Here is a 239,339-nt window from a genome sequence, read left to right as displayed (position 1 = left end):
TCAGCACCCACTTGAGTGTATTTTTATTGTAACTATGCATGCAGCGCACCTCAGGGAATAAGTATTAAATGTCACTCATCAAAGTCCATGATGCAGTTAGTTGAATTTTTACTTCTCGGAATAAATTTACCAGTTTTTCTTGTTTTCAAGGGGTTTTTTTGGCAAAAATCTAATTTGTTGAGCAGCTCAAAATGTATTATGTTTACTTTTCTCACTCTATTCTGGTCTTTAGTTAATTGTAAATGTGGTTTTACTTGTGTTTCTTAAAAGTTTTATTCTATGGACTCTTCTGTAAATGAAGACGGGTTATTAACAATATTTGTACCAATATTTGCAGGAATACAGATATAAATTTAAAATACATCTATATGTTAGAAAGTTAACTAGGAAGCTGTAGGGGATGTTGCTGAAACAGCATTTTGCATGCTTGTAACTCAGATCCTTATGGTGAAAAAGATTATTGCAGATCAATTGCTTGAGGAGGGAGGAACTCACATTATGAGCTCCTGAAAAATAATTATTTTTCTTTCTTTTATTTTGTCCAAGTCACCTTTTGCACAGCAGTTGTCACTTAGAAAATAAGCCAGTCCCACCATGTTCCACTTAACTGTTCACTGCTTTATATGTGTCTCTCTACAGGTTATTTAGCATTTACATATTCTGAGCTCTCAGCCATTCAAATTAAAGTAACAGCTTGTTTGTTGTGGTACAAATGATTTTATGTGCAGTGAAAGCATGGATGCTTAAAATAACAGCTGTAGAGCTGCACTTCTGAGCTGGCAAATTGGCTTGCTTTGTCATTCTGTACTCAATATTTCAGCAATATTCCCAGTGGATTTTTTTTCATACCTTTCAAAGCACCAATATGGACATGACATTAGTGAATCACTAGTTCTTAGGGAGTGGGGATTCAGGGTGGTTGTGCTACAGCACAAAAGATTAAGGTGGATGTGTGACTAAGCAAAAGGCCTTTGGGACAGCCAGGAATTCAAATCCATGGGTCAAAATTTGTTTCTGCAGACAAGACAAGAGCTATGTGAAAGGCCATGTCATAACATGACCTTCTTTAATTGCACGGGTAGTAAGACTGAGGCAAGTATTATGAGATGTGTGCTTAATCACGAGAAGAATATGCAGTTATGATTGTGAGGGGAACTGCAGCTCTGCTCTAGGTCCAGTGCAGGAGTTCATGCAGTGAAGAGCTGCCATCCTGAGACAGGGGTGGTGAGATTCCAACTCTGCCCTTTCCTCCATCAAACTTGCAGTGTGCCATGCAAAGCACTAAGGATTTGTCCAGATCATAAAAGGGCTACAGGTTTTTCCTTATTACTTAATTTTAAGGAATGAGCTCTTGTCTGTATAGTTACAGATGAATTTATTGGAACTTGGCTAAAAAGAGCTATGCTGAACACTGTTGCTGCTTTCCTGTTTGGTAGTTGTGCTGAGAGGTTTTATGAACTCTCTGCACCAATCCTGCAGCAAAGAAGAAGCAAAACAATGATTTCCCATCTCAGTTCACCAATTTAAGCTCTAAAGAAAGGTTTGATTATTAAGCTTGAAATGTTTTCCTCACAAGATTAATCCTTACTTTAGGGAGTTAATTCCATTTATATCAGTAAGATTACTCACGTGAGTAACCAGCCCAGAATTTGCCTGTAGTACTGTGATTGCCTAGGGGGAAGTACAAGCAAGTCTGCAATTAAAGTTACAAAAGGAAAAGGTTTGACCTTTTCTTTTCTTTTTTCTTTTCTTCTTTGTTTTTTTTTTTTTTTTAAGTATATATCTCTGCTGTTTCATTGACTAGTGACAATGGCTTTTGCATTCTGAGGTGTTACTAATAGCAGCACCAAATGGCTTTTCTTTAATAAGAAAAAAATAAGAAATGCTAAAACTTCACTGTAAAAGGTAGAAAGAGGAGGATCTCTGAGCTTTAACTCAAGAAGCCCTAGGCTTTCTTCATGTGCATCACATTAGTGGAAAATTCCTTCATTTATTTAAGAAGACAAACAGTTGTAACTTTCACATTTGGTTGATGTGACATCAATGACTGACTGGGACTGCCAGCATTCCAAAAAGGATATCGTCCTCATCTGCAGCCACTCAGGGCTGCGGGGTGGAGCCTGCAGCACAGGCTGAAACATTTACAGGTGCATAAGTACCTGGGGAAGGGCACAGGTGATGCACCTGTCCCGGGAAAGGAGCACTAGCACAGGTGTGTCACAGCTCACCAGCTGCCTGGGTTAGAGCATGAGCTTCTTTGACCCACAGTCGCACTCCCCTCCACGCTGCAGCCCACAGTTCCCAAATATCGGCCAAGAGCCTCCGGAGATGAATATCTACTACGAGAACTTCTTCCACCCGCAGAACGTCCCGAGTCCCCAGCGACCAAGCACCTTTGAGACGACAGATTACAGCAGCACTCCCAATCCTTACCTCTGGCTAAATGGACCTTCCATCACCCCCCCGCCCTACCTGCCAGGCTCCAACGCCAGCCCCTTCATCCCGCAGTCGTACGGGATGCAGAGGCAGCTCCTGCCCAACGTGCACGGCTTGGGAGGAACCGACCTGGGCTGGCTTCCCCTCCCGTCCCAAGAGGAGCTCATGAAGTTGGTGAGACCACCTTACTCCTACTCTGCCCTCATTGCCATGGCCATCCATGGGGCACCTGACAAGAGGCTGACTCTGAGCCAGATCTACCAGTACGTGGCTGACAACTTCCCATTCTACAACAAAAGCAAAGCTGGCTGGCAGAATTCCATACGGCACAACTTGTCTCTCAATGACTGCTTCAAGAAGGTGCCTCGAGATGAAGATGATCCAGGTATAGCCCTCTCCCCCTCTGCCCCCACCTCTAACTAAACTTGATTCATTTTAAGATACCTAGTGCACTGTAAAGAGACATAGTAGCCCAGATATAGGACATAGACACAGTAGCACTTTGTTTTCAAAAGGCTGAACTAGAAAGCAGCTGTGCACAGCTGAGGTGTGAATCAGTGCTGCTGTGAGATCTCTGCAGGGAAGGGAATTCTGTCCTGCCCTGGGTTTTCCTAAGAATGGATCAATGAGCTGAGCATGAGACCCAGCATGCTCAGGAACATTTAACTGGGCAAGGCACAATCAATACCCTTCTGGTGTAATGCATGACTTGTGTCAAACTTAACTGGGAATTAAAGGGAAGGGGATTGGTCAAAGAAATCCAATGGTTTTGGGGAGCCAGCATTCATTCTCAAGAGGAGAGCAGGCTGCTTTTATTTTGTTTGTTGCAATTAGTGTTTTCCTTGGAATAATTTCCTCTGTCATTACCTATCCCTTGGCTGGTAGGCTGTCAGATATTCCTTTATTCTTGGTTTCCTATCAATAGCCGTTAAGAACTATCAAAACTATTAAAAACTCATTGAAATTATTCTGCAGTAGAGGGCCAAATGTCTAGTTCTGAATCTGGAGTGGGATCCCAGTGTGGGATTTGAATACTCTCTTCCATAAATTCAGAAGACCAGCTGTATACTGAGAACCTGCTTTCTGCACCAAGAAAACAAACCAAAAAGCCCTTTTAGTGACTCTACTTGTATTTTTGCCTGTGTGAAAAGTCAGGACTAAAGGGAAGAAACCAAACTTTAAACCTTTTTTCTGAATTCAATAGACTTGTACTTTTGAGTGACTAAAAATATGTGTTTGTTGCTTATGCAATTGTTCTGTTTCTATCAAATGAGAGAAGCACTGTAAAGCCCTAAATGAATGCCTTTTTTTGTTTGTTTGTTTGTGTGAATATTTTTAAACTAAAAGTGTGGGTTTGTTTCCTTGGACAGGAAAAGGGAATTACTGGACTCTGGACCCAAACTGTGAGAAGATGTTTGACAATGGAAACTTTCGCAGGAAGCGGAAGAGAAAGTCTGACATCGAGGCCAGTGCTGCTGCTCTTGCATCTGAAAAATCTGAGGACAGTACCCTGACTGGCAGCCCCAAAGCTGCAGAGCATCAGGATATCTTGGAAAACTCATCACCTGGGACTGACAATTCACCTGAGAAAGGATCTCCTCCTCCCTCCTCTGGCAGCCCGTGCCTCAGTAACTTCCTCTCCAGCATGACCACCTACGTCCACGGCTCCAGCTCGGGGAGCCGCTCCGGGCCCGTGGGACTCAGCTCTGAACCCATTGACAAAATGGGGCAGAACATGGTAGGCTTCAACTCCTTCTCCCCACTCTCCAGTATTCCCAGCCATGGTGTGGGAGACTGGTCCAACTCCATGCCTTCCAGTCACCTTGGCCACAGCAACTCGGTGCTCAACCAGTTTAACACCCATTTTTACAGCAGCCTCAGCACAAACAACACCCTGTACTCCAGGGAAGGGACAGAGGTTTAAATGAAGGATTTTAGGACACCAAAGGATAGTTATTTATGAGAGGAAATGATCCAAGGGCAGGTGATTAGTGTTAGCCTCTTGTCTCTAGGGCCACACTGCATCCTCCTCCTGACAGCCACAAACTTCTTACCCATTATACTGAAATCACAAACACTCCACATTCAGCAGCCACACGTGGAAAATCAGGGATCCTAAGAGGAAGAATAGTGAAAAGTTCTCCTTAGACACTGCTTGTACAGCTGCCAGGCAGGATCCTCTACAGAAGTCCTTGAGAAGTTACAGTTTGCCTTAGGCAGGAGGCTCTTTCTGGCGTGGCATTTACATTGCTGTGTTTTTAAAATGATAACAGAAATGTGGTAGTACCTCTGAATATCCTGTCTTCAGCTACAGGCTGCTTGTACTAAATGCTCAGCAAATTCTTATTTGGCCAAAGCTCTCCTGAACACTGCAGGATCCATAATAAAAACCAATGTATAGTGACTAACTACCAACACTTGAATGGTGAGTGCTGCCTTTGGCTTTCTCTCATGCCAGTGCAGACCTTGTCCAAAGCTTGACCCCCTTCCAGTCCCAGGGGGAATGTGGCTGTGCAGCAAACTGACATCACCATGGACACAACAGGGATTTTGAAGCTGCAAGAAGCATAATAAAATACACTGGAATTGTCTTCTGCTGTTGGATCTTTGTGTTTTCAATTCTAATTACAGGGTCAATTTTATTCCTTATACATGTAAATCTAGTCACATAAGGGAAACAGGATCTGTCCTAAATATATAAATATATATGTTTAAGACATGTTTTTTTCTAAGAAGAAAACACATTTGTTATATCTTAACTTTCTATGTGAATTATTTCTACTGAATAAAGGGTTTGAATACTGGGGTGGGAGGTGAGGGAAGAAGAAAACAGAGGTAAGAAGTTTAACTGTCTCTGGATTTCAGTTTCAAAGGCTGGATCTTTCAGAGTATCAACTGCAGATATTGTAAAAAGTCTCTGTACTGTATTTTTTTCATTTTGTAAAAGTCCATGCTGTTTGTCCTTGTGTAAATATTAGAAATAATTCTTATTTTTCTTACCCTCTACTGTAGTAACAAACATTTCAAAATATAGATGAAGTTTTTTTAAACAAAGACTTGACTCGAGTTCCACATTCATGTAGAGTAATATCTCAAAATGGATAACCCCAGAAGAATTTTTAATAAAGCATTTGTATAGAAGAGTGTGTACTTGTGTTTGTTTGTACTGCACTACTTAAGCCTTTAAAAGTCTCCTTACCTGTGTGACTTGAGCAATTTGCGTGAGGAAGAGCAGGGTAGGGGTAGCAGAAGGTCAGATGCTGAGATGACATGTCCAGGCCATCAGCATTTGCATACCTGGAAAATATAACTGGCTATTATGCAAAACACTATCACTGAATAAAAATCAGCCTTGGAGTTTCCCTGCTGGAGTAAAGTGCTGCCAATCATTTAAATTTCAGAAAGCAGACTGTTTCCACCTGTCAATTAGCCAACATGGATGCAATTTTCCTGCATTCTTATTTATTACTAAATTTCTTTTCTGTTTCGAGTTTTCCACTATCAAGGTTGTTCTGGCTTTTCCTAGTTTTAAATCCACTATAATAAATTAACACTTGGGAGTTAACGCCTACCTACACTACTAAAACCTTTGTTCAATAAAAAAAGAAAATGCCCTTCTGGTGGTGTCCTTGTGCCATCACTGTAAGTTTGTCTCAAGTCAGGCAGGTGCTGAGGCCTGAGCTGTAACTCCTGCCCTTAGAATCTTCCAACCCTTGCAGAATCTCAGCCTGCTGGGTGGGCTGCAAGATTCCCTGCAAATCTGCAGTGGCAGCATTTGTCATAGAAATCTGCTCATGTTAGAACTGAGAAATGTCTTCAGTCACTTTGCTTATGCCTTGGATTCAGCAGACATGCCACAAAGTGCCCAGAAATACAGTTCCTGTAGAATATATGATTCACAAAATCAGAGGAGCTGTTTTCTTTAGGGCTGAAGTGGAAAATATTCCTTTATGAATTTAGAAACCAAAAGTGTGTGTGTGGGGGGGGGGGGGGAGGTGTGGAAGATCAAGTAAGAAGAATGACATTGCTAAGTGACAGCTAAGAGTAAAAAGCAACTCCTTTGTTACTCAGCACTTTGTTTGACTCTCGTAGTGCCCAATCCCAGATAATAACAGGAACTCCATAGAGCTGTGCATAAAAACAAGCTCATGCCTCATTGCTTCCCAGATGCTGTCAACCCAATACCATGTTTGGCTTCTGTATGCCGAGCAAGTCCTGCCAGAATTCCAGCTGACAAAGGTTTGTTCTCCAGTGGCTTCCCTGAGCACCAAGGAATTGGTTCCCTTGCAGCCACTGAGCTGCCTTGGCACATCAGCTCAGCTGGAGGAGCTGCTCTTCAAGGAGGGTGCAAAGATAATTGCATGCACTGTAATCCTATTTCTCCTCCAAACAGAACTACTTTGTAATGAAAAAAAATTTCGTTTTTGTTTTGCAGAGAGAACTGGTTTTGGTAAGCAGCCATGTCAATGCATTCCTGGAGCTCCTGCACATCAGTGAAGAGCTGCAGGGAAACTTAGCAACTATTCTTGTATGAGCAGCAGCACTGCTCTGTCAAAGGTAATGCTCCTCTTCCTGTACTTGACCAATATGATCAGTGTAAGAGTTTTGGATGGAAGAGCATCTGGGTTTTAAGGATTTTTTGCCTATTATTTTGTTTGTTTGTTTCTTTTTAAGTATGCTATTAAAGAAACCACTAATGTCAGACCCTTAATTAAAATATATTTAAAATATCACTGATATTTATAGACCTATAGTGTGATTAATAAGAATATTTACTAAACTCCTCAAAAAAGAGAATCTGGGCTCCAGGAACTCTGAATAGTTTTCCCTGTTAAGATTCTTGATTGATTATTTCATTCTTAGAGTGTGTTTTGTGTTGAGATACAGCTGTCTTCACATACCACTGTGTTTCATGACTGCAATTACTTGTTCCTGGTTTAAATGTTAGCCCTTACAGGCTGCTCCTATCTCCCCACAAACACAACCAGACCTAAAGTGCCAGAGTAGGTTACTACTTGCTTTCCTTCTGTATCACAGCAGAACTGCAAATATTAGAAGCTCTCACTGCCAGGCAGTGTGTCTTGACTAATTAATGAGTAACAAGTTCCTACGTAAGTCTGAGGTATACTGCTGCTGAATCCCTGGGGCAGTTTCACTGTCATTGATCCCATCAGAAACACTTTCCCTGGGCTCTTACTCCACAGTTTCCCCAATCTGTGTCCTGGCTCTGCAGCCCTGGAGCCTGTGACTCTTCAGCCCTGGCTCTGGTGCCAGGGAGAGAAGAGATTTGGGGTTCACAGCAGAGGTCTGGGTACAGAGATCCCTTGTACCACTGCCACGGTTGTTCCACCTCATTATGGGATCAGCTGCATGCCTGCAGTCCTGCAGTAATGGGTTCTGTTTAGCTGAGGTCCTTTGTGCCCCAAAGCAGTCCTGTTGGAGACCCATCTACAATTCAAGACATTTAAGCCACGAGGTTTAAAGATTTAACTGCAAGGTTCCGAATGCCTGAGCTTCCAAATGATAAACTGATGAGAGCTTAAATGTTACAGCTGGTTCAAAGACGACACCAAGAGGTGTGGCACAGGTGTCCCCTGTACATGAAAATCACATCTCAGGCCTCACAGTATTTACTTCTCCCATAAACAGCAGTGGGGATTTTGCCAGGTTCACTCTGAATTACAATGCATTAACTTTCTCTCATGAGGGGATACTTTATGAAACTCTTCACTGTTTAGTAGTGTCAATAGTTGCTTTGTTGCTTCAGGTGAAACCATCCCCAGGGGAGGAAAACAATGAACTTCTTCCCAGTAGATTTGCCAATTCCTAACACTTCCAGTTTGTAGCACTTTGCAGAAAGAGCTGCCCTGGACCTGTGTGATTTTTTGCCTCAGTACCACACCTTTGGATCTGTGAGCTATGAACCAAAAGCCTGCTCTACACTGGGAACCTGTAGCTTTCCCTGCTTTAAGTGCTGACAGCTGCAAGACTGTGTTGCTGTGGTCCTGGGGGCATTGCTGTTAAATACATCTCAGCTGGTGCTTGCCATGGGCTAGAAACCTGCAAAGCTGTCATGCCCTGGACAGAAAGACACTTCAGTTTTTCTTATTTATGCTGCAAGTCTAGGTCTAAGGGGGGTGAAGACTGTGATCTATCAAAACAACCCTTCCTAGGTGTATTTGCCCAATATCCTGCCTGCTGATATTCTATGCAAATTCATTTTCAGCATACCTATATAAAATGAATTTTTATGTCTTGTGTTAGCTAAATTGTAATACAAATTGTATTGCTTTACCTCAGCATGGTATTAATTCTTTTTAAATCCTAAAAGTGTTCCTCTGCTAATGCCATTGCACAGTGGCTTTACCCTTGTGCAGCATATGATATCCTCTGCTCTTTAAGAAGGAAGGTGCCAAGTTGAGGAAACTCTAAAAGCAGCCATTCCAGTCTTCTAAAAAGTGCTTTCACTATGTGACAGTCAGCAGTATTCTTCATGTTAGGCATGTTTTGATTCTCTAACTGCCCTGAACTGCTCTAACGCCTCTCATTCAATCCTTTGCAGATCTCCTGCCTCCTCATTACCAGTGATGAGTTCCACTAATTAGTTCCCCTTGCTTCTGTTCCTCTGGCAGATTCCAGAAGGTAAGGTAGGCAGGCAGTAACGGGTCTTAGCATCGAACTCTGCATGAGGAGCTGTCAAAGCTCTGCTGTAAGTCCATGGCACATCAGGAGAGCTTTTGCCAGGTTTGAAATTGTGTGTAGGTGACCTATGACCGCTGGATCAGTAACACACTTCATCCCTGCAGAGTCCCCAGCTGCAGGAGCAACCTGCCCATAGTGTAACGGTGATACTTTCATGGCAACACAACACACAGAAACTAGTTGTGCATTGCCCAGCACCTCAATGATGGAAGCTTCCAGGCACCACATGGAAAAATTTATTTGTGTCATCAGGGAAACTTTTTTATACATTCTGCACACAGGTTCATCAGAGCCTCAGGACTTCCCTGGAGTCAGGATGTCCCACAAAGCAGTGGAGGTTATTTGGACTGCAGCACAATGACAGGCACAAAGCTGCTCAATTTATCCCCTCTGTTGCCTTTGCAGAGCTATAGATTTGTGTGAAGTGTCAGTAGCATAGCACAGCAGGGTAATAATACAGCTCAGTAGCTATTTGATGCTGTTGTTTGTACAATGTGTTCTGACATGAACAGCTTATTGTTTGCTAGTTCATGACAAGAGCTTTGTGTATGCAAACTTGCATGCAAATCAGGCATCATTTATTATGCTTCTCTCCAATGAAAGTAGAAGGGGAAAAACCACTGTTTAACTTCAGCAATGCATTTTCCTATGAATAGGGCAGCTATTAAATGATTTATGGAAGGAATGTTAAGAATTCAAGAAGTTCAAAGAAGGTGGAGGAACATCTTTTTCCCTTGTCAGCTGGGAGCCTGGCTATTTAATGCTGATAAAGCCATCATCTAACTTGACTTCAACTGTTGTGCCCATAGGATGTACCTGTACTTCACTGCATCACAAGCAGGGAGATCTCTAATTAGTCTTAGTGTTCTTTAAAACACCCAAAGCAGTTTAAGATGATTCTTACACAGAAGAAGAAATTATGAGAGGGTTGATATTTATTCACTCTTGTTGCCTGTTGCTTTATAGGGGTCCTTCCCTACCCTGGGCCTGCCACAGCTGTGAGAAGCCCTGTTCAACTCAGATGTGAGGAATTCTCCTGGACCTGCCCCTTAATTTTGCCAGACTGGAGATACTCACTTGGCATGCTCATGCTTCTTTAGTCTCATGAACTTGCATTATGATTTCCCCTTCTGCAGTGAAATATGTAACATTTTCACAGAGGTGAGAATTTTAGGGAGTTTTTTATGATATTGCACATTTTAATAGGAAATATCTTAATGAAAAATTCTACCCAGGTGACTTAACATTAATATTAATAAGCTGGCCTTATCACATATCTTTAATTTAAATTGAGTAGACATACTTTAATGAGTGGTACAGGTACTATAAAATGGATATTATTTTTCATTTAATTTTATTGGATTCATTCTATGCAATCCATCAGGCAGACAGTGCAAACATGCATGTTAAAAGAGACATAAATAACCTCATGTGGACTAAGTACCACTTAGAACGATGGTGAACAAACATGTATCCTGCATGCAAAGGCAAGTATTGAAAACTATTGGTTCTGGGGGTGCTACGTGATCCTTACTAATTCCTATTGAGTATTTAATCTCTCTCCCTCTCCATAACAGGAAATTCTAGAGCAACATTTATGTGACACTTTTCTTGTCACCTACAGAAAAGCTGCTGGGGTGTTACAGAGTCAGTCTTGCGTGCTGTAACATCACAGGTTCTCAGAAATTGCACGCTTAGGTCATTGTTCTTCCCTTGGCACTGAAAGCCTCCCCCATTCATGCACCACAGCAGACAGCACACAGAAGAGCTGTGCTTTGCTTTGCACTGAGATTGTTTCATCATTTGTGTCACTGACATGTGGCCTCCTTAGCAATCAGGCAATGGTCACTTATTTGGTGTAAGCATAAAATTTCATTGATCCCAGATTTGTGCTGAGGAAAATGGAAAGCTTACAGATGCTGAACATTTTTCTAAGAGCACAGTCATTTCCTGTTCTGTTTGGAAGTGGTAAATTTGAACTAACTCTGCCTAGTTATGGAGCAAGGTTGTTTTTATAAATGGATTTATCTCACCTTCTCTCCATGCACCTTCAGTAGATATGTGCCAAAAAAATGTGATATGCTCCTAAAGATATATGCATGCAGAACAGTCACTGGTTTCCTGTTATGTGTATCCTTCAAGATCTTTAAAGCATTTTGATAGAAAACAAATGCAGCCAAAAAAACAATTGCCTGCCCTCAAGCAAACATAAGACAATGTAAGTCACCTACAGTTTTGCTGCAATATGCTTTTTCTAGTTTTCATAGAGTGTGTTGTTTAAAGCAAATATTGTAAATTCAATTGACTTTTTGATGTTAGAATTAAATCAAATATTGTAACTTTATGCAATTTTTGAAGACAGTATTTATGCAAATAAATATGCAAAGAACCCAGGTCTTTTATCCCCTGGCAAGTTAGTAAGGTAGCCCTTAAAGGCTGAAAATCCTCACACCACAGCCAATCAGGATATTTTTCCCCTCTATCAAAGTATTTAACATTCCTGGCCCTGCACAGAAGGGAAAAAATAAGGTCATAGCTGTGGAAAAATCTGTTGATCATAACTGATAATATGAAAATGAAGCAGTCAAGCAGGCTGTGGATGGCACAGGTCAGGTCTACTTACACAAAAGCAAAGTTAGAAATGCAGTGATAGAAACATGAAAATTCCGGAACATGAATGAAACAGAAGCCACCAGTTGTGGTCAGATTAATCCTTTAATACTGCTGGTATTTCCTTGTTGCCATGTGGGACAGGTGATGGCTGGAGTGCCCTGTTATCCCAAACACGGGGGGAGTAACACCAACAAATGACAGAAAAAGAGCTGACCTAAACCCTGCAGTGTGGACAGCAAACAAAACCTCTGCAACTTGAGAATTTTCCAGTTTTAGGAGGTTTTGACACAAGTGAAAGCAGAAGTATTAATTACCTCCTGCAAGTTTTGAACTTCAATGTCACAGTGGTGTCTGCACAACTTTGAGATTTCCTGGGGTGCTTGGGGTATCATTGTTCTTATCTATGTGATCCAACAGTGAAGCTGTCTGATTAATCACACATTTTTACTATATATTCATTGAGATTATTCATCTCCTAACTAGTTTGAGTCTGCAGATTATATTTGTAAAGGAAATTTTCATCTGAAATTTATTTTAAAAGCTTTATGTTGAATTTCAGTGGACAGTTGTACAGACAAAACACACAGGTCTGTGTACTATGTGCAAGTTATTCTGGAGATATGTACAGGCTGGATTTAAATAATATCAGGTGAAACAAGTGCTAACCTTTAAATACTCCTGAAATTCTGTGAAAATTAAATTTTAAGCCCCGCTCTATTGCCTCAAAATTGTGCTTGTTGAGCTCAATGTTTTTCCAGTAAGGAAGAAACAACAACTCAAAACAAAAAGCAAGGGTGGCCTGTATTTTGTCCTGAATGCATGGACTGCTTCACATACTGCTATAATAAGCTGGAGGATTTAATGGCAGGAGCAGTACTTTGTGGAACAAGCATGAAACTGAACAGACAGGGACTGGGAAATAACTCTGGAACTACTTAAACTAAAATTGCCACCAAGGTTTCTGTCACAAAGCTTCATCCATGGTCTCACATAATTTCAGACTAATTCTGTATTTGGGTAACTGCTCTATGAGACACTTTCATCACATCTTCCAAGGGGAAAAAATATGGAAATTTCAAACAGTTTCAAATCATCAAAAATTTTAAAAAGAAGTGTGTATTAGGAGAAGGGAGATGGGCTTTGTAATATGAATTTCAATGGTCCTTCTTGCTCACTGTTTTTTCCACAGTCCAACTGACACAGAATCAGGGTTCACACCTGCAATGACAGTAGTGAAGACTCAAAATTCACTCTGTCCCCTGAGTCTCTGCAAGCTTTAACCACACACTGCAGATGCACTGGGGCTGGAAAGGAGACACAGGCACTTTGGACCTGACAGTTATTTTACAAGAATGGGATAATTACATTGATAGAGAAAATGTGCCGTGCACAAATTAAATCAAAATTAAATGCACATGTAATTAAACACAATCAAGGGAACAGCCCAGTTTTAAAGGTTGCTTATAAAACCGCATCAGAGTTTGTGTAAAGGGCCAGAATTTACTGCTTTTGCCAATTGCTGGTTATTAACTCTCAGTGTAGCTCAAGCTGCATTACAAATTTAAACTGAAGTGAATGTATCTGCTTGTATTTCACACAGTGAAATAATGACATCCACATCTGTTGGTTCTGTGGAGTCTAGAGCCTGGGGAGCTGCAGTGTTTCACTGACTGTATTTGTTGTAGGTTAAACTCAGGTGGAGAATGTCTGCTCCTGCTGCAATCATTCAAATGGCACTCAGCTGTGTCTCCAGATGGATGAAGCCCATTGTTATAACTACAGCACCCAACTGAAAGCACTCTGTGATCAGTAACATGATTCCTTTACTTCCACTCTTGAAAATAAAATAAGATCCTCCTTCTTTAAATTACTCTTTAAAAGGAAAATGCACCTGAAAATCAGTTTTTTATCACAGGGTTCTGGAACTACTTTTTGTTCACACTTATAGCATAGGAGAAATTTGTCTGATACTGCAAAATTACCTCCTGAAAAATCTGCTAGAAGTTCCAGGTTTTTAGATGCTTTTTCCAGTTATTTAATTTTGAAATACTGAAAAAGCCACTATTCAGTTTTGAAATCTATCACCAGTCTGTACTTTCCTGCCAGGAGAGTGTGGGAAAAGATGTAATGGGACCATAACAGCCATTGCTTGTGCTCTCACAGTGCCCTGACCACAAGAGAAGAGAGGATTTATGCATCCTAAGTGTCTTGCCCAAGTTTAAAAGCTTATGGATTCTGTCTGAAACGATGAGCAAACAAATGCCAGTAACTCAGGGGAAGATTGAATCAATTTTCCACATACAGTGAAACAAAATAAAGGCCAAAAAACAAAGGCCATTTAATAAAGTGAAAGGCAAAAACAAAAGCCATTTAATAAAGCCCAACAGTTGGGTCTTTCATCCATGCACACAAGCTTTTCTTCAGCATCTTACTGAAAGTATTTGTTTGCTTGTTTTCCAGGGGAACCTGCCTGGCTGGAACTGAAGGGGACTGAAGCAGGAGGTGTTCTGAACTTAGCAGCACAGCTCATTTAAGGTAAAGAAGTCCACAGAAGTCCATTTGCCTGGTAAAGCTGCAGTGGGGACAATTAATGTCTCACAGAAATTACAATTACAGGAATTGGCTCTACAAACTTGATGCTCTGCTTTATTTGAACACTGCTAATATGTGACAGATAATAATTCTGTATGTATTAAATGCAGACTGATGTTTTTCTTTGTGTCCAGCGTATGTTTTACTTCCAAAGGAAGGAAAATTCATTATAAAACTGTCTTCATTATGCTTTCCTGTGAAGTGCCACCTTCCTGAAAATCATCCATGTATTTGCACTTTGTTCATTTGGAAACTGAGGTTTGCAATGAAAGGACATACCTGAGGTGAGGCAGTAAGTTGTTGTTGCAAACAAGAGAGTTTGAGATCACTTCAAAAAAATCTGGCAAGAGTATGAGCAAAAGTCAGATTTGTCCCTTTTAACAGACTTTAAAATCCCTTCCCCTTTATCCTGCATAGCAGTGTTACCATGACAGCTGACAGTCACAGAGAAGACAAGGACACAGCATACCTGGGTTCTTGTGAGCTTTGTTAAAAATTATAACTCATTGCACCTCCCTATCCTGCAATCAGAGGTACTGGTGGAAACACCATGATCCCTCTTTGCCCTGCACCCCATACCCTGTTCATGTGATTATATCTTACAGCTTGTAATTATCTCCTTGGTGCAGCCCCTCAAGAAACAATAAGCCCTCCTTACCTTTCTGCAGAAAGGAGTTAACACACATTCCCTCTGATCAGACCTAATTGAGCTGAATTGTGAGGCTCTTTAAAGAATTACAATAGCAGAATTTGATGACAAAAATATGTGTGTATTATATATATTTTATCCTCATTATCCAGATTTTTGACTCAGCAGGAGCTGTCCTCTCTTTAACTTCATGCATCTGTCATTATTTAGGCAGAAAACTTTCTCAGAATGGACCAAAATTTTAATAGCTCTGATAATTCTGTATAATTTCTGCATAATTCTGATAAATCAGATAATTTCTTCTGATTAGTGCTGGTAAACAGGTGCACCCTACACCTGCCATGTAGAAAAGGTGATCTTTACAAGAAATATAGTTCTTAATTCAGCATGCATCACCTAATAGCTGTAAGTAAACCCAGGGGAGGTATATGGAATGGCTAAACCCTGTTAGGACACTATTCACATACTCATGATGCACATTTATAAAGAGGTTTTCCAGTGCTGAGTTGGTGATACAAATGTAAATGCATTTCTCATTGTCTGAAGTATTTAGTTTGTGACTCCACTAACTCTGTTACCCGGCTGTTTGTAACACTTCTGTAGCAGATGATCATGTAAGTACCAGCAAGTGATGATACTGTAAATACAAATAAAATAACTTTATATATTACTTCAGCCATAGACAGCACATGAAACATAAGAATCCAAGCATAAAAGATAGGATCATGCATATTAATGATCTTAGAATGTTGAAAATTACAGTGAAGCATGGACTACATAGTATGCATTATTTTCATTTTGAAAACCTCTTTCTAAATCTGTAAGTTGAGTTCTGTTTGTCTGTTTAGGTTCTTTACATCAGTTTAATATTGACTGAACCACCAAAAACCATTCTGAAGTTAGTATTTGTTATGTGCAGTTTTACTTTGTTTCCTTTTTTCTTCAGAAGGTATATTTGAATTGAAATGATTTTGGGGATTAAAAGTTCTGACCTACGCAGAATAGTGTGCAAAGAAGCACCTGATATCCCAATCCCATGTATCCTGGTAATGGAAAGGGAACAAGTATGGAAAGGGGTTTCCAAAAATATGAATAGACGAGCAAACTCTTGCACACCTACCACATATTTTAGATATTCTGTTTCATGGGTGATGTGACAGCACTGAAATTACCTCATAAAATCCTGAGCAGTTTGAGACAATGTGGAGCAGGAACAGTAGAATTAAGTAGTAGCTGTTCTCTGTGGTGTTAAATTCTGTGTCTAGAAGGAAAAACAAGGGGAAGAAATATGTGTTAATAGTAATTTAGATAAAGAGATTTTCTGGAAAAAGACATGACCCAGTAATGTAAAGAGTAGAAAAAATGAGAAATAGTTGTTTTCATAAAACCATCAGAAAAATGTCATGTTCAATATACTATAAGGATATATACAATAAGGAATTAAGTAGAAAATCATAGGAAAAAATGTATTATTTTAAGCATTTTCATTTGCATCTTGATGAAAAATAGCCTGGTTTTTAATTGTTTATATTATGTTAAACAGTACCCACAAGAAATGTCAGTGCTGTTGAAAAGCAACCCATAAAGTTTTACTCTAATGTCACGCATGGGTAAATGATTGGTAAATCAGTAAAAAAAATGGCAAAATTGAGATCAGAATCCAACTGAAACCACAATTCTTGTGGGGAAAAAAATCATAGATCTATGTTTATAATATTTAACAATAAAATTTACAGCCCTGTTATCTACCAGTTATGCAAAAACAAACACTTATGCAGGAGGAGTGTGCCATGTGTTTATACATAAACAAATGGTCTAATCCTGCCCTAGGGCACTGCAGTGCTGGAGCACACACAGACAGCATGGGCTGAGAAAACCAGCCAGGCCAGGAGAGAGGTGATTTGTCCCAAGCACCTAAAGGGAATGCAAGGTGAAGTTCCAGGCACAGGTCGAGTTCACATCTAGGAGCAGGCTGCTGGCTGGGCACAGAGCAGAGCCCAGGAGCCAGGAAAGCAGAGCTCTGAGCTTACCCAAACCAGGAAAGCAGAGCTCTGAGCTTGCCCAAGCCAGGAAAGCAGAGCTCTGAGCTTGCCCAGGCCAGGAAAGCAGAGCTCTGAGCTTGCCCAAGCCAGGAAAGCAGAGCTCTGAGCTTACCCAAACCAGGAAAGCAGAGCTCTGAGCTTGCCCAGGCCAGGAAAGCAAAGCTCTGAGCTTGCCCAGGCCAGGAAAGCAGAGCTCTGAGCTTGCCCAAGCCAGGAAAACAAAGCTCTGAGCTTGCCCAAGCCAGGAAAGCAGAGCTCTGAGCTTGCCCAGGCCAGGAAAGCAAAGCTCTGAGCTTGCCCAGGCCAGGAAAGCAGCACTCTGAACTTGCCCAAACCAGGAAAGCAGAGCTCTGAGCTTGCCCAGGCCAGGAAAGCAGAGCTCTGAGCTTGCCCAAACCAGGAAAGCAGAGCTCTGAGCTTACCCAAACCAGGAAAGCAGAGCTCTGAGCTTGCCCAGGCCGTGGCAGCTCTGTCTCAGGAAAGCTCCATTACGCCAGCACAGTCTGCAGCCAGTGCAGCAGTGCAGGACATTGGCTCTGTGCACTTTCCCCTGCTGTCACTGCTGTGGCAGGGACCTTTTCCTGTCACATTCCAGCACTGAGGGGAGCTCACTCATCAGGCATGCTACTCTGATCCAGGGAATCTGTCTCTGGCATCTCCCATAGCACAGAAAGAGGCATAGGTCATATGAGGTTCTGTGTTACTGATACTCCTCTGGAAAGTTGTTTCATGTCATTCATTAAATGTGGAATATAATTTACATTCTGCATGCTATCCTCAAACTGCATTTTTCAACATAATAGATAATTCTTCCAGTTTCCCTTTCTGGTCGTATCTAGTGAGTCCAATAATGAAATATAAATTAAATATTTGCTTGCTGTCATGCTGCTTTTCTTTTCTCATCAGGTATGGAGGAAGCTGAGTCCAATGAATGTTACTGTTCTGTGAAAGCTTGACAGAGTCTCAGCAGTCTGAGTTTGCCTTCACTAGAGAGGAGGCTATCTCTGAGATGAATTTTGAGATTTGGGGTTGGTCAGGTGACAGTTTTGCTATACAAGAAGCTGTAAGGGGACAGGGCAACAGCAGGGAACTAGGAAGTTGCATCCTTCCTGCAGAGCAAATCCACACATTTGCTTCCTGTGCTGATCAAAGAGGCTGATGGCCTTACCCTGCACACAGGAGGAGGCAGCCAGTAATCCTCATAAAGATTATATCAGAAGCTTTTTCTGCAGGGTGTAGAAAACTTTGATTAAAAGCCCATCTTTATTGTGAAAATTAGCCCTTGGTAGAAGTTATCAGACAAGCCAAGGTAATCTAGGCCTTAATCAAAACAGTAGTCCGTTGCATTAAGGCACGTCAAAGATTATTTTCACTGCTGTAAAAAGTGACTCATTTGGGTCACTATGTATCTAAGATACGTTGTGCAACAAGGTACACTAGCTTGCTATAAAAAAAGGACACAATTTTATTATGCGGCAGAACTTGATGCATTTTTTTGGTTGTGTTTGGAAGGGCTTTTTAGAGGTGGTGGTCTTTTCCCCTTGTGTCATTGTCATCCTTGATGTGGCAGTATAACGGATGCACCATCTTTAGCTCTAAAAGCCTTTTTTCCAGCTAGTACCAGAAAAGACTTTTACCTAAAACCAGGACTAAAGAGGAGAAATGGGTCACTAATTGTACTTGCAAAAAACTTTGTGAAGCTCAGTGTCTAAGGCACTGGCTCTACTTTAAATGAGGTCACAATGGCAGCTCCATATTGTGGAATTTAGTGAAAAGACAAAGTGTTTTTCTTTATTGTGATTCTGTTTGGAGGACTGATTTTTCTGCTCTTGGTCAGCATGCATGGTTTTTAGTGGATTGACGTCTTCAAGGCAAGTCAAAACTGGTCCAATGTATGTCCAATTTCCCAAAGTATTGAGGACTCCTCTCCAATTAGTTTTAACCCAATCAGTCCTTGAAACCCCATCTCCTCCACCACCAGTTACAGGAGGGCACATAGGGACAGACCTAAAGCTCCAGTCTTTACTGTAGCTGTACAGTCTTTACAGACCTAAGGCTACAGGTAAATAAAATAAGAATTTTATTTAGAAAAATTCTAAGTAGAATAGAATTCTAAGATAGAACACTGAAATGGTGGACATTGACAATTGTTAAACAGTTGGGGTTTTTCTAATACATTGTCCAGGTTAGGTAGGGCAGAAACACCTGTTTCTCTCTGCAGATGCTTGACTTTTGTGGAGGAATGCTGACAGAAGACATTCATTTAAAATATAAATATATCAGTATTTCAGAAAAGTACAGAGTGACTTCAAAATGTTTAGACCTAAGCAACAGATGGTGGGGCTCCTGCAGATCAGGCATCACAAGAGAAATCACTAGCTGATGACTTCCTCCTGGTCCTTTTCACTGATTTGCCTTAAGCCAAAGTGCCTTGCTGTTTTTATTTTAACTTTCACTTCTTTCAATCTTCCAGCCTTCAAACTTCAGTCTTTAACCCATAGTTTTATTTCTGTTACTGATATTATCAGTCAATAAGCAAAACATAATTGTCTCTCGAACAAAGGAGATTCCCCACTTGCCATTCTGAAGATTTAAAACTAAATTGCTTCCCACTGAAGATAAGCAGATACTTGGAAGACAATTCTGCATCAAAAAACTGGAACTGAAAGCTAGAATTAAGCTTACCACAGTCTCTTCTTTGTGTCTTTTCTGAATATCACTTTGGAAATACATCCTGAGAGTTATTACAGGCAGATGCCACCCCTAATCTTCTTTTAGGCAGATTACTAAAATATAAGCTCTTCTTCTTTCTGCCATGCATTGGAACAATTTATGGGAGCTCAAACACTGACTTTGCCTCAGTAATGAGTTTGGATAATTTACAGAGAAGCAGAGTAAGGACAATAATGTACTAAAATACTATTTCAACAAAAGGCTCTTAGGTTGGCATCAAGTTTTCAGTTGTGCTCCATAGTTTTAAAACAAGACAAAATATAAAATTAAATAAGCTAGGGAAAATAGGGGAACTAGATAACTACTGAAAAGCAAGTGGTAGTGTGGTAGACTGGGATAGCAAGCAAAGGATGCAGGATGAAGTGTATAATTTCAAGTGCTGCCTACTTAAGAACTGAAAAAGGTAGTTAAACCTGTAAAACTGATCTAAGGATTTGTACTGAGCGTCATGTAATGAAAAGCAATACTTCCATTAATATTTCTTCATTATTAATATTTTTAATCTGTCATTCATACATACTGTATACCTAGTCATTGTCTGCTAGTTATTGTAAACAGCAAAACGTTAGCTGGCCTTAAATTAAAATTGCTTCCTAATTACTGTTTATTGCACAGGAACAAAATGCTAAATTTTATGTTATTCTCAACAGGACCTCTAAAGCTCAGTTGGAGATAAGCAGTAAACACAGAACCATTCTTATAAATCACGTTTTTGCATATAATTACAATATGCCTGTAAAAGTGAAATTTCAGCTATTCCTCTGTTACCAGCTAGCTGTGGTCCAGGAATTGATTCAGCTTCCACTGCAGAGTCTCCACACAACATTTGTTCCAGCAGCTCAGATTTCCTTCATTTCCATACCATGAACAATTCACACAATTTCACATATTAAGTCTGCCCAGCTTTTCCTGCAAATTGCAAACATGTGATGAAGAAAGTCCAGTCCCTCCCTTCTAGCCTAGATCACACTTGCTGCCCACCATAGTATCCTTGCTGGGAAAACTCACTTTTCCAGTAGGATCCCTGGATTCATTTTTGTTCTGTTTGTTCTCCACTCAGTAATTCTACTCCAGCAAGCTGGATTGCAGCTCTGATTTAGTGAATTTTGTATGCATGAAGCCAAAATGATGAGCCTGTGCTAAAGGACGCTGGTATAACAAAACTTGTGGATGTTTGTTTATGAAATTGGCATTTTGTGTATTTATGAAATTGACATGTGTCTATTTACAAAAGTGACAAGTGTGTGAAAAACTTGATCTCCTTGAGGAAAATTCTCTTTTTCAAAGCCTACCAGTCTGGTCTGTGTTTTTGTGATCGAAAACTTAGTAATTTTTTATTAGGTCAAATATGAGAAACTAAAAAGAGCAACCTCGGTTGTACTAAGATGAATCATTAATTTCATAAAACCTGACACAGCTCACTCTAGGTTATGACAGAAAATGGATGAAGCAGTGCATAGGCTGGAATGTACATACTTTTTTCCTTTCTTTTTTAAGAGAGAGAAATAAGAAATCTGTAAAAGTCAGCCAGCTAAAACTGAATTCCAAGAAAAACCTTTCAACCATGCTAGCAAGAAACTTTAGGGCGAAAGTCACAGTTAACCTGAATTTGTCAGGAAAAAAAAGAAAAAAAAAAAAAAGAAAAAAAAGGCAAAAAAAAAAAAAAAAAGCCGTGCCAAATCAGTGTAGCAGCCGTCCCTTGGCAGGGCAGCATCACAAAGCACAGGACAGGAGTGACAGACCAGAACAGCGCGGTGGGACCGCAGGGACACGAGTCTGGAGGTGGGCACGGAGGTGGCAGGGAGGCCACTGCAACACTGCCGAGAGGCTGAACCCTCCGAACAAACAACCTCTCATGTATATACACGTGTGCGTTTGTGTGTGTGTGTAAAATAACAGCAGCAAACGCCTCGAAGAGATTTGCAGGAAGGTTCTGGTACCTCTGTCACTGTAGCTTTAAAGCAAAGTCGGACTAAGAGCAGGCTGTGACACTGAGCTGTGGCCTTTTCCTGATGTGTGTCCGCCTCCCTGGTGTGTGTGTGTCCTCTCTCCGGTGTGTGTCCCCTCCCTGGTGTGTGTCCCCTGCCCGGTGTGTGTCCCCTGCCGCCGCCGGAGCTGTGAGACCCCCGAGGGGCCGGGGCCGGCCGGAGCCCCCAGAGCCGCCATGGGCCCGGCCCTGCCCTCAGCGCTGCCTGAGCGCCCTCAGCGCTCCCGCCTTCCCGCCCGCTCCGGCCCCGAGCCGCGGCCGTGCCCTCAGTGTCCCCTCAGTGTCCCCTCAGTGTCCCCTCAGTGTCCCCTCAGTGTCCCCGCTGTCCCCGTGGCCTGTCTGGGAGCAGGACGGAGCAGCCCCCGCGTGTCCGAGGCACAGGACCGGCCCTGCCTCTCAGCAGCTCCCGAGCGCTCCCCATGCCCACGGTTCGCCCGCGGGACGTGGCGGTTCTGGCTGAGGGGTAAAAGCGCGGGCTGCAGACGGGGACGGGAAGGATGGATGTCTGTGCCGCGATGGGCAGCACAGCGCTGGGCAGGGACGGGGACGGGAAGGATGGATGTCTGTGCCGCGATGGGCAGCACAGCGCTGGGCAGGTTGCTCTGGGGATGCCCCAGCTGCTTTGCCTGCCCCGCTGCTCCTTCAGCGCCGGTGTTTCCCCGCAGGTGGGGTATTGGAAATGCAGGCGAACCCAATGGGAAGAAATGGCGATGTCTGACTCAATTCAGAAGGCTGAATTATTTCTTTATTATAACCATGCTAAAATACATTAATATACTATGTAAAAGGAGGATATTAAACTACATACTACTTTCTCTGACTCTAACACAACTTGTGACCCTCTCTGAGAGCCCAGCCCCAGGTGGGTTGGATTGGCCATCAGGCTCAAACAATCCTCACCTGAATCCAACCAAGAACTCGCTCCAGGTAAACAATTCTCCAAACACATTCCATATAGGAAAAACAAGGAGCAGAAATAGAAATTGTTTTCTCTTTCATTTCTCTCTGTGCACCTCTATTAAAAATCCTGAGAGGGAGAGAAATGTGCTTGCCACAGTGGGGAGCGCTGTCCTCGCTCCCCTCATAAACACAAGGGGTGAATTCCAACCCCAGCCTAGCCCTCAGTTCTTCCCCTGCACCGGGCCCTTCAGGCTATAGATTTGTACTCTTTTAACATTATCCTGTTCCTACAAAATTAATGAATCTTTTGAATTATTCACTGTTCAGTTCTAGAGAACAAGAGTGAGCAAAACTGGGGCTTTACCCTGAGGGAGTTTACATGGAGTTGAGTTGTGCTTTTCAGGTGCAGAATTTAATGTTCTTTTTAAACAACAGTGTAGCTAATCTTGGCTTTTTTGACTGCATCTCTCTGCTTTTTAGAGCTCCAGTTTGAATTTAGATCACAAATCTTGTGATTGTACAAAACAGCTTCATAGGCTGCAGTGACAGCTCTCAAAATTGAGAAACCAGAAATAATTGAAACAGAAATTCATTATCTGAACCTTTATTTTATAGGAATCTCAGTGCTCTCAGTCTGCATGAGCCCAATAGCTTGAAAACATGGTGACCCAAACCAACCAAGCAAAAATCCAAATCAAAACAAACAAACCCAAACCAACCAATCAACCAGCCAAAAACTAAGCAAGAAAACTCTTCACAAACAAGCAAACAAGCAACAAAAATTCCTCATATTTACAGCCTTGTTATACACAACACTGTGGTAAGGGTAAGATAGCAGAGAGAGTTCTACATTTTATATCATAGGAAAATAATTCTTTAGGCATATTTCCCTCTCTTGCATCTTGTGCTGTTTCAACATTAATTACTAGCAAGCAAAGAAATCATTATTTCAGCTGTATTGTTAGACCTTAATATACCTACTAAAAAGGCTTAACAATGCACTATAACTTGCATCATTTTGTTGCAAGAAGGCAAATGGGCATCTTTTGAAATGCCACACTCCCATAACGTAAAGCAATTTGTTACATTGGAAGGATCCTGTCAGTGTCTGTGAAAGGGCAGTGCTGCAGACCATTTTCTACTGAGGTGATGAGTAGAAAGTTCCAGGGTGTTGCTCTGTCTTAGACTGCTCTGAGATGTGGTATCTCACATAAATTAAGTGCTTCAGCCTCCTTTTTCTTTGCCAGGGCAAAGAAAAGGATGAGTCTCTGGATTAAAAAAAAAAAAAAAAGAAAAACCAGCTTAAATTCCATTAAGCTTTTGTAAAACTTTGGATTGCAAATGAGGAGATGATGTTGCAGCCCTGGAAGTCTGCTGTATTTCATTTCAGAAACTGTTAAATGAGCGCATTTCAAACATTTTTGAAATGAGATGATGCAGTTTCTGAGCTCCAGGCTTAGTTATTTCACAAACTCTTTCATTTCTGTGAAGTCTTAAAGCCAAACAAGCTTGGAGAAGCCTTGAGAATTGAAACTTCTGTGGCAATCCACAGAACTGAAGAATTCAGATATGGCTGTATTTATCAATTTATTTGCCTCTACAGCCACTCTTTGTATTCAGAGAGGCATAAAATTCATGTATTGTGCCCATAAGCAGTGAAAGGTGTTTCAATACAATTCTGAGGGTGCAAATTTAGTATTTCATATAGTGATAAATGACTGTAAGTGTGATTTAATCTCAGTTTTGATGGGCTATTCAGGGAAATGGGGTTTTATGAGGTATTTAATAAGTTTTTCCCTCTAATAATGAGGCTTAGATTTTTGAATTGAGGAAGCAGGTTTCCTGAAATATTTATGTGTAGATGTTGTGCCCAAATTTGTTTCTCAGTATGAATGCAGCAGCATTTTCACTGCTGGTAGCCAAAATGATTTCTTGACTTCCTGCCTGTCCTGGGGTGCTAAACAGAATTCCAAATCAGAGTTCTTGTGTATGACAACTCCCAGAGAAACAAATCTGAGCTTCACTTTTCATCTATCTGTCCAGAAAAATAGAAAATCATAGAAAATATGTACATTTCAAGTAGGTAAAGTGTGTGGGAGCTATTCTTGATGGTTTTTCTCCATTTTTTCAGCCACTGACACATCTTCCTTGCCCTAAAGGAATATAATTTCCAGAAATTCATTTCATCCACCTCTCCCTTTAAAATTGTTTACCTTCCTCCCTTCTCCTTTTCTCTCCCTTGTGATAAACACAGGTATAGCCACACTCTAAAAGCAACCCAGTAAGCAGAGAACAAACTCTTGAGACCAAAACTTGGAAACTGGGATTTGTACATTATGAAAGAATAATAATACAGTTTCATGATTTGTGATGGAGTAATTATTGGGAAAGAGTGATAAAATGAAATAAAAGGGCTGAGACATCACCTAGAAAACAAAAAGCAGTAATATTTTGGCTTGAAAAGGAGTTTCTGTGTGTAAGTATTAAGATTTGCTGCAGAATTCTTTCAGAACAAGTATTTAGTTTTAATTACCAGGGTGGTATCTTGGTTAATGTCATTCTTTGAATTCTTCAGTGGCTGTGAAATGCTGAGGCCTTATGAAGGAAGAACATAGAGAAAAAGGAGCCACAGGAGATGAGCACGCTTTCCCAATTTCCCAAATTAAATGGTCCAGGCATACACATTGCTGGTTTTCAGCTCTGAGATGTGTTGTTCATTGAAGGAGCACAATGGGTGTTTATGGAGATGCAGTGGGGCATTCAGGGGTGTAGCCAATCCCCTGGGGCTGTGGCTGTGCTGCATCCAGCAGCCCCCTGAGCTCTGCTCCGGGAGTGCTTCTCATGGCATTGCCTTGGCTACAACTACTTTATGCTTTTGTGAGTTTAGGGAAAAAAAAAAAAAAAAAAAAAAAAAAAAAAAAAAAAAAAGAAGCAGAAGATATTTCTAAGCCTACATAAAAAGTGCTGTGCTTGGAGAGGGAGCAGTGATTCACTTCATATTTTCAGCTAATTTAGCTATTTAACAATTCTTGGCTAACTCCAGTCTTAGTTTGGAGAATGGAGAATATTCAGTGTGAAGCAGAGTCCTGCTAATACAGAGTGTAAACACCTTTTGTTTGCTCTTTCTACATAAAATACCTCTGTAATGTATAATGAGCTCCATGGAGTCAGTCTGAGGTTACATCCAGCTCAGGATCCTTTCTCCAGCAGTGGCCAGAAGTGGCCAAGGGAAGAGCAGAAAGTCAGCAGTCTCCTTAGAGATCCCAAAGGAGTCTGCATTCAATATGCAAAACGAAACCCCCTCCAACAGCCCTCCATAAAACTGAACCAGCTGCATGCTTAGCTGACTCCAGTTACTGGTAATGCAAATATTGATAGCATTTAAAACTACAGTCTTCTGGTACTAGCAGATTCATCTGATTAAATGAATAATAAATCATCTCATGTTACTCCTAACAGTAACACATTTAGTATTTGCATATGGTGTGAATGAAAGTTGTCAAAGACATGCAAACTAGAGGTTGAGAAATTAGGTTTCCAAATAAATAGAGATCTTGAAATAGAAAAGGTGATATAGACTTGGGTCTTTGCTGAACCCAAACTGCATTTACACATTTCCCTGTTTAGCTCCCCCCACAAAAAACCTTTGGGGAAAACCTTTTCAGACAGTTAATGGAGAACTTCAAATATCACATTTCCTCAGTCCTCAGAACAAAGCTGTATCACTCATGAGATCTATTCCTCATGCTGTATATGTTGTAAACTGAATAAATAACCCTATAATCTGTAAGAGGTCACAAATGCCACTGTGGTCTTAAAAGGGGTCATGTCTAATCTTTTTTTATTTTCCTAGATAAATACTGTATTCTATGGTTTATCATTTGGAGATGGTTCAAAATAATTTAGTCATAGTGAATTCCAGTGAGAGATAACAGCCTAAATGCTCAAAAGTGCCACTCTACACAACTATATCCTCCAGTTCTATTTGTAATTTGGAAGACTCTGTAATGTGTTCATATCAGAATCTAGCTCTAGGAATAGAATCTTTAAATTAATTTTGATACTTGAAAAATGCCTTGAGCTGTTCTCAGGGAGGAAAACAGAAAAAAATGGAAAGATTTGGAAATTTATGACAATAGTAAGGTTATAAAGAGAAGATAAAAAGAGGGAAATAAGTAAGGATGGACTCCCCAAAGACACTGAGTGTGTAGTTAGAGCAGTCCTGAGAAAGGAGCTGTGGTCTCGTGCTGCCAGGTGAATGCATCTCTGATTTTCCTTGTCTAAGTAGCAGGCTGCACTAGATCTTTATCAAGGAGACTGAACAGAGTTCTGCAAGGAAGCAGATTCTGTGGATTCTTGAGCTGTGTAACAGGATTCTGATATATTGCCAATCAACATCTCATCTAAAACCTGTGTCTAGAGGGAGCCGTGCATGTTTGCAGTCTCAGCTTGGAGTGGGGTTGGCTGCTGATTCTATCACTCCTGGCACATTCCAGCAGGTTTACTGTGCTCTGAAGCAGGAGCACAGGAATAGGCACGAGCCAGTTCAGGTGATGGTCTTTTTTCCTGTGTAATTCACAATGTTTTTGCTAAGGTCGCTGTGGGAAATGGAGAGATGCAGGGAGAGAAATGCATCTTTACTCAGAGCTCAGTAATTAAGACAAAATTTGCAGATTTGCTAAGTTTTAAGGATGTAGCAGTAAAAATCTGTAGGAGATCAGGACACGTGGAACACAGAAGGGTCCAGTGGCTTTGACATTGCAAAGAAGTCTAGAAATTTCAATTTTGCTCCCTGACTTAGTTGGTAATTTCTTTCAGTAAGCTACTTAGTACCTCTGTTTTCTCACATTAATGTGTTAGTGCTGGGCATTCTTTTTGAATACATACAAAATCAATTAAAAGATGCAGAATCAGACCCAGCCTTTGGGCACCAAAGTGTAAAATCAGATTGTTTGAACTTCTGGGTGCACATTCTTAGGAATTATGTTTCAGGATGAATGAAGCTATTCATCTTTCACAGCCTTTAAGACTCTACTTACCTATGGAACTTTCCAGTATCCTCTGAGACTAGCAGGCTGCTGTTGATTAAGATGAGGTAATTTTTTTTGTGAATAGAGCATATGTTTTTTTAGTGCATGCTAAATATTGCTATGGTTAAGTTGAAATGAGGAACAGGCATGCTGCACCATATTGTTATTTGCTGTGAAGTGATTTAACAAATGTTTGAACAGCTGTGCTGAGTAGGCCCTGTTGATATAAGTAGTGGAATGATGAGAGCTGCTGTTTTGGTTGTTTACAGTGGAAAAGAATCAATCAAATAATTGTCTGCTGGGGTAAAGGACTCTAGATGAATGTAATAGAAAATTAAGGTAATTCATTATAAAGTCTGTCAAGTCCAGCTTTGCATGTGGTAGGTTTTAGCAAAGATGCAGATTTCTGATCTTCCAGAAAAGGTGACAGTTTTGGCTACTTCAGCAATCAAGAAAAATTGCCTTGGAAAAGAGTCAGGACAGTTGTCGGTCTTTCTATTACTTAACAAAACTCTTTCAGTTCCAGACATGAACAGTCTCTGAACCACATTTCTAGGTGGACCAACAAAGTGACTGCCACACAGGGTGATGATTTGTAGCAGCAAACTAAAGTTTCTGTGGCCAGCACCCCATGCCTCTGCACTACCCTTAGCTGGCCAGTTTTTCAATAATTAGGTAGTGAAAGAAATATCGTCTCTATACAGTCATGAGAGGTATTAAATGAACAGCTGGCATTCCTGGCATACCACAAACTCACCAAACAGGAAAAGAAAATCAGGGTAGAATATTTTAATGGGTTTTACTCCTAAAAATGGAAACCAGCTATCCAGATCACAAAGACCCCACTTGAACTTTCTGCCTGTGGTCTGACTTGTGATAAGAACTAATTTGTAAGGACAGATTTGACAGTGGGCAGCCACTGTGACTGTGGGCAGCCTCTCACATGGGAGCTTGGATTTTCACCTTCAAGAAAAATGCACCAAATGAAGAACGTGAATTTTAGCATGGTAGTAAAACTTTTTGGAAGTCTGAATACTAATTTTGGTGCCAGAATTGATCCTTTCTGAGTATCTGATTGCCAGGGCTCAGGTTTGATGGAAAAGGTTTAGTGGTGGCAAGCACAGTGAACTGTTCAGAGGCCACACTTGTGGTCTGGAAACCTGGAAGTCTGGAGGGTGTGTAGGGACAGTGGCAATGCAGTGACTCCAACCTTGTCCCTCTAGTATGTTCCACACTCCTGCTTTCCTTCTTTCAGTGCAGTGTACTGCACTGCCTAGGCCTCTGAGCACTTCCTTGGGCATTTTATAAAGAAAAACATGTACAGGAACATAAAATTAACTTTCTTATACTAAGGGGAATGGCAAACTGAGATATGCTTACTGCCAACCTGACCTTACATGAGATCAATCCTTTTCAGGAGTATTCAGAGTGACTGAGGTGCCTTTATTGCAAGGAATGCTGTGTGACAATAAAACATTCAGTAAAGTTTATATTGCTGCTGCCATAACTGAGACATTATATTTAAATAAAACAGCACTCCTTTTATGAGTGCACACTGTAATATGAGTTCTCAACCAAAAGGAAGAGTTAAACTGAAATGTATGTTTTCTGAAGGATAAAAGCTGTCAGATTGTGTGCTGATAGCTGCACGTAACTTTGTACTGGAGAGTAACCTCAGTCACTGGCTATAGCTGCAGAGGTGTGCTGCAGCTCCATTAAATGCAATGTTTCTTCACAGTTATTCTGCTTTGCAGGGAAGCCCTGCAGAATTTAGTCTTTGAATTAATTGTGTTTATCATGGCAGCTCTGAGAGACATAATCAAAGCATCCCCCAAGTCTACTGCCATCAAGGCAAGGCCTTGGTGCGTCTCAGGGTGGGCTTGAATTCAGCCAGTGAGGAAGCTTGTGCTGCATATCACCTACCAGTATCCCACTTGGCTAGTTAAAAATGTCTGTGAGGTCTTTTGGTACTCTTTTTTGTATTCTAAATAAATTCCAAGCTGGAAGCATAGTGAGATTTGACTTCATGGCTTTGACCCTGGTTTAACACACTTTCAATCTGTGTTAAAGATTTCTGTACTTTTAGTTTTGCTAGTACAGCCTTTTCTGTTTCAATTTTTTTTTCTTTTCAATTAATACTTGGCCTTCCTAATGAGCCACAAAATTTTTTCACCTAGGCAATCAGGGTAGAAATCAGTAATATCAAGGTAAGTGGTGATGTGCATCTCTTGATGAACATTAATGGTACCAATTTCAATAATGCTTTCACTGTTAGATAAAAGCTGGCCTGAAGATAATTAATCTGCCTTCAGGAAAAGCTAAGCCATAATAGACTGGGGAAAACATTTGTCCTAATTATGGTAATTATGTTAATTTAGGCTTTAAATAATAAGAGGGTGGCACTTTATATATTTAATATTTCAGTTAACTGTGAATGTTAAGGAAAATGAGATATCTTAGAGATCCAGATTCACGCCAGCATTTCATATAAGCAATGCTAAGGAGCTTCCTGGGAAAAGCAGCAATGTGAAGAAATAAGATGTTGCTGGGCTGTTCCATGTCCCTCTCTCACAAACAGTGTTCAGCCAGGCCTCAGATCTGCAGGTAGAGCACTGCAGCCTGTTTGGAGTAGTTGAGGACCTGACCCACAAATCCACTGGAGACTTTTACTTCCACTGCTTTGGTTGTCTTAGCTGCTTTCCAATCCAGTGGTGTGATCTGAGACTTATTGTACTGAATCTCCCTGGCAGGATTAGAGCAACCTCAAGGCTATTTCCTTCAAAATCAGTCTATGAAGAGAGCTTTCTTTGCAGTGAAATGTCATCTTTATGAATTCAGAATGAAGAAAGATATAATCCCCTGTGACTTTATATACCCACATGTGCCTCAGTATCCTGGAAATTACTGGCTTTCCTGCTCCATACATAGTAGTGATATTAGCTTAGCCACTGCTGCATGTTTTCTAAAACTTTGGTATCAAACCAAGCCAAAGAATCTTCACATCCACATTGTTTTCCCATGCAGGACATGTCCTCTCCTGGTGCCATTGGTGCCCATGTTTCCAGTAAGGCTGGGTTCGCTCTTCAGAAGACAGGCAGCAACTTGCATTGTTTTTTCTTGTGGGCAAATGTATCTCATGTTGCCCTTCTCTGGAGACAAATCAGATTGGGTCGGGCTCTTTTCTTAATGGATACATGAGGAAATACACATTGCAGTTTGTGCAGGCTCTCAGCTGCCTTTGGGCTGGGTATTTCAACACTCTCAGAGAGCAGCTGCACAGCAAACAGCCAGGACCTGCCTTCAGATCCACCACCAATGTGCCTGTGGTGACCTGGACTCTCCTAGGCGAGCTGTAGTTCCTGTAACGTGCATGCCCTCACAAAAAAAATATCCAGAAAGGGACTGAAGCTCCAGCAAACAAGGCTCAGATGCAGGATCAGCTGTGGGAAAGCAGGAAGGAAGGTTTGTGCAGGACTGAGTAGCTGCACAGCTTTGATGGTGGCAGAGAATGCCATTGCTTTAATTCTGTACCTGTCCTGCAACCTTGACATCTCTGTGCACCAGCTGCTGCCTGATTCCCTGGCATGTTCTTCCCCAAGTGAGCCCTGCAGTTCCCCTCAGAGGGCTTCTCCATCCCAGCTGCTGCTCTCTGTCTATCTGTCTATCTTAGTCTCTAATCTGGGCTATAAAGCAGGCCCATTTTCCAGGCAGTGTTTACTGAAAACACAGGAGCGTGCCTGGCTCCCTCGGCCATCCCTCCTCCTGCCCTCCCACTCCTGGCAGGCTGTGGAGGTCAGGCTGCTGCAGGACTCTCCTGCTGCCTGTGGGAGAGCATGCAGTGAAATCAGCAGCCCGTGAGCCCATTAACCCTGACAGGTTTGCTGTGGCATCCTCTGGGGTTAAGGGAGTTCATTATGCTCACAGCCTGTCAAGGTGGTTGACAGCAAAGCAAACAGTGATTGAAATCTTCATTAGAGAGAAAACTGGAGTGCTAAAGTAAAGATTTGGGATAGGAGAACACAGTGAAACATCAAGGCTTTCAGTGAAATCAGTAATTTTAAAATGAATTTTCTAAAGAAGCAGAGAAGAGATAATGAAAAGGGTCAAAAACAATAAGGGATAATTATGAGGTTGGTGTCATTCACAAATGGCACTGGAGAGCTGGCAAGAAGGAACTGGAACTTGCTGTTAGTGCTTAAATTAGGAAATATTTATCTTTAATGAAAAAATACATTTGAAATTGTAACTTCCTTGAATTTAGTGCTGTAGATTAATTCTGACTATGTATTCAGTAGTTATGCTCATATTTCTGTAGCTATACACTAACTTTTGGGAAGAAGAAACCACCTGGAGCTGCATCTTTGTCCCTGTTTCCTGGCAGCTGGGATTGTGACAAGATAATTAGGGCCTTTGCTTGAATAAAGCATTTCTAGATTTCTTTGCAGCTTCTTCTGAACTAATCTTCCCATTCTTATCCACCTTGAAAAGATTACTTGCCTTATTCTAGGAATGAGAGGAGCTGAATTCTTTGTCTTGCATAATTTAAAAAATATTTTTATTTTTTACTTTGGACTTAAAGGCAGTAGAAGGAAGTGAGCTGGGCGATTTTTTCCCTTGATAACAGCTCATTTTCTTGCCTGGTGTTGTCACTAAAACTCTACAGGCTGTTGAAACAGTGTTGTAATGGGGCAATACTGAGCCTGTAGGATGCACACTGAGCACTGATGTTTTAAAAGAGAGACTTTTAGGAGCCTTCCCCACTCTTGTTAAAGCCAGGACACATGCCTGCATGTCAATGGAAGCAAGATAAGATTTCAAGTCCCATCTTGTGTCCTACACATTTTCCGGTGTGTCCGGAAATTTCAGTTATCTCCACTCATGGCTAGAGATCAGGAGAGCAGTTTGAATTTTTAGTCAAATAAGCCAAATAAACCTCTATCTTCTCTAGTTATATATTTATTCAGTAATTAACCCAACTTTCAAGCTCACAAACTAGTTCTTTGTCTCTTTAAATATTTGTCCTAGGGGTTAGGAGCAATCATTTTCAGGGAAGATGAAGAGACACAAGAGGGATTGGTCTCTGAGCCAGAATGGCCAGGAGCTCCTCCATGGTCCCACATGAATGTCAAGGCTCTTTTGCACTACAGCCCAATCTGATGTCAGCAGTTTTAACATCCTTGGACACTAGCAGGATATTTTTGCACATGGTTGTGTGTTTGTATTTCCTATCCATTTTTATTTCTAGGTAAACAACAAGGAAAGAACATCTTTTCCTATTCCTTTCCTTTCCTTTCCTTTCCTTTCCTTTCCTTTCCTTTCCTTTCCTTTCCTTTCCTTTCCTTTCCTTTCCTTTCCTTTCCTTTCCTTTCCTTTCCTTTCCTTTCCTTTCCTTTCCTTTCCTTTCCTTTCCTTTCCTTTCCTTTCCCCTTCCTTTCCTTTTCCCTTCCTTTCCTTTTCCCTTCCTTTCCTTTTCCCTTCCTTTTCACAGTTTAGGACAAGGAAGAATTTTTGTTCAAAAAATACTCTTAAAAGGAAAATTCTGATTATCTGTTTTGTTGTAGATGTTAGCAAAAGACTCAGAGAAATCCCAGCTACAGTGAAAGTTGGTATGAAGTTCCAGAATGTGGGCCCTTTTAGTAGAGAGTAACTACGATAATTAAATATTGATGAAAAATTGTATCAGAAGAACTGAGAAGCCTGCTTTTATGTAATTATCTATTAAAAAAAAAGAGATATTTCAAAGTAATATTGAGAAAAAGTACCATTTTAAAATGTAATTACCTACAAAACAAGATCAGTGATCTGGAAAGAAACCAGTTTTACTTAACTAGAAAGTAGTTGCCAAGAGGTTTATTCCATGAATTAAATTTTATGGATTCTATATTAAAAAACTTCTGCAATGTAGCTGAACAATTTGTTCCTGTCTTCACAGGAGCTATGATAATAAATGCCAAGGGGTTGGATGTGTAGGTTTTTCATCCTCACTAGGGGTCTTCATTAATTAGAATCTTTTGGCAGCCATTCTTTCCTTTCTGTTTGAATTGTTTTTAGTAAAATGAAAGGGTAGCATTTCACCTGAAGAACTAAAGAAATTTATTTCACTCTTATTACTGAAATGATCTTAAGCAGAATGTTGGGAGAAAATTCATTTAACATTCCTGTCAACCTTGATGATGTTTGCTTCTCCTGATGGTCTTTTCTATTTCGTCTTTCTCTGATTTACAGCATAATGAATTAATAGAGTCAGAACTGCATCTTACTTCAGGCAGAAGAAATAATTGGGGAAGCAAAGCTACAAACAGCCTGACACCTCTGAAAATCAATTAACTCATTAAATTTGGTCCAGAGTTTGGTATTTTGATTTCTTATAATTGAACATTTGCATGTAACATCTGTGGAAGCCTTGGGAATGAAAACATATATATAATAAATTATATTATTTGTACTCAAGCTAATATTTATGAAATATGGAAAAAGATGTTTTGTAGTTTGGCTTTTTGTTGCATTCAAGTTCAGGGGATTTGCTGTGGACTTTAAAGCAGTTACCTTCCACTTCTCACTGTTTCTCATTCAAGTGGAGCAGGAATCACAGGATTTGCCTGGCTGGAGGATGATGAAGACACTGCTAGCTGCTGAAAGAAATTGAATACAAATTGGGAAATTAAATGCTATGAGGCATTGCAAACATTAAATATTTTGTTGTTTTCTCTTTAGAGATCACTGCATGATGTGACACATGAAGGCCTTTGGAAGCTGAGGTGCCTGAGGGCTGCTGGCTCAGAGCAGGGCTGGCCAAGGGACCTTCTCTGAAATCCCTTCTCCACACAGGAAGAGAAACATTTGCTCATCTGACGGTGCACCTGGAACAAATTTGCATGGTCTGTTGATATTTATTAGTGCAGGTAAGTGAGGAAGAGTTTAAAGATTTTTCATTTCAACTTCTTTGAATTATGCATTAGGGTGAGTATGCTCAGAGCCTTTTGTATATGCATTTTATTGTCCAGTTGGTATTTTCTCCTGAGATGTTCATTAGTTCAATTTCAGCTTTCAGATAAGCACCAAGGTGGGAGTGGGTTTATTTTAGAGGAATGAAAAAGACAGAAGAATTTGCTTTATATCTTTGCTGCCCAAAATCACACTTAAAAGATCCAGCTGTGAAAAATGCAGGTAATAGACTCTCTGCTCTGTTAGGCAGAGGTAAAAGATGAAAGATAAGCCTGCTGGCAACCAGAACACTATTTCAGGTGCTTCTCAAGTGTGTTACAGGCAAGTATACAAAGACATTTCATCATATCACTGATAAAGATTGTGCTGTATTGAACTGATCTGCAAACATGCAAACAGACTAAACTTGTGTGTGCATTGTGCCTATGTGTGCATCTGGGTTTATGGGCAAGTGGAAGGACAGCTTTTCAAGAGCTTTGTAGTAAAGTAAGAGAAGCTCATTGCTCATTAACTGCTTTCCAGTTGTTCTTTTATTTTATCTCTGTTTAGCATTTTTAGTGCATGGGAGTTCTAACTCAGCAGTACAGCTGTGTCATGACAGAGTAGCAAAGAGCATTTCCAGCTTTAAGGGCTAAGGCTTTATAAAGGTAAGGGGATAAAAGGAATTTACAGCAACTGTGCTTGACTTCCTTTTCACTGTCACTGCTTCTGGAAGCTGTTTTGTTCTGGCTGCTGATTAACTTCTTCAGTGGTTATTTGAAAGTCAGCAAACAAAGATTGTTTCTAAGCTGAAAACAGTTATCAATAATATAGGACTGGAACATTTGAACAGCAGCTCCCGTCTCCAAGAGCACACATTTAATCCTCCTCAATGTTTTTAACATTAGAAACATGGTGACTTTCCACAGTTTTGTTCATATTACCTTGGATGTAAATATCCTTCCTAAAATGTGTGGATGTTTTTTGACAATGTTTCTTTTTGGTAGGACAGACTAGAGTTTCACAAGAGAGAAAAGTAAGATCATAAGGAAACAGGTTATAGCAGGGCAATAAATGAGTGGTTTGCCAAGAAAATATGCATAAAGTTTTAAAGCCTGAAAGTAGCACATTCTACTTTTTCCCTCCCTGAAACCCTTGTGAAGGATCCTATTCAAGATGCCACTTAGTCTGTGACTGTTGATGAAGTCTGTGTCATCATCACCAAGAATAACCAAGATGTTGAGCTAGTTTTAATTAATTATATGTGGCAGGTAATGAAGTATGGGATATTTTGGATGCTGTTTATCAGGCATAATTGGATAAATCTGACAATACCAACTGAGCTTTGTATAGGAATGTAAATCCTGTTGTCTGGATGGGATTTGTGGAAAGAGGAACCCTGGTACAGAATGAACATCTGAGTGGTGCCTTTCTCATGAGCTCCGAAGGGATTGGTTTTTGCACCCTCTTGCAAGGGTCCCATCTCTGTCTTCAGTCCTGGCACCAAATTCAACTACTAGGTTTTTATTCAAAAGTATTAGTGGAACAAATAATAACTAAGTTCTCTTCTTGAAGTCAGATCTGAGATGCTAAATATGTCTGTCAGAACCTTCCTGGAAGAATGGAAATTTACAGTAAATGCATCACAGAAAGCAGAAATATTATTCTCTATTATAGTTCTGCACAGCTCAGCAGATAAAGCAGATACTTTGTGCAAGCCTGGCAGCAGAGATAGACTCTCTCAGAGGCATTTTATTAATTTTTCAAGAGTATAAATCAAGACAATTTCATGTTGAATAAAGAATTAAATACTTTTTGCTCTCATTTCCGGACTCTCAGTAATCATTAAGGAGACAGTAAAAGGACTGCAAGGGAATTAGCTTTTTGACCCAGTATTCACCAACAGTAGATTCTGCTAACAGTGGGAATAGTCTTAATGAGAAGTTTGCAAGTGAAAGATTTATATACTTTCATTATAGGCAGATTTTGTGAGATTTTTAACTCTGTGGCCTGAATGAAAGCTTTGAGTCAATTACTAAGAAAATAGTAAGAGTGGCTCTGGTGCATGAGATATCCTGCCTTAGGAAAAAGGACATGTGATTAACTTCCAGGTCCTGGTGCTGAGATTCTGCTGAATGGCACATGGTCTTGCACCTCCATGCCTTTCACAGGATCCCTTCTCTTCCTCTGAGGTCAGTGGAGAGGAGATAAGCAGCAGCCTTTCAGAGCTGAGACAGGAGGCAGATGGCAATGTAGGTTATCATATATATTCATCATATTCTAACTCCTCTTCATAGTTCCTTAATTCCAGACTACTGGGTCTTCAGAGCACACATGTGCTGTACAATAGTTGGATTTGTCACCCTGCTGTAAGTGCCAGCAGGAAATAATCTGTTTAGCTTGATCCCTGATCTGTCTTTGTGTGGGAAAAGTAGGCAAGGGAAGGTAAAAAGGGGATAATATTCTGCTGCTGTTCTGCAGCGTGTCTCTGGCAGAGACCTAATCCCAAGGGTCAAAAGCTGAGAACATCAAGCAACTTTAAGCTAATAAAATAAATGCTTGGCAGTCCTCCTCCATAAGGAGCCAGATGCCTCAAGATTTAACACATGGATGTGCCTTCTCTGCACAATCTTATCCCATCCACTAGTGAGTTAAAATGTCCAATTTGGAAAAAATTCTCTGTTCTGCTTCAGCAGGGGCTTCTCCTTGTCCTGGCTAGTGGGAGGAATAACAGAATTTATTTGCTTGAGCAGGTGCCCATGGAGCCATCCCATGCCCCAGATGCTCAGGGTTACCTCAGGGTTATTCATGGTTCCTATGGGACTATTTCTGTGAAAATTATGGTAAGGCCAGACATGTGCCAGTTAAATTGATCTTCAATAAGTGATTTTTTTTTAATGTACTAAAATAATACTGGTCTGCAAAGGTAAGATATATTCTGTTGAAGAATCTTCAGTCCACTTCACTGAAATTCCAATTTTGTCCATTTTACAAGGCCTGCCTTATATCAGTGGTTTATTTTATCAGGATATTCTGTTAACATTGCCAACATGGGTTCAATAAGGTAATAGGAAATATATTTCATTCAAATGAAAAAAGCTAGGAAATCCAAAGGTAAGCTTTATAAAGGCCATATTGCCACTGAGTCCTGGGAAGATGGCTGCATCTCTGAGAATGAGAAATGGGAAATGTAGGAGTTTCTCCTGAGACTTAGCACAGTGCATTGGCCTTCCTGAATTTGAAGGATACTCTTAAGATAAACTGCAGGAAATGACAGGAACCGAATCAAGGATTTGACCAAATCACTTTGACCAACATTCCTCTTTCATGTTAGAGCAAAACAATGTTGCAGACTGACTTATAATAAATTGCTGCTTAATAAAGCCAGAAGTAAGTCATCTCTTTTCAGCTAATTCCTGTTCAGCTTCCCCAGCTATAAACCCTTATTAAAGAAGCTTTAGCAGCTGTACTGTTCTCTGAGGCATGAAAAATCTTGATTAAAGCCACTATACTGGAGTCAATGAAGCTTAAACCTTGATATACTGGGACAAACGGAGGGCTCAAGCCAGCTTTATGTTCCCCAGTGTCCTGCTGGCCAATCCACAGACGACTGCTTGTTTTTGAGTCTGCAAAGCAGCTTGCCAGACCTCCTGCCTGTCAGATAAGCATCGTGTTATCTGTGCCTATCTGCAAGGTTAAGAGCAGCCAGGAGAAAGCAGTGGTCACCAAAGAAAAGATATTTAAGCAACTTGGGGGATGAGCTTCTGGCATTCCTGCTTTTGACAAAGAGGAGTTTTTGGGGGGAAAGATCATGGATTTTACACTTCAGGTGTTGGGTTTGAGGAGTACAATTAAGCTGGTAGTGCAGTTTTTTTAATAGCTCTAAGGAAAGCTGTGCCTCACAGTGTTATTTAAATCACCATGCAACTGTAACTTTATTAACAGTGCTAATGCAAGGTGATTAGTGATTGATACAAGTCAGCTGTGCTGATAAATTAGGTTCTGCTCTGAATAATATCATGTGACTGCAAGGAATGAAACCTAGCACAGAATTGGAATGCTGGCCACAGATACAATGGTACTGCAGTCACTGGATTAACACTGAATCAATGAGTTTTGATTACTTTATTTTTAATATTAATATTTTTTCAGTTTATTCTGGCTATGATGTAAATGATTTTGAATTAGACCTGAAAAGAATGGAAACAGCTTTATGTAGAAATTGATCTTTGGTTTTGTTTGGTTTTGGTTTTCAGTCCTTGCAACAAATGAAATATATTTAATTAGTTTTACATTTGTTTTAATTTTTTATTTTCCCCAGAGAGTATTATAAAATATACTCCCCCAGATAATGAACTGCTGAAATATTCTGATGAAAAGTACATAAAAAACATTTTGATTCCTTAATTGGTAAATTTAAAAAATTATTGTAAAAATTAAAAAGCTCCAGAAACATTGAGATTATACTGCGAGAGATTTAGTCTGTAAACTAAGCCTGGAACCTCCAACTCATCAGTTGCTATTGCAAAATATCTGAGCAAGAAAAGAAGGGATAGTAGCTGGACCAAGGCCACCTGAACAAAACACTGATTGGGAGATTGCAGTTATAGAATCAAGAATCATGTAAAAACATTTTTTATGATTAATGAAGATTGGTTAACGAGTAACTGGCAAAGAACAGATCGCACCTCTCTAGCTGGTTATTTAGGTGTCATTTGGTTTAGTGATATCACAGAGCTATTGTGTTTTATTTGGATAACCTTGTCTGATACACTAAAAATCACTGTTTTTACAAGATTGTTTCTTTTTCAGTTAAAGCAGAAAGGCTGAGTCATTGCTCTTAACCCATCTGTACACGGGCAGCCTCTGAAGTCCATGCCAGCATGTTTGGGGAAAGGCTCAGGAAAAGTGAGAATGTATGGTTTTGTGGGTGCAAATGGCAGAAATTCAGGCCTGTGCACAAACAAAAATTCTGTTCTAACTGCAAATTGAGAGAACTTTCAATTTTGTTTCTTGGGGTTATGGTATAGAATGCTCAAGGCACTATTGCTTTTAAATGTCTCTCAGAAGTTGGGTGTTACTGCTGAGGCAACATCGAAGAGTGATATTACAGAAGTAAAGATAAATTCTGAGGATAAATTCTGTTGCCTAGAATGGATTTATTTGTTCCCTGTGTTTAAAATGTATCTTCTTTGCTCACAGGCTCACAAACATGTGTCATGGTATGTCATTAAATACATCACAGATCATCTCATTTTCCTTTTTCCATTTCATCTTCTTTCTTTGTAGTCTGCTGTTTCTTCTCTGCTAACAGTTTGTATCTGTTTAGGTGAGAAAAACCTAAGGTTATTGCACAAAAAATGTTATTCTTAATCCTTTTCTGCTAGTATAGTTGAGCTTTTTAGCTAACAATTTAGGCAAATAGTAACAGATTTTTGGTGATCTGATTTGAAGGAATTTTTTTAGTACAGTAAACCATGTACAGCTTGCTTTCTGTGGGAAATGAGGCAAAATAAGTTTAAATTTTGTTAAGGAATTGGTTCTAGCTATTCTAACTATTTTCTTGTGCTAGAGACCACAGGAACTAAAAGGAAAGAGAACCAGTATTGTGTCAATATCAATCTGGGATATTTTCTTTGCAGTCACACAAATCATAAAATACTCACGTCAAAAGGAGAAATAAAATCATTCTTATTCTAAGGGCTTCAACTGTTACTATCTTTCATATTATAAATACAGTTCACAATAAACTTACACCTTTAGGGTGAACCTGCAGGACAGAGGAAATCGAAAAGACAACTTGAAGATAATTAACTTGGAGATTGCACACAAATTCAGGGAAACACCAAGTCAGATTAGTTTAGACCTTGCTAGGAAGCACCAGTTTCATGCTGAAAAAAGCAGTGTTTGCTGGAGAGATATAGACCAAGCACATCATTAATAAGCACTGCATTTTCCATCTGTCAGGAACTCTACTGCCAAGGTGTCTAAATTGAGGAACTGAAATCTATACCTGGTGCAGGTACTGTAGGAACTGCAATGCTCCCACTAGCACTGCTCTGTCCTGTGCCCAAACTCTTTTATTTCTTTCCTGACTACTGCACAAAAAGGATTATAAAACATTTCACTTTGGGGAAGTCTTTAAGAGTTAGAACAAGACAATTGCCTTATGTAGTTATCTATGCACAAGTCTGTTACGCCACTTTTGTGGAGTGATTTGTGTATGTAATCTTTGGGAAGCCATGAAGACAAGTTTAAGTGCTCTGAAGGATTCTTTGCTGGGTTACTAGGTTGCTTGTAATTCGTAGAAGACAAATAAAAAGGTCTATAATCAGCAGTCACTTCTAATCCAAATATCCAAAACCTAAAACACAGTGCTGGCTGCCAACTCCCACTGTCTTGGCAATATGTTTAGAAAACAGTTAATATAGAAATATAGAAACAGTTAATATAGAAAACAGTTAATATATAACAGTTGATATAGACCAAGCACATCATTAACAAGCACTGCATTTTCCATCTGTCAGGAACTCTACTGCCAAGGTGTCTAAATTGAGGAACTGAAATCTATACCTGGTGCAGGTACTGTAGGAACTGCAATGCTCCCACTAGCACTGCTCTGTCCTGTGCTGTTCTAGGACAGCCCACTGCCCTTTTGCATCCCAGGGTATTTTCTGCTAGTGTACTCAAGTGGGCAAAGACAAATTGTGAATAAGTGTGAATAAAAATGCTCCCACGTAGGCCAGAGTAAAACTAATTTACCTGTTATAATTATAATTTGCATTGAATTAATCCCAGACACTAATGAAGATTAAATGATTTCTGCTAGGACTGATTTAAGGGGGCAATTTGAAAACAAGGTGTAGGGGGGCAAAAAAGAAGCTATATCTAATTTGAGACTCTAAAATATTCTGTATTATAGAGACTTTGGAGGTACTTTGTTGTATGTGCAAAGCCCCCACCAAGGACTGCCTTTCCCCTCTTTTGTTATGCTCAACTGTTAACAATAATTGTCCATAATTCTGCAGCACAATTGATTTGGTCACTAGGCAGGTACATCCTTCTGTGTAAGCTGGAGTGTAAATAATAGAAATAAGAGGATGATTACAGTCATCATCCATGTCTCCACTGCATTTAATCGACCTCAGGGATTTTTTCCATTGCAGGAGATAAAGTAACTATATGTGAATAGTGGGTTATTTGATCAGTGAAGTGTTTTTTAAATAGCCTGTACTTGATTATTCCCTCAGCCTTGGATTGGTGCCTCCACAGGTGCATGAACTGCATTTCTCTGATTTACTCTTCATACTTGGAAACCTGGTCAAAGCCTTGAATGTGGAGATATGACAGAACAAGTGTTGTGATTATCATCTGCAATAATGCAGCTTTGCTGTAGAGATGATTTATTAACGCAGGATTAAAACCCATTACCTCACTGAAACAGTGCTATGTCTCCCTTCCAGAGACATCCCCACAAGCAGAGTGCCATGTGCTGCATGGCACAAATTAGTAGTGCAATGAAACTAAATTTCTGGACATTTCAGGTCCAATATTGAGCTGTAAGCAGTTCTCTCAGGGCATTGTGTGCAGGATAGTTTGTACTCAAGAGAGAAAGTTGCCTCAAGGGAACCATTAGTAACAAAACCCATAAACTAGGGGTGAGGAGAAGGCCTGTTTGAGGGCTAATTCTGTCTCTGGTAGGCTCTGCTTTGATCCCACTCTCATGTTACCCTACAACAAGATGAAAAGTCACTGTGCTAGAGCCTATGAAGGGCATCTGTGGCACGAGGAACTCCCTGGTGCCTTACAGGCACTCAGCACACACTGTGAGTGCTGCAGGCAGCTGTAAATGACAGGAATCAGTCGTGTTAAGCTGATGTTGCTCTTTCTCTGCTCTTTCTCATTTTCTGGGAAAATGAGCAGCTGCACCAGGATTGCATTCTTATTTCTCAAAAGCATCCAAGCACTGGGCATGCAGTGTTAGTGCTTCTTGCCACAACTGGAATTCTGAATCAGGAGCCACATGGATGTTTTCACATCTTAATTGACTCCACAGCAGGCATCCAGGCTTAGAGCAGAAATCCACTATTGCAAAGAAACCAAATGCTTTAGGGGATCCTACATTCTGTACAGGGTTAACAGGGAAGCAGGAGGCCTTATTTATGTGGAGTACAGGACTTGCCAAAGCTGAAGAAATACTGTTTTCTTTCAATGATTAATATGCTCAGAAGAAGTGTAGCATTTGCTGCCAGCTTTCATTAACAAATCAATGGAAAACAAACCCGTGTGGTAGGGAGTGTGTCTGGGAACAGCTTAAACAGGACTGAGCTGCTTTAGATTTCAGCTGTTTTCTTTAGCACAACAGTGTAGAGCACTTTCTTGTTTATAGGATAAACACAGGGGATTGAAGTGATCTGTGTAGCACACAGGAGAGGTTGCCAACCCATAACATTCTGCAGAATGCAAAAATTCCATAGCTGCTCCCTTGGGAGTCATAGGCTACAATCTTCTTGCATGTTGGTTTCAGTGTAAATAGCAGTTAAATCATCTGGACAGACAAACTGCCAGGAAAACTTTGAATAAAGTATTAGTTCATTTTCCTTCTTTCATAACACAGGTTCAGCAGACTGAGAGCTCAGCCAGCTATTGGTTCAGTGGCAATTCACACCAAATTAATATAAGTAATTAGTAAAATTAAGGCTGTAAATGTGTGCATTTTTAGCTCATTCCCAACAAAGACAACTGAAATACAATAGATAACTTTATTTTTAACCTTATTTTCACTTGAGAGTGATCACACAAAGAGATCTCAGTCTGTACATGAATTTGATCTGTGACAAGAACTTCACTGAATCAGCCTCAGGATGTGCAATGATTGAAGTATTGCTTTCAGCATTTCCAGTTGCTCAAGGCTTTTTTTTTTTTTATGTAGATATTAGATTTTTTTTTTTTAATGAGCAGAGACTATTCTAGGCACTAATGTGGCTGTTCTTCAGACACATTGAAGCCTCAGAGCCACCTGTTTGAATATTTGCAAAGTTATTAATTCATGGTGAAAATACCTCAAAATATTTCAGGAGTAAAAACAATAAATACAAACCCATCAAAATATTCAGGAGTAAAACCAATAGATACAAAACCTGAGGGAGGTAAGGCAGCCATCCTTGCAGGTTACAGATTTAGGACAAGGATAGCTTTAGGAATCTAAGATATTTATTCCAAAGCCAAGCACTCTAATCTGAATGACAGTACTGAGAAATATGCTGTACCTTCAACTGTATCTGTGAGCTGTGCTGAAACCAGGGAAACCTTCCCTGTAAATGTTAGATAGGAGACCAGTCCATGTGCCCTGCTGTTCCCATAAAATCAGCCTCTCCCAATTGTCTTCTCTGCAAAGTACAAAATCCCTCCAAACAGAAGAGAATAAGTTAGATTCCAACACCTTAGAATAAAATAAACCTAGAATTCACAAAGGCTAAGCTAACATGCATAAAAAAATGTTTCTATATATCAAATAGATGAAATTAGATTTACAGTTTTCCTGCACAGGATTTTGGTGTTTAATACAGACTTGGTGTTCATGTAGCTGATGTGGTCATGCCCTGAAGAGAACTTTGTATTTCAGAGAACAGAACCTCATCTTCAGTTACATACTGTTAACTATCTTCACCATGCAAATGTGGTTATTTGCTAATGATCACACATCCCTCTGTATGTAATTGCATCACACTTTTCAGCCTTGTGTTTCCTCTGTAGTGATTATGTTCTCTCTGTCTCGTGTGAGTCATCAGACTCCTCAGGCATATCCAGAGTGTGCTGTGCAGATTGATGCACTCAGCAGGTGTGGCAAAGGACAGGGCAGTTCAAGTAAAAGGAAATTGAAATGTATTTTCAAAGAGAATGTACAAATAGCTTAGTGTTTGATTTCCAGGGTGGTGATTAATTGCAAACTGTGAGATAAGAACATACAGGACAAATAACAGTGATAGCCGTTTGATGTATCATGAAGTAGATTCACCTCTGGTTTGAGCTTGCTTTTGGTGGTATGAACTAGAAAGCAGAGCCTGGCAGGCAAAAGGCAGATTTCCCTCTCTGTGGTGAGTTCTGGGGGCTGGAAAGCTGCACTCAGAGGACACTGATTTCACGGGCTGGGATTTTCTGGAAGTCTGTGAGAACTCCTGTCAGATAACATGGTGAAAATTAAAATATAGCCTGCCCACACAATCTCACACCTCTTGCCCATGATGCCTTAAGTTTTAGCTTTCATATTTTCCAGATCCTCTACTGCATTAATATATAATTCTGAACTTCATATGAAGTGTTAGCAAGTTCTCCTCACAGTTCAGTCACACAAAACATTCCTTTTCCAGCCTGAGAACCAAGGACACCATTGCAGCTTCAGGCCCAAAAAGTGGAAGCAACAGCGAATTGAGGAGAGCAATCAGGGAGGATGGGTCTTCATAACCTGGAGCTGTCATTGGACAATTAAATCCAATATTTAAATGGCCTAAAACTTACAAAAGTGTGAAAACTCATGACCTCTCATCCATCTTGAGTCCATCTTGATTGTAACCTCGGCCAGGCTCTTGCACTGCCCAAGGTGTATCCTTTGAAGGCCTTTTTAATAAATACCTACTTCATTCCTTTAACACTGTCCAGCTTCTGTTCTAGGTAGCCTCTCAAGGCATCACCCATGCTCAAGTTAATCCAACTCATTTATTTGTACTTGCCCATGCTAGAAAGCTCATCTTGGCCTCCATATGAATTCTGAGTTCAGAGAAGATGGAGTGACTGTATTGAAGCCCTGAATTCAGATACCAGCAGTGCAATCTGCAGAGTCTGGAGGTGCAGTGTGTCATCAGAATGTGTCCAGCTTATACTTGAGCTAGGTGAAGGACCAAAAGAAATTTGGAGCTTTTACCTCTTTCCCTTGTATTTATAAAGTCATTGTACAATTTGCAGTTCCAGATAAAAGCTGTAAAAGTTGCTGTGTTCCAGATCATAAATTGAGGTGAGATGGCAGTGCTGTGTGATGAGGCTTGCACAATACCCATGCAGCTTATATCTGACTTAAGGCTTTGCTATTAATTCCTCCCTTTCATGAACACAAAATTAACTTCCTGTTCTTTTTACTCCTCTGAAGAGCACATGCTGTTGGATGACACAAGCAGGAATCATTTTCTAGACAGAATAAAATTCCTCGAGGTTTAACTCGGTGTAGTATGATCATCTCTGACATGGTTGTGCATTTCCCCATTACCCAGTGCCTCACACCACTGGAAAATGAAGTTAGTCCTGGCCTGAATGTTCCTGCTGTTATCTAACTCCCACTGTACTTCATGTCAATTATTAACATCAGTGATGATAGAAATCTTAACACATGTTAAGAAACAGGACTCCTACAGAATTTTTGCTAATCTGTATTATTTTGCCCTATGATCTTTCTTTCAGAGCCTACTGAAAGAAAGAGCCTGCTTTTCAGAGCCTACTTTTCTCCATCTCCTTTTCCAATGTGCACTCCCAATTTGAGTGTTTTGGAGTGTTTTTTGACATGTTCCTTTCAGTATTTGAAGGACAGGGTGCAAAAACCATTTATTATCTCTTTCACACTCCAGCCTGAGATCTTTTTCATCATATAGAAGCCTTCTGTTTGATTTAATTTTATCTAATAATAATACCAAGAAGACTTTAACAGAAGTCAGTAGGCACCACTAAACTACTTAGCTGAGCCCTCTGATCAGAATATCTATATATAGATATATAGATATATAAACAAATAAAGGAAGTCATGTCTGCCTTAAATGTAGAAAACTTTTTTTGCTGTTGCTGCTGGCTTACTTACTTAATGTTTTTCAGTGAAGAACCTTTGATTTTTTTTTTTTTTCTCAAGGTAATAAATAATGCAGTGTAAAACCTGCTAACTGCCAGGAAAGGGAAGAGTCTAGTCATGTAGAACTTGGGGTTGGGAGCAGGAGGGGGCAGATGGATGTAGAGTCCAGGCACTTGGATTGAAGCATGAAAACAAGGGGCTGGTTTGGCTTTGCTCCACTTCCAGTACAGGTTTGGGGCAGCACATACTGGGGAGAAGGAGCTTTGTGTCCTGCAGCTGGGAAGACTGAGCGGTTCTCCAGTCAGGAAACAGTAACCTCACCACACCACGTGTGTTGGGGATGGAGGGAAAGATGACTGAGCTGTATCTTTCTGCCAGTTCTTTCCAGAGGATACAGTTTTAAGATTTGTCACCTGGCAAAACAAAAAGGGGCAAAACAAAAACATGGTTACACGCTGAATCTGACTCAGGAGGAGTTTGGGGAGTGAGAGAAGTGTAAGACCAAGCTTGCAGTGTGCAGCTCCTCAACAGGATAAATGATGACAGTGCCTGATACTGAGTAATGCCACCCTCATGGTTTTTCACTACCACAGTCTAACTGCACATAGGCAAATGGCATAATATTTACATCCCTTGTGTATCTGAATAATGCTGTGTGCATGGGGCAATGAAACACAAAGATCAGCTAAAAAAAGAACCTTTTCCAGCTGGAATTTCCCCACCTGCATGGAGTCATATCAGAAGAGCTGTTCTGGTGTTGCAGGTCTGAGTTAGGGATCTATTCTGAAGAGTCACCATCTGTCACTTTTTCTCTTTTCATTTCTCAACTAGATAAAAAAGCTGTGAGAACTAATCCATAGATGGATTAGTGTGCTCATGGGAGTGTGCTCATCCTTCCTTGCAAGAAAACTGATCTCTGAATCAGAATCTTAGAGGAGTCAGCTAAATGTCAACAAGGTTGTAGGTTGCATCTGCACAGTCCATACATTACAAGAAGCAGGAGTATTAAACAATACCAGAATGAATCAGTGATCCAGGCATGTAGAAGATCTACCTATAAATTCCTGGAACTTACATAATTGCAGAGCCCACTTGTGTAGGTCAGTCATGAAAATATTGTTCCTTTTTTAAGTCAGGTGTCTTTTATCTTTTTTCAGCTCTAAGGTGATTCATTCTGAAAGTTTTTCAGTACTCACTTTATTTCTCATCAAATCACTCATTACATGTGTAGAAACCTTATAAAATTAAGAGTATCTAATTGAATTACTATTTGAAATGCAGAAGTCTTACAACAGGTTCCCCCAATGAAATTTAGGAGAGCAGGACAAATTCCTACTTAGAGAAGAAGCAGTGCTAGATTCTCAGAAATGAAATGAGCCTGCAAACAGTCTGGTGAACAAGGAATAGGAGAAAGGAACTTGTTATTGCATTTTCCTTTGTGTTAACTGTGTTAGCTGCTGAACTGCACCACATGCATGAGATAGAACATCTTTAACCTTGAGTCCTTGCTCAAATTCTGTGTTTTCTCAAGCTGTGTGTCAGGATAGCTGGAATTGGTATCCAGCCTCACCGAGCTCCTAGGCCAAGGACTGGATGAAATGTTCTGTGTTTAGGATGCTGTGCAATGCCAGATACTGCAGATGTTGTGTTGTTTCACAGGGTGTTATTTCATGTTCTCAGGGAGAGAGGAAATTGATTGCTAGATGTGAGCACAAGACCAAAGAGTGTGGAGTCAGCTCCTCTTCCCCTGTAGCACTGCTTATCTCCCCCAGATCACAAACAGGTTGTGTGTAGCAGGATTCAGGCTGGCAGGGCAGCAAATGCAGCTTACCCCGGGATGCACAGAGGAGCAGGGCACTGCTCTCTGGGAGGGTTTAGCACTTGCCCAGCTCCTACTGACCCAGCACTGCAGGGGTTTGATGCCATTTCAATGTCCCCTGTCAAGGGTGGCTTGGTCAGTCCATAGATAATTCCCTGCAGGGTCAAAACACACCATGCTGAGCACAAATAACCTGGGAAGATTTGATACATTTGGGATGGATATCATGTAGAAGATCCTGACCATATGGAAAATGTTTCAGATTATTCCATTGTGCAATCACTGGGCACTTGACTGATAACAGGAGTAATCCATTGTGTTTCAGGTCAAATGCTTTCTCAGAAACAAACCCAAAAATAACAACAAAAAATCACTGCAGAAAATCAGGAAAAAAAGAATTTTTATTTTGCAATGTACTACATTTGGGTGGTAGAAGCATGTTAAGTAGCAGTAGTTGTAGAAGCGCTGTTAGAAATTTTCTCCTTAGTACACAGGATTTATGATTAAATTAATCGCACCAATTTAAGGAATAAATCAACTAAGCATTTTTCTGGAATGAGAGAAGTTTTGTTTTGGAAAATTCAATTGGGTAAAGAACTTCTTGTAATAAATGATGTGCTATGGGTTATGCAGTGATATACCAGTATCAAAGCACTCAGCTGACCTTGGACATTACTGAGGGAATTACAGCAGAGGCACTACTTCAGTGAGCCAAAAAGTATCCAGTTAAGATATATGGTATTATGTTTCCATATAGTTTTATAGCTGTGGTACCGTATGGTGGATATTATCACCACTCTAAAATGAGGTATGGGAGATACAATCTTGTTTGTCTTGGCCTGCTGCACAGTGATGGCAGAAGCTGAGCCTGTACCTGCAGCTGACTCCCAAGCTTGTTCCTTCTCCAAGTCTTCCAAGTACATGCTACCATTGCCATCCCTAAGTCATCAGTGCTCGAAAAAGCACGTGGTGACATGATGAATTTCCAGTAGCAGTACTTGAAGAATACTTGAAGAAATATTAAGGACAGTGACAGGGATTGTTCACCTGGAATGCAGTTATTATCCCTGCTCAGACAAGATTTACATGGGAACAGGCAGAGAGAATTTTTACTAAAATGGTCAAGGAATTGGAAGATTTTTTCATAGTATGAAAGACAGAAACACATTTAATTAAACAAAACAGAAGCAGTGTAAGGGCTAATTGATAATGTTGATACAAGAATCAGAACATATAAATTTGTGAAGACTAGATCTGCACTGGAATTTTTATATAAAGAGAGAGGGAAAAAAAGTTTTCTGTGATGAAACAATACTTTTATTGAAGGACAAAATGATGCAGTGCCATGAAAGCCAACCATACTACAAGGGATCACCTTGTAGTCAGTGTTCCTTTAATCCTTAATTTCTCTGTACCTTGGAAAGCATGAACAGAGTTACTACCACTTGCAGGCACAGCTATCACTATCACAGATCTTGGCTGCTCCTTGCTCTACACACAATGCCACCACAGTTTTGAATAGACTGCTCACAGTTGGGATTGGTTAAACAAGAGCTGGCATGGAAACTGCTGTGCTGCATCAGCTGCTTCTGTAATCCCTGTGATGCTACATGAACAGCTGCAATGGACAGGTGATATGTAGACAGGCCCTGCCATAGACTTACCTCCTTTTTCACCTATTTTTTAAATAATTAATGTTTACAGCAACATTAATTCCATGCTATCATTAGAGCCTGTTCTTATGCCAAGGCATTATTCCCTTTGTAAGGTGAATTTTCAAATACCATGCTGCCCTCTTGAGGGTACGTAACATGCTTGGGGGGCTTTATGCAGTTACTGGAAAGAAAATAACTTTTTAATAAAAATTTGTTTCTTATGGAAATAAACAGCTTAGACATGAGCATTTCAAAGCCATCTTTGTGTTTCAGATGTTCCAAAATGAATTGACCATGCAAGTCCTTGCAAATGACTTAATTACTCAATTCTAACTCCATGAAAGATTTAGAGGATTATGTGCAGAAGAGCCAATGGCTATGAGTAGAAATAGGGTTGCTTTCTTACAAACATCAGTCTGTTTAGTTTTGAACAGAGAATTAATTTGCAGAATGGGAAGAATCCTGTTTCCAGTGCCCATCTCAGTGCTCTGGTATTGACCAGCTGTCTTGCACAACACAGTCATGGTCCTTCTGCTCCAGAGTGGTGAGTACACAGTGACTGACCCAACCTGTAGTGCAGAGCCCTGGCTGCCTCACGATTTCTCCCATCTGCAGTGTCTCATTTGAAATGTTTGCTTTAAGAGAACTAAATGTGTCTGTTGTTGGCAAGATAGGAATACAGGTGGTTAGAACAAGTGCTGTGAAGGACATGCAAAGTATAAGCATAGAGGAGGGAGACACTGACAGAAATTGCTTCTGATAACTGGGGAGGAAGGTAACATCAAAAAGGAAAGTTACTGGAGTGGCTGTGTGCAAGAGTCTCTCTTAATTGGATTGTTTAGCATGAGACCAGATGGACAGTGGTGGGAATACAGTCAGGTGAAGTAGGTTGACTAATTGCTCATTTTTTATTCATTGTTCTGGGAATCAATTTAAAGTACAGTGTGTTCATCAGAGACAAACAGACTGGAACAAAAGAAGGAGCTGCTTAGGCCTCATATGTTGTTGTGCCACTGTAAGGCTCAGATTGACAGGATATAAGACATTTTAGCCATCTGTCCTCTCTCCTTCTGCTCCCCATGTCTATTCCAAGGGGATCCTAGAGAAGCAGAAGTGTGCTGAGAGTGATTTCTGGTGCTAGAAATTTTAACAGAGCTTCTGCTCCCTGGACCAGAGGCAAAGGTTTCCATTTTTCCATGTAGTTTTAGAATATTTGCTGCCTGTCCTCAAGGGTGTGTTTCAAGCCCCAGCTGTGCAGTCAGGAGTGGCCCCAGAGCCAGTGGCTGGTGAAGCTTCTGTGCCACTGGTGCCAAGGCTGGCAGAGAGCTCCTGGCTGGCAGCGAGGTGGGAGTGACTGGCACCTGGCACAGCCATGCCACAGTCAGGGCTCCCTTTGCAGGAGAACTTTCCATTCCAGCTGCTCTGACAGGAACCGTGGGCTCCTGAAGGGATCTCCAGTCTGTCTGCCTTGACTGGAAACTGGGAATTGTACTTCACTGAGCAAATGTCCATGGAATGGCTAATGCCAATGAACCTCAAAACCACCCCATTGCAGGGAGTAGTGTTACTAAATATAGGAGAAAAATGTATTCTTAATATTATATACCAAATAAACCAATGTCCTTTTCTGGTACTTTCTAAAATTCCTAAAAAATAGGCAGTGGCCCATGCATTTATTTTTTTTAAGAGTAGGTAGAATTACTCCTTGGCTTGTCTTTCTGTATGCAAAATTTCCAGGCCCCCCATACTGTACTTCCTTATGCAGATTTTCAAGTATTCTTGTGTTCCTTCTATAAAAACAGGCACATGGAATGAGTAAACACCACTAAATATAAGCAAAAATCCAAGCAAAAAATGAACTAGAAGTGTTTATAACTGACTGTGAAAAAGAATTCCCCTTTTTCATTGATTGTCTGATAGAAAGCTGAACATTTACTTTACTTTTAAATGATTAAATGCTTGTTCCCTATAGATCAGCCTATGCCTGATTAGGCCTTCAGCTAGAGAAAAGCACCCCCCCCCCCCCGAAAAAAAACAAACAAACCCAAAAGACCTCAAGAGCTTGATTGACTTTGATTTCAAATATGGAATAATGTATTTTAAAATAGTTTTTATTCCTGGTCTGCTGGAATAAAAAGCATAAGCTTCTTCTTGAAAATTAATCCTGTTTACTGACACTGTTATTTTGCACAAACATATTTTTTCTTTCTTTGTGGCAAGAGCTTAACTGAGTTCAACCTCTTTTCCTTTCCCTAGTGCAGAATAGCTTTGCCTTGTTCCTCAAGGCCATGTGACTTCAGCAGCTTTCCTGCCTTTCAACTTTTGCTCACTAAGTTGGAAGGATCTTTTCACTTGTGTTGCTCCAAACTTCTTAGAGACCTGCAAGTTGAAAATATTAACATATGTCCTTGTGCCTTAGGATACTGGTGCATAATTATAGTAAAATAAATACTGAATAGAGAGTTGTGTTCAGCAGCTGCCCATCACTCCTGTGATGTTGGTCTCATATATTTCCTCTTTAAGGTCTGTTTACTAGAGAGGGGAGTAATAGATAAAAAGAATCATAGGATACTTTATTTTGGAAAAGACCTCCAAGATCACTGAGTCCAGCCATTAACCCAGCACTGCCAAGGCCACCACTAAATCATGTTCCCAAGTGGCACAGCCACATGTCTGTTACATGCCTTCATTAAAGGCACTCCAGCACTGCCCTGAGCAGCCTGTGCCAGGCCTCAATCCATGAAGAAATAAGGAAAATTTCCATGGGGACTCTCAAACTAGGGACATAATGACAACTGGTAACAAACAGGCATTTTTTAAAGTCTCTGTTCTATGTTTTATATTTCAGGGGGAGCTGAGTTTTCCAGAGATTTCTTTGAGTCAATGTGTACACAGACACGTTGATGTCTTTGTAAGCCAAGTGTACTCTTGTTGGAATTTTTCTATCATCTGTAGAGCAGTGTAGAGCAATGCTGTTCAGATTTTCTGTGGACACCAAGGGAAAACTTGCTCAGACACCTCACATGAAAATGTTGTTGAGATTCAGACACTTTTCATATGAGCTTTATCGGTTTTCAGAAGTTCATACAAAGTTCCTGGTTTTCCTGCCTTGACAAATTAACGTTCAGTGGGAATGTTGCTCATGCACACTGAATTTCAATATCTGCTGATATCCTGGTGAAACACATCCAGTGTGAGCCTAAGCACCTCCTGATATTTAGGAGGATCTGTAGAGTATCTGTTTATTTGTGTTACATTTCAGCTCTTCTATTCTAACCTCCCCTGTGTCTTATTTCCCTGAACCAGTGTGTTGCACTCTTAAGACAGGAAAGCTCAAATTTTTGTGTGCATTAGGACTATGCATCAGTAAAGAAAAGCAGAAGCTGTGAACTCAGCATCTGCAAACCGAGCTGTTTTACTTATTATGTTTCTTTTTAACCTGCAATTACACAAAACAACTTAATGAGTGTCCATTCATCTTGCTTGAAGCCATATGCCCCTGAGCTTCAGCACTGTCTGATTTCAGGCTAAACAAGGTTGGTCTGGGTTGGTACCAAACTGTGAAGAAGCAGGAAATGACCTTCAGTAACAACACTCACTGCTGGTTCAGAATGGGCACATGGACATCGTCAGGACACTCCTTTTCCTGAGCTGAGACTGAACAAGATGGAAGGCAAAATTTTATTATTAAAGAAAGTTCTCACTAAAGTACAATTTAATCAAAAACTTGTATATTCACACTTGTATGACAGAGTGAGGATCTAAAATCTCTTTCCATGCTTGCATTTTTATATCTATACTAGAAAAACCTATCAGAATAGGAATCAAATAATATGCAGTATTGTTGCATTATTAATTAGTAACAAGTTGTTTCTGTCACAGAATTTGATAGGAGTAAACAAAAGGATATTTGATTTCAACAGAGCCAAATAGGTTTTTGCAGAAATGTTATATAGTGATTCTGTCAAACAAAATTTTAATTTTCAGTGCTAGTTCTGCAAAGATGTAAAATGTAATGTGACTTTATCAGATTATCTGGGCTCATCAAATACTTGTGTGATCTAATTGGTAGAAATGTCTGTAGAGATTGTAGGCTTGAAAGTAGCTAGTATTGCATTATGCAATAACTTATGCAACTGTTTCTATTGCTTTAAGATAAGATATATTTTGCTGGTACAATAATAATTAGATAAGTATAATTAGTAATAGTAAGTTATACAATTTGTCATCTCACTTTCTGTTTCTTGGCAATGGAACATTTTGTTTACATGGTCTCATTCTCTTACTGCATATTCAGTGCTTCTGAAGTAGCACAACTCTGACCTTTTTAGATATCAGACACAGAGCTAAGTTCTGTTGGTTTAGACATAGACTTGGGATCCCAACATGTGAAGCAGCTGAGGCAAAAAATGATAAAAGATGGTGTACATGGCAATACTTCACTTCCTAGTGAAGTATTGAAGGAGGTTCCTGAGGACCTTAATCACAGGCAAAAGGTAGGGAAAAAAACCAAAGACATTTGCACAATCCAAGAAAGTCTGTCTTGGAAAGAAGTTTCCATCTATGGAGGTAATTAGAGAAGTTGATGAGATCTTGAAGACAGAACTTGCCCTATGACTTCTTACTCATTCCTGCTGTACTGGAGCATGAGAGCAGTGGTGAGCTTCCATGTAATAAATATTCTATATATGTATAATGCTGAGAAATTTGAAAGTGTTGGTTTATTCTGAACAGTACTAAAAATTGTACTTCCCTATCCATCAGATCTTCCTGATATGCACATTAAGTTGTAATTTCTTACTTGAGGTGAAGAAGGATTAAAGGAACATTGGTACAAACAATACCCCCTGACATGGCTCAGCTGAGGGCTGAGGAGCTGGGTTGATTTTCCATTGCAGCATTTCTAGTCAGGTCCCAGATGGTGACACATGAGCAGAGATCCCCTTGTCAGTACAGAAGTGATGGAATCACTGCAGCCTGGAGTGTCAGGATCACACTGAGTTCAGTTAAACTGATAGGCTACAAGCCTAGAAATTAAAGTGTGTGTGACAGGATCACAGTCACAATTTAAACACTCTAAAAGCAGTTTGAAATGAAAAATGTATTGAGTGTAAAAAGAGTATTAACAAACCTTGACAAAATAGGTTAATCAGGCTGCAGAGTTTTTTCTCTTTTCTTCTAATCTATAAATAGAGTTTTTCCTCTGTGATTATGTCAGTCTTAGCACAAGGACGTGTATTGATCCTTATGTTAACAAATGTAGTTGCTCATCTAACTATAATGTTAAGTAAATATTTGTAGTCATATAGATAACCCATCATATGACTTGATATATTCATTATTTAGACAAAATGGATTTTACTTACAGATCAGGTGATGAGTTAAAAGCTTTCTGGAGTATCAAGTTGTTCAAGCTTTATCATAAGTAAGAACTAAAGTTTTAAATTCAGGGAGGTGTTTTGACATCGTGGGGAATTTCTCTTTAAAAATGTGTTTCAAATATCAATCATGATGAAACATCATCTGTATGTGACCTTCAGAAGGTTATGATGAAGAAAAGACTTTTAGGCTGTTTTGGTAACAAGAGTATTACCAGCAATGGCAAAACAGGACAGACTGAACTTATAAACATTACATCAGCCCTGTGCTAGAGATAACATGTTTAGTAAACTTCTCAAAATGAGCTGAGACCACGAGTCATCTCATTGTGATCAGCACTAGGACTATTTCCTGCTAAGACTGGCTAACAGACTGGTAAATTACTGCTTGCCCAAAATATTAAACTTACAAAGTGAAGCTATCTTTATTTTGTGTAAATAAGTACAAGTGTTCTCTCCTGGAAGGACAAAAAGGTTGCCAGCAAATACAAGTACTGGAAAATACCAGCATGCTAATGATAAGGACATTTGAAGTTCATCTGTTTTTAAGGAAATCTTATTATGATATTGATAAATTAAAAAAAATATACCTTTCAGTCTTTCCAAACAACTATGTTTATGTTTTTAATTCAGTAAAACTGGTCTTTGATATTCAAATAGGTTCTCCTATGCCACAGGATGCTTAACTTTTGGAAGTTCAAAATGCACTTGACTTAGTACTCTATGAAATGGGATAGAAATGTGCTCAGGTTTTGCTGTGCTTTTCATTGTCTTCTCAGAGATTAGTTCATTTTTTTGGCATTTTCCAAGTCCACTGAATTGGGAGGGCTGGGGTAAAATAATAATGGAGAAATAAATGCGTAAAACTAGGTCAGAGCACTTGCCTGCATTTCCAGAAGGGAAAAACTGGAATTGTTTAATGGCATTTTTGGAAAAAAATTCTAAGTATTAAAATATTCCATATATATTTAGGCTCATTTTCAGAGGACACCTCTGTGGTAACACAAGTGACATTTTTAATATGCCTTTCCCTTGCTAAGCCTTCTTAGCAAAATCAAATGTCATTTGTTGTCTAAAAAGCTAAAGCCATATTTCACATGTCAGCTGTACAAAGATGCTACTGAACAAAATTACAGGCAAGACATTTAAATTCTGCTGCTGCTGGAATTTCTGTCATCTCTCTTTCTGGTGCAGTGCACAGTAGCTCTCTGTGGTGACAGCAGAACAGGTTCCATTATGCTGCAAAGTAAATTAATACTTTGTGTGAAGGCTCAGGTCAAAATAAAAATAGTTGATGGCTTGTTGTGTGCAGAAGTGACACTGTTACATGATTAGGAAGTACTGCAGCATATAAGTGGAAACATGAACACATTTATTTTCAAATTTCAATTGTGTCATTTTTGAAACTATTTTTTTTAGGATCAGCATTATTAGCATTTCTTGGGTTACGAGAGAATCCCATCTAGCCAAAGAGCAGATGACCTTTTCTAGTGGTGTATGCTGAATATGTTAAATATTATAATTGATTTCAAATAAAGAAATGGGTCATATTAATTATCTGCAACATTAAAATTTTAATGACCTTCAAAGAAAATAATGTCTAGTTTTGCATGACAATCTTTGACAGTTATCAATATTTTGTCTAAATTTGTCCAAAGTTTCAGATAAATATCTTTGAAAGACAGATGAGCTAAATGCAAGATAGTTACTTTTATATCCCACAGCAGAACTCTTCAGCATTTTTGGAAATGTCACTGATATTTAGGAAGTTTTCCAATTAATTTTAAAGTGTTGTAAGTAAAATCCTTCCTTCCCTAGGACTCCATGAGTCAGTTTTGATTTCAGTTTCTATTTCTACTTGAGAAGAAGCATTAAAGAAAATACATTTGCCTTTCTTCTAAGTAATACATTACTTAGAAGAAAGGCAAGCTAAATTCAATGGTTTCAATTTGCACTTAAATTCAAGTATGAGGATGGTCCTCCTTTAAATTAAAGTTTAAATTAGAGGAGAGCAGTATTTAGTCATGACCTGTTGTTATGGATTCTGGAAATGTTGAGCAATTAAATTTTTGTCTCAAATTCTTATATGGCTGTGGCAAATGGAGGCAGGTGCTGTTTGCGTGCAATCACAGCAATTCAAATCTGCCTGCACTCACTTTCCTTGGTCAGCAGTGAAAAAAAGGGATTCATACAGAAGAAACACTTCCCTCCTCTTTCCTTTCTCCCTAGTTGCTACAAATACTTCACTTAAGAGTAAATAATTTGAACTGTATAGCCTTATAAAATGCCTTTTAAAGCATTCTATTGCCAAAATCTTGTTTGGCAGATGTTGTCAATTTGTCAAGAAAGTTGTTTGGCATAATGAAAATGGGACACTTGTTTCCTCAGGGGTACATTTTCTGTATCTGTGGGATTTATTTGCTTGCAGTGAAAAAAAAATCACAATTGTCTTCCATGTTTCTAAACATCAATTAATTATTTGAATTCAATTGTGTATGTACAAAGTAGTATTTCTCACAAAGAGCTAGACAGAAAACCCAAACAAACAACAAAACCAAACAAAATAAAAGCCCTTTTCCCATTAAAAGAATAGGAAAATAGCAGCATCATTTTTTCCCCCTGCAACTAAGAATTATTAACAAGCAGAAATATAGGAATATTGCCCTGGGTTTGTAGCCCAGCTCCTTTGTGTGTTACTCTGATCCACGTTAGCACAAAGGACTATACAGCCATAAAGCTTTAAAGTTGTTCCATATTGATATTGCAATTAAGATTGTACTTATCTGGCTGCTGATATGATTTGAAATCTGTTCTTCTTCTGTTTTGAATTTCAAAGAAATAATGCAATAGTCCTGTGGTAAATCTGTTCAGGAAAAAGACTTCACTATTTCAGTCACAAAGTTAAATATTTGTGGCATCAAAACCTGCATTGCTGACTCTGAAAAAAAGACATGTCTCTTCTGCAGAGGTTGACCATTTGTCCAAAATTAAGCAAAAATATATATTGTATGTTGCTTCCAAATGCACCAGCATGTGATATCCACACTGTTCTCACAGTGCATGCGTTTAATTAGTCACAGCTACAATGCTAGCTTGAATGGCAGTCCTTACAATATTCATTTATTTAATTAAACTTTATATTTAATGCAATATATTTATATTGCAAATCCTATCATACCACTAAATCCATTTTTCTGCTGATAGATTTGCATTTAGTTCAGGATTTGAATCATGCTCAACCTCATTGTTCCAAGTAACGGAATTTATTAGAATGGATCTGCACGTGATGAAAACAGGAGGATCAGAAAGCTGAAGTGCAAAGTCAAAAATGGTGGAAAATAAGAGTGGCAGTTTTGCATTACTCTGTTTTGGAAGGCCAATGTGTTTCCAAGGCTTTCTTTTCAAAAAGTACCACTGACCTTTCCCACAGTGCTGAGCAGGTCTGTTGCAAATTCTTATTAATCAGAATAAGTCAAAAAAACATGCGCTGTACATTTACAGAGCTGATATCAAACTCCTTCAGTAATTTAAAAGAAAATTAATATCTTCTGTTCTCAGAACTGTTGTAGCTTCCTTTTCCTATTTCCTACACTAAGATGAGGCAAACTGTCCCAGAATTTACATTCAGTTACACTCAGTGCGTTCAAAAACCCCTCTCACATAATTACAACTCTAATAATCCTTCACCTGCCACCTCAGTTTCTTCATGCGAGAGGTTTTTGCCATTTGATGTTACAAATGGCTTCATAAAGTAGTAAGAAGATGAAAAAAATCTTTAGAAATCATCTAGAAATCAATTCTTCCACTTAGTGAGAAAAGAGACTAAAAATGAATTGAATGATCTTTTAAGATGTTCTTAAACCAAGAGGATGTAATTTAGGAACAAATTAAATAGCGAGCAGATATTTTCCTGTAACTAAAAATTACCTTCTTATTTCCAGGTACATGATTTAAGGTTGAAGAGAATTTTCCAGCTACTTGTCTTGTGCATTACTGAAACATAAATGTAAGTAAAAACAACTTAATCATATATATTTGTTCATCCATTAGAAAATATGTATTAGATAGAACACAACATGTGCATAACTTAAAAAATGTTTACTAGTAATTTCTTACTCTACCCCAAAATGCTATAGTGGCCTTGTTATATCCCAGAATTACAAGTACTGATAAAATTATTTTCTTGCTCCGCCTTCCCAACTTTCCCACAATTATCTAATAATTTAATGCGCTAATTGGACTAAAATATATTAAGATTATTTTGCATTGTGAATATTTACCCTTGAATATCATTCATATGAAATCATTTTAAAAGCTACTTAAAATTAACCTTCCTGACATGTACTCCGAACTCCAATCCAGGATTCTGGTTGAAATGAGGTCCCCACAGACCCAGCCAGTAACCCCCACTGAAATCCCACCTGATCACCTGGGTCACTGCATGATGCTATCCCAAGAAACGAGGCTTTCTTAGTGAGCTTAGTGGGTCTTTGCTCTGGGATTTATAAAATGCAATAAAAAATGACAAAAAACACAAATGCAAATATATTTTAAAATATAATATTAGCATTGTCAACATGAAAGACTTTATTTACTGCACAGAGAAGAAAATATTCAGAATAGTGTAGTTTGTTTCTGGGAATGCATGAAAAAGTTTCAACAACTAACACACAGTGTTTCTTTGCAAAATAGCCCCATGCATGATGCTGAAGTGAAATGGGTTTTGCTCATTCTTGTAAAAGAAGGTCATTACCTGCTATTGTGACTGCTCCTTTTGGATTACCTGTCTCTGTCTCTGTACAAGTCAAACAATAAATAAAGGTAGTCTGTTAATATAGATTAGAGGTTAAACTGTTATTTATTGTCACCTTTTATGGAAAGATTCTATAAAGGTATAAAGGTTGTTATTGACCTTCCCTGCCTACAAGCTAAGAGTCAGGTATTTATCCCAGGCAATCCATTTGCAATGAAAAAAAATTACAGTCTTCCTGAGGAGGCACAGGTAGCAACTGAGCTGCAGTGATAAATCCTGATGAGTGAGAGCTCACAAATTCACATCAGGTTATGTCTCTGAGCATATGAGATGAAGAAATAGTTGAGAAACCACAGATATCACCCTGCAATTTTTGAAGTGTTCTTTTAAACATCCTCTGGGATTTGATAGAGTTGAGCATGAGAAAAGTATACAGCACATTTTCATTCCTTTGAGTTTATGTAGTACAGAAAGCTATAAAATAAACAACGGCGACAACAAAATTAGCATTCTCTTTCATGTGTTCCTTGAAATTGAAGAAAAAATCATTGTAACAGCCACCCACTTACTGTGCCTTAATCACATTACCAGCGTCCCCTTAAACTGGTTTGTGATGGTACTTCTGCAGTGCACCCTGCATCAGAACACACCTCAGAATCAGCCTGCAAAGGCTGCTGTAACCTTGGAGCCATGGAAGAACCTCCTGAGTGCAGAGTATGGAAGGCTCCTGCTACAGTGAATAGAAATTCCTTATGTGAACATCCCAAACTGTGAGGGTGTCAGAAATCAGAGTAAGCCTCCCCTAATTCTAAGAATAGAGAAGGGAGAAAGAAAAAGAAGATCTCATAAATATTTTCTTTTCTCATTTATGAAGCAGCCACAGTCTTTTGCTTTCTCACCCACTCTGTCTTAACGGGTTGAGCCCTATGAAATTGTGTCTGTTTGAAAAGATTTAAAAGCCACTTCCTATGCAGTCCTCCAATTTTTCCCTGTTGTCACTTCACCTGTGACCACACCACAAGGTTACAGCAGAAGCTGTATATCTGTCCAAGACATGGCCTTTTTTCCTTTTCCAGCTTGTCAAAGTCTTGGCCGAGTAAGCAGCAAAGAAATCTTATGGGATCCAGCTGGCTAAGTCCTGGTGGTATTTCATCATCACAGCAAAGTCAGAGTGGGGAGGGGAGAGCTCTGCAGCCAGGTGTGTTAGAGCTGTGCTAGAAGCTGTGGCAAAGAAATTGTCTGACACTGCTTCTGCATTGTCATTGCAAAGGGTCACACGACTGCCTGGTCCTAAACAATCTGCTCACACTGACAGAGGCAAGACGACAGTTGAATTATTGCATCTTCCTCATTTCAAAAGCAAAATGCTTAGAAAAATTCCAGTATTTTAAATGCTTGAAGAAGTAAGGTCATGATTCATTTTCCAGCTGATGTCTCTGAATTCTGCTGTGTGTAACTACTGAAGTTCTTCTCTGGTTAGTTTAAAATATTCATTTATTCTTCAGAGCAAACCCCAAATTCTCAAATATATTAAATAAGACAGAGAAGTAAGTCCTTATCAAGTGCTTCCTTACAAATATTAATACAAAAACCACAGAAAAACCATCCAGGAAACATCATAAAGAAAGGAAGAAATTGTAGCAGAAAAATAAAATAACTACATTTCCCAGAAACTTCTGAAATTTGCAAAATAAATTTTTCTCTGTGAGGATGGTGAGGACCTGGCACAAGTTGCCCAGAGAAGCTGTGGCTGCCCCTGGATCCCTGGAAGTGCCCAAGGCCAGGTTGGACAGGGTTTGGAGCAGCCTGGGATGGTGGAAGGTGTCCCTAAGGCAGGGGAGTGGAACAAGATGATCTTTAAGGTCCCTTCCAACCCAGCCCACTCTGATTCACTCTAAGTTCTCAGGAGAGTGTTAATCTGGAAAAAAATGCAGTCAGTAGCCTAGGTCTGACTGTACTAGCCACAGTCCTGGAGATAATATAAGGTGGGGGAAATGTGAGATAAGGCTTCAGCTCCTCAACAGCATTTTACTGGTATGTTCCTGCTAACAACCCTGCTCCACCTCAAAGTTTCTTAAGGTTGATGGTGTTGCTCTCCTTGCAGCACATACTCCAGTTTGCAAAAATGTCCACACATTGGTTTCAGTAGTCACCAATTTTTGAGACAAAGTGTTTTGTTTGCATATGTTGTTATGAAATGTGCCTTGCTTTTCATTCTTTTAACTGCCTGCTTGGGAAATCTGTAATTTTAATGGCCAAAGCTTTCCTTTTTCCCTTCCTAGTCTTGGAAAAGACCAAAACCTCACTGCTTGCACAGCTATCCTCATGAAAGTGGAGTGAATACAGTCCAGTGAACACTTAAACAATCTGTTCCAAAGTGTTTCCATTTACTGGTGACACCATCAAGGCTCAGACAAACCAGTAACTGGAACTGCTAATTGTTAATAATTATATGTTACTCAGGTTTGATTCCTTCTGAAAGCAATTGAATGGCTTGTTTCTAGGCCTATTAACCAAGTTGTCCTTCACATCATGAACTGTTTGCACTGTCCAAAAATTTTAACTATCTGACAGGTGTACAGAGCTCTATTTAAAGTGACTTTATGTCACTTCCCAGCTGCTGTATCCTGTAGCCCCAGGGTTACCTGTGACAGACTCATTAATCGGGCAGCACTACAGAGATGAGGAGGGAATGCTCCAGTGACTCACAATTCAGCTTCACCTTAGACTGAAGTACTTTAGTAGGTGGAAATTTAAATTCTTTTCTGCACCAGCTGTAATATTTTACTTGCTCATTTTCATGTTGCCTATTTGCAGCCAAGTAAAATCAAATTTAGGGAGCTTTTAACCCAAAATTTGAACTTATGTATTCAAAAACCTCTAGAGGTGTGCTACATAGAATATTAAAGATGCTTTGTTGCTGCCAATTCTGCTTCCCAGCAGCAAGGAAAGAGGGATTTAATCAAACAAGAGTGCCTAGGCTAAGTGGTAAATCATGCAACACTTTTCAAAAGTGAGCAATGCCAGCATGGTTAGGCACAGCAGACTCTACACCCAAAGCATTTAAAATGTATTTTATTACACCAGCAGTTGCCAATAAATCCTTGCTAATGTGATCAGTGTTAATGAACTTTGACATGAAATTTGCTTCTGGCAGCTTTTTCAAAAAGTGACCAGGCCAGGCTGCCCAGTAGTGTTCAACAGCTTATAGACCTTTGTGTCAGAGAAACTGGCAAGAAAAAAGTAATAAAACAACTTTACGTCAGTCATTTTGGTGAAGTATTTTTACCTTCTTATTTTGGAATGACTGAATACATATATTTGTGAATTTTTATGTGGTACTTTTATTTTTCAGTGGTACAGTAATCAAAACCTAATTTGTAACAGTTAAAGGATGGCCTTCCTGAGAGTAGACCCAACAAGTAGCTTATAAAACATTAAATATCAGAGAACTGATGAATTTTTGCATCACCAAATGTTAATTTGCAAGAGAGGCTAGGATTTGTTATATGTACACAATGCACATTCCCCTCATGAGATATGATGATTTAAGTAAGTCAGAGCATGATTTTACACTTCCAGATTCCTCTCTTTGTGATTCTTTTTAAACATTTCTTACATATTTACACCACAAGTTCTTGCTAGAGGAGAAAGCTATAAAAAGCAGGCACAGAAGCAATATAACCTAGGTGTCATAAAAGGCTTGGGCAGTAAAATGTCATCATTTCTTCAGAAAATAAATGCTCTCATGACTCTCAGTGGAGCCCCATTGATTCCTTTAAATGCTAAGGTGGGGTCAGGATGAGAACAGAGCAGCACGACCAAAATTATGCTAAAGTTCAGTGATCAGCTGTTGGTATCAACCAAGTCAAGGCCAAACTTTTGGCTGCATTCAAATTTTCACTAAGAAAAATTTTGTACTTCTGATTGAATAACATTTTTGTGTTCTCATGGGTTTAGTTCAGAGACAGCTCCTTAGGATCCCTCTAGGTCTCTTTCTGAGGCACAGTAACCTCTGCAGTTCTGGTACATAAACCTACAGTTTCATTACAACCATGAACAAGGATCCTGACCAGCAGTGAACAGTTTCTTTTGTACCTGCTCATTTTTCTTATCATCTACATTGCAAGAGTGTAAATTCAAAGTAAATATCTTAAAGGAATGTTAATTCAAAAGAAAATTGTGAATAAAATATTGAGACAAGTGCACTCAGAAAAGGTGAATATTTACACAGGTAAAGGATTTTTCAATTTCATAGATTTAGATTTCATATTCCTTATTTAGAGCTATTTATTACAATTGTCAGCAACAAAATCCTTTACTATTATGTATAAATTGGCAACTGATGTCAGAACATTTTTGTATCTCATTTAACTTTGGAAGGCAATTTATAGTGATTTACATGTCCCAGATATATTAAGCATGTCAAAAGATATATTAAGCAGTATTAAGCCTTAAGAAATAATCCTGCTTTATTTTGCTTCTTTTGAGGACTGTGCAGAGGAATAGTGGGAATGGATTAGGAAATTGGTGTAATACCTGTCAAGTAATGTTATCTGTGAATGTGCATGGATTCTCCAAAGTTAAACCAACTATTCTATATCAAATTCCTCAGGTTCCTGAAGAAGGTAGGAAAAAAAATAACCTATTAAATTAGTTTGTAAAGCTCTATTTTCAACAGGCCATTTTATTTTGTTGGTGTGTACAGAGCCTAATCTGGTTCTTTGTAGACGTGTTGTCTCTGGCTGAACCCACAGCTCTTTGCTGCAGGGATATTTCTGGGAGCCAAGCAGAAAAAGAGGTAACTTTGGCCAGGTAATTTCAGTCCTTGCAGCCACATCAGAGCCTGCATCTGCAAATGTTTGGGGTGCACTGTTCCACATCCACTGCTTTGGGATGTGCCCTCAGTAAAGGTGACAGGGATCATGCCTGCTGCTGTCCCTGTCAGGGAGTTCATGCCTGCTGCTGCTCAGGGCTGGAACCGAGTAAACTAATTTTGGGAAGCAAGGCTGCAAAATATAGCAGACAGAGCATCCTTTTATTTAAATATTTTGCCACACTTCCAGAAAGTACACCTGAGGTGTCAGGGGAGAAAGCCTCACAATGTAAATTTATAAAAGTCCAGGAAGTTATCTTGTCTGCTGCTGAGGGGCAAATAAAGCATCTGCTGGGCTGGAATAGGATACTTTGATTGCAAGTATTTATATAATATGCAATTCTGCACAGGATCCAGACAGCCTGGATTTTAGGCTATGGGGGTAGAAGGTACAGTGTGTAAATATTAATTAGCTCTAGATCTGAAACTGAAGGAAAAGTTTTTATTTAACCTCTTATAGATGTCAGCTGTGTAGTGGCTCCAGCAGAAAACACCTTTTGTGAGTTCACTGGTGTCAGCACAGAGCTGTGATAGGCACAGAAAGCAGAGAGGCAGCTGGCATGGCAAACATGCCTTACCTTGTACCTGGTGATGTCTGGGATATGTTTCTCACCCTGCTGGAGGGATCACAGGTCCATCATGTGCAGGGAAACAATCAGGGCACTGAAAAGGTACCTGGATTGGAAAGGCAAATACACTGTCAGCTGGTATTAACTCTTGACAGCCACATTGCACTATATGAAATTCATACATGGTGCTATCTCTTGTCCAGGCAGTTTGAAAATGTTAGGACTGACTTCCTTGATTTACTATTAAATCCAGCTCCTGTGTTATATGTGGGAAGGGGAAGCACCTCCCAGTTCTTTGTGCTGTGGTGCTGTTCCAGTGTGTCTGCAGCACCAGTCTGATAACCAAATCACACATATCCTTTCCATGATTTATCCTGCTTCCAAACTAGTTGAAAAATGAGCACAATAAAAAAGAGTTCTGAAATATTTCCCTGGGTAAATGTCACTGTTAATATATCAGAATGCACAGAAATGGGGATTATATATAACTATAAATATTTTGCTGCATTTAAATGTGCCTAATTTGTCATAAAATTATTCCTCTGTGGTTCCAAAGAAACCTAGTAATGTCATAAGAGTTTTCACCCATTTAGAGTTTACAAGAGAAATTATCAACTGTCAGACCTATTCCTGGAACTGTCTTCCAAATTCTCATTTTTGTCTTTTTGAGGAGTTTTGGGTTGCTTTTTCTCATACAGTCTCATTGCACTTTTAAAATGTAAAATTGTATATATGTAAAGTTTATCTGAACAGGACAGACTCCGAAAAGAAGAATAATTTTGGCATTATTTTTTATTGATTTTCTTAGCTAATCATCAAGTTTAGTGAAGCAACAGGGAAAAGGGCCTGATTCCCAATTTTGAAAACATAGAATCATAGAATTGTTAAAGAAGGAAAAATGTCTAAGACCATCAAGTCCAACCATTTCCCTTGGCACTGCCAAGGCCTCCACTAAACTGTGTCCCCAAGTGTCACATCTATGTCTGTTAAATCCCCCCAGGGACAGTGACAGTTCTTAGTCTTTGAGGCTAAGTAGCTGCCACAAAATGATCACAGCTAGAAACTGATTAACTTCTGTCATAGCTATTTCAGAGCAGTCTTGCTCCGAGTTGGAAAATTGTTAAATTGCAGTTGAAATAACTGATTTCACACCTTCTCCCTTCTGCTAAAAGAATCTGCACATACTCCAGTATTTCAGTTTGCTTATTTGATCCAGAACATAATGCAACTTTTCAATGTCTGCACATGCAGCATGGCAGCTCATCCAGGTGCCCACCTGGTGGGTTTGTGCAGACACAGCCACGACGTGCAAACGTGAGGCTTCCCACAAGGTAAATGCACAGGCGTGGTGAAGGCCAGTGAACTTCAGTAAGAGGAGGTCCAGCCCTCTCAGCTGTCACTGTCATCAGCAGAAAGGAAAAGGCTTTTTTTGGAGTTGTTTGAATGTGCCTGAATCCCCTCCTGAGGGTGGCACTGGGGGGGACAATCACTGCCACTACAGAACGGGAGCAGCCTCTGAGCGTGCTTGTACTGCTTCCCCCTGCTAGAGCCTTCCCCCGGATCACAGGATCCCTGGGTGGGAAGCTGTCACAATGTGCTTTCAAGGCAATGGCATCAATTATCTGACATCTTTTAGATATCTTCTTTCTCACATTTGGGCTGAATCACCAGCCTTTTAGGGCAAGCATGCTCTGCTTCCTTTGCCCAACACGCTTTGATTATGGGAACGAGGGCATCTAGTGGCTTCTCTCTTGTTGCTCTCCAGTTCCATCTTGCAGAGAGTGTGTTAGGTGGAATTTGTGACACAGTTGTACTTATAGAGTATGAACAGTGTTGCAAGAGTGAATTCTTTATTTATGAAGTAAATAATTTACAAAAAAAGCCTTAGTTACAGGGAAATGCCCATTCAAACAGCTGAGAGAGGAATTGCTTCAGGATGTTTTGTTGTGCCTCATCCTGGCCAGGTCATGAGTAAATCAAAAAGAAGTCTCCTGATAAAGCAACAAAAGTAATCAAACCTGTAATTTCAAAATGATAGTACCATTTCCCTGAGCAGAATTAAATTCTTTTGTTCAGTTCTCATTTCTGTACGTCTAATGTCTATAAGGCATTTCATGTAGTAATGTATGCATGCTGACAAATGAAAAATAGTGTGGATAATTACAATAGAAGCAGCTAATAGAAGCTGTAATATCTACATCGTGTCTCTAACCATTACAGCTGATGGTATTAAATTCATTTAAATGAAGAAGGGCTAACTTGTAGTGTAGCAAATTATAAACCTGATTTACTGCCATTAGCACACTCCCTTATTTCTCTCCACAGTATTTCAGGCACTGTGTTACTGCTATAAAAATCTATGAAGATAAAAGAGCAATGGTAAAATATCTGTAAAAACAGAGCTGTTAAGCAATGACATCCCAGTCAGAAGGGCTCAGCGCTTTCCAAAAGACAAACTGGATTCACTGGTTTCTTAGGATCTGGAGACAAGGTCACAATTCCTTGCTTTATAAACTTACTTTCCCTGGGTGGATGAATAAAATCTTTTTAAATGGAATCTAGTAAGCAAAGCCATAAAGAAGCAGATGTGAGTGTCCCTGAGAACTAGAAGCAAACACACTTCTTTGGCTCTAGACAGCTGCTTGTGAACAAGTAAAGGTTCACAATTGCTGTCAAGCCCTGTGTCATTTCAGTGGTTTATGATGGGCTGGGAAAATATTTGATAGCATCAGAAATCACTTCTCTCATGAAATCCAGAAAGCATGAGGAATTTCTAGATGCTTCTTGAAAATCTTCCACTCAACTCATGAATGTATTTGAAGTTCAGTTTAAAAAACACTGCAGATCAGTCATGCCTCCAAATTCCAGTGGCTCAGAGCTTGCATGCCAGGCTTTAACCAGGAGCTCTCCCTTTCCTTCATATTTGGACTATGAAGAAAGCAAAACTATTTGTGAATTTCCCCAAGTTCCACTAAAAATAGCATTCATGATTATTCATGATAATTCCAATTATCCCATCAAAACCTAACTGATATTTACTGTTCATCTTTTAAGAAACTCTGCACCTATTTACCTGACTTTACTAAAAAAATAAGCAGCACAAGTCTTATATATGAATAAACTGCAGGACATATACCTTTATTTTTGTGTAAAAGATATTTATACCAACTAAGCAGCTTCAGCACAAAATTCCATCTGTATTAGCATTAGTTGTGCACTTGTCTTCAGTTATTGAATATTCCAATCTTTAACAGGCCATATAATTACCGTAAATATTTAATTACCGTAAATATTACCTTTCAGAACCACTTTAAAGTTCAGACCCTATTAAACATATTTTATATACAAATTACTACACATAAAAAAACTTCCCAGATTACCAAATGAACACTTCCTAGACTATCTACAAAGCATAAGCTTGCGCTCTTTATTGTTTAAAAATAATGCATTTCTTCTGTGAAAGGCTGCAGTGGTTTTCATTCTGTAGGTGCAAGTTTTTGGTTTTAATATTGTCTTAATGGGGTGTCATGAAAACAGTCTCAGAAATTTGTATTATGTGTTATATCATGTAACATTGTGTGCTACATAATTTATTGAAGTTTTCTGGCTGAAAACACAAGCAAACAGGTTTCACCTCTTATAGTATAACATTAGACTTCATATATATTATAACATTATACTTCACCTATTAACTATAACAGGTTTCATCTATTATACTAAGGCATATATATACTATGCTACTATATTTGTGGCATATAATATATGCCACAAATATATATTTTAACTCAGGGTTTACTCTTCCTCTTTTATGAGCATGTTTTAAGACAAGGCCATTTGCTTAGCACTCTTTTCTACCTACCACTCTTCACCTCAAATACTTGGACTGTAACTTTTAAAGACAAAGTCTGGTTTTTGCTTTACTGTCTTGGTACCATGATCTGGTCAGGCTTTTCTTGGCCTTCAGCATTTAGCAGTTTTCATCACTTAAAATTTGACATGTGCTGCAGAGCTTATGAAATACAGTATTTTGTCAGAAATACAGTACTTTGTCAGTGGTCAAGGTTGCATTGTATTTTGTGTGTGTTGGTTTGGTTGATTTGACTTTCTTTGCAATCTGGATTAAAAATTTTTATACTTAGGTGATGGTAAAAAATCAGTTTCTCTTTTGTCAAAGTTTTTCATGTGAAAGTTTAATAACATGCATTGAAACTTTAAACACTTGTCTTAGACCCACTAGGGAATCTTTTATGAAAGCTAAAGCCTTCACAGTAATAGCAAATGGTGATATTTTCAGTAAAACTTTATAAGGCTCTTGGGGATATGGTTTAAGGTTGATTATGGTGGTAGATTGCAGGATTAGATGAACCTAAAGGTTTCTTTCAACCTTGGTAACACTGTGATTTCCTTATGTCTCATCTGTTACTGCAGTGGCATGAATATGACTTCCTTAAAAGACAGTCTCTCTAAATGCTTATTAAGCTCCTCACTAAAATATTATTTTGAAGTCAATACATTTTTTTCTACTTCCCACTAGAACAATTTCTTTAAAACATCTTTCTAACCATAAGATACAATACAAGATCATGGTTTCTCTCTTTCTACTTCATCTCTTACCACACAAGAAAATAATTTTGTATATCCTTTGTTTTCAAACTCTCCTGTCCAGTGGTTATGTATTTAACTGCTTTATTTTGTCTGAAGTCCTGCTTAGGGTAATTTTACTGCAGAGGTGAGGAAGGCAGTGCTGGAGGATGATCTGCCCGTAATAGCTGCATCATTCTCATAATAACCATAATTCTCTATCCTGAAATATATTTCTAGTCTTCCTGATCTTTTCCCCTCCTTAGAGAACTGGTTTGGTAGTAATTCTGTCTTTATCAGGGATTCATAAAAGTGTCTGAACAGCTTCACAAGTGAATGTGTTCTCCAAAAGCCTCTGGGGACAGAGGGGTTTTGTGTGTAAAGTACCACCCATGGCCAGAGGAGCCTGTGATTGAAGAGCTTTAGCTCTGGGTATCTTTGCACATAAACCTGTGGGTTTACTTCAGGCAAAGAGCAAACTGCAGCTCATAAACTGAAATGCTGATGTGAAATTGCCAGCAACACCTACGAGAATGCTCCTCACAGAGGTATAACTTAATAATTTAAACCTGTAATTTCAGTGTTTCAGTTTGAAATATTGCCTTATAAAGGAAAATCCAGAAAGTGTTTCTGTTCCAAGTAAATTCAAGTGTAGAAATTAAATATCTCTTACTCTCTTTTTTTTTTTTTAATGCTGCATACAGGCAATTTCTTGCACTGTTGGTCACCTTGTTGGTTAATACCTCACATTGTTGAAGATTATTTTTAGAAAGGCCCTGCCTTTAAGAACCACTCTATCTGGTTTGTCCAATTAGTTCTGGCAACTCAGTTTATTGTACATATTTTGAATCTAATTATTCTGGTTATTATTTTTCCTTGCACTGTTAGTTTACAGAAAAATGGGAAGTGCAATGGGAATGATTATTTATACGATGTTGAAAAAACATCCAAATGTAGAAAGTAAACTGACAGAAAGAGGGTTTATCAGTTGAAGCATTCTGCTTTACAGGTTAGTGAAGGAAATAACTGCTCCTTCTACTGACACAAATATTTTTCAGGACCTTGCTAGGATACCATTTTGCTTCTTTGTATCTATATTTATATAAACTTTTGTAGGTTCTTTTATATTTAGAGGACATATAAAATCATCTTGTATGTTCTTTTGTACACAGCTCTATATTGTATTCTACCAGTAAAATCAGCAGCTTCAGCTGGACTTTTTCCTTAGAGGCCACAGAAAGGGCACAGTTAACTTGTTTGCACTGGGGTGCTGGCAAGAGGTTGTAAATTGAAAGGCTGTAGTACAGGAATTAGTCTATGTGTGAAGGGTTTCCTGCTCTGCATTTCTCATCTCCAGAAAGCCCCGCAATGTAAGCAGCATATCATGTTTTCTCTTTGAATCACAGTTTAATTGTGCCATACCAGAAAATGCTGTTCTGAGTTCCAATTCAGTCATAAACCAATACATTTAGAATGCTTTGTTTTAAAGAAGAAATATCATGAAAGCATATCCCAAGCACACCCTGTCCATCTGTTCTCTACTGCACATCCAAGTAATTCCACTCTCCTCAGAGGTGCTGGTTATTCCTTCTCCACTGGTGCCAAACAACGAGTTCAAAATACAGATGAATGCTGAGCAGCAGGAAAAGTGGTTCCAGTAAATTAAAGAAAAGTGCTGACAGCCATTCCCCTGCTTGGTGTCCCTGGCTTTATGTACTACAGCACAGACTGGGGAAGAAATGAGCAGTTCCCAAGCTCAGTCATTAGTTAGCAGGCTTTGTTGATTCCAACTCAAGTCAAGTGTGTGATTCTGAGGGCAGTGGTCATTGTTAAATTAACACTGAGCATGGTCTAAATGGATAAATCTGTCCAGCAAAGTGCTTCTCTTGGCTTCCTTAAATTTAGGTTCACTATTAAGCTTTGCTCAAATAGTATAACTTACTTTACTCCATGTGAATGTGAATTGATGACCAAAAGGAACTGACTTATCAATTAAGTTGCTGCACATGCAATAAGCTCTCCCAAGGCAGGGCTTCAAAAGCCAGCAGGAAATTCATTCCTCATCCACCACCCCCTGCTGACACCTCAGTCCTCTCGTCTCCATTTCTTCTTCAGCTTTTGCAACATTTGCAATTGCTTTTTACCATCCTCTCCTGAAGTTGTGACTCCCCCAGGACTCTTGCAACCCACTGACCTCTGATGTGCTGGGAGAGGGACACACCACGGGGCTTTCCTTGCTGAGAAGCTGCCCCTGGGGGTCTGCACATCCTCCTGCTGCAGGAGGGAGCAGCTCATCCTGGCTGTGCCAGCAGCGTGTGCTCCTGCTGCCTGCAAGTGCTCCAGGCCAGCTTGGACAGGGCTTGGAGCAGCCTGGACTAGTGGAAGGTGTCCCTGTCCCTGGCAGGCAAGGCAGAGCCAGATTACCTCTATGGTGCCTTCCAACATAAACCATATTTCAGCTCATTTTGGAGTTTTGGTGCACTGGCTCCTGTGCAGGGGCTTCAGCCAGTACAGGGCAGTGACCCACAGGAGCCCAAAGGAGCTGTGGCCTCCCTGAGGTCTTTTTGGGGGGCACTTACTGCCCCAGGGCTGAGCACCCTCTGCCTCGTGTCATTGCACCCCATCTGAAAACACACCCCAGGGTGAAATAACCCTCCTCCCCTTTTTTCTCCCCCTTTTATAGGGTTGGAACATCTTACCAGTGACTGTCACACACTTCAGCTTGCCCAAAGGTGTCCTGACGTGTAAGGAGAGACAAGCAGGAAGAATGGGGGAAGAACAAGCCCAGGGATCTGGTATTCAATCTCTGCTCTGTTACTGGCCAGCAGACAGGGCCAAAAGAGTGTTTTAGAGTCTCTTTAAAAGCCTCAGATCATTGTGTGGCCCAGGGAAGATGCACCACCATAGACAGTCAACACTTTTTTTGTGTGTGTTTTAGATTTTCCATCCATAAATTGGTGTTAGAAACCAATTGCAATGCCTTTTTAGCTCTCTCAGAAAAATTCAGTTTAAAAAGCACAGGAATATGTTAGAGGAATTCTTCATCACCATTACTCAAACACTTACACACTGTTGGTAATTCCACCTTGAACTCCTGAAAAAATTCTGAAATGCTGCCCCTAAAAGAAAGTAAAATAAATAAAACCCAAGTTTTTCATTCTTCCTCAGATTAATTAAGACCATTTGAGCTCTTAGACTCTACTTTAAAATAACACTAATGAAACTAATGTCTAGTTGTTATATTTTTAAAATTTTATTATATATTTTATGTGAGATATTTACATTTATATGTTTTATACTTAATAATCCTTAATAATTTGGGAGTTGTCTTTTCAGAAGCCTCAGCCATGACTGATGAACTCAACATAAAGCCACTGACTGAAGGGAAAAGGGACTCAGACAAAGAATCTATGTTAAATGTATGTTAATTTTTTGGTCATGCTTCTTAATGTGCTGAGATTTTCTACATAAGGAAGACTATTTATGAATCAAACAGTTTTTCCAGATTTTAGAATTTCTGAATGATAAGTAGAGAGTTTATAACTAGGCCAGAAACTGTGCTATGTGCACTTCTCTTTGAAATGTTTCATAAGGAAAAAAATTCCTTGAGGAGCATAGTACACATTTGAAATTTCAAATTATATTTCATTTCAAATGGTTAATAGTCTTAATTATGTCTAGATTTTGATTGGTTTTTAATTGAACGTTAAAGGCAGGAAATTTAAGTTTCTAAAGTAGACAAGCAGATACTGATAATAAACGAATTACGAATGTTTCTGAGCATGTTTCGGCAGATTCAGTAACACTCAGTGTTAATAGTGACCGGGTGTTGGCCACGTTAATGTCACTGTAGCTCCATCTTGTGGCTGAATGATTATTCTCGATTAATTTTTGATTCCGTACGAAAAGCTTGGTCGAAAACAAACATGAAAAATGATGCTGAGAGGAATTCATAAACACGATTAATTTAACTGTGGTTGTTTCTATAAGAAAAATGTGTCAGGAAAAAAGCTCCAGCCCTGAGTGTTTTTTGCTCGCCTTCCATAGTTGTAATTTGCCATGTCTATGTGGATAATTATAAACCGGGGGAAGTTTTAGTTAAATATTATTTAAGAAAATGAAAGCAAAAATGTCATTAGTATTATTATTATATATACCAATGAGTTTATGAGTCATATATACCCTGCCAGTCATGTTTTGTTCCTATTTCATACAGGCGATCAAAAATTCTGATGGACAGTTTAACCTTGAGGCTGCAATTAAAAATGTTGGCACAATGTCTAATGAGTTGAAGAAAATAAATGGTAATTCTGATTTCACCATCCAGTTAAACAAAAAAACTGTGTAAGACCTTCTTCTAAGAGTCTGCAGTTGGAATGGCCTGGTTTTCTGTGTTAGACAACTGGGTTTTAATGTAATGAAGCAATAGCTTTGCTCTTGTGTTTTGAAAAATTAATGGAACAGTAGCTAGAGAGCAATAGAATCATTAGTTAACCATGCTAGGTGATCAGTCATTCTTTCTAGGAACACTGAGAGTCTTCTAATGCAATTAGAAAAAAAAAATATTGCTAACATGCTAACACCAACTGAATTTAACCATCTTGAAGCAAGTGAAACAAGGCAATCCTTCAACTTCTTGAGTGAGTTGATAGATGAACACTAAAACAATGCTGTCTGTAGATATCATTCACTGTCACTCAATAAATGCCATGCTGATATACTGCCCTTGTCTTTCAGTGGAAAGCCAGCTACTGCTTTGTGACCTGATTTTGAATTTCAACCATCCTATGAAGGCCAAAGATTTAAGAGAAGCTGAAGAAAAGACTTGGAGTTTGACTGATTAAGTAACATCTATTTTCATGTATTGCCTTCTATTAATACTGCTGAAGTTGCTGCTTCTTCTTTTTTCTTCTTCTTCTTTCTTCTTCACCTTCTTTCTTTTGAACTGTACAATGATAGCATGGTTTCTCGCAGGTAGACTTTGTTTTAAACTAAACATGTGGAATGGAAAAAAAAGTAGGTTATTGGTTCTGAGTGGTTTTTTTCAACCCACATTTCCTAAATTAAGCCCACTAGGGCTGGAAAGACTGATGTAATTAATTTAAAATATCAGGAAGCTGAGTTTGAAGTTTCTCACATGGTTTTCTCCTTTAAAAAAAAAACGTGTTGGAGCAGTTACAGAAGATTTGAAATTTACTTCAAGTCACTGTCTCTTGTCTCAGTTGTGCTTGAGGAAACAGGATAAGAAACTGCCAGTGAAGGAGGAACTGCAATCTGTGTTTTGAGCTGCCTTCCTCATCTTAAAAATGTTGCTGAGGAAAGGGTCAAAGAGCAGATTACTTCTGGAAAACCAAAAATGCTTTCTATTCTAGTTTCTGTAATAACTCTGTAATGCAACTAGCTACAAGAACAGGGAGGAATTTGTGGTTTCACTGCTCTGTCCCGAAATATTCTTGGCCCAACATTTGCATTGCCATTCTTTTCCTGTAGTTCATTACAATTCATATTCAATCATATTTGTGGACATGTTTGAATGTTGAGATGTAGCTTTATTCCTACACCAAATATGTTTATTTGAATAATCAAATAGAGATTTATTCTACTTTAAAAATATGCAGTGTTAGAATTTGTTATGCTGGTTTATATTTTATTTCTCTCTCACTGGTGAGATTATTTAAACTAATAAAACACAATTCCATAGGAGGTGTTTCTGGGTTGTCAGATTTTTTCAAGGCAGGGCAATGGAATAGAATTACAGTTCAGAAGAGTCAGTGGTGATATGGGGGATGATGTTCTTAATTTTTACAGTTTTTGAAAAAGACAGATTAGAACTGACTTTTCTTTCACCAGGTAAGTAGTCCGTTTTTTAAAATATTGGGCTAGAATAAGTTTTTGTCAGCTGAAGGATTTTTTAGATTTTATTTTTCTCCTTTATTTTTGGACTCATAATTACATGAAAATGAACTTTGCTAACTTTGAATTCCAGCTCTTACCTAAACATCTTAGAAAGGAACAATTACAAAACATGCATCTATAAATAAAACTGTTTATGAAATCTGATTATGTTATTTGAGAAGCTTTACAGATTGTATGGAAGGTATTTTCTACCTTGAATTTTGGTTCCAGTGGACACCATGGCTTTAAAGGAGCAAAAGTGTGACAGAAGTCATAATTATCAAACCAAGGTTTGTCAGAACACAAAGGAAATTGAAAGCCAAGGCAACCCAATCCAAATGATTGGATAAATCCCACTTAACAAAGGGGAAAACTCTTGATACAGGATTCTTCAATGTTTCTCAGCTACAACTTATATTTGTGAACTGTGAGTGTCCCTTTTTTTCCTTTAAGAAATACAGTTAAACAGAAAGCAGTTTGCAAGAGGAACTAAGTTTGGCCTGACTCTGTGTGCTTTCTAATAGATTTGGGGGTGTTCTGCCACGTAAGGGTCACATGATGATAATTTTGTTGATTTGCTCCCTGTAAAAATGCAGTTGCTTGATTCAGTCAGAAAGACACAGCTGAAGAGAGATCTGTGTGGAGAAAATCTTCTCTCTGTGTGAGGTCAGGGATTGTAGGAAATACAAAATTCCAGCTGTGGGCTGAGGCATGGGATCCCCCGTGCTGTGCAGAGAGCAGGTGCTCTGTGGGTGTGGTGTTTTCCTGGAAATGTGGGAAAAAAACAGTTTCACAGCTGAATAACCCAGACACAGACCCTGACAGGCACCTGCATTTCCAGGCTTGGAGGGCTTTTGGTGCCACTGAAACCTGTGTGTCTTTCAGATCTGAGTTGATCTCTTCATGGAAGTGAGCAGAGTTCGATTTATTGAGGAAAAAATTGGCTTTTGTCTTCTCTGCAGCTTTGACAATGTTTGGGTCTACTCCGTATCACTCCAAATAACAAAATTGCTGCTGCAATTCTGATCAAAAAAAAGAGCTCCTGTGAAAGCAGAGGCGTGTCCTGATCTTTATTTATGGTTCATCAGATTTGGTGTGGAAATAATTTCAAGAGGATATAAATATCTTGGAAGATAAAAATTCTCATGTGCTGTATGATTAATGGACACTTTGTAGGAAAATTATATTTATAGAGTACTGTATTTAAGGCATAATTTAAAAATAACATAGTCCTTTTTCTTTGAAATGTGAATTTTAATGACTTCATTATTTTAGTTTGCTGAAAAGGGAAATATCTTGAAGTTTACAAACTTCAGAAGGCTTCAGTACCATGTGTGATCTTCTCTCAAGTTTCATTTAAATATGTCCTGCAGCATATTTTAACATGCACTGGTTTCTTGAGCCTCTGTCTTTTCCATCAATCAGAAGAAGGGGTGTTCTTTGGAAATGGTCAATGATATCTGCTACAGAAGAAAACTCCTGTGGGATGGAAAAAACGAGAAGGATAAGGCCAAAATGTCAGAATTATTAGTAACTGGTAGAAACAAAAGGGTTTTTTTTTAAATTCTAAATATTTATCAATATTATAAATATATATATAAGGTCCAGATTAAGTGCTCTCATTCCTACCATGATCTGTAGCTCAGTAATTCTGTGTACAACCTGTTGCAATGTTGTATAATTAATTTGTATAGTCTTGGTCTGTTTAACACATGCTGTTGCCACTGTGCTTGATGTGATGACTGTACTTGAGAGTTCTGGGGTGGCTGATGAGTTCAGGGGCTCTGTCTGGAGCAGAACTGCCAGGAGTGTGCTGAGCAGTCTGTCTGGGGCTAGCAAATCCACAAAGTCCTGCAGGCTGGGGCTGAGCCACCAGTCTGGGAGCAAGGCTGGAACTTGGCAGGTATGGATTAGCTCTCAGCTCTGCATTTCCCTTATCTGGTATCTCAGTGGTAAACAAGCATTCCCTAACCAGGCACGTGGATTTCTAATGGCTGTATTCTAAGGCCACCCCTTCATTCCCTGAGTGCAAGCAGCATAACCTGATTCTGCTTCCAGCAATAACTCTGAGACAATAAGCAGAATTCCACCCCAGGAGAACAGCCACCTGACACTGAGGAATGAGGCAGGAGATGCTTGAAATGAAGAGAAGTATTGTGAAAAACACATGGTACCTCTTTTCCTTTTAAGCTGGTTCCTAACAAGTATAAGTGGTCCTGCTCCTGGTAGCGGATCTGGATGTTGTACACTTTGTCTCTGTAAAGCACCATCAGGACATAGGGGTGAGTAACTGTTTTCCGTGAGCTGTCTCTCACCAGGAATGTTCCATCCTGAAACAGGAAAAAATGAAAGGTGACAAACAGCAGCCACTTCTGGCTGTGTAACAACTTTCACTAAAGCACTTTGTGTTTTTCTTTCTGAAATCTTTGTTTCTGATAAGAGAAACTGCACCATTGAAGCATTTGGGTCTTTTGACAAATGTGTTGTCTTTCAGTTTGCTGCTTCAAACTTTCCTCTCTGTTACAAAGCAGATTCTAAAGGAAGATAGGAATGGTGTTGTATGAGGGAGAGATTCCATTACAGGAGGAAGTGAAATATCAAAGACCAAACCTCACATCACTTTAACCAGAAGATAATTTCATTTCCAGTAAGTGCCAATCACGTTTCCCATGTGAGGTATTTATAGACAGCTTAAAATAATGACATTGTGTGATTTAGGTAAAGGCAGTGATACTGTACCACTCTGCTTTTCTTAATTTCATATCTCTTTTGAAAAGTCTTCCATTGAAATCCCTTTCTTAAACGCACTGAATGGGACCTCATCAGCTGGACTTTAGTACAAGTCACTGCAACGGTGCACACACCATCTTCAGCTCATGGCAAGTGCTGTGAGGCAGCACAGGGTAACCACAACTCCCACAGCAATAATTCTATTTATCTTTATGATAGCCAAGATTATATATTAAATATTATATATGTGTTATATTATTGTATTGTATATTATATATTATATATTATATATTATATATTATATATTATATTATATATTATATATTAGACATTTTATAAATATATATTATTCATATCATATAATATCAATATAATTAATATAATAAATATTATAAATTATATATTAGGTGTTTCATATAATATATTACATATAATAATAATATATTTAATTTATTATTATGTAATATTTATTTTCTATTTTAATAATGTTAAAATATAATTTAATAATATATTAAATTATTAAAGTATATTTTATCTATTTAATAATGTTACTAATATTATTATAATAAATATTTAATAAATAATTTATTTTAAATTTTTTTATTTTACAATTAAATTAATTTCTTTTAAAATAATAAATATTTAATGCTTCTATATTTAATATATGTATTTAATATTAAATAATAAATATTAAATATTAAACTGAAATTGTATATATTTGATTTCTTTCCACAAGTACAGAGAAGCCTTGTTTGAACCTGTAGTTCATTTTGCTGGTGTCTATGGCCCAGACAAGGCTGGACGCCCAGGCCTCTGCAGTACCTTGTTTATCTTGCGGAGCGCTGCCTCTGCCTCGGGCCGGCTGACGAAGGCCACGTACCACTCATCCTTCAGAGAGCCCTGGGGGACAGCACAAGGACACAGTCAGCTGCCAGGGAATGGCAACACGCAAATGAGTAGAGAGAAATTGCAGTGTGATATCTGCAGAGGGATATCTGGGTCTGTGTGCAGAATCTCTGTGTGTCACAGACCACGCTGCTATTTATTGTGGTATGGAAAGTGCTGCTAAATTGTTTTAAATTGCCTGCTCTCTTTGATAAATTTGAAAATATTACAGATCTAGTCATAATGCCCCTGCAGGTAAGCTAAAAAAAAATAGATATTTCCAAATAATTTCAGTAAAATATTTTAAGTGGCATGGTCTCTTTTGTCTACCTGGACACTAGGCACAAAGGCAGCCTTTGCCTTCATTTATCTGTTTGGTTTTTAGCTATCATTTGAGACAACTCTGAAGACTTCCTGTGAATGTACTATTTATGATTGCCCAGCAGTGTTATCACCATGAGTGATTTGCTCTAAACTTGTTTTATTTAAGGAAATGTGAAGCAAAAATGCACTTAAAAGAATGAGTCCTTTACTCATTAAAGTTTTGTGGAAGGAGAACTGAAAGTCTGATGCTGCTTGAAGGCAGTTGTGTAAAACAAATAATCCAGAAAACAAGTATTTTTCTTATTTTGCTCTGTTGGGGTTCAGCTATTGTTGTTTTTCTTGGTGAGGACAAAATAAGGCACTACAGTTTGACGCAGAAAAGGAAACTGAAAGCACGTAGTGGTGTCCTGACAGCGACTACTGACTAGAAAAACAACCTTGAAAGGTGTTGTCTCTCAAAACCAGAAAACTTGCTCTCTTTACAGCTATGGTTCATGTTTTGTACCTCATCTTCCTCCGTGTTTGCCTGGTGAACAGTCTGTCTGCTAGGAATTGGCAAGGGAGGCCTCATGTCAGCTGGACCTCTGGAAGGAGATCTGCTGTTGCTGCCTTCAGAGATACAAAAGTAGAAAAACAATGTTAAAACCAGGAAAATAATTTCATCTGCACACCCAGGGTGTAGGATCTTGATTTTATGAAGTATGAAGTATTTTTATCACTCTGGTACTGAGACATCTAAAAATTATTTGAAATCAGATTTAGGCTTCTCTATGAGAACCAGGTTCTTGACATAAGTTCATCCTTGGTGCACAGGGAATTTAACTGAGCTCTTGTGGTTCAGATCTCCATAAGAACAGAAGAACTTGAAATAGGGGTGACATTTTATCAGTTTCTGTACCACAGTTACTCACTGGAGAGCATCTTGGTTTCTTTAGAGACAGAAGTAACATTGTCTCTTTGCAATCCTTGACTTCTCAGCAATTAGAAAGTAAAAAATTTCACTGAAGGACATTGACAGCTGTTACCTTGTGCAAAAAAATCACTTGTAAAGCAATTGATGTCTAAGTTTTCTTTAATTTTTTTTCTTACGAGATAAATATGGTGCATATTTCACATGAAAATCATTTGCTAACCTTTTTGAGGAGTATTAGCATACCACAGTGATTTGCATAGCTCAGTTCTCAGTACTGTACAGAAAAGGATGGTTATATGAATTTTTGACACTGTTGAACTAGGCAGGAAGCCCAAACTTCATGGGGACAAAAAAGCCCAAAATCTTTGATTCAGGATAAGTAAGGTACACAAGATGCCTTTCAGGAACTTGGTCGTTTTCTGTTCACAGTCCAAACAGAAACATCCATAGGAAAAAAGGCTATTATACTGACTGCACTAAACCTACCTTTCAGCTTTCATTCATTTAAAAAAGAAAAAAAATGTAAGGATGTAGGATACAAACCTGGATGGAAGCGTGGTGGTAGAGAGCCAGTTGAAGACAGGTTTCTAGAGCTGTTTAAAAAAGGGGAAAAAAAAAAAAGGAGTAGTCATTATAATTACAACATTTCTCTACAACATTTCTGTGCACTGATCACCTGATCTGGACTTTGTGCCTATTTTACAGAATGTGAGACCCCCTTGAGACTTGTGCAGGGTGAAGAAAGCCTTCTCTTCTTCTTTTTGTTTTTCTTTCCTTCTTTTTGTGTAAGTGGATCTACCTTTAAGTTCACCTGGAGCTCAGCATCTGGGAATAAGTTAATCAGTAAAGGCCACGGAGACTTCTGTAGCAGGGATGTATCCAGCTTGTGGAATTTTCACAGGGAATGACCCTGTCCTTCCCCAGAGTAGCAAGCACAGGGAGCAGCTCACCAGGCCACCAGCCCTTCTCGCTGCAGGGTTCCACTTACAGAGTTATTGTTCCTGCAGCTTCTGTAACATTGTTGATAAAAATGCAGCTTCACATTTATGTTGCAAGCTGGGATGGGCCAGCAACATCAGGGGCTGGGACATGTCCCACATGAGGAAAGGCTGAGGGAGATGGAAGCTGAGAAGGCTCAGGAGAGATCTTTTAAAGCACATAAATATCTGAAGGGAGAGCCAGGCTCTTTTCACTGGTACCCACTGACAAGACCAGAGGTTCCCTCTGAACATCAGGAAACATTTTTTAATGTGAGGGCAGACAAACACTCGAGCAGGTTGCCAGGAGTGTTGTGGAATCTCTCTCTTTCCTTGGAGACATACAAATTCTATCTGGATATGGTACCAGGCAGTCTGTTCAAAGTGACCTTGCCTGGGTAGGGGGCTGGACCAGAAGACATCCAGAGATCTTTGCCAGCCTCAACCCACATCCAAAACTGCTCAAAATGTAGTCCCACTCTTCAGTTTCTGGGGACTATTTTTTTTTGTTTGTTTGTTCACCTAATTGAGAACAAATTGCCTACACTCCTTTCCTTTACTGATCATATTTCTCTTCTGCTTACATGAGCTGTTAAAAAGGCTCTGAGATAAATATGCTAATTTTGTTTGCACAACAAAAACACCCTATCATGACTTGATTTATGGGAGAGAATCAGTCAACCCAGGGGCCTCTGCTACAGCAAAATTTGGCAATGCTGTTTGAATATAAGCAGAAGTGTTCATCATAGGAATAGTTCAATTTGCATATGACCTTGCTATTGCTATTGCAGTATTTGTTTTGGTGTCAGTAGTTCCAGAGAATGATGGCAAATGTGAGGAATTCATCAGAGAGCCATTAAAAAAATACAGAGATTACAAAAAGTGCATCAGACATAGACTCAAGGAGCCCACTTTAAGTCATCAAAGCCTAAGTCTGTTGCATGGTACATCAGAAATCAAAATTTAATTAGGGGTTCTTCTGTCTAGCAAGTGGAGGCATAACAATCAAATATTTGTAAGTTGAAGCTGGAAAGATAATTGCAGCAAGTTTCACAATTTTAAATAGGAATTATCAACCATTAGGGTAAAATTTAGTAAAAAGGAGGTGAAATTCTTTCAGATTCAACTCCAGACAACTGAGGTGGAGTTTTTTTATTTTGAAGTATGAGGAGTTGCAGCTCTAACACTTAAGCTCCTTGAGTGTGCAGGACCCCTTTGTCCTGAATCCTGCCTAATTTTATAGGATATGATCCCTTCCCAAAAGGACTGGTCATTTTTATGGACCCTGCAAGCAATGGGAGAGCAATGGATATCTCAAGAATAGAATCCTTGTACTGTGTATAGTCTTGATGCCTTAGGATTTAGCTTTTCTATTTTCAGATCCTGCACTGCTTTAGTGTACAACTCTAAAACTCCATGGCCTGTCAGCTGCTGTTGTCCCATTTTATTGAGATAAAACAATTCCTCTCTAGGCCTGGAACTCAAGGACACCAGATTGTCTCAGGCCCCAAGAGATGTAAACAAGAGTGAACTGGGGGGGGATAACTTGCAGTAAATGACTTCATTACCTGAAGCTGTAGTTGAAGGATTAACCCCAGAGATGTAAATGAACAAAATTTAAATTGTCTGAAAAACTCTGACCATTGTCCATCCTGGGTGTAGCCCCTTGGAGGCTTTTGACTGCCCAAGGTGTACCTATTGAAGGCCATCAATAAATACCTGCTTTTATTCTCTTAAGTTTGTCTAGCCTCTGTTCTAGGTAGCCACTCCAAGGCATCAGTTTAAAAAACTTCATTGCCATAAAACAGAGATATGCATGGTTTTTTCTTGGTTGCCTGATATACACTCTCTGCTCCTCTTCAGAGCTTCAATTTTAAAAAGGATTCTCCTGGACAGTAAGAACATCACTAATTAGCATCTTGTAGAGGCAAGGGCACAGTCTCAGTAATGAACTACCAAGAGAGTGAGATTCAAGGAATGAACCAAAATATAAAACAAACCTTTCTGCAGCAGGAATGCTGTTGGATCCTGGTTTTGGTGGAGGTTTGATAGATTTGGGTGGGAATGCATTGGAACTGTATGGGGGCAAAGACAGCTGTGGCACTGGTCTTTGCAGGGCAGCTGTGGAGAGGAAGAGAAGGAAATTTAAATCCTACATCAGCTATTCTTAAATGAAGTAGAATGAAGAAATTCTGTCACCTTATTGCTTTTTAATTATATATATATAATGCAATAAACAGTTCTTGATGTGTTAGTTACAGATTGGAAAATCATATGGTCAGCTGAGAACTTAGAAGTAGATATTAAAATTAAAAATAAACTGGAACTGGCTTGAGCAACATTTACATTTTCTAACATCTTTTTGGATAAGCCACAATTCAGGTACCTTAGCTGCAGAAGGTGGTACATGTTTTCTGTCATGCTGCTTCTAAATAGCAGATTTGATATCACTTTTTTAAATATCATTCTGAGATTTCTCCCAGCATGAAATAAAACATTTTCTTTCTGCAGTGTCCTCAGACCTGAACTAGCAGTAAGAGTGTGACAGTTTAACTGTGTTCTGCACAGCTTAAATAACCTTATTCTCCATGGAGGCTTAGGGGCAGTGATAATTCATAGAGGCTTGGCCAAATGTCCTGCTTCTGTTATGGAGTCGCTTTACCAACTCAGTTTCAGAACCAGCATTCTGCAGTAGTATATAAACACTGCTGGTACATGGAAGAAGTTCTGCTTCTGTTCATAAAAGTAACACTGCACAGAGCCTGGTGCCAGCAGGGTTTGCTGAGGACTGGGGGACACCAGGCTTCTGTTCCCAGCTGTGTGCAGAACACAAATCTCTCTATTTCAAAAGAACAAATCCTGCTGGCTGGTAACTGGCTGACTGAAGGAAGCTATTAGCTATTGATTTCCTGGGGTTTGTGGCTTTGATATATAAACCTGCATCGGGCACTTTATAAAAATTCTACTGCCTATTGAGGTACTACCTGACTTTAGAAATGGCTCTAAGGAAACAACCACCAAAGTAATTTCTTTTTTTTTTTTTTTTTTTAGAACTAAGACAAAGAAAGATTTCAAGTTTGAAAAATCAATGTAGAAATACTTACTGTCTTCTTCATCCTGGGGAGCCAAAAGAAAAAAAAATTAGCAACATATTATAGAACAATTCTTAGGAATATTTTACAAAACAAAAAATCTGGACATTGGTGAATTTTGAGTATACAAGGATTTGAGTATACAAGGATTCTAATATCTACAATGTCACTTCCCTCTAAAATGCTTTTGTCTTGATGCAAAACCAAATAATTTTTAAAGTTTTAAACAAGATATGTGGTAGATGTCCCATAACACATCTTGACCTAAAATAGTCAGAAACTCTCAGGAGATATAAACTTTCTTTATTCCTTCAAGTAAGTGTAGGCTCTCAGAATCATCTGAAAGTGAAACTTTTAGGTCAGCTTAAGCTGAAAAAATCCCCAGAAGCCAAACTCTTTTTTAAGCAAAACCACTTCTCCCATGTCATAGAGGAAATTCTAGCCTTATTCTTCCTGTTATCCAAGATACAGTTCTCAGGGAACAAATTGAGCTTGACACAGAAGAACTGTTCAAAAACAACCCATGTGCCATGAAAGATCCATGAATATTCCTTACAAATTATAATAGAAACGTGTTTACCTTTTCCAGCACTATAAGTTTATACAGGTACTTAATTTTACTGTAACCCCTATAGTTTTAAATATATGCTTTGAGACTACACTTACTTCATTTTTCTTGTGTGGTGGCCAACTGTGCCTGAAAGGAAAACAAAACACTCATCATAGGTAGAATAATACTCATTCACTTCACGTGCATTAGGCCATATTTTCAACTTGAACATGAATTTATAGTAAGTCTTAAAGACCAATGGATGCAGAAACACTTTTTTCTTCCTCATAAAAACATCTAAGATTCTAATGCATATAATCTAAAGCATTATTCTAGTCCTTAACCCATCTTGATTTTATCAAAAGAAAAATGTCTGATGAATTGATTGTAAGATTAGAGCTTCAAACAAGCTTGTACAATGATGAAACATTCAAGTCTTGAACTCATTTACAATATTTGACAACAATGCTGAAGCATATCATAAGGATATCAGGCTTTGTTTTCTCTGATCAATTATCCTGGCTGATTAGTAGATCTCAATTATTTCTTCTCTTGTTTTAAGTACAGGCAGTGTTCAGCCCCCAGGTGGTCTAGAAAATGGGGGAATGATCCAGTTCTGCTAGAAAATGCTGCTGGCTGATAAGAAGGAGTTTTGTAGGCTAATAAAATCAATGAGATAAATGTACAGCTTTCCTTTTCTAACACCCTAAAACAACAGCAATAGAACCCATGTAAGAATGTTCCCTAGAGCAAGAACTTGCTCTGCTGGAAAAAACATGGATCATATATATCTTTGTATGACTTGGAAGTGAGTCATGCCCCACGTAATGGCTCTTTCAGATATGATTGGAGAGAGGTTTTCTGCATTCACACCTTTCTGCAGCTTCAAGCACATCCTGTGCATATTAATGAACCAAACTGTGATACCCACAGACCCTGTTGTCATGCAGTACCAGTAAATCAGACCATCCTGTGCTGCTTGTCCATATTTTTGTTAAATTTCTTTTCTCCTTTATTGAATTTTGATTAAATGAGCACTTACTTTCCAGGGCTTTGCTTCCTTAGAGGAGGTGGGTTGCCTCTTTCATACCTGTCACTTGGTGGGACAGGAGGTTTTGGCATCATTGCTAACTGTTCTCCCAGGGATCTAAAGCAGGAGCCAGATGACGAAATAAAGGCAAAAAGCTGCTTATTAAGAAATAACTGGGGAATACTGGCAATGAGAGGATCATTTGCAGAGGACAAATCTTACCTTAGCTGTGAAACCAGAGGCTGCAAAACAACAAGGAATAGGTATATAGAGAGAATATATAAGTGCATCAAAATAGGCAAAAACTATCAATATTCACAAACAAAAAAAAAAAATTTACCTTTTCAGGAATGCCTGGCTTCTTCCCTGAAAACAGCAAAAGCTTATATTTAGAAAAAGTGAGAGTTAATTAATAAGACTTCCTATGAAATAAATGAGTTTTGAATAAAACTGAAAGTTAATCTTGCTGGTTGAAGAACTCACATTCTGATATGTAAGCCAGAAAAATATTGTAGTTTTGCAAGTGATGTTAAAATCGCCATCTCTCTTATTGAAGAGAAATTTAAATATTTTCAACATGGCACGTGTCACAATCACATTATCTAAGGTTCAGCTTTGAACTACTGGATACTTTCTTGCCATTATATAACAGATAAGAGTTTAGATAATAAAATAGTAGAGTCATATCTGTAGATGCTTTGTATAATGTGGTTTTCAGGTCTGAAGGAAATGCCAGTTTTTTTCTGTGCCTTATTAATTCTCAGCCTTCTTTTAAGTCTGTTGTCACATTACCTACAGCAGTGTATGCAGAGTTTCATTACCTTTGTGTGCAAAGGTGATTTCCTCCTTTAACCTACTAAATATTTCCTTGTTCAATCACTTAGGTGTACATCAAACCTTTATTGCACAGGGTTCTCATAATGTCTTTCTGTTCACCTGTCTGACCCAGGGTTGCTGTTTTTTACATGAAATTTCTCTCCTACTTTGTAAGTTCTGCTCACACCACTTATTCATAAACAGATTACTTTGTTTACATTTGGATGAGCCTTGTTCTTTTGCATTAATTATATACAAACTGATGATTTTCAGTAATTGAAGCAACCCCAGTGATATTAATGTAAGCAAACACTGACCTGATCCTGGGCTTTCTCTTTCATATGGAGGAGCAAGGCGATCCAGAGAGGGTTTGGTGCTTCTGTCTATAGAAGGAGCTGGGGCTAAACACAACAACTGTGTAAGATCATTTGCTGGTATAGGTCATTATATCTTTCTTTTGCATAGATTAGAACTGATGTTACTTCTTAAAACAACAATTCAGACTCCTGTATGAGTAGCAGAAGAGAGTGGAACTGAGGGAAAAGAGGAATTGGAGTGCTGCACAGTCTGTGGGAAAAGCTTTCCAAGGAGAACAGCAGCTGTACTCAGCTGTACTCACGTTTCAAAGGCTTCATGTTTCTGTCTCTACTCAAGTCGTTGTTGCTTGGTGGAGGAGGGAAAGCTGGCAGCTAGAACAAATATTTCACAAGTGGTTAAAATGTGTCTTCACCTTTCTGTTTGGGGTGTATTAACCCCGCCACGCACATCTGCCAGTCTTGTGTGGCACAGCACAAGGAGCAGGTCTCTGCTCACTGCAGGAAGGACAGGAGCCAGGCACCCTCCTGAAGCATGACCAAAATCATTGATTTGTGTTGGATGCAGAATTGCCTCCATCTGCTGTGCCTCCCAACACTCCAGTGGGATGTCTCCTCAGGAAGGGGAGGTGTATTGTCAAAGGAAAGGAGCTTCAACAACACTGCTGTATTTCTGTGACACTGCATCAGACCAGAAGTCCCTCCATCACATCCTAAACCTTTACTTGTGTAAACACTGGGAGGATTAGTGTACATCTGTTCTGGCAAACACTGAACCTATAGTGCTAGCTGTCAACAGCACAAGAGCTTTCAGTTTTGAAGTATTCACAGCAGGGAAAAAAGGAATCAAATCTTGGTCATCAGTGTTCTGATTATACAGTCTCTTACACTTTTATGTGGTCCTAATTCAATTGGGCAAGTGCTAGAAGTACAGCTTGGAAAAACATAACCTTGTTTTCAAAACAGAGGCATCCCTTAAAAATATATCATTTATGTGGGAGATGCATTCACAAGTAGGTATATATCTCCAGTGTAAGAATCAATGAAGTAATATGAAATAATTAAATATATTTCTCCCATGAAATTTAATTGTTCCTTGAACAATGGCCACCTTGTAACAGAGTTCAAATCTATTTTGATGGCTTCCTCTTTATACACTAGGTGAATAAAAATGGCCCTACACTTGGACTCCTATGAAGGTTCTGGGATAGGGAATAGGTGAGATATTAAGAAAGGAACATACAGTAGCACTTCTTCCCCCAAATGAGGCTGGTCCTGGGGCTAGGCCAGGTCGCTGGGGCGGTACTGGAGGCTGATGTGGAGGCTGATGTACTGATCTGTTTGTTGTAGGTCTGTCTAAAGAAAACAAAAATCCCAAACTGAACAATTCCACAGAGTTTGGTTATTTAATACTCATTCATACTCTCTTTGTGACAAAGAGACCTTACAAGAACCTGGCTACTGAAGTTAATAAATGATAAAGACATTGCTGTAGGATTTGACTGGCAGTTGCTTTAGGATCAGTGTGTTGTGTTGGGAGTTCCAGGCTGGTCTGTCCTGATGGGGGTGACTCCCCCGCCAGGCTCTGGGCCACAGGATTTATTTCATGCCCTGCAGCACAGTGTGTGAAACACCAGCCAGTCTGAGTGGCAGCTTTGTGCTCCTGAATGGGCTCCACACCTCCAGGCTGCTGAGGAAACAGATGTTAAACAAAAAGGCCAGGCAGGGACAGCTGCTTGTTCTTTTCCCAAATTTCACTAGAGTTTATTTGCCATTTTGGTGACAACCTGCTCTGTCCAAGGTTGCACTGCTGAAGCTACTGCAGCATGTACATGTGTGTAACTTCCTACAGGTTCAAATCAAAGGCCAAATAATGCACACATCATATGAAACTAATCTTTATGCCAACGGAGCTTGACAAAAGTAAAAAATGTAACTTTAAAAGTCACAGAGTTTGTGTCACTAAATCTTGCTTATGAACTACACTGATACCTTCAAGGAAAAACCTTCTATATTCCATTATCAGCCACCTAAAATGTGGCTGATAACATGGGAAAATCTAATTTGTAATATATTAATAGCACCTAATTTTTAGTAATTACCTATATAATCTGTGCTGCTTGGGAGTGACTTGGCAGGAAATATGACACTATGATGTGCTTCTTCATTATTGGATGGAGGTGGCTCATAGCCATCACTGTCATGTTCTGCTTCCTCAGGCTCCTCTGTTGGTGATTCATAGTCAGCCTCATCTTCCTTTTCCTGGCCTTCATCAGGGCTTTCATAGTCATCATCATCATCATCCTGGCAAATGAGAATAAAAAGTGGATGCTGGAAGAGAACACTAAACCCTGCAGAGCAGTTTCCTTGTGGCCTTTCACTGTGGTATTTTTCACTCTGGAAAATACCAAATTTTTACAACCAGTTTGAGGCAAAAAAAAATCTGTTGAAATAATATGGGGAAAGGAGGAAACGTTCCACTAATGCATGGAGCACTCAAGAGCTTAAGAAAGGAAACAAATATCATTTGATGACAGTGAGTGCAGTGAGAGGTCAAGATAAGGTGCAAGTTTGCTGAAATGCAAACAAGCCAGTGTTCCTAGGAACACAATGGAGCAGCAGTTGATGCTGCTGATATTCATTGTTACTTTCTAACATGTCCTGCAAGCATGCAACCCAACTTTTGAAAATTATTCATAAAAACTGAGGTCTTTGATTCGGGTCTTGATGCCCTCCTGACCCAAACCAGCCTCATTTGCAGAACTTCACAAAGGGATGGTGTCAATATGGTCATTGCACATCTGTGAAATCTGCCAAGGCTTGAGAGAAAAAGAGCCCTCCATTTGTTCATTGATACCACAGCTGGAATTTCCAGATCCTCTGCACTGGCACAGTGCCCACGTGCTCTGTAGGTGGTTACTTTTATCTCTTGTGCTCCCAGAATAACAGCAAATCTCCTGTGAACTTATTAACAAGTGGCTTCTAAAAATGCCTCTCCCCTTTATTTTTGGACAAAAGCCATGAACACTGGTCAGCCTCAGAGATCTTCATAAAGGCAGGCTGTGCATCAGCAGCTGGGGGGGTGTGTTTCACCTAAAGACCTTCTCAAGGCATTTCCTATGCCCAAAGGCAGAAGGAACTTCTGCTAAATGGCTTTAAGAAAAAATACTGTTCAACAAGTTGGCTGTAGAGAATAAAATGGCAAGGTTGCAACACAGCAACCTTGGATACCTCTTTTAAAAGCTTCAAACAGGCATGTAAAATTCAGCTGTGGTTCTGTGGGGACCTGGTCATAGGTTGGGAGCTTCTGCTCTAGCAGTGGAACAGGAAGGCAATTCTGAATATCTGGGGAGAACCTTTTCTCAGTGAGGAATTTTGTATTCAGCCACTCCCATCATTCCTGCTCCATCTTTTCCTCCCCCAGCTGCCCCAGCTGTGGTGCCCAAGCAGGCAGTGTAGAACAGACCCCCTGATCCAGGGGCTTTTCTTGATCCAAATACTCACAAATGAGGACCAGCCACCGTCATCCTGAGCGTACCCTGGGAAAGAAGCACAACCACACATTTCTGAGCATGGACAGCTTTGTCAGAGATGTAACAACTTACAGCAAGTGTGGAAGAGGTTTTACAGTGACTTCTGTGAGCCAGAGAGAAGTTTGAGAAGAGGATCCATGTTTGATAAGAGGATCCATGTTTGACAAGAAGTTCCATGTTTACCCCTGAAAGAATTTTCTACCAAGGTCGTTGACATAGAAACCAAGCAAGAAAGAAGGAGAAATAAGAGAAATCTGCAACTGCCTGTTCCAATGAGCACTTTGTCTCTCGTGACCAAAGAATAAAGTGTAAATTTATGAGGTTTGTAAGAATGTATAAAAGGCATGCATGCTATAATAAAAACAGTTTGAAGCCTTCTGAAAACGGAGTGTTTCTTTGTGTTGTCTCTGTCTCAACCACGACAAGAAAGAACCCAACAAATCCCATGAGGGTTCTGGGGCCTCAGTCCTGTGCCACAGGAAGGAGCTGTTCTTCCAGAGGCAGGCTGGCAGTGATGAGGGCACTCTGAGTAATAATCTGATTTAAAACTGTCCTGCTGTGACACAATCTGGGTGTTGGCATTTCAAGTTTATGCCACTTCCAATTTAAATTTTATCATTTGAAACAAAATGCTTTCAGAATGAGCCCAGACTTCTTATCTCCTTGTTTAAGAGTATTTCAGCTTTCATAAAAGAAGGGTTTGGATTTTTTTTAAATTTCAGCTTCCCTCTCTAATACAGTGATGCTATGAGGAAAGGCAGAGAGTGGAGATAAAATATATAAGCATTGATACAATTCACTGTTAAAGAAAGACATTTTGACTATTCTTTGGTAAAAGTCTCTGCTCTTGCCTTCCTTCACCATCTTTTCTTTTTAAAAACACTTTTTCTTACTTATTGTTCTGCATCTATGCTTTTCATTTTTGCAACTTCTTTATACTCCCATATTTTCATTTACTCTGTTGGATTTTTGGTTCCTAACCCTGCTCCCCTCTGTTGACTCTGCTCTGCAAGTATTAATTTAACATTTTAATACTTTTAAGCACTTTTTGTCATTAGGGTCTGCCAGTATACACTTACCTGTGTTTTCTGGAGACTTTTGTGTTTGGACCCTGCAATAAAGATACAAAGAATAAATTCTTTCTGTTAAATGTTTGATGCTTCTATTGCAAATAAAGGCAATAGTTAACTGTTACAGTAGAAAGAAGTTTACATAAATGAGTTTAACTCTGCCCAAAATGCCATGAACACATTAGTTGATATTTACATAGAGGATCCTAATAAAATCTAAACTGTTTCAAGAATTGAAGACAGAGAAGTCAAATGGTTTGAAGCAAGGGGACTCAGTAAATACTTTTACCAGTCCTGAAAACAGAAACTTCCAAGTCAAGTTCATAAATGTAAGGTTAAATAAGGTTTTCATGGTTTTCAGTTCTAGTTTTGGATTCTAGTGAATGGAAGTGTGCAAAATCATGTTATCAGATGATGCAAAACCATGTTATGTAGACTGGATTTGGTTTTCATTGGGTAGGATCATAAATTGTTCTTTTCTCATAGAATGTTCTTGCAAATTTTGCTCTTCTTTTATTGTGAATATTATATTCAGTGACAAATATTAAGAATTAAAGAGTAGAATGATGTACAGATCTGTGGAATGCATTAATGATGATTTATTAATAATATATACCTAGGCTTCATGGCTTTCTTAAGGGCCATGTGCTCAGGTGGAAACTTGCCGGAAACGTGCAAATGTTACTTGGTTTTGGACATGGCAGAAGTATCTGGGTGTTCACAGGCTCAGGATCTGATCATTGATATCAGATGAATTAATGAAACAGAGCTTTATTTTATAGAATTTCCAGGGCAAACTTCTGATCCAAGCATCATTGATCAAACGAAAACCAGTCCAGAAAAGATCTGTCTGAAAGCTTTGAACGAGAAAGCTGAGTTGTCTTACTCACCATTTTGGAAGGAAAGAGAGCCTCCCTTCATTTTTGTTTATTTCTTGGCTTAATTTACTTACAATTCTATTGGAAAGAAGAACAAAAATAGTTTAAAAAATAACCTTTGAAACCCATTGCTTGTCAAAGCAGCTAAATAATTTTCTTTGCCATTATCCCTCAGTATTTGCTAAATTTAATCTGGTAACTCATGATTATTATTTACCATGTGATAAAAACACTGAATTTATCATCTTATTGCAAAGTTGTGCTACAGCATATCCAACTACAAACTAGATTGTTCTTCCCTTGGTAAAACCCCATGTTGTTGGATTGTGTTTAAAAATAAACACTAAACACTAAAGCAGTAAGCCTAAGGAACTTTGGGTGTTGTAGACATTGAATTGCTTCAAATAATGGCCATGGCATTTGTATGATTTTGCATGGAAAAAGCAAATAATGCTTCAGGAAAACAGAGCTTATGGCTGCAAAACCAGGGACTGAATGTTCCCTGAAACTCTTCTCTATTCTGTTTTCCTTCCTCTGCAACCAAGCAATCCCTCCAGCAGAGAAGGAGGAAAGCCTGATCTAATTCCATGTTTCAATACATTTTCAGGGCATAGCAGAAATATTATTTTGGCTTTTTTAATCAAAATATAATTTTGATTATTTTATTTCAAAGAAAGCTTGGGATGAGCCATGATCTGATTCTGAATTGCTATTATTTCTTATTGAGGAGCATCCAACTTCAATGTTGTTTCCTTTTGCTGTAGGGGATAAGGAAGTTGCTATGTGAATAATAAGTTCCATGTGAGACATCAGGAAATGTCCTGGGGTGAGCAGTGGCCTGCACACATCATCGCTTTGGTTGAGAAGTCAGTTATGGGAATTTGTCTGTTGCTTATTCCCTGCTGTAGAAAAGGATATTTCAGAATGTCTCAGGTTTTTTTCAGCTAAAGAAGTAAAATGAAGTTCTCTGGTTTTCTAGCTAATAATTCTTAGAGTTCAGACTTCCCTGGGTGTGAATAAGACCTGAGTGTTTGGAAACTTTCTGGACTAAACCTAGGCTGGCTGCTATGGGGATTTACACCAACTGGTTTTTGAGGAAAAACTGAGAGGAAGATGTTGATCATCTCATCTTGCTGCCAAAAAAAACTAATCATATCATGCTTAAAATACAGCGTCTAATCTTCATCGTTTAGTTGAAATGTTTCAAACCAATGGCTCAGAGGGTTTATTAGAAGAAAGCAAATTCTAGGAGGGTCAGGCTTTACAAGCAACGTTCTCAGGGAAGACTGGTGCACTGAGCAGCTGAGCCTGTCAGTGTGAGGAAGGAAGTACCAAAACCACACTGCTCTCTGAGCTGTGGGAGTGGATGATAGGAGAGGATAAGGCAACAGCACTTGCAGAAAATGTTACTCAGACTTCTCATTCTCTTTCTACCTCCTCCACCAGTTGCTAAACTTAAAACTGGCAGGAAGTTGCAATTTTTAAAAAAACCCCACACAACCAGCCCCCAAATCAGGACTCCAAAACTGGCTTTTGTTCACTCAACTGCAGATAATGTTGACATGAGTAGAATCCACTCTACATGTATTGGGACAAAGGGCTTAAGATGGGTAAGAAAGGTGGAATACAAATTCCTCTAAGGCCAGTAGGCTGCACAGTTGCATATTGAGCACTGTTAAAAGCATAGTTGGTGTTCCAAATCTTTGGTTTGGCCTTTGAGAAGACTCTGCTGGGCAGATGCAATGCTGTCTTACTGACTTCAAAACAGACTGAACAGCAGTTATGTTCCAAACCTTGCCACAACCTTTAGACCAGCTGAGAGCATGTGTGCACATGCACTGACATCTTTTACCTTTTTAGCAGAGAAAGTGCAGATTTCTCAATTTTTATGTTTGCACTCTTACTCTTCTGGAAGTAGAATGACTTTCAGCCTGTGCCATGTTTGCAGGCTCTGGCTGTGTCTCACTGAGCTGGCAGATGCCATGAGTGCAATCATGAGCTTTCTGCTGCTGCAAATTTCTCCCAGTGCTATGGGATACACTTTGGAGTGCTGTGGGATATGCCTTAAGATTTTTCCACAAGCCTGAAAGTTCCAGATCTCAGGTTTGCCATGGGCCTGCCACTGCAATAGCCAGAAGGACAAACAGCATCTTTAAAATTTGGAACCCTTTTCTCTCAAGACAGTAAACAATAGGAGTGACAGACTAATTCCAGAGTTCATATCATGGTTCAGGTGTCAACCAACCACCAGTGTTGTTTTTAATTAAATCTTTGCTTTTTCTCTTTATGAATTCTGACCACAGTAAGTAAGGCACATTCTGTTGAATGTGCTTTAAAATATTTTGCAAGACTCAAATTTGTTCTCCACAAGTATAAAACTTCATTACTTTCTCTGACTGGCAGCAGTGCTAAGGAACAATAGGAAAACTCTGTTTTTCTCTTAAGCTGTAAATTGGCCTCTTGCTTCATTAGATTTATAATCAAAATGTTAGTAACATCCTCATTATTAGGTTAGGACTGATGGTCAGTGTCTGCTCTGTGTAAAATACACCAAATCCCTTCCCAGTCTCATCAGTGTATCTTTCAGGATTGTTTGTGAGGATTCAGGTTTGTATCTAAACATAGTGGTATTAATATTAACCTTTTAAGCAAAGTTTTCCAGAAAGAGGTCAGCCCTTTCAGTCGAGAGTGCTAAAGATTTTAAGTATTTTAATTTTCAAAATAGGGCTTAAATCTGGGTGGTTTTTTTAGTTTTTATAAAGAGGCCAAAAATTTTATTAAGATGTGCACCTGTAACAGGACTGGTGGAGATTGACTTTCAAAATAAGAATTCATTAGTAATAACAGAAGGTTGTAGAGTTTTACAATTAGATTCAGGAAATGACCTGTCATACCTTGTAATGACAACTGTGACCTACTTTTAATTCTTGAAAAGTCACAGCATCATCCCCAAATAATGACACAGTTATATTCAAAACCTGAGCACTGGCTTTGCTCAGAGATACGTGTTTAGCCAGCCCACACCCCCAGCTCAGGAGTCCTGGCAGATGCTTTGCAAACCTTGTGTGATTCCAGGTGCTGGCTCCACATAGGTCAGAATATTCCAGCTAAATTTACTGAGGAACAATCTCTCTTGTTAATGTATCTTTTATTCACCTTGTCACTGGCCAAGGCTGTAACACCTGCTATTTATATTTATATAAATAGCTTTATATATATTATATTAATATATATTAATATATTTATTTTTATTTATTTATGTTTATTTATATTATATAAAGCTATTTAAGCTTTTTGCAGGGTATGCTCAGGTTTTAGCACTGCTATTAAGTATCAGGTAGTGTAACTATAATATGCTAATGCCTCTTTCAGCTTGTAGGGCAACTCTTGCTACAACCAGTTGAGGTTTGGATGATGATACAAAAGAAAAGTGTGAATGTGTTCCAGCAGAAGTCACCAGCCAGCACTTTGTGTTTCAATGAGGGTGTGGAGATTCTGAAGTAAAGAAATTAATGTTTTAAAAAATGGCAGATTCTTCTGCCCATTAATTCTATCCAGCAGGGTTGTTTTGGGGTTTAAGTAGATTTTTGGTTTATTGTTGTTGTTGGGTTGTTTTTTTGTTTTGGTAGTTGGTTGGTTGGTTGATTGTTTTTAGTGAGAACCAGTTCTCTTCCCTATTAAACCTCTCAATTCTTGTTTTAAATACTGCCATTATGTGGAGGACCTTTCTATATATATAATCACCATAGTCCAGTGAATATTTTTCTTGTTTGTAAGTATGAAAAAGTTCCAGAGCTTTCCTTCAGATTTAAATATCTATGTATTTATTCAGTTCCTCAAGCTGTGCACCAAGCTTCACTCTTCTTTTAAAGCTCTTGATTTCAAATTATCTTCTTGTTGAGAAATCCAAAAGATCTGAGTGAAAAGGCTGCTCAGTTTCTGCTGGGGTGTAACACATGAGAAACCCAGAAGAGCTGTCTAAAAAAGGCTGTTCACTTTTTCTAGGGTGTGAAAATCAAACTTTGAGGTATCAATAGGTTTGATGAGGAGGTAGAAGCAACTCCACATGGTTAGATTTCATTTTAATTATTCACCTATGGCATTAATATCTCTAATATGTCTGAGTTTATTAGACCATCCACTGGCTGTTTTTCTCCCACTAATTTGAAGAAAATCACCAGAAGTTCTCAATATTAAAAGCTCAGACAATGAGAACTAGAGGTAATTCTGCCAAAGGACTGCTAAGGTGGGCAAATTATCAGAGAATTACAAGTTCTATAGTATGGTTAGATGAGTCTGTCACGGAAAATCTGGTCTATCATCAACACTGTTAAATGTTTCTTTTCATTGAAAGCGAGTTCAGAAATTCTGAGACATCAGAGCATCTTCTTTAAATAATATCTGGACCTCCTTACTAAAATATTATACAACACCAACCCCTATTATCAGGATATTTATTGTGTGAAAATACAGATGTGATTTTAAGAAATAAGTCACATCTGAAGCTTTCAAATTCAGTCCTTCATATCTGATCTGAACAAGGATGTTCTGCTGGGTTCAGCTCTTCCCACCAGCTCACCCATGAGCACAAAATTTTTCAATATTCTTCTCTTCTCCAGAACACCTTCCACAAGCTCTGATGCAACTGAAAAGGCAAAGCAAATTGAGTCTTGTGTAGCAAAATCAAAATATCCATGAAGAGAGGGAATCTGGGAAATGAGCAACAAAGACACTGCCATGCTGGAACAGCTTGAATTCCCTTTTTTATCCCTCCTTTGTTTGAAGAGCTCCATGTGTCTCATGGTTAGAAACCTTCTAACCTCCAGGTTAAGTAGGTAGCAAAGAACTCATAGCAAAATAAAATCCTTCATTTTTCACCATGAAATATTAGAAGAAGCCAATTTCTCTTACTCAGTATTGACTTAATGGGGTTCTTTTTCCTCATTAAGTAACTTCTATGAAATTAAGGAAGCTATTGAGATGAATTGGAAACTTTTTCAAGGCCTAATCCACAGAAGCTGAGAAAAGCTATTGAACATTGAATCACCGGTCCAGATTGATTTCTCTTGAACACCCACCTAAAGCAAAAGCACAAGAAAATAATTTCAAATCCTCAGTTCTTGTGGACATAACTGACTTTTTTTTCCCCCTTTTAAGTTAAAGTCAACATTTAAGCAGTGAACAGTTAAATCACACTTCAAAGGTAATACTTGCATAAAAGTTTAACCTTTGTGGAGTTGCTTTTCTTTTGAACATCCCCCAGACAATCTTCTTGTATTGTATCATTTTGCTTGAGCAGTCATGACAACAGTCATTTTATTTTGGAATATTCTTCTTTTTCTCTCAGTATGCTCCAATAAACAAGTCTCTAACCAATCACTCACAAATCATTTGCCTGGTATTTCCTATGAGACTTCACTGCAAAACAGCTAAAATATTTTTTAACATTAAAAGAGTTTGACTTTACTTACGGCACTCTGAGCTTTGGGAATTTCTGAATATCATTTTCAGACATGTTCTGGAAAGGAAACACATGGGATATTGACAAAATTGTCCATGGAACACCCTGTGACTGATTCAAGTCATATACATATATTCAAGAACGTGGCATGAATTCACCTGGTATTTACATGACTTCAGAAGGCAGGTATATTGAATTTCTTCGTGTCTGCACAGTGAAATTGGGCAAGATTGTGCATGATTGCCAAATTTCAGGATAGAACTGTAGATTTTAAAATACAGAACCTTTGGCTGGAGTGTTGTTCTAAAAACCTTATCTGTAACAGAGTACATGAAAAATCAAATATTCTAGGGGACACATAGCTAGAAAACTCCTTGGACTTAAAAACAGCCTTGGCAGCCTAAAAAAATCCTTCTAGAAGCAGGGATGGGGGATGTTTGTTCCCTCAGCCACAGCACAGCCCCTGGACTGAGGTTCCACCTGACCGAGATGTGCTCTGGAAACCTTTCCTGATGCTCCTGCAGCATCTCTTCTCTTCCTCCAGCATGTGCAAGTCCACAGTCAGGGGGGATTCAGGCACTATGAAGAGTTTGGATTTTGTTAATTTAGTGCTTTGTTTAGTCAATCACGAGTTTCATGAATTCTCTTTGGAACAGGGAGGATAGTCTGGTTCTTTTTGTCTTTTTTACTGGTAACAGTAATAGGTTTCTAATTAGACCTTGGGTCACAAAGCTGTCGGTGTCATGGGACAGAACAAATCCTATCTGTGTTTTTCCACACTATTTTGCCTCAAAGAAGGAGTGAAACACAGGAAAATGTACTGCTTTTATGGAAATATCCTGCAGTGCTTCCTGAAAAATCGTATCTTTTCTAAAGGCTTTTTAAGCTTCTCTCTGGAGTTCCATTCTGTGATAAACTTGACAAATAATAGAGGTATAAACTCTTTTACAAGGGCCACATTTCTGTTTTAAATAAAAGAGAATTATATTATAATAAGTTAGATGGAACTCCTTTGGGTTTGTTCATCTCAATAGAGCTTTCCTTGTGGTAGCCAGTGGACACAGAAAGGTGACTCTGAAATTAGGATGTTATTTGGATTAATTTTAGAGCAACATTTTTATGCCAGGTTTATTATGTAGATCTAACGACAGCTACAAACCCAGCAAACACTCAGCCTGAGCAGCTGTTTCTCTGCAAATGTAATTTGGCAGTTTCCAGTCACTCACAAAATACAAAAAGATGTTTCTTAGGAAAACCATTCATAGAGAGAAGCAATTTTTTTCCAGATTGCTTTGTACTCTGGAATATTTTACTGGACATCTTCTTCTGGGGTTCTGTTTAACAAGTGAACCTTTTCCTTTTTTTTCATTATACAATTGCCAAGTAATTCAAAAGCTTAAAAAGAGTCTGAGCAGAGGTGAGCAGCTGCTTGGCTTGCTCAGTAGAATACATCCCTCAGATCTGCTGGGATGCCTCTGAAGAGCTGCTGCACTCTGAGCTAATTACAGAAACACTCTGGAAATAACAGAAAATCTCAAAAGTCACTCAGAAATCACAGAGTTATTGCACTTTCTATTTGCACCTCACAAACTCCCAGAATGTCATTATGCTTCCAGAGGCAGAACTCCCACTCCAGGCACAGATCCCCCGTGCTTGAGCTGAGGAGCATCTCCTGGGGACCAGGAGAATAAATCCCATGACACATCTGAATAATGCTGATTGCACCCTCCAGCAGCAGGGAGGGGTCAAATCCTGTTCCTACAACAGGGGCTTGAACATTTTTATGTTTTGTTTCAATTAAATGTCAAAAAAATTAATGTGAGGACAAGTAAATGAAAAATACAAAACTTTAGAAGAGGTATGCAGAGATCTCCCCACTATGACTGATTAAATAGGACAAAATTACTACTTCTGGGGAAATATAATACCTAATATTTGAAAATTAAAGTAAAAAGCAATAATACTAAAAGCTCATATACATCTTCTTGGATGTGTATTTAAGACCTGGAAACAGCTGCTATGTCAGTGGAAGTTATCAGCTTTTTCTAAAATTAAGCTAAGCCTGGAAAAATGTTGATTTAAAGCCACAGGGACTTTGCTTACTAGTTTTGATGCTGTTATATTTTATTGCTTTTGTGTATTGCTGCAGAAGAAATCTAATTTTATCTATAGGAGAATGAAGGAGATATTCCAATGAAAGGCCAGTTGTTCTGAGCAGGACTGTGTCTTTAGTGTGAGAGGATAATGAATAAATGTCAGTTATCTGTAGTTAATATTTGAAAACAAGAACTACCTATAAAGGACGAGATGAATTCAAGACAAGATTATTGGTTTAGAACTTCCCTGTCAATTTAAAAAATACTAAAAAATATTCATATTGAACAACATGCTTGGGCCTCCAGCATTGCATATTTCAAGCAAGTTGTCTGGCTAATTTTAGCAAAAGCATTTACCTCCCATATTTATACCTCAGTAACCACCTGGAAGGTGGCTCTCCATCTGCAAAATAAGGAGGAGTCTCAAACATCACTTAGTTGGAATTTTACAGGAAGGAATTTTACAGCTCCACTTACCAAAAACCTTTGTCCATTTATGCTGTGCTTCCTCACGACTTTCTCACAGTCCTTATACTTTAGCTGTCAATGAGAAGAAGATGATTGTTGCACCCTTAACTCTAAGAATCAATTAAGACAACATATGTTTGGCTTTGAGTAGATACCTTTTTGTATGCTATGGCCCACCTAAATGGCTCATTTTGTCCCATAAACAAAGATTTTTATGACAGACATCCTTCAGTGACTTAAAGGCTTTCATCCATTTAGGAACATGTTATTCCTCACATTTAGAAACCACCTCACAGCTGCCTGGCCCAAAGAAATATTTGAAAAATGGATTATTGTGGTACTGACTGGGATGAGCAGCTGCAGAAGTAAAGCAAAAACCCGATTATCCAGGAATACTAAAGCTGACTGATCCCAGTCACAGAATTCATTGTTGTGATCAAAAAGCTTTCACTTCTGGATAGAAATCTCACTTGTTAATCCTGGAAATTATCTATCATATTTGTAAAGCTTTTCCACAGTATTATGACTTCCAGTAGCATTTAGGACAAGGATATGCTCTTTAGAAGCTGCTCATGTACAGGTTGAGCACAAAGCAAGGCATGACTTTTAAACATTAAACAGTTGTCCTAAATTTGGTTTTGATTGGAGATTTTTGGTCTTTTTTTGGTTGGTTTTGTTTGGGTTTTTTGTTGTTGTTTTTGGGTTTTGTTTGATTGATTGATTTTTGTTTTGGGATTTTTTTTTTAATTTGAACTGTAATAGTACAGTGTAAGAACACAATTTATAGCTTAGATCTGTTTCAAGTTGGTCAGGTCCCTATCAGAAGGAGCCCAAAGAGCAGACAAAGAAACTTTTGGAGGCTCTGAGACAAAAGAATGACTTTTATTCTGTCTGAAACTTCAGTGGTGAAAGTTCTGCAAACGACCCTGTGCTGCTGGGACAGCTCCCCTACAGCAGAGGTTTCCCAGGGAGCTTCATGTGCTTTGTAGCCCTATCCCAGTTTTCATTTTAAGGTGTAACTTTGTAACTTCGGGTACGGATCCTGGAAACAACCGAACAGCAGAGAGGATATTTTTAGGAGCTACCTTCAGTTATTCATATGAAAAAACTCTGGTAAATATTTTAGGATACAGATTAAAACTTCAGTGCAGACTGAAGACTTAAACCTGTATATAATTTCTTTCCTACAGTGAACGCTATTGTGATGTTACCAGCACAAGTCTGTATGCAGAGGGAAGCAACACATCCCTGTGATTGAGACCTAATCCCAATCTTGAAGTAATTGATTTAAAAATGCTCTTTAGGTATTAAAAACAAACCTTGGAATATCCCAAATATGAACATCTTTGCTTTTTCTAAACCAAAAAAAATCAGAAATTATTTGAAAATTTGGTTCATTCATCCTTTATCTCAGAGATAATATCTCTGAGTTTATATAGATCTCTGAGTATAGAATATTCTCGGAGTTTATCTCAGGGATAAGCTCTGCTCACTTGTGACAGTAGCCCAGAGCCACCTGACTTGGGCTGACATTCTTGTCTCACCCAGATTTTTTAGATTACTTAAACAGCTTTTGTCCTGATTTAGCTCCCAAGAGTGGAATGCCAGTATCTCCATTCTGGATCTTGATCCATAGAAGGGAGGCACTGCAGATAAATGTGCATTCAGTGATGGTAGAACTTACAGTTGATCCTTTTGTCACTGTTCAGGATATTACTATCAGATCTTTCAGAAAGCCGTTTTTTGCCTTCCTAATTTCTTGGAAATGGTGGTCCAACTTTGCTCTGCACTGCTGTTGTAATGTTTTTCGTACTTGTCTGAAGTTGCCTGTTGATAATGATCTCATCTATTCCATCTCCAGTTTTTGGTTTCACTTTCCTGTGCCACTAACTCCTGCACCCTAAAATTAGGGGCTTGTAAGTAGTTGGCAGTTTCACTTCTCTGGAGATTTGGTAGACACAGTTTCTATGTTTGATCTGCTTATCTTTATTAAGTAGTTCTGCATTCCACTATCAAACTTTCCTCACCTCCCTAGATAAGACTCTCACAGTTATAGGAGCCATTGAAAAAACAAAAATAAACTTCACATTATTTCAAAATTAAGCCCGAGGTGTGCCAAGTTTTATAAGTCTAGCCAGGGATGTGATTAACAAAGACATTCAGAGGCTCATTTGTTACACCCAGCAATTTGGAAAAAAATATCACTTCTGAAAATGATTGAAGATTAAACAGAAAACTTGTAATCTTCACACCTTAGTGCCTTCCGCAGCTGTTAACGTGTGTTACACCAACAAGCATTGTACTAACCTGTTCCCTTGCTCTAAGTAAGCCATGAGTTTCTCTTAAACCCAATTTAAAAATCCCTTTCAAGATTCATTTTCGCTGACCAGTTGAGCTCAGCTTCTCATTTGACAGCGGTTTTGCTTTTAGTTCTGCAGCGAGCTTTGCCCATTACAAAAGATCTGAATTTAGCCCTACCAACGTTCCAGCAGTTTGCTCCTCCATCAGATGAAGACAAACCAGGGCCAAACTCACCGTCCTGAAATATTCTGCTAAATCCTCTGGGTCCCAGGTGAGCACGTCGGAGCGGTAGGGGACGTTCCGCAGGTCCATGGTTGGTGTCCCCCGAGGCTCAGGGAGCGTTCACAGCCCTGCTGCCAGCGACACTGCCATGGGCTCCCTCTCTGTGGCCACCTCCAAGGAATTTCTTGCCCAACCTCCAGCTCCTTCTGTCAAGGAACTGCTCTGGTCAATTGAAATGATGCTGTGAGTTCGTTCCAGAGAGACACTGCTTCCTCTGGTACAAAATGGTCTCTACTCCGAGAAGTTTCAGCTAGTCAGCCTTACCACTTCCTTTCTCTGAATATAAATAAGTAAACAAGGAAGCACAGCAGAGGGTTGAAAATGCTCTGCCTGCTACACAGAAGTAAATGCCTATGGACCCTAATTGCTTTTAATTGCATTACTCACATTATACATGCATAAAAATATTGTAATATTATTTGCATAGGTGTGGGTTACTCTTCTGGTAAGGCCCCACTAAGAAGAAAACATTCACTTAAGAGAAACTGCTTTAATTTACCTCAGTACCTGAAATATCCTTCTTTGTACAATTAAAGGTTATTGTCAGAGCGGCACATAATGGGGAAATAATGAATTAATGATGGAATTACAGTCAATATCCCTTCAAATAAAGAATCACTCAGTGAAACTAAAAAATGTACAAGTTTAGATGAAAAATTATTATGTTGCCATTGTATCAATAGTTCATTTTTTGGCTACTTCTTATGAGGATTTTGTATCTGAAAATGAACCCACAAAACCATATTATTACCACAGGGATGTGATAAATTTTCATCTGTCCTGCACAACCAATTCAGGCACCCTCCTATCAGTAGGTGCCTTTGCTGAGATTACATAGAGTAATTCCAAGTGTGTCCTTTTCAAAAAGAGCCAGCATGTCCATTCTCCCTTCTCGTGGAACTTGTGCTGTGCTGCTGTGAATCCTTGGCCTCACTCCTCCATTAGACTGCACAAAATTTCTGAGCTTCCTGGACTGGTAAGAATAGGTGCATAGTTCTGAAGCGCTGGGGAGGAAATTTCCTCTTCATTTTATGGAGAAATGAAATGCATCCCTCTTGTCTCCAGTCACTGACAGCCTCCTAACCTCATGTCTGCAGGTGTGTTGCATACGAGTGCATGTATTTGAGATCAAACCTACCAGTCTTCACTGTAAGAGTTTTCCTTTTGAAGTTCAGAGTCTGATTTAGAGTAGCTTACTTTTTTTCCTGTAGAAATTCTGGTAAATGATGGCAGCATGGTATTTAAAACGCTCTGGAATTAAACTGCTGTCAGAGCTGTTCTAAGCAGAGTAGCATTTATCAAATACATGCTACAGCTGTGTTTTCTGGGTTCTTACTTGAAATTACCTATGTGAATCATCTGAGGCATGTCCTGACAATATCACAGAAATATTATCACCTCTAGGTCTGGGGATGAAATAGGACTGAAGGAGCTGGTGCCAAAGAATCCCCAAAGGAAAAGTTGCTTTGCTGGTGCATTGTCAGCAGTGGTAAAGGGGAGGTTACATAACTACACCTCAGACATCCCATCACAGCCCCTGGATCTCTCAGGGAAACAAGCAGGAAGACAGGGAGAAGCCTGTGTTAAATTCCTAATTGCTTATTCTCAGATGTGTCTCATTACCCTCTAATCTGGTTTCTATCCCAAACCCAGTGTAGCAGATCTAATTGCAATTGTGTTACTCCTTATTTGTACTAATATGAAATTAATTAGTCTGGTCAAAATTTATGCTGGTGGTGTTATAAGGAGAATTACAGCATCATTTATTCTGATGCTGAGAAAGGAGGAAAGCAGTTACCTCTGAAGGCAATCTCCCAGCATCAAGAGCAGCTAACACAGAAATTCTAACACATGTATCTATTATTATTTGTTTGCATCCTGTCTGTGGCACTGTGTGCATCATAGCTAAGTGCAGATTTCATGCATTTCTTGCAAAACCCAGCTGCACACGAATGTGAGCTCTGTCTTTCTCTACAGCTTCTTTTGTAACATCATAAGCACATCAGATGTGGTGTCTCAGTAAGGCTTGCTGAGGAAACACCACTTTGTATTTTCTATATATGAATTTTCAAATATACTCCTACAGCAGCTGGCAATCTCATGAGATGGATTTTAAGCTCTTGGATTTTCAAAAGCTAAGGAACACTGCTATTATTGGGAGCATATCTTTTTATTAAGATTTTTTTCCCCTCTTTTTAAAAACACTAAGTGTTTCATAGGTATTTTATAGCCTGCAGTGACACAACCTTCACACCAAAAAAAGCGTCCCCTCAATAACAGCTGCCAATGGTAAGACTTTTCTGATGCAGTGCTGGTCTGGTGACTGATGATTGAAAATGTGAGACTCAAACCATTTTAAGCAACACAGGGGGGAACTTCACACTGCCGACATTCTGCTGCCTTCAAAGGGCAGCAACATTTTCCATTTTCTCTCACCTCTCTCTGGTGGTCTTCTGTCTCTGTTTTAAGTGGAGTCAAGGGCTTTGAACCACTTTCAGAAGGGTTTACTTTTCTAGAGTAACTCAGGTTACTCCATATCCCTAGAGCCAAAAAAAAAAGTTCAAACCTTGTGAGAATTTCATCTTCACGTTCATCACATCCCAAAGAAAGTGGATCTTTATGAAGTGGTTTTCTTTTGTCCTGCCCACATTTGTTTTAAAAAGACTGGGGTAGATCCTTCCTTTTACCCTGGAATGTTTACCCTAGACATCCTAGAGCTGCCCTTTACCATGGCATGCCCAGTGCCCAGGCTGTGTCACCTACCTGTAACTGTGAGAGGCTGAAGTGTCAGTGTTAATTTGGTGCTTTGCTGGGGCCAGATTGAAGGGAAGGAGAGGTTTTGGATGTGTGATGGACAAACCTCTGATCCTAAGAACAACCCTGGTGCAGAGGGGGTTCAGATATTTTCTGAAATTTTAGCCATTTTCATCACCCACCTTGGGAGGATGAGCACAACAATCTGACCTTTGCTTAGCAGTGAGCTGGGGTCAGAGCCAGATAAGGGAGATAAGGGAAGCAGACCCTGTGAGGTGGGATAATGCTTTTTACCACATCAATGTCCTCCCTTACACACCTGGCTCAGGTGTAAGTTAAACTCCTCCTGGGGAAAGTATCAGGATATTCACATTCACACCTAGGCCAATTTGAAAAAGCAATTTGTAGAAATGGAACTTCCAGGCTTCCTCCCCAGCCAGCCCCACTCTGGTGACTGCCAGTGCCAGAGATGGACCCTGAATATGAGACTTTAATGGGAACAGCACCTGAGGTAAATGTTAACCAACCTCCCTGCCTCTGGAATGTATGGCTTGAATAAAACTGTCTGAGACACTGGCTTCAAATCCAATTTCATACAAAGCAAATGAAAAAAAAGTGTTCTCTATAGGAACTCAATCCTCAGCAAAGACTTTCCTGGATGGAAACAAAACATGCACACTTGAAGCATCTTTTCCCGTGTCAGTGAATTGTGTTACTCTGAGCAGGTGTCAAGATGGAGTTTAGGCAATTCCGAAAGGCCTGAAATCCTAAAATACAGCCACTGTAGAGTGCAGCTGGATTCTATCCAGAAACCAAAGAGAATCAAATATCTACTAAAGTCCTGTAAAAAATAAGGCAAATACTTAGAGATATTCTAGCAAGAGCAGTTTGCTCAGGAATATGTTTTGTTCCACTCTGTTTGGGTCATAAGTGGCATTATGTGTCTGGTTTGTCCAGAAATGCTGCAAACAAATGCAGAGAACACTTAGGGGACCTCAACAGAGCTGTCTGTCAAGGAAAGACTGAAAAAAATGCTTGCTAAGTCTGAGAAAGGGAAGCTGGAGATGAGGGAAGGAAAAAAGAAAATAAACTTTGTGACAACTAGCAGTCAGTTGTTCCCATGAGCTGTGAAGGGCTCTGCTAACAAGAAAAGCTGCTGCAATCTTGAGAAGGAGGAACTGGGGACTGAAGAACTGCTCCAGTGTTTGTGCTGCTCAGTGCAGCTCAGCAGCTCAGTTCAGGAGCTGCCAAGCAGGGTCAGCTGTCCTGTGACACAGAAGGGGCCAAAAGGACACCTGGAACTGTTCTGCTTTGGACATGACCCTCCTGAACTAACAGTGCCTTCCAGGGACAGAACTGCCAGTGAACACCACTTTTGTACCTGAGGTCACCAGTGTGATGGAGACATTGGAGCTTAAGTTAAAGCATGTTAAACACACACCCTTTAGTCTGGCTAACTGCTCAAACCCTTTCGCCCTGTGCTCACAATTTCTTCCCCAGCTCCAGCCCAGGGGCAGCTGCCAACACCTCGGCTCTGCAAGGCTCCAGTTACCCCCAGGATTTTTTTTCCACCAGCCCAGCTCCCTTTTGCCATCCCAGCTCCTGCTCTGGTTCCCACCCCAGCCCTGCTCCTGTCCCCACTGCAGGATTGGGCTGTGCTGGGGAACTCCCAGCTCCACTGGAAACCTGAGTCTGTGGGAGCTGCTGAAGCCTGAGGAATTCTCATTCAGTGCTTCCATGGCAGCCTTTCCATTTGCTTGGCCTTCTTTTGGGTTTTGGTAGGGGATTTGGGGGTTTTGGGTTTTTTTTCTTGGTACAGGTTTATTTTAAAAAACTCAAAAATGTTCTCTTTTGTCAGAACAAAAGTTTTTTTGTTTCATTTAAGGTTTTTAAACAGCAGTATTTCAAATATATCCAACTATTCTGACAGCTAAAGATATGATAATTAACTCAATCCATTTTGCTACTTTAATCAAATGAACTATTGACACCCATAAAGCAGCATATTGGCTCTGACATTGTTTCTAAGCAATCTCAGTTTATTCAGTCAGGCAGTTGTTTTCTAACCTAAACAAAGCTACTTTGTAGCTTCAATTCTATAGAAACTTGCAGAGTTTATATTGTAAACTGGTTGCCAATGTGGGATTTTGGTCATTGTTGCAGTTCCAATGTTCCTGTCCATTCACAAACTTGGAACTGGATTCTGATCCTAACAGATTTCCAATTCTCTACATATTTCAATAGCTTGTTGACCAATAAGAAAAGCATTTGTGATTTTGCAATGCTGTGAAAAACAAAAAAGCTTCTACAGCTTTTCCACTGACATATACTCATTTCAGACCTTCTTGGGAAAAGCTTTTGTCAATCCCGAAAGTTTTCAAGAGTAAATTTCACAGACCAGAAAATACACAGGTGACTAGGAGAAAAAAAAAAAGCTGCTGCTAGCCAGCATCATCCTGGGTATAGTTTTGGTTTTAATGTTAGTTTTGTTTTCAATCTTTATGTTCCTCTCTATGACTGCCTTAGAGTTTCCAAGGAGCTGAATTGTTGAACACCCCATGCTTTTCAACTTTTCATTTTTTATTGTTCAAAATAACATTAATAAGAAGCTTTTCTTTCTTATAAAGAAGCATTTTGCATATATTTTAAACTGTACACATGTATTGTACTATAAGTGGATGTAAGACAATTCCTTTTATCCCCTGGCTCATTATGAAGGAGGGCCAGCACAGGTCAAAAGTACTTATTCATTGGAGCAGTCCTGATCTGTCAGGGCTCTTCTCTGAGCTGTGGATTAGAGTAGCAGCAGGGTAGATCTCACCTCGATCACACAGTACTCCTTCCCATTCACATACTGAATACCTGCAACTACTGTTTCCCAGACAAAAGGCAGAGGATTAAAACGGATAAAAATATATTAATGTTTTTCTCTTTTATCTCCAGCCAACGAACAAAAGTTGAGATTGTGTAGGAGAGAAGATTCAGTCTCATTTTGCCATCTAGTGGCAACACTGGCTTGCTGAGATGCATCCGGGAAAAGGGAGCTGATGTTAGAGGGAGGTGGGAACGAGTTATTAACTCTTTGGAAAAATCAGACATTTTTCTACTCAAAATATTAAGAAAGCCTAGTTACATTTTATAGCAACACTGCACAAACAGCCACGTTGCTAAAATGTTGGACCTTTCTGATGGGGCATAACTGGCTTAACGTTGCTGAAGCTGTGCCCCATCAGAAAGGATAAAAGCCTTTAGCCCCCAGTGGGTGAATATCTCCCTTCCTGGGGGGCAGGGGAGGATATTGGCATGAGAACAAACACCGTGGTCTGTCCTGCCTTCTCCCTTACCCGGTTCTAACCCCAGGCCGCTGGTGGTGGGTGTGCACCGCTCTGGCTCGCACAGATCAGGCTTCGTTCAGCACCGGAGCCCGGTCCTCAGCCCGGGCCCGGAGCAGCGAGCACGGCTGCCTGCACAGACTGTCCGGGCAACAACCGTGAGCACCTCAGCCTCTCACACTTCAGAACGCAGTGGAGATTGAGGCCGATGCGCTCTTCTGCGCATCAGACACTGTTTGAAGGATTTCTTTCAGCAGATGTGTCTGATCCCCCCCAAATCTGCCTCTGTTAGCAGGTATTGGAAAAAGCAGCACGAAGCCCTCCAGCTCAGTACGAATCGGTTCAAACCCGGCATATCTTTTCGGGACGCCGTTATCTGGGGTCTAATTACACTGATGATTGGAATAGGTGGTCTTGAAGGTCTCGTCCAACCTTGACGCTTCTGTTAGTAGAGTTTGGCGGTGCTGCTGTACCTCTTACAGCAACTCCTTGCCTTCCCCTGCGTACAGGTGGACAAGTACAAGAAAGAGAGGCAGCACACGGCGAGGTGAAGCAAGGCCAGACCCCGCCGGGGCGGGCGGGTGGTGCCGGGGGTCCATCCGGGGTGGGGCGGTGCGCGGGGCGGTGCTGGCCCCGTCCCCCCGGCCCGCGGGACGCGCAGAACGGCGGGAAAGGCGCGGCGGGAGCGGCGGCGATGGACCACAAGGTGAGGCTGCCGGGGCCGGGGCGAGCCCCGGGCCCGCTCCCCGCGGGGCTCCGAGCCCCGGGCCCGCCTGGGAGCGCGGCCAGCGCTGCCCCCGGCCCGCGGGGCCAGCCGGGGCCGGGGTCTGAGCCCCGTTAGCAGCGGGGGCTGTGCGAGGAGAGCGGGTCCTGCCTCTCCACGCAGCCCGGGCGCCGCCCGGGCCGGCTCCTGAGCTGGGACCCGTCGCGGGAGCCACGGGCCGGCCACGAGGCTCTGAGGAGGGAATGGGGCTGGTCTTTCATCCCGCTTTGAGCACGTGTTTCCCCGGTGGGGATCCCCACTTTCGGCCGAGGTTCGTTTTTAGTTTTTTTGAAAGATGTAACCCCTTGGAGGAGGTGAGGTGCCACCACCTGGTAGCGTTCACTCTTAACTGGTGATCTTTTATCACTATTTATCCCTATTAGCTGGTGATTTTTTCTCTAGATACTTTCCCGTTGAGGTATCTGGTAGGGGCCATTGGCCGGTTCCTAGTGCTGATAAGGAAGGTCGAAACGGACCTTTTAGTTAGTATAAATCACTTGTTACTGAGTTTATTTTGTTTGCTAAGACTCCAGCACCCGTGGTTCTTAGTGCTGCCAGTTCTGTCCCCAGGACAGCTCTGACTCTCCCCACGGTGGTTGTGGAGGGATCGGGATCCAGCCATGCCACCCTGCCGGCCACCGTGCACAGGGACTGGGCAGAAACGGCAGCTTTAATGGCAGATATTAACCTGCATTGATAATTCCACTGCTCCGAGGAACATGAGGGATTAAATAGCACTTGTTTTGGCCGGTGTATTTGACGACATAGCGTCCAATTTTAGAAATTTGTGAAGACAAGGTTTCCCAGGAGCCCGGGAAGTAGTGGAACTCATTGTGAGGTTTAAATTCGTTTTTGTTGGGCCAGTATGCATTACTCACAGCTGTGGATACATTGTCTCTCCACCAAAACTTCCCTTTCATATTTTGTGTCAATATTGGAAGTTGAGTAAATTAATTTCCGCCTTTTTTTGTTAAAAGTTGTGCTTCACATATTACGGTTATATTTCCCTCTGCCAAATGCATGTTTTTAGGCTGAGCTCCTAAATTTGTACAATTATGGCTTATTCATCAGCAATGGTCATTGAAATGCATTCAGCCTTAAGCATGGTTTCAGCCATTAGCACAGTGACCATCAGAGATGGAGAAGGTGAAGGTTTCCATCCGGTGGGTCAGATTCGGCGATTTATGTGCTCAGTCTGGTTCATTCTGGTGCTGATTCCATCTGTGAGGCGAATAAACAGCACTTCAATGGATAACCTGATTTTCAGTGGAGACATGCTGGCATCATTCCCAGTATCATTTTCTGAAAAAGTGAAATAATACAAGTCTCGTCAGGGTTTGCCCGGACAGGTTATAATCCCATTAAAAGCAGGGGAAAGCCACGATGCTCTAATTCTGTTTTGTACTTTTTTGTAGCTCTGTTATCCATAGATTCCCGAGAGAATGTACCCCGAGGTTTAGTTAATCTCAGGCACTGTTTTGTGTTACTTTTACCAGAACACGTTGTCCTGACTGTAAAGCTGCCAGACTTCCCCTTGAATGGAAGGTGGAGCTCCTCATTCAGGGTTTGCATAAAATGCACACTCGGGGCACAGCGATTATTTACTCTGAGTATCCCCCTCAGTCTTGTGTGGCTTCGGGCTCTTTTTCAATGGGCCATTAGCCCATTCTGTGCTTCCATTTGGCAGCGGTAATATGGGGTGTGAAAAACCCATTGAATTCTGCCTTTTTGGCCCATTGTACCTATTTTTATGGAAAATGTGAGCTCCTTTCACTGATCAGACTAGAGATAAAAGTCCCTTTCCCCATTCAGAATATCTCTGTTCTGTCTCCTGAAATGCAGTCAAGATACTCAGTGAAGGTGCCCTTGGTCAGGACCATTTTGAAGCAAATTACATTTAGGTGCCATGCTCGATAAAACCCCATCCTGTGACAGGATCATGGGGTGTACTGCTTCAGTTCCAAATTACACAGCTTTTAATTTTTTTAAAAAAACTTTAGTAAGGGGTTTCTTTCACCTTTGCCCCAGGGGAGGAGAATTGCAATGTTTGGAATTCTTGAAAATAATGCTTGATTATATAATTCTTTCCACCTCTGTTTTCTCAGTGGACAACCTGTAAATCCTAGTTCTTGGGAATGGTCAATTAGTCCGACATTACACGTAGAATTTTTGGAATCACCATGAAAATTACTCTATCCCACATCTCACCCATATTACTGACATGTGGGGTGAAGTGAATTTTGTAGTGGTACCAAAAATGCATGCAATTAGTGTTGCACAGGTGAGGATTTCCCCGTGTTCTAAAATTTCGGTAGCACTCCTGGACAATTGTTCATTAAAGGCTGTGTCTTTTCTAATTTCATCTCGTTTTGTAACAAGGCCAAGGATTTGGCCAATCTTCGGGAGGTGCAGTTCATTTTCTAATCTGCACAATGTCAGGAGCACTTGGAGCCCACATGAGCATTAGCTAAACTTTTTCCTTCAACTTTTGCTTTTCTTTCTGTCCTCCTGTAACTGTCTCTGCAGCTGTTCTATTTTCAAGAACAGTAATAATAACTCAGCTATTTCCTGCTTTCCAGTTCAGTTCTTGTTTCTCTTTAATATCTCTTCTGTACTGGCAGGCAACCTTCCACTATCCCAGGTGGCTCCAAGCCACATTTGACCTGGCCTTGGGCACTTCCAGGGATCCAGAGACAGCCACAGCTTCCCTGGACAGCCTGTGCCAGGGCCTCACCACCTTCACAGGAATGATTTTCTTCCCAATATTCAATGTAACCCACTGTTTTTCACTTTAAAGCTGTCACGATGCAATGGGCCACCTTGGCTCTATGCCCCAGCTCCCTCTTGCAGCACAAAGCCATCTGCTGCCTGTGTTTTGGCTTTCCAAGCCCTTGCAGGGCTTTAGGAAACTGTTGCTGACTTTGGGCTCTAACAGAGTTGCTGGACTTTGTGTCACACGGAGCAGACTTGGACAGTCCTTGGGATGGGAGTGTTGGGAGGCTCCTCAGGTTCCCTGAGAGCAGAGGGGTTCATTTGCCCCTCACGTGCTGGCCAGCAGTGGATCTTGCAGTTCCCTCACGGGGTTGGGATGCTCCCAGCTGGGAGGCTGAATGTAGAGGAATTTCTTGTGGAACAAGGACATGCTGTCCTAGATGCTATTCCTTTGCAGGAACTGGACAACCCTAGCCTGCAGACTACACTTACTTTAGTTAAAGTATTTAGGACATCCTTGAAAAGACAATAAGCTTTGTACAAACACAATAATCAGTGCTGGATGCTGAAAAACTGTCACGTACTATAACCTGATCAGATGCTTGTAGTATAACAGCCAATCAATAAGTGACTTGTCTATGTAATCATATTACATTAACCAATGAATGTTAATTAGCTGTTGTGTTTTGTAAGACGATAAAGGTATAAAAGATTAATAAATTAGACAGTAGAGGAGGATGACATCTAGCCATATTGGTTTGAGTGTCATTACTCTGTCTGGCTCTCCGTGGCACCTTCTTCAGCTGAAAGCTCTTTGCTCACACAATCACCACCATCTTCTCCTTCAGACATGGAGCAACGGAATCAACAAGGCCAGTAAGATGGCCCTGCTCGCCTGGGAGAAGGAGACGGGCATCAAGCTGGTGCAGATCAACGGGCAGAGGCGCTACGGTGGGCCGCCCCCAGGTACGCCAGGAGAGCGCGGCCCGGGAGGGGCTGGCTGTGCTTGCCGGAGCTCACCCTGGGTCGGGGGTGGCTCCGTGTGGTGGAAAAATCTCTCCTCCAACCCGTGCTTCCAAGGAAAACTCAGCAGCCTCTTGTTGTTCGGTCTCAAGGCAGTTTATTGCAAGTTATCGAAAAGATTTTCTTCTGGGGCTGCTGTGGTTTGCTCAGAGCTCAGGCTGTGAGCAAACCACACCCTGACATCCTCTCTGACTCCCGACTGCTTCTTCTCTCCCCGCCAGGGCTGCTGCTGCTTTTATATGGGACATTATGTGTTACATGTTTATAGTTTTTCTCCAATGCCTATTACCTATATTAAATGGTGCTTTTCTATCTTTTATATGGTACATTACGTGTTACATGTTTACAGTTTTTCCCCAATGCCTATTACCTATATTAAATGGTGCTTTTCTACTCTAAACCAATCTGTGAGTGCCAACATCACCAAGAACATGGAGGTAAGGAAGAAGAAAGAGGGAGAACAGGGCAAGCCCAAATCCCTCCATCTTAAAACCTCTGACCCCCATGTACAAAACCAAAACCCCCCTGTATCCCTGTACAAGACTTAAAACCCCCCTGTACAGCACTCAAAAATTCTTCCCTTTACTTTGTGACTACTTCTACTATAATATCTAAACTTTTGTGACTTCTTGTTCTTCCTGCAAGGTTGGTAAATCATTCCATGGCTCAAACCCAAAATCACAGCTGTTTCCAGCTGCCTGCCAGGGTCTCAAATGCTTCTGAGTGGGGTCTGGAACACCCAAAAATGTCTGAGGGGCATTTTGAGTTCCGACAGTGCTCCCCGTGTCCCCGCAGGCTGGGTGGGCGGCCCGCCGCCGGCCGGCACCGAGGTGTACATCGCCCGGCTGCCGCAGGACATCTACGAGAACACGCTGATCCCGCTGTTCGAGAGCGCGGGGAAGCTCTACGAGTTCCGCCTCATGATGACCTTCAGCGGGCTCAACCGGGGCTTCGCCTACGCCAGGTACGGCTCCCGGCAGGACGCCCAGAGCGCCATCGCCGCCTTCCACCGCTTCCAGCTGCGCCAGGGCTGCGCCATCGTGGTGTGCTGGAGCATGCAGAAGCGCGAGCTCGTCGTCAACGGCCTGGGCGCCTCGGTGAGGCTGCGGGAGCTGGAGGCCACGCTGCAGACGGTCACTGAGGGGATCCGCAGTGTCACCCTGCACACCAGCCCCTCCCAGAAGCAGGGCAAGCTCGCTGTGCTGAAGTACAGGTCGCACGAGGCTGCTGCCCTGGCCAAGAAAGCCCTGATGGAAGGTCAGTGGTGCTGAGGGATGCTGCTTGGGCTGGTCTTCCCACCTCCAGACTTGGCTGCAAGGTGACTTCAGCCTTGAGACAACCTTTGCACTATCCCTGTGTCCTGTGGGATGCCAGCTGCCCCTGGTGCAGCCCTGATTTCCAACTGGAATTTCCAACCTCCTACTGGAGGTAGGGTGAAGGGACTGCTGGAGGTCTCCAGGAAGCTGCTTGCTCACAGCAGGAGCATCACCAGCTCAGGGCACCCAGAGCATTAACCGAGTTATTAAACCTTTCCAGTGGAGCAGCCCAACCCCTCAGTGTCCCTTAAACACTCCTGATGGAGCTGCTCAATCCCTCTGAGCCCTGTCCCATGACTTCAATGCCCTGATGGGACACAATTCCCAGACATCCAACCAGGACCTCCAAAGTCTTGGTTTGTACCCATTTCTGCCCCAGCTTAGGAGTATTTGGCTTTGCAATCTGTTCGCCTTGGCCCTAAATTCGAGCTGCCCCTAAAATCATGGAGATCACTGGGACGGGACAGGACAGGGTGGCATGGGACAGGATGTGATGGGACGGGAAGGGATGGGATGGATGTGAGAGGATGGGATGGTATAGGATAGTGCTGGAGAGTAGGTGAGCATCTCCTGTCTCCTAGGAAACCTGAGGATCGGGGATGCAAAGATGAGGGTGGACTGGCTGGACCCCCAGCTGAAGCAGAAGCTGCAGCTTTGTAAGGAGGAGCCATCGTTCAGCTGTGTGCAGGGAGGTGAGAGCCCAGCAGTGCCCCTGACTCTGACACTGCAGAACATGCTGGAGTGCCTGAACACGCTGGGCTGGAAGCATCACCTGTTCATGACCAAGTGTGTCCAGGTGAACCCCAGCGGGTGGCAGCAGTTCTGGTACCGAGTAGCCATCCAGGGGTCCCATGTGCCCATCGATGGCTTCATATGGGTCTCACCAGACAGGCAGGGCCAGAGCGAGCACGAGAAGGCCAAGGTGGTGGCAGCCCTGTGCGTTCTCCAGGTGCTTGGTGAGTCCTTGCACAGCCAGCTCCTGCCTTTCCCAAAGTCTGGAAGTGTCTGCTGGGAGGGTGGAACTGTGGCACTTGTGGGGCAGGGAGGGACCCAGGCTGGCTGGCAGGGCTGAAGCGCTGTCGGCTCTGAGCTGAGGGTGGCATCTGTGTTTGGAAGCACAGGATGCAAGAGGAGGGGGCTTGGGGGTGAGGGCAGAGCCTGACCCTTCTTTCTCCACTGCAGGGGACGAGCTGAAGTAGGCAGCTGCACTGCTGGAGCCACGACTGAGCCTGAGCCCCGCTGGGCTCCCACCCTGTTCCAGCTTTCCTTGGAGTTCTTTGCATCGGTTTTGTGAGCTGACTCTGGAGGATGAGGCTGCTGTCCACGGCAGCCACCCTGTCCCCGGGCAGCCCTCGAGTTCGTTCTGGTTTTGGGTTGTTGGTTTTCCTGCCAAGTTTGGCTTATGTTAAGTTGGTTTGTGTTGCGTTGGAGGGGCAGATCCTGGAGAAGCAGCAGCTCTTGGGAGGGCTGCCAGCACTGGATGCCAGTGTGATGGAAGGAATTCCTCCACTGGCATTCCTGTTTCCTGAGGAGGAGCCTTAGGGGAGGACAAGGCCACACACAGGGCGTGTCCCAGTGGTCACAGACGTTCTTTGGGCTGGTGGAGCTGCTGTGTGGGGAGAGGAGTGCCTGCAACCTGTTTGTTGTGAGGAAGCAGCTGTGGAGTTGGCAGCTGCCCATGAATGATTCCTCAGGAGTGGCAGGTCTGGCCACACGTTGTTCTTTTAGGATTAAAGAGTTGTGGAAAGCACCAGCTGGGTCATGTCATCTTTTCCTCCTGCATCCTCAGCTCCCTGCCTGGCCAGTGCACATCAGTGCTCTCCCCACACACCAGGATAGGCAGGGGAAGGGACAGGGTAGGATTTTGAGTTTTAGAGCCTGGTGGGCCCATTGTGCGGGAAGCAGTGTTCCCTAACACCTCGATCTTTGTTCTCTTCTAATCACTCGTCTCTTTCTGACCAGCTTTTGATACCCCCCAGGCTCCTCTGAGTGCCTCCTGATGTCCTCCCCAGTGTCTCTTGGTGGTCCTCTGGGATATTTGGTAGCACCTTGTTGGGGAGGTTGGGGTTTTTCCTTTTGTTTTTCTCTTGTCTTAGAAATCTTCCCCCATTTTTTGTTGCTAAGGGACAAAAACCACTCCAAGGGAGGCTCCTGCCTTCCGTAGCAGACACCTGTCATTCAAACCAGGACACCCCTTTATGCTCTCCAGGCGTCTCTGAGTTTCATAGATGGTGGGTAGACACCCCCAGCCCCAGGAATGTCTCTGACCATGTCTCTGGCCCCGCAGGTGCAGCACAAACCCCTGGGCCAGCAGCACCTGGGGGCTGCAGTTGGTGCTCCAAGGGCTCCCAGGCAGTGCTGGGAATGCAGTGGGGGATGTTTGCCACAGCCAGGAGTAGGAATGCTGGTGGAACTGCACCAGACCTGCCCCGTTCCCCAGCAGGTGCAGGGGCTCCTGCAGGGGCCGTGGCCGCAGCATCCGGCCCTGCCAGACGCTGTTCCAGACCCTGCTGCCCACTCTGCTCATCCCCAGCCTGGGAGGGATCCCTGTCCCCCTCCCCACTCAAGATACACTGTGATGCACAGCTGGGCCCACCAAGTCTGGCAGCACCCAAGTCCCATCCCTGTTCCTTTTGGAGATCCCCAGGATCCTCCAAGAATCTTGGGGTGCAATCTTTAGGTTCTTTCTTGCACTCCCTGCAAGTCTGCGTGTCCTTCCTGAGGCACACTGCAAGTCTGTGCCTCATGAGGATGAGCCAAACCATCAGCACAAGGCACTGGGAAGAGAAAGGCACTGGGTTTATTTCTAACAGAGCTAAAGTCTTAATTAATTAACAACAGGTAGTTGATCTGTTGGGACAGCAAGGCAGGGAAGCGATGAACCTGTCTGTCCTGGCCAGGCACCCCAGAACCCCATGTCACCCCCTCCCTCACCCCTCCTGAGAACTGCCCTGCCTCCCCATCCCAAAACAACCCAAGGGACCCCCAAATACACCAGCAAACCCCAGCATTACCCCCAGCACTGCATCCCCCTCAGGGACCCCCAGCCCTGCATCGCCCACCCCAGGGACCCTCAGCGGTTCCCCCTCACCCACGCAGTGACCAGAGCCCCCAGCCCCGTCCCTCACGGACCCCGCACGGTTCCCCTCGCCCCAGCCATGTGCCCCAGCCCGCTGCTCCCTGCGGTGTCTCCGGCAGCCCCTCAGCCTCTCCACCCCCAGCCTGTCCCCCCGTCCGGGACACCCCCGCCGCCTCCGCCCCCACAGCCGCTGTCCCCTACCAGACCCCCACCCGCTCCGACACGCGCTGCCCCTTTAAGAGCGCGCCCACAGCCGAGCTTGAGTGGCAGCCCTAGGAGCCAATCAGAACGCCAGCGTCCTGCCCACCGACAGCGGTAGCATTGCAGCGAGGCCACGCCCCGTAGGCGGGCACTCTCTGGGGCTGCGGCTCTGATTGGCCGCGCCCCGCTAGGGGACGCGCAGAGCCCCGCCCCCGCGCCGGGCGGGGCGGCGGCGCTGAGGGGCCGCTCAGTCGCTGTCGCTGTCGCCGCTGTCGCCGCCCTCCGCCGCCGGCTCGGGCTCGTCCCGCAGGTCGGCGAAGAAATCCTCGCCGCTGCCCAGCGCCTTGCTGCTGAGGGCGCGCAGCGGCCCGCCCTTCTTCTTCTTCCGGCGGTAGTCATCGACCACCATGGAGCCGAGCGCCGATACGTCCCAGAATTTCACCTTCTGGTCGTGGCCGCTGCTGGCCAGGAGCTTCCCGTCCGCGGCCAGGGCCAGCTGCTCGATGGGCTCGCCCAGGTGCTGCCCCACGCAGCCCAGCACGCGGTTCGGCAGCACGTTCACCGCCCTGGGCGGGCACGGGGCGCTGAGGGCCGGGACGCCCTCTGCCCTCCCGTCCCGTGTCCTAGCAAGGCTGATCCCATCCCACAGCCCCTCACTTGCACCCCTTCCCATTCCTCCCCATCCCATCCCACCCTCAATTCCCTACCTCACTCCCTCTCCATCCCACCCCATCTCCAGCCCACTCTTCTCCCCTTCCTATCCCACCACCCTCCCCTCCCTACCCCATCCCACCCCCATGGTCCCACCTGATCCCACACCTGATCCCACACCGTTCCATCCCATCCCTCTCCGTTCTCCCTCACCCCCTCCCCACCGCACCCCCTGACCTGATGACTCCGTCCAGGGACCCCACGCACACGATGCTGTCCGTGACGGGCACCATGCAGTCAATGGTCTCTGCCCTGAGCGCAAAGCGGTCGCTGGCGGCCCCGAAGCCGTCCCAGTTGAAGAGGTAGATGGTGCCTTCGCTGGAGCCACACGCCACCTTCCTCCCCCTCTAGGCACGAGGGAGGGCAGTGAGATACAGGCACAACAAAAAACTCAGAGCGAGGACAGGGAGCTGTGGGATCCTGCTCCACGCTGGGGAGCAGTGCCAACCTTCATCAGCACCACAGACGTCAGGTCACCGTTCTGCGGCTCCGAGACCAGCTCAAAGCGCCGTCGCTTCACGTTGAAGACGCCCAGGGTGCCATCACCACTGTGGGAGGTGGAAGGGACATGGCACAGGGCACTGCAGCCATGAATGGACATGGGGAACCCGACCCCAAGGCCACGAAGCCCCTCTGGTACCTGGCTGTCAGTAGGATCTTGCCGTTGCCATCCACTGTCATGGCACTGATGTACTCCTCCTGCTGCCGTGCCTCCAGGATGGCACTGCCCCTGCGCAGGTCCCACACCTTCACTGCCCCGCCGTCGTCGCCCGTGGCAAAGATGTGGTGGTCGATGGGCAGCACGCAGTTGAGGGCCGATCTGCAGAGACCCCGGCCCCACGGTCACGGCTCCCAGAGCAGGCCCAGGGCTGTGTGGTCCTGCCGCGGGAGGGAAGGGGACAGCCCAGCCCTTGTGCCCAGAACGAGCCGCCTGCACGGACTTACTCGTGGGCCTTGGGGAAGCGTGTTTCCAGCCGTCCCTCCTCCGCTGTCAGAATGTGGATGGACTTATCCTTGGACACAGTGAAAAGCTCTGGAGAGCCGCGTTAGTGCCCCCGCCCGGCGTCCCCCGCTGCCACCCCACGTCCCCGCACTCACTCTGCCCGTCCTGGGAGAACGCCACGTCCCGGCACGACTTGAGGTGATGTCCCGAGGACCAGAGCTGCCGGTTCTCGCCCTCGGTGCAGGAGTACGAGTACCTGCCGGCACCGGGAGTGCTGGCTGGGACCCCGCGGGCGGCCGGGGAGCCCCAGAGCCGGGACGCCCGCCGCAGCCCCGGCCCCACTCACAGGTACACATCGCCGTCCACGTCCCCCGCGGCCAGCAGCGGCCGCGCCGGGTGCAGCGCGATGGCGTTGGCCGTGGCCTCCAGACAAATGTCCTCGGGGGCGTCCCGCACTCGCGGCTCCCGCGCCGCCGGCTCCGGGGACTGCTGGGGCTCCTGGGGGGAGCGGGGCCGTGGGACCGGGGCCGCCGGCTCCGGGGACTGCTGGGGCTCCTGGGGGGAGCGGGGCCGTGGGACCGGGGCCGGCGGCTCCGGGGACTGCTGGGGCTCCTGGGGGGAGCGGGGCCGTGGGACCGGGGCCGCCGGCTCCGGGGACTGCTGGGGCTCCTCGGGGGAGCGGGGCCGTGGGACCGGGGCCGCCGGCTCCGGGCTCCGCGGCCCCACGCGTGCTCACCTCCTCCATGGCGGCCGCCATGGCGCCCTGCTGCTTTGCACGGCCACGCCTCTCATCTGCACATCCCCGCCCCTGTTTACCCGGCACAGCCCGGCCCGGGAGCGGCGCCGGCCCGGGGCTCCAGCGTGCGGGGCTCCGGCCCGCGGGCGGCCGTGGCCACATCTCACCAGGTCGCTGCCCGCCGGCTCATGGCTTCCTGTTCTTTAGGGCTTCACCGCTGGGAGCCCCACAGGCTCCCTAATTGACACCGTCATCTCCTCTCTGCTCCCAGGGGCCACGGACCAGGTGCCACTTCCACCCCTTGTAGGGTCTGGGGCCAGCAGGATCCCCCTGGAGACCCCAGCCCAGCCAGGGAGCACCAGCAGCGCCCCCGCCCCGAGGGGCCATCCCAGCTCGCTGCTGGCCCTGCCCTGAGGGAACAAGCTTTGCCTGGTGCTGGCTCCAACACACACACACAGAGCTGCCCTCTGCCAGCGCCTAGAGCAGCTTGCACATCCTCTGCTTCAGGTGATTGCTCGTGCTGCACCCCAGCTCAGGGTCCCATTTCTTCCCCCTGCCTTGAGGCACAGAATGCATAGCTGGGATTATTGCTTTCAAATAGACTTGTTAATTTTATCCAGATGCTGCCCCCAGCCCAAAAGGCTCCCACAATAAATTACACTGAGCCACGGTTTGCTCTGTCAGACCCAAGAGTCGTAGCACCACTGCTGCTCCGAAGGAGACCAGAATGTGCCCAGACCCCTCATCTCTGCACACACAAACAGATGCTCACACACAAATTTAATGTGATTTTATTAAGGTTACAACATTTACACAGCACAGGCTCTAGAGCAAAGAAGAGATGGAGGGAAGAGCCCCCAGCCCTGAGCAGAGAGTGGACGGTGTGTGGAGCAAGGACAGCACACCAGCACGCTCCAGGAAGGCAGCTCCCATCAGGCCAGGATTCCAGGAGAGGGAGGAAGAAATCAGTACTTGGGACGTTTCACCTCAACCCTGGAAGAGAGAGAGAGAGGGGTAGGAGAGTGGTGAGAGATGCAGGGCAGGCAGCTCCACCCCCCCTGCATTGAGAGCTCAGCACTGACATCCACACTTTCACACCACAGAACGTGAGGGGCTCCAGCAGGGCCCCTGCAGCTGAGCAACAAAGACCAGTGTACTTACCCATCAGCCTCCAACTTCTTCCTCTTCTCGATGATCTGAAGAGAAAGCACAAAATCCTGTTACCCTCAGGGGATCTGGCTGCTCACAGCTAGCAGAGGGGCTGGAGGGTGCGAGATACACCTGGGGAGAGCTGCAGCCAGGCCAGAGCAAGCTGAGGTGAGCTACAGCTGGAGAAGCTGGGCCTGTTTACCTTTTGCTCCTTGGCCACCACAAACCATTTGTTCTCATCTTCCCCAGCCCATCCCATACTGCTCACCCTGCCAGGACAAGCCCTAGCTCTGCCAGCTGGCAAACAGGGAGCCACTAGGCATGTCCTGTCCCCTACAATCCCCTTTGGATGGCTCCAAACTAATGGCTTTGGACACATTCATCTGCTGCACAGCCCAGAGCAAAGGGCCCCAGACTGGGGCTGCTCCCAGGACAACGGTTCCAAATAGAGCTCCAGACACCTCTGCAATACTGAAGCCCCAAGTACTTGGCTGATGCTCTCGTAAGGAGCAAATCCAGCAGGTAGAGAGCCAGCCCTGGTGCTCTCACACACGCTGGCCATGGCTGGGTGGGAGCTCCTGGCACAGCAGGGCAGCCCAGCTGGGCACTCACCGCGCTGATCTTCTTCCACTGCCGGTCCAGCTCCGCCTTGTCGTTGGTCTCCTTGAAGCGGCGCGTCTTGCGTCCCTCAGACATCTTGATGCCGTACTGGAAGGCTGCCCTGGAGAAGGAGCAAGACATGGCTCAGCACTCACAGGGGATCCACAGCCTGCCACAGGAAGGGACACATCTCCCCAGCCACGAGCACGAGCTCCAGAGCTGGCCTGAGCCTCCCAAAGCAGTGCCTGGGCTGGAGTCTTCAAGAGTGACACTGAGAACAAAAACAAATCACCAGGGCCAGGACCACCACTCCTCCTCAGGTTCTCACAAGGGAGCCCCCAGCTTGCTTTAAGCTGCCCCAGCACCCAGCCCTGGCCAGCACGGCCATCCCACCCAGAACCCTCGCTCGGCCCTTCCTGAGGGCTGCACTCACTTGGGCAGAGCCTCTTTGTTGTTCATGTACTCGCTGTACTCCTCCTGCGTGTCGAAGTCCCAGCGGCCCAGAGGCCCCTTCTTGTTACCCTGCAGGGAGAGAAGAACTCAGCTGCTGCTGGGAGGGCTTCTCACACAGCCCTGCACACCCAGCCACGAGGCTCCATCTCCCACCAGCCTCAGATCAATGGCCTCAGCTCCAGATCCCCTCCCCAAAAAGTTCCAGACAGATTTTGTGGAAGAGGTAAGTCAGAACAGAGTAGCAGGCCTGTCAACAACTCTGGGTCAAATGCCAGTGACACCAGTTTGCTCCCTGACACAACAGGAGGTGATCAGCAAACCCCACAGCTCACTCAGCAGCCAGCTCCAGTGCTGCTTCTTTCCCATGGGATCCTCTCAGCTGGCACTGGTGCCTATTTTGCTGGCTGCCCCTAAAGGCTGGTGCCAACATACCTGATCCATTTTGCTGTAGTCCACCTCCTCATCACTGTCCACAGCCATATCATCCATTCTGGGGAGAAAAAAAGCAAGGAAAGGGCTCAGAGTGGGTCCATGAGATGGATCAGGACCTTGGAGCTAGTGGGAGTCAAGTCTCATGGCCTTGGACCAAACACACTTAGTTCCTGGACCAGAGGGAAGTGGCCCCAGCTGTAAGCCCAGCAGGTGACCTGTATCACAGGGTATCCAAGGTTGGAAATGCTTCCAGGATGATTCTGCAGGCTGGAAGATGTTCCTCTTCCACTGAGGGAGGCCAGAGCTTCACAACCACATGGATAACAGGGAATGCAGCAGATTCCCAGCCACCTCAGCCTCCCCCTAGCTCTGAGGGGCAGCAGGCTCCAGGCAGCCACTAACAGCAGAGAGCAGCTAAGAACAGGCTGAACCAAGGGCTTGGTGGTTTTACTAATCAGCTTTTGCCACAGACAAGGCCAGGCCTGCTCCCCAACAAGTAGTGGGGCTGATGTTCAAGTTCTTGCTGCCAGAGAACAGCAGCCCCTCGGCATGCCCTGCTCCCACCCCACAGCTTCCCGCTGCTCCTTACGTGGCAGGGTAGCACTCAGCATAGCTGTTGGACATGCCAAAGAAGTCTCCCAGCTGCTTCTTGTCTTCTGGCTTCTTCAAAGTGGCAGCAGTTAAGGAAAGCACCACATGAGCTGAGCCTTACAGCTGCAGGCTGGGCACAGCCAGCTGGAAAACCCCTTCCTGCCCCAACACAACCAAACCAGGGGGTGCAGAGCTTTTGTTTGGTGTGGGAGAAGCATTTCCCTGCTACCAGGTGAGGCAGGGCAGCCCCCCAGACGTGCTTGTGCCTGCAAGGTCAGCCCAGCCCCTCAGCCAGCCAGGCTGGCACAGACAGACAGTAAAGGATATGGCTCTGTTCCCTCCCAGCCAGCAGCTCCAGCAAACTTCTCATTGATGGACTTGATGAGCTCCTTGGCTGAGCCAGGTCCTGGGGTAGAGAAAGCAGCAGGTTACATTTGGGAGGAAGAACAGCTCAATGCAGAGCACAGGCTGGGCAGAGTCCCTTTGGGACACAGTAACAGGTAGGATAAACTGCCTCACGTAAGGTTCAAGAGGAGGAGCAAACCAGTTTGGCACTGATGGGGTCAGCTGATCCCAGGAGACCTGGAATCTTACAACAGCTTGTGTTCAATGGATCTTGAAGCCTGTCTTGTTCCAACTCCCCACCATAGGCAGGGACACTTTCCACTATCCTGGATTTCTCCAAGCCCTGTCCAACCTGGCCTTGAACACTTCCAGAGATAAGGTGGCACCCTGTTCTTTTAAAAGTTTCAAAGTTCTTTTAGAAGTTTTCTATGCCTTTTGGTGTTTACATATTTCTACTGGAGTTCTCATGCACTGTTCATGTAAATAATGATTGTTTTGCATTCTTCTTTGTGGGAGGAGAGAACTGATGGACTGTTGGTTTGACCAGTGTGGTTGGAGAGGTAGCAATTTCATCCTCAAATCCACTGTCACTTTTAGAATTCTATATATTGCAAGGTCAGAACCAAAAGTTACTTTCTTTTGCTCTTTTGATCTTAGTGTGTGTGAGTTAATTTGTGTCGTAGTGTGGCAATAGGGCAGCCCCAATTTCTCTGGGCAACCTCTGCCAGGGCCTCCCTACCCTCACAGAGAGAATTCCTAGTATCTAGTCTACATCTCTCCTCTTTTTACTTAAAGCCATTCCCCCTTGTCCTACCCTCTCAGGTACCCACACCACTTGACTCACCTTTGTCGATGTCTGTGGGCTGCAAAGAAGAGGGAGAGACAGTGTCAAGCACACAGAGCTGAACCACAAACCCAGCAGGCTGTGCAGTGCTGCCTCACTTGCTGAGGGACAGGACAAGCACCCAGCCACCCAGCAAGTCCTGGGGACAGGCAGAGCTCAGCAAGAGCTGACACTGCCATGTGTAGAGGCACAACCAGAGATACCCAAAGCCCCACGACCCCACAAAGGGCAGATCTCAGGTGGGACAGTCCTTCAGGAGCAGAGACTCACCTCATCATCAGCCTTGGGCTTCTCAAAGTAGCTGTGCCTCTTCTTCTCCTCCTCCCGGTCCCGCTCCCTGTCCCTCTCGCGCTCCCGGTCCCTGTCACGCTCTCGCTCCCGGTCTCGCTCCCGGTCCCGCTCTCTCTCCCGGTATCTCTCCCGTTCCTTGTCCCGTGGCATCTTGGCAGTGGAGGGCACATAATCCCCAATGTCTTCAAAGATGCTACAAGTGGAAAAGAGCCTGGAGTTACGTGTGCTGCAGGAAGAGAGGCCATAACCACCTCCTTGTCACCTGGAACATACAGGACCAGCACCAAGAGCTAAGGACAGTAGATATGGAAATGGTTTCCACATCTGTCAGAGATATCACTGTACTCTGCTCCCTTCTGCTGCAGGACCTGAGCTGTGTGGTCCAGGGCAATAGTGAGCCCTCACCTGCCTCAAGCCTGAAATCCAAAGCTTGCCTTCAGCCTTGTCCTACAAACTGCAGGTCCAGCAGCTCCAAACTAAATATGCTGGGCCAAAAAGCCATTCCCAAAGGGACAGAGCTGTGACCCCATAGCCTGAGGGAAGGGAGGCACTTACTTCATATCAGCTTCAGGAGGCTTCTTCTCATCCAGCTTCCCTGCAAGGACACAGCAGCAGTGAGAGGCACGTCACCCACTCTGCCCCCTGTGCTGCTCCCCATCCTTGTCCAGGGTCCAAGGTGCAGGAGTGGCAAGCCTGGAGGATGTCACATCATACCCAGCCCCTCCAGGAAGCCATTGTGTCCCTCCCCAAGAGGGGCCATTTCCCCAAGGAACTGGGCCTTCATCAAAAAGAGCAGACCACCATGAGGTGCGCTCACAGCTCTAATTTCCCAGCAGCCTGTCCAATGTGCTCCTGCCTTCAGGCCACAGCACTAAGGAAATCACTGTTCTCCAAGCCCACTGCCTCATGGCACAGGGCAATACTACAAACCAAAACACATCCCACTCCCTTGGGATATGCTCCAAGCACTAAAATCCTATTACCCTGCTCCTTTCACCTCCTACCTTTGTCTTTCTTCTTGAGCTTCTTGTTGCGGGTGCCTTGCCTGAGGTAGGACAGGATCTGTGTGAGCTTGCTGATGACAATGTCGTTGGTGGTCAGCGTGGTCTGTGCCTGAAAGGGAAATCCACGAGGAAGCATCCCACTCCCTTGAGAGGGAACCCCTCCCAGAGCAACCTGCTCTGGCCAGCTCAGAGCAGTGAGGTGCAGCAGGCTGCAGGCCAGCTGGGTACCTCCATGGTGGGGCAGTCAGCCTTGCTGCGGATCAGCGTGGTGGGGATATCGGTGTCGGCATATTCATCATCCAGATCCACCACGTAGGCCATCCTGCCCGGCAGGAACAGCTCGTTCCGCTCGTAGGTCTTGTTCTTGAACAGGATGCGGTAAATGTTGCGGCCTGGGCAGAGGGAAAAGTGTGGGAAAGCAGAGGACAAGCCCAAAGTGAAGCGTGTTTAATTTATCAGCAATATGAGAATCGCCTCCTAAGCACACACTTCCTTCAGTCCTCAAATTCAGGACTCTCCCCCTCCAATAGTTTTCCTTCCTCCGTTCACCCTCCAGGATTTCTCCCACATTCACAGCACAGACAAGGTGGGGAACAGCCACATCAACACAGTCTTACCTAGGCGGGTCTTAAATTCAATTTTGTTCTCAGGATCTTCATCTTTCCTAAACAGGAACAGAAACCAGAAATATTAGAGCCAAGTGAATGGCTCCTCTGCATCCTACTCTCTGGCAAGCACCTGCACTCAGGAATGCAAAATACTCAATCACTCACTTAGTTTCTTTCTGGGGCTTCTCCATCATTTCCTCCTCTTCCTTCTCCTTGCTGGCAATCTCAGCCCGTACCTGGATGCAGAGTAAATCCACACATTACAGCCCAACCCATGCCATTGCTGCCCACCTGTGAGCCCCATCAGATCCCCAGCCCTGCAGCAACCCTTCCCAGGAAGGGAAATCCTGGGAAGGGAAATCCACACTGCCAAGGCCAAGCAGTGGCACCCACCCTGCGTGTCTGTGGCAGAGGACAGGGCAAGAGCAGCACGGTGATATCTGCACTCACCTTCTGCAACAGAGCAAAGTCCAGACCCTTCACCAAGTGAGTGTGCTCCATGTCACCACCCAAGAACTTGGACTCCTGGATCAACTGTCTCCTCTTCTCCGCAGCAGATTTATCCCTGTGCAACGAGACCAGAGCCAGGTGAGGGCCAGGCCCCCGGATCAGCCTGGCCAGCCCAGGCCCCAGCAGAGCCCACATACGCCTCAGCCGTGGGCCCCACAGCCCTGTAGTTGGCAGTGGTGCTGATCAGCTCTGTCTCCTCGTAGTCCTTGTTCACTCCATCTCTCCTCTCCTTGGCTCGATCCCGGTACTTCTCGGCCAGCTCCCTCTCGCGCTCGATCTCCTGCTGCCGCAGCTTGGCGTAGTAACTGGGGGTGGCAAACAGCTCGGGGTTAGGAGCGACCTGCTCATGTTTGTGAGGTCAGGTAACAGCCCCTGAGGCCCCCCACACACCCATTCTGCTACCCATCCCTTCCCCAGATACACACTAGGGTGCCACGGGACATAGCAGGCCTGGAGGAAACTGCTGTACTGAAGCCAGCTAAGGAGGAGTTCCATCCTCCCTTCCAAAGGGAAGGGTCCAGTGCAGTCCTGCTGTGCAGACATGCTCCAAAGCACACAGTGATCAGTGCACCACCACTGCCCTGCTCTCCCAGAAACCCACAGGGCCTCTCCTGCTTCTTCTGGAGGTGAAGCTTCAGCCCCATCCTACTGCTGCCCTCCCACAGATGTTCCTACAAGTAGTGACAGTTCCTCAGCCTGAGCTTTTCTCCAAAGCTCTTAAATAATCCACTCAAGACCCTCTTTGGGAGCACAGCAAATCAGAAATGCTTCCACTGACAGGACATGATGCATAATGACAAGTCCTGTTGCATCTCTTCCCCCACTTACCTTTTCTTCTTCCTCCTGCGAGCAGCTGGATCTTCATCCTCATTGTACTCCCGGGGCATCCTGGAAAAGGGTGAAAAACACATGTACAGTCTGCAGAGCCACATGGGCAACAGGTGGGCAGAACAGTCCCTCAGACACAGCAGAGCACTGAGGTGCTCAGAGATAGAACAGAACAGTCTCTCACCCTTCATTTCCCCCTAATTCTACACTGTCAGCAGAGAGTGGAAAGGAAAAGACTGATTTTCACCAAACCAAATCTGCCTCCTGCACAGAGTGTCTTAACAGCCACGAAGCCTAGCTCTTTTCTTTACAACAGCCCTGACCCAGCTGCTTCTCCACTTCCCACACTAACTGCCAAAAGCCCCTGTAGATATTCCCCTGCAGAATACAGGGGAGAGGGTCAGCTGGGCACAGATTATCCCGTGGACGTGTGAAACAGAGCCCTACTCACTCATGGTGGCGAGATTTGGAGGGTGGCGCAGATGTTGGCGCAGCCCGCGGGGTCATGAGAAGCTTCCTGAAGTCTTCATTGGTCAGCTTGGACCTGCAAGGGAGGGAAGGAACAGAAATCATCATTCCCAAAGAGCTCTGGAGGAGGAGCAGGTCCTGTGTGACCGAGATGGGCACCAGGTACCCAGGGAGAAGTCCCAAAGGCTGGACTGTGCCAGTGACCTCCAGCTTCCCCAGAGGAATGGGCCTGGGTGCCTCAGTGCCCCAGGGCTGTACTCACTGGTGGAAGGAGTGCGAGTCGTCCACATCGTGGCCCTCGGGGGCCAGGGGGTTGGAGAAGGGCTCATCTGATGGACAGGAGAGAGAGAGAGCTCAGGCACTGCCCGCACAGCGTCACACCCTCCCAGAAACCACGGCAGCATCAGCGCCCGCCTGGATCCCAGCCCGCTGTCTCCGGGCCGGCCTCGCCCGCCCGCACAGGACACGGGCTCTCGGTGCCGCTGCGGCTCTGCGCCTTCGGGGTGTCTCAGGGCCCTCCCGAGCGTGTCCCCAGCCCCGCACCCCGGGACTGCCCCCGCACCCTCCCAAAGCCCGAAACCCCGGCCGGCCGCACTCCCGGGGCCGGCCCCGCGCTGAGCTCAGCCCCGCGCAGCCTCGGGCTGCCGCAGGGTCTGTCCCGCGCCCGTTCCCCGCACGGCTGTCCCTGCACCGGGCCGGGGTCCCCGGCGGTCCCCAGCGCCAGTTGGGCCTACACCGACCCCCGCACCGGGCCCGGGCCCGGCTCCGCCCCGAGCGCCGCGACAGCCCCGCGCGGGACAAGTGCCGCGGCCGCGGGGTGTCCGGGAATGCCCCATGTCCCTGTCCGTGCCCCCTGTCCCCACACTCACTGTCGCGGTCCGGCATCGCGGCGCTCCCGGCTCCGCTGCGCGTCCCTTCCGCTCGGCGCTGCCCTCCCAGCGTGCCCCGCGGCCGCCGCTCCCATTGGCGGCTGCCGTCACGGCCGCCGCTCCCATTGGCAGCTGCGATCACGGCGGCTGCTCCCATTGGTGGATGTGCCACGGCGGGCGCTGCGATTGGCGGAGGCGCCGCGGTCCCGCCCCCGCGCAGGTGTCCGGGCAGGGAAGATGGCGGCGGGCACCGTGCAGCGCATCGGGGGCGGGCTGGGCAAGGCGCTGAGGGAGCTCCGCATCCACCTGTGCCAGCGCTCCGCCGGCAGCCGCGGCGTCAGGTCAGCGCGGGGAGGGGCCGGGACGGGGCCGGGGGTGCTCCTCCAGGGCAGCGAGACGGCCTCGGGCTGAGCTGCAGGGACCCGCCGCTCCTCCTTCCCTCCGCAGGGAATTCATCGAGAATCACTATGTGACCCTGAAGAAGGCAAATCCCGACTTCCCCATCCTGATCCGCGAGTGCTCCGGTATCCAGCCCAAGCTCTGGGCTCGGTACGGTAAGTAGGGGTGCCCGCCGGGAAGCAGCATGGAGTGATCAGGGAATGGCTGGGGTGGGAAGGGACTTGAGGGAGCGGCGCTGGTTTGGGAAGGCTCGGAGGGACGTGCGTGGATGGGGAGAATCACGGACTGGCCGGGTTAGAAGCGATTTTAAAGCGATTTCATCCGCTGCCACCTCATGCCAAGGGCACGGACACAAGTGCTCCCAGCCCCGCCCGGCCTGGCCGGAGCACTCAGAGCCGCTCCGGGCAGCCGTGCCAGGGCCTGCCCAGCCTCCAGCGGAAATTGCAGCTCGGCTGTTCAGGGCTTGCAGCAGGGATGCTGCTGGAGAGCAGCAGCTGCCCTCGGGCCAGGCCGTGCGATCACTCCAGGGAAGTGATCCGCAGGAAGCAGAGCAGGGCCTGGTGCTCAGCAGGGTCTTTCCAGCCTCTGGCTGTCATCTCCCAACCCAGTCACTACACAAAAATGCGGCTGTTTCTCCTTTATTTTCACTGCCTTCTCAGTGAAACACCAAGAAGGGAGCAGAAAAGCCCCGCTGGAAAGGAAAACAAATCCTCAAAGGTCATCTGGGCTGGAAAAAATTAATTGAGAACCTTTTAAAAAGATGCAATGACTCATTAAGCACAGGTTTCCCAGAGGGGAGTCTCATATGTCTGGGTGGGACTGGGATGGAAATGGAGCCCGGGGTCAGCCCAGGTCGGGGCAGCTGTAGGAACAGTTCTCAGGCTGCTTTCCTGAGGGGACCACCCTGCTGGGACGAGGCTGAAGGCCACAGGGTTGCTCTTGGATGTGTCTGCCCAGCCAGAGCTAACAAAAGGAGACTGGGAAAGGTGTTGAGCTGCTTTGAGTTCTTTCCAAGGGAAAGGAGGAGAATAGAAAAGTGGAAGTGATAACATGGTCAAATGGAGGAACACTGGGACATGGTAAGTGTGGAGGGGTGGTGATGGGAGCCTGGGCTGTGACATCAGTACCTTGCACCAGCAAAGGACCCATACACCTGCCCCCTCTCACCCTACCTGTGTTCCCACAGAGTTTGGGAAGGAGAAGAGCATCCCACTGGACAACCTGAGTGTGGATGAAGTGGGCAAGGCCCTGGAGAGCGCTGTGAAAGGCCACGCGTGACGGCAGACAGCAAGTACACACGTGCTGCAGACTCCACTGATTACCTTGAATGTCAAAGATGTATCTTTAATTTATCAATTCATAAATACACTGTGCTTACCTTGAGCTTGGTGGTGACTGAGAGCCCAAAGAATGGCTGATGCAGCCGTTCCCCCCTCCCTGGCACAGGGGAGTCTGCCCAGGCTGCAGCTCAGCCCTGCCCCTGGCTCTGGGGGCACCAGATGGTGGCAAGGACCAGCCCCCATGCAGCCAGCACTGGGCACTGAGCAGCTCTGGGAAGCTGGGCATGGGGTGAACAGTTTATTTCTCCCCTGGCAGTTCAGGGGAGGGAAGGGAGGGGCAGGCCTAGGAGGAGGCAGCCAGTGTGGCCTGGCAGGCACTGGGGGCTCCTGGGGGCTGCCTGACCACGTCCAGCAGCGCCTGTGCCCGCTCCTGCAGCTCTGGGGTGCTCTGGTGCTGCTCCAGGGCCTGGTGCCCACCTTGCCTGGTGAAATCAGCAGCAGCCTGTGTGAGAGGAGAGGGTGAGAGCTGGCTGGGTGCTACAGCTGATCATCTCTGCCCAAGCCACCACATCCCAGGGAACAGGGCTGAAGGAATTCCCCAGAGCCCTCCCAGACCTGCATTCCCAATCCAGGTCATTCCCACCATGCTGGTGGTTGGCTGGGAAGGACTTCAAGGCCCATCTCATTCCCACCCCCTGCCACAGGCAGGGACACCTTCCACCAGGAGCTCCAAGCCTCATCCTGCAGCCAGAGCTTCTCTGGGCACCCTGTGCAGGGCCTCCCCACCTCACAGGGAATGCATTCCTGTGATCAGCAGCAAGTGGAGCAACAGAAAACTTGGGGTAGAAACAGCCTGCCCCAACACCAGTCCCTGCCAATAAGGAAGGAGCTCTGCAGACACAAGAAGGGTTTTCACCCACCCTCTGCATTAGAGTGTAATGTAATGACATTAAATCCCCTTTGGGCAGGGGCCTGGCGGCTGAGGGGCAGAGGGTAGTGTGGCAGTCACTGAGGGCACTGTTAATCAAATTACAATAATCATCCCCCTCCACAACAACAACAACCCCCACAGTAATCATTCCCCATCCCTGCACAATCCTGCACTGGGCTCTCACCTCGGGACAGTGCAGGAAGAGGAGGTGCAGCAGCTCCAGGCACTGCCCCACGGCCTCGGGGTCGGGCAGTGTGAGCAGGGGCAGGAGCTGGGCCAGGAGGGGCTGCTGGAGCAGCCGCTGGCACTGCAACTGTCCCTTCTCTGCCACATTGCACAGCACGGTCAGGACCTGTGGGAGGGACAGGAGCAAGTGAGTGCTCCATGGGCACATTCATGACAGGCCTGGGAGGGCTCCCCAGCACTCCCTGTGTCACAGAATTGTGCAGTGGTTTCGGTAGAAAGGACCTTAAAGCTCATCCAGTCCAACCCCTGCCATGGCCAGGATCACCTTCCACTATCCCAGGTTGCTCCAAGCCCATCCCTTCTCTGGGCAGCCTGTGTCAGGAAAGAGTTGTCCCAATACCCATCTAACCCTGCCCTCTCAGTGTGAAACCATTCCCTGCTGTTTTGTCACTCATGCCCTTGCTTGAAGTTCCTCTCCACCTTTTTTTCTTGTCCTGCCAGGTGCTTGCCCACAACCAAGTGCCCACCAATCCTGCTTTCCAATCCACTGAATTTGGAAAGCCTTCTCCACACCCACCCCAAGGCATTGTTCATGCCCGTGTCAGGCAGACCCAGCCTTGCCACCCACTCCTGGCAGTGTCCCCAATCTCCTAAAGCTTTGGGGTCTTTCAAAGCAAAGGCAGGAGCCTTCCCAGGCTGACTGAAGTTAACACCTCCCTTGGGACCACTCTTATGCTGGGACAAGGCTCTGCCAAGGGCACACAGCTGGAGTGGCTGCGGGGGAGGTGGCTGGTGACTGCCACCCATGAGATCTTCTGCCAGGCTGTCACTGCTGCTCCATCCACCCCCAGCTCCAGCACTGTCAGTGTGGGATTCATGTCCCTGAAACTCCAGTGCTTCCCCACCACTCCCAGTGCTTGGGGCAAGGCTCACCAGCACAGTGGCCATCTGGGAACACGTCAGGAGCTGCAGCAGGGCCGGGAGCAGGTCCAGACAGAGCAGAGCGGAGCAGAAGAAGGGATCATCCGCTGGGTGGGCAGAGAAGGAACGTGTGAATAAAACCAGGGCAGATGCCAGCAGTGCCACCAGCCGTGGGACACTCACCTGTGAGGTTGTTGAGCAGCCACAGGCACTCCTGGACGAGGAAGGGGTGCTGCTGCAGGAAGCACTGCAGGATGAGGAAGAGGGCGATGAGCAGGCGCCCGTCCTGGCCCTGGCAGCCTGGCTGTGCCAGCAGGTTACTGAGACACCGCAGCACGGGGCACACGAGCTGAGACACAGGGACACACCAATCCCTTTAGCTCAGCAGTGTCCCCACAGCAATCCTGACAACAGCCAGCACCCTGCCCAGCTCTCACCAGCTCCAGGCCCTCGGGAGCATCCTGGGGGATTTGGGAAGCCAGGTCAAGCAGGAGCGAGGTGAGCGCGGGCACGGCCCCCAGCGCCAGCAGCAGCACGTTGTCGTCGTGCCTGCAAAGGGAGGGACACTGCAGTGGCCTTGGAGCTTGGAGAGGGGAAACTGCCACATCCCCTCACCAAACAACAGGGTTTGGGAATTCAGAGCGCTCTCCTGAACCACCACAGGGTGGTTTCATGTTGGAACAGTGGTTTCTTTCACGTTGGAATAGCGGATTTTTTTCTGAGCTTAAGAGAAAATTTAAAAGCCCATGAAAAACAGATTCACTGGAAGTATCTATGTGGGTCTGGGAACAATAGCCCTGACCCTACTCATTCCTTGGCTCCAGTGGCAGGGAGGGATTGCTGGCACAGCCCAGATGGGTGGCCCTGGGCCAACCCCACAAGTGTGAGGATTCAAGGAGCTTGCCTTGGGAAGTGTGGGGGACAACTCCAGGCATGGGGAAGCAATTTGGGGGCATTTCAGAGAACTAAAAACAGCCTCATCAGGTTCATCACCCTTTACCACCCTGTAAAAGAGCTCAGTGATCCTGCAAACAGCACATGTGCTCAGACAGGAGTGATGGGACACCCAGGCTGGCTGGGGAATTGCTTTCCCAAGGGAAAAGGGGAGGCAATCCAGATCCCCTTGCAGGACCTTCGTGCCTCTGTTTGGCTGCCCCAGGGAATTCAAAGCGAGAAGAAAACTGCATTTACCTACAAATGATGTAGTGGAGACACCAGGCAAACTCCACAGCCGCTCCCATGCCAGCCTTGAGGCCAGAGCAGACCAGCTGGAGCATGTGCTGGGGCAGAGCTGAGTCCAGGACCAGCCTGGGGTCAGAGAGCAGAGTTAATGGAGGCACAGGCTGGAGCACAGGCAGGACCAACAGGGAGACAGGAACCCTGAGCAGCGAGCTGCTGTACCCCATCCTGGGGGCCACAGGGTGCAAACACACACCTGGAAGGGACTGAGCCAAGGGCTGGGGCCTTGGGCTCTCCCTGTCCATGGCAGGGCCTGGGGACACTCAGGACACTCTGACTGGGGTCACATTTCTGGCACTAGGGGCTGTCAAGTTGATCTTTTCCTTTGCAAGAGGAACACAGCCAGAATTCCCTGTGAGCCTTCCCTGTTCCATGCTGGCCTTTACTGAAATACCAGAGCTGTCTGCTCAGATGAGGCTGAGGGAGAGGAGCCAAGCCCTGCTGCCTGATCTGCATCAAAACTTGCAGAGCTCTGGTAGGATTCTGCCCTGCACTGTTAATGTCACTGGGGTGGGGAAGTGTCCCTCGTGTCCCCAGCACACAAAGACCACTGGAGGCCCCGGGGCCCATCCTGGTGCAGGGTTCAGAGGCTCAGACTCACGGGATGATCTCCGTGGGCGCTTCCTTGGCTTGGAGGAGCTGTGAGAGGACATAGCCCACGCCTTCCAGCACTGCCTCGTGAGGGGACTGCAACCAAAGAGAACAGAGCTGATCCCTCCTGGCACAGCTGATCCCTCCTGACAGAGCCAGGGCCCCGGGGTGCCAGCCAAACCCAGCTGAGTGGCACAGCCCCGCTGTGCTTGGAGAAGAGGGAACACAGGGGACTAGGAAGGACACAGGAACCTGTGGCCGCACCAGAGCTGAGCTGTCCCCCTCCCCACATTCACTGGGCTTAGCCCAAACGCAGCAGAAATCCTGGTTTGAGCATTTGGACCTGCAAACCACAGCCTGCTGGACCCAGGGCAGGCAGAGGGGACAGGGCTCCCTGTGCTACAGACTGTACCAGGCAACCACTGGATGGGGGGACTCAGCTGGAGAAGAGCACAAGATGCTGAGCTGAGCCCTGAGAATGAGCAGAGGGGAGCCCACAAGTGACCCTCACACTCGTGGGAACAGCTCCCTGCTGTTTCCCCACAGCTGGAAGGAGGGCTGGTGTCTCAGGACTCAGCCAGAAAAGTCTCTCCAGGGCACAGCAGAAATGTGGCTGAGCTGTTTCACCCACCTGGATGCAGGATGCCAGCACTGGAATAATGCCCTGAGGCAGCAGTTGCTTCCTCACAGCCTCACTTTCTACTACGAGGTTCCCCAGTGTGTACAAACACAGCTCCTGCAACAACACAGCAGAGCAGGAGTGACCCCCTGGGCAGCCAGCAAAGCCCCAGTCCCACACACTGCCCTGAGCAGGGCAGGAGCTGGCTTTGGAGGGGCAAACACAGATGGATGCTGCTGGGCTCTCCAGCCACCCCATTCCCAGCTCCATCAGCTTCAGTTAGTATTTTTTCTATCTGGCTGAAGCCGGGATCTGATCACTCCTACTTTGGAGGTTTTTCAGGATGACATTTCCCTGAGCCCCCTCTGGTTCTCCTGGAGCCTGCCTGTGTGCTGCATTCACATGGGATCAGCAGTGAGGTCACTGCCCACCTCACTCCTTAGCTCTAAGCCTGTCTGCTTCCCATGGAGCAGCTGGAAAACACGTGGGCATCCCAGAGCTGCCCCAGCTGTTTGCTCCTTTCCAGATCAAGTTGCAAAGCATGGAGCCACAGGCACTCTGTCTAATCCTATCCTTTCTTTCTTGTCCTTATATATTTTCTTAAGTGACATATTGTACTTTTATATTGTTTTATTTCTATAGATAACAACCAAAATGGCTGCATACCTCCATTCTAAATTGTTCTAAAATAAACCTACCACATATATACACACATATATATGTACATAAACATGGGCCATTCAGTGTGGCTCCACTCTAATCCAACCCAAGGGATCTGTGATTCACAAGAACTCAGTTACCCCACCTCAGGGGCAGGTTGTTGGGAACAGTCCTGCTTTGAGGCCAAAGGCTGTGATACCAAAAGATTTTTGCTTCCAGAGGCTTCCCGAGAGCCCCTTCTCAGCAGCACTCCCACATGAGCCACGTGTGAGCAGAAGAGCCACCACCAACCTCACCAAAGGATCCCAGGTGCAGGTGGCTCTCACCGTGAGCTCCAGGCTGTGTCCCGACAGGTAGGTGAGCAGGTAGGAGGTGACAGGCAGACACGCCTCGGCCACGGCGGGGACGCTGCAGTGGGAGAGCTCGTGCAGGCAGCGGGCAGCCTCCAGCTGCAGCTCCCCCAGGCTGCTGGTGAAGAGCCCGGTCAGCGTCCGGATGCTGCCGTCCAGCCTGAGGGACACAAAGGCTGCTGTCACCTCCAGCTCACCCACCCAAGCACAGGGACAGGGCCCCTCGGGACATGCCCCTGGTAACAGGCACGGCAGGCCTGGGCTGACCTGACAAACTTCTGCTGAGTCTCCTCGTTCTGCAGAGCCCAGCGGAGGCGGCCGAGCAATCGCTTCCTGTCCTCCGAGCCTCTCTGCACCCCCCTGAGCAGCTCCAGAACCTGGCCAGGGAATTCAGAGCTGGGTGAGCTTCCAGTAGTGCCAGCATTAAGATTTAGCCCCGTTAATCCTCGAGGCAAAGGAGTCCAGGGCATAAAGGTGGGCACAAAGAGCCTCAACTGTGCCTGGCAGTGAAGCAGAACCATTCCCAAACCCACCCCTGCCCAGCCTCCATGCTGAGTCTGGCAGTGAAGCAGAACCATTCCCAAACCCACCCCTGCCCAGCCTCCATGCTGAGTCTGGGGAAGACCCCCGGGACCCCCATTGCCACAGAGAACATCAGGTTCTTCACCTCATCCTCTGAGAGTGGGTCTGGCACGACGTCTGCTCCATCCTGGGCCGCGCTGTCCTCCCGCAGGAGCCGCTTGCTGACCAGCTGCTCCTGCCGCCGGGCCTTCCTGAGAGCTGCCAGGACACGTCAGCTCCTGCCTGGGGCAGGACGCTCCTCCATCCCCCCACAGGAGCCTCATTCCTCCCTTAATCCAGGGGGGAACTGCCCGTTCCTCCCCGTGCTTCATATCCATCCCTGGAAGGATGCACGAGCAGGGACTGCACTTGGAGCTGGGCTGAGGGTCGGGCACACAAAGCGTGAAGCCACTGCTGGGAGAATGGGCAGGAAAACTAAACCAGCTGGAGGGAGCTGAGGCTGGATTTCACACACAACCATAAAATCATTAAAGTTAGGAAAGCCGTGCAAGATCATCAACTGCAACCTTCAACTGAACACCACCAGGGCCACTAAGCCATGCCCCAAATGCCCCATCTACTTGTTTTTGGAAAACACCTCCAGGAATGGTGTGCAGCCTGTTCCAATGCCTGACCACCCTTCTGATAAAGAAATTTTCCTTAATATCCACCCTAAGCCTGCCCAGGCCCAACCTGAGGCCTTTTCCTCCTCCTGTCCCTGTTCCTGGGAGCACAGCCCGAGCCCCCGGCTGTCCCCTCCTGTCAGGAGCTGTGCAGAGCCACAAGGGCCCCCCTGAGCCTCCTTTGCTCCAGGCTAAGACACAGACGAGACCTTGGAACACGCGAACAGTGGGGGGGCTGTGGAAGAAACGGGGAATTCACGGCAGAAACCCCAGGGTTAAACCCGAAGCTGTAGAACGCTTCCCGAGCGGGCAGCGCCGCCGCTCGCCCCGCGCATCCCGCGGGGCGCGGCCGGGCGGGGCGGGGATGGGATGGGGCGGGGATGGGATGGGATGGGATGGGATGGGATGGGATGGGATGGGATGGGGCCGGCAAGGGCTGAGCTGGGGGACCCCCTCACCCCCGGGGGACCCCGCAAACCCCCGGCAGTGCCCGCTGCCCCCGGCCGGACCTGCCTCTCGCTCCCGCCGCCGCGCCCGCAGCTCCTCCGCGCTGCGCCCGCCGCGCCCGCCCCGCCGCCGGCCCCACATGGCGGAGCGGGAGGAGGAGGAGGAGGAGGAGGAGGAGGAGGAGGAGGAGAAGGAGGAGGAGGAGGAGGAAAAGGCCGTCCTGGGCGGTCCCGGGGCGGGGAAAACACGATGCCGGCCCCTGCGCCGCCGGAGCGCGCTGCGGGCGCGGGCGGCTGTGCCCCGCGGGGATCCGTGCTGGGGATGCGGAGGGCAAAAAAAGCCCCCAGAGATTCCCCAGAAGTACGGAACAAGGCGGCTCGGTGCCCAGGGACCTTCCGCCGTGGTGGTGGGATTCGGGGGGCAGAGGAGCTCGTGTTTCCCCAGCGAAGTGTTTGGGGAATTTGCAGCTGGAGGGCAGAAATGAAAGGCACCGGCCCCGGCAGGGCTCGTCAGAAGGGGCCGGGAGGAGAGCTCAGAGGGCGCCTGTGATTTTTCCATCATGCTCTCAGCAACAGTTTCATGGAATTCCAGACCCATTTAGATAGGAAGAGACCTTAAAGCTCATCCAGTTCCAACCCCTCCACCACGGGCAGCGACACCTTCCACTATCCCAGCTTGCTCCAAGCCCCATCCAGCCTGGCCTTGGGCACTTCCAGGGGTGCATCAGGCACAGCTGCTCTGGGCAGTCTGTGCCAGGGCCTGTCCACCCTCACAGGGGGGAATTCCTTCCCAACATCCCATCTATCCCTGCCTCTGGCATTCCTGTGTCCTGTCACTCCAGGCCCTTCTCGGAAGTCCCTCTCCTGAGCTTCCTTTAGGCCCTGGAAGGGCTCTGGGGTCTCCCCTGAGCCTTCTCCAGGCTGAAGAGCTCCATCTCCCAGCCTGTCTGCACAGCAGAGGGGCTCCAGCCCCTGGAGCATTTCTGTGGTCTCCTCTGGACTTGCTCCAGCAGCTCCGTGTCCTTCTTGTGCTGAGGAATTTCATGTAAATCAAGGATGTAGAAAAGGAATCATGGAATTGCTGAGCACCTCTGCACAAGTGTCCCAGAGAGCAAGGGACCCCAGCCCAGCTGCTGTGGCACCAAGGTGTAGTGCCACATTAACTGCAGCAAACTGGGTGCTGCATTGTCCAGCCCTGCAGTTCCATTGTTGGAGCCCTGGATGCTGAGTATTTTAAACTTTCTGTGCTGAAAGGCACAGACCCACAAGAGAACACTGCATTTGACCTGAGGCTGTGGAGAAGGCTTCCAAAATTCACTAATAGCACTGGGATTATGAGTAGTTGGTTAGAAGTGTGTGATCTTACAGGTTGAAAAAACTTAGATTTGGGATTTTAGTATATGGTGATATATGGGAGCCAAGATGGAGAATTTTGAGGGTGGGTTAGTTGTCTTTTTTGCACCTTCTTCTTTCTTCTTCCTCATGGATCTGTGTGGTTTTCTATAATTGGGTGAAAGGTGTCCATGTTGCAAGGTTTGGGTGATCATAATTGGGTTAGAAGCATAAATAATATAGAGGTCAACTGTTGGATAATTGGGACTTAAATAGCCTTGATTAGACATCGTTTTATGTCATTTTCTTGACTTGTTAGAGAGAGCTCACATCTCGTGAGTTTGTAATAGATAAGGATAATAAACTTCACAGTGAGACTTCAAAAACAGCGTCTCCTGAGTTTTATTTGCCCTGACTTTGAAGCAAGAAAGGGCCTGGTATTCCAACATTTCATTACTTTTCCGAAGCCCTTTATGAATCCAACACAGGCAGAGAAATCTCTGGGAAAGAAAAGAATTCCTGACAGATCACAGAATCACAGAAACTTTTAACTTGGAAAAGATCTCCAAGATCATCAAGACCAACCTTTGACCACCACCTTGTCAGCCAGACCAGAGCACTCAGTGCCACATCCAGCATTTCTGGAACACTTCTGGCTCCTCCTGGCACAGGAGTGTCCTGAGCAGCTCCAGGCTGCCTGGACAATGGGTGGGAATTGTGCCATCCCCATCCTACACAGAACACAGGTCCCTGGGCACGGTCTGGATGCCAGGTATGACAGTGCTGTACGCTTCTGCATTGCCTGCAGGGTGCTCAGCAATAGCAGAGCATCCTGAAAATGCATTTGGGGAGCCCTGCCCGCGCTGTTCTGTCACCCTTCCGAGGAAAGGCGCTCCGGCCGCAGCCTTTCCCAGCCCGCAGCCGCAGGGAAGCGAAGCAGAAGTGCTCGGGTGGCTCCGTCCCGCTCAGGAAGTCACGCTGGGGAGCCGGGGCTGTGCCAGGGAGCCGGGCTGTGCCAGGGAGCCGGGGCTGTGCCAGGGAGCCGGGGCTGTGCCAGGGAGCCGGGGCTGTGCCAGGGAGCCGGGCTCGAGGTGTCTGCCGTGGGCAGCTCCGGCTGCTGGAGCACAGCTGGAGCACAGCTGGAGCACAGCTGGAGCACAGCTGGAGCACAGCTGGAGCTCTGGGGGCTCCCCCGCAGGGTCCTGGGCAGTGTCGGGTGCCGGACGGAGCCGAGCTCGGAGCCTTTGGCAGCTCCGCGCGGGTTTGGCAGCGGCTGGAGGAAGGAGCGGAGCGAGGGAGGTTTCGGTGTGGGCTGCCCGGTGAGTGAGTCACGGCACGGACGCTCCGGGACTGCTCCCGGGCTGCTCCCGGGCTGCTCCCGGGTTGCTCCCGGGCTGCTCCCGGGGCTCTCCCGGGGCTCTCCCGGGGCTCTCCCGGGGCTCGGGGCGCTCGCTGCAGGTGCCGGAGCAGAGCGGCTGCTCGGGAGGCTGCGGCAGCCCCGCCGCGGCACGGACAGGTAGGGCCAGCTCCGTCCTGGGTGGGCTCCGGGATGTGGCCAAGGAAAGGCTGAGCAGGGCTGGTGCCAGCCCAGAGCTGCTCGGAGCAGGATGCTCGGCTGGAGACCCCCAAAAACCGCCTTTGAGCTGAGTCAGCACATATTTAGGAGCCTTTAATCTTTGCTTGCTGCTTCTTTGGCAATCTGGGGATCAGATACGAGACTCTGTCAGCTGAGCAGCTTCTGGTGCTGACAGGGATGTGTTCACACCTTCAGGGGTCATTTTCTATCACCCCTCAGGGGGCTGGTGATGAATCAAACCGCGGGGCGAGAAAGGAGAAAACATGAAGCCCTCTGTTGCAATTTCCTGCGCCGGATTGCAGAGGAACAAACAGAACTGGGGCTCTCCCTGGTCAGACTGACACATCTGGCTTCACTGCCTGTAACTCTGCGTTTCTAGTCTCTCCAGGCGTTTCCTGGTCAGGCAGCCCAGGCAGGACAGCGCAGAGCCCCGGGAACTCCCTGCTGCGGGCAGGGTGGCACAGCCCGAGTCACGGCTCAGCGGCAGGAGGGTGCAGGAGGAATGAGGGCAGTGCCCTGGTCGGCTCAGGGTGGCTCTGCAGGGCTCAGCCTGCCCAAGCCATCCCTCCTCCAGTCTGGGCCAGAGCACTCCCCTCAGCTGCCATTCACCGTTTCTGCTCCATTTTTTAGGTTGTTCAGCATGAGTGTGGCTGTGCTCCTGCTCCTGGGGCTGGGGCTGCAGGTGGCAGAAGGCAGAAGGAACAGGTGTTTCTTCAACCGCACTCAGGAGTTCTGTGTGTGCTACAACCTGTCCGAGAAGACCGTGGGCAGCATCATCCAGTGCCTCCCAGCAACTGTGGTGGAGTTTTGGGGCGGGGATCTGGAGAAATACGCAGCCTTCCCCATCAGGGACCCGGACTCCTCCGTCATTGAAACTTTGGGCTCCCTTATCATCCAGAAGATAGTTATTGGAAATGTCCTGGTGCCCGAGACACTCCTCGCCCGTGTGCTGAGGTTCTTCTCCTACACCCACGTGCAGGAGCTGGCCTTTGAGAGCTGCATTTTCCAGGGCACAGGCGACTGGAGTGACATGGATGGGCACAGCTTGCCCATCCTGTCCCTGAGCTTCCACAACGTGACGTGTGCCCCGCTGACGGGCCGTGAGCAGGCCTTCTCCAGCCTCAGCAGCTGGCTGGGGACCCTGCAGGAGCTGGCTGTCACCAGCTCCCGCCTCAGCAGCCTGCCCTGTGCCATCGGGAGGGAGCTCAGAGCCCTGCGCTCCCTGGACCTGGCACACAACAGCCTGGGGGACGGGAGCCTGGCCCCCGCCTTCTGCCAGGGAGCTTTCCCTCAGCTCCAGCAGCTGACTCTGCAGCACAACGACCTGAGCTCCTACCACGGCGTGTGTGAGGGCGTGGAGCTGCTGCCGGGGCTCCGGCACCTCGATCTCAGCCACAACGAGCTCACGGCAGAGCCATCCTCCTCCTGCCAGTGGCCGCCATCCCTCCGGCACTTTAACCTGTCCAGCACTGGCTTGGATGAGGTGCCAACACCGCTGCCTCCCCACCTTGAGGTGCTGGACATGAGCCACAACCACCTCCACACTGTAGACATCTCCCTCAGCTCCGTGAAGAAACTCTTCCTGAACCAAAACCTGCTGCAGGCCGTCCCCTCCATCAGGAATTACCCCGTGCTGGACACTCTTCACCTGGACAACAACTCCATTTCGGAGCTGCCCAGGGATGAGGTGAAGCTCCTGGGGCGCCTGCAGGACGTGGCTGTGGCTGACAACCCCTTCAGCTGCTCCTGCTCCGGGGCCGGGGGGCTGCAGGCGCTGGCGGCCTCGGGGCACCTGGGCCAGGGCTGGCCCGGGAGCTACAGGTGCCACTCGCCAGCGCAGTACCGGGGCTGGCAGGTGGCACGGGTGCCCGTGTCGGTGCTGCGCTGCCACCTCGCCGCCGTGCTGGCCCCGCTCTGCGTGGCCCTCGCCCTGCTGGCCGTGGCTGGGGCCGTGTGTCTGGCCAGGAGCAGGTCCTGCCGCAGAGCCTGAGGGGCACCGGGACCACCGGGAAGGCTCCGAGCTCCCCGTCCTGGCGAGGGGCTCTGGCTGTCCCAGCCTGGGCTCCCCGGTGGAGCTGGGCTGTCCACAGGGTTTTCCTGCAGTGCCTGTGCCCCGCTGTGCCCGGGCACCCTCACTTCCAGCCCCGTGCCAGGCTCTGACCACAGCCACCCCCTCCCCATGGCACGTCCCTGTGGCCAGCTCCAGCCACCCCAGCACACCCCGCTGTCCCTGCCATGTCACCTGCCCTGCACAGGAGGAGCTCAGCTCCCTCCCATTCCCACTGGCAGCACTCAGATGCCCCCCCAGCCTTGCTGGGCTCTGCTGGTCCCTGCCCAGAGCCCCCCACAGCTTTTAGCCCCACCAGTCCAGGCATCCTTGGAGCCTCCATGGCCCTGTGCTCATCCTCCCTCTCCTCACCCGGGGCTCTGGCTGGGCCAGGATGTCTGGTTTGGCAGGATGCTGCTTGGCTGCTCTTCAGCCTAAGAGAAAAACTGAAAAATCACAAAAGACGGGAAAATGATTAAATTAAACACCCTGCATACAAATGCTAATGAGCTGGAGCAGTTCCTTACACCTCGACCTGAGGCACTGGCAGATGGGGACCTTGAGAAAGTTCAACCAGAAACTTTTTAAGTGATAAGAAGAAAATTAGTTTGTTCTGGGTTATTCAGAGAATATCTCATAGTAAGGAGAAAATGGATTATGGGATGCAGGACTGGGGAATATTCAAAGGAAAGGGGTGGGTGGGGAAGGGACAGGCTTGGGAAAATGGGGATGGAAGGGAATCACAGAATCACAGGGAGTTTCAGTAGAAAGGTACCTTAAAGATCATCTCATTCCACCCCCTGCCATGGGCAGGGACACCTTCCACTGTCCCAGGCTGCTCCAAGCCCTGTCCAGCCTGGCCTTGGGCACTGCCAGGGATCCAGGGGCAGCCACAGCTGCTCTGGGCACCCTGTGCCAGGGCCTGCCACCCTCACAGAGAGGAATTTCTTCCCAACATCCCATCTATCCCTGCCTCTGGCAGTGGGAAGCCATTCCCTATGTCCTTATGAGAAGGGCCTGGTGGCAGGCAGTGCTCACCTGGCCAAGCCCTGCTCTTCCCCAGGGCCTGTCCTGCCTCTGCAGGAAAGTCTGTGCCTGGGTGTGCCCCGTGTCCCTCCCTGTCTCTGTTTGGGACAGGAACACTCGAGCTGCAGGCAAGCACAGCCTGGGCTGCCTGGGCTGGGGAAACAGAGTGGGAAGGGCCAAGGTGGAGCTGCAGAGTGGCTGAGCAGGCTCCGGGCTGGATCGGGAGGAATTCAGGGTCTGCTCAGGTCCAGCCCAGGTGGCTCTGGAGGGCAGCTGTGGCTCCGGGTGCTGGTAGAGGCTCTGCTGGCATTAACCAGGCTGCCCCTGCACCTTGGGAGTCCTGGCCTGGCTAGACATGGAACAGGGAGCAGCAGCTGCTGCTGAGGGATGAGGAAGGAGAAATAAATCCCTGTCTCCTGAATCCCAGGCTTTGCTATGCCTTGGGAGCATCCACACGGGACCATCTGCCTGGTCAGGGCCAGGCCCTGCCACAGAGCAAGAGGCAAGTGTGTGACCCTTCCCAGCAGTGCTGCCCCACAGGGGCTCCCTGGGAAGGCTCACAGCCCCCCAAGTGCTCTTGGAGTCCCCAGTCCGGGCTGCCCTGTGGAGCAGAGCTTTCCCCCAGCATTTTCCCACTGTGGCTTTGCCCAGCCATGTGCAGGGGAACCCCTCAAAGCCCTGTGCCCTGCTCTGTCCCAGGGCTGCACCCCCACAAGGGGTTTTTCTCCTGGCCACCTGCAGCTCCCCAAGCCCCAAGATGTCCCTGTTGTCCCTGCACTGTGGCCTGTCCTGCTCCCAGTGCTCCATCTGTGTCCAGCTGCCACAGCTCACTCCTGAGGGAGTTTTGGGGGGCTGGGGCATTGATCTCACTCTGCACAGGGAACAGGGGGCAGAGGGACACGTGTGCTCCTCCTGGTCCTGTGCACAGCAGGGCAGGGCTGCCCTGGGCCCCCTCTCCACCATCTGCACCTCCACACGCAGTGGGCATCCTCATCACCGGCATTTCCCTCTGTGCTCTCCTGCTGTGCCTGATCTCCAGTGGTTCTGTGGTTTGTGGTCCCCTCTTGTGACACCCTGTACAGCAGCCCAAGGTCCCTCCTCTCCCAGCCAGGGCTGAGCTGTCCCTCTTGGGGCTGGGAGCACCCCAGTGGTGCGAGTGGCCCCGGGCACCACCTGGCCCCTGTGGCCCCGCTGATTCCTGGAGCAGGGCGCCTCCAGGCTGGCCGGGCTCTGCCCACACCATCAATAATGCAGGAGAACCGGATCCCCCAGGTAACCCCATCCCTGCCCTGGCTGAGCAGAAGCTCAGGGCGCTGCTGCCACACTGCCCATGGATGAGGTGAGTGCTGTGTTTGGGACAGCCCAGGTTGGCTTGCAGGGATCTGTCAGGGGCTGCCCAGCTCCCTGGGGTCTCCTCCAGCTCGGGCTGGTGCTGAGTGTGTGGCTCCTTGCCCCTCTGTCCCTGCAGGCTGAGCAGGACGTCAGCGTGCGAGCAGCTCTGGGAGTCCACCAGGCAGCAGGTAGAGCTCAGGGCAGCCCAGAGCCTTCCCCTCAACACCAGGGAGCAAGGGGACAGGCTGGCAGCCACAGCTGTGCTGGCACTGGGACCAGCTGGTCTGGGCAGTGCTGACAGGGACTGGGTGTCCGCCCCATCCTGGTGCCTCTGACTCCAGCGGGAGGGCTCGGGAATGAGGTGAACCCTGGGATGTGGCTCCAGGCTGCAGGGGGAGCAGGACAGGGCTGGGACAGGTGGGGGTGACCCCCCCACCATCCCACCCTCGGTGTTTGCAGGGCCAGGACAAAGCTGGGTGGATGGCAGCAAGGACCTCCTAGAGCTCCTCCTGGCTGGGAAGGAGCCCCAGGTGAGAACGGCAGGGCAGGGCCAGCCAGGGCACGAGGGTCCCTGGGGTGGGGGGGAGCAGGGCTCTGTGCCACCCCTGCCCCGCCTGGGACACCCTGGTGGGAGCTGAGCTCTTGGGCTGACCCTGCCCTACACCCCCGTGGGCCCCTCCCTTGTAGGGGGCTCCTGGGGGTTCCCAGAGAGCAGGGGAAGGGAGGGGGTCTCTCCTCACCCCTGCCCGTGCCAGGCCCCCTGTGCCACCCCTGCCATCTCCACCCCTGTGTGCCCAGTCCCTCCTTTGCCCTGCCCTGGTCATGCTGGGATAGGGGAAAGCTGAACATTATCCCCTTCCTCCCAGCAGGAGAGCTCCCTGACAGTCGATGGCGTTTTCCACTTGGATGCAGGACAGGTACCCAGAGCCCCAAGCCCTCCTCTGTACCCTGTCCCCAGCCACATGGGTCAGGGCCATCTGCACCATGGTGGCCGTGCCATGCTGTGCCATGCTGTGCCATGCTGTGCCATGCTCCATGCTGTGCCATGCTCCATGCTGTGCCATGCTGGCCATGCCATGCTGACCCTGCCCTGCTGGATATGTCTCTCCTACCAGGAGAAGGTCCTGGAGTTGGCAAGACCCCAGCTGGCCCTGGTTCCCCTTGGCTACAGCGTGTCCCTGCTGCTGTGGGACCCCCACAGCCCTGGGACACAGCTGCCCTTCCAGAATGTCATCTGGCAGGTGAGGGCACAGGGGACAGGCGGCAGGGAGAGGGGACAGCACAACTGGGCAGTGCTGAGCGCCCAGGTCACCCAGCAGACCCCGATGCCACCGGGGCAGGGCTCAGATCCAGCCATGGGTCCCGGGCACCAGCAGCTCCCAGCTTGTCCACAGGTGATTGACACCGTCTTCCAAGAACTGGAGGCCTTGAGGGATGACACAGAGAGCCTGCAGATGGTCAGCCTGGTCCAGGTAGGGCAGGAGCAGGGCAGGATGTCCTGGATGAGGGTCCCATTTCCTCTCTGCCACTGCCCAGACCCTGCTGTGCCAAGAGCAGATATTGATTGCCCTGTGCTGGCATGCACTCCCCTCATCCAGAGGGTGACCAGGGACTGGAGACCTTTGGATCCCAGTTGTTCTCACCTCTTTCTAGGACTGCCCCTTAGCTGTCCAGAGAGCACCTCCTGGGCTCCAGCAGCATAGTGGGATTGGGATCATGCACTAACCCCTTCCTGCTCCCATCACAGCTGGGCTTTCTGGGCCAGTCACTGCTCCCTGGGCCCTGAAGGTTCCTCCAGTGTGGCCTTGACTGGCCCAGGAGTGATGCCAGCTCCTGCCACTGGGCTGGGTCCTGCCCTTTGGCTCTGGGATACTGCCAAGGGATCTGATAAGTTCCACACAGGGCTTGGGCGTTCCCAGGGTTCTGCCCTCCCTGGTGCCAGGGCTGGAAAAGCTGGGAGTTTCCCAAAAATGAGCCTTTCTCAACCCTCACCTGTGCATGCCCACCAACAGTTTGGGCCCCTGGTGAGTGTGGGATGCCAGCAGCCCCCTTCTCCTGACCTCCTCCCAGGTCAGCACCCACAACAAAGCTTGGGACCTGCTCCGTCCCGATGGCCGAGCCCTGCAGGTGATGGATGTGGCACCCCTGGGCCTGTAGGTACCTGGTGCCCCATGGCTGAGCAGATTCTGGGGGCTGGTACCCCACCATCAGGAGTGGGGCTGGGCAGGGAGCACGGTGCCCACCCCAGCATGGCAGGGGGTGGGTGTGACCCTCCTCGCTTGGTCTTGTCTCCCTCTGCTTGCAGGATGGTGCAGGAGGCGGCAGAAGTGGCCGTGCGTGATGCCCAGGCTGCCATCAGTGCCTATGCCAGGGGGCTGGGTGCCATCCCGGCGCTGTTCCGGGGCTGTGCCCAGCAGCCCCTCGCAGACGGGCGCTCATTTCTGCAGGGGTGAGGGATTTGGCCCAGACCCCACAGGCTGGGAAGGGCTGGGCCGTGGGGTGCTGGGCTGGCTCTGCTGCAGCCCCACTCCCACACCAGCCTCTCCCCAGGGCCGGCAGCCTCTTCACTCTCACCGTGGAGCGAGAGCTGCAGGCTGGCAGGCGCCAGCGCTCGGCCCTCAGGATCTTGGTGTCCCCAGGGGCCACCGGGCCCTGCCCCAGGCTGTACGTACGGGGCTGAGCTGTGTGTCCCCTCCAGCACTCCCTGTGCCTGCTGTGGGTCAGGGAATTCCACCCCTGGAGGTGAAGCAGGAAGGACGCCCCAGTGGGAGCCAAGGGGATGTCACTGCTCCTTGGGGACATGGGCCTGGGGATGTGTGACAAGGAACCCATCCTTGGGCTCCTGTGGGTGGGGGTTCAGCCCGCCTGGCACGCCAAGAGCCAGTCCTCTCTCTCCCCACGTGCAGGGAGCACAGGGAACCCGGAGCTGTCCGCCTGCCCTGGATAGTGGAGCGGCTGCTGGAGGGGAACAGCCTCACCTTCCTGCTGCTGTGTGTGTCGCTGCCAGGTAGCCCCTGGGACTGGGACACACTCTGAGTGTCCCTTCCCTGAGGATTCCCCCCATCCCACCCCACACCTGGCACTCGGTCCCTGGCTGCTGCCCGGGGACCCCAGCTCCACTCATTTCCATCACACCGGGACCCCCTGTGCTGGACCTCCATGGCCCCTGCCCAGGGCTCGCTGTTCTCCAGACACCTCCAGAGAGGAGATCCTGGGAGCTCTGGGACTGGCTGAGAGGGTGAAGGGGCTGGCCAAGACCATCTCTGCCACACTCTGGGACCCTGAGGAGGAGATGGCGGCGCGCCGGAGGGAGATGCGAGCGCTGCGGATGGAGCTGCTGGCTGGATCCGGCCGCCCGGAGCAGAGGAGAGCTGTGGCCCAGCTGCAGAGAGCCCTGCGGGAGCTGCAGGTGGGGAATGCCCCTGGATCCACGGGACTGGCATGGCACTCATCCCCTGGGCTGGGTAAGGTGCAGGCTCTTGACCCATCCTGGTGTCAAGGCCCTTGTCCAGCACTGAGGGCAGGGCCTGAAGCTGCCCCAGGGGTGGAATGTGTCCTGGAGCCACGCCAGGCCTGGGGGTCTGAAACACCCCAACAAGGACCTCCAGTTCCCCTTTTCCAGGTGCTGAAGAGTCAAAGGTGGGAGAAAAAGCAGGCAGCGGCCAAGGTGCTTGGGACAACTGAGATGCACCAGCCGAGTGCTGAGGTGGGCAGAGATCAGACCGGGCCCCTTCATCCAGGGAAAATCTGGTGCAGGAAAAGCCCTCAATGTGTCCCTGTAACATCTCCTTCTCTGCCAGGACCAGGTCTCTGCAGGGAATACAGCTCCACGCCAGCAGCCTGGGACCCAGACACCCCCGACCAGTGGCAGCCTGGAGCCAGCAGAGCCGGAGTGTGGGGCCAGGCACGCATCCAACTGGGTGCAGGGTATGTGGGCACAGAGCATGGCTTTACATAGTGGGAAAGCCCTCACTCTCCATCTGAACATCCTTCTTCAGTCCCCATGTCACACTCATCCTCCTCCCCTGTCCCCACACTGCAGGACGATGTGACAGCAAAAGCCAGGGAGGGGACAGCCGAGCTCTGGCCAGCACAGGGCAGGGGCTGCTGGAGGAGCCATCCCAGAGCAAAGTGTCACGGACATGGCCCGGGTGTGACAGCGTGAGTGGGAGCCTGCAGGGTCCCTGTGCAGGGCCAGCTCTGCTGCCAGCACTGGCTCCTGGTGCCACCCGAGCCCACTCCGCTCTCCTCCAGGCAGGGAGCCGGTGCCAGCCGTGCCCACCCCCGGAGGTCCAGTGTGCCCTGGCCAGGGCCCAGCGGCAGCGGCTGCGGGCTCGGCACTGCCGGCAGCTCCAGCGAGAGCTCGGGGCCAGCACTGTGCCAGCCCAGGAGCACAGCGGGGAGGTGAGCACAGGCAGAGCCCAGCACTGCGAGCTCCAGCCTCTCCTCCCCTGGCACTGCTCTCCCTAGTGCAGCCCAAGGGAGCAGGGACACCCTGGAGCTGCCCTGACCTTGCTCCTGTCCCCCACAGTGGGACACAGAGCGCTGGCAGCGGGAGGTGACCGCGCTGGGCCTGAGCCTGGAGGCAGCGCTGCGGGAGCGGGAGGCGGCCGAGTGGGACCTGGAGGCCCTGCTGCACAACCACCGCCAGGAGATGCAGGCCTGCAGACAGCACCTGCTGCAGGTGGGCAGGCAGGGCTGGGGACACCTCTCCAGCTGTGCCAGGGCTGTGCCAGGGCTGTGCCAGACCGCCCGGGCATCCCGCAGGTGCTCCGGGACCAGCAGCGCCTGGCAGAGGAGCAGCGGGCGGGCCCGGAGCGCCGGGACGCTGCGGGGCACGCCCGGCACAGCCAGCACCTGCAGGACACCCGGCCGGCAGGCACGGCCCATGCCACCACACAGACCCCTTGAGCCACGCCCGGGTGTGGGGACAGCTGGCCTGGCAGGACTGGGTGTCTGCACCGAGCCACCAGCGATGCCAGGAGACTGGCCAGCCCCACCACACGAGTTACCCCAGGCTGCTGCTCCTGAGGGAAAGCGCTGCTCTGTGCTGGAACCTGCCCATGGGAGCACAGGTGGGAGGGCTGGCAGCCCCCAGCTGCAGCACAGAATAAAGTGGGTGCCCCTCAGCCATGTGTTGTCAGGCTCAGTTACACCCCTGGCCCCAAATGTGTCCCCAAGGGGCACAGCCACCATCCCTCAGGGCAGGCAGACACAGGACAGACACACGAATATTGTGGAACTGCAGCTTTAATACCCCAGGTGGCCTCTGCCTGCCAGAAACTTGGTACAAATTTGGGGAGCATTCCCTTTTTGGGGAGCAGGTGGAAGTTCCCACAAGCCCCAGTCCCTGGCTGCTCTGCAGAGACACTGGCCCAGGAAGGGGAAACGGGGCCTGAGGACAGCAGGGCTCCAGGCAGGGCCTAGGCTGCAAATCCATGAAGATGGGAGAGGCCCAGGGAAGCAGCACCAGGAATAGCAGGGACCAAGCAGCATCCATGGGAGCTGAAACAGCACCAGGCCCATGCTGGGCTGGCAGGAGGTACAGCAGGGCCAATACTGCCAGAGCATTCCCAGGCCACTGTGGTGTGGGGAAGCAGCTTGAGGACAAGAATCATTTAGGTGGGAAAAGATCTCTGAGATCAAGTCAAACCTGTAACCCAACCCCTGTCAACCAGACCACGGCATTAAGTGCCATGTGCAGTCCTTAAACACCTCCAGGGATGGTGACTGCACCACCTCCCTGGGCAGCCCCTTCCAATGTTTAATCACCCCTTCTGTGAAGAAATCACTCCTATGGTCCAACCTGAACCTCCCCTGGCACATCTTCAGACTATGAGGCATGCACAGGGGTTCAGGAACCTGCTAAGGCTGGGCATGCCTGATCCCATGGGAACCCCATGGCACAGAGCCTGGCTGGACTGGAGCTGGGCAGTTTCCCTGTGGAAGCAGGGACAGGGTGCTCTCCCCATCAGCACTGCTCCCCGGGGATCCCTGGAGTTGTGCAGGCACCCACCAGGACCGATTCCAGCCCTGAGGAAGGGCTGGGGCTGCCCAGACGTGTGGGAGGAAGGCAGTGACTACGTGACTCCATAGTACAGGTGCACAGCCAGGCCAATGCACGCCACGGCCATGAAGAAGAGGAGGGTGAGCTGCAAGTTGAAGAGGGCAACAGAGAGGAGAGCGTTGACCAGGATGGAGCAGGAGATGACGAAGAGCCTGGTGATGTTGGTGCTGTGCTTCATCACCACGGACATGATGAGGCCGTTCAGAGCCTGGCTGAGCACGATCAGCAGCACCCACGGGGAGAAGCCCTCCAGGAACCCGCCCTCCGTGCCGCTCCACAGATAGCCCAGCAGGTTGAGCAGGACCCCAAAAAAGTACAGGAAGATGTTCTGGAGGCTGAGGGGCAGCGCCTGGCTTTTCAGGATGGCTTCGGTGTAGACAGCAGAGAGGCCGGAGATGAGGCAGTAGATGGAGAGCAGCAGCAGCCCCACGGGGGTGAGGTGCAGGCGCGTCCCCGCGGGGTCCCGGGGCCCCCGCAGCCCCCCGCAGCTGTAGGCCAGCCCGGCGGCCAGCAGCAGCAGCAGGGCCAGCCAGCGGCGCGCGCCCAGCCGCCGCCGCAGCAGCAGGCTGTAGAGCAGCGCCGTGCTGACGATCTTCAGGTTGCTGAGCACCTGGAAGGTGCTGGGGTCCATGAAGAGCTGCATGTGCACCACCAGGTTGTTGTTGGCAGCGTAGAGCAGGGCCGAGAGGGCGAAGGGCGCGGCGTGACGCCAGGACGGCGCCGCTGCCCGCGGCTCCGCCAGCAGCAGCAGCAGGGACAGCGCCAGCTTGGTCAGCTCCACCAGGACCACCACGGACGTGGAGCTGAAGGGGATGGCCCCGTCCACCTTGCAGAGGGTCAGGAGGGGGGCGTGTGAGCCGTAGATGGCCACGGACAGCAGCAGCATCAGTGCCCACAGCCCCCTGTGGAGCAGGCTGTTGGCAGAGCCAGCGGCATTCCCAAACATCCCCATTTCCAGGTGAGAGCCAGCACGAGTGAGCTGCTGCCAGCGCCGAGAGGCCACACAGACTCTCACCCTGCGACACGGAAGAGACCAAATACCAAGAATTTAATGAGCCTGATTCAAGCAGGATGTTCCCTGCGACATTTGTGATGCAGCAGGAGAGCAGGGTGCTGTCTCTCGTTAGGATGAGAACTACAAGCCTTCCTGAGAAGCCACGCAAAGCACATTGCCAGGGCACACCGTGGGCTGGTGGCAGGGCACGCGGGTGACCGGGCACAGCAGCCCCTCAGTCCACAGGGGCACAGGCAAAGGTAAGGGGAAAAGGCAGCTGGCAGCCCCTCAGTGCTCTCGAGCTGCTGTGGGTTAGTGCCGTGACCACTGCTGCCACGATGCCCAACCAACACCCATCACCAGCCCCCTGACGTGTGACAGTGGCGTGGTGCAAAGACCTTTTCCAGGGAAAAGAAGGGTGCAGGTTATGTGCCTCCTAGAGCCTTAGGGGTGCTCTGTGCCTGCTACCTAAGGAGCACCGTTCCTGCAGTCCCTGCTGCCTCCGGGCTCCTCCTCGCTAGTCCCGACCTTTTTTCAGTGAATTCACATAGTCCCGAATCGTCTTCTCAACGTTGGGCACGGCGTAGTTCTGGGCAGCGTAAATCCCGGTGCAGGTGCCGGCCACGAAGCCCAGGACGGCGGAGAAGCGGAGCTTGGCCAGCAGGTATCCCGCCAGGAAGCCTTTGAGCAAGGGCGATGCCAGCAGCGATCCGTCCTGAGGGGAGAGCACACTGAGGCACGGCCGGGACCGGGGAGGGGCGGCACAGCCCGCGGCCCAGGGATGAGTCGTGGTGTGTTTTCCCCTGGGATTTGTTCTTTCCCCCACCAGTCCCTCTCAGAGGGCGCGGCCGGTCCGCCCTAAACCCGCTCGTTACCTGCCCCACGCCGGCCTGCACCTCGTCCTCCACCCTGCGCTGCAGGCTCTCCAGCTGCCCCTTCAGGAAGGCGAGGTCCTTCAGCTTAGGCAGCGAGTCCTGCGGGAGACACGGAGGTGATTCCCGCCCCCGTCCCGCGGCAGGAGCCGGCGCCGCCGCCTCGCGGCCCCGCGGCGCCTCAGCCCCGCGCTCCCCGCTCACCTTATCGTCCGCCATCTTGGCGCCGCCGCCGCCCGCCGCTCATTGGCTGCCGGGGAGCCACGTGACACCTCCGTCGCCGAGCCGCCGCTGATTGGTTGCTACGGGGGCAGCGACTCCTCCCGCGCGCCCCTTCCCGCCACGGAGGCGGTGCCCGGCGCTGATTGGCCGGGGCGGGGTCACGTGGCGGCTGTTGCTCCCTCACGCCGCGCGGCCGGCGCCATCTTGGGACGGTGTTGCCCTTGAGGGCGGCCGGGCCTGAGCGGGGCCGCGGCGGCCCCGGGGCTGCTCCGGCCGGGCTGGCGCGGCTCACGGCCGCCCCCAGCCCGGCCAGGCCGCCAGGACCTCCAGCACCCAGCCACCGTGTCGCCCCTGGGGCCAGCTTGCATGGGGGTCCCGAGCTCCACAGCCTCCCTGGGCTCCTCCTCCCTGAGGGGTCTGGTCCAGTCCAGGCTTGGCCGGTGGTTTATGTCTAAAGCCGTGCAATTGAGCCTTTGCACGACTTTGTCCCTCAGGATTAAGGATAGCAGCCAAAAAATACTTCTGTGAATAAAATATTTAAATTTGTGATTGTAAGGATTAAGTTAAAAGATCTTACTCAAAATTCTTTACCACACAGTGTAGGTAGCTCTAGCTGCAATATTTTTTGTGAAAAACGCCAATCACTTGGTTTTTAAAATTTTAAAAGTTTAATAATAATAAAATGGTTATAAAAATAATAATACAATTAGAGTAATAAAGTTTAGACAATTGCAAAACAATAAAAAGCAAAGAATTACGGACGTCCGGATGCTCTGGGACACTTAAGTTGCTAAAAGCCTCCCTTGTGAACAAAGCAATAACCTTAAAAGCAATAGCCTCTTGTATATATACACGATGCATAAATTCCTTGCAAATTAAGAACTTTACTGGTTTTTGTCAACTTCTCCTTAATCCTGTTGGTTCCACAAAGATGGAGAGAAGGTGGAAGAATGTTTGTCTTTTCTGATAAGGAGGTGTAACTTTTTATGGGCCCCCTTCTCTGACATCTCTATGTGAAGTTTCTTGATTTTCTCATCTTCCTGCTTGAGCTTGTAACAAATCCTGTATCACAGAGTTTCTATTTTAACATTATGTTGTAACCTAAAACTACATTTAACACACTACGTAAGAGAATTAATACAGCATAGCTTTCTAACATTACACACCTGATATTCATTGTAACATCTGCCAAAAGCCAATCATAAAATATGCATTTTTCATGTCTAAAGCCTTTGTACGACTTTGTCCTTCAGGATTATGGATGGCAAAAAAATTCTTCTATAAATAAAATATTTAAATTTATGATTGTAAGGATTACGCTAAAAGACCTTCAGAATTCTTTACCACAGTGTAGGTAGCTCTAGCTGCTAGAGCAGTGCAATATTTTTGAAGCAATATTGACAGTTAATAATATTAAAGGTAATAAAGTTATTACTAAACAGACTTTGATGCTTTTCCCCCCGTCTCAGTGCCTGGGGTAAATCTCAGCCTGAGGAGTCCCTCTGATGGGCACTGCTCAACTCCAGGGAGGAATTTCCACATACGCTCCCAGAAATAACAGAGTAAGGAAAGAACAAAATTGACTTTGGAGTTCTTTTCCAACCTAAATGATTCTGTGGTTGTGAAAACCGCCAATCACTTACTTTAAAATTTTAAAACTTTCATAGTAATAAAATAGTTATAAAAATAGTAATAAAAATTAGAGCAATAAGAATTTGGACAATCGGAGTTAATAAAAAGCAAAGAATTACGAATGTCTGGATGCTTTCCTTGCTAACAAAGGATTAACCCTCAAAAGCAATAGCCTGTTGCATATTCATATATCTCATACATGATGCAAATACTCCTTTCGAACTGGGAATTTTTCTGCTTTTTGTCAGCTTGTCCCCTCATCTTATAAATCAATACTTTTGGCTCCAGGGTGTCTGGAAGAAGTCTGTATGGTCCGATAAAGAGGCAATAAATCTTGTCTTGAGATTTTTGGGTGTCTTGTTGCTGTTATCTCTAAGTGAAGAATTTCTCAGTTATTTTATCCATTCCCTGTGCTGGTCACAAAAAGGTATCTTACATCACATAGCTTCTATTTTAATGTTATGCTATAGCCTAAAGATGTATTTAACACACTACTTAAAAAGGATTAATACAGTACTACAAAATAACTTTCCAACACATGCAGTATTTGTTATAAATGAATCAGCCAATTTAAGAATACAAGGAATTTATTGAATTAAATCAAAGTAAAATTGGAAAAGGCACAAGCAAATCAGCAGTGAGCCAGGAGGTCGGTGCTGGGTGAACTGGGTCTGGACTATGCAGCACCAAACCCTGGCAGTTCACGGGGTACTGATTTCACAATTTTATATACTATTTTTAAACTGTTTCCAGACTTAGCGGGATTCTGGGGGGACCTCCTGTTTCCTTTTGTCCTTTTTCACACATTCATGCATGTTCTTTTCTTGTGGTGCTTCTAAACTGAGGTTTTCTCGGAATACTCTGCTGAAATCCTGTAATCCCCTCACATATCTTGTTCTGGCAACAAATATTCATTTTATCGTTCAAGGCGTATCTTCCAGACAGAATAATCCTTGAGCATAACCGTCTTTTGAGACAGGAATTCATCCTGTCTATAGTGCTCTTTCCCATCACTTGGTTCCATTAAAAAGGATACTGTATTTTTTAGTCCTGAGCACCAATTTACTCTAAATCATATATTACGCGTTCAATTTAATATTTGCCAAGAGCCAATCATTTAATATGCATTTTTCACAGTGATCATCCAATCCAACCATCAGTGCAGCCCTGCCAGGCCAAAAAATCATTAACAAGCTGCCAGCTCCCACGAGCCACACCCAGACGTTTTGGAACCTTCAGGGACAGTGACTCCGGCACTGCCTGTCACGGTGCTTGCCTGTGGGAACCCAGGACTGTCTCCAGACCCTGGCAGGGGCTCAGGGACCTTGGCACGAAGTCAAAAACACCTGTGGCTTCCATTTTAGCCCTTGGAAAAAACTGCCACCTTTGTATGAGGAATTACAAACCACAGGGGTTTGAGTAGTGTGGTAGGTGAATTAACACAGGGTGGAAAAGTAGAATTTTGGGGTTTTTAGAATGGGGTTCAAGGGGACAAGGTGGAGGGATTTGGACATGTCCTGACCTTCTTCTCCTTCTTCTCGTCCTTCATGTCTTGCTGTGATGGTGACACTTTTCGATTGGTTTAAGGCAGAGACACACTGTCCAACGTAAATGACAGATATTGGCACGTTACTGTAAACAAAGCACGGGTAGTTTTTGGTATAAAATGTGAACACTGCCCTGAGGGCAGACAGAATGCCATGGCTGACTTTCTGGACAGAGCTCAGCAGGTCAGAGAAAGAATGTAATAGGTAAGAGAAAATAAACAACACTGAGAAGCCAACCCTAGCATTCAGAATCCTTCTTTGCCTGCACGAGCCAGGAAAAAAAGCTTTTTACATTCTCGGGGTCACCGTGATCTGCAGCCCCCGAGACTTGCCCACCCTTTCAGTGAAGAACTGGATATCCAGTTCCTGGCACAACCAGAGCCCCACAGAGCCGTGCTGACACAGCCGCTGAACCCCGACTGCAGCACTTCCAGCTGGGAAAACAGGCGCTGCAGAACTGCGGGCACAGCCGAGGAGCTGTGGGGAATGATGGTTCCAGGGGCTTGGCACAATTTAATTAAAACCTGTGGTGCTGGGGGTTATGTGTGTGCTGCTCTCGTGGGTGCTACGGAGGCAGCTCCGTGAAGCCTTCTGGGCTGTCAGGCTGCTGCTCTCCGAGTTAATTTAATGCATTCCCAGTGTATATCACTCTGCTCCCACTGAGCACTGGGAAGAGGAAAGGAAAGGGACTCGGGAGGCAGTGGCAGGTGCAGCCCAAAGAAGAAGCATTAATATTGCTATTAATATTAATAGCCAGTTTAAGTCCAACCAAGGCTGAGCTGCTGTTTCCTTGCTTTGCGGGATTCCAGACTTTTTATCCAAAGGCAGGTGTGGATTTAGTGAATCTGACATTTTCCTCAGCCACCTCAAACCAGCCACTTTTCAAGCAGGATTTTTACTTCATGAAAGGAAAATTAAAATAAAATAAAATAAAATAAAATAAAATAAAATAAAATAAAATAAAGCTGTGTGAGTGAGTGCAAGGGCCTTTCTTGGAATACAGTCACAACACTTGAAAAGTGCCACTTAGTGCAAGGCTGACTTGGAAAATTTGGATGTTTGTAAAAAAACATGTGAGGGCAGCAGAACCCTGTGATCAGTCACTGCTGTCACCTGCAGAGAGGTGAGCCCATTGCCAGCCTCACCAACTGCAGGACAACATGGCAGAGAGAAGGTTTATATTGGCTGCTGGGAAGGATTTCTTCTCTGGGAGGGTGGGCAGGCCCTGGCACAGGGTGCCCAGAGAAGTTGTGGCTGCCCCTGGATCCCTGGCAGTGCCCAAGGCTGGGTTGGACAGGGCTTGGAGCAGCCTGGGATGGTGGAAGGTGTCCCTGCCCATGGCAGGGGGTGGGATGAGATGATCTTTGAGGTCCCTTCCATTGAAGATCAGTGTTTGCAGGTCACGGTAGAAGCTGAGCACCTGCCCTCAGAGGGTCTGTGAGGGAGCTCAGCTCTCAGCCCCCAGAGCTTGCACACCGAGGCTCTGTGCTGTGTGGGGCAGCACGGATGGGTCACTGCTGGTGGGTCCTGGAATTTCTGGTGGAAAAACAGCTGGGATGTGAGGGAGGGCTGGGAGAAGCCCTGTCCTTGCTGCATCTAAGCTGAGCCAGGCCCCAGCCGTGGCTGGAGGGAGGATGCAGCCATTCTGTGCCTTGCTCAGCAGGATCCTGGCTGTGAACCTCCCTCCCTGCTGCACCTGGCACCTGCTGGATTGTGGTGGCCCCTGGACCCGCTCAGCTCCTCTGGCTGAGGTGTGGTGGTGCCATTGCTGCTCCCATGGACCAGGATGGGTCTGCCCCTAAGCCGAGAGTCTGAGCTGCTGTGGGATGCTGTGATTAGCACTAAAACTGGGCTATTTGTGCTGTTGGGAGAGCTCAAAGGGAAATTGGTTATCCTGTGTTTGCCAGCTTAGCAGCAAGCTGCCACTTCTGAGGTTTGATTTTCCTGCCTCTGATCCAGCCCTGCCTCCAGCTCCCGCTGCCAGCAAAGGCTTTCACCTTGGCCCTGGCTGTGCCCTTGAGCAGTGGCAGGAGCTGAGCCCTTGGCTGGCAGCACGGCTGCTGCTGGAACAAGGCTGTGCTGTCAGATTTCCTCTGGGCTTGTGCCTGTCTTTCAACCTGTCCCTTCTAATATGGCCTGAGCTTATCAGCATCTCCAGCCCAGCCTGGCTGCAGTGATGGGTGAGATAAGAAGCTTCCACGTGAGGAGGAGCAGGGCATCGAGGAGGACAGAGCTGTGCCCCACAAGGATGGGTTTGCAGGTGTGAACCCTCGGGGGCTGCAGTGCCTTTGCTGCTCTCACAGCTGCTGTTGCTGAGCTCAGCCCTGATGCATTTCTCTTGCATCTCTGCAGGTGCCCACAGCTTTTGCTCCGTGCCCTTGGGAACACTGCTCAGCTGTCCTGCCCACCCCCAGGGCCAGACCTCCACTGCCCTCAGGGTGTCCCCTACCAGGTCCCTCACCTGCTGTCTCCCCTCTCCCGTCAGGCCAGCAGCAGGCATTTGGCACATCCTGGAGGCCTCAGCATGCAAACCAGCTGCCTCTTTGCAGTGGCCTTTGCTGTCCCAGCCCTCCCTCCACAGCCCTTTCATCTGTCGTTTGTGCAATTTTTGCACAGATGCAGTGCCCAGAGATTAGGCTGCAGATTAAGGTTTTACTGTATCCTGAAATGGGTTCCAATTCCCAGACCCAGCAGGACCAACATGCAGCCAAATTTCTCCTGAAAGCTGACTGGGCTGGAGCTGGGGAGAGAACTCCCACCATGTTCTCCCATGTGCATGAAAGGTGGAATCCTACATATATAGCCCAGGTGAGGCACCTGGAATTCTGTGTCCAGTTCTGGGTCCCTCTTGACAAGAATGACATTGTGGGGCTGGAGCATGTCCAGAGAAGGGAATGGAGCCAGGGAAAGGTCTGGAGGACAAGATGAGGAGTAGCTGAGGGAGCTGAGTGGGGGCTCAGCCTGGAGAAAAGGAGGTTCAGGTGGCACCATCTCCTTCTCTACAACTCCTTAACAGCCAGGTGGGGCTCTGCTCCCAGAGAACAAGGCACAGCACCAGAGGAAAAGGCTTCAGTCTGCCCCAGGGTAGGTTCAGGAAGAATTTATTTACTGAAAGTGTTGAGTGGGCTGTGCAGGACAGTCACTGTCCCCTGGAAATACTAAAAAACACATGGATGTGGCACCTGGGGACACAGATTAGTGGTGGCCTTGGCAGTGCTGGGTTAATGGTTGGACTCAGTGACCTTAGAGGGCCTTTCCAGCCTGAGCGATTCCAAGGTTCTGTGATTCTAAAAGGAGCTGGGCAGCCCAGGGCAGGAGCAAGGCTGTTGTCTCAGCTCCAGCCTGTGCCTGCCCAGCCTCTCCCCATCCTGGGAGAGCCTGCTCTGCCACCAACGTTTTGGTCAGGCTGGAGGCTCCCCTGGAAGTCCTGCACAGGCTCCCTGTGCCTGCAGAACTGCCCCATGAGTGGGCTGGGTGTGTTTGTCCCAGCACACACAGGCACACTTGTGGCTGGCATTTCCAAAGCCCCATCCAACACCACAGCATATCACAGAATCATGGAATATCCTGGGCTGGAAGGGACCCACAAGGGTCATCCAGGCCAGCTCCTGGTCCTGCAAAGATACCCCACAATCCCACCTCATCTCTGAGAGCATCATCCACGTGCTCCTGGGGTTCTGGCAGCCTTAGAGCCACGACCATTCCCTGTTCAGTGCCCAACCACCCTCTGAGGGACAAACCTTTTCCTCTGCCACATGGGGCAGACTGTACATTGTGCCCAAAATTTCGGATAATGCAACTTGTCCAGAAGAGGAAAGTGTTTTATATGCCAAAAAAAACAGATAAAAAACCCCAATACACCCACAGGAGAACATCAGAGCTGCACATAACAAAGAAAATGGGAAGCGTGTCACAGGGCTGTGGGCTGAGTCAGCTGCTCGGGGCTGCACGGGAGGTTTGGGGGGAGCTGGGGGTGCAGCCATGGCTGGCACTGCTCCAAGAGGCCGGGCTGGGCAAGGGTGACCGAGGGGCAGCGAGGGGTGTGTCAGAAGCCGTCGGTGCGCAGGGGCTGCGGCAGGTCTGACACGCTGATCTGCAGGTTGAGCTCTGCCGAGTCCAGGGCTGTGGACGGGGTGTGCGGGTGGCTCCGCTCCAGCACGGCGATCTCCTCCAGGTGCTCCTGCCGCAGGTGCCACAGGATCTCCCTGGACAAAAAGTGGGGCTCTGCTTCTTCTGGCTCTGGAACAGAAGAAAACAAACCTTCCTTCACTCGTTGTCCTGAGGCAGAGCTCCAGGCAGAGCTCTGTGAGATGCCCCAAAACATGCACTGTTTCCTGCACAGTCAAAATACAGCTTTCATTTCCCACTTTCAGCATGGCAGAGGGGAAAAGTTCAAACACAAAGTGCAGAATCCAACACTATGTGCTGGATTCCAGTAATGCTTGTGATAGGAGCTGCCTCGCTGGATGGAAATGCTTCTCCCGACAGTGCTGAGTTTCCTCTGAAGAAACCGACATTCATTAAAGCAAGATGCTGATTTCATCTGCTGGAGGTGAGGAGATGGGAGATGAAAAGATGATGGGAATGAGGGAAAGCCTCGCTCCCTCCCATCCCCTGTCAGCAGGAATGGCACAGAGCCAGCACACACTCCTCCCGCTGCTGGGGAAGGCGTGACAGCCCCAGCAATTTCTTCCAGGAACATCAACAGGGAAGGGAGCAGCTGCCTGCCCTGGATGCCTGCTGTTAATGCTTGCAGTAGGCAGCTTGTCTCAGGTCCCCCTGGCACTTCAGCTGGGACAACAAGTGCTGCCACCACCTCCCCTGCTCCTCAGACCCACACCAAGAAGTCCTTAGAATTATGGAATCATGGAATACCCTGGATTGGAAGAGATCCACAAGGATCATCCACTCCAGCTCCTGGCCCTGCATAGACACCACCAGAGCTTTGTCCAAACACTCCTGGAGCTCTGGCAGCCCTGGGGCTGGGACCATTCCCTGGGGAGCCTGGGCAGTGCCCGATCCCCTCTGGGGGAAGAACCTTTTCCTGCTATCCAGACTAAATTCCCCTGGCACATCTCAGCTGTTCCTTCGGGTCCTGTCCCTGGTCCCAGGGAGAAGAGATCAGAGCTGCCCTGTGGATTTCTCTCTCGGGGTTCCTGAGGGTCAGGGTGACCCCAAGAGAGATCTGAAAAAGTCTTTGCTTCCCTGGCCAGAACACAGCCAAATGAGAGTCTTGGAATGCTTCTGATTGTGCTCTTTAAGTTTGTTTATTTCTTCTTATCTATAATATTTTCTCTCTGACCTGCCAAGGTTTGGCTAGCAAGGAGGCCATAGCATTCTGCATGCCCTCTCGGGCAGTGTTTACCTTTTATATCAAAAATTATGTATACTATGTTTACAATTTATTACCAATACCTAACATTTATGTTGGACAGTGTGTCCGTATCTTAAACCAACAGAAAAGTGTCACCATCACAGCAAGACATGGAGGACAAGAAGGAGAAAAAGGCTAAGACACGCCCAGATTCCTCCGTCTTGTACCCCTGAACTACATTCTGAAAAACCCCAAAATTCTACTTTTCCACCCTGTGTCAATTCACCTATTACACTACTCAAACCCTTGTCACTTGTAATTCCTCATCCAGAGTTGGCAGCTTTTCACAGGCTAAAATTGAAGCTACAGATGTTTTTGACTTCTTGCCAGGGTCTCTGAGACCCCTGCCAGGGTAGCCAGGGCAGCCAGAGGGATGTGCTGGACCCCGACACTGCCCCTCAGGAGGAGCTGCAGCCCCTGGGGAGCTCTGACCTCAGTCTCCTCTGCTCCAGCTGGACAGGCCAAGTGCCCTCAGCTGCTCCTCACGTGGCCCCTCTGGGCTCTTCACCATCCCCATGTCCCTCTTTTGGACAGTCCCTAACAGCTTTAGATCTTTCTCATCTTGTGGTGCCCAAACCTGCCCCAGGGCTCGAGGTGAGGCCGCCCCAGCTCAAAGCAGAGTGGGACGATGCCCTCCCTCACCCAGCCAGTGATGCCAGGCTCAGTGACATTCCTATTTCATGTAGGAACGTAGCCCCTCCCTTCCTCCCATGGCAGCAGGGGCCACCATGGTCCCCTGGCTGGGGCCACCAGCCGAGCCCTGCAGGGACGCTGGCCCAGGTCACTCGGGGCCAGCAGAGCGCAGCCGCTGTCCTGGGCAGCCCAGCCCTCCCCCTCACTCACCCTCGTAGGCAATGAGCCTGTAGGCATCTGCACACTCCTTGGAGCCTCTCAGGATCTCCTCCAAGGCCCTGTAGAAAAGCTTGGCCTGCTCCAGGCGCTCCTCCCGGCTGAAGGCAGCACAGTCCTCCTGGGACATGGCGAAGAGGGTCTGCAGCGGGGTGGCATATTCCACAGCACAGTGCCAGAGCTGCAGGGGTGGAAGGACAAGAGATGGGCACAGGAGGGCTGGGCAAAGGGCTGCTGGCAGACCCTGGCACTGGGCACAGCACTCAGGACCTCTCAGCTCCTTGGCCTGCCTGGCACTGGGAACACTGGGACAGGGATACTGGGTCTGGTCCCAGTGTCCCTCTGCCTCGTGCATAGCAGGAAAGGGCAGCTGGCCTGACAGCTCCAGGTGTCCCCTCTGCCAGGTGGGCTCAGGGAGCTGCCTGTGCCCATGGGGGGCAGCCACTGGCTTTGTCAGTGCTCCCAAGAGCAGCCTGGAGGGTGATCTTCCCATGGAATTTGGTCCCGTAGGGAGACATCACTTCCCTGTGATCACAACTTCTTAGTGGCTTTCCACTATACAAAGTGAGGTGGAGGGACAGCACCAATATTTGCTTTCTGTCACCAGAGACAGGACCCAGGAAACGGCTGGAGCTGTGTCAGGGCAGGGTTAGGCTGGACATCAGGAAAAGGTTCTTCCCCCAGAGGGTAGAGGAGGCACTGAACAAGGAATGGTCACAGCCCCAAGGCTGCCAGAGCTGCAGGAGCTCTTGGACAATGCTCTCAGGCACAGGCTGGGATTGTTGGAGTGTCTGTGCAGAGCCAGGGATTGGATTTGATAATCTTTGTGGGTCCCTTCCAACCCAGCATATTTTGTGATTCTATTATTCTAAGTCTGAGCATCCTAACAGAGAGCTGGAGGGCAGAGCACAAACACTGGAAAGACAGAGGCACAGCTGGAAGGAGGCTGAGCAAAGAAACAAGGAGAAATCTGATAAAGCCACAAACACGCCAAGGAGGAGCTGTGTTACCAGTAAGTCTTACTGGGTAAACTGGAAAGTTGAATGGAGTGAATTAGAAGGAAGAGGGATGTGATCCCAGGTAAATGCAGAGAAGGAGGAGGTTCCCAGCCTCAGCAGGCAGTTACTGCCGTGCCCTGGGGCAGGTGCTTCCACGGGCCCTGCTCACTGGGAGGGACTGGGCAGGAAGCTGAGGGGCAAACATTACTGGAAGGCCAAGTCCAGGCCCAGAGCTGCTGGAGCATCCAGGGAGCAGAGTGACTCAGCAGGAGGCTGGCAGAAGGAACACAGAGCAGTGCGTGCAGCACAGCAGGAAAAACCCACAGCTTCCCCCGAGCAGGGCAGGAGAGGCTCGGGGTCCCTGCAGCTGGGCTTTAAAAACTGCAGCTCAGAGCTCAGCCTCTGCCAAAGGGCAAACCAGGGCACCCAGAGCTCTGCCCATGTCTCCATGCACAGCACCAGGGTGTTCCCTCCTCCAAGGGAAAGGGACAGGGACCAGTCTGCTCAGAGATGTGAGAGGAGATGAATGCAATGTGAGATGGAGAGATTTAGGGCTCACCAGCCTAGAAAAGGGGTGAATGGGGGAAAGGAGGGAGTCAAATAATGACTCTCATCTTCAAGCACCTCTTCACAACACAAGGAAACATTCATCCTGTGGGAAGTGATGCTCTGTAGCCCACATCTGCTTTTTTCTGCTCTGTTTTCTACTGTTTTCTGGACTTCAGTCAGCTCCAGGAGGGGTTAAGCAAGCCCACCATCCCTGCAGCTGAGCCTGGGAGCCAGCAGGAAAAGGTACAGGAATAGGATCTCTTCATCTCATGGAAGCCTGGTGAAAGCTGGGAGTATCTAACAGGAGAGATGGCAGTCTCCTGTCCTTATGGCCACTTCTGGGGCCAGCAAGGCTTTTGGGATGATGCTCCCAATGCTGCTCTCAGCATACCTGGTTTTCTTCATCTGTGATTGCATAGAGGCTGTGTTTGTAGACCCTCTTTTTGATGCCTGCTCGGGCCAGGATGGTTTCAGTGAGCTCTGTCACATACTGGATATTGCTGTCAGCTTTCTCTAGGTCATCATAGATCTCACAGCTCAGAGGGAACAAGATGTGGAGCTTCCAGGTCTTCCTGCACGCTGGCAGGTTGGGATTGGCTCTGCTGAATTCCTCCATGGACTTTTTCAACCCTGGTGGAAGAGAGCATCAGGCAGACGTGCCTGATGTGAGTACAGCTGCATTCTGCCTTGCTCCTCATTTCCCTGCTAACACTGTAAAAGTGGGAGGATTGTTATTAGCAGCTATTTCTATCTGTAGGCATGGGAATGCAGGGAAACAGCTACGTACGTGGCAGGATTATTTTTAGGTACCCGACATAATAGGACCAGGCAAGCCCATGAGCAACGTTCTGCTTGGACCTCTCGGACATCTCAGACATCTCCACTGCTGAGGGCTTCTGTGGAGGGAAGGACACACAGACCAGGTGATGACAGCTGCCACCTGGGTCCTTCTGCAGCACTCAGTTCTCCAAAGGGATTGGAGAGCTCCAAAGAGATCTGGAGAGTGAACAACCCACCAGCTCCTTCCCCCACCATGCAGGGCAGAGCCCCTGACAGCCCCCACAGCCTCTACAGAGGAGGGAAGTGGGGCTGGAGTGAGCCAGGCATTTCCCTGGCTGCACCTTCCACTGGGATCGTGTGTCCCAGTGCAACTTGTGCATCTGCTCTGTGCTTCCAGCATGGGAGAGGAGGCACCCCAGTGCCTGATGGTGGGATTCCCAGTGGTCTCTGCCAGCTCTGTGTGTAGAGATGGGTGTCCTGTCCCACAGGCTCCTGTTAGAAGAACCTTCTGCAGCCTGTGTGCCCTTCCTGCACCGCTGGGGCACAGCAGAGCTCTCCCACTTCTGCAGAGGCACCTGGGGCTTGGCTCTGCCCCAACATCACACTGAGAATTGAGAACACACAGACTCTGCTTTTGCCTCAAGCACCAGCTTGACTGACATTTAACATACCCCTGTTTTTTGTGTCGGGGGGCCATGCCATGCATCCCCTGGAATGGCTGTGCTCACTGGGAGGCAGCCTGACCCTCCTGCCAACGCTCCTGGCAGCACAGGGCCAGGGAGATGAGCTCTGCAGGGCTGAGCTGAGAGTGCTCCTCCCGCCAGGCTGGCTCTGGGTAGGCTGGACATGCAGAGGCCATGTAGAGCTGGCTATGTGCCCCCATGGGCTGAGGGGTTCCCCGGGCAGCCAGGCAGGCTGGAGGTGTGAGAGCCTTACCTGCAGGCCCAGGGCAAGGATGAGGAGCTGGCACAGACTGGCCAGGATGAGGTGGAGGCCGAGTTTCTGTCCATCACCGAGGAGAGCCACGCAGGCTGAGCCACAGACGAGCAGCATGGGCCCATGCCAGCGTGGGGAGAGGCAGCTGCTCAGGGCCCTCCAGAAGCTGCCGTGGTGCCTGGGTGGGAGAGGGAGACAGGAGTCAGGCTTGTGGCCACCTACCCACCCTCAGCAGCCATGGCCAGGGCTGCTCCCATCTCCTGGGTGCCACCAACCTTCCAGAGCACTGCAGAGTTGTGTGGGACTGTGCCCAGCACACCCCAGTGCCCCAGAGAGGGCCTGGGTACCTTGCAGCACCTGTGGGACTCAGAGGGAGCAGATGGAATGTCACCCTGGACAGCAGAGGGAGACAACAGCACCCTACCCTCCAGCACTGTGGGGTGGGCAAAGGCTGGGGGCCAAGATCTGTTCTCCAGGAGAGGAGACATCCATGGACATCTGGGGGAGCTGGGCAGGTGGGAGAGGGAGCAAGAGATGAGAGGGACAGGAGGGTGACAGAGGGCACGTGTGGGCACAGAGACCAGGAGCAAACCCCAGCACATCCCGAGGCTGCCCGTGTCCCCAGGGTGGTCCCAGGAGCGCCACAGGCAGGCAGCCAGCCCCGCTGGCTCACCTGGAGTCGAGGTGGAAGATCTCCTCGGCCAGGTAGCAGAGGCCCTTGAGCAGCTCCCCGGCCTGCAGGGTGGCGAAGTGGAAGGCGAGGCTGCGGGCGGTGGGCACGAGGGGCTGCCCGGCGAGGAGCAGAGCGGCGGCACAAGCGCCCAGCAGCACCAGCACGGCGCGCCGCGCCCGCCCGCCGCGGGCCCGCGGGATCAGCGGGGCACGGCGCTGCCGCCGCCGCTCCCGGGACATCTGCGGCGGACAGCGGTCAGCTGCAGCTTGTCCCCGGCCCCGCAGCGGCAGCTCGTCGCCAGCAGCCGCGGCAGCACTGTGGGAACGGATAAGAGCAGATCAGGGGATGCGTGCGCCCAGCGCTCGCTGAGCATCCCGAAGCGCACAACCCTTTGGGGCGGCTCCCCTGCGCTTCCCTCCTTAGCGCTGTCCCCTGTGCCCCGATGGGCTCGGCACGATGAGCTGGCTGGTCACCCCGCTCCCAGACCATGCCAGCCCGCCCGGCTGTGTCACCCTCTGGCCGCACTCACCGGAGCAGCTTCCAGCGCCAGCCCCGCGGTCCCGGCGCGGCGGTCCCCGAGCTCCGCTCCCGCCTGGGCAGCGGGGGCTCCTTCAGAGGCTGCTCAGACACACGCCCGGGCTTCCGCAGCTGCACAGAAAAGCGCGCAGAAAAGTGAAAATGAAAGAAGCTCTGGCAGCAGTGGGCAGCCTGTAGAGTGCCAGAGCTCTCCCACACAGGCGTCCATGAGATCTCTCAGCCCGCAGGAAATCCAGGCACTGGTGGCTGCACCAGATTTCGATATCCATGAGTTTGCACATCCTGGAAAGTCCCAAGTCTGCCAGTCTGAGGGGAACTGGAATGAGGAAGGAAACCAGACTTTATTGAGATTTCATCTGTCAAGGGCAGCAGATTTCAAACATTGCACTGATTCAGCTCAGCAGGTTGCCAGGGGCAAAACAGACTCAAGCTCCATCTAGCAGAAGGTGACTCACAGCACCCTGGATGCTCCTACCCCACACATTTCCAGGAGATGCCAGGCTGGGAAGCAGTGCCCATGAGTGCTGGCAACACAGCAGGGGCTTCCTGCAGCCAGGCTCTTGGTGGCCAGTGAGGCCCTCGAGACTTCCAGTTCCAAGCAGTGGAGAAGTACTTTCCTCCTGGAAGAACATGGGTTAGGGGACACATATGCAAGCCCATAGGAGCAGGTGGGATGCACTCAGGGATGATGAGGGAGATGGATGATGGCCTGGCAAGATTCCTCTCTGATGTCTTTGGAATGTTGTAGCAATCAGGAGGTTCCTGGTGAGTGCGACAAGGAAATATCAAATCCAGCTTTGAGGAGGTGAACTACAACCTGCTCAATATCACCTCTGACCCTGGGGAAGTGATGGATGAAAATCCTCACAGCAAGGATGAGACAGGAACAGCCATTAGGGATTTCACATCACATCTGATGGACCCAACTACCTGGAATGGCAAGAAAACTGGCTGTAGGGATGAGTGGAGAACCTTCACTTCAGCAAAGCCCTCAGCATGGTTACCCATGGCCTCTGTGGAGCCCAACTAGGTAGATACAGGCTGGGAAAGGGACTGACTGTCCAGAACACACTCAGGGTCCCATTGCTTTCTGTCCAGGAATGCCCCTGGGTTCCAGAAGACCCTGACAGTCCCTACAGACCCACATTGCTAGGGTGTCTGGAGGCTGTCACAGGCTCCACAACACAAGGATCTTGGTTCAGACATGCCCACAGTTCACATTCAATTAAAATCATAGAATTCAAAAATTATTTTGGTTGGAAGATACCCCTGCCACAGCCTCCCCCAGCTGCTCCTCATCAGACCTGAGCTCCACTGCCCTTCTGTGGACACAGCTCCAGCATCCTCAAACCCAGAGAGTGGCAGGAAGGGCTGGCAGGGAGCTGCTTGTTTTGGTGGTACCTTAGAAACCCCAGCAAACCATCTGGCCAGTGTTCCAGCCCCAGGAGGGCCTGTGGATACAGCCAACATGTTGTTTGCTTCGTCAACACAAAGGCTGGCTAAAACATCAAGTGAATCACTTCCTTCTCCAGTGCTGAGATAAAGCTTGTCCCATTCCAGCTGGGCTTCCCTGACCTGCTCTGGTTGGCTCTTCAGTGTGGTGGGTGGGCTGCCTGGCTGCCCAGACACCTTCTTGCAGGTCCCCAAGCAGTTGGTGGCTCTCCCCTGCTCTCAAAGCCTGGCCTGGCTTTCAGTTCTACCCTCAGCACACAAACACCAGCAGTATTTCTGTCTCACTTCTGTTTGGAGCAGAGCTGTGGTACTGCTCCAACAGGTGAGTCTAAACTCCAGGAATGAGGTTTCACAGAATTTTGGAACCACAGCATAGCTGGGGTGGAAAGGGACCTTAAAGTTCATCTCATTCCCAACACCTGCCATGGGCAGGGACAATTTTGACCATTTTCTGTGGACCAGGCTGCTCCAAGCCCCATCCAGCCTGGCCTTAAACACTCCCAGGGATCCAGGGGCAGCCACAGCTTTTCTGGGCAGCCTGTGCCAGGGCCTCACCATCTTCACAGGGAAAAATTTCTTTCCAATATCCCATCTAACACTGATCTCTGGCAGGAGGTCACTTCCTCTTATTGCTCTCTACAGCTCCTGAAGGGAGGTTGTAGACAGGTGGGGTCGGTCTCTTCCACCGGGCAGCAACTGGCAGAACAAGAGGACACAGCCTCAAGCTACATCAGGGAAGGTTTAGGTTGGGTATTAGGAAAAAAATTTCACTGAAAGAATAATAAAATGCTGCAATTGTCTTCCCAGGGAGGTGGAGGAATCACCATTTCTGGATATGAAAAAAAAAGACTGGACTTGGCACTTGGTGCTATGGTCTAGTTGTGGTGTTAGGGCATAGGTTGGACTTGATCTTAGAGGTCTCTTCAACCTCATTATTCTGTGATTCTGTGATTTCCCCTTGTCCTGTCACTCCAGGCCCTTGTCCAAAGTCTCCTCTTGGAGCCCCTTTAGGCCCAGGAAGGGGCTCTGAGCTCTCCCTGGCTCCTTCTCTTCTCCAGGTGAGCACCCCCAGCTCTTCCAGCCTGGCTCCAGAGCAGAGGAGCTCCAGCCCTCAAAAACACCTTTGTGGCCTCCTGTGGACACCTGGAACATCTGAGCTTGCCTGAGAACAGAGAGCCCAGTGCCACCCAGTGCCTCTGCACAGCCAACAAGAGGTGGCAGGATTGAAACTACCCCCACTGTCCTCCCCGGCCTTCCTCTGGCCAACAATTTGCTTTTCCAGATCGTGCCTTGATTGACATTCTCTCTGTCCCTGTTTGCTGTCATTCCCTCAAGCAGAGGGAACAAGAAGTCACACACGATGCTGGAAGATTTTAGATGCACATAAAACCCCACAAGGCACCTCTAACCAGGCTGTGTGAGGCTGAGTGGGGCACAGAAATCAGCTTTGTCCACAGCAACCTACAAATATGGCAGCCCTTGCTGAGATCAGGAGAACCAGGGAGTCCTGGAATATCCTGGGTTTGAAGGGACCCACAAGGATCGTCCAGTCCAAATCCTGGCCCTGCACAGACACTCCAACAATCCCATCCCATCCCTGAGAGCATTGTCCAGACACTCCTGGAGCTCTGGCAGCCCTGGGGCTGTGACCATTCCCTGGGGAGCCTGGTCAGTGTCCCACCACCCTCTGGGGAAGAACCTTTCCCTGATACCCACACTAAATCCCCTGACACAGCTCCAGCCATCCCTTGAGTGCTGTCCCTGGTCCCAGGGAGCAGAGATCAGAGCTGCAGCCCCTGGGGAGCTCTGGCCTCAGTCTCCTCTGCTCCAGCTGGACAGGCCAAGTGCCCTCAGCTGCTCCTCTGGGCCCTTCACCATCCTCGTGTCCCTCCTTTGGATGCTGTTCCTCATATTGTGGTGCCCAGATCTGCCCCCAGGTAGAGGCTGGATACATGTGGCATGTCCCCAACCAAAAGCCAGGCCAGGAACAGGCTGTTTTGTTTTCCATTCATCCCTTGGGTGAAGGGCTGTGAGCAGGTAGCAGCAGCGTGACAGAGCTGCCTCTGCTGCAGGATGGGCACAGCAGCAGCACTTCCTTCCTTTAATTCCCTTTTTTTCCATTGCCCTGGGAAAGAGCTGCTGGCTTCATGCTGAGGGCAGGCTGCCCAGTGACAGCTTTCACTGGGGATACCTGCAGGGATGGAGTTCCAGTGCCAGGCTGGTGTCAAAAGTGGCTTTGGTCCCTTGACTAAAAGTGCTGCAGTCGGTGTTTTTAGTGCTGCAGTTGCACCAGCAATGTCCCTCAGAGGTCCCGTGTGACAGGGCTGCTTTACTGACACAAAATAGCAAAAATAAAGTGCTCTGCAATATTCTGTGTGGCCTTGGGCTGTGTGAACCAGGCCAGACTCTCTGGTGCTGCAGGAGATTTGATGGCAGCAGGAGAGCTGCTTCCTGAAGCTCCTAAGCACACCTTGTCTCTCACCCACTGAGGCAGGCACTTCCACACACCACAGAATCATGGAATACCCGGAGTTGGAAGGGACCCACAAAGATATGAAGTCCAGCTCCTGACAGCCCCAGGAATCCCACCCAGTGTCTGAGAGCATTGTCCAAATGCTCCTTGGACAACCTTGTTGGTCCAAGCATTTAGCTGTGAGACAAAGCAGGTGGCAGCCAAGGTGGCCAGGGAGGTGTCCTGCCCAAGGATTTGGGAGTTTCCCTCTTGGCCTCCAGATTCTGCAGAGCCCTGCTCTTGGCTCACAAAGCCCACCCAGGGATGTGCTGCCTTTGCAGGGATGTGCCCAGCTTGGGAGATGCTTTGCCTCGCCCTGACCCCAGCCTGGACCCCTCAGCAATGATGAGTTTAAAATCCTGGTGGCAGAATGGAGCATCCCTCCGTCCCGGGCTCGTGGGGCTGCTCTGAGTGCTGCACGCCCCTCACCCTCTGAGGTTCTGCCTTCTTTTGGAGCACCAGAACCTTCCCAGGAGAAAGAGAGTTTGAATTTAATAGATGTCAGTGGATCAATCTGAGATTTCTGAGTCTGTCAGCTGCCAGCACCTGCAGGCTCTTGCGGCACTGATTCCCCACTTACATGTTGGGTGGAAAAACAATTTTTACTCATTTTGGAGCTGTCACAGGCTGGCATTGGAATATGGTGATTTTCCAGTCCCTTTCAACCCAAACCATTCCATGATTCCATGACTGGGTTGGTACTGCTGGGCAGAGCACCTTTGGCATAGGAGCTGCTCCTGGTCCTTTTTTCTGTGAGTTTTCACTTTTCTTTGAATCTTGCCCAACACTGAGGGTTTCTCCTTTTCCAGTTGTGCCTTTCCTCCTTTAGAGTGACTTTTTTGCACCTTCTAACAAAGGCCTCATAAGTTATGAAAGCCTGGAATAACTAGATTTAACCAGCTTGGCTGGGAAATTTCTATTTCTTTAAATCCTTGTGTCTTTCCCTAAACCCTTCAAGAGTTTTTTCCCCTAATACAGCACTGCAACTTGACCCTGTGGAGCAGAGCCCATCAGAGGGAGATGGAGGAAAGGCACAGGGAGACAGGAGTCATCTGAGGACAAGGCAGGGCTCAGAGAACTCCCGTAGTGGCGCTCGGATGGTTGGGAGCAGGAGATGTTGGCATGGGAAGGTGCTGGCAGCAGATCCCTCAGTACCTCCCTTAGGAGCTCAGGGCACAGCGGTGTCCCAGTTTGGGGACAGCCACACCCACAGGGGCTGCAGGAGCAGCTCTGGCCCTGGGAGACGGGAGGGAGGAAGCTGCAGCTGGAATCTCCTCAAATGCTGTGAGGGGCTGTGAAAAGCTGGGGCTGCCCCTGGATCCCTGAAGTGTCCCAGGCCAGGCTGGAAGGGCTTGGAACAGGCTGGGACAGTGGAAGGTGTCCCTGCCCCGAGTAGGAACTGGGATGATCTTTAAGATCTTGTCTGAGATTCTATGAAACGCCATTCCTGGATGTCTCAAATCTTACCTTGTGAAAAAACATGATGAAAATTACTTCCCTGCTTCCATTTAGCTCGTGGAGCAGCTTTGCATCCAGCTGGCAGCAAACAGCAGATCGTCATTATCCCTGGTACTACAACCACAACCAAACCACTTTTCTCTCTTTTCCTGGGGACAAAATCCAACACTTCTGTGAATGCTAGGAAAAGGTTACCTTCACCTTTTCTGACTGAAATCCTTAGAGCTGTGAGTTGAGGGTACTTGGAAAACTGCCCCAAGAACAGGAAAAGGTTCCAGAGACATTCCCAAGGGGTGGGAAGCCTGTTGTGCCTTCAGGGGAACAGGAGCATCTCCCAGAAAAGAATCTGTGATGTCACTTCCAGCCTCGGAATCAGGCATTGGCTGGGCCATACAAAGGGAAAGCAGAAAATGCTGGAAGAAAAGCAGTTTTACCCCAAGCCAGGACTGCTTGGGATTACTGTTTGAGCCTTTCCAGCTCTGTGCCAGGATAAGGGTGTGTTGCCTTGTCATTGGATCAATGAGCTGTGCAGGGCTGTCTGGAATTTGGCAATCAAGGCATGCCCAAAACGAAAGAAAAGAGCAGGAAGTCACAAAACAAAACAAAGTAGTTGGAAAAAACACCAAAAAAAAAAACACCAAAAAAAAAACAAAAAAAAAAAACCACCCAGAGAGTAATTTTTATGAATTTTTCGTTTATTTTCTCCATAACAAATGTGGAGGGAGAAGAAATTAATTAAAATACATCCTGTGCTACAGCCTCCAGAAACAGGCAAGTCTTGCAGAATGCAGGCAGCGAAGTTAGAATGAGAATAGCCCACCATGGCCCAGAGGCAGCAGCAGGGACCCTGAACCCCTCCTGGGCACAGGAAGGAGCAGGGACAGTGCGTCACCAGTGGTGCTTTCAGTGCCATTTAACGTGACTTGTGCTTCCCAGGCCACCAAAGGCCCCCAGGCGGGATCAGGCCAAGCCAGTCACCCCTGCTCTGCCTGGCCCGAGTGCTCCCGGCCTGCCCGGGCCGGGGCCTCGGGGGGCGGGAGTGCAGCAGCTGCACACGGGGCCGGGGTCCCGGGCCGGGCCGCTCCCCTCAGCCCCGCTCTGTTCCCTCGGTCCCGCTCTGTCCCCCTCAGCCCCGCTCTGTCCCCTCAGCCCCGCTCTGTCCCCTCAGCCCCGTTCTGTCCCCTCAGTCCCGCTCTGTCCCCTCAGCCCCGCTCTGTCCCCTCAGTCCCGTTCTGTCCCCTCAGCCCCACTCTGTCCCCTCAGTCCCGTTCTGTCCCCTCAGTCCCGCTCAGTCCCCTCAGTCCCGTTCTGTCCCCTCGGTCCCCCTCAGTCCCCTCAGTCCCGCTCAGTCCCCTCAGTCCCGTTCTGTCCCCTCAGCCCCGCTCTGTCCCCTCAGTCCCGTTCTGTCCCCTCGGTCCCCCTCAGTCCCGCTCTGTCCTCTCAGCCCCGCTCTGTCCCGCGGCCCCGGGCCCGGCTCGGCCGGGACTTGTTCCCGTCCCGACTTCTCGCGAGAGAACGCGCGGTGGCGTCACGCGCCGCGGAGGCCGCCCTCGCGCGCGCGCGCTCGTTCGCACGCCGCCGCCGTATCCTTCCGCGCGCTCCCCCTCCCCCTTCTGGAGAGTTCTGCACGGCGGCCGGCACGACAAATAGTCCCCGCGGCTCCCCGCCCTCTCCTCCCTCTCCCGCTCCTCCTCCTCCCGCCGCTCAGGTCCTGGCCTCTCCCTTCCTTCCCCTCCCCGCCACGGCGGCGTCTCCGCCCCGGGAACCGGAGCGGTGCCCGGGGGCAGCGGCGGCGGCGGCGGGGCGGAGTGATCCGCTGCGGAACGACGCGGAGGCAGCGCATAAAGCGGCGGCGGCGGCGGAGGGAACGGAGGAGCTGCGGCAGCGCTGAGCCCGCGGCCGCCACCGCCCGACACCGGCCCGGCCCCGGCCCCGCCGCCCCGGGGGGCCCCGGTCCCCTCCCGCCCCTCCGCTCGCTCCGTCCCTCCCCGTCCCCTCCCCGCGCAGCCGCCACCTCCGCGCTCCTCCTCCTCCCCCCCTCCCCTCGCAAATAGTCCCGCGGGCCGCCCCCTCCCTCCGCCCGCGCCCCTCCTGCCGCCGCCTCGCGCACACAATGGCGCTGAAGAGAATCCACAAGGTAAGGGCCGAACCGGCCCGGCCCCGCACGGCCCCGCTCCCCCCGGCCCGCTCGCCTTACATAACCCGGCCCGGCCCCGGGCCTGCGGTGGGGGGGCGGGCAGGCCGGGCCGGGCCGGGTTCCCCCCGCGGGGCTCGGGCCGGGCGGCAGCGCAGGGGCCGCTCCCGGGGGCCGCGGCCGCTTTGTTCGAGGGGGGCCGGGCCGGGGCTGCCCGCGGGGCTGCACCGCGGCCGGGCCCCTCCGGAGCAACGTGGCCCCCGGGCCGGGGCCGCGAGGGGGCGCCGGCGGCGGGGCCGGGCCCGAGGCGGCGGCGGCGGCCCCGGCAGCTGCTGCGGCCCCGCGGGGCCCGGCCCGGCCGCAGGAAGGCGCCCCGAGGAGCGCGGCGTGGCCCGCGCCGCGAGTTCCGGCGTGGCTCGGCTCGGAGCCCCGGCCCAAGGGCTCCTCTGCCTCCTCCGGCAGCGACCAGGATCGCGGTGTCGGGCGGCGGGGCGCAGTAAACCTGTCACACTGTAGTGTGGTTTGCTCTTTTAATGGAGCCAGCGCTGTTCTACAGCCTGAGTCATCCCGCAGCCTCGTAGGGGAAGCTACGAGCTTGCCTTCTCCTGGAACGGGAGCTGCGCCGTGCTCCATGGCCTGGCTTTTTGGAAAAACACTGCTTCCCAGTCCGTTGCCGTCTTAGGCCAGTGTTTGATAGCTCATCAGTGTCTTTTACCAGGAAAAACACTCTCGACGGTAATTGCAGTCCACTTGTATTACCTCGGTGACTCAGGCAGGGAGTTTGTATCCTTTTCCCTGCAAAATGTGTAGCTGTCAGTTTGGAATCTGTACAAGGTTCAGCTGTAGGAAACAGCCCTTCCATAGTGTTTCTCCTCTTGATGGCTATGTAAATTAATTTTTATCTAGAACCGGCTGTAAACCCACTACCTCATAGGTCACTCTCTGGCCCTGTTTGGTTTTGTGTGTAGTGTCGGGTCTTTGTTAACGTCTCTGCTTTGGTTGTAGGTTACCTTGGAGGCTTTATGAAGCTTCATGTGTCCTACTGATCAGGTTAAAGCTCAGGTGGAGAAGAAAATGGAAGAGAGCTTGAAGCCTTCCTTGTGCTTATGAAATAGGTAGCCCTGGGAAGGGAGGTGTTTGGAGTATGATTTTAGACTGTTGGATTTTCCAGCTGTAGATCCAGTAGTGAATTACATAAGGAAGTTGTGTTCCAGCCGAGTCTTGCTTCTCTGCAGTGTTCTGTCCCATACTTTAGTGGCCTTCAAGGCATTGTGGGGACTGTTCCCCAGTATTTGTGGGCTCACAGGTGCTTTGGAAGAGCTCTTACTCCTCAGCAGTGGGTTCATAGGCTTGGGAGGCACAGCACTGGATGCTGAATAGGGTAAATGTGGCTGTGGGGGGGCTGGGCTCCTACAGCAGTGCAGGGCTGTCCTGGGAGGGTGAATCCTTTGTCAGGTAACTCAGGAAGGCTGCTTGGCTGTAGTTTAGTGTATGCTGAGGGTTAGGAGTCAACATTCTGAGAGCACTTGCATTTCCAGGCTGGTTTGTGACAGGAGAAAAGCTGGATGTGTGGAGTCTTTGTTAACCTTGGGTGCTTGTGGATTGACTCTTGTTGTTTTTCAAGAGTAAAGAACCCTGAGAGATAATGGGGACTGTGCTGGGGTATGAGACTCTTCAAAGCCTTGGGAACTAGCAAGAGCATCATCAAAGCAGTTTTGTGTGAGCTCTGCAAAGAGAGTTTCAGTGGAGTGAGTGCAGTGGCTGTGGAGGAGAGGGAGATGATGGGGCTGGAGGCAGCATTTCCGCAAAACAGCGTATAGGGAGGGAAATAAATCTGCCTGTTGTAGCAGCCCAGATGCTTTGGAAGTTGGATGGGCGTGAAGCTACAGGCTGGAAGGAGCACTCGGAGTTGCTGTGGGTGTCTCAGTGTAACTGCTTCAGTAATCATGGCTGGCTGTTTACGCTCTGGCTATTTTAAACCCTGTGGAGAGCTCTCCTATCATCATCTCAGGGTTGTTGTGGTCTCTGGGAGTGTGTAGTGGCTGTCCTGCTCAGAATAACGAGGAGACAGCCAGTTTCTGACCTTTGCTGCTGCAGCTTGTGGCAGGAGCAGGAGCCTACAGAATGTGGATTGAGTAGGAATAATCCCAGTGGACTTGAGCACAGAGACATGATGGCAGAGAAAACTGCTGCTTTGGCTTTTTTTTAAGGGTGTTATCAGTCATGGTATATCAGTGTGCACGGCTCAGTCTTGCCACTGGCTTTTGCTCTTGGCAGTTGGAGTTTTTACTGAGCCACAAAGGCTTTTTATGAGGTTTTTGTCAAAATTTTTGTATCCTCGGATAACACAGTGCTGAGAACTTGGAAAGGAGAAAATCCCAAGAGTGAAGGTTTGGTGTAGTGTTACCTGAAATAGCCTCTTGTGTGTTGAACTCAGCTGGGCTGGGAGAGGGGCAGAACAAGCAGTGTTGTTGCTGGTGTGTGAGGCAGCACAGGAACCTGCAGGGTCCGTCCCACTCTGTCACTGGTGGCACAGTTGCTCTAGGGATTGTGCAGAGGCTCGAGCTGGGGTAACATGTGTGCACACAGCAGCAGCTGTTCTCTTAAGCAGATGCTCCAAAAGAGCTCAGGCTGGGTGAGACCTGCTCTCAGATTGCTGCCTGTGTTACTCACCACAGTATTTTGGGCAGTGTGGCTCCAAATTCTTGTTTAGGTGCTTTTATTGGATTATGGGTCTGAAACTTGAAATCTTTTCTTGTGAGAAGTGCTTGGGGTGTAAGCAATACTGCCAGGCAGAGTCCTTGGGGGGTAACACTGAAGTATAGTAATTGAATTGGCATTTTTATATATATGTAAAAAAGGTCTATTTTATTCTAGATGTATTTTATAAGAAAAGCAGTGTGAAGCAATCCAAAGGCAGGATGGGAGGGATGTACAGGAGGGCCTTCCATTTTAAGGTTTAAATTGAAACCCTTTGGATTCAGCCACATCCCCATCTGTGGTGCTTATCTGTAGGGAATGCAATACCTATAACTGGATAACTAGGGCACCGTTTGGAGTTCTTTGAATGGAAAAGCAAGGAAAAGGTTAGCTCATTGTCTTTCACGGGTTCCCCTGTGTGATCGGCGGGTGAGGGGGAAGGGAAAGCAGCAGCTGTGCTCGAGTCCTGCTCAAGTAAAACACTTTCTGTAGCAGAGGAATTGGGGATTACTACTGCTTGTAATGTATAAGCACAAAAACCAGGTAACTAAACTGAATTCCATAGTGCTGTTCCTGTGTAGCTGGGGAAGAGGGGAGTAGTACTTGCTCTGGACCTGCAGTCCAGAGATGCTTAGGCATCACTTCTGCCCAAAGGAGCAGTGCCTGTGGGTGGGATGTGTGAGCACAACGGTGCAGACCAGCCTTGGTGGTCAGAGTTGTCTTTGTGCTACCTGTGCTGAGCAGACCTGGTGTTATTTCTGTGCTGTCAGTTCTGTACAGCAGCCAGTGGGAGCAACTGGGTTCTTCCGCTGGGCCTCTCGCTGTGTGCGTGGAGCTGCCAGAGCAGCCCATCTGTGCTGGAGAGCTTGTGTACAGAGAATGCTGCTGCAGCTTCTGTTAGCTAGAGAGGTGTTTTGATACTCGGATTCTACACCAGGAGGAAGTTACACATTGCTTTGGTCTTCTTCCTGTTCAGGCTTTGGGGAAAAAAAAATAAAAAGGAAAGGTGACAGTTACATCAGAGCTTGTTTATTACATGTACTTTGGCTGTTGCTGTGTTTCATGACTTCTCATGCTGCTCACTTGCCTTCTGACTTTTGCAGAGTCTTGTGAGGAATCAGAGTTGGGGGATCTGAGCAGCTTCAAGCATTGCAAAAGCAGTTTTTTTCTAAACGATTAAAATGCTTCTGTTAATTGTAGTGGCAGATACTCTGGAATGACAGTCCTGTGGGTGGGAGAGCACCTGTGGACACTGTAGGGAATTGTTGGTCTGACCTTGGTGCATGGGTGTGACACTGCCTCCTGCCTAGTGCTGCTGGGCAGCAGAGCTGAGGGAAATACCTCTGGATACAGGCTCTGGCAGCTGGCAGGGAGGTGCTGCTGGCCCAGGGAAGGTGCATGGGCTCTTCCCACCCTCCTGCCCTGCTGGCCCTGCACAGGGAGCTGGCAGCTCCTCTGTGCCATGGTCCTGAGGTGAGGCAGGGTGTGATCAATTCGACTTTGCCCTCAGTCCCCCTTTGCTTGGCTTTACTTTGTTGGGAGCTGGGATCAACTCATGGCTAAAGTGGCTGGGAGTTCCTTATTGGTTACGTAAGTCAGGATTTTGTAACATCTCCCTACACTTACACTGCCTGTTGCTGAAGGGTTCAGGGGCTTCAGGCAAATAAACTTGCTAAAGGCAAATGAAAAGCTTATTTCACTTAGAGCAGCAACCTGAGGCAGAAATTAGGTTTATAATCAAGCTAATGTGGTCTCTCAGTAAAGTACAATGTGAAAGCAGCTCAGACTGGAGCAGAGTGGAAAGCCCATGGAGTTCAAGCTAAGAGGACTTTATATGTATTCCTCTGGATTATCCAGTGTGTTGGAGTGCATTTGAGGAGCTCTGCTGTATACCAACGTTTAGTAAAATTGCTGGAGCTGGCTTGTTTAAAAAAAAAAAAAAATGCTGGCTTTTTACTTGCCTGATTGGCTTCTTGATGTTGCCAGTTATGTTGGTTATTCTTACTGAAGGCTGTATTAGCATTAACTTAATCCTTAAAACTAGTCTTATCTTTTTACCAGAGCAGGTTTTACCAGGAGTGTGTTGGACTGGGGAGGGATTTTTGTCTAGAGGAGTAAATTGGAACTTTGTTAACAACTGTCTTTGGAGTTGATAATTATCAACTTGAAACATGTGCAGGGCTAAACTTATAAGACTTAAACCATTTGTGTTTGAGTTTTTTGAAAGCTTCTTGTGCACTTTGGATGCCTGCAGTGAGGTATGTTTTAAAGGCACTGTATCAGCTCCTGGGAAATAGAACAGGAGGAGGGTTGGGATGAGGGTGGTGTGGGGCTGAGCAAGGCTGGTGGCACTGGTTTACCTGTGAGCCTTGAGGCCTTCCTGGCAGCTGATGCCTTTCATGACTTGGGAAGCACAGTTGGGGGATATGTGGTATGAGCATGTTCTATCTTCCTTAAAATGCTTTACTGGAACCCCTGAATAGGGATTGGTTTGCTGGGAACTTAAAAGCGTGATTAAATTGGGTTTTGGAGCCTAAATGTCAGTTTCTTGTGAGATTTTTATAGCTTTTAGGCTGTCGCCTTTGTGGATTTAATGGTAGTAGTTTTGTTCAGCTTGGCCTTTAGGCAGGACACCTTGTACCTTGCTTTGTGTTGTTCTTCCACTTCTCATTTTTGCTAAGGGACTCATTAAGAGTTGTGAGATGGGTCATGTTAATGGTAGGATCCACAGCAGTGGGCCCAGCCCCAGGGATATTTTGCTTAGGGGAGATGCAGAAACTTTAAATTCTGTAAGATGCCTTCAGCTGGAAAGCCAGCTCAGGGTGAGGCAGCCCTGGGAGCTGAGTAACTCAAACTGGAACTTGATCTAAAGGCTGCTTGTAAATTCCTGAAGCAAAACCTGCATGTGCTTAAGGATCAAAAACTGTCTGGAGTGGAAACTGCTATGGCTTTTTTCGGGTTTTGGTTTAATATCAGTGGTCAAGGTCAGTTTTGATCATGGACCAGCAAGACTTCCTGGATCACAGGGAAAAACACTGGGACTTTGCAAGGGAATCCAATACATTTGGGTTGTAGATGATACCAAACTGTAACTGCATCCTCCACGTGTTACGAGTTCCAGTTTTATGGGAACTCCAGAGTCATTTGTTCTGAGTTGCACAAACCAGCTGGTTCTCAGAGTCCCTCAGCAACAGCTGGAAGCCAAGACCTCTCGGGATCTGGTGTCGTGCTCGTGATACCTCGGGAGCTGCACAGGAGCCTGCAGAAGGCACAGCAGCCTCTGGGACAGGTGCCTGGCTCTGGGCAGCAGCTGTGGGCACTCTTTTCTGTGCTACCAGTCGTGAGCTGCTCCTTTCCTGTTCCTAAACTTGGCTCTGCAGGTGTACTGGGAGTCTTAGAGCAGCTGGAAGAGAATGGAGCTTATCTGTGCCCTGCCAGGAAATCCAGGGGTGTGTTTGCCTCTCCTGTAGGCAGAAGCAACTGGTACCTGCACTCCAGAGGAGTCTTGAGAGGTGAAGGGGAGGAGCTGAACTGTTCTCCAAACTGTTCTACAAAATTTGTGAAGTTTGTGCTACAGGGGCTTGAATTGAGAGTTGGTGTAATACTTTCTTAAGCACAAGGAATTTACGCATTGGCTTTTACACAGACCTTTTAATCTGTGATGTTTCACTCTGTGAATTTATGGAGCCGAACCTGAATTGCCACCTTGTCACTGAGACAAGTGGTACAAGTGATTGTTGTAAGTCATCTCTTTGTACTTTCAGAAAACTCAGAAATCTTCCTGGAACTGAATATGTAGAGAATGAAATAGTATTTTGATGAGAAGCTCCTGAACTTCACTGCTGCCTCTGTGTCTCTTGGGGACTTACCTCGTAGTCCCTCTGTTATGTGCAGTTTGAAGTGGTTGGTGCATTTGGGCAGCAGGATGTAGGGTGAGTGTCAGGGCAGCTCTGGAGCTGTGTATTCTGCTAACTGGTAGAATGTGTGCCCAAGCTCATGTTTGTAACTATTTCCCTTTTATAGCAGGGAAGGTGCATGTTGTGTGTTCATAAATATCATCCATGGTGGGTTGTGGTCATGCATGGAAAACATGAGTTCTTACAGTTGTACCTTCTGAGTCTTGTGGATGTATAGTATTGATGCATAAAATGGGATGAGAAGTGGTAAGGAATATTTTTTTTTTAGTTGTGTGTTTGGGGTTTTGAATACAATAGCATTAAATAGTTTTTTCCAGAAAATTATAGTCCAAGACTGTTTGGAAGTAGACTGTATTCCATACACCTTTAGAAAGAGTAGATGCATTGCTCTTTTAAAATTTTCATGCCTGTTGTGTGTAGACTCAGTTCATTCTTTGTAGCCATGACTAGACTGCCCCTGAGGAAGGTGGGCATAGGTTTCTGCACGTTCCTGTGTTGCCCTGGTGGTTCAGGGTGCTGAAGCACTGCAGAGGGCTTTGTGCCTTGGGAAGACCCTTGGTGATGCTCTCTCCACCTCCAGGAGTGAGAAAGCTCTTCAGCAGGTGCTGTGTGCTCAGTGTCTGTTCCTGTTCGTGTCCATGCTGAACAGCAAGTGGAAAAAAACCAGCAGGAGCACTAGAAAAGCTTCCATAGTCTGGTGTCAAGTCAAGGAGGCTTCCAGCAGGGCTCTATAGAAGCTGGAAGCTGCTGAGGGCAGAACACAAACTTGTGTATGTGTCAGGGCCTGTGAAGTTTTCTGGGGCACAGCATGTGGTGGGGGAAATCCAGAGATGTATGTGTTTGATGTGAGGCAGCATTTGTGTCTTGTGGGTTTGGTTAGTGGTGGCCTCCCAGTTCCTGGGAAGTAGAAGCTGAACTCCCAGAGATCATCTGCTCAAAAGCTTAATCACTGCCTGTAAATAACAAAAGGCCATTAAATGGCAAATTTTCTTCCATTCCTGCAATCAACTTGTCTTAATCATTGTACTTATATATTTTGTCTGCCAAAAGCCTGGTATGGAGTTTCCAGTTTGGACTGTTCTGGGAGGTGAAAAGCTGAACACAACAATGGAACAGGGACAGCATAGGAGTGTTTCCTGAGCATTAGATAATAGTTGTAATCCTTATGTGGTGTGTGTTCAGCTTTCTAGACTGAGTTCACAGAGGAAAATGGTAATATGTTCAGGCCTATCATGTAAAGCAGGTCAGTGACTGAACCAGAAATGGAACAGGTAAAGTTTGACTTTAAAGTTTTATTCTGTTTGCACTTCCCACCAAACATTCACTTCCTAAACAAATGGCTGAATTTCTGGTAACAGTAACTCTCTGAACTGTGCTGAAATTTTGCTTCAAATTGAAGTGAAACAGTATAGTTCAGGTGTACTGTGGGTTACTCACCCTGTTCAGACTCATAATAGGATTTCTTCAGAGGAGAATTTGACTGACACAGCGACTGAAAAAGTGGGGGATTTCAATAATGTGTGTGGGCATGGAAGGCCTTGTGTTGTATTCCATTCCACCCATAGTCACTGGTGTGTACGTGTGGAGGTGAAACAGCCCCAGGTTATGGGGGCTGTGTGTGCTGCAGGCTGGCTGTAGAGTGATAAACTGGATCACTGTAGCTGGAGCAGCACTGGAACTGTTACAACTGAGGGAATAAAATAAGGCAGATTCTGAGAGTTGTTGGATTGAGGCCATCTTATCTCTCTGTGACCCAGGGCTGGTGGAAGATTCAGTACCTTGGTAATGCTTGGGACCAGTGCAGGCAGTCCTGACAGCCCCTGATGAGAGGATTGCTGTGACTCAGGGCTCTGGAGCCTGGACAGGTCACTGAGGCCTGTGCTGCATGTGTGTCTCCTGGGTTTAAGATGAAACTTTACTTTCCAGAGTCCTGGTTTTTAGTTCTGTGGCACTGCCAGAGTGCCTCTAGCAGCCTTTAAGCAATGATATGGTTCTTTTTGAAATCAAGTGAAACAAACTCTTCCTGTTTTTTAGGAGTTGAACGACCTGGCACGTGATCCTCCAGCACAGTGTTCAGCAGGGCCTGTTGGTGATGACAGTAAGTATCTGCTCTCAGCAAGCACCTGCCCTCTCCCACGTTTTTCCTTTTCCTTCTGAAATAGGATGTCCAGTGCCTCAGCAAGTAGAATCCTTCTGTTTATTTTTGAGTACTAGATAATACTCCGCCTCCTGATCTTAAATTTGCTGCTCTTCTGTATCTCTTACACATTCCTTGTGTGCCAGTGGTGTTATTCCCACTCTATTGATTGGGCAACTCAATGCACATCTTAAATTAGGCCTTTCAGATTAACTGTTCTGGAATCCTCCTGGGGGATGGTGTTAGAAAACCTCAGTAGATCTGTGGTCAAACCAAGAAGCAGCTGCCCACAGCCTTCTGAATTGAGATATCTAAACCATACATGGTGTCTGAAAACTGCTCAAATCAGCATGCCCTGCCAGGTCCTGTGTAAGGGACAGCCTCAGACAGTCTTCTTGGCCTTCCTGTTCAAGTCTGTTCACCTGGGCAGTGACTGGGACTTGTTGCTCTGTTCTGTGCTCACACTCTTTCCTGTAGCAGCTCTGACAGTGGAAAAGGCTCCTTGTGAACCCTTGGCAGCTGTGACTGCAATGCCCCCAAACAGCACACAATGAATTTGCTGTGCAGTGTGGTCTGACAAGTGATGTCAGCAAAGCATCCAGGCCCCTGAGAGAGAGGAGAGTGAAGCAGGGAAACCCCTCCTTCTCTCTGCTGAGGGCTCTAAGCTCAGGTATCCTTTCTAAAATGAAAAAAATGCTGCCAAGATATTTGAGTAATTTCTGAGCTTCTCAGCAGTGCTGAAGTGTACAGAAAGTTACACATTCCTGTAGAAATGTAGGGCTAAATAAAAAATAATCACTTGAAACCTGAGGGTGAAAATACTGAAGTTAGTAGGAATGTTCCTGTTTAGCAGCTCTTTCAAATGAGTGCAAGCCCAGTTTGGTGTGTTTAGCAGTAATTACTTCGCAACCTAGTTCTGCTTTCAAAATAGTATTTCAAAGAGGTTTGTAGTTTCATAGACAAGAAATTACTAAGATGGAGAGCCAGGCAGAGGCTTTTATTCCCTTAAATTAGCAAGTGTGATTTGTGCCATGATAAACTACTTTGTGTTTTCCAAAGTCTTATCAAAGGTGATGACGATTGTCTGGCATAGGAGGTGGTAACAGAAGTTGGTGAAGGATGAGAATGGAAAGTTACTACTGATACAGAAAGCTTTAGTGCTATTCAATTCTCCTGGTGCCACCTTTCTGAAAGACCTCTAATGAAAGACTTTTGTTCTTGAGAGCCACAATTTGGATGTGTGTAAGTGGATAGCAGTGGCAGCAACAGAAAGGTGCCTTCTCCCAGGTCCCTGTGCTCCAGGTCTGCTGCAGCTGCCTTGTCAGAGCGACATTTCCCAGAGTTCAGGACATGCTGTGCTTGCAGAGTGCTGTCCTGTGGCTGTTCCAGCTGATGCAAACTGTCCCCAGCTATAAGCTTCTCATCCCTGGGGTTCATGAACCTCAGAAAGTAAAGAGCTTTCCTGCTTTGTGTCCTGTAGGAATAGGATTTTCTTGGCAATGTAGTTTTAGCTTTCTTTTACCCACCTCTGGCTTGTGTTTTGGAAATGTGCTGGGGACTGGATGATGTTGGTATGCTTCCAGGCTTAGCCTTTTCCAAACATGTATCTGTGCTTACCTACTGAAAGCCAGCAGCCCCCTGCCTTTGTAAATACTTCTGTTTGGCTGATTGCAAAGGAAAGAATCAATTGGAATAAGCTCTGCATGACAAATCCATCTCTGCATTCACCAGACTTGTCCTGGATGTTACTAGGATTAAAAGCTTAGATTAAACAAGCATCCAAGGCTGGGGTGGGCACTGAGTGGGAGGAAACACAAACCTTCCTTCTAGCTTTCAAAAAGTTGAGATTGCCTGTGGATATGTTTTTATTTCTGGGGTTTAGTTGAGTTTTAGGAAATCGTTGGTTATGTGAGGTTGTCTTTTCAGTGGTGCCTTTGCAGAGCAATCAGAGTGAATCTCATCAGGATCTGTGAGATTTTTACTGGTTTTGTTGGGATTGGCTGCAATCTCCTGTGGGATTTCTGCTGCACCTTTGTCCTCTCCTCCATGTTTCTCCCTGTCCTGCTGCAGGTGGCAGGGAGCTCCTGGAAAATTGTGTGAACCCCTTGAAGATGGGTGAATGCTACATGTGAGCTATTGTCTTGGTTTCCTACTTCATTGGATGTAGAGTTTCTCAAAGCCAGGCTCCTGAGAGAATGACTATTTAAGTAGCAAAATCCTCTCTCTCTGTTAGAGCTGAGAACTCTAAGCTCAGGTATTCTTTCTAAAAGGAAAAAATGAGCTGCTAAGATCTTTCTGAATAATTTCTGAGCTACTCAGCAGTGCTGAAGTGTATAGAAAGTTACACATTCCTGTAGAAATGTAGGAGTAGGTTAAAACAAACCTGTTCCAACCCAACACTCTTCTCCCCTGGCCTTGCAGAGCTACTCCCACTCTGCTTTTTTCCTCCTTCCTTGTATGAGATCATTCTGAGCTGTGTAATGCCTGTACCATGTGTAATTAAAAACTGCTTGTGCTAGATGAGAACAGGTAGTGCCACTCCTGCTTTTGGCCCAAGTAGTCTTGACAGCTGTGGACACCAGGTGCCAGTGAGGCACAGACACTTCCACTATGTCTCCTGTCTTGAAGACTTCCCTTGAAACAGCTGCCATCATCTACAGCTCCCCAGTTCTGAAGGTGCTGTGTAGGTGACATCCATGCTGAGGGAAGCTTCCATTAATTCACAAATAATTTCCTAGGCTGGTGCTCTTTGTACAGGCACTGAAGCCTGTGGAGGCACAGGAACCCAGTGTGCCTCTTGCAGACTATCAGCTTTGGCTGTTTTCCTTTCCAGCACAGCAACATTCTTCACAAACCCTCTGTGCTACCAGGTGAAAGTTCTCTTGGGCAGATGCATACAAAGGAGGATTAACTTCTGTCCGTTTATGAAGTGTGCTCTGACACATCCTGCTCCAAGTATGGGGCAGACTGTCATTCCTGCATTCTCTGTGGACAGTTCTTTCTGTTTTAGTGAAATCTTGAGGCCTCTGTGGAGATGATGCTTAAGTGTTGTGAGGACACCACTGGTTTAGGTCACCTTTGTAGGTGTGGTTCACACGGAGCCTGGCCTTCCCTTCCATGTGTCACAGGTCTGAGTAGGAGAGCAGCTGTGAGTTCATGCTGGAGCTCTGCTGTAGCTGGCTCAAAGGGGGCAGTCGTGGGTGCTGATTCATTAGAAATGACAAAGTTTAGGCTCACAATTTTGAGCCTGAAAAGTTGCCCAGAACTATGTGGGTTTTTATTGTAATGGGATTTTTGCAGGGCACATGTGTGGTACCACAGTAGTCCTGGAGTGAGGACTGCAGAGTATAGAGTGCTTTGCTCTGTCTCTCTTTAATTCCTTAGCTCGCTTCCCTGCAGCCTTTCAGAAGGCTTTGTTTTTAAAAGACTTCTCTTTTCTGTGCTGCTATGTCTGGAAGAAAGTAGATCATTACTTGAGCTTCTCCAAACTGAAGTAAATCTCTCTCTCTTTTTCAGTGTTCCATTGGCAAGCTACAATAATGGGACCAGTAAGTATGAGAGAATTGATGTTCACGGCTTTTTATGACTGGTTGTCCTGTAGTAACTCCTCAAGCTGCAATGATTCTTTTTCATTAACAGAATGACAGTCCCTATCAAGGTGGAGTATTTTTCTTGACAATTCACTTCCCAACAGATTATCCCTTCAAACCACCTAAGGTGAGTGGCTTCTGCCATAAATCTATCTGTTACCATGTGATGTATATTTGTGAGCCTACACTGAAATTTTCCCTCTTCTGCAGGTTGCATTTACAACAAGAATCTATCATCCAAATATTAACAGTAATGGCAGCATTTGTCTCGATATTCTACGATCACAGTGGTCCCCAGCACTAACTATTTCAAAAGGTACCTCCAATGCTTATTTCATTTTACTCTGCTAAAATGAAGTACTGATTTGGGATGTAAAAGCTGCTGCATTCCTGCTGGAATCCACCATTTCTGTGGTCACTGCTTCTGTCCTGTGACTCTACATGGAGCTTGCAGCCAATTCCTGAGCATGGCATGCTCAGGACATCCAGCTTCCCTGTGGCTGTAGGGAGACTCCTCAGCTTTGCCAATGGATCAGATAAGTCTTACTACACTGAGTACATACTCCTGCCACCTCACCTCAGAACACTTCAACTGAAAATAGATATAAATAGATATAAAATAAAACCTCGTGTGTCACAGTGGAAGAGTTTAATGTTCAAGATATGTCCAGAGTAAAATATGTAAGGGAGCGGCTGTGGCTTTTAAAAAACAGTGAAGTTGCTAATTCTTTGTCATATTAAAAACAATTTCTCTTTCAAGGGAGCATCAGAACTCCATGTTGGTAATTTTTTAACAGAATTTCCAATGGTGTAGACTACTAAAACATGGTTTAAAACTTGCCTAGTTTGAGCAATCTAGAATAATTAGCTAATAGCATCTTGGTCCCTGTGAACTGTGTTAGCTTGTGGGTCAGTGGAATTTAGCCTTTGCCTGGTAAAGCAGTATTCATGTTTTATATAAATAGAAAACTTTAAACATCTTGAAAGAAGACACAGGCTGGATTTTTTGTTTTGGCTGTTGAAACTGTAGATTTACAAACTGTGGTTCAAGTTTGTAGGTCTGGCATGGCTATTTAGGAATATTTGGAGTCTACCCTGTGCATAATCATGTCTTGACCCTTTTGTTATGTAGCTTCACACTGTCCTTGTAATCAAATGCTGCAGTTTTCACATTGATTACATTGTCCTTCACAGTGTCCCTTTTCTGAGGTTCTCCTGTTGCCTATCCTTCTCTGCAACCACATGTGATGTTCCCAGGCATTTTCTGGTTCAGATAGGTGATCCTGACACATCCCTTGGACATCATCACTGTCTCCTTTCCCACAGAAGTTCCCACCTTTTCTGTCCAGCTAAAGGCATTTGCAGAAGCAGATGGAAAGGCAAAACATCTCCTTGTCTCTTGTCAGATGTGAATCTGCTTGGGCAGAAGGCTTAAAGTCTTGAAAGAACTGAAAAATGGTGTCAGTGAAATAAAAATGATAGATTGTCAGGTTGCTACAGTTTCCTTACAAGTGCTCACTCAGTACTGGCTGCTCTTAGAAGCACCAAATTAGCCCCTGATAGCTGGTCTGGCTTGATTTAATTCCTGCTTAACTGGAGAAAATGCTGTATTGTTTTAGGGAGTCTGAAGTGACCAGATGGGTGGTGGGGTGATAGACAGCATGGTTGAAAATACTGGAAGATAAACTGGAACTAGGACAACTGGAAGAAGATGGGGCAAGAATTTAAGAGGCTGGTCCAGGTTGGCAGTGAATGGCATATTAGTGGCTGTCACCTTTAATAACTCAGAATACATCCTAGTGTTAATTTTACTGCTCAGATACATTTGCAATATGCTTTAATATCTCAATCTCCCTCTGTGTTCTACTTTATACTCTCTTTTTCATATCCTGTTCAAACTATATCCTTGTGACTCAGCTGGAATAAGCCATGGGATCAGCCACCTGCCCCTGCCAATGCCCCTCTGGCCCCTGGGTTTAGGGGGCTCTGTAGTGCTGATCACTCTTCTCATTGCTGAACAGCTCAGCTGAATGCCCACACTCTGCTGCACACAGCCCAGCATCCACACTGCTCTAACCTGGGAGAAAACCTCATCCCAGCTCCCTTGGGCTACATTTACTGAAGGAATTAAAACAACAAAGCAAATTCCTAGGTGTGCCTTTATAGGAATACTTTCCTCAGAATCACAGGGATGCCCTGTCAAAAGGCAGACTTCAGAAGCAGAGAGCTGATACTTAGGGGAAGTATTCCCATCTTGAGCAAATGGAAATAAAGTCCACAAAGGCAACTTGAATCTTTTGGGGTGGAAATCTTGAGTTCAGTCAGATTAGAGTGTGTTGTGATGGACTTCAGGGATGGATCAGCCTTATCAAAGGAGGAATGTGTTGTTAACAGGAAAAATTGTTGGATTAGGTAATTTGTGGTGCAAAATAACACTTAAAACATTCAGCAATAAGCTCACACCTCTTCCAAAGCATCAATTTATTATTTGTAGTGTAAATTTCTAAGAGTATTTCCTAAATTGTGCCACACATTAAATTGGATGCTACTGGGAGCAAGCTGTTTGAATTTTAAATCTGTAAGCAGATAACTTAGAGCTCAGCTATGAAAAAATGTACTTCCTACTGATTGAGAAATCTGGGAAGAGTAGAAACAGTCCTTGTAGGAAAGAGCTTAACATGCACAGCTTCCTCCTGAGGTAGGTGGGAGGCAGCACTGTCAGCAGCTCACTGTTATGCTCACAGTTAATGTGTGGTACATGAAGATGTTTTTCACCTTAACCTGCAGGGAGAGAGGGGAAGGGGTGTGCAGTGACCTCCTTTGGGTTAGAAGTGCCACTTTTTGTTGGGGACAGAAAAATCATACCAGTGCTACTTAATCATTCCAGTTCAGTGGTAAAGGTAGGGGTCTTTGCTCCTCACACTCTGGAGCCAGCCCTCTGTAAACAATTTAATAAAAATTGTGGTTATGATAAAGGTGATTGGCATTTTGGGGTTTTGTTCTGTCCCTCTTACAATTGTTAAAACTTGGGAGAATAGCAGTGACTGTCTCAGTACAACAGCTGACTTGCTTATATTAGTAATTCTGAACTCAGTGTTCCCTCAAGAATACATACTGGAGAATAAATAATCTCAAAATACAGTCTTAACCACACCGTGGTGGGTAATTTGAACTCCAAGGCTTAAGCAGAATGCGTAGGCTTAAATTAAAAACATTATCTCCAAGACTGCATAAATAAGAATCCCAGTTGCCTGAAACAGGAGAATATGAAGTGTTTTAACATTATTACAGCTATTCTCAGCCATTTTTGGGGGGGAAAACACACTTTCTCTTGAATTCGGCAAGTGGCTGTGCAAGAGTTAATCCTGAACTAAAGCACTTCTGCAGTAAAGTTTGGACTGATCTGCTGTCTTGTCCCACATCTCCCCATGTTTTGTAAGGAATAAATTGTGGAGCCTGTGTGAATGTGCTGGAGGGCCCTGCCTGGGAGGGGCAGTGAGTAACCTCAGCCTCATTCATGCAAGAATGCAGCTCCCACTCTCCAGGCTTCCATGCCTGCTGCAGTGGGGATTTTATGTGGTGTTGCTCTTCATGAATCACTTCACTAAGACTTGCTGGAAGTAATAGTACAGAGGGATTGAATTGGACATTCACAGTGCCATTCTCAAAATCTGGAAGCTGGTTTCTGATCATCTTGGCTTTTAGTTTGCCCGTTGTAGCTTTACCCACATAACTGGGGTTGGCTTTGTCACAAAACATGGGTCAATCTCTCCAGCTGTGCTGAGTTGGGGTTCTGAGGGAAGTGCCCACTTTTATGTTTCAACTCTCACAATTGTAACTGAGCCACTTGTGCAGCTTCCCAGGAGCTGTCCTTGCCTCCAGAGAAGGCTGTTCTAGGAAGAGTGCCATCTGGGCTGTGATCCTTTGCCTCTGTTGGGTGCTGACAAAGCTGTGCCTGGAGCATGTGTCCAGTGTGGCTCCCCAGCCAAGGAAAGCATGGATGTACTGGAGAGAGCCCAGTGAGGGGCTGGGAATGCCATGGAGGGACTGGAGCATCTCCCCGTCTGAGGACAGGCTGAGAGCTGGGTCTGGTCAGCCTGGAGAAGAGGAAGTTCAAGGTGATTTTATCAGTGTCTGTAAATACTTGAAGGGAAGATGTGGAGATGACAGAGCCAGACTCTTCTCAGTGGTGCCCCATGACAGGAGGCAGTGGGCACAAGCTGAAGCACAGGAGGCTCTCTGAACAGCAGGAAACGCTTGATGTTGTAGTTTTACAGTGAGGATGCTAAGCACCAGCACAGGTTGCCTTGGGAGGCTGTGGGCTGTCCCACCTTAGAGATATTCCAAAGCCCCTGGACATTGTCATGGACAGCCTGTCTCAGGTGGCTCTCCTTGAGACAAGATGATCTCCAGAGGTCCCTTCCAACTTCAGCCATCTGTGATACACTGGGCAACACTTAACTTTCCTTCTTTTGTCACCAGAAATTGTTGAACTGACTTAGCAGGAATGCAAGTTGCTTTGAAGGCAGAAGTTTAAACTGCTCAGATTTAAAGGTACACTTCCTGTAAGGCTGGGGAAGATGGCTGGAGGAGTTGGAAATGGGGCTGTGGTTAAGAAATAGGATTTAAATCAAGCAGAGGCCAGAGTTCCTTTCATTTCTTCAGATGCATCTTTCCTGTTCACAGTCAGGAGCCAGGCATTTGAACCTGTTGGTCAGTGCTGTTTCCAGTGTTGAATGCTGCAAGTTTAACATCTGTCAGTACTGAGAAAGCTTTGACAGCTACACGTCTCAAGTTTCAAGGGTTTGGGGCCTGAAACTCAAAAACAGTGATTGTGTAGGAAAATGCTCCTTACAGGAGTCAGGTTTTTATCCTGATTTTGAAGAATAGAGATGGGAGTAGCAGTGAACCTTGATGTGTAGGATGCCAGGCTGATGATGAAGAAAGGAGCCCTCATTGGTGAGAGAAGCAGGAGAGCTGGATAAACCCTTCAGAATGGAGTTAAGCTTTCCTCAGCAGCATGACATGTCCCATGTCTGCTGGCAGAGGTGTCTCCCAGCATACCAGGCTCAGTCAAACCTGAGCTGACAAATGGTTACTTTTACACTCAGAAACTGGGCTGGGCCAGAAGCACAGCACTGTCTGCCAGAGCCCATGGCCTGGTCTCCAGGAGGTGACAAATCACTTTCCTTCGAAAGCCCTGGCCCAGTGTTTGTCGTTTACCCAGGACAGAGCAGGTGGGGTGGGATGTTGCCTTTGCTGTCTATTCATGATGGCCAGAGATTGATGCTTCCCTGTTTTATCCAGCTGCTCTGTGTCACTGCCTGATCTTTTCCATGATCAGGGGTCCTGATGCTCTGGTGTGACTCCAGCCAGGGTGGAGAGCTGGGTGTCACCCTGCTGTCCTGACAGCCTGGCATGCAGAGCAGCCATCTCAGCACCACCTTGGTACTGTAACAAACACTTTGTTGGTACAGTCTCTGTGTCTGCATAGAGATGGGCCTTTACTCCTAGATGGATTCTAAACTGGCTCCTTTTGGAGAGCAGTAACTGCACCAAACAGCAGTTGGATCAGAACACACCAGCTGTTTTTTCTGGCTAGCTCATTACCTTGGAAAAATAAGTGCCATTTATCTCCCTTCTGTGAATTCAGCTGGAGATTCCATGGCTCCTCAGCTGCTTTTCCTTACTCTGAAGTGCCTCATGGTTGAGTGCTTTACTGGAGCAAGTTTATTTGGAATTCCAGCTAGACTTAAGCAGCAGGATCTGTAGTGGTGCTCTGTGTCAAGGGGATGGCTGGAGTGGTGGATATTAGTTCAAGTCAGGTTGTGCAGACAAAGTGAATGATTTGGAATTTGTGTTTTGGAAGATGAAGATCAGCTGCTTTTAAGAGTGTCTTCACCTCTGAGTTCCAGGAACTTCAACACACCTAAATTTGGATGTTCTAGTAGCCAGATGGGCTTTAAATTGGGTTCTGCACTGCCCATTCTGCTCATTTGGCTAGTGCTGGAAGGACATGTGGAGAGCCGCCGACTCCGTGGATTGTCCTGACTAATGGCTGAGCTGTTTCATAGCAGAGGAATGAACTGCCATGAACTTTACCTATGGGATTTGCATCCACATCTGCTCAGTCTAAGGTGGGGCAGAACCAGGAAGCTGCAGTTGCCCATCAAGGGTGGTGGGCTGACCTTGGTGGTGCAAGAGCACAGTAGGGCAGCAGCTGAGGTGGATTGTGCAGTGGGGAACTGGAGCTTGTCTTTTTGGCAAGTTGTCAGTGGCATGGTTTTCTGCACAGAGGAGCTGCCTGGAGAGATTGCCCATGGATTTCAGTGTTACATGCTTGGTAAAGGAAGGTCTTGCAGAGGGTACCTGGATCTCAGTTGTGCAGTGTTACACACTGGGCCTTATTTTGCATGTTACTCAAGCAGTCTTAAGTGCTCAGTGATCATTGTGCCTGATGAGAATGCATTTCTGTCATGGCTCTGTGGGGAAGCTGAGCCCATTTTCTAGAAGCACTTTGTTAACAGCCCTTCTGCTTGATAAGTTTGGTTCTCCCAGCTCCTTCGTGTTGAGTCTGTGCTAGTCCGTGGCAGCAGGAAGCACACAGAAGAGTAAATTTTATCTGTTGTCTGCAGAGATGGATGGGGAGTGTAGTTGAAGGGTTGGAGGTCAGTAGGCTGCCTGGTTGGTGAAATAAAACAAAGCAAAACCAATTTTCGAGTGAAAAGGAGCTTAAAAGTGACAGTGGTTTAAGTTGCTTAGTGGCTGGACAGCTGTGACGGCTAAGAGTTATGAGAAATAATTCTGTACAGAGTTATTTCAAGGGATGAATCCCTTGAGTCAATGGCAAGTAAAATTTATTTTGCTATTACTGAGAAAAATCCAGACTTGAATTCAAAGAGTGCACACTTGAGGTACATCCCTGCCAGTGAGGGACTTGAAGGGATTCTGCCAAGCTTTGCCCATGGCCATGCAGGATGTTCAGGTGTGAAGTGTCACTTACCTGCCTTGTGTAATTATTCAACCTGATTCTGTGGTTCCAAAATTTTTGGGAAATTCTCTTTTTAATATCTGATAGTAATGCTGTAGTCATTTGACTAGAAAATGTCAAGGCTTTGCTGTGGAATTCATTGCACTAATACTTGTTTGCAGAGGGAGGTGGCCTGGTGAGTCCCTTATTGAATGGTGTTGGTTTAACTCATTATTACTCTGATGCATCAAAGAACTCTGATACACAGCTGACATTTGTAAGGGTTGCTTCCCCTTTACCCTTGCTCTTGAAACTTTGAGGTGGTGCCTTTTCCAAGGGATTTTTCTGTATGTTGGTCTATAACATGTGCAGTATCTTCTAGTGGAAAGCCTTGGGAGAAACTTGCAGAATTGATTTTGGACAAATAGCTGGATTTAGCAGGATATTAAAATTAAACCAGTTTAGTTAAAAAAATGTGGGTTTTTTTTTTTTTTTTTTTGCTGAGGCTGTACAGATAAAAGGGGAATAATGTGAAGTCACCAGCAAGAGTGAGTGTAATGAGAATAATTTGGAATAATGAAGACTTAGAAAAATCGAAGCAGCTGAATATGGCAGTGCAGCTTGAAGCCAAATGATTGTGTATATTCTTATTCAGTGTTTGTGGAGTGATACTGAAAAGTTAACCACTGAGTATTAGGAGAAGGGGTGTGAGGGTGGGCAGAGAGCAGTGCACAGACCTGCAGAGTGGTTCTGCTGATGAAGGCTGAGCCACTGTTCCAAAAAGTCCTCGGGTTTTTAAACTACTGTGATAAGATAAAACTTGAGCGAGTAGTTACAACAGTTGACCAGAAAACTTTTGATTGGATTTCCTGTGTCTTCTGGTGAAGTCAGAGAACAGGTTGAAGCTACCTTGCTCATCCTACAGCTGAAGAAACTTCAGTGAGCAGAGCAGTGGAGTCTGAAAGAAAGAAATGAGTTGCAGCAAAATTGCTGGAGAAACAGCTGTTTTCAAACTACTCTGACTGAGCAGGGTGAGGTTGTTGGAATCAGAGGTATTGATGATCCCAAGATTGTAGAAAGTCTCTGTCAGCCCCGCTGCCAAAGCAGAAGCCATAATTGGTCTGTGCTGGTTCCAGGTTGTTTATTCTGTTTATCTCTCACATGTTCTGCTGCCCTGCCCAGCTCTGTCCTGCAGGGCAGCGTGTGGGGCTCTGCCCTCAGTGGGATGTGACAAACATTAAATACCAGAAACTCCCTGGGCTGCATTTACAATAACATGCCAATATCTGTCACTATGTTGGACAGTGTGTCCCCAGCCTGAACCAACAGAAAAATGCCAACACCACAGTGAGACATGGAGGGCATGAAGAAGGAGAAAAAGGACAAGGCACACCCAATTTCCTCCATCTTGTCCCCTTTGGACCCCTAATCTAGAATCCTAAAATTTTACTTTTGCACCCATGCACACTTAATTATTACTTATATCAAACACTCAGAGCTGGTAATTGATCCTGTAAGATTGAAAACTCTTTTGCATGGACAGAGATCACAGCCAGTGTCTCTGGGGGCTCTGTCCAGGGGCGTTCCTGACCCCTGCCAGGGTCCCAGACCTGCCAGGGCAGCCAGAGGGAAGCCCTGGATTCCCACATCTCCCCCTCCTTTTTGAACCAAGAACACTTCTTTGACAACTTTGCTGAGGAACAGCAGTGGCTTCTGCAGAGCTCCTGCACACCCTGAGCTGAGAGGGAGCTCAGTAAATGGGCTCTTTGTCAGTTATGGTGGAGAATCATTAAGCTCTTAACTCTCACAAGTGCACTGTGAAAAACTGGGAAAAGGGAGAAGAGGTTTGCTCCTTTTTTTAGAAGCAGATATATATTCTCCCAAACCAAGTCTGGTTGATTACCAAACTTGCTTTAGAAGCTTTGAACTGGGAATTGATAATTCTTTAGTGAAGGGTCTACATAAACAGGTGGGAAAACTGAACTAAGGGGCTTTGTGGGTTTTTGGTGCTCACAACACTGAGCAACTTGTGCAGTTCAGACCTAAGGGAAGCTTTCACTCTTGTCCCACTTGAAAAAAAGCTTAATCTCAGATCTGTTTCCATCTTCTCTCTGGAGTGTGGTAAGGCCCTGGCACATGTTGTCTAGAGCAGCCTGGGCTAGTGAAAATTGTCCCTGCCCATGGCAGGGGGAGTGGAATGAGATGGACTTTGAAGGGCCTTCCGACCCAGGCCATTCTGTGATCTCTGTTTTGTGGCTCTCTTTTAACCTATCTTAATGCCTTTGTTATTTTTATGGGCTGCCTGCAGTTTCCTTTCATTTTTCATAGTTAGCTCTACCTCCTGCAAGTGATGGAAATTGGAGCAGATTTGTGTTTAGTGTCTTCAAACTCCTCACTCTTGTCATCTGCACCTTGCTTGGAGGCTGTACTGTGACAACTGCTTTGCTGCAATTGGTGAAGGGACATATGGAGTGGCACTGTCTGATCCAAACAGGCTGAAAGAAGGGAATATTTGGCATTTTCAGGAGTGGGGCAGGATGTCCCTGCCATGCCTGGTGTAGTGTTGTCCCAATATGTTTGCTTATAACTTCCTGCCTTCTCCTCCCTTCTCCTCTGCAGTGAGTGTAGGAATGTCCATGTGCTATTTGTGGCTTTGCAGCAGTGTCCTGGCTCCTTGTAGGGATGAGGGTTGTCACTCTGCCGAGCGGGATGTGCCTTCTGGGATACATACACCATGTATTTATAGTGAAACTCTCCAATTCTAGCCTCTGTGGTCGATAGAAGTGCAAGGAGCTGGGCATTCATGGGTCATTTTGGATACTGTTCTACACTAAATCCATCTCAGCTTTCCTTATGCTTGGAAAATAATTAAGCCTTTCAATTCACTGCAAAACCAGCTTATTTTTAAACAGATCTCCAGGGAGAGGTTGGATGTGGCTTGGAACAACCTGTGCTGGTAGAAGGTGCCCCTGCCCATGGCAGGGGTTTGAACAAGATGAGTTTCAAGGTCCCTCCTATCCCAAAACATTCTGTGATTCTTAAGTAGCTGTGAACAGCCCTTGCTTCCTTCATTTCAGCTGGATTTGTCTGCTGTTTGAGTTTTGATTAACGCTTCTCCAAGTCATCCAACAGTGAGGTGGCTGCTTTAGGGAACAGTTGAATTTCAGCTGCAAAAGCAAGGATGTTTTCCAGAGGACTCTCAGGTTCCAGGCTCAGGCAGAACAGTTCTGCCTTGTGATTTAAGGCTGCTGCTGGATAGACCTATCACCTACTCACTGTGATACTGTGATTGTGAAAAGTTGTGTAGTTCACTGGTAAAAGGAACTTGTTCAGAGTCACTCAGCTGAATTACATGGGATTGGTGCTCCTGGCAAACTTAAATGCTGCTGATGCTACTGGCTGGAGGGGAAGGAAGTGCATGGGCTGAGTGGTGCAGGTGACCTCAGCTGTCCTGGAACTAACTCAGTGTCTCTTTTTTCTCCTCAGTACTTTTGTCCATCTGTTCTCTGTTGTGTGATCCCAATCCAGATGATCCTTTAGTGCCTGAGATTGCACGGATCTACAAAACAGATAGAGAAAAGTGAGTATGGAAGCCAAAACCCATGGGATTTGACAGGGCAGAATCCACACTTACACAGTGAAGGAGAACTGAGAGGAACTGCTTATTGGAAAAGAGTGAGAGTGAAAAAAGGCAAATCTCAGCTCTGTGGTCTTCCTAGAATTTTTTTTTCTGGAGATTTTTTTTTTCCCCTGGGATTTTTACAGTGCCACTGCCTGAGCTGCTTTAATCCCATATAACCAGCAGAGGGAGAGCGAGTTACTCCAACGGGAGAATATTCCATGGCAGCTCTGGGTCTGGAGTCATGCAGAGAAATAGCAAACTCCTGTTTTACCTTCACTCTACTACAACACAAGGGAAGAACCAATTGTGTAGAAGTGGGGCAGGAGGACTCACCAGCAAGCACAGAGAGATTTCAGTGCTAACAAGCACTTTAACAGTTTATTGCTGTAAACACTGCCTACCTCACTGTTCCCTTCCAGACCTGATCAGGGAAGGGAAACTAATCCACAGATTTGCTTCCTCTGCTGTATACTTGAGGAGCAGTGCTAGAGAAGTTTATGCATGCTGTTTTGAGAGCTGCAAGACCAGCAGCACGTTTGGAGACACAATCAACAGTGATTATCTGCACTTTTAAGTGTGCAGAATTCCTTCCTATTTTTCACAAAACTAGGGAAATAAATTTTGGGTTTAAACAGAAGGACTTGCTCTTTGGTTAGTCTGAGCAGTGATATGAAGGAGAGTTAGTTATGAGTGGATTGTCAGATTGTTTAAGCTAAAGAACGTTGTCTGCAGACTAAATTCCAACACCAAACAAACTTGGTGTACATAACTGTAGGAAACTTCAGGCTGTGTGTTACCATATAAATTCCTTATAACATGAACAATTTGCCTTCTGTTGTCAGAGAGAAGCTTTCAGCAGTACAGTTAATCTCACAACTGCTTTGTTTACACAAGCATCCTGAGCTTCCTTTGGCTGTAAAGAGTATTTGGGTGCAAAAGCTACAGGTTTATTGGGAATTGAATTACATTGTGACTTCAGAATAAAAGTATTCTGATGGACAAATCATTGTGTCCTGACAGTCATCAAAATAGCCACATGTATAGGAAGAAGTCAGGCTGTTGGGGTTTAGCAGATGAGTTGATGGCAGGTACTGGGCTTAACTTTGCAGGAAAGCAGGAGATGGGGGAACATGTTAACCCATTTTCTAGAATGACCAAGTGAAATCTTACAGTAAGAGTTTCCCCAGGGACACAGCAGATGGGGCTGGGGGAGGCACAGATAAAGCCTTCCTGAAAATCCTTTCCCCTCAGCCCTGTTCTAGCTCCATTTTGTGTCTCCAATCACAAAGATCTCATATTCCTGTTGTAAAGTACTTGTTTTGCATGAAGCACTGTGGGCTTTCTTGTTTCCCCTGTTTACCGAATGTTTAATTTTGCTCTTAGATTTTCCAAACTGATGATAGTACTGTGATTTCGTGCCATGTGTAGACTAGAGTGCTGGAGCTGAAATACTGTGTAGATGCCATGTTAAATAAATCCTCTTTTTATACATACAGGTACAACAGAATAGCTCGAGAATGGACTCAGAAGTATGCGATGTAATTAAAGAAATTATTGGATAACCTCTACAAATAAAGATAGGGGAACTCTGAAAGAGAAAGTCCTTTTGATTTCCATTTGACTGCTTTCTATGAGCCCACGCCTCATCTTCCCCTGTGCACATGTTTACCTGATACAGCAGTGCTGCGTGTTGTACATACTTGGAACAACAAACTAGAAATACTGTATTTCCCCGTACCAACATTGACTCCTAGCAGAGAAGTGTGTGTGTGAAAAGCTGGTTCTTCAGTCATAACTTTGTGAGCCTAAAAGCATTCCTTGCTGAGTTAAATTGGGAGATCAAATGGGAATGGGGAGAGTTCTGGTGGGTTTCAGATTTTCTAGGGACACTGTTGCTGATCCATGAAGGATTTTAAGTGGAATCCTTTTAAACTCATAACAGTTATGAAAAGCAAGGTGAAGAACTTGAAGCTGTTTCTGTATTCATTTTATTCTGAAGGACCTACACCTTAGGTAAATGTTATGACCAATGAGAATCTGTACCCACATCCTGTGTTTAAGGTCTAAGTTTAACCGGTCACCATTTAAATGGATTGGAGCTATTAGTGCATCAAGTGATGTTGATTTGTTTCAACTCTCTCCCTCCCTTCATACTTTTTTTGGTTTGTATGTGGTTTCTCAGTTAATACCTAGCTAATAGCTCTTATTTTTCTTAAGTTTTTTAACTGCTTAGGTCTTTCTGGATGTAAGGGTAAAAAAAAAAAAAAAATCCATATGACAGAAAACTTGTGTGTATTTAAAGACCCAACTGCTCCCCTGGAGCTTGTACGTTCAAGAATTAATTAATCTGTGTAATAAACTGATTACTACAGTCATTACATATAACTTTGTGTGAATAGGCTTTTAATTTTCAGAGCAGTTTGTTACAGGCTTAAACTAACGGTGGATTTCTCTAAAAAAAACTTTTTGGGCTGAAGTCGTGAAGCAGTTTGGTTTGCATCACACAAGGCACCTGAAGAGGCAAACAGGAGCACTTAGATGAAATCAGGATGTGTAGTGTGCCAGGAACTTGACTGTTAAACCAAATAAGCAGTTTACTAAATGCGAATCAGAGTGACATTTTACAAAGCCTGATGGTATTACTCCCACTTGCATGGGACCTAACACAATGCATATGTACTGTAGGTAAGTGAAACCTTATGTAACTAAAAAAATGGATGTAAAAGGGTAAAAAAAAGAAAAAACCTACCAAACACATCAGCACAAACTTTCATAAAATGTAGCTTTTACATAATTACTTTGCACTAAACATTTGCAAATGTTCATACAGTTTTAAATTGTACTTGTATGTGTCTTTTTTTTTTTCTTTTTTTTTTTTTTTTTTTTGGAACAAAGTCTTCACTTGAATCTAGTGAAAAAATGTAGTTTGAAACTTTTCTTTGTATACAAGTGTATTTGCCAGCATCGTTGGTGTGACAGTAGGTGAGTCTGCAAGTTTATCTCCTCTTAGTAGAATTGTAACCCAAGCCATCGGGCAGGAGAGGCTGGAGCCGCTGGCTCTCCGGCCACAGGGTCTGTCCCAGCCATTCCCAAATGCATCTTGACACTCTTGCACAAACGAGGAATAAATGTCCACTGCTTTTGGTCTAAATCTGTTCCTCTTGTCTCATCTCTCGGTGTCCCGCTGCAGGGAGGTGGGAGCCCTCCTGCAGGCAGCTCTGCGGAGAGCACGAGGGCCCTGCTGCTCTGCCCCGCTGCCCTGGGGACTGCGGCTCCAGGGAGGAGCAGAGCTGCTCTGGAGAAGGAAGGGAGCCCGTGGCCACATGTCCTGGCTGGGGACACTGCGGGGTCACAGGGGAAGGGGAGACACTGGTGTGCAGGGCTGCACCCAAAGCTCACAGCACTCGTGTTCCCCACGGGGTGTTGGTGTCTGGGAAGCAGCCTGTGGCCCTGGATAATACCTGTGGCATCAAAACTGCGCTGCGAGCTGGTGGCTGGGCTTTGTGCCAGCCTGGATCCATGGCCCTGCCTTTCCTAACCTCTTGTGCTCCTGCTGGACTCTCCAATGCACCTTGGCCACGGCAGAGTTGCCCTCCCATGTTTTTCCTTGGGATCACTGAGAAGTCCAGGGAAGGGTTGCACTGGTTGTGAACAGTTTGGGGGGATTCTGTTTAATTGCTTTGCAACTGAGCCACCCAAGAATGATTTTTGTGGCAGATCTGGCTGCCTTTGGAAATTGGCAGTTCCTGGAAGAGATCAGAGACTGTATGGGAGGGGAGACAGGAGGGAGCGGTGACAGCTGAGGGAACTGAGGAGGATGGTTTCTCTTTCTGGTGGGCCAGGAGCCACAAACATGAGGTGACAGGACATTAACAAGCCAGACACGCCCTGAAACAGTTCTGAACCTGTAACAGCTTCAGCTTGGAGGATGCATTAGCATATCTGCTCATGCTGGGATGAGCTCATTTGCAGCGAGGTGTTTGAACAGTTCTGACCTTTCTGCTGATGGCAAGGCCACAGTTGTGGTGTAATAAAAGCAGGTCTGGTGATGTTTGAGATGGGAGGATGTGCTCTGTATCCCTCCTGTGGGTTGATCATTTGTTGTTGAGGGATTGTACTGTGAACTAGATGGAGGAGCCTTTAGCATTTAACTGAAAACCTGACCCAGCTTAGCTGTTTTTGGGACTAGAATCGCTCCTTTGAAGCTATGCATAGAGTATGTTCTAATGTCAAACGGCACATGAGGCTAGGGGCTCTGGTCACTACCTTCCTAGGAATCCTCAGCTTGTGTCATCAACCTTTTCCATCCCTGTCCAGTTTTTTACCTTGATTCAGCAATTTAAGTTGCCCGAGTCCCTTTCCTTGGCTTTCTTTGTGCTGGGCCTTCTGTGGATGTAGCTTGTTCATGCAATTCCCTTTTTTTCCTGGCATGTGCTAAGTGTGGTTTATTTAAAGATAGTGCTGGGCTGCTTAGAACCCCCCAGCTCTAGCAGCAAAGCTGGAACACTGTGCCTGGATACATTCCTTGTGCTCATCAGGGCCTGTCCACTGCTCACGGTGACCCAGAGGAGGAGTGTGATCCCTCTCTTCTGGAACCTCTCTTGGCTCAGCACTGAGCAGCCACTTGTCAGCGTGCAGGAGATTGCTTAAACATTCCCATGGCTCAAAGCCCGACCTCCATGGACCTGCAGAGTGGGGTGGAGCTGATCCTGGGCAGTGCTGGAGACCTGATTACTGTGCTTCAAACACCCAGCTTCTGTGGTGGGGTGTGCTACTGCATTTCTGTCATAGGAAGGCAAGAGGGATTTTTAAATTTAGTTATTACCATGTTATCCCAATGTTTCCAACTAAGCTGCATCCCAAAGTGTCCTCAGAGTCTTCTGTTCAGTCTGCATCCATCAAATGATGTGGGAAAACCAGCAGGGCTAAGTTGGATATGATTTGGTAGGTGTAGCACTGTTCCCTGTCCCTTGCCTCTGAAGGCCTGGTCTTCCCTGGTGTTTGCAGACAGCAATGCCTGGCTCTGTTTTCTACAGTCTTGGTCATCTTCAGCAGCAAAACATCTCTAGAGCTGCTCTTGTTCCCAGTTCTGGCATACAGGAGACTCCCAAGGGAAGCTGGTTCAGTGACGGGTGCATTTCTTGGTGCCTGGGCAGCTTTTGCTGGGGAGCAGGGCAGGAGCCCCGGGCTGTGGGAGGTGGTGAAGCTGCTTGCAGTACTGAATGTGCCACCTTGCTCTAAAGAGCCAGGACAACAAACCACCTCTGAATGTGCTCAGCATTCCCATTCCAGGTGGAGGAGCCCTTGGCTAAGGCTTCAGGCATGCCAGTGCATCCAGGCAGAGCTTGGAAGTCTCTGGGAGAAGAGAGCAGAGACTCCTGGGACTATTCACCTCCTGGGAGAATAAAAGCCTGGAGGTGTATCTGAGTGGCAGGAAGGCTGTTCCCATTAAATACAGAACCTCAGAAGAGTCTTCTTCTCATCCTTGCAGCATTAGGGAAGCCTCCCTCCCTCTCTGACAGCTGGCATGGAGTTCCATCCCCACAGCTCCTGCTTCCTTCCATTCTGTGCCTCTTTGGGTAGGCTTGGAGCAACAAGCTGCAGTTGCTGAGGTTTGGCAGTCATGGTTTCCTACAGGGAGTGCACAGGGACGAGAGCATTGAGGGTGTGTGGAAGGTTAAAAGCAGGACAAATCCTGCTGTGCAGCTCTGGGGAGGTGTGGAGAGCAACCCCTGTGTGAGTGACTGCACTTGGCTCCAGGAGGCACCCCTGCAGCCACTCCTCACTGCCCCTCTCTCACCTGAGGTGTGTGTGACTAGATCCATGCTAACACTGTCTGTACTCTTGTATTGTGTTGCAATTTGATCACCATTAAATAATTCCCTTAAACTCTATAGCTTGATTGCCTTTTTTTTTTTTTTCCCTTCACCTGTGCCTTCTGCCCATTTATTTTGGCTCACGTTGCTTCCTTTCTTCTTGTGGCTGCTCTGTCCCTTCTCCCTGAGGCTCCAGTCTTGCACTGTCCCTCTCAATTACCTCCAGTCACCTTAATCTTGCTTTTAAGCTTGCTGCAAAGCCTGGCTTGCTCTGACCACAGGCAGTGCTTCCTGGGTGAGCTGGAGTGGCCTTGGGGGTTGTTTGTCTTCATGCAGGAATCCCTGTGCTCTCACCAAGCCCTACACATTCCTCTTCCTTTTTGGAAGTCGTGATTCAATAGAAAGTTTGTTGGTGCTCTGATTTCATCATGAGCTTGGTCCAGTCCCTGATCCAGTGGGGTCACTTGAGAAAAGCTGGGATCAGCTCTGGAGCCAGAGCACAAGGCACGTGGGGTGCTGGGGCAAGCTGGAGCTGTTGGTTCCCACAGCTCATGGCTTTCTCTAACCTGGATTTGGCACCCACGGGTTCTATTTTATTGTGTTTCTGCCTCTCTGTGTCCACCCCCTCCTTCCCTTTGTGAGAAGATTTAGTTTTTTATTGTTGTCTCTTCAGGTGAAACCACCTGGGGCAAGTGGGGGTTGGGTGTATTTACCATTCCTGTCCTTTCCTGAGCAAATCTGTTTGCTGCTCAACTCTAAACATTTCTTTGGGTTGAAAGAGCAGGCTGTTGGGGTATAGATAAAAATGGCATTTTGAATAAGAAGTGAATTGGTGTCTCAAAGCCGCAAGCACCATACCCAAAACTTTTCTCTACCCAGTGTCTGTGGTCCTTGTGTCCAGCTGAAGCTGCGTGGTCCTGCCCTCGCCCAGCCCCAGCTGCTGGAGGTGTTTGGGAGACACATCCTGCTCTGCTGCTGGCAGTGGAGGAGGCATCTGAGCTGGCCAGGCTGGGAGAAAGGAGCAAGCTGGCCTTGGGCCACCACAGCTGGGAGCAAGTGCCACTGTTCTGAAGGGGGGAGCATTCATTCCTTGTTCTGATGGAGCAAAGGTAGCCACGGAGTGACTGCTGCAGAGCTTTCTGGCTGCCTTCAGCAAAACGTGTTTGGTGTCTAAACCCTCTCCGTGCTCCCCCCTGAGGTTCCTGAGGCAGTTTTGCTGTTTGGGAACTTTGATTCCTCCCTGCCTTGTGGCTATTCTTGGGTCAGTGTTTAACAAGTTTTATTGAAACAACCTCCCCTGCAGCTTGGGATGGTGATTATTTTCTGTCCCCTGCCCTGGAGCTCTGGGAGTCACTGCAGTGCTGCTGTCTGGGGCTCTCTGGGAGGTCTGTGCGTGGCCAGTTTAGCACAGGGAGCAGGAATTCTGCAGGGCATCAGGCAGCCAGACTCGTTTGTGTTGGAAAACCCCATAAGAACAGTCCAACAGTTCCCCCAGCACTGCCAAGGCCACCACTAAGCCATGTCCCACAGTGCCACATCCATAGATTTTTTTTTTTTTTAGCACCCCTAGGGATGGTGGCTCCACCACAGCCCTGGCTGGTGTGTGCCAATGCCCAACCACCCTTTCAGTAAAGATCTTTTCTCTAATATCCGACCTAAACCTTCCCTGACACAACTTGAGGCTGCTTCCTCTTGTCCTGTCACCTGAGAGAAGAGGCTGACCCCACATGGTTCAAACCTCCTGCCAGGGAGTTGCAGGGAGCAGAGGAGTAACTTGGTGTCACCAGAGCTCCAGGAAAGCATCATTGTACTTACAACTCCCCCTTGGCTGTCACCTGCACAGCTGCAGGAAGGATGTCCCAACATTTCCCATCCCCTGATTAACCCTGTGCACAGCTTCCCTGATTTGTCCCCTCTTTTTTATCCCTGTGTGGGATAAGAGCTCTGATTTTCAGGAAAACAGGCAGAATGGAGCAGTGGTGAGGATGTGTGAGCGGGGTGACGTGGGACAGGGAGGTGACAGCAGTTCCTGGATGTTCTTGTGTCCAAGTGGGTGCGTGTGGGGACTCACCTGCAGAGATGAAGGTGTGTGTGAGATAAAGCCCAGCCGTGGCACCTTGGGCCAGGTGAGCTTCAGCTGCATGTTGATCCTCTTGAGTCAGAGATGGGATTGACCCTGCTGGATTTACCACGTCCATAAAGCTCCGTGGGAGTTTTCTCCTGTTGTGACCCTGAGTACCAGCACGAAGCACTCAGTGCTCCAGCTTGTGATGCTTTCTTGGAAAACGCTGATAGCAAAGCTGTAGGAACTTCCCCAGATCCACGCTGGACACTTCATGGGGGTTGGGTTTTTGCCAAGTAGGTTTTATTTGGCTTGTTGTGGGGTAACTGTTGAAATCAGAGAATCAAGTAGGTTGAAAAAGACCTCAGAGATCATCGAGTCCAAGTGCTGCAGTCTGAGCTGACACAGGACAGGTAAGCACAGCCTCTGTATTTAAATGCTAAAGTCTTGCCTTATGTCAAATCCTGCCTTGGTCAAGTAACTCCACTCAAAAACGCAGTGTTGGCCTCTGTAAGGCACCCACCAGGAACACCCAAGTCCTTGGCCAGAGGCTTTTTGGGAAGGAGTGATGGCACAGCCCAGCCCCAGGGAGGGGCAGATGGGAGCACCTCCCAGCGGCAGTGCTGGGGCCAGTGCTGCGGGAGGTGTCCTGTGTGGGAATGACAGGGATGAGCCTCAGGAAAGCCTTGCTGAGGCCCTTTTGGTACAAAACTAACGGGGCTTTGCAGTGGGGTTGAACCTCTGAGTCCTTTCATGTATCCTGTGACTCACATCACCCCATGAACTGAATGAAAATTCCGACTGTTCAGTCTGTTCCTCTGTTTTCCTGTTGTCTTTTCCCTTTTTCTCCTGGCAAAGTTGTCTCTCTGCCAGGCCGTGTCTGTCCCAGCCCTTACCTCAGCTGCATTTGAGCACTGAACCCCCTTGGTTAAGCCCTTGGCTGTGTAGCCACTGTAAACTATGAATGTTTATAGGTTTGTTTGTTTGTTTGTTTGTTTTTTCCCTAGTTCTGCCTTCCAGTCTGTGCCATTCCCTTTGGTTGCAGGGATTTTTTTATGGAAGAGGAACTGGGGCTGGTGCTGAGACCCAGAGAGTCCCCAAACCTCTCAGTGTAAATAAGGAATCTGCTGATCCTTTCCTCCAGCCCAAGCCAAACCTGCCCTGAAGTGAAACCACCAGATCCAGAAACTCCAGAGAGAATCCATCCCTCCTGCCTTTGGGCAGGAGGAAGCAGCAAGAATGGGCCCAGGGAAGGCCAGGGCCTGAGAGCTGCTGAGGTCTTTGCTGAGCTGCTGGGAGAGCTGGGGCTTGGATCCCACCAGCCCCAGTCCCGTGCTGTCCCTGGAGCTCACAGCCCCCTCAGAGCCCTGCCAGGCAGGAATGTGTCCGGCTTGCCTGTGGTTTTTCCAGGAGGAGGAGGAGGGATGCTGGGGGATCTGTTTACAGGCAGCTGCCTGCAGCAGGCAGAGCAGGGCAGGGCAGGGATGCTGCTCCAAGCAGGGATGTGGCACCCTGGGCACTGCTGTACCTTCACCAAGGGCTGTGGGGAGGCTGCAAGGGACCCCCCCTTGCTGTGGGGGTCACAGGGCAGAAGTTCCCTGTAGCTGTGCTGCTGGGGGAACAAGGGTGTGGGAATTGTGGTCTCAGACTGGTTTAGTTGGAAGGGACCTTAAAGCTCCTCTCCTGGCCAGGGGAGAAGCAGCTGGGCCTCCACGGGGAAGCATTTATCATTCAGGTGTGATTTGTAAGGACAGCTTTGGGCTTTCCAGCTGGGAGTGGAGCTGGGCACAAGGAGAATCCCAAGCCAGGAGCAGAGAGAAGGTGAGCACAAGCGGAAGGGGCTGAGGGACAGCGGGGTCTCCTCTATTCCTTCATTGGGTGTGGGTGAAAAAACACAGCTGAAAAGAGGAAATACCCCCGAGAAGGGCCGAATTAGGCAATCCCGCAGCCGGGGGTCCCTCCTCCGCTCCGCTCGCCGCGGCCGGGCGAGGGCAGCAGAGGCCGGGGAGCCGGGCCGGGATCCCCGTTCCCCCCGCGCCGCCCGCGGGGCACGCACCGCCGGCACCGCCACTGGAACCTGCTCTCGCTAGCAGCAGCAAAACTAGGTGTAATCTCTACTTTTTATCCTTGAAACCCGTGTACCCCAAACAGAGCAGATGTGCTCGGTGATGCTCCAGCCCCAAATCTTCCCCCCCATGTGTCTCCTGCACACACAAAGGGCTTGTGCTGCTGCTGTGTCTGCTCAGCATCCTCTGGGAATGTCCCCACGGAGCGGGACAGGGCAGGCTGGGGGTGCCTCCACTGCAGGGGACATGGGACATCACCTTATTGCTGTCCCCTCTTGCGGACTCAGGACCGGGATGGGAGATGCTGGACCTGCCCACCACCCCCTGTCTGGCAGGGGCACCCACAACCTGGCCACCCCCTGCCTCCAGCAGCCATCCCTGGTGCCAGCCACCCGCCCGGAGGAGGCACTCGGGGCCGCACGGTGCCAGGCTGGGGCTCACCCCCTGGGACCCTCCCAGCCGAGGAGCTCTGGGCACAGGGGGTGTCCCGGTCCTGGCTGTCCCCATGCCCCACAGCCGGGCCGATCTCGGGTGCCCGGGTGCCAGCTCCCTCCTCCCCGGCGCGGCTCGCTCCGTGCCCTGCCATCTTGCGCCTGTGAATAATTCACCGTCCCTGTCCCCGTTGTTTCCTTGCAGGTATTTATAGCCCGTGATCACGTCTCCTTGGAGGCAGCTCGCTCTGCCGCCGTGTAAATTTAGCTCCCGTCGCCTCTCACATGTCATGCCCTCCAGCCCTTGCGGGAGCCCCTCCTTCCATGGGGCCGGAGCCCGCACGTCCCCCCTGCATCACTGCCCCATGCCCCGGGCAGCGGCGCAGGCCAGGCCGTGCTGTGCCCGGTGTGCCCGTGCCGTGCCGTGCCGTGCCCGCTGTGCCCGTGCCTGCCGGGCCCTGGAGGCCGGGGCAGCTCAGCTTCTCTCTGCGCGGGGCCAGCGAGCCCTTCAGCTGCCGCGGCACGGGGGATGCTTTGAAATTCCTGGGCTGCCATCTGTGCTATGCAAATGCCCCGAGCTGAGGACCCGCTTCCGGACGCAGCGATGGAGCTGCTCTTGTCCCGCTCCTCCTGGCGGCGGCACATCGGGAGCAGCAGGAACATTCCCCTTCTCCTGCTGCCCCCCGGCACCCAGCGCTCCGCTCTGCCCGCCTGGGCCGTGCAATGAGGGAACGGGGCAGCTCGGGGCATGGATGCTTCTTCCACGAGGTCCCCTGGAATCCCCAGGTGCTCGGTGTGGCTGCCGGTGTCACGGTACCCCCGTCCTCGCCGAGAGACGGAGCCGGGGCCGGGATGCAGCACACGGGCTGGCTGGGCTGCGCGCAGGTGGGCTCTGAGAACGGGGACCAGCGGGACGGAGCCGCTCAGGCACTGGGACAGCCGATGGCACAGAGCCCCCGGGGCGGGGATGCGGCAGGAGCAGTGCCCGTGTCCCGGGCACAGCGGGCACATCCCCGTCAGGGACCCACCGCAGGGACCGCGTCCCCAGCCTGGGCCTGATGAGCCACACGCAGACACAAACCAGGCAGGAGCGAGCACCCTCCCCTGCTCCCCATTCCCCACCCTAGTGCTGGTGTGCAAATACTCCCTTGAGCTGCCCCAGCTTCTCCCCAAATTCACCGGAGCGGTGCTGGGGGGCTGAGGCCGCACCCACGGGTGCCGAGGTGGCAGCGAGGAGCCGCCATGCCCAGCACAGCCTCTTGCTCCGTGCTCTTTAAACGTGGGAAGGTGGCGGCGGCTCCCTGGGGTGCCGAGGGAAGCGGGGGGCACGTTTGGCAGCTCGGAGCGCGGGCGGTAATTAATGAACATCCTGCGCCGCTCCCCGCCGCGCCTGCATCCCCCAGGACCCTCGGCGGCAGCGCGGGTACCGCCGGCTCCTGGCGGCGCTGGGGCCGCGGGACCCGGCGGCACGGGGCCTCGTTAATATTTTAGGAGCTCTTTTGTCCGCAGGGGATGGGGAGGCTCGTTCGCAATCGCCTTTCATCTCCGTGAGGCCTCCGCGCGGCTCCAGCCTCTTATCTGCCGCCTCCTCGCTGCTTCGCTACAGCTTGTTATGGGGCTTGGCTTGTTGTTTTTTTTCTGGGAAGGGCTGGAAAAAAAGAAGCCTGGCTGCTCCTGGCCAAAGGGCATCCGCCAGCCGTGCTGGCGGCAGCTGCTGGAGCATCCCCGCACGGCTCCTGCCTGCCTGCTGCCGTCCCTCCGCCGCCTGCTCGGGGCTGCAGCCCTGCCCGGGCTGGGCTGTGCCAAGGGCCGGGGCTCGAGGTGTCCCTGGTGCTCCTGGGGAGGGCTTGGAGGCGGCTGCTCAGCCTGGACCCCTGTGGTGGCAGGGAGAGGGGGTTTGTGTGTGTGTGTGTGTGTGTGTGCCCTGCCTGCCTGTGCCACGGGGGAATCTGGAGACCCCCGAGGGCTGTGCCAGGGGCTCCATGGATCCGCTGAAAGCCTGTTCCTTGTGGGGGATGCCCAGTGGGAACATGAAAATCCAGCCCTGGTACCTCCTGGCTGGTTTGGGAAAGGGCAGAGCCAAGGTGAAAAGCTGGGCTTGCTCAAGGAGGAAGAGGGTGATGAAGAAGAAAGTACCTGGAGGGGGAAATGGGAGCTGAGCTGCATTTCTGCTCCCCCTCTGAGCCGGGGAACACGAGCAAAGTTGGGAGAGCAGAGGGTGCCCTGGGAAGAGGCCTGGCTCAGCCCTGGGGCTTTGACAGCCCCATGGACAATTGTCTCTAGGTCCTCCCTCAGATCTCTCCTTCATCCTCCCCTTGCTCCTCTTGCCATCATGGGCAATCCCTCACTGTCCCCAGGTCCCAAACTTGTAGTCCTGGCTCCTCGTGTCCCTCCCAGGCAGTGTTACTCATGATGTCCCCTCTCCAGTGATGGTCCCAGCTGACCGAGGGTCCCTGTGTGGGGTTCTGGGGGTCTCCAGGTGACCCCCCATGCACATACAGGCTCTCCTGTGGGCTGTGTTGCCTTTCTCTTTGATTCTGTCCATCCACTGTGCCACAGAGGGATGTAGGAACAGGACTGAACCTTGTCCTGGAAAAAACCCAGCCCCATGCCTGGCCACAGTGCCAGTCCCACCAGAGCTGAACCCTCTGTCCATCCCTTTGCCCAAGCAAGAGCTTGGATCCCCAGAGGAAATCCGGCTGAAGGCCTTCAGGAGACTTTTGCAGCTGTGCCCTGCCAAGGCTGACAGCTTCTTCCCATGGGAAGGTCCTTCCCCATCAGCCAGTGATGCACGGCAGGGTTCGAAGCTCCTCCGCCGCACAGCCCAGCTGCAGGCACACCGGTGGGGACCGCTGCTGTCCCCCGGGGAGGTGGCATCCTCCTGGCACTGCCACTGCTGCCAGGTCACCCCAGCTGGCAATCCGGGCTCAGGGACCTCGGGGAGGGCTGGCGCCTGCGCTCAGGAAGGCGGTGAGCTCACGGGTTTAATTTTCTCAAGGCTTCGCTCGCTCTGACATGTGATCCTCGCTACAGGAAGGACGCGGCGAATGCGTCGTCCCCCGGGGCTGCCTGCCTCGACCTTGTGGGAAGAGGTAAGAGCACAGCATGGCTTTTCCGCCCCACTGGTGTCGCTTCCAACAGCAATTTAATATCTCCCTGATAACCCGGGCTGAGTTTCAGGCACTGTTAAAAAAAATAAAGCGTCTCCTGATAGAAGTCGGTATCCTCAGTTGAAATCCCCGGTGTGGGTCTGCACGGCTGGCCCCACACTGCTGCTGTCCATCGCCAGCTCCAGACTTATCCTTGTCCCCTGGCAGGGCCCTGATGCCCTCCTGGAGAGGACAGTGGGACCATGGGGGCTGCCAGTGTGGGGACTGCCACCCCTGGGCTCTGTGCCCAGAGGAGGGGAACGTTCACCAGCCCGATCTGGGACACAGTGGGAGCTGTGGCAGCTCCATCCCACCCCATGGCAAAGCTGCCACCACTCGCCCTCCTTCCCTGCCAGCATCCCAGCCATTCCCACAGGGTGCCACCCATGGGACAGATGTTCCAGGGCTGTCCTCAGCCAAGGGAAGGTCTGGGATGTTCCCTTTGGGTGTGCACAGCCACCTCACTGTGGACCAGCACGGGCTGCAGGGATTTGGGCTCCCTTTGGATGCAGCAGGGAGGGGGATGGCTCAGCCCAGGCGTGACCCTCAGGGCCGGTCTGGCCACGCATCTTTCTCCAGGTCCAGCTCTCTGCTCCTGGCTCTGGGCTCACTTTTCAAGCTCACTTGGTTTCCCCAACTCGATTTCCCAGGCTCCTTTCTGTGGGCTCGGTTCCCTGTGCTCACCTCTGTGAGCTCTCCAGCACCTCCAGGACGGAGGTTCCCGGGCCTGGCTTGCTCGACACGGATCTCCAGGCTTGGTTCTGCAGGACACCTTGCCAGAGGTGTCTCCCAGGCCCCGCGCATCCCCGGTGGCTCCCAGCTGCTTCCCGGGGCTCTCCCCATCAGCCCGGTGCCAGCAGAGGGCCTCCCTTACCAGCACAGCACCGTCTGGAAATTATAAAACACATTATCTATTTGGCAAAACTTTGTGCAAGGATCAGGAAAAGGGCTGGAATCCGTTCTCCTCCAGGAGACCGGAGACAGCGTGTCCCCCCCGGCTTCTGTTTTCAATGCCAGCACTCAGCCGCGTTAAAGCCGTGGGAGCGTTCGTCATTAAAATGGCAATTGTGGAGCCAGGCAATAAATTTAACATCATAAAAGGCGCTGGGAGGGTCTCGCTCATCTGTTGCTCTTCAAAGAAAAGTGTTAGTTGCTTCCGAAAAAAAAAAAAAATTTGGGAAGAAGCAGGTGAGAAGGGCCGGGGTGGGAGCTGTCCCCACTGCTGGGGCGCTGCGGGGAGCGTGGCCGGGCAGAGGTGACCCTTTGGGGTGCCCATGGGGCGGGGGGTGCTGGAGGAGGGGGCGCTGGGGCTGGGGCTCTTTCCAGGTGCTGGGGCTCTTTCCAGGTGCTGGGGCTCTTTCCAGGTGCTGGGGTTCCCTCTCTGCGTGCCGCAGCGGGATGAGCGGGGACGAGGTGCGGGAGCATCTCCCGTTCTGCTGCCGGGGCGCTCCGTCCCCGTCAGCGGGATGAGGGACACCGAGCGGGCAGGGTGACACCGGCCAGGGCTCCCTGCTCTGTCCTGCACCCCTCGGCGCCGCCGGGCCCCCGGGCTGGGACCACCCCGCCCGCCGATAGCCATCACCTCCCACCGCCAGGCTCCGGCCGCCGCCGTCTGCCGGCAGAATTAGCCGTCGGATTGGAACCGTTCGCTAAATAATTCAGGAGATTTCTTCCTTTTTTTTTCTTTTTTTTTTTTTTTCCCCTCTCTCTCTCTCATTTTTTTTTTTTTTCCGAGAAAGCTGTTTTCTTTCCTATTTTTTTTTTTCCCCTTTAAGGTCGGAGTATTTTCCAGGCTGGGTTTCCACCGAGGGGGTGCGGACACGCTCAGGCAATACCGCCATGTGTTTACAGCTCAGCTCCCGGCGTTATTTAGGGATTGTAAAACCACAGCAGCTCGCTCGCTCGCTTCCCCCCCCCCCCGCTCGCCGCAGCCAATTTTTTTCCTCCATGCGGCTCTCGTTGCAGCGGCAAAGGTCAACCCCGCTCCTTTGAAAGCAGCACCCCCCTCCCTTATCAGATTTAGGAATCCTTGGGGGAGGTTGAAGCCGAAATGCAGGCAAAGCCAGCTGGCCGCGCTCCGGCCGGGGGGGCGGTGGGGCTGCAGGGTGGGAAGGAAGGATGGAGGTGGCTGCCGCGGGAGGAGGAGGAGGAGGAGGAGGAGGAGGAGGAGGAGGAGGGCGGTGGGATGAGCCCCCGCGCCCGGGCGGGGCAGCACCGACAGCAGCGAGCGCCTGAATAATGGGGGCACAGATAATGCAGCTGATTAGCGGCCGCGCCGCGCTCGGGGAGGGCCGGTTTGATGCGAGGAGAAAATCGCTGCGGGGTGAAGTCAGCGCTGCTCCGGCTGGGGAGCCCCACAGCGCAGGGATGGGGGTCCCAGCAGAGGGGTGAGCCCTGCAGAGAAGGGCTGGGGGGCACGGGGATGGGATGGGCGCTAGGGTGATGGGAGAGGGGTGAGCTCCGTGGAAGAGGGATGAGGGCTGTACGGAGGTGAGCCCGTGGAACTGGACTGGGGGGTCACAGGGATGGGCTGAGCCCCGTGGCAGGGAGATGGGGGTCACAGGGATGGGCTGAGCCCCGTGGCAGGGAGATGGGGGTCACAGGGATGGGCTGAGCCCCGTGGCAGGGATATGGGGGTCACTGGAAGGGGATAGTGCCCGTGGCAAATGTCTGGGGTCTCTGGCAGGGCCCGGGAGTGAACGGGATATTATCCTCTGAGATAATCTGCTCTGGGGGGCACTCCCAGCCCTCTGCCCCACCCAAACTGGGCAGCCATGGGGAACCTCAGCGAGGCTGAGCATGGGAAGAGCTCTAAGGGGTCATGGCCATCGATGGCGTGACCAAGTGATGGCAGAGAGCGGCACTGCGGTCCCTGGGGAGAGGGAAGGAGGCAGGAGGGAGCAGGGGAGAGAGGCAGGACGGAAGCCAGGCGTGGGGCGGAGCTCGGACGCGGGGCAGAGGCTCTGTCAGTGCCCCGGGCAGCCCCGGCCCGGTGCTGGTCTCTCCCCCGAGATGTTCCCTGCTGGTCTTGTCCTGGCCCAGGCACCGCTCACGCCATCAAACTTTGCCAGCGGATGGTTTTTAATTAAAACCAGAAGATGCTGCTCTGCGCCCTGGCCCTTCAGGGATGACCACTGCTCACATCCTCTGCCTTTGGTCTTCCTGACTGCACAGTTTGACACGGGGAGATGAAAGTCCTTCCCTGCCAAAAAAGCACCAGAAAAAAGGGCAATCATAAAGTGACGCCACCAGGATGTCCCCAGCCGAGGGTCCAGCAGGGTCCTGCCGGCCAGGGAACTTGGCCAGAGCCGAGCAGCAGCCTGGGGAGTGGGGCTGTTGCCTTCAGCCCTTCTAAAAATAACAGCTCGGAGCGCAGCGAGCGCCGGGCGCCTAACTGGAACCAGCTTTCCAAACTCCCAGCTGGAAGCAGCTTTAGGAGCCTGCACCAGCCTTTCTGGGAAAGAGCAATTAAAAATAGCGAGCGGCTGAAAGCGCCGTCCCTGCTGCCCGTCCTGCCCCTGCGTGGGGAGGACACGGGGAGCCAGCTTGGGAGGGCAGGTGTTCCCCTTTGCTTAGCTTGGAAAGGCCAGCAGAACCTAGAGACAGAGCTGGAAGAATATCATGGGGGGATTCAGCCTCCCTGATCCCTGGAGATGGGGGGCAGTGGGCTCAGAGCCCTCCAGGGAGAGCAGCTGGGGCTATTCCAGCATTGTCACCTGCTGGTTTTGGGAGCTGGCATGGAGCTGAGGCTACATCCAGACTGGAGCCTGGAAGGGCAAAGGCCAGGCTGTCCCAGGGAGGTGTGGTTAGAACATCATACAGCAGGGTTGGGAGGGGGATTCCGGGGACAGGTGAGGGGCTCCGAGTACCCCACATGGGCTCCAGCCCACCCACTCATAGGGGATCCAACCCATCCACCTCACCAGCTCCAGCTCTGTGGGTAAATGCTTTCCATCCCACCTCCTTTGGGGCTCATCCCCACTGTTCCTGTGGGTGCCCACGGCTGGGATGGACCCTGCCCACACCGAGGCTGGAGACTGCCCCGTGCAGGTTTAGCTGCTGGCAGGTGCCTGATGACCCGTGCCAGTCTCATCAGCTCTGTGCCCAACCCTCCATTCCATGGCACAGAGCCTGCAGCCTAACGTGCTGCTGCTTCCAGTGATCCCACTGATCCCACTGTTCCCATTGATCCCACTGCTCCCATTGACCCCACTGATCCCACTGCTCCCACTGATCCCATTGACCCCACTGATCCCATTGATCCCACTGCTCCCACTGATCCCATTGACCCCACTGATCCCACTGCTCCCATTGACCCCACTGATCCCACTGATCCCACTGCTCCCACTGATCCCATTGACCCCACTGATCCCATTGATCCCACTGCTCCCACTGCTCCCATTGACCCCACTGATCCCACTGCTCCCACTGATCCCATTGACCCCACTGATCCCACTGCTCCCACTGCTCCCATTGACCCCACTGATCCCACTGCTCCCACTGATCCCATTGACCCCACTGATCCCACTGCTCCCACTGCTCCCATTGCTCCCACTGATCCCACTGATCCCACTGCTCCCATTGATCCCACTGCTCCACTGACCCCACTGCTCCCATTGATCCCACTGCTCCCACTGCTCCACTGCTCCACTGACCCCACTGCTCCCACTGCTCCACTGCTCCCGCTGCTGCGCTGCTCCCCAGCTCCACGCTCTCTCCCTTTCCCCAGCACCATCCTGCTGGCCTGGCTCGTGGGGTGCCCTGGCTGTCCCCTGGCTGGGCACCCTGGGCAGCTCCAGGCGCCCGTGAGCTCAGCCTCCCCGAGGCCATGAGCCTGCCCTTCCTCCCCTCCCTACCGAGAGCAGGCAGGGCCAGGGCAGAGCCCCCAGACTCCCCCGGCGGCGGCTCCCCGGGCTCGTTTCCTCCCTGCTGCCTTCTCTCCTTACGTCCTAATTCCCTAACGAAGGGCCACGGGAGAGGAAGTCTTGCGGAAGCCCGTCCTGGCAGCCGCCTTCCTGCTGCCAGCCCGAGCTCCAGCCCCGGCACAGCGGGACTTCCTCGGCATCGCACAAGACCCAGTTGGTGTTTTTGGTCTGGCACAAACCATGCTGCTCTCTGCCCCTCGTGCTCAGTCAGGGCACCCCATTCCCCTTCCTGTTTTCTATTTATCCAGGTCCTGAGCAAAGGTGTCCCACACCCTCCTTGAAAATACCTGTGAAATGCAAAATGCTGCTCTTTTCCCGTGCCCCCAGGGTGCTGCGGGTTCCCAGGTGCCTCCAAGCATCCAATGCTCCATGTGTGCCTCCAGCTGAGTGGCTGCTGCTGGTACCCATGTCCAGATGATGGCAAAGCTGATGTTTTGGGATTGTCTCGGGACAGCAGCTCAACAGCTGTTGTGTCCCAGTGGGCTTCTGAGCACAAATGGGAATTTCTACCATTCTCCTTAGCAATGCACTAATGCCTCTCATCGCCTATTCTTTGACACTCTTCCCTTTTCCGTTTCTTCCATGTTTCAGGGAGTTCCTGTATGCTTTAGCTTCCCTCACCAACTCCCTCTGTCCCCTGCAGACTCCTTTTCCACCCTCACTGGCTCTCAAGAGCTGCCAGATGTACGAGAAGCAGGACAATGGTCCATGAGTGCAGCTGTGGGAGCCCTCGGGGCTGGAGCAAGGACGGAGGAATGGTCACCACTGAGGATGGGCAGCCCTGCCAGCTCAGCCAACGGATGTGCCACCTCTTCTTCAGGATAAAACCCTTCCTCCACACAGAGAGGCACAACCAGGGCTTTGCTGGGGGTTTTGTTTTCTTTTAGAGCCCCAGCAGTGACACGGGGACCTGGGCAGACGGAGCAGTGCCCACAGGACTGTGTTGTGCTGGCAGGGATGGTTGCAGGTGGGACCGGGTGTGGTTGGACTGCAGGTGAGTAAGGATTCCAACAGCCTAGAGGAGTCCTAAAGGGTCCTTGGGGACCCTTTGGGGACATGGAGGAAAAAGCAAAGTGGTGAACACTGGGGTGTCTGCTGCCTCGGTGCAACCCTGTGGTGCTCCCAGCTCAGGGAGCTTGGCAAAGCCCAGGAGAACACAGGAATTTGTCTCTGCACTCTTTCCCCAGGAAGTTTTGCTCCTGCCAAGGGGAGTTCATTCCAGAGGATTCCCTGAGGGGGTGCTCACAGGATGGTTCTGGTGGGGAAGATGGGCAGCTCACTCAGGGCTCCAGCAGGGAGGTGAAGACCAGTTCTGGAGGGATCCCAAAGGGACATGAGGCTTCTCCCACCTCTTTTGTGCTCGCTGCCTTCCCGTGCAGGGCCCGGCCCCACCAGGTGAAGGCAGGAAGGCATCAGGCAGCACAGCAGGGCGGGTGGGAGTAGCATGGTGGGGGGCCCAGCTGGTGCGTGGGCCCACGGAGAGGCTGCACAGAGGAAGGAGAAAAGGGAAAACAGCTTCGTAAACCCCCAGGTGCCATGGGAAGGCAGGCACGGGGTGAGGCAGAGCTCGAGGGGAGCCGTGCCTCGGGACAGGAGGGGATGGAGAGCCGGTGTTGTGGCAGGGAGCCAGCAGGAGGAAGGCAGAGCCTGTGGGGTGGATGAAGCGCCAGTGACTGAGCTGCACCAATGACCACGGGCACTGCCAAAGGCACTGCTGGATCAGGAGCAGCGTTTGCCCAGGAGCCTCCAAACCCCACCAAAGCTTGGTCCCCAGGAGCCACCAACACACAGACCAAGCCCCTGCATCCCCCAGCCCGGGGTGGGGCCCTGGGGGTGAGGTACAGGAGGAACTGTTTCTCCTGGAGCCACCATCCTGCCCTGCCCAGGGAGCTGCTGGGACCTGCCCAAGGCAGTGAAACCTGGGTGCCCCTGGCCAGGGGGCATCCAGCACTGAGGAGACAGCCAGCATACGTGGGACATGGAAACAAGATGACCACTGCACGATACCTTTGTGTCCCAGAGTTCCCAGCATGTCTCCTCAAGTGTGTCACCACACCTGCCCTGCTCCAAGGGCTCCTCCATGGCTTTCTGCCCAGGCCATGTCCTGGCCAGCCACTTCTCAGGATGGCATCTCCTCTGGGCAGCTGAGGGAAGGGGGGGTCAAGACCAGACCATAAGCTGGGCTTAACCAAAAGGGATCATTTCCATGAGGTGCAGGGGAAAATGAATGTCCATGGGAGAGAGCAGGAAAGGGCTGAGGAGGAATGGCAAGGGAGAAGGTGTCACCCTGAGAGGTGGCAGTGGGAGGTTAGAGAGGTGAGGGTACCACAAGGTGTGTTAATTCCTGGAATGGCATCAGCAAAGGAGGCCCTGACAGCACAGCTCAGTTCCTCCCAGCTGTGCTTGTCTGCTAAACAGCCATCCCTGCTTCCCCAAAATACTTGGGAGGGCTGGAGTAGGCCAACTCCACCACCCTCATCGATGCTGCAGGGAGCCTATTTTAAGCCTTGCTAACGTAGGAGGATTAAATTTGGCTGGCTGAGACACGTCCTGCTCCCAGCTGTCCCCCAGCCTCCCCTGAGGTTGGCAGCTCTGCCGCAGGCACGGCTCACGAGGCTGGAGTCTGCCCTGGACCTCCAGGGTCAGCTGCCCTGCACAAGAGGAACCCAAAACTGGGGCATCCCCTTGGATGCAGAGGCACTCAGCTCGGGTTGAGGGCAAAAGCTCTTCCAGGCATTGGTGTCAACAGGTTGACCCCCAGGAATGTGGTGGGAAGCACCGTGGGATGAGCTCTTGGGGCGTGGATGGGTTTGGAGTGCGCTGGGGCCTCCAGCCCCATGCTCCCCTCTGGAGTGCCCTTACCTGAGGAGCTCAGTGATGGGAGAGCCTTCTCCCCATCCTGGCATCCCCCTGCCTGCACAGGCAGGGATGTCTGTGCCTGGGGAGTCCTGTCGAGACCCACGGACCGATTTGCCCCTTCCCATGGCACACAGACTCCTCTCTCTTGCCCTCGCTCCCCTGCACTCCCACAGATCCTCGTCAAGCTCATTAATTGTATTAATTGACAGAGCACTCATTGCTGGAGGTCTTGCCGAAGAACCTCATGGAAAATTGTGTGTTGCCTGCCTGGAATTCCCTGCCTGGTGCCAACACGGTGGATATTTAAGAGAGTGTCACACCCGACCATGGAGGGCTGCATCGCCAGCACCGTCTGCAGCCCAGGGCAAATGCTTGGCCAGAGGAAACGCAGCAAGAGCTGATGTACACCCATCGGGATGGACCACCACTGACCTCCATCGCCGATCCCCGCTGCCACGGGGAGCATCGCTCCGCTGCTCTTCCTCCCTTTGCTCATTTGGAAGACGGGGGTAATAATCCCCGTCACCTATTTGCGAGGCTGTTGTGAATTTTCATGAGCTCCCATCTGAACGGGGCTTTGAGCAGGAAAACTGCTGCATCAGCTCTAGGCAATGATAAACAATACTCAGCATTTACATATTCAAAGCACTTTGATTAACTCTTGGGGTTTAAGGACTTGAGTCGATTCCCACCCGACCGTAATGGCAGCTGGACGGGGCGAGGGGCGGCGCTGGGGGAGAGCTGGGGGGAGAGCTGGGGGTTCATTCCGCCGGGCAGGGCCGGGAGAAACCCCCGACTCAGTCACGCAAAGCACCTCCTGCCTTAAATCCCTGCCAGGAACGGAGGGAAAATAAATCCGGCTGGTCCCCGCCGGCGGGAAGGGGCAGATCCCGCTACGCGGAGCGGGTGCCGAGCTGGGGTATCAGCGGTTCTGCCGCAGACGCCGTAACCAGGTGTTAAATAGCTGCGAAATGCTAACTTGATTCATGCAGGAGTTGCCAAATAAAGGAATTTTTCTCTTAAGAAAAAAACAAATTAGGGAAAAATTATAAATTAGGCCCACGCCTGCCCTGATGCACAGCGCCGTGACCTCCTCTCCAGACGCCTGCTAATTCCACGGGGGCAAAAAGCCGCGGAGAGCAAATCCAGGAGCACGATTTCGCATTTTATTCAGCCGGTTATTTTTTTTTTTTCTTACCAAGTCTTCACAATCTCCTGGATTTACATGCCGCCCCCCACTCCGCCCCTCCCCAGGGGATGCTCAGCTCCTCGGGACTCCTGCTGCCACAGGACCCTCCAGCATTATTATTGAAATCACTGTCAAACAAGAGCAAAACCTGGCGAAACTTTGGTGCCGCCCTCACCCAGCGACTTCAGACGCGGCAGCGGCCGGGGCTGCCTGCTCTGGGCAGGGGGTATCCGTGCAGAACTGCCAGCTCCGGGGTTGAACCCCTTCCTGAGCGCTGCCGAGCCGCCCCGTCAGCTCCTTCTGCCATTAATTAACGGCAAGCTCGGCAAAAGGAGCTCTCCCTGCTCCAGCGTCGGGGCCAGGCATCCCGCAGCGCAGGATTCCGGCGTATCCCCAGCCCGAGGCACAAGAGATGCTGCTGCCGTGTCCGCCGCCGCCGCTGTACCCCAGCACCGCGTCCCCGGCCCTGGAAATCCGGCGCTGGCTGGGAAAGATAAAGGGCAGGGACACAGGCATCGGCTGCGAGCGCCGAGCCGCGCCGCCAGCCACGCATGAGCACTGCGAGGCCGCCGCGCTGCTTTCCTCTATTAAAAAAGCTTTTCCTGCTGCTAGGAAGGAAACTTTGGGCACCGTCCCCTGTGCAGCAGCCCGGGAGCAGCAGCCGGAGCAAAGCCCTCGCCGGCTCCGGGAACGGCAGAGGCTCGGAGCTGCTGCGGGTGCGGGTCTGTGCGGGCACAGCCGCCTCGGCCCCGTCCCAGCGCCGCTGGCCGGTCCTGGAGCTCTTTGTACCCAGTGATGGGGACAACGGGACGGAGCTGGCCGCCGAGCGGGGCCACTGGGAAGGACAGATCCAGCTCCAGAACTTGCGGGGAGAGACCGCAAGTGAGATGTCCCAGCTGCAGGAGGAAGGACCGGGGAGAGCGAAGGGGTGGCCCTGGGGTGACGCCGCCCGTCCCCGTCCCACCGGCTCACAAGGACACGGGGACGGGGCAGCATCACCCGGCGAAACTCCCGGAGTCCCGCGGGCCCCCCGAGCGGCTCCTCCCGGTGCCGGCAGAACCCCCCCGGGACGGGCTCCCGCCTTCACCCCCTGCCCGGTGCCGGTGCCGGCGGGGACACCGCGGTGCCGGTGCCGTGCGGTGCCGCGCCGGGGCCGCGCCGTGCGGGGCCGCCCGCGCCGCGATCGATCGGCATCGACCGTCCCCGCCGCGCTGCTCCAGTTTCCAGCCAATGTCGGGCGGCGGCGGCCCGGGGACCCGCCGGTGGCACCGCGCACCCGCCTGGCGCCGCCCGCGCCGCGCTGCCCCGAAGAGCCGGAATGGACCGCGCCGGCCGCGGAGCCGCTCGGCCGGGGCGGCGGCAGGGCACCGGAGCGGGCACTGAGCGGGGCAGACAGCCGGGCATTGGAAAGGACACTGAGCGGGGCACTAAACAGGGCACCAGAGCGGGCACTGAACAGGGCAAACAGCCGGGTATTGGAAAGGACACTGAGCGGGGCAAACAGCCGGGTACCAGAGCGGGCACTGAGCGGGGCACTAAACAGGGCACCAGAGTGGGCACTGAACAGGGCAAACAGCCGGGTATTGGAAAGGGCACTGAGCGGGGCAAACAGCCGGGTACCAGAGTGGGCACTGGACAGGGCACTAAACAGCACCGGAGCGGGCACTGAGCGGGGCAAACAGCCGGGTATTGGAAAGGGCACTGAGCGGGGCAAACAGCGAGACACCGGAGCGGGCACTGGACAGGGCACTAAAAAGCACCAGAGCGGGCACTGAGTGGGGCAAATAGCCGGGCACCGGAACGGGCACTGAACAGAGCATTGGAACGTGCACTGTCCAGGGCACTAAACAGGGCACCAGAGAAGGCACTGAACCGGACAAACAGCCGGGCACCGGAGTAGGCACTGAACAGGGTATTGGAACATGCACTGCCCAGGGCACTAAACAGGGCACCGGACTGGGCACTGAACGGGGCAAACAGCCGGGCACTGGAGTGGGCACTGAAAAGGGCATTGGAACGTGCACTGCCCGGGGCACTAAACAGGGCACCAGAGCAGACACTGAACCAGACAAACAGCCGGACACCAGAACGGGCACTGAGTATGGCACTAAACAAGGCACCGGAGTGGGCACTGAACAGGGCAAACAGCCGGGCACCAGTGAGGGCACTGAGCAGGGCAAACAGCGGGGCTTTGGAAAGGGCACTGAACGGGGCAAACAGGCGGGCACCGGAGCAGGCACTGGACAGGGCACTAAACAGCACTGGAGTGGGCACTGAACGGGGCAAACAGCTGGGCATTGGAAAGGGCACCGAGCAGGGCACTAAACAGGGCACCAGAGTGGGCACTGAACAGGACCAACAGCCAGGCACCAGAGAGGGCACTGATCAGGGCAAACGGCCGGGCATTGGAGTGGGCACTGAACAGGGCACCAGATCAGAAACTGAACAGGACAAACAGCCGGGCACTGAGCTGGAGCAGGCACTAAGCAGGGCACTGGAGCAGGCAAACAGCTGAGCACTGAGCAGGGCACCAGACTGAGAACTGGACCAGGCAAACAGCTGGGCACCAGACTGGGCACTGGACTTGGAAGCAGACCAGGCAAACAACCAAGCAATGGGCTGGGAAATCAATGGGGCAAACAACCAGGTACCAGGCAAAGCAAACAATCGTGCACTGAACTGGCACTGAACCAAGTACCAGGCTGGGCAAACAACCAGACACTGGAGCAGATAGGGAACCAAGCTCAGAACCAGGCACTGAACCAGGGACCAGACTGGGCACTGGACTGGGCAAACAAGTGGGCATGGAACCAGGCACAGAACTGGGCACTATGCCAGGCACTGCTGCAGTGAGCACAGAACTGGGTACCAAACCAGTCAAGGAATGGGGCCATGCTGCAGTGGGCACTGACTGGGAACTGCTGCACTGGGTACTGCACCAGGCACCAAACCAGACATGAACTGGGCAAAGAACCAGGCACTGCAGCAGGCAGTGCTGTCCTGGGCACCAACCCAGGCACCACATCAGGCAGAGCTATGGTGACACCGAACCAGACACTTAGGCAGGCACAAAACCATACTGGGCACCATTCTGGGCAGCACCCTGCTGCAGCCAGTTGGGTGTTGCCACACTGAGTGAGGTGCTGAAGAGGCACAGTGTCAGCCAGCACCACACCAGACCAAACTGGGCAGTGCCATGCAGGGCACCGGGTGCTGCACTGCGGGGACTGTGCCAGCCTGTCCTGTCCCACAGCACTGCCCTGCACCAACACACAGCACTGCTGCCACCCCAGCACCCCCAACAGCACCCAGCATGACACCAGGTACCCCTGCTGCCCTCTGCTTTCTGGGAATGTCCCTTCAGGACACTACAGCCCCTTTGGGACCCCTGAGATACCCCTTTGGGACCCCTGAGATACCCCTTTGGGACCCCGAGACCCTGTCCCTTAGGGTGCAAGTGCCACTCACTGCCGTGGCTAACCAAGTGCAGCAGCGAGAGCTCCAACAGGAGCCCCAGCGGAATCCCACCTCCCGCAATGCCTTTGGATTTTTGGGAAGAGAACCGACCCATGGAGCTGGAGGCTTCTTTTGGCCGTGTCCCAGCACGGGCAGGGCCGCGGTGCCCCCGGGTGCCCGTGGGAGGTGCCGCGGTGGCCGTGCAGCTGCAGGAGGAGTGAGGCTCGCGTTCTTTCCGCGATAGTGCCGAAATGTGCGCAAACACTGCCTCCATTATCCGCTGCCGGGCTCTCTGCACAAGCGGGAGAGTGACCCCGGCGTGTTTGGGAACGCAGCCCCTGCGCTGGGTACACAAGCCGGCGGCTCCGCTTACCACGGAAACGCTCGGCCCGGCTGGATAGAGCAGCTTTTGATGGTGTGGGTGTCGCTCCCGGAACTCTCCCAGTGCTGCCTCAACCGCCTGGAAGCGGCAGCAGGAGCGGCGAACAAGGCTGGCCGGAGCCCGAGCAAGGCTGCTCTCCGAGGGACCCGCGCAGGAGCCGCGCTCCGGCTGCCGGCAACAGCTCTCGTCATCTGGGGCTTGAGGCATTCGGGGAAAAACCAGGGAAAGGGGATTTTTAGGCGTCAATGCTGTGGCACTGGGGACTTCAGAGGGTGCTTTTAAAGAGAAGTGAGGTAACACTCTCAGGAACATGGTGGGATTGCTGCGGTGTCCTGCAGGGCCAGGGGTTGGACTTGATGATCCTCGTGGGTTCCTTTCAACTCTGGATATTCCATGATTCTATGAGTAGTTGGAAGGACCAGGGTGGGAAGAAGAAGTGTTGGGAGCAGCAGGAAAGATGGAGGGCTGGGTGCTCTGGGATGGGTTCAGAGCGATGGAGCATCTGTCCCCAGCAGCACAGCCCGGGGATGGCATCACTGATCTCATGGATGTCCTGTGCCACTCCCCGGGGCCAACAGTGCCCCTCCAGTCCTGGGACAGGCTGGGGAGGTGCCCTGACAGCGCGGGGTTCCTGTGGGACATGTTTTGGGTAAGGCTGTGTGTGACCTCTCTGCTCAGTGAGGAGGCAATGGGTGACAGCCAGAACAGGCAGTGAGAGGGGCTGGAGGCTCCCAAGGGCGGGTGGAAACACTCCAGAAGTGCCATTGTCACACATGCTGGGGGAGGTGAGGCCAGGGGCTCAGGGTGCCTTCGGGAGGTGACTCAGTTTCCCCACACGGGCGTGGGCAGGGGGGCTGATGGCAGTGGTGGCAATAGTGGCAGCGGTGGCAGCGGTGGCAATAGTGGCAGCGGTGGCAGCGGTGGCAGCAGTGGCAGTGCTGACAGCAATGGCAGTGGTGCCCGTTGGGCTGGCAGTGGGGGTGGCAGAGGTTTCCTGTCTCTGCGGGATGTGGCTGGCATTGTGCCGCACAGCGAGGGGGGCAGAGCCTCTTCTTGCACCTGCCCAGAGCATCTGCTAGGGAGAAGATCTCCATGGCAACTCTGCGGCTCCTCCAGCCCTGTTCCACAGGGGACAGGGCGCTCTGCCTCTGCCTACCCCCACGCACTGGGCTGTCCCGAGGTGGGGACAGGCCACTGGAGTGCTGGGAATGGGCTCTGGAGAGGATGGCTTTGCTGGGAGCCTGCTGAGCCCTCCCCGTGGGGCTCCAGGCCTCACACTGACCACCAGCCAGACCTGGGAACCACCAAATTGAGGAGGTGGTTCCCCACTTTGCTCCCAGTTTCAGAGAAGGTGATGGTTTTCCATCTTCCCTGCCGCATCCCATCAGGACACATGGAACCTTCCTGTGCCTCAGCTGCACTCCAGACCTTTGCCCTTTCCAAAGTGCGGAGGGGGGATTTTTGGGGGAGGTGAAACGAGGTCCAGTGGGACCAGGGCTCCTGAGCCTGGAGCAGCACTGAGCCCGGCCCTGGTGTGCAGACTGCACACTGCTCACTGGGCATCCTTCTCTGGATGGATCTGCTGCCACCCTGAGCCCCAGCACCTCCCTCTCCTTGGGCAGGGGCAGGGCCAGGGATGGAGCTGCATTTTGGGGCGCTGCCTGCCTGGTGCCCCCCAGCCCACAGACCCCGAGCACCCACCAGCGCTCTGCCCCTGCTGCAGGGCTCTCCTGGAGCTCTTCACTCCCTGTGGGCTCTGGAAGGGACCAAGAAGGAGGTGGAGAAGATTTTCTGTGAGACTGGAGGGGAAAGGGAGGGGAATGCAACTGGAAGACTGGAAGCAGCACTTGGGAGGGCTTTGGAGGCTCCTCATCCTCTGGCCCTGCCATTGATATGGGCACTGTTGGGTTTTTTAAGGGCTGGAGTGACTCAGTGCCTGCAAAGCCCTCCTGGTTCCAGGAGTGTCTGGGATGCTGGGGGATAACCCCACCTCTCCAAAGGCCACCAGTCCCTCCTGCCACCCCTGCACTCAGCCTGACTGGTGGGACCTTCTCTCCTCCTTCCCTCTGAGCTCCAGAGGGCACTTGCACCATTCCTGGCTTCACTGAGCTCCTTCCAAAATCACGGCATTCAGGCAAGCCCTCAGCTACTGGAAACCCACAGTCTGCACTTTAAAAAGGAGGAAGCAAACTGCTGTGCCAAGAGATTGATTGAGGGGAGCCCAGCCCTCGCTCTGCGTGAGGGTAGGAGCATCCCAGCTGCAGACAGATACCTCAGCTCCAGTGGGATACCCAAAAATTTCATTTCTGCAGCCAGGATTGCAGCCAACCCCCACCCCAAGAGGCAGCCTCTGACCCAGAGGGTTTCCAGAGGGGGGATACAGAGTAGGACAACTGAAGGAATGGCCTCTCAGCTATATAAAGGTGGGAAACTGAGGCATGGGATGATTTAGGGACTCAGTGAAGCCATGTGTGACAGGATGCAGATGGCCCAAATCCCAGGCTCTTCTCTGAATTGCTCCTGAATTCTCCCAGAGGCAAAAAATAGCAATTTTTGATTGCCTCTGAAGCACCCGTTGAGGATGCTGAGCCCTCAGGAAGGGAGTGGAAAGGATCCCAGGGCAGCGACTGGAGTGTGGGGAGATGGTCCAGCCCGGGGGGAGCAGGGGAGAGGTGAGGAAAGGACAAGGGGGGGCAGTTTTACACTAAAAGCTGACAGCTTTAGAATGAATATTAGGCAGAAATCCCTCCCTGTGAGGGTGGGGAGGCCCTGGCACAGGTTGCCCAGGTGGCTGCCCCATCCTGGAAGTACCAAGGCCAGGCTGGATGGGAGCAAAACCAACACACACTTGTTCTAGTGCAGGGCTCCTTGCCTGTGGAACTGGATGACTTTTAAATCTCTTCCTACACAAACCATTCTGTAGTTCAGTGATGTCCTCCTCAGGACCACGTTGGAGATGGATATTTGGGATCATCCATGAGCTGGAGTGAGTGTCTCCAGTGAGATCTCTGTGGAGCATCCGTGTCCCTCCCTCCCCAGACTGGCCCAGCAGTGTGCAGTGGCCAAAGCAGCACCAAAGCTCCTGGGGATGAGGACCTGGCAGCCCTGGGAGCCATAAATCAGACTCACAGCCAAGGCATTGCTTGAAGGAACCTGGCTTCCACCTCTGCTCAGGGATTGTCCCTCCCTGGGACTCTGCAGTGGGCTCGAGCTGGTTCCTGGGGACCAGGTGTGAGTTCTCCTGGATGCTTGTGGTGCACGTGCACTCTCAGCCTGGCTTTCTCCCCGCCCCAGCTTATGTGCAGGTGGTGAAAGAGTTTGGCCTTCGCTGCTGTTGAGAGCTGCCCATGTGTGAAGATAAAGCAGAGGGAATGTCACGTCTCCAGGAGTGGCTGAGGGGGCTGGGACGTGCTGGGGGTCAGCACCAGGAGCTCTGGTGGGCTGAGCTCACCAACTTCACCCCCTCAGATATCATCTGGGTGCTTTGTGCAGAGCAAAGGGGTCCCAGGGCTGTGTGCAGCCCAAACCCCCTTTTGGAGGATTGTGTACCTGGACACCAGTGGAGGTCTCCAGCAGGTACTGGACTCTTCAGGTGGGTCTGAACTGGGGTAGAAGTGGTCTTGAAAGTGAGAAATTCCATGAGCCACCCCATGGCACTGGCACCCTCGGGGTGTTCCCGCTGGAGCTGTGACAGGGCTCTGGGCTGGGAGATGCTTAGGACCTGGGCAGAGGCTGGACAAGATGTGCTCATCCCCCTGATTCGGAGCAGAATCTGCTATTTCGGTCTCTGTGACCTAATGCTCTGTAGGTGCCTTTGAAAATAGCTGGAGGGTGGCTGCAGGGCTGGGTTTCAGCAGCAATCCCCAACCTGAGCTGCGATGGAGCAGCAGCACAGCCCCACAAACCAGGGCAGCTCAGCAGAGACACCCCGAGGAACTGAATCTGCTCAATGTGGAGTGAGGGAAAACGTTTGATCTGGAGAATGCCACAGCTCCAGGTCACTGCAGAACATGAGAACAGGAAAAGGTGGCAGAGTCCGAAGGGACGGTGCTGAAGTCATCGGCGGTAAAAACGGCACCAAAATCAGCTTTTTCCTGTGAAATAATTTGGCTGGAATTAAATTGTTTTTCCTGATGGCAGCCAGCTCCTTTAGGGGTTAACTGCAGCCCTGCTGAGAGAACTGTAAAAGGTGTTTCCGAAATATTTCCACTGCCCTGTTGGTTTTATGGCCAGGAAAGGCAGGGCAGGCCCGCCTGGGCAGCGGGGAGCTGCTGAAACCCAGCTGCTGGATGGCCCTGCTGATGGAAACCAGGCCTGGGACAGCGAGCAGGGACTCCAGCATGGACAGCAGGAAAGCCACCCTGTGGTGCAGATGGATGTGAGAAGGGATCCCCATTGATCCACCCACGGGGACGGTGAAAGCCTTCCCTGGCTTGGGGACAGAGTTGATGGGGTCACCTTCACATTGTGCAAGGGATGGGGTTTGGGGTTGGGGTTTGACATTCACTCAGCCTAATCCCCCACTCGGGCCCAGTGCTGACAGCTGGGACCTTTGCAGGCTCAAACACGGGAGAGGATGGGGACGCACCTCACCCTGCTGATGGAGTCCTCAGGGGACAGTGGGAAGGGACACACTGCTCTGAAGGCCACAGGAGATGCCATGATAATCCCTGGGTGTTCCATGTTCAACTTCACCCACGTGCCCTTGGATCAGGCTTGGACACAGGGAATCATGGAATGACTAAGGCTGGAAAAGCCCCCTAGAGTCACTGAGTCCAGCCATTAACCCAGCACTGCCAAGGCCACCACTGTCCTGTGTCCCCAAGTGCCACATCCACATGGCTTTTGAACATTTCCAGGGACAGTGATTGTATCACTTCCCTAGGCAGCCTGTTCCAATGCCTGACAACCCCCTTTGTGAAGAATTTTTCCTTAATATCCAATCTAAACTTCCCTCAACACAACTTGAGGCCATTTACTCTTATCCCACTGCCAGCCGAGCAGGGCCTCAGGAGGGTTGCACCCTCCTGTCAGGGACTCGTGGAGAGGGAGAAGGTCCCCCCTGAGCCTCCTTTTCTCCAGGCTGAGCCTCCCAGTTCCTCCAGCTGCTCCTCATCTTGTGCTCCAGAGCTTTCCCCAGCTCTGATCCCTTCTCTGGATACACTCCAGCCCCTCAATGTCTTTCTTGTCATGAGTGGCCCTGAATCAGAGCTCAACAGGAGGGACACAGAGTCATTGGTGTGCTGGACACCCCAAAACTCATCCCAAAAAGCCCATTGCACGGAGTGTGGCCAGCAGCAAGCTTTGCTTTTGCCCACAAGGAGATCTCCGAGGCTCCCTCCTTCCAGACACCCCCAGCACTCGTGCTCGTGCTGTGTGTGCTCCCTCTGCCTCCCCTGGGCAAGTCCTGGCTCCCCTCTTCCCTGTGCTTCCAGGCCAGGTTTCCAAGTGCTTCATGCTTAAGCTCAGGCCCAAAAATTTGTGTCCAGGATGCAGTAAAGAAGCAGCAGCCAAGTCTGATTTGGGCAAAAAGCAGACTGAATTCCCTGACCTGTGCAGACACCACAAGAAACAGCAAAGTGGCCACCAAGTCACCTCTCCAAATCATCCCTGTGTTTGTGGGGAGATCCTGGGCAGACACCTGGGTTTGTGTCTGGGGGGGTTCTGATCACCTCTGTACCTGGGAAGGGAGATCCCATGGGTAGGGATAAGTGAAGGAAAGGTGTTTTTTGCTGGGGTTTCTGTGGCTCTGTGTCACAGCTGGGCCCAGCTCACGGCTGTGTGCAAGGGAGGCTGGTGGGAGCCAGCACTCAGAGGCCAGGCTGGCCTGGCTGAACTGGGGGGAATTTTTATTTTCACTCTGTGCCTTTTCTCGCTCTCAGAAGTAATGAAATGCAGGAGCCAGCATTAATGCACCATTAAAACTGCAAATTTCAGCACACAGCCATCAGGAAATGCAAATGCTCGGGTCTACTGTCAGCACCACCTCTGCCGTGGCAGCGGAGGAAGGGGCTGGCACATGGCTGACCTTTGCCACTTGGGAAGCATCTCCGGTGATGCTCAGCTTCTGGCTCTTGTCTCCCTCCCTGAACCCTTCATCCTCTCCACCCACAGCTGGGCTCACGCCCCTGCCAGCACCAGGGGCACCAGGGGAAGGGGTGGCACAAGGGGGACTTTGGGCTCGGCTCTGCCTGTCCATAGAGGGTCTCGAGCTCCTACCCGAGGTTTGGGGTGCTCCCCGGGGGCTCAGGTTGGGGAGTGTGACAGGGGGAGGGACAAACTGTGCTGGGGCTGCTTTGTCTGTGCAGGGATGTGCCTATCCCCAGGCCACCGAGGGTGACAGCCTGAGGAAGAGGAAGAAAAAGGCTGCAGGAGCCCTGGCTGCAGCTGGCGAGCACTGCCTGTTCCACCTCACAATTGTGCTGTGCGTCGCTGGCAGGGACCTGCTTTTCCATAAATTTGGGTGGAAGGGAGAGCTTGGCAGAGCCCTGGGCTGCAGGGAAGGATTTACAGCTGCTCTGGCTGCTCTGTGCTCTCCTTGTAGGGCTGGGGCTCCTGCAGAATGCCCTGAGGGAGGAGGAGGAGATGGAGGAGGGAATCCGTGCTGGCATCCATCCAGGGAACAGGGTCCCAGCCAGTGTTGGGTTGGGGAGCTGGAGGAGGCAGGATGAACGGGACACCCACAGAATGTGGTACACCCACAGATCTGTGGCAATCCCAGGGCTGGGAAAGCTGGGGCAGGGGCACTGGGGTGACCCCCATGCTGGGCTGGAGATGGGTGATTCTGTCCAGCATGGGCAAGCTAGACTCTGAGATTCCCAGCAATTGGGCAATTGATGGGGAGACACCTTGTCCACCTCTGGAAAGGTGGTGACATCTCCCAGTTCCAGCCTGGCTAAGTGCTGTGAGCCTCTGAAGCATCTCAGCCTGTGGGGAGCTTCGAGGCACTTGGAGAGCCTCATCCTGTGGATCATCCCTGGGCACCTGGAGCACCTCATCCCTTGGGGTCATCTAGGGCACCTCATCTCCTGGAGCACCTCCAGGCTCTGAGAACACCTTCTTCCATGGATCACCTCACCCCCTGGAGTCCCTCAGGCAAGGCCACTGGCCACTGCTAGTCCCAGTGTTGAGCACCATCCTCCTGGAGCAGGATTGCTGCCAGGTGACATCTGCCCACCACAGCCCACTGACTCCTGCCAGGCTGGCAGCCTGGCAGGGGCCTCTGGGCAGTCCCTCCAGCTCGGGCAGTGCCCATCCGTGTATCCCTACTGGAAGACGTCGAGCCCAGGAAGCGTCTGGGCTGGGTCACGAGGATGAAAACACGCTCTGATAGCTCCAGCTTGCTCTGGGTCATCCGAGGTGATGAGCTGTGCTGCCCCAGAGCGCTGGGAAAAGACCATTTTCCCTCTTTCCACTGAAGTTGGAGTTTTCCAGGCAGCCTTCAGCAGCGCTGGAGCTTTCCCAGAGATGCCTCGTGGCTCTTCATTCTTCCCGTCTCTCCTGCCTGCTCTCCTTAGCTCAAAACAAGAGCCGCTCGAGGAGGGAGCTGCATCCCCAGCGTCCCTCCTCGCCCCTTTGCAACGAGCACAAAATAGGTGTGGGCCCCGTTTCCAGATGGGAACGTGAGGCCTGAGGAGGGATAAAGAGTTTTCTAAGGCTTCGGAGCAAGGTGTGGACAGCGCTGAGAATAGCATCGCGAAATCTCAACTGCCAAGCCCTTAGCCTAACCAGAAGGTTATTCTTCTTCCCTTATGCTCATACATATCCATTAGGATGAGACCATATGTGTGAGATGTAGATGAATTTCTTTCCTCTTGACAAGTCCAGTTGGTCTTCCTAGGTAAGGAGATGGTGGTCTGTTCCCATCCAACTCCAGGCTGGCTCTTTGCCGTGATTACTTTGGTTGTGTTTGCCCCGGAAGAAATGGAGCTACACGTCAGAGCTCAGGCCTAACTCTTCTCCACGCAGCAGTTCTGTCGATGCCACACGTCCCTGGGGGGCTGTGGAAGTGTCCCAGGAGCGTGGTGAGTGCAGGGAAGCTTTCCCAAGGAGAGCCAGCAGTGGGATAGGGCAGGGGGAAGGGCCGCTGGCCCGTCCCCAGCCAGGTTCCAGAGGGCTTCCTGGGGAAAAGTGGCTTCTCTGCTGGCAGGAGCAGTGGGTGGGTGCAGCCCTGTGCTCCTGCCCCTCGGCTGGCTGCACGGGGTGTGTCCCAGAGGACCTGGACGGGACCCTCGCACACCTCAGCGCACCCAAGGACTGGGTGCTGCCCTGGCAGCTGAACTCTCTGGTGAAGGGTCCCTTGAAGATAAAGCGAGGAGAGAGATCTTGGAGGTTTCAGGTGGTTACAGATGTGATGTGAGACACATCCTGCTGTTGCTCGGCTCCAAAGCTCCTCTCAGGAGGAAGAGTGGCCTGGACAGAGCTGAGCCTTTCGACACGTCACAATCCATTGCAGACTTCAGATCAGCGCAGGGCTGACACGGTGGGTGGTGGTCAGTGACTGAGGGGGGAGACAGCTTCTCACACCCACAGAGTCAGGCCTGTCAGCCCCTTCCCAGCACCCATCACTGCTGCTGCTGCCATCAGTTATGGGCAGAGAGGAAGAGCTGGGCTCTGGGCACTGCCCCAGCCTGTGAAAGCCAGAGGGTGATTTCTTCTCAGGGTGGTGGAGCTGGGCAAAGGAGACCAGGAGAACAGAGATGGCAGCCTTTGAGTCACAGAATCACAGAATCCTGCAGGCTGGAAAAGTCCTCTAAGGACACCAAGTCCTACCATTAGCCCAACACCACTGTGTTTACTGTGTCTTCAAGTGCCACACCCACTTGTCTTTTAACACTTCCAGGGATGGCAACTCCACCACATCCCAAGGCATTCCTGTTCCAATGCCAAAGTCCTTCCTGCAAGACAAGGTGAGCATGGTTCACCTCCACAATATCCTGGTCAAGGCTCAGCTGCAGTGGCGTTGATGGGAAGAGAGGATGTGGAATGGAGGGAAATGCATCCAGGTGGGATCTCACAGGGGAGGGACCAAGCACATGCTTGTTCTCAGAGGCCTCATGACCACGGGAGGCCACAGGGCATCACTTCCTCCTCCTGTGCCCACAGCACTCAGCCATCAGACAGATTTTACACTACAGGCTTCTCCACAGCCCTCCATAAAACACAGACGAGCTCAGGTAGCTCTCAGCATCGTCCTCAGGATCCCCAATCCCTGCTGCCAGCGAGGCTGTGCATGCAACACCTGGTGCAGGAGCATGGGGGTGGAGTGCTGGGCAGGAGGCAATGAGCAGGCTGCCACAGTGGCCAGGAGGAGGCCAGCACGGTTTTTACCATCATTTCTCCAGGGCTCCTGACTTGTGTGCCCAAATTAGCTCTTCCCATAAGGAACTTTGATATTTTCAATGGAAATCATGTAACTGGCACGTCTGTTTTTAAAACCAGGGTTGCTCTGACCTGTCTCCTTGCTTGTGTGGACAGGCAGGAGAGGTTTGGGAAGTCCCATCTGGCTCTGCTGTCCTGGTGGGGAGGGCTCAGGAGGAGGGACCATTGGGCAGGTATCCTCCCATCCCAGGCGCTGAAGGATCCTGTCCCACCAGGGGCTGGGGGTGGATTTGAGATGACACCACCAGGGCTGGCCAGGGGATGAAATGTGGGAGAACATGGGTGGAGCAGGAGTAATTACAATTCCCCCCTGGAGCCTGGCAAGCTCTGCATTTCAGCTCCCATCTGAAGGGCAACATTCTCCGGTCTGAGGATGGCTGTTTTCATGTCACTGTTGTCCTCCCACAGCCAAAATTCTGCAGGCACTGGGAAAACCCCGGTGTTAATGTGAGCAGGACCGGTGTCCCCTGCCTGGCCATGCACCACAGCACTTGCCAGTCCCTCCGTCCGGCTTGGGCACGGCTTCTGTGTCCGCAGCAGCCCCGGGAGGGGAAGGGCTGGGACGGGAGCGTGCCCCAGCCGCGGGCTGCCCGCCCTGCCTGCGCAGGCAGATGGCTTTTGCAGGGCGCTCCGGATGTTGGAGCCAGGCTATTTTGGACCACGTGGGCGTCTGAATTCCAGGCGAATCCCCGGCTAAAAAAAAAAAAAAAAAAAAAAAAAAAAAATTCCCAACGCCTGCCAGGGTCCCCGGAGGTGGAAACGCTGCAGCTCGAGTGTCCTCGTGGTTCTCCCGCTGCCTGGCACGTAGGCGGGACTGTGGCTGCAGCCCACCCGCCCCTGCGGCACGGACCCCCGTGCCCGCTCTCCCTCCCCCTGGCAAAGCCGGGACACCCTTGGCACGGTGTGAGCAGCTCCGCAGCCCCCGGGAGGGCCGCTCTGGGAGGGGGTCGGTGTGTGCTGCCTTCCTGCGGGCTGGGGGATGCCGGCCAGTGCCCGCGGCTGTGCACGGCGCGCTCCCCCCTCGCTGCCTGTGCCTGGGGGAGAGGGCAGAGCGAAGCCGGCTTCCTGCCCTTCTCCCAGCCGCCGCCGCGGCGTCTGTTTGCTTTGAGGCCCGGGTCCCTCCTGCCAGGACATTCCCGGGCAGCAGCAGCCGCTGCCGTCTGCACGGGAGCCGGGGGGACACCCCGGACCCCCCGGTCACAAAGGCGGGTGCCTGGCGCCTGCGGCCGCCTCCTGGAGCCCAGGCAGCCACGCTGGGCTCCCACGAGGGACGGGGACCGCCCAGCCACCCCGTGGGCAGCGGGGGCCCGTGTCACCCCCCGGCTCCAGGTCCCCGCGGGGCTGCGGCGTGTCCCGGTGAGCGGCTCTGCCATGCGGGAGACAGCCGGGGTTAAAAATTAACCCTGCACACCGCAGGCAAGGGGCAGCGGGGGCCGGCGGGGGCTGCGTGCTGCCCGCGGGACCCCCGTCCGTCCTGGGGCTCGGGGGCTGTGTACCCAGCAAGGCGGGGACCCCCGCGGCCCTCCAGCTCGGAACGAGGGGCGGCGGTGTCCCCCGGGCTTGGCTGGACACAGACAGAGCCCTCTGGTGCTGCAGCCGCCAGCTGAGCATGATGGTGGGTCACCATGACCCACTCTCTAGGTCTCACCCAAAAAGCAGCGCTGCTTTCCAGCACCAGCACGGCCAAGGGGTTGGTACCAGTCTGACCCCAGCTCGCCAGATTTGGGGGGTGTCTCCCAGCATAGTGCCTGGAAGAGCTGGGGTCTCCCATCCAGCCCCCTCCCCAAAATCAGGGATGTCACCAAGTTCTGGGGCTCCTGACACAGCATCTGGCTGGATTTGGGTCCCCAGCACCAGGAGCCACCCAGCACCCTGCACGGAGGAGGTGACAAGGCAGTGCCAGCTCTGTAACCCACTTGAATGGTAGCGGCTGGGCTGCAGGAATTTGGGGTTGGGAATTTTGGAGGTGTGTTTGTGCTCTGGAGACTGTTGGGATGCGTGTCCCAGTCACACAATCCTGGCAGACCTCCACCCACTGTCTCATGTCATCCCACTGCCACCCTGGGGAGGGGGACATGGACCTGCATGACCCCCCCTGTCACCACTGCAGGGTCAGGCTGCTCTGTAACACCTCCATGTGCCACCCTCAGTTATTCCTGGCTTTTCTCCTGGAGCTGGGCAGAGCTCCTGGGTTTGTTCCCCAGCTGGGGAGGGCAGTGCAGACCCCACTGCCAGAGCCTGAAGCCCGGCATTGACGAGGGGGATTTTGTCCCTGGCTCTGGCAGGCAGCAGAGGCAGTGCTGCTGTTTGCTGATGGGTTTCTGCCCTGTCCCCTTGCCATCTGTCCACATCTTCTGTCCCATCTTTCCCTGTGCCCTCCATCCCTGGCACCTTCATTCTCCTCTCTGTCCCTTCACCCCTGTCCCATGTGCCCCTCATCCCTGCCCCTATTCTGCTCGCCCTTGTCCCACTTGCCTCCCAGCCCTGGCCTCATCATTCTCCATCCTGTCCTGTCACCCTCCCTTCCTGTCCCATTTGCTTGTCATCCTCATCCTCATCGTCCTCCATCTCTGGCCCACTCACTCTCCACCACTGTCCCCCTTGCCCTCCATCTCTGTCCCCTCTGCCCTCCATCCTCATCCTCCTGTCCCCACAGCCCAGCATGCCATTGGCAAAGGCTGCAGGAGCAGACTGGAGGCTCAGGGACTGCACCCCTTGTCCCCGTGCTGTGGGGACCTGCCTGTCTGGGAGCACTGGGGGACCCTCCTGTGGATTTGGGGGGCTCCCTGTGGCTGGAGATGAGGACTGGGAGGTGGGAATGCAGGGAGCCTGGAGGTTTGCTGGGGGGCACTGGGCTGAAGCCACAGCTTTGCTGCTGTCACTGTCACCAAGTCCCAGCTTGGCTTTGTGCCTCAGTTTCCTTTCTCTTCGAGGATTCCAGACCTCATTAAAGGTGATTTGCCCACATGTAAGTTTTCCAGACACTCTGAGAAGTGAAATGCTGCTGCGTTTGGGGACCTTCAATGGGTGGCAAACTCCAGGTGCCACTGCCACAAGCCCTGCCTTGGCAAAGGGGACATCAACACCCATCAGGGATCCTTAGAAATAGCCAAAAAGGGGCAAAGAAAATGCTCTTGGTGAAGCCCACGTGGGTGAGATGGTGCTGTGTGTTGGGCAGTGTCACCTGGAGTGGGGCTGGTGGGATGCTGTCCCTTCTCCTGTGCCACCAGTGCCACCCGCATCCCGTGTGCCAGGCACGAGGCTCTTCTGCTCCTTTTTTGGGGGTGCTGAGCGGCTGAATTTTGGAGGGAGGCAGGCTGGGAACACAGTGAGAGGGCCAGCAGAGGAGCTGAAAGGGTGCTCAGGAGGATGGGACCGCGCTCCCCCATCGCTGCCAGCCGGGAGGGAGATTTTTTGGGAAGCTGGAGCATCGTCACAGCACCCGCGGTTGCAAATCCCAGTGGCTAAATCTGCGAGAGGCGCATAATTAACGAGACGTGGATCAAATACAAACAGCGCATCGCGCCGCTCGCCCCCCACCCCCCGCCCCATCGCAGATTTTTTTGTTTCATTTCGAGGCGGGAGCGGGGTGGGAAGAGATTTTGCATTCCTGTGAAAAAAAAAAAAAAAAATCAACGGCAACACAAACCCAGTTTCATTTTTGTCAGGGTTTCTGCTTTTGAGAGGGTTTGGGTATTTTGCTGGCAACTGAAAAGGCTGCAGGAATTGGGGGTGGTGGGTTTTTTTTGGGCTGTTTGTCCCTGGAAAGCTGCTCTCGGCTGAGGAGTGGGGATATAAGGATTTTTTTTTTTTTTTAACTTCCAATATTTCATTGCCCACAACTCCAAGGGGAGAAAAAAAAACCCCAAACCCAACAACAACTCTCCCCCTCAGCAGCAAAAAATTCTGGCAAAAAGTTAAGCAGGAAACTTCTGGGCCAAGAGTGTTATCCCCCCCCCCTCCTCCGCCGCGGGGCCAAACCTCGGGATTTGTCCCCTCCCTCCAGCTGACTTATCGGACCATCGATTATTTGCTGTTTATTCAGGGGGATTTCAGCGATGTCCCGCTGGGAGACCGTGAGGTCCCTCCCGGTGGCGGCAGCAAGCCTGGGGCTCCGGGGCTCGGGCTGGGGCTCCTCCCCAGAGCCATCCTTCCCGTGCGCCGGGGCGCGGTGGGATGGGGGCTCTGCACCCCTCGGTCCCCTCCGCTGCTCTCGGCTCCCTGCGGGTGACTCTTTCTTCTGGGACCTTCTGCCACTGCACCCCACGGGGGGACAGAGAGATGGGAACGCTCTGTGGACACCCCACGGAAGGGAGAGCAGAGGGACTGGCACCCCAGAGGGGATGGGGGAGCTGCAGGGGGACACCCCACGCTGGGGACAGGGGGTGCAGCACATGCAGGGGGGGATGGAGTGAGGGATGTGCGCCCCACAGAGGGATGAGGAACATTCTGGGGATGGGGGTGCACATGGGGCTGTCACCCCTCGGGGAGCAGCGGGGCGGGGGAGGCGCAGTTGGGTGACACCGCAGGGAGAGGATGGTGACATCCCGCTGGGGATCGGTGGGGATGAGGGGGGGCACGCTAAGGTGGAGGGGACGTGGGTGAGGGGACATCATGCTGGCACCCACGGGTGCGGCTGGGACGCGGGGTGCACAGTGGGGTGAAACCTGTGGGGCACAGGTGGCGAACAGGATGGCATCCGTGGAGGTGGATGGGACACGGGGGGACACACTCAA

The 239,339-nt window shown here is 48.2% G+C and overlaps 12 protein-coding genes and 4 long non-coding RNA genes across 27 annotated transcripts; 7 read left to right on the top strand and 9 right to left on the bottom strand.

Moving 5' to 3' along the window:
- Window positions 1–2,126: 2,126 nt before the first annotated feature.
- On the top strand, window positions 2,127–5,577 carry FOXI1 (forkhead box I1). Its single transcript, XM_021531892.4, has 2 exons — window positions 2,127–2,821; window positions 3,807–5,577. The coding sequence occupies exons 1-2, from the start codon at window positions 2,248–2,250 to the stop codon at window positions 4,358–4,360; spliced, it is 1,128 nt and encodes a 375-aa protein (XP_021387567.3). The 5' UTR covers window positions 2,127–2,247; the 3' UTR covers window positions 4,361–5,577.
- Window positions 5,578–6,584: 1,007 nt separating this feature from the next.
- Window positions 6,585–9,104, top strand: LOC146766160 (uncharacterized). Its single transcript, XR_014958283.1, has 3 exons — window positions 6,585–6,675; window positions 6,872–6,993; window positions 8,999–9,104. It is a non-coding gene; the product is annotated as an uncharacterized LOC146766160 (long non-coding RNA).
- A 1,056-nt stretch (window positions 9,105–10,160) lies between these two features.
- Window positions 10,161–75,682, top strand: LOC144247147 (uncharacterized). 2 transcript variants are annotated; one of them, XR_013340843.2, is made up of 7 exons: window positions 10,161–10,299; window positions 14,212–14,286; window positions 34,399–34,586; window positions 59,232–59,296; window positions 72,753–72,864; window positions 73,406–73,488; window positions 74,807–75,682. It is a non-coding gene; the product is annotated as an uncharacterized LOC144247147 (long non-coding RNA). The 2 variants fall into 2 exon arrangements; XR_014958281.1 differs by lacking the exon at window positions 10,161–10,299 and adding an exon at window positions 13,645–13,761.
- Window positions 55,694–59,825, bottom strand: LOC146766159 (uncharacterized). The gene is made up of 3 exons (XR_014958282.1): window positions 59,712–59,825; window positions 59,218–59,283; window positions 55,694–56,529 (listed from the first exon to the last, which is right to left on the bottom strand). It is a non-coding gene; the product is annotated as an uncharacterized LOC146766159 (long non-coding RNA).
- Window positions 75,683–77,019: 1,337 nt separating the features above from the next.
- Window positions 77,020–103,922, bottom strand: LCP2 (lymphocyte cytosolic protein 2). The gene is made up of 21 exons (XM_085591168.1): window positions 103,637–103,922; window positions 101,111–101,173; window positions 98,548–98,594; window positions 93,089–93,154; window positions 92,208–92,239; window positions 91,100–91,134; window positions 89,698–89,899; window positions 88,839–88,951; window positions 87,901–87,970; window positions 87,599–87,682; window positions 86,806–86,831; window positions 86,688–86,707; window positions 86,478–86,582; window positions 85,552–85,582; window positions 84,898–84,910; window positions 83,794–83,914; window positions 81,360–81,409; window positions 80,409–80,512; window positions 79,517–79,594; window positions 78,139–78,294; window positions 77,020–77,443 (listed from the first exon to the last, which is right to left on the bottom strand). The coding sequence occupies exons 1-21, from the start codon at window positions 103,712–103,714 to the stop codon at window positions 77,321–77,323; spliced, it is 1,617 nt and encodes a 538-aa protein (XP_085447294.1). The 5' UTR covers window positions 103,715–103,922; the 3' UTR covers window positions 77,020–77,320.
- Window positions 103,923–110,208: 6,286 nt separating this feature from the next.
- Window positions 110,209–117,333, top strand: DND1 (DND microRNA-mediated repression inhibitor 1). 7 transcript variants are annotated; one of them, XM_085591175.1, is made up of 5 exons: window positions 110,363–110,476; window positions 114,094–114,211; window positions 115,064–115,525; window positions 116,166–116,276; window positions 116,767–117,333. In XM_085591175.1, exons 1-5 carry the CDS (start codon window positions 110,465–110,467, stop codon window positions 116,781–116,783), a joined length of 720 nt encoding a protein of 239 aa, XP_085447301.1. In that variant the 5' UTR covers window positions 110,363–110,464; the 3' UTR covers window positions 116,784–117,333. The 7 variants fall into 7 exon arrangements, with proteins under 7 accessions (XP_077642866.2, XP_085447301.1, XP_085447299.1 ...); XM_085591173.1 differs by having other exon boundaries at window positions 116,166–116,540; XM_077786740.2 differs by having other exon boundaries at window positions 110,209–110,476; window positions 116,166–116,776.
- A 1,029-nt stretch (window positions 117,334–118,362) lies between these two features.
- Window positions 118,363–121,385, bottom strand: WDR55 (WD repeat domain 55). Its single transcript, XM_021531896.4, has 8 exons — window positions 121,255–121,385; window positions 120,865–121,016; window positions 120,674–120,774; window positions 120,521–120,608; window positions 120,216–120,395; window positions 120,024–120,123; window positions 119,753–119,922; window positions 118,363–119,430 (listed from the first exon to the last, which is right to left on the bottom strand). The coding sequence occupies exons 1-8, from the start codon at window positions 121,273–121,275 to the stop codon at window positions 119,112–119,114; spliced, it is 1,131 nt and encodes a 376-aa protein (XP_021387571.2). The 5' UTR covers window positions 121,276–121,385; the 3' UTR covers window positions 118,363–119,111.
- A 644-nt stretch (window positions 121,386–122,029) lies between these two features.
- On the bottom strand, window positions 122,030–130,319 carry IK (IK cytokine). Its single transcript, XM_021531897.4, has 20 exons — window positions 130,247–130,319; window positions 129,640–129,706; window positions 129,361–129,453; window positions 128,910–128,969; window positions 128,219–128,386; window positions 128,022–128,136; window positions 127,737–127,807; window positions 127,581–127,627; window positions 127,192–127,355; window positions 126,964–127,072; window positions 126,515–126,554; window positions 125,939–126,152; window positions 125,669–125,687; window positions 124,807–124,885; window positions 124,478–124,558; window positions 123,889–123,946; window positions 123,437–123,525; window positions 123,016–123,124; window positions 122,416–122,450; window positions 122,030–122,247 (listed from the first exon to the last, which is right to left on the bottom strand). The coding sequence occupies exons 1-20, from the start codon at window positions 130,260–130,262 to the stop codon at window positions 122,220–122,222; spliced, it is 1,662 nt and encodes a 553-aa protein (XP_021387572.1). The 5' UTR covers window positions 130,263–130,319; the 3' UTR covers window positions 122,030–122,219.
- A 145-nt stretch (window positions 130,320–130,464) lies between these two features.
- NDUFA2 (NADH:ubiquinone oxidoreductase subunit A2) lies at window positions 130,465–132,028 on the top strand. Its single transcript, XM_021531863.3, has 3 exons — window positions 130,465–130,587; window positions 130,694–130,800; window positions 131,832–132,028. The coding sequence occupies exons 1-3, from the start codon at window positions 130,484–130,486 to the stop codon at window positions 131,921–131,923; spliced, it is 303 nt and encodes a 100-aa protein (XP_021387538.2). The 5' UTR covers window positions 130,465–130,483; the 3' UTR covers window positions 131,924–132,028.
- Window positions 131,964–139,237, bottom strand: TMCO6 (transmembrane and coiled-coil domains 6). Of its 4 annotated transcripts, none has more exons than XM_021531904.3 (12): window positions 139,116–139,237; window positions 138,090–138,202; window positions 137,690–137,799; window positions 137,399–137,582; window positions 136,425–136,529; window positions 135,804–135,889; window positions 135,155–135,271; window positions 134,401–134,512; window positions 134,147–134,312; window positions 133,976–134,070; window positions 133,041–133,208; window positions 131,964–132,427 (listed from the first exon to the last, which is right to left on the bottom strand). In XM_021531904.3, the coding sequence occupies exons 1-12, from the start codon at window positions 139,192–139,194 to the stop codon at window positions 132,269–132,271; spliced, it is 1,494 nt and encodes a 497-aa protein (XP_021387579.3). In that variant the 5' UTR covers window positions 139,195–139,237; the 3' UTR covers window positions 131,964–132,268. The 4 variants fall into 4 exon arrangements, with proteins under 4 accessions (XP_021387579.3, XP_085447293.1, XP_085447291.1 ...); XM_085591167.1 differs by having other exon boundaries at window positions 134,147–134,210; XM_085591165.1 differs by lacking the exons at window positions 131,964–132,427; window positions 133,041–133,208 and having other exon boundaries at window positions 133,343–134,070.
- A 1,836-nt stretch (window positions 139,238–141,073) lies between these two features.
- On the top strand, window positions 141,074–144,513 carry CD14 (CD14 molecule). 2 transcript variants are annotated; one of them, XM_021531898.4, is made up of 2 exons: window positions 141,074–141,703; window positions 142,591–144,513. In XM_021531898.4, the coding sequence occupies exons 1-2, from the start codon at window positions 141,150–141,152 to the stop codon at window positions 143,948–143,950; spliced, it is 1,914 nt and encodes a 637-aa protein (XP_021387573.3). In that variant the 5' UTR covers window positions 141,074–141,149; the 3' UTR covers window positions 143,951–144,513. The 2 variants fall into 2 exon arrangements, with proteins under 2 accessions (XP_021387573.3, XP_085447289.1); XM_085591163.1 differs by having other exon boundaries at window positions 141,291–141,900.
- Window positions 144,514–151,597: 7,084 nt separating this feature from the next.
- On the bottom strand, window positions 151,598–153,384 carry SLC35A4 (solute carrier family 35 member A4). The gene has a single exon (XM_021531899.4). The coding sequence runs from the start codon at window positions 153,382–153,384 to the stop codon at window positions 152,446–152,448; it is 939 nt and encodes a 312-aa protein (XP_021387574.1). The 3' UTR covers window positions 151,598–152,445.
- LOC110471335 (SLC35A4 upstream open reading frame protein) lies at window positions 151,598–154,541 on the bottom strand. The gene is made up of 3 exons (XM_021531900.4): window positions 154,503–154,541; window positions 154,302–154,400; window positions 151,598–154,141 (listed from the first exon to the last, which is right to left on the bottom strand). The coding sequence occupies exons 1-3, from the start codon at window positions 154,515–154,517 to the stop codon at window positions 153,944–153,946; spliced, it is 312 nt and encodes a 103-aa protein (XP_021387575.1). The 5' UTR covers window positions 154,518–154,541; the 3' UTR covers window positions 151,598–153,943.
- Window positions 154,542–160,784: 6,243 nt separating this feature from the next.
- STING1 (stimulator of interferon response cGAMP interactor 1) lies at window positions 160,785–169,781 on the bottom strand. The gene is made up of 7 exons (XM_031506016.3): window positions 168,388–169,781; window positions 167,859–168,173; window positions 167,186–167,363; window positions 166,257–166,365; window positions 165,861–166,099; window positions 163,917–164,103; window positions 160,785–161,938 (listed from the first exon to the last, which is right to left on the bottom strand). The coding sequence occupies exons 2-7, from the start codon at window positions 168,095–168,097 to the stop codon at window positions 161,745–161,747; spliced, it is 1,146 nt and encodes a 381-aa protein (XP_031361876.3). The 5' UTR covers window positions 168,098–168,173; window positions 168,388–169,781; the 3' UTR covers window positions 160,785–161,744.
- Window positions 169,782–175,923: 6,142 nt separating this feature from the next.
- Window positions 175,924–204,781, top strand: UBE2D2 (ubiquitin conjugating enzyme E2 D2). The gene is made up of 7 exons (XM_021531864.4): window positions 175,924–175,954; window positions 184,603–184,666; window positions 188,222–188,253; window positions 188,345–188,422; window positions 188,506–188,611; window positions 198,752–198,845; window positions 200,384–204,781. Exons 1-7 carry the CDS (start codon window positions 175,931–175,933, stop codon window positions 200,427–200,429), a joined length of 444 nt encoding a protein of 147 aa, XP_021387539.1. The 5' UTR covers window positions 175,924–175,930; the 3' UTR covers window positions 200,430–204,781.
- Window positions 204,782–215,471: 10,690 nt separating this feature from the next.
- On the bottom strand, window positions 215,472–219,259 carry LOC146766158 (uncharacterized). The gene is made up of 2 exons (XR_014958280.1): window positions 217,268–219,259; window positions 215,472–215,613 (listed from the first exon to the last, which is right to left on the bottom strand). It is a non-coding gene; the product is annotated as an uncharacterized LOC146766158 (long non-coding RNA).
- Between the last annotated feature and the right edge of the window lie 20,080 nt (window positions 219,260–239,339).

This window comes from Lonchura striata, chromosome 13 (assembly GCF_050655825.1).
Source record: "Lonchura striata isolate lonStrDom1 chromosome 13, ASM5065582v1, whole genome shotgun sequence".
NCBI lineage: Eukaryota > Metazoa > Chordata > Aves > Passeriformes > Estrildidae > Lonchura > Lonchura striata.
This window is presented reverse-complemented; position numbering and strand designations above follow the sequence as displayed.

What these genes read in the sequence shown, in the direction of transcription:
- NDUFA2 (XM_021531863.3), top strand. Translation starts at nt 130,484, where the DNA reads ATGGCGGCGGGCACCGTGCAGCGCATCGGGGGCGGGCTGGGCAAGGCG. An exon ending in GCCGGCAGCCGCGGCGTCAG is followed by an intron (nt 130,588 to 130,693) that starts GTCAGCGCGGGG and finishes TTCCCTCCGCAG; the next exon opens with GGAATTCATCGAGAATCACT. An exon ending in CAAGCTCTGGGCTCGGTACG is followed by an intron (nt 130,801 to 131,831) that starts GTAAGTAGGGGT and finishes GTGTTCCCACAG; the next exon opens with AGTTTGGGAAGGAGAAGAGC.
- LCP2 (XM_085591168.1), bottom strand. Translation starts at nt 103,714, where the DNA reads ATGGACCTGCGGAACGTCCCCTACCGCTCCGACGTGCTCACCTGGGAC. An exon ending in AGCCAGGCATTCCTGAAAAG is followed by an intron (nt 86,708 to 86,805) that starts GTAAATTTTTTT and finishes GTTGTTTTGCAG; the next exon opens with CCTCTGGTTTCACAGCTAAG. An exon ending in AGGAAGCAAAGCCCTGGAAA is followed by an intron (nt 85,583 to 86,477) that starts GTAAGTGCTCAT and finishes TTTTCCTTTCAG; the next exon opens with GCACAGTTGGCCACCACACA.
- TMCO6 (XM_085591165.1), bottom strand. Translation starts at nt 139,194, where the DNA reads ATGTGGGGCCGGCGGCGGGGCGGGCGCGGCGGGCGCAGCGCGGAGGAG. An exon ending in GCGGCGGGAGCGAGAGGCAG is followed by an intron (nt 138,203 to 139,115) that starts GTCCGGCCGGGG and finishes GTGTCCTGGCAG; the next exon opens with CTCTCAGGAAGGCCCGGCGG. An exon ending in GACACAGCCTGGAGCTCACG is followed by an intron (nt 136,530 to 137,398) that starts GTGAGAGCCACC and finishes GTGTTGTTGCAG; the next exon opens with GAGCTGTGTTTGTACACACT.
- WDR55 (XM_021531896.4), bottom strand. Translation starts at nt 121,275, where the DNA reads ATGGCGGCCGCCATGGAGGAG. An exon ending in TGGCGGCCGCCATGGAGGAG is followed by an intron (nt 121,017 to 121,254) that starts GTGAGCACGCGT and finishes CGCTCCCCCCAG; the next exon opens with GAGCCCCAGCAGTCCCCGGA. An exon ending in TCCCTGGACGGAGTCATCAG is followed by an intron (nt 119,431 to 119,752) that starts GTCAGGGGGTGC and finishes GTGCCCGCCCAG; the next exon opens with GGCGGTGAACGTGCTGCCGA.
- LOC110471335 (XM_021531900.4), bottom strand. An exon ending in TGCAGGCCGGCGTGGGGCAG is followed by an intron (nt 154,142 to 154,301) that starts GTAACGAGCGGG and finishes CTCTCCCCTCAG; the next exon opens with GACGGATCGCTGCTGGCATC.
- DND1 (XM_085591170.1), top strand. Translation starts at nt 113,983, where the DNA reads ATGACATCTAGCCATATTGGTTTGAGTGTCATTACTCTGTCTGGCTCT. An exon ending in CTACGGTGGGCCGCCCCCAG is followed by an intron (nt 114,212 to 115,063) that starts GTACGCCAGGAG and finishes GTGTCCCCGCAG; the next exon opens with GCTGGGTGGGCGGCCCGCCG. An exon ending in CAAGAAAGCCCTGATGGAAG is followed by an intron (nt 115,526 to 116,165) that starts GTCAGTGGTGCT and finishes CCTGTCTCCTAG; the next exon opens with GAAACCTGAGGATCGGGGAT.
- FOXI1 (XM_021531892.4), top strand. Translation starts at nt 2,248, where the DNA reads ATGAGCTTCTTTGACCCACAGTCGCACTCCCCTCCACGCTGCAGCCCA. An exon ending in TCGAGATGAAGATGATCCAG is followed by an intron (nt 2,822 to 3,806) that starts GTATAGCCCTCT and finishes TTCCTTGGACAG; the next exon opens with GAAAAGGGAATTACTGGACT.
- STING1 (XM_031506016.3), bottom strand. Translation starts at nt 168,097, where the DNA reads ATGTCCCGGGAGCGGCGGCGGCAGCGCCGTGCCCCGCTGATCCCGCGG. An exon ending in ATCTTCCACCTCGACTCCAG is followed by an intron (nt 167,364 to 167,858) that starts GTGAGCCAGCGG and finishes TCTCCCACCCAG; the next exon opens with GCACCACGGCAGCTTCTGGA. An exon ending in CAGGCTCATTGCCTACGAGG is followed by an intron (nt 161,939 to 163,916) that starts GTGAGTGAGGGG and finishes CTTCTGTTCCAG; the next exon opens with AGCCAGAAGAAGCAGAGCCC.
- UBE2D2 (XM_021531864.4), top strand. Translation starts at nt 175,931, where the DNA reads ATGGCGCTGAAGAGAATCCACAAG. An exon ending in CGCTGAAGAGAATCCACAAG is followed by an intron (nt 175,955 to 184,602) that starts GTAAGGGCCGAA and finishes CCTGTTTTTTAG; the next exon opens with GAGTTGAACGACCTGGCACG. An exon ending in AAGCTACAATAATGGGACCA is followed by an intron (nt 188,254 to 188,344) that starts GTAAGTATGAGA and finishes TTTCATTAACAG; the next exon opens with AATGACAGTCCCTATCAAGG.
- IK (XM_021531897.4), bottom strand. An exon ending in ACTTTGCTCTGTTGCAGAAG is followed by an intron (nt 127,808 to 128,021) that starts GTGAGTGCAGAT and finishes CTCTGCATCCAG; the next exon opens with GTACGGGCTGAGATTGCCAG. An exon ending in TGAATTTAAGACCCGCCTAG is followed by an intron (nt 127,356 to 127,580) that starts GTAAGACTGTGT and finishes CCCTCTGCCCAG; the next exon opens with GCCGCAACATTTACCGCATC.
- CD14 (XM_021531898.4), top strand. Translation starts at nt 141,150, where the DNA reads ATGCCAGGTATGACAGTGCTGTACGCTTCTGCATTGCCTGCAGGGTGC. An exon ending in GTTTCGGTGTGGGCTGCCCG is followed by an intron (nt 141,704 to 142,590) that starts GTGAGTGAGTCA and finishes TCCATTTTTTAG; the next exon opens with GTTGTTCAGCATGAGTGTGG.
- SLC35A4 (XM_021531899.4), bottom strand. Translation starts at nt 153,384, where the DNA reads ATGGGGATGTTTGGGAATGCCGCTGGCTCTGCCAACAGCCTGCTCCAC.